The sequence below is a fragment of the Podarcis bocagei genome (assembly GCF_964188305.1).
Source record: "Podarcis bocagei genome assembly, chromosome: 2".
Classification (NCBI taxonomy): domain Eukaryota; kingdom Metazoa; phylum Chordata; class Lepidosauria; order Squamata; family Lacertidae; genus Podarcis; species Podarcis bocagei.
In genome coordinates, this window is record NC_138126.1 from 119263481 (window position 1) to 119549450 (window position 285970).

Here is a 285970-nt window from a genome sequence, read left to right on the forward strand (position 1 = left end):
ACAGCTGAGTTGAACAATAGCCACTGGCAGGAAAATGTTTATGACTCTTCCCTAAATATAAAATGACAGACCACTCACAGGTCTCCTAAGAACAGATTTCCAACCAAGATGTCTCAAGAGTATGCATTTGATCCTGTCCTGTCATTACAACCCATGCTCATTCTTCATATGGCCAGGATCAGACTATTACATCTTGTCACATTTGTTAAAAGCAAAGCAGAATGTCAGATAATTAGATTTCCTGTCAGTTCCATTTATTTGGCATATTGGAGAAGAATTGCGGTCTTTCTTTTTCATTATTTATTCACACTCATTGCATTATTAACAGAATTGAGATCGGCTCCTACCACTAGCCCAATCTCAAGCCTTAAATGCGCTTTCCTTTCTGTATATCATAATGAAGATACTGTGTCAAACATATGTGTTGCTTTTACAGGATTGCATGGGGAAGGCTGCATTTGTGGTGAGGCTTTGGCACAGAATTTCTCAGGCCCAGTAGAGGGCAGTATCCGCTGTACTTTCTGGTGCCATGGTTAAAAATTGCATGCAGTAGCCAATGGATTTACAGTTGCCAACTTCTTAATCTGCCCCTGCAATTCTGCTTCTAACAGTGGCTGAATATGCAGAACATGAGCAGGAGGTTATGCTTCTCTCCATGCTGTGAAAAGCTTTGCCTGATTTTTGCAAGTCACTGTTAAAGGCACAAGGGGAAGGCAAGCTTTCACCTGGCGCTGGATTAGACCAGAGAAGTGCCTAAATTGCAGCACTAATAATAATAATAATAATAATAATAATAATAATAATAATAATAATAATAATAATTATTATTATTATTATTATTATTATTATTATTATTATTATTATTATTATTTATTTGTACCCCGCCCATCTGGCTGGGCTTCCCCAGCCACTCTGGGTGGCTTCCACAGAGACTAAAAATACACTAAAATGTCATACATTAAAAACTTCCCTGAACAGGGCTGCCTTAAGATGTCTTCTGAATGTCAGGTAATTGTTTATCGCTTTGACATCTGATAGGAGGGCATTCCACAGGGCGGGCGCCACTACCGAGAAGGTCCTCTGCCTGGTTCCCTGTAGCTTTGCTTCTCACAATGAGGGAACCGCCAGAAGGCCCTCAGCGCTGGACCTCAGAGTCCAGGCAGAATGATGGAGGTGGAGATATTATGAGGCAGCTTGTTTAAGCTGGTTAAAGGAATGGGCCACCCTTAGGAACACTGATTTATTGGATCTGGAGGGTTTTGATATTAGGTCCGGGTGGCACGCCTATCTGTGGCAGGGGAAAGGTGAGATTCACAGAGGGTTTTCTAATCATATAATCAGAGGTTCACTATTGGAGGTGTGGAACAGATATAAAAAAATGATTGAAGAAAGGACCCCTTGGTGGCTCTCTCCAGTGGATATTGTTAAAATAAAAAAACCAAATATGATGGGAGAAAGATGGACCTATGAGGACCTCTTAATTAAGACAGAAGAAGGTTGGAAGGTGAAACCTTATGACGAGTTGAAAGAAAAGATAAAAGAATGGTTCCACTACCACCAGATTAATGCACTGTGGAGCGAGCACAAGAAACAGGGGATGAGTGATAAAAAATCAAGATTCCAGATAGAAATCCTAGAGAGTAACGATAAACACCTCTCTAAGTTATATAAACAACTATTAGAGTGGGATACTAGAGAAGATAAGGTGAAGGGTGTGATGGGGAAGTGGGACAGGGATCTTGGATACAATATTGATTATAGTAAATGGCAGACACTCTGGAGGAAGGGGATAAAATTTACAGCGTGCGCAACCCTCAGAGAAAATTTAGAGAAAATGATATACCGCTGGTATCTGACCCCAGCAAAGTTAGGCAAGATGTACAAAACTGTTGATAATAGCTGTTGGAGATGCAAAGAGAAGGTTGGGACCTTTTTCCACATCTGGTGGACCTGTGAGGTAGTGAAGGAATTCTGGGGAAAGATCTATGACGAATTGAAAAAAATTTTAAAATATAATTTCCCCAAGATACCTGAGTTGTTTCTGTTAGGTATGATTGGCGAGGAAATAAAAAAATCAGATCAAATCTTTTTCCAATATGCGACTACTGCGGCGAGAATTCTAATTGCACAAAACTGGAAATCCCCTGATATGCCTACGGTTGGAGAGTGGCAAGTGAAATTATATCAATATATAGAGTTAGCGAGATTAACGCAGAAATTAAGGCAAAATAACTCTACGAAACTTAAAGATGAATGGAAGAAATTTTTAATTTATGTTGAGAACAATGTGGGTATTAGTAACATCACAGCAGAAGTTGATTGATACCTTCGATGTTAAGTGTTATTGTAGACTATACTGCAAATATTCTTTTATGATTGTGTAACCCTGGATCAAGTTGAACGGAAGTCCGTTTTCTGTTTGGTTCTTTCGTGTTTTTCCTTTCTTTTGTTGTTTCTTTGCTTTCTTTCTTACTTTCTTTCTCTTTCTCTTTCTTTCTTCTTTGCGGATTCGCAATCTTGCAATTTGTCTATTTTCTTTCCCTTTTTGTATACGTTTTAAAGATAAGCATATATGCTCTAGGAGTTTGATATGTAATGTGAATCTTTTTTCTAATAAAGCTATAAAAAATTAAAAAGAAAAGAAAAAAATGATGGAGGTGGAGACGCTCCTTCAGGTATTCTGGGCCGAGGCTGTTTAGGGCTTTAGAGGTCAACACCAACACTTTGAATTGTGCTCAGAAACGTACTGGGAGCCAATGTAGGTCTTTCAAGACCGGTGTTATGTGGTCTCGGCGGCCGCCCCCAGTCACCAGTCTAGCTGCCGCATTCTGGATTAGTTGTAGTTTCTGGGTCACCTTCAAAGGTAGGCCCACGTAGAGCACATTGCAGTAGTCCAAGCGGGAGATAACTAGAGCATGCACCACTCTGGCGAGACAGTTCGCGGGCAGATAGGGTCTCAGCCTGTGTACCAGGTGGAATTGGTAGACAGCTGCCCTGGATACAGAATTGACCTGCGCCTCCATGGACAGCTGTGAGTCCAAAATGACTCCCAGGCTGCGCACCTGGTCCTTCAGGGGCACAGTTACCCCATTCAGCACCAGGGAGTCCTCCACACCAGCCCACCCCCTGTCCCCCCAAAACAGTACTTCTGTCTTGTCAGGATTCAACCTCAATCCATTAGCCGCCATCCATCCTCCATCCGCCTCCAGGCACTCACTCAGGACCTTCACCGCCTTCATTGGTTATTACGTATCTATCTACTCAGTTGCCTGTGCCGTTTCATGATATCATGGTCAGATGGGCTTGAGGCTTTTTTTTAGGAGATGGGACCTTTTGAAAGTACAGAGGTTCTCAATATGAAGTGGATCCCGATTTATCTTATTTAAAGCATTTATCAACTGCTTTTCAGCACGCACACACACCTAAAATGATAGTCATGAAATAACATCAAACATTGTAAACCTGGACAGACAAAACCTGGATTTTTTTTAAAAAAGCTACTTAATAGGCCACAGATGCCTACATAAAATGCATATGGCTAGCTGCCTCTTAAAATCAAGCAGTGATTCGAGGGACCTCAGCTAGAGGAGATTCTGAGAGGTGAGAGCCTCAGAGGGAAAAAGTTTAACCTATACTCCCATCAACCTAACATTCTAAATATGCATGGAATATGGCAATAATAAGAGATGGAGATCAAATACTGCATTCAGGTTTGGCCTCAAAGAAGAAATACAAAGCTCTACTTATAATTCCAAATGCATTTTACTTCTCTAGGTATCTAACGTTGCTTTCATTTTTTAAATTATGAGATGTCAAATAAGTGCCAGGATTTGGAGGGACTTCAGACAAAGGATTCTCAGTAGGCCCCCGTAAGCTAGAAGGTGCAAACAGATAATTCTCTCCCATTGCCTCCAACCTATTTCACACTGAGTGAAATGTGCAATGCTGCCACTCCCTGTGTGATTCCTACCTTGAAGTAATTAATTAATCTTTCTAACGGTTGGAAAAGGAATTTGTAATACTGTATAGGTGCTTTGCATTAATTGTTTTGGGGCGTGTTCTGACAGCTGAGTCCTGCACAGCACTCTGTGTGATTTAAAAATGAAATGAACCATGATTCATCCAATCAGCATTTCAGAGATTTTCCTAGTCAGAGCAGCATATATTATAGAGAACCAGTCAAGAGTGTTTGAGAAGTTTCCTTTCTTCCTGACCACCTCTCACGCTCCCTCCATTTTCCGCCCTCCATAATAGATCCATTTGGGAAGGTGTGGAGAAAGGAGAATGATGCAGTTTTGTAATTTCTTGGTAGTGATGGGGTAAGGGTAGTAGAAGCACATAGCAGCATTGCTGGAGTTCAGGGACAGGACTAAGACTTTCTTGTTCCAGCAAGCGTTTCAAGGTAGCATTGGGTTTCATGATAATTTTTTATTGAAATTGTCCCATTTTCTGTGAAATGTTTTTATGTACACTGCTTAGAAATGCAAATACATAGTGCAATAATTTTTTTTTTTAAAAAAACTGAACTATGTGAGCTGCATGGCCTTAGAAACAACATTCTTCCTTTATGTCTTAACAATGGATTTATGGACAACTGAGAGGAACTCTTATAGACTAAATAGCTCCAAACTTATAACTTTTCCTCATTTGGGGGTGTTGCTCCATTTCCTTGATCATTTTGGTTTCCCTTTTCTGAACCTTTTCTACCTCTAAAACACATAACACATGGCGTTAGTCACAATCCATATCTATCCTGCATCCATCTTGTCATTTCTAAGTAAATACTGTGTTTTGGTGTTTTCCCCCTCAAACCAGCACATACCAAACCTGCTTTGATTCATATTGAGAAAAAGAACGACATAGTTGTGTTTTAAGCTGGTACAGTGGTACCTCAGGTTAAGTACTTAATTTGTTCCAGAGGTCCGTACTTAACCTGAAACTGTTCGTAACCTGAAGCACCACTTTAGCTAATAGGGCCTCCTGCTGCTGCTGCGCTGCCAGAGCACAATTTCTGTTCTCATCCTGAAGCAAAGTTCTTAACCCGAGGTACTATTTCTGGGTTAGCGGAGTCTGTAACCTGAAGCGTATGTAACCTGAAGCGTCTGTAACCTGAGGTACCACTGTAATGTGTAAACAGTCTCAGGTTGTCCAATAAAGGCATTCGTTTTTTAAAATGCTGGTTCATCCTTAAAATTCCACACATAATATCGTGTCCATTATTATAGCAGGGAGTGGGAACCTAGTGGTCCTCCAAACATTGTTGGACTCCAACTCCCATCAGCCGCAGTCAGCGTAGCCAGTAGTCAGCAATGATGGGTCTTCTAGTTCAAAAACCTCTGAAGAGCCACAGGTTCCTCATCCTTGGCTCACGAGGAGGTGAAAGCTCATCTTCTCCCTATCCTCTACCTCCTGCTCCTAAAGAACAAAGTAATGTTCAACATCCATTGTGGCCTCAAGATGACTTGGGAATTTGGGGTGCTTTTTCTCTATAGCCAATGACTGTGCGTGGCAAAGTTTTGGTCTTCTTAATAGATATGGGTTTTTTTTGTTCCAGAGATGGTGTCAGGGGAGTTAAATTTTGCTCTCCAGCCAACTTCACCACTTGGCCTGGTTTAAGGAAACTTTACTGTAAGGAATTGGAGGTTCCCTTGCCTTAAAAGTTGAGCTGTGGCAGTTTTTATACCCCAAAAGGACTGCAGGCATGAGTCCACACAAGCCAATCCACCCCCCCCCCATTCCATTCCAGGGTGGGATGAGGAGGCACTCATATTGTTCTAACCGGCATTTCAGAGAGTCTTTGAGATTGTCGAGTATGATATTGGTATACAGTGGTACCTCAGGTTACAGACGCTTCAGGTTACAGGCTCCGCTAACCAAGAAATAGTACCTCGGGTTAAGAACTTTGCTTCAGGATGAGAACAGAAATTGTGTGGCATCGCAGCGGGAGGCACCATTAGCTAAAGTGGTATCTCAGGTTAAGAACAATTTCAGGTTAAGAACAGACCTCCAGAATGAATTAAGTTCTTAACCCGAGGTACAACTGTATTTGCTGCTGCTTGTATTCTGTTGTCTTCTTCTTGTGCTTATCAGTCCTTTTATTTCCTGTGTTTTAGCATGGACTTTAGTTTTAAAATTTTGTCAACTACCTTGTGGAGCTACGGATTGAAGGGTGGAGTGCAAATTCTTAATAAATGAATGGAAAAACCCCAAAGTGCATTAGAATTCCTTCATTTATAAGCATGCACTGAAAAGGCATAAGAACAATGTTCCCATTTACAACTTTTATTGTAAATATGACAGGGTGGTTAACAGTGCAATCCTATAAACGTCTACTTAGAAGTCAGCCCTACTGAGTTCAATGTGGCTTAACTCCATGTTATGAATATACAGTAGGAGTGCCGGTAAGAAGAGACCCAAGTGATCTTGAATATGCATCCCAAGGCTGCACGCCTCTCTATACTAGGAGTAACTTTACTGTACACTGAGGCTGCAGTCCGATACACGCTGCATATTTCAAATAAACTTGCCTAGGAATGGGCTGTGCAACTGGGAGTATACGGTATACCATGAGAGGTTTGCTGTGTACAGGATCAGCCTCACTTGAAGCAGTTCCTTTGAACATTCAGTTCCAGAAAGGGTGTTGCTTTCATCTCCCTGTTCTCTTGTATCTGTGTGTCATTAAAATATATACGAGCTCCAGTCCAAAGGAGTGGGATGATTATTTTGACTTTGTACTTCAAGTGCAAAAATGGCTCAAGAAGCGAGCTCTGCTTCAGTGTTGTTTCCTGGATTGGGTCCCAGAAAAGCCATGCTGTCTGTTAGCACACCTCCTGCAATGGGTAGATCTGGATCTACTAGTAGACCTCTGAGTGGTTTTGAAATATACTCAGAGTCGCAAAGTGACCCCTTTGGCTTCTAGGAGGAAGGTGAAACGGGAGGCATACGCTTCCCAGTCTCCAGATGCTGGGTTGAACGGCAAGAAGCTGCTGTCGGTTGCCATTCTGAGTTCCTTGTGTCCCGGAGCTGAAGCCTGGATACACGGTGCGAGGCAGCGGTGCGGCAGGTGGCGGTGCTGCGGTGCTGTGTGTGGCAGTCAGCTCAGCGGGATCCCACCTTCGTCGCCAGTGAAATATACTCAGAGTCGCAAAGTGATTTCATGCTCTTTATTCAGCTCATAGTGGTGAGGAGGAATGAATGAAAGTCCCCTCAAAGTATCTGCTTTATATACATTATTTACACAATGGCTGCACATGATTGGCTAATTCTGGAATTCTACTGTAAGCCAATCAGGTTGTGGATTCACTTATATCTGGAGCATGATTGGGTGGTTCCTGCCAACCAATCATACTGCTGCGTTGTTCTAGGACCAATCAGACTGCTGCATTCTGAATCCTATTGTTCTAGGACCAATCAGACTGCTGCAATTTGGATCCTATTGTTCTAGGACCAATCAGACTGCTTCAGTTTGGATCCTATTAAACTCAGTACATAACAGGTTTGCAGTAGATCACCAAGGAATTCTGACTCTTCTGTTCTGACAAAACAACTTTCCACATTTAAAATAGGCAGCCAAAAGGAAGAGAGCTAAACAGGAGCAGACTTTTGGTGGACAGGACTGTGAGCTCAGTTCAGATCTGGCCCTGAAAAGAAATTCCTAGGTTCAGAATGTGCTCAGAAGCACCCAAATCTATTGATAGTTCAGAGGGGCTGAGTATAAAAACAAGTAGATCTAACAAGCCTGAAGTTTGCCCTCTCCAGTCCTAAGAGAGTCTTGCAGGATTGCCCAATCACTTTTGAGCTGCAGAACTGATGTTGTTACAGGTGTCACATGATATTCTGCACTTGTAAAGCAATCAATCTTTTAGTGTGGCAGCATCTACACTTTGGAACTTATTGGCTTATTGGCGTCAGGCAGGTGTCTTTACTGTATTCTTTTCAGCACTTGCTTAAAACATTTTTGTTTAGGCAAGCCTATCCAGACACATAGGTGTTGATATGTTTTAATCTCTTTAAAAGGTAAAGGGACCCCTGACCATTAGGTCCAGTCGTGGCCGACTCTGGGATTGTGGCGCTCATCTCGCTTTACTGGCCGAGGGAGCCAGCGTACAGCTTCCGGGTCATGTGGCCAGCATGACTAAGCTGCTTCTGGCGAACCAGAGCAGCGCAAGGAAACGCTGTTTACCTTCCCGCCGGAGCGGTACCTATTTATCTACTTGCACTTTGACATGCTTTCGAACTGCTAGGTTGGCAGGAGCAGGGACTGAGCAACGGGAGCTCACCCCATTGCGGGGATTTGAACCGCCGACCTTCTGATCGGCAAGTCCTAGGCTCTGTGGTTTAACCCACAGCACCACCCGCGTCCCACTTAATCTCTTTAGTCTGCTGTTAATTTTAATTATCTTAAAATGTTTTTAAATTCACTCCATTTTAACTGTTTTTATTGATCATTTCTATATTTCTTGTAAACTACTTAAAGCTTTTACAGTGGTACCTCTTGATGCGAACGGGATCCGTTCCGGAGCCCCATTCGCATCTAGAAGCAAACGTAACCAGCGATGGCACGTCTGCGCACACGCACGTCACTTTTCGCCGCTTCTGTGCATGACATCATTTTGAGCGCATGCACAAGCGGTGAAACCCAGAAGTACCGCACTCCGTTACTTCCGGGTTGCCGCAGAGCAGAACTCGAACTTGCTCATCCCGAAGCACATTCAACCCGAGGTATGACTGTATTACAATGAAGTGGTATATAAATTTTGTTAGATAGGGGGAAAATGGAATTAAAGGGATGGAAGGAAATGGTTTCTTTTCTGTGATGCTATAAAATCCTGAAGTATCATTATGTTGAATGCTGCAGGGCAGAGGCACAGGAAGGAATTATGATTTTGGCTACTTCTCCGTGTGACTTGGCCTCAGACAGCCTGTCTGGTGTCAACTTTAATCATTGGTTCAAATGAGTTCATGGAGGAGGGATTGGAGATTGCGCTGCCAAGGCTATTTATAATTATGTTATTGGACCTGTAATTAGCCGTGTTACCTAACAGTGAAATCAAGGTGAAATGACATAGGCCTAAAGATCAGCTGCTGACATTTTCATTCACCACTGAACACTTTCTCTGGATCTACTAGGGAAGGAGAAGAGCAGGGAAAGTGCCTATACACTTTACATTTCTTTTCACAAAGTCACCAAAGTGCAAAGCTGGACACGTTTTTGAGAAGATCACCCAACCCATTCTTCTGTCCACTATTCCTGACTGCACTGCTGGAAAGTCTATTCTGTTAAAATTTCCAAATGCTCTTTTATAGTAATAATTTTCTCTCCCCAAGAAGTCATTGATGTCTACATCTCAGGATTCTTTGCCGGGGGACGGTGTGGTCATAAGAGTTGCAACTGGCATAAAACTGATAGCACAGTGATACCTCGGATTAAGAACTTAATTCGTTCTGGAGGTCTGTTCTTAACCTGAAACTGTTCTTAACCTGAGGTACCACTTTAGCTAATGGGGCCTCCTACTGCGCTGCCACGCAATTTCTGTTCTCATCCTGAAGCAAAGTTCTTAACTCGAGGTACTCTTTCTGGGTTAGCGGAGTCTGTAACCTGAAGTGTCTGTAACCTGAGGTACCACTGTATAGTTGTCGTTGAACCTTACACACCCTCCAATATTTCTCAGATGAAAATAGGGATGTCTTATTTAATATTTATAAATATAATTATACCCCTTCCAGCTGAAGGCAGCCCTGTTTAGGGAAGCTTTTAATGTTTAACAGACTATTGTATTTTAATATTTTGTTGGAAGCCACCCAGAGTGGCTTATTATTATTATTATTATTATTATTATTATTATCTGACTGGGTGGCTTCCAGCACTTATAAAAACATACTAAAACATTAAACATAAAAAACCTTCCCTATACAGGGCTGCAGGTGTCTTCTATGGGCTACTATTAAAATGAGACTGCATTTAAATTGTATTTTAACCCGTATTTTAAATTGTTTTTTTTTATCCCCCCCCCCAATTATGTTTTTATTGTAATTTTACTGGTGTTAGCCGCCCTGAGCCCGGCTCTGGCCGGGGAAGATGGGGTATAAATAAAATTTTATTATTATTATTTATTATTATTAAAGGTTGTATAAGTATCTCCTTGGTTCGGGAGTCACATAACTCCATACCCTCCATCTTTTCTTTGATGGAAACAGGGACGTCCTACCACACCCTCCAACATTTATCTGATGAAAATAGGGAAGTCCTAAGGAAAAGTGAGACATTCTGGGATCAAATCAGAAATTGGGACAGCTTCTGTAAATCTGGGACTGTTCCTGGAAAATAGGGACACTTAGAGGGTCTGACTTTAGCAGTGTGTAGCAGGAACCCCCCACCCCACCCCAATCATTCTGTTTGTACAAACTTCACACACACTCACACTCACACACTACATACGCCACATTTCTGTTATAAATTCATAGAAAATCAACCATACATCGGATTTGCACTGTTCCATTTTTATTTTACTCCATATGACAAGGACTATCAAAGGGGGGTGGCTTGGTTCTGGTCAGCCATAATCCCTTCACCATCCCAGCACATCCACAGGAGCCCTGCCCAGTTGCTATGTCAACCCTGATGATCCCAGACAGAAGACAATCAAGATCACAAAGAACTTGCATATGGGAGTGGATTCAGCATGGACTGAAACAAAGGACAATGATCAGATCTTCTCTCTGGGGGCAGGAAACTGCCAACTCCCCTTTGTCTCCTGGAAGTGACTCATGGGCAGGGGGAAAGCCAGGTGACAGGACACTCAGGTTACCACCACAACTCCTCCCTCAACCCCTACTTTCTGTAATGTATGCATGATGTCAACCCCTCCTTTCTGTAATGTATGCATGATGTTTCTGGGGGTGGGCTTGACCTGGAGGATGGGAATTTCAAAAGTTTTTATAAGGTCTTGCACACCATCTTTCTGGGTCTTTCCTCTCTCCTGCAAGTGAGGGGAACACCCTGTTGCAACAGTTCAATAAAGGCCAAGCCTACAGGCTGCTGTTTTGCTCCAAGTTATCCTGGTTGGTGTCTTTGTTTTTGTCCAAGGGAGCCCTCGGATTTTTCCGGTAACAAGTGTAATCCCAACCGTTTCTACTCAGAAGCAATTCCTATTGAATTCAGTGGATCTTATTCCCAGGTAAATTGGGTTAGGATTGTATCTTTACTCTTGGTCCAGCCTGTTGCTAATGGAAGAAAATGTGAGGATACTAACACTATAGCAGCTCAACGTGCATCCGAGCAGGGACAATGCCTTTTGGAGAAGAGAAAGGCAGCATCTTGTAGTACCCTTATCTATATTGGGTTATTTGCAAACTAGCATGTTCACAGCCTAGAGGCAATTTGTGTGTTGCCTAGCATTGGCTCTCATACATCCATGTTACACTGAGGCTGGACAAACAAAAGGCTCATTGGCAAACTTGCTTGTTCTGATATCACAGAAGAGCTTGGTACCTTAAGGGCAAGCAGCTTAGTGCTGGACAAGGAAGGCTTAAACTTCTAAAGGCAATGCACAACATCTGTCAAACTGATAGTTATGTACTGAGTTGAATAGGATCCAAAAGGCAGCAGTCTGATTGGTCCTAGAACAATAGGATTCAGAATGCAGCAGTCTGATTGGTCCTAGAACAATGCAGCAGTATGATTGGTCCGCAGGAGCCACACCATCCAGCTCCAGGTGGAAGTTAATCCGCAACCTGATTGGCCTACAGGAGAATCCCGTAATTAGCCAATCACGTGGGGCCCATTGTGTAAATAATGTATATAAGGCAGACATTCTGGGGAAACTCCGATTCCTCTTCACCACTCTGAGCTGAATAAAGTGCATGAAATCCACACTCAACTCTGAGTACCGGTATATTTCACTGATTAATTCATCAAATCTGAATGGAGCAGCTTTATAGGAACATAGAAAGTTGCCTTACTACCTCAGGCTATTTATTGCCCCACCTAGCTCAGCACTGCCTGCACAGCAACTGGCAACAGCTCTTCATGACGTTCTCATAAATGTGCCTTTCCCCCAGCCGGAGTTGCCGGTGACTGAACTCATGATCTTCTGCATGCAACTCATGTGATCTGTTACTGAGCTTTAGCCCTTCCCATCCTGCATAATGAACAACCATGGGCCACAGACAGGCAGATTCAGTGGCGTAGCGTGGGTTGTCAGCACCCGGGGCAAGGCAAGTAATTTGCGCCCCCTAACCCGTGGATTTGCGCCCCCTAACCCTAACCCCCAGATGTTGCGCCTGGTGCGGCCGGCCCCCCCTGCACCCCCCACGCTACGCCACTGGGCAGATCACAATCCCAGATGTCATGCATAGGTAGAGAGATAATGAGAAGGGCGCAGAGATAATAAGCTCAGCCACTCCTGTAGGGAAAGGAGAACCAGAGCAGGTATCCAGGAAGTACACCAGGCTGCTCCTCCTTTCCTTTCCGGCATCCCATGCTGTCATGGACTGGCTTGGATGCACCAGCAAACTTTTCCCCTCCACCTAATTCACCTTCCACCTGCTCACCACCCGGCCTGATTAACCCTTTATGGAGAATTCAAAAGCTTGCCCCCTACTTATTAACATTTCAGTTGCCTTGATGCGGCTTTTGTGCTTTTTTTTTGAAATAATTTTTATTTCAAAAAAGGGGGGCGGATGGAACTCCTCGCCCCAGGATGACGGCAGCCCCGACGTGCTGCTTAGCATCCCCTCCAACCAGTGCAGCATCTTAATGTAGTGATTTCCCCCTCTGCATCCCTTTCATAAGTCTATTTTTATAAATCATTTGTCCATCCATAGTTCAAATTTTTACTACAAGTTTTCTGTCAATCCTACCAATGTATGTAACTCTTGACAATAGCTTTTCAACTAAATTATAAACTTTCCCCATTCTTTATTAAAGAGGTCCCCTTCCTGGTTTCTAATTCTGCCTGTAAGCTTTGCCATCTCGACGTCATTCATCAGTTTTGTCTGCCACTCTTCTTTGGTGGGAGTTGTAGACCCTTAGGATCATCAAGTCCAACCGCCTGCAAAACACAGTCAGTCGCAGCAAAAGCAGCCTGGCTCTATCAGTGCCGGATTAAGCTAAGCAAAATCTCTTATTTCCGCTGCTGATGCCTTATTTTCGAGGCTGCTGGTCCCATATTTTCAAATCTGTAAGTTGACAGCTATGCCACTGATCCGAAAGCTGCGACATCCATTTCCCGGGGCCTCCATTCCCTCGCTAAGGTACCATCCCACCACCCTTGCTAGGCCCTCGGCCCTTCGGGGAGCATCAGCAGCAGCAAGAGCGAACTACGGTTCCCATGATGCCTTCGGCTCCCGCCATGCATCGCGCCCTCTCCGCTTCTCCTCGCCCCCCCCCGCCAGTGTGAGGTATGGCAACGCGTTGACGACGCGCTGACGTAAGCGGAGGGGGGGTGAGGGTTCACGGAGGCCGGAGCCGGCGTCTGTCTCTGGTAGCTGGCAGAACTGAGGCGGCGGGGAACCGGACGCGCTTCCACCTCAGGCTGCCCCCTTCATGGCGGCCCGCCGGCTCCGGGAAGTCTGGCGACTGGGAGCGCGGGGAGGGCTGAGGCCGCGAGCGCCCCCGACCGGCTGGTGAGCGGGGCAAAGAAAAGGGAGAGGAGGAGGGAGGAGGAGCCTGGGCTGGGCGCAGGTTCAGGGTTGCCACATTCCCCCTCGACAGGCGCTCCTCTGCCTCACACAGCAGGCAAACTCGAAAGGGGAAGCTGCACCCCCCCCTCAAAAATAACCCCTCTAGCGCCTCATTCTCTGTACTAGGAAAAAGACTCGCCTCTCGGCTTTTCTGCCTCCCCAGCTTGGAAGAGGAGCCAGGAGGAAAGGGGAAAGTTGGCAACCCCAAACACTCCCGTCAGAGTTCAAAGGCAACGCGTCGAAAAGGGGCAGGCCCCTTTTCAACAAGAGCCCGGGGGGGGGGAGCCTTTGGCAAGTGCTGGTGCATATGGGGGGGAATAATAAGGGGGGCATCCGCCATGCTATATATGCCCCCCTGCTTTGGCTCTCAATTCAGTGGGGTAGCACTGAGGAGTTTAGGGGAGAATACGCCGCACAGCCCTTGGAAGGTCATCAGAGGGGCGGATGCCAAAAGGAGAGGGGTTGGAAGGGGAAATGGAGGTTAAATAGATACCTATGCTCTCATATTAAGGGAGGAGGTTATATTGTGCTTGCAGGGTTTCAAGCCCTGAGGCTTCCGGGTATAGGGCGGTATATAAATTCAATGAATAATAATAATAATAAGGTTATTGTGAGTTAGGAGGAAGGCCAAGGATAGTGAGAGGGTGGAGGACAAAGAGGTCAGGGAGGAGGTTGTGTCAGTAGCAAAGACATGCTCAGAGGGCGATGAAGAAGGGTAACAGGTCTGTGCGAACTGACCCACCAAATGGTTAGAGGGGGTTTGGTTAATGGCTGCATCCTTGTAGGGAGCATGGGAAAAGTTGCGTACACACTGCGGTCCATTGAGGGGTTTTATTTCAGGGATGGAGCAGCAGGTGATTATGGGGGAGGGCTGTTAGTAGGAACCCCATTTCTCCAGCTCATGACCCTAATGCTGTTTGCCAGTAAATACCACAGTCTGGGGCTAGTTTGCCTCCTTCTGTTTCTGGTAGCATTCCACCCCCCTCCCAAGAAATGTCTTGTTCCTTTAGCAGAATACACCTGAGGGTCACCAGAATTAAACACTGCCACCAGTGGCAATTACGCTTTTGGTCACTTATGGGTAAAGTACCCCCCTACTTATCTTTTTGTACTCACAATTAAGGTGAGCAAACGAGTTTCTCTGTCCTCCCCGCCCCCCTTTCAATCCATGTTTGTTTACAGAGTTGTGACTCAGTGCACAGGGACTGGTGGTTTCCTGGATCCGTTTCTCTGGAATAAGACACTCATCTTGTTTCCATGTATTGGTGGAGAACAGTGTGTTGCATATTGGTAGCTGGTGGCATTTACAACTGTGTAATCTCCAAAGAGGTACATGAAAAGGGCAGCTTAATGGAAACTTTCTCTTTAGCTTATGTAAGCATCACTTATTGGAGATGAGAACAAAAGAGAGAACTTGATTTGGGAATAGTTGACTCTCTACAGACCCATGGCTTCTGGTAAGCTATCTATGGTCTTTAGGCTGAGGTTTGCTACTTGTTGGCTTGCTAAAGCTTGCCAGGACTGTGTTGGCTTGAGCAGCAGTGAAGCAAATAAGATCCTAGAACATAGAGTTGGCAGGATAATGCCACATCTTTGCCCTTCAAGCTGGAGAAGGTTGGTAGTGCCTGTTGCTTTAGGAGATCCAGAGTTAAGAACTGGTGCCACTGGAGTCTTTGGACTCCCTTGGGCCAGATTTCAAGATACACCTGGCTTTTGAACATCCTTCAGTAGGACTGCTTTTCTTGGCTTCTGCATTAGCCCTATTTTTGTTCAGAAGCATACAATGTCTAGATTGCAGGTAGATGTACACAGTTACGCTTTTCTATTGCTGTGTTAGCAACCACTGACTGTGGAGAATAATGTCTTGACATAATGTGCAGTGTTTGACTTCACAGAACACAGCAAGAAAGATAGGAAGATGCCTTGCCATGGCCTGTCTGGCTCAGTATCGCCTACAATCTCCTGGAGATTGAACATAGGACCTTCTGCCTGCAAGGCAGATGGCTCTACCACTGAGCTATAGCCCTTTCCCCAGCATGGGGATGTTGGAGCCTGTGGAACTGGCTGCTACCAGGTTGCTAATGGTAACGCCTTTTGGTGCAAGATTTTGTTTGTACTTGATGTGAATGAGAATATAGAGGTGAGGCATGGCTTGACACCAGAGAACATACAAGTTTGTGCACCCGCAAATGGTGGTGTTATGTGAGTTGTCATTCCTCAGTTTCTTTGTGGGGAGTAAGTTGATGGGCTTTGAAGGGCTTTGTGAGGGTTAACCTACTGTGTGCTCTGTCATCCCAGATTAAAAGCACCTGGTTTCACCAGTGGCATGTTGGATTTCCTGTGCTTTAACTTTCTTACGTAACAGTCCTATTCATAAGCACTTGCTTGGCAGCACTCCAAAATAAATGTCCCAGCTAACCTGCTGGGCAGCTATTACTGTAACTGGTCCTTGTTTTTTTCTAGACTGTCCCTGAGTATGCCTCACTGTTCGATGTCAAATGGGTGATCCTTTTGGGCTGATTTGCCTATGAAGCATAGACCCTTGATCTTGCAACATGTTGCTGGATCCATTTCCTGCTTCTCAGACCTTTTCCCACCTTCACAACGTGTGCCGCAAGTTCTCTGAAAGCACTTGCCCTTGTGAAGAGTAATTGCTGGTTCAGCAAAGGACTAGCACACCAATTACCTATTTACTTTCCTCTCATTTACAGAAAAGACTTTAAGGAAACTAAACTCCTGCTGACTTGTGCCAAAAAGACACAGAGCGTGATGAAATTGGGTCAAGCATAGAGCTGGGCGGTATATTGATATATCGTCCAAAACCTGGTTTGAAGTCCATATCGTAATAATGGTTTCATAGTTTTTACCTGGCAATGTATTGTGAATCATGATGTGTGTGCCCAGCCCTAGTCATGACACTCATCTCCTTAGCCTGTAGTGGGGTTCTCCAGAAACCATACAGGTCCATTTCTTCAGTCCCCTGAGGTCATGATTGCGAGCAGCCTGTAGCTTTGTCCGTTCATGCAAAGTGTACTCGTTTCTTTCCCCTCTGGTATGGAAATTCCTCCTTCCCTGAATAGACTTTCCGCTTGGCACTCTGAGCATTTATTGGTTGACAAGGCAGTTCAGCTGATCCAGTGGGAGGGCTTAGAGTCAATATTGCGTAAGATAAGCCAGCCAGCCAGTACCCATGTGAGAGATGGAAGCTGGCCAGGGCACAAGGTAGCGCAGAAGGCTTGTGTAACCCTGTCTGATGTTTCCTTTCATGTAATTTTGAGCAAGACTTGTGGGATGTGAAGGCGGAAATCATCCACCGCTATCTGTGGGCGTGTCTGGCAGTCCCAGTCAGGGTTCAAGCATTACACTGTCTTTGGAACCAAGCGTTTGTGACCCAAAAGCAAGATGAGAGATCAGGCAGAGCCAGCCTAAGACACATACTTCCTTGTCTATGCATCTAAGTGGAGCCTCCTTCCTTGCTAACTAGTGTAAGGCACAATCCAATGGGAGGTGTTGCTGCGGAAGCCCCATTGAAGTGAACAGGAGCTGTGCAAGGTTACTGAAGTGCTCCTGGCAGCTCCTGTTCATGTCTGTGAGCTTTGCCACATGAGTCTGATCTGTCCGTTTTCAACTCTGCTGCCCTTAATAGTATCCAAAATACTTCACCTGAGGCAGCAATCTCACATTTCCCCATTGTAGGGCCATCTGTGGGATGAACTGGTGAGACCCCCCCCCCCCAATCTCTTAACACTGTAGATCAATGATTTTCAACCAGGGTGCCTTGAATAATGGTCAGGAATGCTGCGGGCAACACTGGCCTCTGTCCCTCTTCCCTCCCCTCGCATCTCTGCCTCCCAAAGGCTTGCACAGCTGTTTGTGGCAGCAACCCTGGCTACAAGCTCCCCAGGTGAAAGGTGCCTCGGGGGCTGGCCAGGGGGTGCTTCCCAGGTTCCCGTGGGGCAGTGTGAGGAGACATCTCTCTTTGGGGCAGGGAGGACAGGTCAGAGACCAGGGGTGGTAGCTAAGGCTGCCCAGAGGACTCCCAAGGAGTGGGGAGAGGAGAGGGGTCTGAAGGAACACTCCACAAGGGAGGGTGTTTGAAAAAGGGGTGAGGGGCTGTTAGCTCTGCAGGCAAGGGGTGACATAACTGGGTTCTGAGCCCCACAGGGGTGCCTCAGAATGTAGTTGGTCAAGGGAGCCATGGACCCAAAAAGGTTGAAAATCTCTGCTGTAGATCAAACATAACAGCATCCCAACTACTGTCATACTCCCAGCTGACTAAGTAAAATGCCTGCTTGAAGCCCGCTTGAAAGCAGGAACAGGCAAAAGGAGGTGTTTTTGTCTTTGTGACATACACAACTATGTGCTGTCCTTCTGTCCAACCTTGGAAAAGGTCTTGGGGAACACAGAAAAGACCCTGTTTATTACTTTGATGCTGGGGAGGAAGCAGGCTTTTCTTGGACCTTACCTCAGTTTGTCAGCGTGGGTGATAAACCATATAGTAAGTTATACAGTATTCCTTTATTTCCTTGCATATTTCTCAAATTCAGCATGGTGCAGGTTTGCAAGTTGCTTCAAATACAATGGTGGGTGGTAGCTTAAGCCTGTACATTCTGCTTGGCAGATTGGATGTGCACGGTCTTGGCTCTGAAGACTCAGTCTCACAAATGTAGAGAATGCTCAAGGATATTTTTTTTGGGGGGGGGGTAGCATTAATATAGGAGCCTCTAGATTAGCAGGGGCCTTTGAAAATTAAATGGTTCTAGAATCAGGCTTGTGTACTCTGCTGATTATTTCTAGACGTGGTATTTTTCAAATTTCATAACAGCAGCAGCAACAACAACAATTTATTTATACCCCACCCATCTGGCTGGGTTTCCTCAGCCACTCCGGGTGGCTTCCAAGAAAATATTAAAAATGCAATAAAACATCAAACATTAAAAACTTCCCTAAGTTTTAGGGAATTTGGGGAATTATTCCCTAAGAACACAACTTCAAAAGGGGGTGCTTGGTCATGCTTCCTTGTAACTTATCTATGAGGAAACTCTCAGATTAATGCTCCTGTATTGCTTTCTGCTGGGCATTGAAGAGTGTCCCTTTGGAATTAATCTTCATGAAGGTGTAGTGAATCTCCTGACCGTTGAGTCCAGCTAATCCTGAGGATTTTTCAGTTCCAGGTACATGCCGTCCTGTGGGATTCTGATGATCCGTGCCCCCCAAGCTGTCACCAGTGCCGATTGGGATCTTAGTGCTCAGCACAGCCGGACGTTTATCAACTTTACAGGGCCTTTCACCAACAAACGGAAGGAATATTCGGAAAGGAGGATCCTTGGGTGAGCGGACTTGCTTCACAGGAGGATGAATGAGCTGTATTTGTGAATAGAACAAAACTGCACCTTGCCTTCTAGTCCAGCATCTGCTTCCCACATTGGCCACCCAGATGCTTCTGGGACGCCCACAGGGCATTGGGAGCCAATAGCCTCTCCTCTAGTTGTTTCCAAGCAACTGGTTATGGTGCCTCTGATCCAGGCAGTAGCGCATATTTATATATATGTAGCCAGCCATCATCACTAGCTGCCATTAATCTCCTAATCTATGAATTTGTCTAAATGCTTTTTGAAGCTGTCCAAGTTGGGGACCCTCCCTACATTTTGTGAGCGTTGTGAAGTCTTTCCTTTTGTCCGTCCCGATTCTCCCGCCATTCATCTTCATTGGATGGTATTGCGTTCTAACAGTATGAAAGAGGGAGAAAACTTGCTTCCTCGACACCATTCAGAATTTTATAAGCATCTCACGCCCCATGCGCTGCTTTTTATAAAACGAAGAAGCCCCAAATGTTGGACATAAAGATTGTCCAGCAGCGTAGGCAGTGGCATAGGACTGCAAAGGCAAAGGGTCCGTTCCTAGTTTTGTGTGTGAGTCTGAGGAAGCCACTCAAACTGTGGCCATAGCCACACTTGCCTAGAAGTAGCTCTCAGTCAGTCTGCTTAGAATCAAGGTGTCAATTGTGCTGGGTCTAACCCATAACTTCTGTTTGAGGACTTTTCTGCTTTGCTCTGTACTGGACAAATAAACCCCAAGAATGAAGTATTTGTTCTGATAATAGAGTGTAGGGCATAGGTGCCTTGGATAAATAAGAACAAAGTATGTACCAAACTCCCTCACCTTGTGACTGCAGCAGATAAAATGCATTATATGTCCCACCACCCAAAAGCCCCCAAAGTCCTGGGCTTGAGGAAGAGGGAGGCAATGCTGCCTTAGAAATTCTCTTACCTTAGACATGCTCTGAGCATGACTGTCAAGCTCTGAACTCAGAGCCAGGTTCCAGTATTCTGCATACGTGCAAAACCCAGTTGTGATTTCAGCCATCTCCCACTTGCATACCCTCTTCTCAATAAACTCATTGGCCAGTTCAACTAAATAATGGCTTACCTGTTCCCTGTTGTGTACATTGTGTGCTGTCACCATCAGGTTGTCAGTGTTATGACAGCTCTGAGGGGCTCCTGAATTAACTCTCTCCTTTCTTGCAGTTACTCCATGCAGGAGATCTATGAAGTTGTGTCCAATGTGGATGAATATAAGGAATTTGTTCCCTGGTGCAAGAAATCAGTGGTGGTCTCTAAGAGGACAGGCCACGTGAAGGCCCAGCTGGAGGTCGGGTTTCCTCCTGTTGTGGAACGTTACACATCCATTGTGACACTGGTGCGGCCCCACCTAGTAAAGGTGAGCTATCATCATCATCATAATTTATTATTTATACCCCACCCATCTGGCTGGGTTTCCCCAGCCACTCTGGGTGGCTCCCAACAGAATATTAAAAACACGATAAAACATCAAACATTAAAAACTTCTCTAAACAGGGCTGCCTTCAGATGTCTTCTAAAAGTCAGATAGTTGTTTATTTCCTTGACATCTGATGGGAGGGCATTCCACAGGGTGGGTGCTACTACCAAGAAGGCCCTCTGCCTGGTTCCCTGTAACTTCACTTCTCGCAGTGAGGGAAGCACCAGAAGGCCCTTGAAGCTGGACCTCAGTGTCTGGGCTGAATGATGGGGGTGGAGATGCTCCTTCAGTTATACTGGGCCAAGGTTGTTTAGGGCTTTAAAAGTCAGCACCAACACTTTGAATTGTGCTTGGAAACGTACTGGGAACCAATGTAGCTACACATTTCTCTGTGCTATCCAGACTAAAATCTCTTCCATTGGCTAAAATCTCTTTCATTATACAGTACATTGTATAATCAGGAGTACTGATTCCAACAACTCGCCATGTAGAAATTTCAAATGATTAGAGTGCTTAGGAAAGAGGCCTTATCCTAATGCTGACTGATGGCATGCCTGATACAATCTGATGGGTTGCGGGTGAGCTGTAGTCCCAGAGCTGCAGTCGGAACCAGGGATGGACACTCTTGTTCTAGCTTATGTGGGTGGGCATGGACATTGCTAGCAAAATCATTCTCTGATCTCACCTCTGTCCTATATCCCAGGCGGTCTGCACTGATGGGAAGCTCTTCAACCACCTGGAGACCAGCTGGCGTTTCAGCCCTGGCATTCCTGGCTACCCCCGCACGTGTACAGTGGACTTCTCGGTAAGCACACATGGCTATAAAAGTGTTCTCAGGCAGCTCGGCTCCTGTTCCACAAAGGACTCATCGGACTGTGCCAGCAAGGGGTGGGCTTATTCCTTTGCAACAGGAAAGAAAGGTGCTTGCCTGTGATGAAGCCCAAGCATTAGTCAGCCAAGGAAGCAAATGTTCTTTTCATGAGCAGAAACTGTGTGTACAGAAGGGCCAGAGCTCGAGTGTTGTGTCTCCTGGGTTCACTTTTTGTCTCTTAGAGAGCAGGTGAGAGCCAAAACTCCTGACTTCTTAATGAGTGTGACTTTGAGGAAGTTTTTGATCCTAAAGTGTGACCTTCTGTGGAGGTGTGAACGCTTGCTATGGGATACTTAACCTCCTCTTCTCCTCTCAATCTTCTTGTGCGTTCCACAAGGCAGAGATGGGTCTGTTCCTCAGCACCACTACCATTGCTGCTGCCTCTAAATCAGGCATCCCCAAACTCGGCCCTCCAGCTGTTTTGGGACTACAATTCCCATCATCCTTGACCACTGGTCCCATTAGCTAGGGATGATGGGAGTTGTAGTCCCAAAACAACTGGAGGGCGGAGTTTCGGGATGCCTGCTCTAAACAATCCTAGCTGGTGTGACAAGCTCACTCTGCGTCACTTCATGTGGTCGTCTAATTTTGTGATGCTTAAGGACTAATGAAGCAACATCCTATTTTTGAATGATGATAATGAGGCAGGGCAAAGTGCCTTCCTTAGGGGTCAAATGTGGGATTGCACAAATCTCATACTCTTCCCCAAACCTTGCAATGCACCACTGGTTCCTTGTTTCTTTTCCGTTGCGTCTCTAAAATGGTGCTATTGTCTTAGAATAGCTGGGATAGATTCTGGAGGACAGCTCCATCTCGGAGAAGCTCCTTAGGTTATCAGAAGATGAGAGAAATGGGGGCAGATGAGGAATTATACTCCTTTCTGTCATTCCCGCCCCCCCCATCTGCCTTCCTCCCCTCCCCTCCCCCTGTCTGAGACAGGGTCTGCAAGATGGTACTGGCATCTTAGAGAGACTGGCAAGGTTTCTCTTGGGTGATGCCTTGTTGCACAAGATAGTGCTGTCCTTGAGCAACTTTACAAGTCCCACTAGGATGTCAAATTTTTCCTCATCTGTGAGTGGAAAAGGTGGGCTGAGCAGAAGTCCAGATGTGAACTGCCATCTCTTGCCAGCAATAAGATGGCTGCACATGTTGGAGGATATTTTCACCATCCTAGGGACACTGTTTCTTTACAGGTGGCTTAATGTAAATGAGGGATGGGAAGCCTGTGGCTTTTGAGACGTTGGCAGCTCATTTGTCATCCTTGACCATTGGCCGTGCTGGCTGGGTCTGCAGAGCTGCAGGTTTCTTGCACCTTGCTCTCGCCATTATCTTCTGATGTGCCCAGTAACAAAATGATCTCTGCCAATCACGCCTGCTGCACTTGGGGAGTTGCAAACCCTTTGGGAATATCAGCTGCAGGGCACTTTACAGAGCAGGGCTTTTCATATCTGTCACAGGAAGATTCCCTCCCACCCTTCCCCATATATTCACAGTACTAAAAGGTAAAGGTACCCCTGACCATTAGGTCCAGGCGCAGACAATTCTGGGGTTGCGGCGCTCATCTCGCTCTATAGGCTGAGGGAGCTGGCGTTTGTCCGCAGACAGCTTCCGGGTCATGTGGCCAGCATGACTAAGCCGCTTCTGGCGAAGCAGAGCAGCGCACGGAAACACTGTTTACCTTCCTGCCGGAAGGTGCTTTTGAACTGCTAGGTGGGCAGGAGCAGGGACCGAACAACGGGAGCTCACCCTGTCGCGGGGATTCGAACTGTCGACCTTCTGATTGGCAAGCCCTAGGCTCTGAGGTTTAGACCACAGCGCCACCCGCGTCCCTTATGCACAGTACTAGAATGCACCCCCCCAGCTTTGAAAGAGCTATGAGACGGCAGACTAATGCTCTTCCTCTCTCCCCAGATTTCCTTCGAGTTCCGCTCCCTGCTGCACTCGCAGCTGGCTACCGTTTTCTTCGACGAGGTGGTCAAACAGATGGTCGCTGCATTTGAACGCCGGGCGGCAAAGAACTACGGTCCCGAGACCCGCATTCCCCGAGAGCTCATGTTCCACGAGATCCACCAGACGTGAAGGGCTCCCTGCTGCTTTGGTGGCCACGCGGACACTGCGCTGGGGTGTGCACTCATGGCTTCCTCAGCCCCTCTGTTTTTATCTATTTATTTGGTTTCTCCTGGTATCCTGTCTTAATTTATCCACTGGGCCTGGTGTGATGAAGAGAGACTTTTTCCTAAGGAAAGGGCCAGGTGGTCATGTTACCTCCGGAGCAACCTCTTAACTGTCTGTTTTGCCTAGTCATGCTCTTATGCTGGGTCATACATACATATTTCGTTTTGTAGGACTTTCTTGGAAGCCCTTCTCCTCCCCTCCCCCTTAATCCCCCAGTCTGCAGATCGTTTCCCATCCCATTCTCCACCTATTTTGTATGTGCCAGCATGGCCGGTCTTAGGCTGAGGACAGTGCCGAACCCTGTTTCTCTGGGGAACAGGGGGTGGCGGAAGCTCACAGCATGTGGTTGTATGCTCTCTTTCTGTGCCTAGTGAAGGGCCCATTGGAAATCGTGCCTCGCAAATCACTTGTTTTAAAAAAAAGGAAAGGAAGAAAGCCCTGACCTGGACTGCCCCTTGACAATAGAGAATAAGCGTGGAGAGGCTGTACTTTTTGTCTGGCAGTCTCCTTAGCTGTTAGTGGTTGGATTTGCAAGACTCTGCTGGTTGAACGTTGGTTTGGAGTGCAGTAGCGGAAATGCAGGCATGGCGGAGGGGAGCAGGCAAGCAGTGCAGAGTGGCTGGTGGCTGTTACTGAGGGTAGAGGGTGCTCTGCAGTTGCTGCTTTTTTTGAGGCTGTGCAAAGCTAACATCATACTTGTGCTGAAACATCAGGCTGGGATTCTTCTTCCTTGCCCAAACAGTACCATAAGCTTTGTTCATCACTAGGCTATCTAAGGGAGATTTGCATCCAGCCAGCTGCCCTGTGTCTTCCTTTTGGTTGATAGAAGAGTGCAGAGTAGCAAAAGATGTGTGCCAAATAAAGGGCCAAGGGGGAGATATGGCCCTCTTGGAGCCGGAATAGTTTTAGAAATGTTAGAAGACACACTCCAAATGGGTGCACATTTGCGTTGGGGGTGCGGGGAGAGAAGGGAAGCAGAATTACTTGTTGGGAGTGCAACCAGAGTTTTCTGCAAAAGTTCAGATTCCTCTGTCCTCCTGTTTCATTAAAACCCATGTCCAACCCTCTTGAAACGTCACCTAAAACCCAGAGGTGGATGTCTTTTGAAGTGCCATGCCTAAGGCATCTTTGGGATTATTGAGGCAATGGGTTGCACAAGCCTGCCAGCGCTCACCACAGCACCATAGTTGTGTTCTGCTTTGCATTATGGGAATGGAATATAGCATTATCAGGCCGGGGGCTGCTGCTTTGAGGACAGGACTTCCACCTGCGCAGAAGCATGGTCCCTCTTCCACCAAATATTTCCACACAGGGAGAGTGACTATGCCTTGTGCAGCCCACTTGAGATAAAGCGCCACCCGTGGGAAGTGATTAGCATGCCACTGTCTGCAGCTGGCTTGTGGGAAGGTGCTTAGTTGGGGTGTGTATTCTGAGTCTTGGCCCCATTGAAAGCTGCAAGTTGAGACCAACCTTGCATGCCCAGCAGCTGTTCCTAAAATTGCCTCCTGTTCCCATGACCACCATTGTGGGTCTCCCAAAACCCCACCCTGCACTTTTCCCCGGTGCAGACATCCATTTGTCTTGCCTATTTTGCTGTAAACTCGGTACCCTGTTTTGAGCTGGAAAAGGAGTTTATCTACGTTTAGACGCACATTTTGCACAAGCGATGTGGACACAAACACATGACTGCTGGGGTTGAGCCCTGCAATGTGGGTCTGGGGTATTCCAGGCCCTGTTGCTTCCAAGTTTCAGGCGCCAGAGTGTTTGTGTGCCTGCTTTTATGAAGATGTCACGTTGCATAACATGGGGTGAGAGTGATCACTATGTTTTTCACAGATTCCTGTGGCTCTCTGTTCAGTGGAAGGAGGAAGATAGGTTAAAACGGCAGGTTGCGGGAAATAAAGTAGGTGGATGAACCTTGGGCCTTGCTTTGTTTGTGCCCATTGAGCAGCCAGATCACCCCACCTGCTCCAATGTGAGGTGTAGATCTGCTATACCTGCCCTTGGAGGGGAGGGGCTTGAAGTTGGCTTTGTAACAGAGGCTTGCCTTACATGTGTTACAAGTCCTTGCTCTCTGAGCTTTCCTCTTCAGAACCAGGATCCCTGGACCAGTGATGGGGTCATGGCCAGAAGCCAGCCATGTTTGGGTAGTGGGAGGCATATGGACCATTGGGAACATGACCCCCTCTTTCTTCATGAAGTAGGGGGGCGCTGCTGTGGCATAGATACCTGAGCAATCTCCTGTCGAGGCTGCTAGGTATTGCCCATTGTACAATGGATGGCTTCCTTTTTTCTCTGACCACGGGTTTCATGGCTTTGCTTTTCCTCCAAAGAATGCAAGAATAGTTTGGGCTTCTATCCCAAATTTACTGCGTTGCTATCATTGTAATGGCTCTGGAAACAACCAGCCACTTCCTGTGCTGAGCTAGAAACCCAGTTTTGGAGGCAGCTCCAAAGGCTTCTTACACGCCATTGGTTTTGCATACCAATTGGCTCCATGCAGTTACGCTGCGATCTCCCAAACTGTATAGATTTGACTGTGCAGTTGGTGTCCTTTGCTGAGATGTTCCCTCGGCAACTCTCCCCAAATCTTTCATTTGTAAAGGTGGTCTTTCCTTCCCTGCTCCCAAAATTGCCAGCTTTTACCGACCGAAGGGGGCTTGTTTCCAAAGAACATCCTCCTTCTGCTTTTCTGAGCCGCTGAAACTATTTACTTGCTCTTTATCCCAGTTTCTGCTGTTATCCTGTAAGAACAAACAGGCTTGCTCTATGGAATGCATATACAAGGCAGTGATCTTTTCAGAGTCCTCAGGGAGGAAAGGCTTGCATTTCTAAGACCTGTATTTCCAGAATGTTTCTCTGAGCAAATAGTTCCTTTTGTAGTAATAAAAGGCAATAAGCGCTAGTGAGGAAGCCGCTCCGAGAGGAAGTCATTAACAATAGCACGCTTCTAACCTGCTCTGCTAAGCATGTCCTGTGCTATATTCATGAAAAAGTGTCACTTTAGAACGCCACCTTCCTACTTGGCTGCCCTTGTTACATCTGAATTTAATAGAGGTACATTTAGGTGGGCTGGCAGGAATGTTTTATATTTCTATCCAAGGAACCTGCCTTTGCATCCAAGTCTGGCAAAGTGACCAGCGTGGCACAAGGGCTAGCGCACAAATTTCTCTGTCTACACATGTTCAGGAAGAACCAGCCTGAACTCTCACGTTTACACGAGGATCAGTTGCATAGAAGAGGGACTGTGATTTCAGCTGGGAGAGCCCTGGCTTCAAATCCCGTTTCCCGTTTCAGGCGTGCTCTGTTTGAAGGTGATTTGGGGTCAAGTTGGCTGTATATACCTACCATAAAATTTGGATTTGCGGATACAGGGAAGGCTTTTTAAAGCTAACTAAAGCGTATTTCAGAAATACTTCTGTGATATTGGCGCCTGGACTGCCTGGCAGTCTCACGACAGTTGCTGCTGTTTGCAGCCTTCGCCAATAAGATGAGCAATCTTATTCATGCTTACTTGGAAGTAATTACTATTGAACTTGGTGGGACTTACTTCTGTGTAAATATGGTTCGGCCACTGTGCCAGAGGCTGGGGGACGCAAGAGGCTTTGAGTAGCACAAGGAACTTGTAGTTATCATAAGCAAGCTTACTTTCCACTGCAAGGGGGTGGAAGGTGCATTCACAAAGGGAATGAAAGGATTCCATTGTCTCCAGTTGCACAATTTATTCAAATCACAAAATTCTTTTCTGCTGGGAGGAGGGAGAGGGAATGATGACATGGTAGCAGCTTCAGAGCCCAAAATGTATTGCCTCCTTTGCTTCTAATGCAGAGACCAACCGCTGCTCTGCAAAGCTGGTTTCTTCTGGACAGTGCTGCTTGCATACCTCCCTTGAATTTAGACTCTAACCTTCAGAACAATGCTGCCAGGGCAGAGGCTAGCTTTAAAGTGGGTTCCTTTGGCACAGACTTCTGTCCCAAAAGTTTGCTGCACGTTGCGCTTCAAAGCAATTCTGCCATTGCCAAACAAAACAGCAATGCGTCTTGGTTCCTGAGCCTCGTGCTCACTGTAGTTCTCTTCTGCAGCTATGAATGGAAACTCTGAAAGAAAGGTGCTCAACGTGTCTAGTGGTCATCACTTTAAATTGAAAATGGGCAGCCTTGCATTTAGGCATTTGCCAAGCAGGGATGAAGCCCGGTTCACCAAGACATTATAAGGCACCAAGGAGAAGGAACTAGTGGTTCTGTTACTTTGAATCATCGTGACCTTGATCCGTGATTTAATAAATTGTGTTTGCTGCAGTCTGTGTACCACACTCCCTTTAAAATGCAAGAGCTAAGATAGTTCATGGGGCGGATTCTGCTGAAGGTTGTAGTGTTCAAGTCCCATGCAGATGACAGGAATGTTAAGGCCCCACTAACTTCATTTGCAGTGGAGAACATAATTCTTTATTGACATCAGACGTACAAGCAGATAATGAGTTGATGCTTGTTTAACGTTCCAGGTTTCTTGTCATTACTTCCTCAGCTTTTACATTCTTAACAAGAGCTTTGCCTTCATTGGAGACATTTTGGCCCTTAAAACTATATCTACTGCAGAAAAATCAGCAATGCAGTTTGTTGCTTGTGTTAGTATCTTCCTTTAGAGAGATCACGTGGTTCTCTATCTACTTTTATTTCACTGCCCCCTGCCTGTCCCCATGAACCTGGACTTTTAAGCCTCTCTGGGCACCTCATGTTTAAACCTTGTACCTGCTGCTCCCCTCCAGTCGGCAAAGCGATTGTGTCCTAAACATTGCAGTGCCTTCTGCTCCTACCTGTATCATCATCAGGGCTGCGGCTGCCTCATGCTACTTAGCCTGGTATGTGCTACCTCAGCTTGTAAGAAGGGGGGGGGGGGATATTTCCAGAAGAAGGAAAGGGGAATAGAAAATGAGATTATGCACAGTAAGAGGAAATCATCATTGTGTTCTACCCTTTTAACTGTGAATCTTATTTGACAGCTGCAAAATCTGTCCAAGAATGTTCAAAGACTGAACCAATCCCAAGAGCATTTTTATAGACCAATAAAAAAATGTTTGCAAAAAGGTACATGTGGGACTTGACTATTTAAGATTTTAGCTACATTGTCGATTTTAACCTTGCATAGTTCTTCAGGTAGAATGCATATACTTTCCACCGCTGGATTTGCTTGATAAGTATATATTTGGTACCTATTGCATCAATATTCTTTGAAGGCATAGGAAATGTTATGCTTCATCATTAGTGCCTAAGCCAGAGCTTTCCAAACTCTGCTTTGCAACGTGTTAAGTGTGTCGGCTGCAATGTGTAGGTGTGTTGCATGAACGCTCCCCACGCTCCTCCCAGGGCTGGAGAGGGGTTATTTAAACCTTGGTTTGCTACTAAAACTGAATGGCTGTGTCGCGAGATGATGCATGTCGAGTGTCACCAACATGCAAAGCTCTGGCTTAAGCCTTCAATTTAGCACAGAATGCACGGCTGCTGAGTGTATGGAGAGAAGGTTGGGTATAAGCCTAGTTTGGCTTATATACATAGGGCTGTGCTTTACAGCATGGGTGGTGACAACTGGCCATACCTGTAGCACAAGGTCAAGACAAACACTGAACATGGAAAGGCAGACCATGGTGTAATTGCAAAACTATGGAGTACAACATCCCCATTCCCACCCCTCTGAGTCCTCAACTAGGTCAGGACCCAGAACTGTCAGGCATGGCAAGATGCAACGTGGGTTCTACCTTTGAAAATTCTGGTGACTATGCTGCTGCTGCAGCAGATGGCAAATCACAACAGCTATGTTCTCCTCCGAATAAGTATTTTTTTCAAAAGGAAAGCTGACTACTGTATTTTTCCGTGTATAAGACAATATTTTTTCCTTAGAAATAGTAGCCAAAAATTGTGGGTCGTTTTATACATGGATAGCAGAGGGGGGATGGGTGATTGGTGTCAGCAGGTAGCAGGAGATTGGCAGCAGTGATTGGGTGTGTGATTGGTTGCTGTGGCAAGGCCTGCTGACGACTGGCTGTGGCAATTGGCCGTTGATTTACGGCAGCGGTGAGGCATGCATGCAATCGGCTGTGGTTGTATTGAGTGGGCAGGTGGGCTTTTGGTGGTGAGCGTGCAGACGATTGCTGGCCGCGGCGATGTGTGCGATTTGCAGTGTTGGGGAGTCTGTAGAGCAATTGGTGGCGGTGATGCCACCCCCCCAATAGCTCCATAACTCTGGGCAATCTCTCCCTAAAAGAAGCTCAGCAACTTTTGGCAATTTCCCCCTCAAATTTTTTTGCTGCAGTCCCAAAAAATAAGGGTCCTCTTATACATGGGGGCGTGTTATACACAGAAATATATGGTAGTTTCTGCATTACAAGCAGCCAGTGTGCTTTTATAGCAGGTGTAAAGGTAAAGGACCCCTGGACAGTTAAGTCCAGTTGAATTTGACCATTGGGTGTTGCGCTCATCTCTGCTTTCAGGCCAAGGGAGCCGGCGTTTGTCCACAGACAGCTTTCTGGGTCATGTGGCCAGCATGACTAAACCGCTTCTGGCGCAATGGAATACTGTGACAGAAGCCAGCGCACACAGAAACATCATTTATCTTCCCGCCACAGTGGTACCTATTTATCTCCTTGCACTGGTGTAATTTCGAACTGCTAGCTTGGCAGGAGCTGGCACAGAGCAACAGGAGCTCACCCTGTCGCACGGATTCGAATTGCCGACCTTACGATCAGCAAGCCCAAGAGGCTCAGTAGTTTAGACCTCTGTGCCACCTGCATCCCTACAGCAGTTGTACAAGGCCCTCATCCATCAGACCACAAAGCCTCTGACACCTGGACCATAATTTGGATGTACAGTGAAGTTTCCAGTAGGGCTTAGAGCTAAGCTTCACCTTCAGGTGATACAAGTGCTACAATCCTTCTGGGACCTACCACTTCAAACTGCAGCTGAATGGTCACCTTTGAATACTTCCCTCTATGAAAGCAGGAATAGGTGTTGACATGAGGGCATACTGGCAAGACCCACCTTCTGCTCAAAGGAGGACTGCATCGTGTGACTTTATGAAATGTGCTAATCCTAGGTTAGGACTACAGCACATTTCTTTGCTGAAACAGGGCTGTGTTCTCATACCACAGCCTCTATTTCCTGGCACAACCACGAGGGAACCCAGCTATTTATAGATGCCTTCTGGGAACGTCATTCCAGATGGGCTCAGAACCATCGCCCTTCTCTACAGGCAGCAGCTGTTGGCTTCTTACCAACGTGTGCACGGTGTCCTTCAAGGGAAGGGAAGGCTTGCCCAAGGTCAGCTGGGGGCACGGCTGGGACTTGATCCTCGATTTTAAACCTCTGCACTCTAAATGCAGGTCTGCAGCAGGAGAACCTGGAAGCCACTTTTATTCCATGCGCTCCCAAGTTAAATTATTGGCAGGTGTGGATTTGTGGCCACTCAAAGCTGTTAGGCCCAGTTCAGTGCCGACTACATTTGTGCTTGCGGATTAGCACATGAGCAATATGAGGAGGGGTCATGGCTCAGTGACACAGCACGTGCTCTGCATGCAAAAGGTCACAAGTTTGATTCTCTAGCCTCTCCAGCAAAGCTTAAGGAACTTCTTTGCCCGAGATGCTGGAGGCGCTGCCACAAAACACACCTTTCTTTGCAGCAGCAGCACCCCCCCCCCCCAATCTACCAGGGCTTCTACTTTGTCTTTTGAAAGCAAGGACTGAATAGTTTCCCAGCTCAGTGTTTTGGTAGAATAAAAAGCTCAACAAAAATAACAGTAATCCTACTGAACACACAGGGGCTTGTGAAGAGGGCGAAGGTCCCTACCATATACACAGGCATACAAGCAAGGAACCAGAGCAGCGCACGGAAACACCGTTTACCTTCCCACCAGAGGGGTACTTATTTATCTACTTGCACTTTGATGTGCTTTTGAACTGCTAGGTTGGCAGGAACAGGGACGGAGCAATGGGAGCTCACCCCGTCACAGGGATTCAAACCACGACCTTCTGATTGGCAAGTCCTAGGCTCTGTAGTTTAACCCACAGCGCCACCTGCGTCCCCTGTGTGCACATACACATACAATATTCCATGTCCATGCTTGGCATCAAGGAAGTCGTTTTCACCTTGGAGCTATTGCCTCTGCAATTGCCCAGTACAGGAAGAATACATACCTGCTGAGTGGTTTGCCTCGCCACTGCCATCCAAAACTGGAATACCGACAATTCAAAATGCCCTGTTCCAGATGATGCTCTGAAGTAGTGATTGTACAACAGAGTTTATTGAACGAGCATATACAAAAGGGACAAAAATGAAGACAAATAGGAGGAACCTTGGGGTTATTCCTTTGGGTTTGTGACAAGTAGCTGCACGTCCCACCCCTGCTGCAGAGGAAGCAGCAACTTCAAATTAGGATATGAAACGGTGTAAGTAAAAAGTTAAGTGGAGCAGCTCCATCCCACTGACCACCCCAAACCAACACACACACACACACACACACACACACACACACACAGCGCTTGTGTTTGCTGTCATGGGGACTTTTGGAGTTCATAGAATCATAGAGTTGGAAGAGACCACAAGGGCCATCGAGTCCAACCCCCTGCCAAGCAGGAAACACCATCAGGGCACTCCTGACATATGGTTGTCAAGCCTCTGCTTAAAGACCTCCAAAGCAGGAGACTCCACCACACTCCTTGGCAGCAAATTCCACTGTCGAACAGCTCTTACTGTCAGGAAGTTCTTCCTAATGTTTAGGTGGAATCTTCTTTCTTGTAGTTTGGATCCATTGCTCCGTGTACACTTCTCTGGAGCAGCAGAAAACAACCTTTCTCCCTCCTCTGTATGACATCCTTTTATATATTTGAACATGGCTATCATATAACCCCTTAACCTCCTCTTCTCCAGGCTAAAAATGCCCAGCTCCCTTAGCCGTTCCTCCTAAGGCATTGTTTCCAGGCCTTTGACCATTTTGGTTGCCCTCCTCTGGACACGTTCCAGTTTGTCAGTGTCCTTCTTGAACTGTGGTGCCCAGAACTGGACACAGTACTCCAGGTGAGGTCTGACCAGAGCAGAATACAGTGGCACTATTACTTCCCTTGATCTAGATGCTATACTCCTATTGATGCAGCCCAGAATTGCATTGGCTTTTTTAGCTGCCGCGTAACACTGTTGGCTCATGTCAAGTTTGTGGTCAACCAAGACTCCTAGATCCTTTTCACATGTACTGCTCTCAAGCCAGGTGTCCCCCATCTTGTATTTGTGCCTCTCATTTTTTTTGCCCAAGTGCAATACTTTACATTTCTCCCTGTTAAAGTTCATCTTGTTTGTTTTTGCCATGTTCTCTAATCTGTCAAGGTCGTTTTGAAGTGTGATCCTGTCCTCTGGGGTGTTAGCCACCCCTCCCAGTTTGGTGTCATCTGCAAATTTGATCAGGATGCCCTTGAGTCCATCATCCAAGTCGTTGATAAAGATGTTGATAAAGAGTTGCCAATGTGTACCTCAGGGGTCAGCAAACTTTTTCAGCGGGGGGGCCGTTCCACTGTCCCTCAGACCTTGTGGGGGGCCGGACTATATTTTGGGGAGGGGGGAATGAACAAATTCCTATGCCCCACAAATAACCCAGAGATGCATTTTAAATAAAAGGACACATTCTACTCATGTAAAAACACGCTGATTCCCGGACTGTCCATGGGTCAGATTTAGAAGGCGATTGGGCCGGATCCGGCCCCCGGGCATTAGTTTGCCTACCTGTAAAGAAGCTCTGGTTGTTCTGTTCCTTTAGAATTTTGCGTTTCCAGTATGCTAAGCAAACTATGATGGCTGGAAAGAATTGGGTGTGTGGGGGCGCAAACAGTCACTGGAAGCAATAGTTCAAAGGGCTGCAGGCCCCACTGATACATAGGGACAGACTCCAATACTGTAACTTGTTAATAAAAACATTTATTTTGCAGTTTGTACAGAACCACCTGAAGTTTGCAACGGAACGCTGATGCTTACACAGCTGTTGACACTGTGCCTTCAACTTAAGATTGGGGTTTTTCTTTCCTTTTTTTTGTTTGTGGTTTTAGGACAAAAAAGGGTTTCACACAAACACACAGAGAAAAAACAAACATTGGTAGGAGTGTATGAAGTCCTTTCTAGAGAGGAAAGGAGGCCAGGAGACAGGCTCTATTCTTTTCACCTATCACTGCGCTCTCAAGGTGTGGCCAGTCAATTTAGCGCCACACGGCAATGCTATTAAAAGCTGCCGTTTTGGAAACGTTACCAATACCTTCTTTGCTATTGAGACACCCTCAACCCACCTTTTCAGTACCACAGCACCAACACTCAAGTCAAAACTAAAAATGGGATGGGGAGGTCACTTGCTTCAAACACGCTGCTCTCATCTCCTCTGGCCAAAGAGGAGAGAGGCAAGGAGGTTTTTGTTCCTGGCAGATTAAGTTTCTTGAGAGTCTTATCTTTGGGAACAAAGCACCATCTCACAGAAGATCAGGGTTGTGGTTTTTTTTTTGGGGGGGGGAGTGGGTTGCCCAGGGGGTTGTGTGCATTAATGCAAGTCAGGACAACCAAGTGCTGTGGTAGCTTTGGGATGGGGGAAGGGAAAGGTCTGTGTTGCCCCTCTTTGGTAGGCAAGAAGGTGAGCTGTACTCACCTTTTCCACCGGAGTGTGACTCAAGTCACAGCCCCACCTGCTCTGTCTCTTAAGAGCACAATTCTGCCGTTTTTGACAGTGGCGGGAGAAGGGTATACAAAAGGGGGTGGCGCTCGGCTGATGGGAAAGAACTGCTTTCCTCTCCAACCCCCTCCTGCCAAGAAGGGAGGGCGTTGTTTCAAATGCAGAACACCCCGTCTGTGGAAGGTGGTAAAAAGCAGCACATGATATGACATGATTGTTAAAGGGGAAGTATTCTCTGCTCCTGGCCTGCAACCTGGGGCGATAAGAGGGGATGAAAGAGGAGGAGTCTGAGCTGGAAAGAAGCAACATTCTCTCTAGCCGGGGGCATCAACTCAGGTTGGGAAGAGCTGCCCTGGGCCCTGCGCTTAGGAATCTAAACTAACTTGAAGGTGGTATTTTAAGGTAGCAGGTGTGGTAGAGGGGGAGGAGGGGGAGGATAAGTATCTATAAGTTTTGTCTGAATTTATCCCATAAATAACCTGAAAAAAATATGCGATGGTCAGTGCCTCTAAGGAAGGATCTTTTCAAGGCCCTTTGAACAAAACACAAAAAAGTCGTCTTGTCTCTACCGTTCCCTCGACAGCTAACCCCCTGCCACGCTATCCCTTGCTTTAACCTGACTTTGCGCCCACAAGCACCATCAGCCCATCTGTGCTCATGGATTTGGGTCTCTCCAGAGGGAAGCCAAGGGCTCGGCTCCAGATGAGCTGCGACAGGACGCCAAGAGCTCGAGACACACCAAACAGCACAGTGTAGTAGTTCATCTCCTTCATGCCGTAGTACTGCAGAAAGAAAGAGGTGGTGGTTAGGAGGACGGCCCCGGGGAGGGGAAAGACCACTTACCAGGCATAGAGAACCCTTAAGTAAGTAAGTAACTTTATTGTACTAGCCGTTGGCCATGACAAATATAGGGAACCCTTTAGCCCTCTAGGTGTACCTTGGTTCTCAAACGTAATCCGTTCCAGAAGTCCATCTGAAACATTCGAAAACCAAGGCACAGCTTCCAATGGGTGCAGGCGCCCCGGAAACAATAGCCGACAGCCGCATCGGATGTTCAGCTTCCGAAAAACATTTGAAAACTGGAACACTTCCTTCCGGGTTTTCAGCGTTTGAGAGCCGAAATGTTCCGAGTACCAAGGTGTTTGAGAACCAAGGTTCCACTGTATTGGCCATGATGGTTGAGAGTGCTAAAATGGAATCTCCACCTACAGATACCTCAAACACTAGGTGTTCAGGAAAACCAGAAGGGCATCACCTTCAAGACCCACCTGTGAGGTTCCTGGGAGGCACTGGGGGACACACACAAACCTGACTGGTCACTGTCATAATCTATATTGTATATTGCTCCGAGGGGCCTCACAGGAAGAGATTAAGAAAACAAACAAACTGAATGCTGATAGATCTGACCCAGCAAAACAAATGTTCTTACACACAAGAAATAATTCCTGGAAGTGACATGAATCCTACAGCCCTTGCAAAACAACTTTTTTTGTTGTTCCAAGAGGGCAGAAGAGGAAAGTTTGTTTTCAGTCACTTCCTTTAAAAAAATTGCTGAAATTAGAAGGGTGGGGGATAGGGCAAAGCACTCTGATTCTTTGTCTCATACCAGCCAAAACATTTCAGGTTTGCCCACCCCAAATCCCAGCCGTTTAGGAATTCTGCCTCATGCTATTCCTATACTATGGTTGGATATAATAGCATCTGCAAAGCCGCCTAAGCCACCGCTAGAGGGAGTCACACCACCACCTTGCCTGGCTTCTGCAAGGGTAGGAGTTCAAATGGTGATTGGCATACAATTACCAAGGGTTCCACAACTGGCTTATTGGCTATGGCAAAACAAGCATCCCCATGCATTTATTGCCCTTACCCTACTATGCAGAGCTATGTGGGAATGTCGGCCACATTCTAGAACACTGTGCAAATCAACAGCTGAGTCAAAGCTTCCTACTTCACTTAGCACCCACAAATTGAGTGCAAAAAAGGTGCTTCAGGTTGCACTGCGGATTTACCAATATCCTCCCCGAAAGACAGAAATTGCTATCACACTGTGGTAAATCCTGCAGAGCTGGTTCAGCGCCCTACTGTTGGGAAATAAACTGGGCTTGCAGACAAGGATAGGAGCAGCTCTGTGTACTGGCGGGGCACAAACGGAAACATTTAATGTAGTGCTTAGAAATAGAGGCTTTGCCCCAGGGAATGGACTCAAGGTTGCTTCTGCACTACCTAGAGCAGCAAAGTGGCATAAGCGTATAAGATGCAGACATCAGAGCGAGTATGGTGCACAAGTCAATTGGGGGCCTGTACCACTCCCAAAAAAGACCAGATTCAGCCCTGCCAGGGAATCCCATAACTCAGTGTTTCCCAACCTTTTTTGGGCAAAGGCACACTTGTTTGATGAAAAAAATCTTGAGGCACACCACCATTACAGCCCCGTGACGTCAGCACGCAGCGTCACGCCGGGAGGGACGCACGAAAGTGTAAGTTTCAATTCCCCCCCCCCTTGCCGGGGAACCTCCAAGCTTTGGGGGTGGGGGGGGGAGGAGGCAGCAAAGCGAGGCAGGAAGGAGAGCGCGGCTTGGCTGGGTGAGCTTTGGCAGGGAATGAGAGCCGCGAGGCGGGCGCTGCGGACGGAGGCGCTGCCCACCGAGCTCGCAGGCAGCCAGCCAGGCAGACGGCGAGAGCCCCGCGCTGGGCGGCCTCTCCTCGCCGCCCCGCCTCTCGCCGCCCGACTCGCCCGCCTCCCTCCAGGCAACATCTCGCGGAACACCAGGCAACATCTCGCGGCACACTAGTGTGCCGCGGAACAGTGGTTGGGAAACACTGCCATAACTGAACTGAACACAGGTGCACCTACAGTGTCCAGCCAACTTGTGTTTTTAAAGCAGCTGTTGGGAACCTCTGGCTCCATAAAGTTCACCAGGCCTTCTCCATTTTACCCACAACACAGCCACATCCACCACAACAGGTGAAAACAAGTCACCTGGTGTCATTTTGATGAGGTGAGGCAGCTGACCCTCAGATTGCAAGGTGGCCTAAGGTGCAGGCTTCAGAGCTTCTAAGATACTGGGGTTTTTTTGCTCCACATGAACAGAAAACACCAGGCAGAGGCGAGGGAGAAGTAGTCTGTGACTGAGAGCTCTAGTTTCCCATCACAAAATACCTTTTATCAGGACTCTCCTTTCACTTCTCCGTTGCACTGCTTTTGAGAGTGACACATCCACCTCTGTCCTAATCAGCTTGGCATTTTGTGATTTAGGTCTCAACTATGTTTTTCAAACCCTGCTTTTATCCTTCCCTTATATTATGGGCTGGATGCAACTAAACAGTTGCAATAGCAGGAGCCAGTGCAACAAATTCTCAAAACCACAACAGCTTCAAAACTATTTTTTTTAAAAAAACCCTCATCCTTTAAAGATACTTATCACAAGATTCCCTGCACCTATTGGTCTGAATATGGCGGGTTCCATCCATTTCTGGCCAAAAGTGTAAGTTTTAGGCAGTGCTAAATCTTCCCCCATGCAAGGCGAGATGATCCTGTTTCAGACCCAAGGCAAAGTGTGATACTAATCCGGGCTGAGAGCGCCCTCTATTTGAGCCCGCAAGGCGAGTTCCCAGGGAAATATTTCCCCAGTGCTCAGTCCTGAGAAAGGTGCTTGTAGGGCCCAGATTCTAGCAGGCACCTTTAGCTGAGAAAGTCCAGGGCTTCTGTCTCCGCCCTCAAGAGGGTTGCCAAAGGTAGTTAGCTCACCTGCAGGAGGACCCCACTATGTGCGTCCACATTGGGCCAGGGATTCTTGGCCTTGCCCTGTTCCAGCAGCACATTAGGGACAATCTTGTATAGCTGCGCCACCAGCTTGAAGAGGGGATCTTTGGGAAGGTGCTTGAGCGCAAATTCTCTCTGGCAGGTGTAGCGAGGGTCCGTCTTCCTCAACACTGCGTGGCCATAGCCAGGAACCACCTGCAACATGAGACGTTGACAGAACTTTGTGGGTGGTACCCAATATGATGTGCAAAGGGGTTAAGAGGCAGGTACTCAGCCCCCTTCATAGTTGCCAACATCCACACCTTGATCAATGGGTTTTCACACAGTGCCACCACTACCCTTGATTTCTCACCTGCCCCCACTATCCTGCCTGTGGGACTCTTTAGGCAGTTCCCACCAGCTCGCAATCATTTTTAACACTGACCTGTTTTAACAAGCCCTAGAGCAGTCTAAGATTTTATTCAATTTTTATTAAAGGTTTCCAACATAAAATACAGTAAGAGCCAAACTAATCTAGAGAGATAAGAAAAAAGCAAGAATAAGAGAAGGAAGAAAATAAAGAAGAGAAGAAGAGAAAGTGAATACCAGGTCCTCCATCACTGTATCTTAGCTCTTATTGCACATACAGAAGAGGAAACCCTCCCAGCTCTCACCTGGGAGCTTCCTCCTCTTCCCCCAGCCCTACAGCAGTTTAAAGCTTGTGGAATGAGATCATGATTGGAAATTGTGTGCGTGTGAAATATATATTTGCACACAGACAGCAAGAGAAAATCTAGGCGGCCATATCCATTTTCTGTGCAGCTTCATCCTGGCAACTGTCTCCTGGCTGGTTTCTAGGAGGAGTGCCCTATTGGCCCATAGCATGGACTGACTTGAAGTCCTTGTTTGTCTTCTCCCATTGTTGATGACTCCCAGCACCTGACTTCCTGTTTTTGCTCCCCATTTCTATGCCAAGTGAGACTACAAAGTCACTGGGAATCCACTAGCTAGTACATCAATGCCTTTCTTCTGCAGCTAATTCACGTGCTTCACTTCCCAGCGGCTGCTGAAGAAGAACTGGGGGATAATTACGCATCCTTAAAATACATTTAGGCCACTCCTTGTGGTCATGTAATCAACGTGGTGGAGGGGGAAGATATTCCTTTCTAACACAGAACAGGACATGAGTTGCTATTCTAAGAGTCCCCACATTGAATTGATAAAATAGGACAGGGGAAAGGCACCAGGGCTGTGGGAAGTGCAGGAAAAAGAAGAATGAATACTTTAGACAGAATTCCTCTTCCTGAGAAGCTCAGCTTAAAAAGCAAAACAAAAACCGAAATATGGCTGCGCATATATGCTTTTGTGGAGTTTACAAGTTGAAACCCCATAAGCCAGTGTGGTCTCTCTGTGCCCCCCCACCCCATTTTATAACAGACCTCACTGCAACCTAAATCTCTACAGTTTCCTCCCAACTGCACCCCCTCTCTCCGTTGCCCCATTAAGGCTTTGATGCCGCCAACACTCACCCTGCCAGAGTTCAAAGTATTCCAGATGAAATCCCTCAGTTTCGTGTCGGACACATCCTCACCCAGCTCCTTCTGCAAGTTCGTCAACCATACCAGCACTTCCTGCAAAAAAGCCCGTGAGATTTGCTGATAATGGGCAAGAACAGGGAGGGCTCCCTAAAGGCTCTCCGCCAAATTCAAGATTTGCCAGCCCTGCTCGGCAATGCAGCCCCCTACCTGATTTGCAAGACCGTGGAGTGGGCCAGCCAGACCATTCATGGCTGCAGCAAAAGCCAGGTAAGGGTCGGAGAGGGCACTGCCCACTAGGTGACTGGTATGGGCACTGACATTACCACCCTCGTGGTCACTGCAGAAAACAAAGGGGGAGGGGGGAAATCAGCAGAGAACAAGGAAGCTTAGAGCGCACAGCAAGCAGACTGAAATGAAGTTTTGTATGCATTTGGCCAATGGTTAATAAATTAAGATTCTCACCAACATTTCTTCCTGAACAGAAAAGATGACACACATAATATTCCAGAAGTACAATAGCAGTTACAATGAATTCATTTTATGGTCATCATATGCAAGCATGAAAGATGTTCACGAAAGCGGCTTTCTCAGCACACTCAGATAGCTCTGTCAATAGCGCATGAGACTCTTAACGTCAGGGTTGTGTGTTAAAGCCCCACATTGGGCAAAAAGATTCCTGCACTGCAGGGGGTTGGACTAGATGACCCAACGGAGTCCCTTCCAACTCTACAATTCTACAGCCCCAGCACACCACAGCTGCAAGAAACAACCTACCGGGGCGAAAGTAACATTACCCTTGTAACATGTAGCTCCCAATTGAGGGTTAAACAAAAGTTAGGGGTCTCTGCCACTAGAGGGAGCCGCTTAAGAGAACATTCAGGGGTCAGCAAACTTTTTCAGCAGGGGGTCTGTCCACTGTCCCTCAGACCTTGTTGGGGGGGGGGCAGACTATATTTTGAAAAAAATAATCATGAACAAATTCCTCTGCCCCACAAATAACCCAGAGATGCACTTTAAATAAAAGGACACATTCTGCTCATGTAAAAACACACTGATTCCTGGACAGGATTTTGAAGGCGATTGGGCCACATCTGGCCCCTGGGCCTTAGTTTGCCTACCCATGGAACATATGAAGTCATATTAACCCAACTAGCAACAGGATTTCAGGCAGAGGCCTCTCAGTTGGGCTGATGGAATGGGACCAAGTGCTGGGTCACAGCTTGATCCAACAGCAGCAGGAGTAGCAGCATACAAACATATGGTAAAAGGAAGATTTAGAAATGGGACACCAAATTCACGTTTGGGTTAAAGGTGGGTTAAATATTTAATAATAATAATAATAATAATAATAATAATAATAATAATAATTTATTATTTGTACCCCGCCCATCTGGCTGGGTTTCCCCAGCCACTCTGGGCGGCTTCCATAGAAACAAAAAATACGGTTAAATATCACAGATTAAAAGCTTCCCTGAACAGGGCTGCCTTAAGATGTCTTCTAAATGTCAGGTAGTTATTCATCGCTTTGACATCTGATGGGAGGGCGTTCCACAGGGCGGGCGCCACTACCGAGAAGGCCCTCTGCCTGGTTCCCTGTAGCTTTGCTTCTCGCAATGAGGGAACCGCCAGAAGGCCCTCAGAACTGGACCTCAGTGTCCGGGCAGAACGATGGGGGTGGAGACGCTCCTTCAGGTATACTGGGCCGAGGCCATTTAGGGCTTTCAAGGTCAGCACCAGCACTTTGAATTGTGCTCGGAAACTTACTGGGAGCCAATGTAGGTCTTTCAAGACCGGTTAAAGCCTACTGCTTTAACAGAATATTCCATGGATTGAAGTTAGGACGTTATACATGGAAACTCTAACCCCTGAACTATGCACCCAGCTCCCTGCACATCTCAACTGTCGCAAAAGGCTACAGATTATATCAGATGCTTAAGTGCTATGCCTGTTGGCAATAAAACCACTGTCAACTAGAGAAAAAAGGTGAGTGCCGACAAACTGAAGCTCAATCCAGATAACTGGGGCACTGTTAGTGGGTGGTTGGACGAATGGGAAGTTACCTACATTCCCTTTGAAGGAGCTTGGAGGTACTCCTGGATCCTTTGCTGTCGCTTGATGCTCCAGTGGCCTCAGAGGCATGGACAATCTTCCATCAGCTTCAGCTGGCGGCCCAGCTACGCCCTTACCTAGACAGCCTAACTATTGCTGTCTATGCCCTGGCAACCTCTAGGTTAGATTACTGCAATGCGTTATACGTAGGGCTGCCCCTGAAGGCAGTTCAGAAACTTCAGCTGGTGTAGAATTCGGCAGCTGGGTTGCTCACCGGGAAAAGACGGTTTGAGATTACCGTATTTTTCACTCAATAAGACAAACTTTTCCCCTCCAAAAAATAAGGGGAAATGTGTGTGTGACTTATGGAGCGAATGTGGGCTCCATGGCTTCAGCGAAAGCAATGCGAAGCCTCCGGAGCACAGCGTGCGGCTATCCCATAAGCCAGGACAGCCAGTGGGATCGCTGCACTGAGATCCCGCTGGCTGTCCTGGCTTCTGGGATTCAGAATATATTTTTTCTTGTTTCCTCTTCCAAAAACTAGGTGCGTCTTATGGTCTGGTGCGTATTATAGAGCGAAAAATACGGTATATTGCGCCGAGCCTGACCCAACTTCACTGGTTGCTAATCAGTTTCCGGGCCAATTCAAAATGCTGACTTTGACCTATAAAGCCTTAAAGGAAATTGTATGAATGCTAGAATGATGCAGGATATTAAGATAACATGGCATTAGTGACTTAGCGGAAAGGAGCAGGAAAATAACTGAACTATAAGAACAAAGGTGAATTTTGAATAATATTATGTCAAGCTTAAATATTCAAATATTTGATAACAAAGGGCAAACTGGAGACATAATAGTTGAAACGTATAATTTAAAACAAGTTTTGAGAGAAGGTGAAGTATTGCTGAACATGATTTTATAAATGGGAACACAGAAAAGGGAGATGTGAGGGAGTCAGAAAAGAGGGTTATGGAAATTTGGTTCATGAAGTTTAATTATGTTTTATGTCTTTCATATGATTTTTTGTCGGTTGTTTTTTCTTTTTTTGTATGTTTTTTCTCACTTTGGTGGTGGTGTTTTTTATTGCTTTTGGGTTGTGTATGTGTATGGTGTTATATTGTTTAAAACCTTTAATAAATATTTTATATTAAAAAAAAAAAGCCTAAAAGGACCCCAGGGACCGCCTCTCCTCATATGAATGGACCCTGTGATCGCCATCTGAGGCCCTTCTTTGTGTGCCTCCTCCACAAGAGTGGGCCTTTTCTGCAGTGGCCCCTCGTTTGTGGAACACTCTCCCCAGGAAGGCTTGCTGAGCACCTTCATTGTGCTCAAGCACAGAGAGCATATGGGGGAAATTGCACCAATGCTTAGTGCGCTGGCAGTAATGGATGTGTGGGGGAAGGACACAAGTGCTAAACGCACAAAAGCTCAGGCCTCAGTTCTTTCCGTCGCTCCATCAGCTCACAGCTCTTTCAAGCCTCTCTTGTACACAAAGACAGGTAAGACTTACCTGTGAATGGTGAGGTAGAGGCGCATGAGTTCAATGAACTCGGGGTCATTATAGCCCAGCATGTTGGTGAAGTTGTGCGACCAGTCTAAGGCGGGATCGATGGCGCCGATGCTGCTGCCTTCACGGTACAGATTGCGGTAAATCTTTGCAGCTATACATGGCAGCTTGGCAATCAAGTCCATGGAGTCCTCATAGATAAACTGCAAGGTACGGAAGGGGAAGGGGAGGTAGAAGTCAGGAACCACTCGTAGGGGGTCTTCCCCCTCCAATCCCGCCAGAGCAGGGACATATGATCTGTTCGCTGGCTACAGCTACAACAGTTAACATGAAGACTAGAGCGGCTTGCGTACAGTCTGCAACAAGAGTCTTTGTATTCTGTCTTCATGCATGCATCTCATGGGATGAACTCTTAGAGCACAAAAGCAGCTGCGGCTGTAAAATGAAATATACTCATCTGAAAGGTGCCACAAGACTCTGCTACTGTTTGTCCTGAATGTATAAACAGACCTAGGAATGCTGATAAGCACTGCTGCCTATTCTTCCAAGAGTCACATGGGCTTGACTTCCTTCATGGGCTTATAGGCAGGGGACTGGCATCTGAATCACACTCCTGCCACACATTTCTACTCTTTTATAATAACAACTATTACTTCTTATTAGGGACGTGGATGGTGCTGTGGGTTAAACCACAGAGCCTAGGACTTGCCGATCAGAAGGTCAGCGGTTCGAATCCCCACAACGGGGGGAGCTCCCGTTGCTCGGACCCTGCTCCTGCCAACCTAGCAGTTTGAAAGCATGTCAAAGTGCAAGTAGATAAATAGGTACCACTCCAGCGGGAAGGTAAACAGGGTTTCCGAGCGCTGCTCTGGCTCGCCAGAAGGGGCTTAGTCATGCTGGCCACATGACCCGGAAGCTGTACGCCGGTTCCCTCGGCCAATAAAGCAAGATGAGCGCTGCAACCCCAGAGTCGGTCACGACTGGACCTAATGGTCAGGGGTCCCTTTACCTTTTTATTATTTCTTATGAGTCACTTTCCACAATAAGTCTCAAAGCAATCTGCCGGCAACTGCAATGTACAAAGCAATTTGTTGGCAATTGCCAGGAGAACTCAATAAACAAATTTAAAAGTGGTATTAATACCAGAACACCCTAGAAACAAATCCCTCCATCCCCCAATATAAAGATGAGTTTCCCCCCAAAATCATCCAGATAAAATATATAATCAACTGCTGGAGGAATTAACCCTCAAATGCCTGGGATCAAAATGATACGAATGGCACCCCATGAGTATTCCACGGAAAAGGACCTGTTCTCTTGTCTAACTGCAGTGCATTGGCTGGGCAGGGGACTAGCAGGTAAAGGTTAATGAACAGCAGAACTACTAACTGCCTCCCCGCATCCCAATACTTTACCCCTTTACTCCAAACAGCAATGCTTCAGGGCAGATACAGGCCGGCAGAATTGGAACAGGCCAGAGACCAAAGTCTCTTTGTTTCAGTGCCGAGGGTGTGCACACACATTTTAGGTCAGACCAGAGGCACATGTCATCTTGTTCAAGGTCTCATGTTAAAAAGGCAGTGACTGGGATTCCGCATGGTGAGGACCAAGGTCTGTCTCTCTGTCTCTGTCTCTGTCACACACCTGACACCTGTCCTTTACCATGCACTTGAGGATCAGCACGAAACAAAAACTGAACTGGGCTGGCGTATTTCCAAGTCAAAATATGGCAGCATTCAGCAGGGCTTGGTCAGGCTTGACACATTAGGTGTCTCTTTTTTCTGGAGCAACTTCCACCTCTAGGTGCAGAAGCAGGAAGGACCATGCCCACAGCCCCAAACTCCACAATTTTATCAGCACCTGGCATTAGCAAATCAATCCTAGGACAAAGGGTGTTCAGCAATCTTGGCAGCAGCTTTCCAATCAGTACGCCCAACTCCCCAATATGAAGACCCGAGACAAACCAATGCAGGGATGGGGAAGCTGCAGCCTGCCAGATGTTGTGGACTACAACTCCCATTACCCCTGATCACTGGCCATGCTGGCTGGGGCTGATGGGAATCCAATGGCATCTGGAAGCCCCAAAGTTCCCCACCACTGGAGTTCTTGGTGTTTGCCATAGCGTTTTTGGGGATTAAGCTGCAGGGCATGGATCATCACCACTCTCTGACAATGAAAGCTTCAGATACATTTCCCCCTAGCCTTTTTAACATTCAGCAAGAACCATCCTGACATTCAAGACCTTATTCTTGCAACACTGAGTGCACAATTTTCAGTTTTCAGCTCACACAAAGGGACGAGGCTCAGACAACGCAAATTTCTTTACACAGCCATAACCCTATGTTAAGTGTCTATGCTTTGTGCCTACAGGTATAAACAACAAAGCCCATTTTTATGTAGACGATTACAGTGGTGCCCCGCAAGACGAATGCCTCGCAAGACGGAAAACTCGCTAGACGAAAGAGTTTTCTGCTTTGGAGGTGCTTCGCAAAACGAATCTCCTATGGGCTTGCTTCGCAAGACGAAAATGTCTTGCGAGTTCCTGCAGGTTTTTTCCCCTCCCCCCCCTTTTCTAAGCCGCTAAGCCACTTATCCGCTTATCTGCTAAGCCAATAAGCCGCTAAAAGCCGCTAAAAGCTGCTAATAGCACTAATCCGCTAATCCGTCAATGGGCTTGCTTCGCAAGACGAAAAAACCGCTAGACGAAGAGACTCACAGAACGGATTCTTTTCGTCTTGCGAGGCACCACTGTATAATAAACCACCTGCATTTCTGGTACGTAGCTTCAGGACTTCACCTCCAGATGCCATCGATCAGAGGCTACAGAAGAAAATACTTACAGCTTGCCCACCCGCCTCCCCCATTATTTGCTTGCCAAGCCCGCAAAGGCCTCGAACCTCTTCTGCACACGCGAAATGCTGCCCGTCCCCGTGCTTACTTCCCAGTACTTGGTCCGGCTGATTCCCTCTGAATAGGCACGGGCAAAAGTGCTCTCGCTGTTGAGGGCGGTGACAGCGGCACTCAGTTGTGACATGGGGTGAAGGTTGGTGGGGAAGTTGTCCAGCATGGTCACCACATGAGAAGGCAGCGCAGCTCTTTTGGCCCACTCCCGGGACAGCCAGCTCACCTGAACGGAGAAAACACAAAGCTCTGCCTCAGTAAAAACGAAGGAATCGGTGCTGAGCTGCGTGCAGCCTCCCTCTGCCCTTTGCTATCTCCTTCTGCCATGTAGACACCTCAGTGCTTTCCCTGCCTGCTCACAGACACTCACAAAAAAACCCCAGGCTGCATAATGGCATTCAAGGAAGGGCTGAAGGTATCAGCTGCAGCCTCCCATTCAGAGACTCTACTTCAGCCACTCCTGTCTCCTTACCTGTTCTTGCGAGGGGATCTCTCCTGTCACCAGCAACCAGAACAGCCCTTCGGGCAGGGGCTCTGCGCCTCCGGGGGCTTTGGGCAGTAGCTTCTGGCATTCGGGGATGCTGTAGCCACGGAAACGGATGCCCTGCAGATGTGGCAAAGGCAGATTAAGAGGTATTCATACATCTCCATGGACAGGCTGCACGGCCTGACAGGTATTGTGACTACTACAACCTCAGGCCTCACTTACCTCATCTGGGTCCAGGACTGAGGTCTCGTATATTAGCCCTTTCATGCCTCTCATGCCCCCGTAGATCTAGGGACAAAAGATGCAAGCGGTAAAAAGTTAGGACAGACAAAAGGAAATACTTCTTTGTTAAGTGCATGAGCTATGGAATTTGCTGCTGCAAGGCGTGATAACTTAGGTTCTTCTTTCCCTTAAGCAATTTCACACTTCATATAGGAGGTATCAAGGTTATCAATGCTAAATACTATCCCTCTGTCCCCACTGGTGCTTTGCACACTTTCTTCCTTTGGTGGTGGTAATGGCACTATTGAAAAATTGAGTTGGGGGGGGGCGCTGATAGGCCACCAGGGAAGGCTTATGGGCTAGCAGTTCACCACCCCTGGTTTAAGTTAACCCAAAGTTTCAGCACAGCCCAAAATTTGCAGCCAGAATAAATTGATACGTTGAACAAAGACTGCATAACAGTCTCAGGTGTACCAGGTGACGATTGTGCTGCGGAATTGTTTCCAATGCCCTGTTTTGCCAAAATGATAGCTTTATTCCCCACTCCTTGTCACCTCTGTAAGTTCTCGAGAGACCAGGAAGCATAGTGGCAAATCTCCTATAACCTTGGCTCTGGCTTGAATACTTCTTCCCCTTTTGTCAATGGCCTCAAAAACCAGACTGAAGAACAGAGTCCTTTTCAACAACCGTCGAGGCTCAGCTTTCCAGCTGGCACCCAGAAAACCTTGCTACTGTGCATCAAAGCTGGAGGAGGCACCACTTCGCAAACAATTAATTAAATGAACTTCAGATTCAGAAACAAAGCAGGAGATACTAATCAGCACTGCTTAGAGACTAGTCTAATCAGGAAGCTGATTTGGCATCTAAACACTAGAGAAAGCCTTGGTACCGCAAACAATGAACTAGTAATGTGACCTCTTTGCTTTAACAGCAGTTGGGCTCTCTTTGGCATTTTCTCTTAACGAAATGTTACCTTTATGTCAGCTACCTTGCAAGGGGCTAGGCATGAAGCCCTCCAGACTTGCTCACAAGGGCTGCATCATCTAGGACAGAGCTTTCCAAACTGTGTGTTGCAACAAGTTAGTGTGTTGGCTGAAGTGTGTAGGTGTGTCACACAATAGGTGTCCGTTATCTCTTATAAGGTTTGTTTAACCTCCAGTTTGCTAGTAAAACTAACTGTCATGAAATGATGCACGTCTAAAAAGTCGGTCACCAACATGAAAAGTTTGAAAAGCTCTGATCTAGGAGATACCACAGCTTTGAGGCAGAGTTGCCAACCCTTGTGCCCAGTGATTTTTTAATAGAATAGGTGCCGCTACTCACCATGAAGTTGTTACAGTTAAGTGCCACCCTTTTTTTTGCAGTGAGTACATATATTCACAGTTTGGACCACTGCACTAGGAGGCTCCATGCTCACTATGCCTCACTTCAAACTCAGAAGGCTAACAACTCAACAACAAATATTCAATTGCTTCCATAATAAAAACATGGCTACTTGAGAAATGAAGTAGATCAGTGGTATCCACACTTTTTTCAAAGAGGGCCAGATTTGATGAAGTGAAGAGCCGCGAGGGCCGACCAAAGGGCCAACCAAAGTTGTTGAGGTTTTTTTAGTATTTTACCCTGGGAAATAAACTGCCACAGGGGCAGATTCAACTGACCAGCAGGCCGGGTTAGGCCCCTGAAATAGACATGCCTGAAGTAGACCATTTTTTTATTTAAACCACGTACTATCTACTCAAACTGACAGCAGTTCTTCAAGGTCCCAGGCAGAGGTTATTTCTAGTTCTGTTTCTTGACAGCCTTTAGCTTGAGATGCCAAGAGCTTATTCTGGAGTTGTCACCAGAACATGCATCTTGTCTTTGACCCATATCCCTTTATTCACCGACTGTTCTTCCTCCTCCTCCTTTAAAAAGTGCTCTAGTGTCACTAATATCCTCAAACCCTGCTGATGCTTTGCCATGCCCTAAGTCTCATGGGTGGAATTCAATGCAGTGCTAAGTGAGGTATGCGTGCCAGTGTGGTGTAGTGGTTAAGAGCGGTAGTCTCGCAATCTGGGGAACCGGGTTCGCGTCTCCGCTCCTCCACATGCAGCTGCTGGGTGACCTTGGGCCAGTCACACTTCTTTGAAGTCTCTCAGCCCCACTCACCTCACAGAGTGTTTGTTGTGGGGGAGGAGGGGAAAGGAGAATGTTAGCCGCTTTGAGACTCCTTAAAGGGAGTGAAAGGCGGGATATCAAATCCAAACTCTTCTTCACAATGGGTCCCACTCATGCAACTTGACTCTCCCCCCCCTTCCCTGTGCACCCACCTAAAGCTGTACTGAGGGGTTCCCCTAACCAGAGCAGATTTAGAGGGCACAGGGAGAAGATGGGGTTGAAATCCTGTTGCACAAGCAGACCTCTGCTCTGTGCACACAGCAACCTAGTTGAATCCTACCCCATGTTATTGGCTTGACTAAAGAAGTCACAAGACATCATTTGTGAAACTTTCCAGGCCACGCTTAACCACTTCTCTCCAGGTTAGGACTGGGCAATATATTGATATATCATCCAATACTGGTTTGAAGTCTGTATCGTGATAATTCATAATTTTTGACCTGGCAATATATCATGAATCATGGTGTTTGTGCATGCACTATACAAAAATCACGATGCGGGGAAAACCGTGAAGCCAGCCTCTACATAGCTCCATCCTTATTCCAGACATCGTGATATATCAGTATACCACAATGTTTAGCTGGTGATATTGAAAACCACATATTGCCCAGCCCCTACTCCAGACATTTTAAAAGGAGACAAAATGCCCAAATGTAGCACAGCACAGGGGCTTCTTTGCAACTCATTCCTTTAGACTGGTAGCAGCCTGCAGGTAGAGATGGAATTTCCTGCAGGATACAATGTCTCGGATATTCTACTACAGTGATGACACTGGAAGAACTTACCATATCCACAGTGATCTGACCAATGACTGTGCTGCCATATTGTTGCCTGAAGCTTTTAAGTCTTGATTGCTCCTTAGGTATCATGTTTGCAAGAACATCTTTCAGGTTCTGGAAACAAAAAAGTGCAGCCAGATCTTACACACAAAGTTAAGTAAATGCCAGTAACCTAGTACTGCAAGAGACATGGGGTAGAATAAAGAGTGGGTGAGAATTAAGAAATCCAGCACGGATTGCATTCTCTCAAGTACAAATGACAAAGTGAGTCACTAGACAGGCAGTATGCTTTATGGACATTTTCCTGGGGCAAACACTAGAACAGGGGTCGGCAACCTAAGGCCCATGGGCCACAAGCAGCCCATGGGGGTCATTTAACCGGCCCATGGACCCCTGCCGCCCACTCGGTTGGCTCCCATGCGCCATGCTAAACAGGCGCAAAGCAGAGCAGGGACCGCCTTCTGCGACGCTGGCCACCTTCCCATTGGCTGCAGGAAGCTCCTGCAGCCAATGGGAAGAGGCACCCACCGCCTCAGCGCCAGAAGGAGTGCCAGAAATAGTGTTTGCGCATGCGTGCACACTCCGGCCCACCGCGGCGTCTGCAGGACAATGAACCGGCCCAACCCACAAAAGCTTTGCCGACCCCTGCACTAGAACATAGGGAAAGTCCTGCTGGATCAGGTCAAAGGTCCAACTAGACCAGAATCCTGTTCTCACAATGGCCAATGAGATAAGGTAAAGGGAAAGGGACCCCTGACCATTAGGTCCAGTCGTGACCGACTCTGGGGTTGCGGCGCTCATCTCACTTTACTGGCAAAGGGAGCCGGGATACAGCTTCCGGGTCATGTGGCCAGCATGACTAAGCCGCTTCTGGCGAACCAGAGCGGTGCATGGAAATGCCGCTTACCTTCCCGCTGGAGCAGTACCTATTTATCTACTTGCACTTTGACGTGCTTTCGAACTGCTAGGTTGGCAGGAGCAGGGACCGAGCAACAGGAGCTCACCCCATCGCGGGGATTCGAACCGCCGACCTTCTGATCGGCAAGCCCTAGGCTCTGTGGTTTAACCCACAGTGCCACCCGGGTCCCCGGCCAATGAGATACCAATGGGAAATTTGTAAGCGGGACCTGGGCACAGCAGCACTCTCTTCACCTGAGGTTCCCAGCAGTACAGGGTGTAGCCGGGGTCCAGAGCACCCAAACTCATCTCCCCCAAATAACCCACAAGCAATGAAAAAGAACAGCTTACCGTAGAAGCACTGGCATGTCTGGCAGCAAAAATGATACATGATGAGTTCTGCAAGGGAGAAAGAGACAGCAACTGAATGCACTTTCTTTACAAGTGGGCAGACCACCAATAACCTCACATGCATCCCAAGCAGATTCCCCCCCCCATGGCCTTTCACTCCCATTTAACACCTGACTGGCTGGAAATGTAAGGAGGCTGAAGGGACATTCTTTCACCTCTGGTGGACTTGTCCTAAAGTGAAGGCCTTCTGGGAAATGATCTATAATGAGTTAAAAAAGGTATTTAAGTATACCTTTACCAAGAAACCGGAGGCCTTCCTCTTGGGCATAGTCGGCCAGAGAGTGTTAAAGAAGGACAGAACCTTTTTTATGTATGCGACCACAGCAGCAAGAATACTCATCGCAAAATATTGGAAAACACAAGATCTGCCCACACTGGAAGAATGGCAGACGCAATTGATGGACTACATGGAACTGGCTGAAATGACTGGCAGAATCCGAGATTTGGGAGAAGAAACAGTGGAAGAGGACTGGAAAAAATTTAAGGACTATTTACAAAAACAATATAAGTTATATGAATGTTAAAAATTTTCACGATTCGGAAACTATAGCTTCAGCAACTAAAGTTGTGAATTAAGAAATTACATTTTAAGTATGAAAAGGTTAAATTTTAAGGTAATATTATGCATAATTTAGGAGATAAGTAATTGATGGAAAGTATGAAAAATTTGAGGCATAGTATTTGAAAAGTACAAAATAAGGTACGAAACAAGGTAATAATTTGCTGAAAACTTTATTATAAAGAATGCAGGGTAAGGGAGATGTGAGGAAGTCCAGTTAGTTATTTAAAAAATGTGTTGAACAGTTGGCTTTTCTTTTTTATTTCTTTTTTCTTTTTCTTGTTCTGCTTATTTCTTCTCTTAGTCTATGTTTATAATCTTTGTATCTGAAAACTGAATAAAATATTTATAAAAAAAAAAAAACACCTGACTTGCAAATACACCTCAGTCCCTTGATTATAAAGAGACTCTCTTGGCAACATAGGTGCCAACTCTAAGGGGCCCAGGTCCCTTCGGGTCCCCCGATAAAATATTTGAGAACAATCAGGGGATGGAGGAGGCTGAGAGTGGAGTGGCTTCAGTGGCTGGTAGCTCCGCCTGCTGCTGCTGCCATGGATGGGAAGGATGAGGGGAAGCAGCTCCTGGCTGGTGGCGGCAGGAGGAGGAGGAGGATGCTGAGTGCCAGAGAGGAGGAGCCATCAATCACTGAAGCCATGCTGCCACCACGTTCAGCTCCACCCCCTGGCTCCTCCTGGAGTCCCTGCATCAAGCCTATGTCATGTGTGTGTCATCGGCTCCCTTTCAATCTTCTGCTCAACTTGGCGCCTCTGCTTGACAACATCACACAAGTGAAGTCTGCCATCATAGATCAGTATTTTCACTATAGCACATGGGAAGAACATTTTGAAATACAGTGGTGCCTCGCAAGACGAAATTAATTCGTTCCGCAAGTCTCTTCGTCTTGCGAGTTTTTCGTCTTGCGATGTACGGTTTCCCATAGGAATGCATTGAAAATCAATTACAGTGGTGCCCCGCAAGACGAAATTAATTCGTTCCGCAATTTTTGTCGTCTAGCGAATTTTTCGTCTTGCGAATCACGAAATCCCATAGGAATGCATTGAAAATCAATTAATGCGTTCCTATGGTCAAAAAAAGTCGAAACAAAGCCAAATTTGGTACAACAACAGTTTATTAACTGCTCTTTAAAGTCACACATACTGTAAAGAGCAGTTCAAAAATTGAAGGGAAAATAAATTAACTTTATAAACAAAACATGTCTTTGTTTTTAGACAAAGGAAACAAAGCCGAGAGACGTTTTCGTCTTGCGAAGCAAGCCCATAGGGAAATTTCGTCTTGCGAGGCAAATCGAAAACGGAAAAACCTTTCGTCTAGCGAGTTTTTTGTCTTGCGAGGCATTCGTCTTGCGAGGTACCACTGTAATGCGTTCCTAGGGAAACCGCCTTCAGACCAGGTCCGGGGACAGTCTGTCCCCGGACCTCTTCTGAAGGCTGGGGGGGGGGGACACAAGGGCTTTTCTTCCCACCCCCAGCATTTTAAAAAACCCCGGGACAGCGGAGGACTTCTCCGCTGTCCGGGCGATCTTAAAATGCTGGCGGGCGGCATTTTAAAATCGCCCCGGGACAGCGGAGGACTTCTCCGCTGTCCGGGGCGATTTAAAAGCCCCTGGGAAGGCAGGCAGGGGGGACAAAGACTTTTGCCCCCCGCCAGCCTTCAGAAGAGGTCCTGGACCTCTTCTGAAGGCGGGCGGGGGGCAAAAGTCTTTGCTCCCCCCCGCCTGCCTTCAAAAGCCCTCCGGGACAGGCAGGCAGGGGGGAGCAAAGACTTTCGCCCCCCCGCCCGCCTTCAGAAGGTGTTCCCTCCCCGCCGCCCGGCTTTGGAACGATGCTCCGAAGCCGGGTGGCGGGGGCAGGCGTTCCCTCCCCGCCGCCCGGCTTCGGAGCATCGTTCCGAAGCCGGGCGGTGGGAGGAGGCGTTCCCGCCCCACCGCCCGGCTTCGGAGCATCGTTCCGAAGCCCGGCGGCGGCGGGAGGAGGCGTTCCCGCCCCACCGCCCGGCTTCGGAGGAGGTCCGAGGACAGTGGGGAAGACGCGCTGCGCTTCCCCGCTGTCCCGGATATTTCCCTATGGGCTGTCGTCTTGCGAAGCAAGCCCATAGGGAAATTCATCTTGCGAAGCGCCTCCAAAACGGAAAACCCTTTCGTCTAGCGGGTTTTCCATCTTGCGAGGCGTTCGTCTTGCGAGGTACCACTGTACTTGGGAGTTTCCTTATAGCTCCTACCACCAATATAGAAGTGCATTCTTTGCAAAGAATCAAACAAATGTTTTTTAGATGATTATTTTTTTTTTGCTTTTGTTAGGTTCAGGAACCAAGTTTTCTATACTTCTGCTGAGTGATAATACTAAAACCAAGGCAGGAGTCTTATGGTGAAGCAATTCTGAAATTTCAAACACTAGGCTTTTCTTTCTTTGTTGCATTAAATGTATTCTCCCCGCCCCCTTCTCTCCCCGACACATTATGTCCCCATTCCTACAGCTTCCACTTTGTGCAATTTCCACTGGTTTTTGTACCCTGCAAACGTAGGATGCCTGGCATCAGCTGCCTAAGAGTTTTGGTCAGGACTCCATTCAGCAAGTGCTCATCATGAGTCATGTACACCAGGGAGGGTAAGCAAAAGTGTGCTACAGTTTCACAGTCCGGCAATCTTGCTGGTTTAGCAGCATTGGATACCTGCAAGTTGCTGAGTTTCCAACCTGTTAATATGTGCTAAGATGAGAATTACAGAGCCCAAAGGGTTGAGACAGACAGTGTTAGACATTGTCTGCATTTAACAGACCACCACGTGGGTTATAATAATATTGCCCAAAAGGACTAACACTGATAGATTCTTCGCTAATTTCATCATTCAACAGCAGAACTTCGACTAAAAAAAAGTTAAATATTAACGCTTGGAAATGTTCACCAACACCCTTACCCCAAAACTGCTCACAGGTCACATGCCATATCCAAAGTTGTGTTCTATGGCACTATGCAGGCACAGAAACAAAATTATGCATACAAAAGAGACGGGTGCAAGTTGGTTGAATCTGTATCTGTTCAGCTTCCCACCCCTTGCATAATTTTGGTCATTACAGTGGTACCTCGGGTTAAGTACTTAATTCGTTCCGGAGGTCCGTACTTAACCTGAAACTGTTCTTAACCTGAAGCACCACTTTAGCTAATGGGGCCTCCTGATGCTGCCGCGCCGCCGGAGCACGATTTCTGTTCTCATCCTGAAGCAAAGTTCTTAACCTGAAGCACTATTTCTGGATTAGCGGAGTCTGTAACCTGAAGCGTATGTAACCCGAGGTACCACTGTATAGTCCTGTATTCAGATATTTTTCTAGGTTTTTTTATTTTAAAGTATGCACAGCCCCAATCATAATCTTTCAATTTTTAAGATTAAGTCTCCCTTGCGAACAACCCGTTACAAGCAGTACTGCAGAAGGTTGCATATAATGAGCAACATAAACAAGGACCACCACCCCCAGCTATAGTCCACGTTTTTGGCCCAACACACTTAAACCTCATAAGCACTTGGATCCCAGGTATGCGTTACCCAAGGGGAGCACCTTCCAATCTCAGCTTCTCAAAAGCTACCAAACACAAACAAGGGTTGATAACTGAAGACAAGGAAACTGCATGCTGGGGGTGGGGGTGGGCAGAGGAAATCAAGAAGCAGTTCCCTGCACAAGGAGTACCATACTGCGCCTTCCCACTGGTTGAGATCATCTGAGAAAGCATTGCTCTGCAAACCTTTTCCTTTGGACAGCATGAAGAGCGTGCAGAGTAAGATCTTTTCTCAAAGCAGGTCTGTTTCTGTTGTGGCAACCACCCTGTGAAACTCCCTCCCTTGAGTTATAGAATCATAGAATCATAGAATCATAGAGTTGGAAGAGACCACAAGGGCCATCGAGTCCAACCCCCTGCCAAGCAGGATACACCATCAGAGCACTCCTGACATATGGTTGTCAAGCCTCTGCTTAAAGACCTCCAAAGTAGGAGACTCCACCACACTCCTTGGCAGCAAATTCCACTGTCAAACAGCTCTTACTGTCAGGAAGTTCTTCCTAATGTTTAGGTGGAATCTTCTTTCTTGTAGTTTGGATCCATTGCTCCGTGTCCGCTTCTCTGGAGCAGCAGAAAACAACCTTTCTCCCTCCTCTATGTGACATCCTTTTATATATTTGAACATGGCTATCATATCACCCCTTAACTTCCTCTTCTCCAGGCTAAACATGCCCAGCTCCCTTAGCCGTTCCTCATAAGGCATCGTTTCCAGGCCTTTGACCATTTTGGTTGCCCTCCTCTGGACACGTTCCAGTTTGTCAGTGTCCTTCTTGAATTGTGGTGCCCAGAACTGGACACAGTACTCCAGGTGAGGTCTGACCAGAGCAGAATACAGTGGCACTATTACTTCCCCTGATCTAGATGCTATACTCCTATTGATGCAGCCCAGAATTGCATTGGCTTTTTTAGCTGCTGCGTCACACTGTTGGCTCATGTCAAGTTTGTGGTCAACCAAGACTCCTAGATCCTTTTCACATGTACTGCTCTCAAGCCAGGTGTCACCCATCTTGTATTTGTGCCTCTCATTTTTTTTGCCCAAGTGCTCAAGTTGATGCTCTTTAAGCCAGCATGCAATGCCTGCTTTTGTAAACGTTCTCCAAGGTGCCTGAGGAACATGTTTGCTTTTCTGTTGTATTGCTGTTGCATTGCTTTTGTCATGTTCACAGTTACTCTCTTTATTAAGTGCTTTAGAATATTTTGTATGTCGCCAACTTGAAAAGAAGTCTCAAATATCCATACTTTTGCTTGCCGTTTACGTCTAATCTTAGGAGAAAAGCTTTAGATGAGCATAGGCACCCCCTCCAGTCACAAGCCATTTCCCCCTTCTCATTCTTGCAGCCCCATCTCCTACAATAACAGAAGATGCCGAGAAACAGGCAATGATATAGGAAGCAATGGCTGCAAGTGGCACTCAGCAGTGGAACAGCAAGAGAAACTAATTGCAAGGTAAGCATATGATATAGCTAACAGCTGACTTAACACATCTCAAGTGACAGAACACACACAGGAGCTGTCTCAGTACAGTTTGCCTTTGCAAGAAGGAATGCTTCTACTTTCTTGCACTCAAATGCACTCAGCTTTCCCCCAGGTGGCCTGTAAAACTTGGGATAAAGTGTTCCAATACCCAGAACACCAACCTACCTGATGGGGCACCTAAGGGGAAGGTGCATGCTACTACGGACAAAGCCTGGGAAGGAGATTTCCACATGTGCATGGACAGGCCCCCTTTAAAGTGATAGGGCTAGGTTAAAAAAGGTAAAGGGACCCCTGACCATTAGGTCCAGTCATGGCCGACCCTGGGGTTGCAGCGCTCATCTGGCTTTATTGGCCGAGGGAGCCGGCGTACAGCGGGTCATGTGGCCAGCATAACTAAGCCCCTTCTGGAGAACCAGAGCAGTACACAGAAACACCGTTTACCTTCCCGCCGGAGTGGTACCTATTTATCTACTTGCACTTTGACGTGCTTTCGAACTGCTAGGTTGGCAGGAGCAGGGACCGAGCAGGAGCAGGAGCAGGAGCTCACCCCGTTGCGGGGATTCGAACCGCCGACCTTCTGATCAGCAAGTCCTAGGCTCTGTGCTTTAACTCACAGTGCCACCTGCTAGGTTTACAACATGCCAGAAGCTAGAATTTGGCAAAAACCCTCTTTAGAGGGTGGGGAGTAGAATTAGGTAAATTATGCAAACATCCTTTCGACCTAATGCAGGGATAACTAACATGGTGCCCTCCAGATGATGCTGGACTGCAACTCCCATCAGCCCCAGACAGCATGACCATTGGTCAGGGATGATGGAAGTTACACTCCCATCTGGAGTGTACCATCTCAATGGATCAGAACTGAAGCTCTAGGTTGAGGACTCTTGTCTTCATTGCAAACCAGTCCCCGTAGCAGAGAGGAAGGAGGGGTGGGGGTTCATGGAATATGGCAGACAGGAAGCAGAAGAAAGAGAGCTGGCAAATAAGGAGACCTTGGGCTTCCTTTTTTCCCCTTCTCACAGAAGCCTTACACTAAAAAAAAACTAATCCCACCATCCTCATATGATTACAGCCAGACAGGAAGCTTTCTACTGTACAGTGGTGCCTCGCAAGACGAAAAGAATCTCTTCGTCTAGCGGTTTTTTCGTCTTGCGAAGCAAGCCCATTGACGGATTAGCGAATTAGCGCTATTAGCGGCTTATCTGCTGATCGGATCATCTGATAAGCGGCTTAGCGGCTTAGAAAAAGGGGGGGAGGGAAAAAAACAGCAGGAACTCGCAAGACATTGTCGTCTTGCGAAGCAAGCCCATAGGAAATTCGTTTTGCGAAGCACCTCCAAAACGGAAAACTCTTTCGTCTAGCGAGTTTTCCGTCTTGCGAGGCATTCGTCTTGCGGGGCACCACTGTATAGTAAAACAAACAGTCCAGACCACTGATGATTCTTTTGTTCCTCTGTCATGAAGTATTTGGAATAAACAAATTCCAGCAAATTTGAGAGGCAGCCAAAAGCCAAGGGACAGGTCCTATCAGACACTGACAGGACACAAGCCAAAGGGATTTCCGTGACCGCTTTCTATATTGGAACTCGGGCAACCTATGCCTCAGCTGAGCACATTCTTCTGACAGGAAAAGTGTTTTCAGAGAGAAACCAGGAAGACTCAGCATGACTCTAAGACTACATCAAGATGGAGGTTTCTTAAAACCAGTCAGCTTATCAATCAGGTCTGGTGGCATCAGTTCAATGCACATAAGCATGGAACCAGAGCCGCAGCAATACTGAAAGTACATTTAATAACTGGCAGCACTGCCAATTTGACAGAAAGCCTTTGGCCTGGAGAATATTGCATTAAGTGCCTTTTGCGTGTGTGTGTGTGTGTGTGTGTGTGTGTGTATTTCTAGATTTGCTTTTGGGGCAACACCAAAAGTCCACACACACGCATCCTACATCTGTAAAACCGATGGCACCTCCTGACTTTTGAGAGAGGTCAGGACTCTATGGCACTATGGCATAGGACTCTATGGGAAAGGACTATAGCTCAACAGCAGAGCACATGTTCTGCAAGCAGAAGGTCTCAGTTTCAATCCCTGCTATTTCCAGTTAGGGCTGGGAAAAGACTCCTGCCCAAAACCCTGGAGAGCCACTGACAGTCAGCGTGGACAATACTGAACTAGACAAACCAATGGTGTGACTCTATATAAGGAAGCTTTCTATGTTCGGAGCCCACTACTGAGTAGGAAAAATAAAGCAATGTAGTCTAGGAATTTAGCCAAGTTGCAAGCTGCCAGTTTCCAATGAACGGTCCCCTGGGCACTACTGACAAGACTTTCCCAACCCCCAGCTGACTTGCGAAAGTGTCCTCTGAGCATCCTTTGAACTCCTTTTTTGGCTCCCGGCTTACCTCTTCTATGCTTTTAATGCCTTCTGAGCAGCGCATACCTGCCTGCCTATCTTCCAGGACAGGCCACGCAGCAGCAACCGAGTTCCTTGGCTCAACATGCGCTCCTCTGCGACGGATGACAGGTACTCCACCGCAGAGGCTGCTGGTGGCCAGGCCCATTGAACACAGTCCTGGCACATAAAGCCTGTGGAACAGAAGGAGCGCTACCACAGCTCCACCAAGCAGTGTCACCACAGTTCTTCCAAAGTCACCCTACATAATCCAGGATAAACAAAGGCAGCAGCTTCCGGCAACACTATGTTCTTTTGGAGCGACATTCAGGATCCAGGCTACTGCCAAAAATCAGTACACTGAAAGCTTTAACTTGCAACAGCTTTACCCTCTAGAGCAAACCAGCAAAAGCTTGGTCACTATTAAAAGTAAACAGCAGGATGCTTTGGGGCGAATGGTGTGGTTCCCAGAGCCGTATCTAAGCAACAAACATCCCTTTTCCACTCTGGACCTAGAGAACTATCTTGGGACAACTCTTGATTAGGAGGAGGCTGAGAAGGAGAAAAAAAACATTCACATAAGAGAAGCTGAAGATGGTAATTTCCTGCAACATTTACAGGGAGGAGGCCGAACCCTGCTATTTCAGGGATTAAGAGGACTGCACACAGTCACAGTTGTTCCTCAACAAGAGATAAATTCATGTCCTGTGAAGAATGCAAGAGTACAGTAATGGGAGTTCGCAATGGGAATCTTATAAAACTGTATTTTGCTATACAACTGGTACACTTGGATTCTCTAGTCTGTTGTCTATAATGTTTCAAATTAGTTTGTGAAATTTTTAACCTTAGCTTCACCCGCTCCCCTTTAACAGGAGCAGGCTTGCAAATAGCCACTAACCTGGGAAAGTAAAAGCTGTGTCTCATATTTTGAAACACATGTGGTTAACATAGTTACCTAGGCAAGTGGGCTGGCAAGGAAGTGGGTTATTATAATCTGCAGGCAACATTTTGCTTTTGCAAGATAAAGAAACGCTGCTAAATCTGACAGTGCTGATTTTCTGTGTATGTGTGTGAGAGAGAAGAACAGGACACTTTGAGGATATCACAACCCTTTGGAGCTCACTGCGTTCCTGATGAATCAAGAAGCCTGTCTAATAAACTTCTGGGAACAATAAAGCAACATCTTTTCTTACAACCAACTTCAATCACTGTGGCTTTAGCTGCTTTAAATAAAAACACAAACCTGATATTTAAGAGGGATTTTACATTTTAAAAATCTATTATACCAAAGTCTTCTGAGTGTAATGCACATTTGTATGAGTCTAAAACTACATGCATTTGGGCTAAAAAAAAACAACCCACCAGGTATTTAAATAGCCGACAACATGGCACATAAGAATTGCCACTGCTTTTCTGCCACAACATATACAGTGTCTCCAATGACTGTCAGACTCGGATTTTGCATCTTCTAAAAGAACTATACAGATCCATTGCACAATAAGCTCGAGAGAAAGGTGAAAATATTTTATAGTACATGCCTGCAGTAGATCAGGGATCACTGGCCCTCCAGATGTTGCATTGACCACTGGCCATGCTAGATGGGGCTGATAAGAGCTGGAATCAACATCTGCAGGCAGGGTTTGGAATTAGCAGGGCGCAGGAAATTATGCCTAGGGAAATCTAGAGTGTACTTAAAAGCAAGACTGCAGCCATTTTTATTTATTTTTTGTTCTACAAATGAAAGAAAACAAGAAAGCCTCAAGCAAGATTGCATTGTATTAAAAATAAATAAATAGACCTATTCTTTCCTAAATATCTAAAGCATCTGGTGCTTTAGAAATGAGAGTCATGAAAGCTCTGACTCAGAAGAAGGGAAGTACGTAAACAGAAAGCAAAGGAAGAGCCTTAGGTCCTAAATAATCTCTGCCTTCATAAGAGACCAATATTTTTTTCAGAAAACTGAAATCTTTCTTATTCCAATTTTGAATGCCTTCACTACCTCTTTTCAAGTACTGTACTGTGGAATATTTATTGCAGTTGTGAGGAAATTTTGCAAAGTCATGGACAAAACCTGCTCACCTTGAACTTTAGAAACTGCAGTCGCTTTCCAGATGTAATATATGAAACGGGTTTATTTTACTTTTTAAAGCATCCTAAGAAAAGAATGAGCAAGAGGGTAGAGAAGCAAAGATAATGAGCCCCATGTGCTTTCACAGGCTGTCTTCTAGAGCTTCAGCAAACAGGCCACTGGAAGCATATGGAGTTGCTGGGTCAGAGGATTTACTAATAAACTACTCATGTAGAATCATAGAATTATGGAGTTGGAAGGGGCCAAGAGGGTGATCTAGTCCAACCCCCTGCAATGCAGGAATCATTTGCCCAACATGGGGCTTAAATCCACAACCCAGAGATTAAGATTCTCATGCTCTACCGACTGAGCTACCCCAGTTAGGTTGAACACACTAGGGTTTGATAAGGTTACTACTGACAAGTGGTTATGCTTTACTACTGCCAGGACAGCAGCCTTTTCCCTTGGGACATGTTTTTACACCGAGGAAACAGAAACCCTGCACTCAACTGTGTTATTACATAATAATGACAATACTAAACCTAACCATTTCAGGATTATTAATGGACAAGCAAGACATAAATATTATAAATGAAATAACCTGTTTTATTTTAATGGTCTAGTTCAGATTTCCCCTACCTAGTTCCCTCCGGATGTTTTGGACTACAACTCCCATAATCTCTTGGCCATCTGCCATGTTGGCTGGAGTCGATCAGAATTTGTACTCCATAGGGTACTTGTTGAGGAAGGCTGGTCTAATTTGATCCAAATGTTTGCTATACCTTTAGAGAGACCATCGCTTGCCGTTGACTGGTATGCTAAAGCAATAAAAGGAAGAACACTTAAAAGAACAGAATGGGAATGCAGTAGAAACGTCAAGATAGAACTAGAACTCTGGACAAAAAACCGGGTCCCCCCCCATAGACCCTGGAAACTGTCCTTTTCCTGTGTCTTGTTTTAGGCTGAGCTTTCTAAAGTTTTGAAAACGGTCCCTATGAAGCAAGGAGAACGAGGGAGTTTTTGCATACATGTTCTTTAAAACCAAGAAAACAAATTACATATAGATTCCACGACCAATGGACATATCACAGCTGAATGGCCTGAAGTGTATTATGTGCTTTTGCTGTGATATAAAAGCAATTTCCCACCTATAACTGAGAAGGAAAGGTTGCCCAGCCACAAGTTTGGCTCCTCAAAAGCATTTTAGCAGTGGTATGTTAAGTGGAGTGGGCATGCACATACATCTGCATGAACAGACAGAAGACAGCCGCTAAGGCAGAAGGGTCTTCGGAAAGTCTATGTTCTTTGTTCTGGAAGGGAAGGAATTCTCACAGCTTAGATGCATCCCTACTAGGAAGGTAATGGAAAAGTTCAGAAGCTAAACTGTCACACCCCACCCTTGCAACGGGAATACAGACAGCAGATCAGAAGACCTCACTCAAGATAATGCTGTTTTTCTGCAGAGGGCAGTTTATATCTGCCAGCAGGAGTCCGAGCCAATTAAGGGATTCCTATATAAATCTGTTCAGGCACAGGCTAGTGAACAAGCTGTGACCCAGAGAGAGCCGCATCCAACCGCTGCAACAACATTTTCTGTGCTTTCTTCTCTAAGCTAGGGAAGACAGCTATGCTGCTGGCTTGGATTTAGCCTGTTCTCTTGTGTGGATACTGAAGCTACATATAAAGAATATCCTAATAATGTTCCCGCGTCATTTTGAGGCACTGTCAGATGGCTCAGTGAATGCAACCTACTTTAAACAGACCTTGATGTTTAGCTTGACTGCATGCACCCAACAATAAGGGCAATTAAGGTGGCAAGGCCAGCCAAGCACCTCCATGTCATTTTAACCTGGTTATCAGGATCTGGATGATGCAATCCAGCCAACGGCCAGCTTGCCAGCAAAACTCAGTAGGACGATAACTCACCATGGAAGAAACGTGAATCATGCCATCTGACTTGGGAGGTCCAAACCGTGCAAAGGTTTCTCAAAGCAGCACTTGCCTATAGTACTAGAAAATGTTTATTTCCTCTTACAGGTGTGCCAAATTAAACTGAGATACACATTCTCCTTCGGCCATCACTCAAGTCGATTTGACAAAAGCAGGAATACTGGCCCCTTCAGGGGACCCAAATTATAACATAAGGGACTTGGGACGAAACTGTGACTATGGAATAGGAGTTATGAGAGGGACCTGCTACACGTAGCAGACCCACTGCCAGTCAGCAGAGAGTGTTTCCTACAAGATATAAAACCCCAACAAGCACCTGTTTGTTTTGGCATCATCTTGTGCTTTTTTTACACACCTTAACTTGTTTAAAGTTAACACAACATGGCTGTGAATTCATTTACTTACTTATTTATTTACAGTACTAACTATATTTATATACTGTCTTTCTGCCCAAACACTCAAATATATGCAATGGATTTTCATGCACATACTTTCTGAAAGAGATCCTCTCAATTACTGATATGGGGTTGTTTGCTTTTATTATTTTTACCCTGTTTTTCTGTGTTTGGACACACAATGTAGCTTACAGAATTAAACAGACAAAAACCACCACTAAAACTAATGTGGAAGGCTCTGGAGATCAGGGCTCTATTAGTTCCAGTGACAACAATGCAGGCTTCTTCCTCTTCGAGGGCTCCTTCTTAGGCCCAGTGCGGATATATCCTTAGTCTCCAACCAAGGTTATGTCTGTCATGGTTATCAGTCCTGATGTCCCTGCAGCTAGATTGCAAAAGCAAAGTTGCAGCCTTGGACCTGGTTTCATTTTGAGGCTTACTGTCCCTACTGCAGAGTTTGAGCTATCAAAGAGACCACTCTGAAACACTGCTCCTTGTACAGTGGTACCTTGGGTTAAGCACTTAATTCGTTCCGGAGGTCCGTTCTTAATCTGAAACTGTTCTTAAACTGAAGCACCACTTTAGCTAATGGGGCCTCCTTCTGCTGCTGGAGCACAATTTCTGTTCTTATCCTGAAGCAAAGTTCTTAACCTGAAGCACTATTTCTGGGTTAGCGGAGTCTGTAACCTAAAGTGTATGTAACCTGAAGCATATGTAACCCGAGGTACCACTGTAGTGACTCCCAAACTTATTTGATCACTCACTGTCCATTATCTAGCCTCAAGAACTTTATGCTGCACATTAACCTGTTTGTCCTTCTGAATATCCACATATAGAGTTCCAAGGAACACCCAAAAAGAGAAAATGCTGCATAACACTTAGGAACAAAGAAAGGGGGTTCTTTCAAACAGTCAAGGCTGCCAAGAGTTGCAGATCCACATTATACTTATTCAGGCATTTGTAATAGGGTCTAACTAAAATGAAAGTGCATGCACAAACACCCTAGCTCTTGCATCCTCCAGGTCTATCATTCTCCATGTGTTCCAATACATCTGCCTGCAGCAGGGAAGGCTCCTGTACTCATGGAAGCTTCCCTTTGTTCTGGAACCCTGCTTTTCCAGTTTTCCAAAATGCATGGGAACTCAACAAGTACAAGTGGTTTCCCAAGTGCAGGCTGCTGCCCTAGAACACACAAGGGGCAACAGGCTTGGGAATGCAGAGCTAGTGTGTTCATGTACACTTTCCCTTCCTAGCATATTTTGGTTAGTCATTTACAAACACCTGAACAGACTACTCTCAACTCAAAACCCCATTCTTTAAGAGAAGAGCAGTGGACTGAGTTGCTGATAGGCAGAATATTTGGTGAAGAGTTTACAGGAACAGTAGCAGAGCTGAGATTATTACCAGCACACCATCTCTTTCCGAAACAAGAAAGGCGCACTTCTATATGGCACTGACTGAGGCTGGGTGGATCTCTGAATCTTATATACTTCTAATTGCACAAGAACAACCAAATTGCCCAAGCGCACCCAAAGTTTCTCCCACACTCTTAAAATACAAATCAGGACAAGATAAGGAAACCACTCTTAGGTAAACCTTGTGCAAACAAGAGCTTACTTCCTCCATTAATGCTTCAGGGAATACAAGCTTACACCCCGCTAAAGCTCTTGCTTTCTTCACCTGTAAACCAGAAGAATCCTTGGGAGAAAACAGGTTCTGCCATCCCCATTACAGAATCCCAGCTCAGAGTACCTATTCAAACCTTAATGTAACATCTTATTGGCAAGTAGTCTTAACATGTGCAACCAAGAGACACATGCTCTTTAAAAACCACACAGTGAGTGGAATTCGTTCAATGTACCGTATTTTCCGCTCCATAGGACACACTGGCCCATAGGACGCACCTAGATTGGGGGGGGGGGAATAAAGGGCTCCCGCCGGGCTCCCAAGGCTTGCGGATAGCTTCCTGAAGCCTGGAGAGCGAGAGGGTCGGTGCGCACCGACGCCTCTCGCTCTCCAGGCTTCAGTGAAAGCAACGCGTAGCCTCCGGAGCGCGGAGGGAGCGCTCCCTCTGTGCTTCAGAGGCTTCCCATTGCTATCGATGAAGCCAAGGAGCCTGCATTCCGCACACACATTTCCCCTTCATTTTTGGAGGGGAAAAAGTGCGTCCTATAGGGCGAAAAATACGGCACCACTAAATGGGGTATGTGTTTGAGGAATTAGGCCCACTCATGCAATGGGACTCCCCCCCTCAATGCACTTCTAAACCTGTTCTGGGGTTCCCCCAACAAGTTAGTTGTATCCCACCCAATGTTTTTGAGGCCATGGAATACGTATCACTGGGACTAACACTGTCAGCATATATGCTGTGACTTGACAATATATTAAGTATGTCCAGCCAAAGAGCACACTCAAGAACTTGGCACTTCCTTTACACAACTCAGATAAAGCAATACAAGAGCAGAAAATACAAAAGACCAGCCTCCCCTCTTTGCAGCTAGCAACTGATGTCACGTAGCTGCAACAGGCATCACAGATGGAAAACTAAGATAAGGCAGCCCTTCTCCTGCTACTGGCAATTATTGTTTAAAGCAGAGGCAGAAAAAGAGAACAGCAATTAAAAAGGAAGAGGGAGAAGAAACGATGGATTGGGAGCATAAAGATGAAGAGCTTATATTGCCAATGCAGGCAAGTGCCCACCTCAATCCCACCACACATTTTGTGCATACCTGCTTTCCCAAAGGTATGAATAGGACCAGAGACTTATACTGTAAAGGAAAGTTACCAAGGGAAGGGTGACACCTTTCTACAATGTACTGTGCAGTTGCCCCCAACGCATTTTTTTCCACCACTAAAAAAGCACCTGTTTGAACTTTCAGGGAACGGTGATTGGAGCCAAGCTTTTATTACCTTTACCAGCAGAAGGCACACATTTTGTTTTATTGCAGTGTTTTTTTAGATGAGCATTTTATTATGTTAGGTTATCTGTATGCTTGCTCTGGGCTCCTTTGGGAGGAAATGAATGTAACAATAAATAAATAAATAAATAAATAAATCGTTAATTGCTCCTTTCTACAATGTACTGTCCAGTTGCCCCCCAACACATTTTTTTTCCAACACTAAAAAAAAAGCACCTGTTTGAACTTTCAGGGAACGGTGATTGGAGCCAAGCTTTTATTACCTTTACCAGCAGAAAGCACAAATTTTGTTTTATTGCAGTGTTTTTTTAGATGAGCATTTTATTATTTTAGGTCATCTGTATGCTTGCTCTGGGCTCCTTTGGGAGGAAATGAATGTAACAAATAATAAATAAATAAAAAAAACATTAATTACTCCTTTGTAGTTATCAACACTTGTGAAAAACATTCACATATTGTATATGGTTGAAACTGAAGCCAGACACATCCCTGGAGACCCTTGCATATCCAGGGTGGTTCTCAATCACACCAGATTTGAGCAGATCCAAATACTACATCCCAATAATTACACTCACTGTAAGCAAGACAAATACTCCACATGTAGGACCCACAATTTGCCTCCCCCCTGCTCAAACATCTACAATTTTAGCCCAGCATTGTAAGTATCACAGAGACAGCTGAAATCTCCAGACACCCACATAATACAATTAAGAGTGCTGGAAATGCAATTACTCCCTGAAGAGAAAGAACAGGCACCACCACAAGAAGCAAAATTTAAAAGAGAAATAAAAAGCTAAAAATCAAAAAAGGAAAAGGGGGAAGGTATTTGGGAGAGGATTAGGAGCAGAGAGATGAAGAGCTTACTCGGGTCACTACAAGTCTGGCTCATCTGGCTTTTGTTTCAGACCCAAGTTAAGTATGTCCTAATTTTAACTTCACTATCTACTTGCCCTGCTGCGTATCTGTACTACGCAGAAACAGAACAGATTTCCTCAGTCATCAAAATTTAGTCAAAGTACAGCAACAGAGCAGGCAGAAGTCAGGAATGGGGAAAAGGTAAATAAGCCCAAAATAAATGCTCTGGGATTAGTCATTTGCAATCGATTGGTTAGGGAATATAGTGAGTCTGGAGTTCAAATAAAATTGTCAAGTGGCCCTTTATCCTAGGGGAAAAGCCACAGCCAGACTTTTCAGCAAGACAACAGCAAACAGCATATTGAACTTTCAGTTGAAGGCAGAAAATTAGACTGTAGCAAAGGAGAACATAGATCACGAAGAAAAAATGGGCACTTGGAAAATAGCCCAATAGAAAGAGACTGCTTTCAAGAAATGTCACTTGTTACAGGATGTGTGTGCATGGTGCGTTTGATGCCTCTAATACATCCCACAACTTTATCACTGCAATCTTGCAGCAAAAGAAAATGCTTACTAGGAAGCTGCACTACTTTCCAAATACATTAGACTAGAGGCCTACTTTGCCCTTCCAACATTCCACCATGCTGGGGTGTGAGCCAGGCAGCAAACATTAATTTATAGATTCATGCATTGTTTCCCTTCCATGAAACAATTGCTAGTATTTCTTCCACTTTAGGAAATACTAGCAACCAGCAGCATGACGTTGATTACTCATGTTAAGGGATACTCCATCCCAACTTCACCCTTTTGACAGCTGACCCTTTTGCCCTCTAAGCATCCTAGGAGAAGCTTAAAGGTGATCAAGTTGTTTAATAAGGGCTGGGGATCACACAAGAGGTGGGAAAGGAGGCACAGTTTCCTAGCTTAGCTACATTTCCACCAACATGCACCAGTTTAGCTGCTTCAATCCACCTGCTATAAAAAGGTGCTGCACCTTTCCCCTAGATACCAAACTTAAGACTGGGGGAGGGAGCCCCTGTCAGAGGGAATGAGCAGTTTCCCATCCAGAGGTCACGTGAACAGGAAAAAGCCAAGTCTGCAATTGCCAAGGCCTGATATTCCCAAAACATAAGATCATGGAAATCTGAAAATGAAGTCAACCCTCTTAATGGGAAGAGAGGAGAAAGGGATATATTACACAGCAACAGTTTCTTCTTTTACCTCTTACCCACCAACCAACCACCGCAGTTCACCATTTCGTTGTCTTTCTCCACCCCACCCCCCGGGGGACGGACATAATAAGGATCCCTCTCCCTTTAAGATTTCATACGGGAGGAGAAGCAGCAACCTAACGGGGTAATAAAGTAGAGAACATCTTTCAACAAGCCTAGACCTAACGCAACGTCCTCTGAAAGAGAAACGTGGAAGTGGAGCGGTGGATAAGGCAGTCCCACCCAAGGACACAGATGTACCCAGCACAGGCCCTACTCCCCACTGGCTTGGCTACAATCGCGTTACGAGACCCGCGCCCTACGAGTCCCCATAATCTTAGAGCTGGAAGGGGGTCCCCCCCAAGGGTCATCTAGCCCAACCCCCTGCAATGCAGGAATTTATTTTTATTTTTGCCCAGCGTAGGGCTCCAACCCACGACCCTGAGATTTAAGAGCCCGACGGATCCGATGCGGGAACACCCAAGTTGCACAGAACCAGGGCAAGACGACCCCCCCCTGCAACGGCAGATCCCAAGGGATCCGGAAGATCCCGAGAAGATCCCAGCTGCTGCTCCTTAGCAAGAGTTGGGACGCAACTCCCCACCACTCAAACACGCGCTACACAGCCTCGCGAGGCCTCCGGGCAAGTCTCGTGGAGGGCGCGGCCCCTTTAAGGGCGGCCTGTCAGAGGCGCCGGGAAGGGCGAAATGGCCGGCGGCGGCGGGGGGGGGGGGAGGCGAGAAAGAAAATTTCACCTCACCTTGGCACCCAAGAGGCGCGCGGCCGCCCTGCTGCTGGCAGTCAACAAGGTCATGGCGAGCGAGGAGCGGCGAGAACCTGACGCGGCGGCGGCGAAGGGGCGAAAACCAGCGGCCGCCTCGAGGAGAAGAGGGAAGTCCGGGGGTGGGCGGGGAGGAAAGAAGGGAAGCAGGCGAGGCCAAGGTTGAAGAGCGGCAGCAGACGCCTGAGGAAAGGAGCGGCAGCAGCTGCGCCCGGCAGGGTCCTCACAACGCGGCGGCGGCGTCAGCAGCGGAGGGGCGGGGCCTTGCCCCGGCGGAGGACCCCGAGGCTATTAACATAAACGTCGCCGAGGCGCCATTGGGCGGCGCGGCGGGAAGGGCGGGGCTTGTCCGCGCGCGGGCGGGCAAGGGCGTGGTCCTATCTGGGAGTGAGGCGCCCCAGTCAAGCGCCTGATCTGCATGGCGACAGCGTCTGAAGTAGCCTCTTCTGCACACACACCTATATAAATTAATACGGGTTTAGCTGGAGGGACTGGGACTACTTGGTGTTGCCAGTCTTGTGGGCTTTCCGTAGGCGGCTTGGCTGGGCTAGATAGGCATTTGTCTGATACTGGAAGGCTCTTCTTTTAGGCTAACTTTATTCCTAACTTCTCTCCCCCCTCCATTGCTTAGTAAAGGTAAAGGGACACCTGACCATTAGGTCCAGCTGTGGCCGACTCTGGGGTTGCGGAGCTCATCTCACTTTATTGGCCAAGAGAGCCGGCATACAGCTTCTGGGTCATGTGGCCAGCATGACTAAGCCGCTTCTGGCGAACCAGAGCAGCGCACGGAAACACCGTTTACCTTCCCACCAGAGTGGTACCTATTTATCTACTTGCACTTTGATGTGCTTTCGAACTGCTAGGTTGGCAGGAGCAGTGACCGAGCAACGGGAGCTCACCCCGTTGCGGGGATTCGAACTGCCGACTTTCTGATTGGCAAGTCCTAGGCTCTGTGGTTTAACCCACAGCGCCACCCGCATCGCTTCTTCTTGTTGTTTAGTCGTTTAGTCTTCGTGACCCCATGGATCAGACCACACCAGGCACTCCTGTCTTCCACTGCCTCCCGCAGTTTGGTCAAACTCATGTTCGTAGCTTCGAGAACACTATCCAACCATCTTGTCCTCTGTCGTCCCCTTCTCCTTGTGCCCTCCATCTTTCCCAGCATCAGGGTCTTTTCCAGGGAGTCTTCTCTTCTCATGAGGTGGCCAAAGTATTGGAGCTTCAGCTTCACGATCTGTCCTTCCAGTGAGCACTCAGGGCTGATTTCCTTCAGAATGGATCGGTTTGATCTTCTTGCAATCCATGGGACTCTCAAGAGTCTCCTCCAGCACCAGAATTCAAAAGCATCAATTCTTTGGCGATCAGCCTTCTTTATGGTCCAGCTCTCACTTCCATGCATCACTACTGGGAAAACCATTGCTTTAACTATACAGACCTTTGTTGGCAAGGTGATGTCTCTGCTTTTTAAGATACCACATCACTTACCGTGGAACTCATTGGGACTTGATTCAGAGTAGAAATGAGCTGTAAGGTTCGCCCTGCGCCAGGCAAGTATTCAATTTTGTATACCGCCTTTCATCCAAAGATCCCAAGGCTGTCTAGGGATTCCTAGGAAAACCCTGAGGGGAGCAGCAGCACAAGGCCACTGTGCCAGAGGAAAGCAGGGTGGTTTTATTTCTCCACCGAAGCTTTTCTCTGGTTCCTTGTGGACCCATAAAATCGAGACAAAATGAGAGGCAAGTAGGATTATAATGAGAATGTTTTACTGGTTGGTTGTTTTTTTTATTAAAAAGACCTGCTCCCCCAACATCTTGGCAGCAGACATTAAATGGGAAGGTTTCCTGTTGCATGAGTTCCTTGGGTAAAAATACACACGATTTCTGCCAAAAGCACAACACACCTGTGAATAACTAAACAAATTCATAAATTTTGGGTTTCCAGTAATTGTTGTATATTCTTGTCCCTGTAGTATTCCACAGGATAGGAAAGTCATTACTGATGGCAGGATTCATTTGGATGACATAGAAGTCATAGTTGGGAATGTGGGGAAAGGAATTGGGTTGATGTCTTTTTTAATGCATTTCCCAGAATTTAATATACACAACTTCTTAATTATCTCCTACCTTGAGACTTCCCTGCCCATGCCACCATGGCTTCCTATTTGTTCCTTATTTTGCTGCATATCCTTTTACATCAACCATTTTCAATCTATACAATAACCGAATAGTTGTTGCTGCTGCTCATGTATCTAACCCTACTTGAAGATTTATTTGACTATACCATATATATTTGTGTGGAGAAGTGTGTGTTGCTCCCCCTGCAACACACACTTCCCCACACAAACATATATGTTTCCTAGTCAGGCTGAGCCCTCTTAACCTAAACTGGACAAAAGTTGTGAAACTTAAAGCCCAAATTTGCATTCATGTGTTTTTGGCTAATTTTCCACTTAATTAAGGGATTTTTATGGCGACTCACTGCAAATGGTTAATATGGTTGATAATTTTAGGCTACGTTACTTCATTTATTTACCCCAGGTGGTAATGATCATCCCATTTTTGACCCCTGCCCCATAGACTAATAGCATAGGGACATCACTCAAGCATCATGCTAGTTCTGAGACAATTTTGGATTCTATCACATAGAACCAGAGCGGGTGGTAAAGAGTGACACTGCATTAGATGTTGCAGAACAAAAGCCTAGCATTAGCCAGGCAAGCAACATCAGACCCGTGAACTCTGTCTAGGCCACTTGCTCTATTTGCTTCAAACACCACGCTCCCAGAAGCTGCAAAGCCCAAAGCACACATCCTGCTATTATCATGGCCAGGCTGCCCCCTCATGCAGCAGATGTGTGACCAGAGTGCAGAGTCCTCATGCTGAACCAGGGCAAAAAGGTCACAGTAGTATTCTCTTTCCAGATTGCAGCAGAGGCTATTTCAATTACTCCTGCAAGGACTTCCAGTCATTCATGATATGAGTTACGTCCATTTGTCTATGTAGATGAACAATCCCTACATTTCAATTTTTTAATAAGGAAGGGAAGGGGTAGAGGAAGACACCCTATTTCAGTTTTGCTTCTACAAGTTTTTCTTGTTATCCATGGATGCAACACACACAGGCTGCATTCATGACATAAGTCAGGAGGCTGTATCTCTCAGAAGCATAACAAACAAACTAAACAGCCAATTTAGTCCTCTTGTTGCCATAAAATAATAGGTAATGAAATTTATACTGATTTTGTTTGAAGTACTACTGTTGTTTTTGGAGTAAAGCTAGTCTGAGGAATAAACAGGGGAGCAGATTTGGGAAGAAACAGATTTAAGTTATTTGAGAATTGGCTTTCAAGAGAACTTTGGAAAACAGGGTCAAGAATAAAAATTTGAAGAAGGGGGCTTTCTAGGTGAAAACCTGGCTTTTGAATAAAGCTTTGGGTATTGGCTGATTTGACTCTACTCTTCTACCTTACACAGTTGTATACTGCGTTTCTTTTTGTATAGTTTCACCACTAGTAATTTTGGGCTACTTTGTGCACCTTTCTACATTGTTGGGAAGGTTGGGCATAAACCTGTTAATGAATCAGTTCTTTTTCAGCTGTGACCTCTGAGCAACTTCCCTGCGTGAATTGGAATTGTACGGAAGCGAAACAAGCATTTTATAGTAATACAGACTTTGCAGCAAAAATTAGCATAAGACTAATAGAATAATAGGGACGCAAGTGGCGCTGTGGGTAAAAGCCTCAGCGCCTAGGGCTTGCCGATCGAAAGGTCGGCGGTTCGAATCCCCGCGGCGGGGTGCGCTCCCGCTGCTCGGTCCCAGCGCCTGCCAACCTAGCAGTTTGAAAGCACCCCTGGGTGCAAGTAGATAAATAGGGACCGCTTACCAGCGGGAAGGTAAACAGCGTTCCGTGTGCTGCGCTGGCTCGCCAGATGCAGCTTTGTCACGCTGGCCACGTGACCCGGAAGTGTCTCCGGACAGCGCTGGCCCCCGGCCTATAGATGTGAGATGGGCGCACAAACCCCAGAGTCTGTCAAGACTGGCCCGTTCGGGCAGGGGTACCTTTACCTTTACCTTTACCTTAATAGAATAATATTGAGCTTAATGTATAAAGATGAGGCTTAACTTTCTTACCACTACAGCTTCACTTCACTTCCTTGACTAAATAGCATCTGGTTGGATTTCACTATCCCATGGGTAAAATTATAGGACAGAATGGACTTAGCTAATAAAGTCATATTCACCCAGAGCCTCTAAAGTCAGCTGGCATAGCAGACCAAAGTTTCCATCACATTCATCTGCCCATTTCCTAACACTGGAAGTCCTAGGACTCTTGACTAGTTACTACAAACATATACAGTGGTACCTCGGGTTAAGTACTTAATTTGTTCCGGAGGTCTGTTCTTAACCTGAAACTGTTCTTAACCTGAAGCACCACTTTAGCTAATGGGGCCTCCTGCTGCCACCGGAGCACAATTTCTGTTCTCATCCTGAAGCAAAGTTCTTAACCTTAGGTACTATTTCTGGGTTAGCAGAGTCTGTAACCTGAAGCGTATGTAACCCGAGGTACCACTGTAATCACTCTTCTCAGTGCCCAGGGTCCAAACCAATTCATAACCTCTCGGGGACCGCTGCTCATTACATGGTAATAATAATCTGCATCTGAGCAAATTTGTGGCAGAGGTTAAGATTTAGACCAGAGAATAAGTTCACTCCCAAGCTTGGAGGCAATACTGGCTCAAGTTCTATGATTTCCAAATAGTTGCTAGCAGCTGTCAGAAGAAACAGAAACTTCTCCCTCAATTCTTCCCACAGCCTGATTTTTCTTTATGTCTTGACTGAGCACACAAGGGGAGTACAGTTCCACTGTTGCCCTTTCAACAATGCAGCATGGCAAACTTGCCTCTCCTTCTTGTGCTGACTGATAGCATTACAATACAGTAGGATAATCTCCTCCCTCCATACTTAAGCTCCTTCCTCATTATCTTTAAATCACTAAAATCCACTAATTTTCCTTTAGTTTTGATCCTCCAACCCCTATGCCCAGTGGAAAGAGCCAGCTAGTCTAGGGTAATTATCTGCTAAATAAAAATCTTTCAACCAGCATTTTACATTATCAATACAGTGGTACCTCGGGTTAAGTACTCACTGTATTTTTTGCTCTATAAGACTCACTTTTTCCCTCCTAAAAAGCAAGGGGAAATGTGTGTGCGTCTTATGGAGCAAATGCAGGCTGCGCAGCTATCCCAGAAGCCAGAACAGCAAGAGGGATTGCTGCTTTCACTGCGCAGCGATCCCTCTTGCTGTTCTGGCTTCTGAGATTCAGAATATTTTTTTTCTTGTTTTCCTCCTCCAAAAACTAGGTGTGTCTTGTGGTCTGGTGCGTCTTATAGAGCGAAAAATACAGTAATTTGTTCCGGAGGTCCATTCTTAACCTGAAATTGTTCTTAACCTGAAGACCACTTTAGCTAATGGGGCCTGCTGCTGCTGCCGCGCCACCGGAGCACAATTTCTGTTCTCATCCTGAAGCAAAGTTATTAACCCAAGGTACTATTTCTGGGTTAGTGGAGTCTGTAACCTGAAGTGTATGTAACCCGAGGTACCACTGTACACACATGCCACCACGCACAACTAAAGGAAAAAAATTGTAAGGAGTTCCTTGTTGATCATCTCAGTCACAGCATGATTTATTTTCTTGCCATCACTGGCCCATTTGTTTTTAAACAGGTATTAAAAGCCCTTTGAAGAGTACAACAACCCCTCCCACAATTCCAGGTGCTCAATATCAGCACCCTTGTGGATTTTACAAGCCAGATACTGGCTTTCACCAGGAGCCAGTCTATACATGTGGAGGCTGGTAAAACAGCTGCAAGGCACAGACAACCGCTCCAGAGGCATAATATATAAATTGGCTTGCTCCTCCCTCTTGGTACAGGTTAGAAAGATGTATGTTCATACTCCCCCACTCTTTGCACTCAAAGCACGGATTGCACAGACAAATTAAATGACTTGCCCGGTGTCATTATAAGGTGGTAGCAGAGCCACAATGGAGCACAACAAGTTCTTCTATTCAAGTTTGGATTAACTCTGCCTCTGAGAGCTGGAAATGAACCCAGGAGCTGTGTTGTTGGTCTCTTGACTCCAACCTACAGATCAATGCACCTGCACATAGCCACTAAGTATTAAAACACACACACACAGAGGAATGGGCTACGCAGTAGAAAAAAACCAAGACTTGGATCCACATATGGAAGTGTCTCTTGTTCCCTTTAAAAATAGCAAACAGAAAAGGCCTGATAACGGTGGGTTTCTAAAAAGTCAGGTGAGTGATACTGCATCACTTATTCACTTTAAAAATTTGATAAAGAAGCTTTGTTTGTGTTTTCTTTTAGAGATACAATGTTGTTTACAGATTGTAAGGTGTGTGCCCCCCCCCAAAGGCTGCTGGGACAATAATTATTGGAGTTAGGAAGAGGGAGGTGGTCAACAGGGACTTTGCCAACTCATCCACCAGACCAGGCAGGCCTTTGCGCTTCATAGTTCATCGTGTGGGAGATGCAAGGCGTGGTCACACAGATCTACAACAGAAGCACAGACAATTCAATTCATTACAAGAACTGGAACTTCCAGATAGACAACAGAGCTGATTCAAACTTGCCCAATATTATATCATAGCAGCAGTCCCCACAAGAAGGTGTAATGGTTGTACTTCTTCACTCTACACAAAAAACCAATAGTTCTCAGTCTGAATTACTCCCCTACAAAATGAGGCTTTATCCAAAAATATAGTAAATCTAAATGTTGCAATGTAAAAAAATAAAAATTTCATAACACAACCTTTTCTTTTTAAAAATCTCAGTAATTGTTTTCAGTTTTATTTTCTGAAGCTGAACTCGAGATTTGGTGCTGATATTTGACTGATGATATGTGGACAAAGTGGAACTCATTTTAACAAAATGTGGTGATCACGGGGCAACATTTTATTGGGCGAGGTCTTCTGCACTCTAGCCTGCTCCTTTTCACTGCTCCAACCCTACCAACTTTCATTTCTGTCATGCATACTAACAGCTCCTGATAAAAAAGTCCATTTTAAAACACTCCCCTTGTAAAAAGGTATTCCACTGTGCAGAGCTTACTGCAGAGTTTGTTCTAACAGAATTGCTAGTGAATGGACAAAAAAGTGTGGACTCCTCATCCAAGGGTTAAAAATTTGTTCCTCAATCCTACATCTGCACAGCACATGGGTCATCAATTCACATGCTGTCTGCCAGCCATATTATCCACCTGTGAGTTGTTCCACATACACAAATACATTTCTGAAGTCCCCAGCAGTTCTGAGCTTTTGATAAAAAGGGTAGCGTTCACCTTGGTGCATCACAAGTTGCAAATATATTAAAGAGCTATCCTAAATTGTCATTTGCCGAAATATCTCTGTCAGCCTCTGCTCTTTTTCTCACAGCCAGGTCTTGCCCAAGAAACTTTTCACCACAAACAAAATTCACAGTTCGAATCACCCTTTTCTCTTCTGTAGGGAAGATTAAATCAATAATGACTCAGCAATTGCTTTCGGGCCACAGGATCAAACAGGGTTAGCTTATCTTCCTAATCATCATGAACATCATGAGACTAGCCACGCAATCCCAAGGACTCTGGCGAAGTGGTAGTATGAACAGATCAGGTGAATATGCAGTTGATTTGGGTGACAGCCAATTATTAAGCCACTTCTACAGACCTACAGCAACTGTGATCCTCACCTTGCTGATCTGTAAAAGTAATATGTGGTCATAAAGAATCAACTTTGGCTAGACTTCCTTGCTCAACTTGGCTTTGAGCCTAAAACCAGGTGGATTTGTGTGTTAATTATTTGGCTGGGTACTACAAATAGCCTGTTACGACCTGGTGGTCAGAAATAGGTGCTGCATTTTGGCTGTGCCAACGTGGCATGCCTCCAACCCTCAAACACTGGAGGGTAAAGGTCAGGTGAAAACAACACAGTCAGGTTCGTAGTCCAAAAATAGCTCAGTGCTACAGGAAGAGGCAGTTTCCTAAATGGACCCCTGGCAAGAGGCTGCTTGTCATTCCTCTGAGAGCCAGTGAAAATCCAGCAGGAAAGTGAAGGCAGGAAGAGACTTTTCATTTGTCGGTTTTATCGGCTCCAAGGACTTTCCTAAACTGACCGAGAAATTAACAGGAAAAAAGAAACTACAGAGAATGCAACTTTCAGCATACTTTCACATGCCCAGGTATTTTGAGTTTCTAGGACAGCTAAAACTAATAAGGCATTGCTTAGCCCAAACCCAAAAGGCAGGTAAATCTAGGACAAAGACAATTCTGGAGGAGCAATGTATTTTTTTTACTTATTTTGCATATCAGTACGCCAACCTTCAATCAAGCAGTTTCATTTAGCTACACTGTGCCCAAACAGGCTCAATTCAAGCCATGGAAGGTTACAGTTCAGTGTGAATTGACAAACCATAAAAAGGAAAAGGACCCCTGACAGTCCAGTCCCGAACGACTCTGGGGTTGCAGCGCTCATCTTGCTTTACTGGCCAAGGGAGCTGATGTTTGTCCGCAGACAGTTTATCCGGGTCATGTGGCCAGCATAACTAAGCCGCTTCTGGTGAAACCAGAGCAGCGCACGGAAATGCCGTTTACCTCCCCGCCAGAGTGGTACCTATTTATCTACTTGCACTTTGACATGCTTTCGAACTGCTAGGTTGGCAGGAGCAGGGACCGAGCAACGGGAGCTCACCCCATCAGGGGGATTCGAACCGCCGACCTTCTGATCGGCAAGCCCAAGGCTCAGTGGTTTACACCACAGCGCCACCCACGTCCACCATAGCCAATGGTCATTCCTCTGCATCCAGATAATTGGGAGTGAACTTCTGACGCCAAGTGCAGAAAAAGTGGGAAACAATTGTGTGCCTCTGTTGGCTTCATCTCACTTATTTGTATCCTACCCTTCCTCCAAGTTTATCCAGTAAGTTTAAGCAGTGAGCAGAGATTTGAACCTGGCTTTCCCCACTCTAAACCACTATACCACCCTGGTACTCACTGTTTTAAATTTGCAAGCTGAAATCATGGTTTGGTGCAGTGTCTGAACTGAGACACAGAAACAAAGCACATGGCAAAACTGAAACTGGTCAACAACCTGCAGTTTCCTATCTGCTAGATAACAACGTATTGTTCAATCTTATCCATTCATTTCTTGTGGAAAAGAACCCTATGCAAAACAGTGGTGGCCAAGCTTGGCCCTTCAGCTGTTTTGGGACTACAATTCCCATCATCCCTGGCCACTGGTCATGTTAGCTAGGGATGATAGGAGTTGTAGTCCCAAAACAGCTGGAGGGCCAAGCTTGGCCGCCTCCGACTAAGGCTTTCTCCAGTTAAAGGAATCTCAGTCTGAACTCCTTGCCCCTGCTGCACCCCTGATCAAATTCACCCTACCCTTCTGGGATAGAACTTTCTTTATGTACGCCACAACAGCAGCAAGAATACTCATCGCAAAGTATTGGAAGACACAAGATCTACCCACCCTGGAAGAATGGCAGATGAAGGTGATAGAGTACATGGAATTGGCAGAAATGACTGGCAGAATCAGAGATCAGGGAGAAGAGGCGGTGGAAGAAGATTGGAAAAAATTTAAAGACTACTTGCAGAAATACTGTAAAATTAATGAATGTTAAAGGGATGTTGGATTGAAAACAAGCGGTGTTGGTAAAAAGATTAACAAGAATATGTAAATATGGATTGATAATGGTGGAAAATATACATTTATTATAGGTTAAGATGCTGAGTAAGGCTAAATGATAGAGGGTAAGGATTTGCTGAACTAAATATCTGAACTGGAATACAAAAAGGGAGGTGTGAGGAGGTCAGGAAACTAGTAAATGAAGTATAAGATATGAAATTATTGATTTTTTCTTTCTTTTCATGTTAACTGTCTTCTATTTTGTATTTTTCATGTGTTTTGCTTTTGTTGTTTGTAATTTTTTTTCTTTTTTTTCTTTATTATATTAGGGTTACTCTCTGTCTTTATTTTTTGAGTTTAAACTTGGAATTTTTTTCAATGTCTGTAAAACTTTAATAAATATTACTTTAAAAACAAAAAACAAATTCACCCTACCCTTCTGGAGTCTTTCCTCCTACTGCAAATAGCAAGCGGTGGGGAGGAAGACCACATTGACTCCAGGTGAATAAGGGCAGAGAAGCCTCCCTTCTCCTATATTGCCTGCTCTGCCTCAGAGACACTGAGGTGGGAAAGACAGACCAGTTGAATCACTTGCCATGAGTGACAGCCCTGAAGCAAAAAAAGGCAGGGATACGAGGCGAGGCCACAGAGAACCCTTTAGGTTTACTATTTATAGCACCTGCACTGTTCTCTCGGCATCTGTGAGCTCCAGTTACTGCAGGACGCCATTCTATGGATGTTGTGAGGCACTGCAGAACGCTATGGAGTATTGGCAAGCAATGCCAAGGACAGGTCGCAGTGGGAGAGCAGCAACTTTGCCTCGTTGCCAGGAGGTAAGAAAAGATGTTCCGCTCAACAGCACCAGCCTGTTTCAGTTCAGCTGTCTTTACTGTTTATAAGCGTGGAGAGAGGAAGCCAAGCACAGGAAGCTGTGCCAGGAGAAGAAGGTCATCTGTCTCTTAGGAACATTCTCCAAGATCAAAGCGCAGCCAAAATCCTACCTGAAGTTTCTCTTCCTAGAAACTTAGTACAGCAACTGTTCAGAAGAGGGCAAAGTCAGAGTTTGTTAATCAGGCAGTGTTTAGCTGGGAACTGAACTAAAGCTTCTCCCCTTCTGAGACAAGCTGAAGCTCGATGGAATGAGATGCCTGTTCCCTGAAGTTTGAGGGAGAGAAGTCCCTTTTATTTTTAGTGATATCAAGGTCCTTCAACCAATTTGAATGGTATTCGTCAACTGGAAAATTAATTCAGTGCTCCAAACCCCTGCTGAGCACCAATTTTATCCAGCAGAAAGAACTTTGGGTGAAAGAACTTAACACCAGTCAACAAGAGCAGAAATCGAAAGCAGGTTCGTAGGAAGGCAAGATGGCCCTGATTATTTTCTACATTGAAATACCGTGGTACCTCGGGTTACATACGCTTCAAGTTACATACGCTTCAGGTTACAGACTCCGCCAACACAGAAATAGTACCTTGGGTTAAGAACTTTGCTTCAGGATGAGAACAGAAATCGTGCTCTGGTGGCGCGGCAGCAGCAGGAGGCCCCATTAGCTAAAGTGGTGCTTCAGGTTAAGAACAGTTTCAGGTTAAGAACGGACCTCCGGAACGAATTAAAGTACGTAACCAGAGGTACCACTGTATTCATAAATGGCACTGTTACAGAAAATAACAACGCAAAACATAAAAACGCAGGCGCAACAGTAAAAACACCAGTTGCTATTTCAGGTTTTCAATAAATAATAGTGTTTGTTTTTTAAATCATGTCCCAAAAGCTGTCTGAACAATGCAGCTTTTAAAAGATGCTTGAAAGGAAGCCGGGATGACTCCTGCTTAACAATGTCTGCCATTTTGTACTTGTGACTAATTGTCTACTGCCCAAAATGGAAGCTAGTGGCTACACTGGCATTTTCTCCATGTTGGAAAACTGGCTTCACTGCAAGCTAAAAGGAGGGTGCTTCTTGCCTGGAATGCAGAGCTGTGCCTCCTTGTCAAAAGAATGGCCTACGCCATGGGCTGGTTGGACACTGAGGAAAAGGGGGAGGAGCAAGTTGGGGAACCACCAAGGGAAGTAGGCTCAGAGCCCAGGAAGTAGTGGTGGTGGGACACCAATGAGTGCTCAGAGGGAGAAGACTGGGAAGAGAAGGGGTCAGAAGTTGAAAGAGTGACAGGGCTCAGTGAGTTGAGAAGAGTCTGTGGCAGAGAGAAGTCGGGTATCAGAGGCTGAAGTTGAAGATGAAGCAGGCGAGTTGGAGGAGGGAGGTCAAAAGGCAGTCAATAGTGTCCCGTCTCCCCATGACTCCCAGAATCGGGAGAGGTATGAAACAGGCGAAGCAAAGGCAAGCTGCCCGCAGGTGCAGTCTCTGATTGCTTGCAAGAACCCCAGGAGAGGAGGAGACATAGAAGGGAGATGGGGACTTTTAATCTCAGCAACGTACAGTGGTACCTCGGGTTAAGTACTTAATTCGTTCTGGAGGTCCGTTCTTAACCTGAAACTGTTCTTAACCTGGAGCACCACTTTAGCTAATGGGGCCTCCTGCTGCTGCCGCGCCGCCAGAGCACAATTTCTGTTCTCATCCTGAAGCAAAGTTCTTAACCCGAGGTACTATTTCTGGGCTAGCGGAGTCTGTAACCTGAAGCGTATGTAACCTGAAGCATATGTAACCCGAGGTACCACTGTATTTTATGGCGTAGGGCCTACAGGGCAAGAGCTGCTGTGCTTCTAAGGCCTGAAATTCAGCCAAATCTGCAAAGATTACGTTTCGCTAATAAAGAGTTGACTCCAGCTTTCGACAGAGTGAATTACTGACCGGCTTGATCTGCAAACAGCCTAGTCCTTTGCTTACCTGTTCGTTTGCTGCATAGTCGGTCCTTGACATTTTCTGCCTCGTGGGAGAAGAATTCTATGAACTCATCTTCATATTCTTCAGCTATACTCTCACACTGCAAAGGGGAACCAAGGAAGTCAGCCGTGCTATACATCGTGCCTGCAACGTACGTTCTTTGATGTAGGCACCAGCTACCTGTTCCACTTCCCTAATACGTATTGCAAAGCGTGGAGCTGGTCCAGAGTCGTGGCTGCAATTATACCATCGCAACTGCAGCATCAAATGTCTGTCACCATAACCAGCTGCAAGTATTAAGATAGAATTCGGAAGGAAAAGAGGCTACAGGTTGCAGCCAGGAGGTTCCACTGGAGTCTCCTTTTCTCCAGCAGCCAAGTAGTCCCACACCCAGCTTCACTCTCTGCACCACTCACCGCGAACTTCAGGCTCGATGTCATATCGGTATCAAATTTGGTTTGAGAAAGGTCCATCTTGGACCCGTCGCGGGACATCACCCTCACATAGCTTTTCCGGTGGGTGGAAGGATCTTCCTTTTCGCTATACTCTTTCATCTTGTCACAGATGCGCTCCAACAATTCCGTCAGGTGAGCTTCAGACCTGGCATAGGGCACCTGTGGAGGAATGGCAGCTTGCTATGAAGGTGGAAAAAGCGTCCCCCACCTTTGCCTTTATCAGATCCTACTGTAACCTAATTTTCCTCGGGTGCCATGCACGTCTTACAACCTATCACTGAGGAGTAGTCAATCATTTTGCCATTTTACCAAAAGGAGGACACTGTAATGATTGCCTTAGTTTTCATCTTTCTGTGACAACCTAAGTCGCCAAACAGAAGGACCAACGGCAGCCACTAAGATCTGGAACTTGGGATAAAGAAATTATGTGGAACTATTGTTGAACTCTATATTCCCCCGCTCACGGGCTCCATGTTCCTCACCAGTCCCTTCTTAGCTGCACCTCTAGAATTTGAAATTTCTGTTTTAGGTCTGGAGAACCTTTGGCCCTCCATGAACTACAACTCCCATCAGCCCCAGAAAGCATGGCCCATTGCAAGGGATGATGGGAGCTGTCGTTCAGCAACATCTGGAGGTCCAGAAGTTCCCCACACCTAATATAAATACCGTATTTTTTGCTCTATAAGACTCACTTTTTCCCTCCTAAAAAGTAAGGGGAAATGTGTGTGCGCCTTATGGAGCGAATGCAGGCTGCGCAGCTATCCCAGAAGCCAGAACAGCAAGAGGGATCGCTGCTTTCGCTGCGCAGCGATCCCTCTTGTTGTTCTGGCTTCTGAGATTCAGAATATTTTTTTCTTGTTTTCCTTCTCCAAAAACTAGGTGCGTCTTATGGTCTGGAGCGTCTTATAGAGCGAAAAATACGGTAATTGCTGATTTCTGTTTATTGTTGGAGGCTGCTTTGAGAGATGTAAAAGGATAAAAATGCAGGGATGTAGCCAGTGCTTCACGAGCTTAATTCTGTTGGCACAACCAGATTCATGTTTCTTCTCCTTCCCTTGCACATCCCCAAAATTTGCTCCAGAGGATCCGTCAACCCCCCAGAGCAGGTTTTGAGGGTGCACAGTGTGCTAGAGGGGACAGGAGAGGAACAGGGAGTTCCATTTTGCACACAGAAGTCCACTGTGCCAGAAAAGCTGAAGAATTGGGTGCCGCCCATAAAAAATAAATTCAATTTAATTCAATACTAATCATAGGACAATTATCATAATTTCTAGGATTCCTGTGCATCTCTAAAACTATTGGGAAGTGGTTACTCTCTGTTCAGGACCTGCTGGCGGACAGCGATGACCAAATTACTTTAATAGCGTCTGAATTTTTAAGTGCTGTCCATGAAGAAAGAATGGGCCATGATAAAGAGACTTAGTGGTTTTTAATGGTAGGTGATGTTGCTGTGTTGTATTATATTATCTATGTACATCGATTTATTTCTTGGAGTTAAGAATAGGACTGGGATAAATTGTGTTCGCTGAGCCCGTATTTTATACAGTCTGTATATGATGTTTGTTTGTTAATGTGTGGCGTGCTATGCCTAATAAAGGATTTTGAATTGAATTGAATAAATTCCCTTTCACCAGGAGTTTAAAATCTCAGCACAAGGGTTTCCCCCACACATTTCTTCAGGGTGCTAACCATCTCCCTGACTTCCTATTTGTCAGATCGCCACAAAAGTCTCCAGAGATTCAGCCAATCAAGGGCAAGCATGAAACATGTTACCTCCACGACGGACTGGCTTCCATCTGGGTTGATGCGGAAGGAACCTATCTGGATCATTTTCTTGGGATCTACCTGAGATATTTCCCACTCCAGCTCATCCACCAGTGCCCGGCATGCTAAAACCAAAGAAAAAAAAGAAAGAAAAACTAGCTCCAAGAAGCAGTACTGCTCATAGCACTCAGGAAGACAGCTACATTAACTTCATGATCCACTGCTCGATGCCAGGAACATTCTCAAGATTTGGCAGCTGAACAAATGCATTCTTCAGAACCCAGCATACTGCAATTGAAAATATGCCTTGCCTATGTCTTGTAACAACAATTTATTTGCAGCACTTTATAGGAGAATTTATCATTTATGTTAGGCAAGTCGTGCATGCAGGGGAGTGAAAGCAAGTAGAGGTAAAATTGACAGCTCCTGACCTCGGCACAACATCAGTTGGTTCAGCGGCCTTGAAGGCAACAAAACAACTGCACTCTCTATTCCCCCATTCTTCTTTCTCCTCTGGCGTAGCATCGGCAAGCAAGACTACCAAAGCAACAGTTGCTGCTTCTGGGACTTGTGCTTGCAACCCACGAAAAAGGGAAAATTCAATAGCAGGGGATGGGTAGTTATGCTAACACTCCCATAAGGCTTTTCTGAAGACACAGGTCCAGTGATCTCCTCTCCCATGTGGACACTGCCAAGCAATGCTTCTGTGTGACAGTGTTCCACATGGTGAGGCGTAATGTTTGTATCAGGGATGTGTGGGGCTGGAGCCGTCGAATCTCACACATTTGGGCTGACTTGCATGGACACGTAACGGCTCAAAGGGTTATGCCATTTCAACGTCACTTTTCAGCAGCCTCTACGTAGGCCAGACAATTCTGTTATTGTGAGCGGAAGGATGTTGCTTCAGGCATGCAGGGAAGGCAGGAGCAGGTCGCCTGTAGCCTTCCAGGTGCTGTTTGGCTTCTATCTGCCCCAGCCTGTGTGGCCGTTCATCAGGAATGATGGAAATTGTCCCGCAACAACATCTGGAGGGCCACAGGCTCCTCACCTCAGTCGGGAACTAATTTAACAGGAGTTTTGAACCAGGGTTTCCCAAACTTGGGTCTCCAGCTGCTGTTGGACTATAACTCCCATCATCCCAAGCTAGCGGGATCAGTAGTCAGGGATGATGGGAACTGTAGTTCAAAAACAGCTGGAGACCGAAGTTTGGGAAACCCTGTTTTGAACTGAGAAGGACTGAAGGTCCAGGAATGCTGGGTTCTGCTCAACTGAGTCACTCTACTCAGGCAAGGGTCTCTATAATAGCATCCTCCTCAGGAAATAGCAGCAAACCGTGGCAAAGTCGTCCCCTTAATATGCATGGCAGCTACTTACTCCCAAGACTCAGGCAAATGATTTTTTAAAGAGTCAAACACCCTTCTTATGCATCTCAGTTGCAGAGTCCCGTTGCACATAGCTGAAGTCTGTAGAGGTCACTTTTGCTGCAAAAAACTGGTGAGGTGCCTAATAAAGGGAAGGCCCTTGAGATCACAGAATCGTAGAATTGTGGGACCATGAGGATCATCTAGTCCAACCCCTGCAATTCAGGAATCTGCAGCTGTCCCATGCACAGCGACTGAACTGAAACCTTGGTGTTATCAACACTACACTCTAACCAACTGAGCTGTCCAGGCTGACCAGTTATCTGACCAGATCAGAGGGGCCAGATGAAAAACCCCTTGGAGCCTGTTTGAGCCCATGCCACCAGCTGCCCATCCCTAGGATAAGACCTTGCTGTGGCCAACCTTTCATCTCCAAAGAATGATGAAAACAACTAAAGAACAAATAGATGCAGTATATTCCTACATGCACAGGAATGGAACCATTATGTTTATTTTAAACTAAGTACAGTGGTGCCCCGCAAGACGAATGCCTCGCAAGACAGAAAACTCGCTAGACAAAAGAGTTTTCCGTTTTGGAGGTGCTTCGCAAAACGAATCTCCTATGGGCTTGCTTCACAAGACGAAAATGTCTTGCGAGTTCCTGCGGGTTTTTCCCCCCTCCCCCCTTTTTCTAAGCCGCTAAACCGCTTATCAGCTGATCCGATAAGCCGCTAAAAGCCGCTAAAAGCCGCTAATAGCGCTAATCCGTCAATGGGCTTGCTTCGCAAGACGAAAAAACCGCTAGACGAAGAGAATCAGAGAACGGATTCTTTTCATCTTGCGAGGCACCACTGTACCTAGGTGCCCTCAGACTACTATTGTGGGGGGTCACTCAATGGGAACTGATCTGTTATGAGATAGGCTACCCTGAAAAAGTTTGCTGCCACCATTGCACATCACACCCTGCAACAGAGTGAGTGGACTGGGCAGCCTGGTCCATTTCCTAGAATCCTCAGGTGCCAAATCAATGTAGAAAAGGCTCTTTAAAGGCAGAGAGTGGTGTAAGCATTGCTTTTTTCTGGGGGTACGCAGGGGTACACTAAACATTTTCTGAATCTAAGTTTGGCCTCATTGAGGGGCAGTATTTCAATATGAGTAGGAAAATGAGAGTACCCCTAAACATTTTTTTTTTTAGAAAAAAAAGCACTGGGTGTAAGCAATGTTATTTTACTGCTCTGTATTTCTCAAGCTCCACCACCCATTTTCCTAATGAGATTGCTATGAGAGAGTCTGCTTTACCTCCACAGCGGAGATCTTGGCTCCTCCGGGCCAAAGCACCACTCAACAGCAGCAAGAGGGCAGCGGACAGGCAAACCGTGCTTGAAATCCAGCCATTCATCTTCAAGGGTGTGGGCAAGCGTTACAAGCTGCACAGAAAGTCAGAAGTTATCCCAGGGCTGCATGGAACCAATTATCTAGCTGGCTCGCAAACCCAAAAAAAGCAAACTGCTTCCGTTACCAGGAATCTCATCCTAACCTCCCACAGCCATGGAGACGTGTTCATGAGCCACATGCAAGCAAGCAATCCAATGGCTGTGATCAGTCAGGGCTCCGTAGTACGACTTATTATGCTAAGCAACACTCTCAAAGCTAGCATTTATCCCCACGTCCCAAGCTCAGCTTTAAAATACAAAGTGCCCTCTGTGTGACAGGTCAACGGCAGCAGCTATTCTGAGGCTGTTTTAAATGTTTGCTAGCTTGCTGTGCTTTCCACAGATGACGAAAAATAACCCCTCTGCAAAACCAAATTCAACACACAAAAGGGGGGGAGGAATGGGTGAACCGAAAGAGGTATGAAAAACTCCTGGACAGCTCCCAAGAGAAGAGGCAATACAGTATAGCCTATTGGGCATAGTGTTCACACCTATCAGATCAATCAAGAGTTAACAGAGGATAGGGAGAGATCTCACTGCCAACTAATATTTGTAAGTAGTGCTACATTCCTGGATTTCAAAACACGCTTCACTCCTAAAAGGACTCTCATTTCAAAACACGCTTCACTCCTAAACACGCTTCACTCCTAAAAGGACTCTCATTTTACGTCCATATCCTTGTACCTTTTCAGATCCCACTTCCTGCACCTCTAAGCTAAATCCCATGAGAACCTAATATATCCAGCAAAGTTATGAGACCCTAATATACACAGCAGAGTTATGAAGTAGAAACTTTCTAGGTCCACACCGCTTCTGACTTAGAGGTAGGGGGTTGAATTCTACTGAAGTAGAAGCAGGCCTATGAGGGAGAGGACATTTGGTGGTATCCAACTAGGTTTTACTCAGAATAGGCTCACTGAAATTAATGGACCTAACTTAGCAGTGTTCATTAATTTCAATGGGAAGGAATTAACCAGTGATTCTGCCTTTGCAACAAAGGTTCCCCCCCCCCCCAACTCCACTCCTGCACTCCCCAAAATTGGCTCCGGGGGGTGCATCAGGAGAACACTCAAACAGCACACAAGTGGAAGGGGGGGGATCGTTTTGTCTGGCAAGCCAAAATCTTGCTGTCCCAGAGTCTACTCTAAGCAAAATGTTGGTGAAGTCCATCCACTGTTTAGGATATATATATATATATATATATATATATATATATATATATATATATACACACACACACACACACACACACACACACACTCACATATATATATATATATATATATATATATATATATATATATATATATGCAGGTTTTGGTGTCTTCGGGTGTCTTCCCGTGTAAGAGTTGGGGTGTCTAGGCGACGTTTCGACGAGGTCTCACTCGTCATCTTCAGGCTGGTGCTTTCGGCTTCTTGTTACTGGAACAGAGCAGGATCTCAGTGTTTGAGTTCCTATAAATACTGTTGAGGGGGTGTGGTGTATAGCCTCCAACGTTCTGGGCAGAGAGGAAGTTCCCAGGTTAGTGTGCCTTTTCTTCTTTTGTTCATTAATTACTTGAGGGATATCTTGAGAGATTTCTTGAGTGATATTCTGAGTACCATTTAGGAGGGTCATTAGGTGTGAATTAGTTGCTAAAGCACACTAACCTGGGAACTTCCTCTCTGCCCAGAACGTTGGAGGCTATACACCACACCCCCTCAACAGTATTTATAGGAACTCAAACACTGAGATCCTGCTCTGTTCCAGTAACAAGAAGCCGAAAGCACCAGCCTGAAGATGACGAGTGAGACCTCGTCGAAACGTCGCCTAGACACCCCAACTCTTACACGGGAAGACACCCGAAGACACCAAAACCTGCATTCCTGTACCCGTGAAAATCTACGAAAGCATATATATATATATATATATATATATATATATATATATATATATATATATGGAGGTTCTTATAGGCTCCCCCCCCCCCATGTTAGGGAGAACTTAAAAAGCACATTCACTCAACTGCAATTAAAAGTGGTATAGTCCAAAGAGGACTTTGCTATTTTGCTGTACGTGGGACTTGGGTTTTCAATGCCCTCGTGCAAAACACATGTTCAGTAGCTTGCAATCTGTGGAATCCAGAGTTTCCCAATGACACATCCAATTGAAATGAGAGTTGGGCTCTAAGCTCAAGCAGAAAAAACCCTGTCAGTACTAGGGTATTTTTATCCAATAACACACGTAAGGATACCAGTGTTCATATCCACTTACGTATAGCATCTCAACCTTTAAAAACAGAACCACACCATAACACAAGATGTATGGAAACCATAACAGGGAAAGAATGAAACACAAATTTCAAGAAATGTTGCATACAGTGCTCTCAGGATGGGCTCACATATGCCTTTTATGCACTGAAGACTGGGTTTCATATGCACGATTGTCCCCCACTGCACATATAGATGTCCAAAAATTGTAATGATTTCTGGTCACATCTCAACATATATCACTCAAGCCAAAAGCCCTGCCAGGTGCTTTTCACGGACATGGATTACTCAAAGTAACTGCAGGTAAGCCCTGTGCTCCACCTGCACCTACAAACGTATGGTAAGCAACACCACACCTACGATACGATACAATAATCTTTATTGTCATTGTCCCATACAGAACAACGAAATTGAAAATATACAAAAATATATGGTCTTTAGTACAAAAAATGATGTTGGAAATGCATATAGTGTGTGTGTACTGCAAGCATCTTGGAGGAAGTGCACTAATTCTCCTATTTCAAGTACTGGTTTGTTTGCGGAGACTGAATTAATCTTACATCAAATTGGAAAAAGGTGCCAACTGTCAATCCCTCATACTCCATAGGACAGGAGTGGCAAATCTACAGCGTCAAAGTCTTCATAGAGATCTTCTTTTCTTAAATTGTATTTACTGATTTTTTTTCCATTACCAGTACAGAGGTCTTCTATCTAATCAAGCCACCTGGGCTGAAGTTCTTTCCAAGTTCTTTTTAATCATGGATCAAAACATTCATATGGGCAGATTCAAAAAGCAAGGCATTGACACCTCATAGCCACAATGTGCAGAATCAAGTCGCACTGAGTTGTTTCTAAGATCTCTTAAGAGCATTTAGTGTTGGAGCCTACAGTTGCAACCCTAAACACATTATTAGAGCAGCAAAGCCAATGAACATATCGGGCTGCTTTGCATGCAGTCGAACCACCTTTCGCTAATGTGGGCCTGGATGTCTTTAGACCTTGGAGCATGGCCATGTGCAAGACAAGGGGAGGTCAAGCTAACAATAAGCGCTGGGCAGTGTTTCAGTATCTGTGCATTCCACATCAAGATCACTGAGTCCATAGGCACTACCAGTGTCATCAATGCCTTGAGAAGATTCGTGGCCATACATGGACCTATCAAATTCATTAGGCCCGATTGTGGCATGAATTTTGTGGGAGCTGGGAATAAAGAGAAAAAAACGACACTGACCCGCTCTCCGTGACTACTGCAGTGCTCGGGATTGTGCATGGATCTTTAACCCTCTCCATGCCTCTCACATGGGAGGTGCTTGGAAACACATGATTGGTATGGCACGTAGAATTTTGGATTCAGTGTTGACAAGAGCTTACCCATGAGACCCTGGTCACCCTCATGGCAAAGGTCACTGCTATGATCATCGCCAGACCCACAGTTCCAGTTTCTCTGTTTCCTGAGAAAGCCCTAAACAGCCTCGGTCCAGTATACCTGAAAGAGCATCTCCACCTCCATCGTCCTGCCTGGACACCGAGGTCTAGCGCCGAGGGCCTTCTGGCGGTTCCCTCGCTGTGAGAAACCAAGTTACAAGGAACCAGGCAGAGGGTCTTCTCGGTAGTGGCACCCGCCCTGTGGAACGCCCTCCCACCAGATGTCAAAGAGAAAAATAACTACCAGACTTTTAGAAGACATCCAAAGGCAGCCCTGTTTAGGGAAGCTTTTAATGTTTAATAGGTTACAGTGGTACCTCGGGTGAAGTACTTAATTCGTTCCGGAATTAGCTAATGGGGCCTCCTGCTGCAGCCCAATTTCTCTTCTTATCCTGAAGCAAAGTTCTTAACCTGAAGCACTATTTCTGGGTTAGCGGAGTGTGTAACCTGAAGCGTATGTAACCCGAGGTACCACTGTATTGTATTTTAGTGTTTTGTTGGAAGCCGCCCAGAGTGGCTGGGGTATAAATAATAATAAATTATTATTATTATTAGAATGTCTGATGTAGATTTTTTCGTTGTTCTGTATGGGACAATGACAATAAAGATTATCGTATCGTATCGAAGTGGTACTTCACCTTGGACACGCGAACGACGACCTTGCAAGGTAGGTCGCTCCCTCCCGCGTTCTGTAGGCGGGGGACCGGAGGCGAGGTGACGGTGGCCGGCTTCCCTGAAGCCTCCCAGTGTGTGGTGCGTGGCAGGGAAGAGGTCTGACCCGTTGCCTTCCCGACTCCTGCCAACTACACCGGCGTGGAAATGGTACCCGCCATAGGTACTCCCTCGGCTTCGCCTCCTCCTCCCACGACGCCACCCGAGCCCGCCCGAACCCCACCACTCGGCGCCGGCGGCAGCAGCAGCGAGCGCCTTCCTCCAGGGGTGGCCAACGTCCGCCTGCTCGGAATCCCACTCCACCGGCCACGCCACACACACAGAAAGAGGACGCTAAAAAATGATAGCTCTCTCCCCGTATCAGCAGCCTTTCATCGCGGCCTCCCTGGAAACCCTGGCCCTGCTCTTCGGAGCAGGCGCTTGCCACGGACACCTCAGGCTCCCGTAAGGACCCTTCGGCGAGGGCCGCGCCCCCGCCTCCCCGCCGCGGGCTCGCGTGGCGAACAGCGCGGCAGGCTGCCGGGCGAGGTGGGAGGGGCTGTCTCGAAACGTCACGTCCCCCAGCAGTCCGAGGGGCCAGAGTGGGCGTGGCTCTTTCGCTCCCCGGGAAGCGTGGAGCTAGGAACGCCTTCTAAAGCCCCGTCCCATAGAGTTGCGAAAAAGGGTAGAGTAACACACGCCCCCAGGGAGCCTACTGAGCGTGGGTAAATTTAAAAGTCCAACGTGTCTGCCTTCAACAGGCTAGAGCAAGATTCTGGTGAACTCATTGCGCAGGCTCAGCCTCACAAAGCCGTACTTTCCAACATTTTCCCGATGAAAATTTGTTGTTGTTTAGTCGTTTAGTCGTGTCCGACTCTTCGTGACCCCATGGACCAGAAAATAGAGATGTCTTATTCCATTATTATTATTATTATTATTATTATTATTATTATTATTATTATTATTATTTCCCACCCATCAGAATGGCTTGCCCCAGCCACTCTGGAAGACTTCCAAAAAATATAAAACATAATTAAACGTTAAACATTAAAAAAACTGTCCAATGGTTGTATAGTATATTCATTGTATAGTATTCATTGTATACATACAATTGTGTGTCATCTGACCCGTCTACTGCAATTATTAAGTTTGCAGATGACACCACCATAATGGGTTTAATAACAGGTTGAGACGAATCAGCGTATAAAGGGGACGTCCAAAAAATATCTACATGGTGCCTAGGGAACAACTTGCACCTTAATATTGCAAGACAAAGGAGATGGTGTTGGACTTTCGGAGGAAGAGAGGAGAACTAGCCCCGCTGTACATCGGGGAGGGCTGTGTGAAGAGAGTCTCTTCCTTTAAATTCCTAGGAGTTTATCTCAGTGAAGACCTTACTTGGAAAATAAATACAACCCAGGTGGTTAAGAAAGCCCAACAGAGACTCCATCTCAGAGTCTTGCAGAAGAACAACGTCAATCAACATTTGATGATCTTCTACCGGCCAACAATAGAAAGTGTCCTTTCATACTGCATCACGGTGTGGTACGCTGGTTTGACATCATCTGATAGGAAGTGTCTACAGAGGGTGGTGAATACAGCACAAGATATTATGGGCTGTCCCGTGAATCCACTGGATGAAATAGCGGAAGAACGTTGCCTCAGGAGAGTAAGGAAATTTTTCAGGGATGATTCTCACCCTGGCCGGAACTTTCTTGATCTCCTGCTCTCAGGCAGAAGATATAGAAGCAGGATTAGTCGCACCAACAGGGTAAAGAACAGCTTCTATCCGTGGGCTGTTAGGCTGCGGAATGAAAAGATAACAACAGGGCAACTGACTTTCGGGTTGGTGGGTGTGCGTCAGTAAAGGAGGGGAATTAAGACTAAGAGAGCTGAGTGGGGGGTGCTTGTGTAATCTCACTGTATACAAGTTGTACAAGTGACAATAAAGTATTTCAATATTCAATTTCAATAGTTACTTATCTCCTTGGCTCAGGGGTCATATAACTCCATACCCTCCAACATTTCTCTGATGCAAATAGAGACATCCCACCATACCCTCCAACATTTCTCAGATGAAAATAGGGGTGTCCTAGGGATAAGCGGGACATCTCAGGATCAAATCAGAAAACGGGACAGCCTTTATAAATCTGGGGGACTGTCCCTGGAAAACGGACACTTGGAGGGTCTACCCACACACCCATTGGTAACATGGAGATAAACAATAAGAGTTTACAGTATATGCATTTTAAAGAGGAATTTTAAAGGAACTAATAAACATACAGATCACTCTCCCACCCACAAGACAAACTGATTAACTCCTGGTTTTATTCTTGTCCAGTCAGAGCTATGCAAAGGCCTGGATTTCTCATTTGTTTCCGAAGGTCGTCTGTCCTTTTTTTACTCCCGAGGATGGGAATGAGGCAATAAAAGGATCTTCACCTCAAAGGACAAGAATATACTTTTAAAATCAAATAAAAATTATGTTAGGGTGGCAAACTAAATTTTGTGAATATATTGAACTAGCCAAGATGACAGCGTCAATCAGAATGCAATCAAAACAAAAATTAAGAAAGGAATGGAAACGTGTTGAAGAATATATTGTACAAAATCATTGTGTTAGAAATCTCTGGACAAGTATAGATTGAACCCATTAAGTTAAGCAGCTATGTTTTTAATAGATGAATGATCATTCTAACACAAAAATTAACACAATTATTAGTGGGGGGGGTGTTTAAGTAACAAGTTGGATATCACGCATGTGGGTGAAAGAAGTCACATGGGTATTTGGGTAAAAGGGGAGGTGGTTATAGGGTTAGATGTGGGGAATTTGTAGAAATAATGTATGTTACGTACAATGTTGAATGTGTCTCACAATTAACATGTAGCTTGAATTAATTTAAAATAGAATATTTGTTGAATATGATAAACAAGGCAATGGCATGTACAATTTTACAATATGCAGAGGATAATATGTGCAAAGAAACTGGAGAGAGAGGAGCTGAGGGAGGGAAATGTAAATGGATATATTGATTGATAATTTGGTTGTTACAATTTTTCTATAAAAATATATATTAAAATAAAATAAAATAAAATAAAAGGGGGGGAATTATTATTTTTTTTAAAAGGAGAAAGAATAGGGAAGTGCCAGCATCAGATTTAGGGTGGTGCGGGCAGTTCCTCCACACAAGGCAAGCAAAGAGGGCATATAATAATAATAAAAATAGCTGTTGTTTTACTAAAACCTATATTTATAAATGTACCCACTCAAAGTTAGGCCATGGTCAGATAGACAACTGAGTTACTGCAACCTTAGCATAGTGCACTTGAGAGCATGCGCAGAACGGGAGGGTGCCAAATAAATATTTATGGCGGCAAATTTTGTCCTCGCTCCAGGCACCAAAATCTGCCCCTGGAAAGTGCCATAGCTCATTGGTAGAGAATCTTTTGCTTTGCATGCAGAAGGTAAGACTGGGAATGTCCCCCTATCGGAAACCCTGGATTGCTGCTGGTTAGTTTGAGTACTTAGGCAACACAAAGATTGATACACCAATGGTCTGACTTAGTGTAAGTTCTTAGATGGTCTCTCAGGTCTACATCTGTCACAAAGTCCAGGATTTCCATGTTGCAAGTGTGACCATGCTTCAAATATAACCAGAGATCAGATATAAAAGAAATAGGTTTCATTGTGTTCAATGGTACTTATTCCCAGGAAACTGATTAGGACTGCAGTCTTATTCACAAACTGGGTAGTAGGCAGGGAGTTTAGAAAAGGGTAATTCATATTACCTTACTTTGTGTAATCACAATCTCAACAAAGCTGGCAAAGCTCAGTTGGCTAGATTTACTGAGGTATTGTTATCTACACAATTATGTCATTTTGTCCTACGTTTGTAAGCAAACAAGAAAAAAGTTACTTCCAGTTTTGCACTCACATCTATTGTTCCATGGAATGACCCATTTTCTCCGATCAGAGACATTCACATTGTAAAGAGGATTAAAATATTTATTCCCCAAACATTCATGAATAGTACATTCAAACTGTCACATCAGATTTTAGACAACAGTGACGTAGCTTTAAAAAAAACAACCAGTTGAGAAATTCAAGCAATTACTCTAGAGTGGAAAACAGAAGGAAAGAGAGAAAAGGAGACAAGGACCCAAACTGCTAGATAAAATAGCACTTCAAAAAAGAGAGAGAAAATGTTTCTTCTGAACATTTTATTGGCTTTCGAGAAAGTGTTTTAAGTTTGGCAAAACGATTTTGTAGTGTTTAAATGCCATCTTATCTTCCTTTCAAAACTTTTACCGTTCCATTTACAAAGCAGACTATTCTGCAGATTCCTTTTAGCTAACTGAAACCAGGGCAATCAATAGCTTTCTGGAGCCCTTGAACCTAATAGGCCCCTTAAATGTTAGGAGAGAGGAACAAGGACATAGAGAACAGCAATGATTAACCCCAAAAGAGGTTAAAGGGGGTAGTCTGAGTAGCTTTCTTACTTCACACAGGGTCTGGACCAGTTTAGAGGCAAACACACCTTACATCTTTGACCCTGGCTGTGCCTTCTACCAAATGAGAACCAAGCTGGCAGCACTGGCTTGTGAGCCTGACAGGCCTCAGAAAATATGCCCAACACTGCCAGCCTTTGATGCCAACCATGCTGAGATACGCTGGAATAAAAACACAAATCTATTTAAAGTTTTCTGCACAATAATAGAAATTAAAATATAACCGAATCCTCATTTTTCATAATTTAGATTTGGGCATGTGTTTTTGTTTTTTTTAGGTTTTTGTTGTTGTTGTTTAAAAGCTTCTCAATTTAGCCACACATCTAAATCTAACACCATCATTATATCTACAGAAACCTAGCTACAGGATGCTGTGAGCTACAATATCAATCAAGAATATGTTTGGGGGATACAGCAACAGTGCCATCTCACTGGCCGGTTCTGGATAGTCACTCAGTTTGGCTCGGAAAAAGTGGCATAAATTCTGTTTTGTTTGTCTGGGTACACCTCCTCCTTACAAAACATCTCATGAAACTCAAGAGCCTTATGGAAACTGAAACACAACCTGTCATTTAGCTCACAATAATAATTAACAAAGCCACTCGGTCTAGAGTTCTTTCATAGATTTCGTCACAAGTCCACAATAAATAGTTTTAAACCAGAGATGGGGAGCCTGTGGACTTTCAGATGTTGATGGACAACTCCCATCATCCCAACCATTGGCCATACTGGCTGGGACTGATGGGAATTGGACTCCAACAGCCCTTGAAGGATCACATCTTTCAAACCCCTCTTTTAAGGGTTCTAGACTTTGTTTTTTAGAAGGGGGTTAAAATCAAGGACGCATGCGCCTGTAGCACAGGAACATGTCATCTGGGAAGTTAGAAGGGAGCAATGAAATGCAATCAGGTTAAAAGGCGGTCAGGCAGACATGTTAATTTCCTGCAAGGAATCCTGAAAAGAACAAGTTTGACCTGGGATTATCAGCATAAACGCACTCAAGATCCTCACCCGGTACTTGGCATCGCATGTTAAAAAGGAGATTTCAGTGGCTAAAATACAAATTGGTTTCGTACAATTCAGAGTCTCTGCATCCATAGCCTGGCCACCCGTCTCTTTTCGGTGTCAGCCGCTCTGCCTCAAAGCTGATCAGCAGGAGGCAAAGGTTAACACAGCAGGCAGTGGAGGGAAGGGACAGAAAAGCAACCCCAATTCCTGTGCTTGTTATCTCTTGCTGCTTCGCCGTGTCTCTTTGCCATTGCTGACTGGGTTAGAGGACGACCCTGACGAGCTTCCGCTCTGGTGGTTGGGCTGGCTCCGGGTGATGCGGCCGCTGGTGGGGTGAGAGGGGGCACTAGCTGTGTGGGTGGAGCTGCCAGATCCAGTGGTGATCAACCCGTTGCCATTCTGGTTGTCAGTGACTAAAAGAAAGGGAGGGGAGGGGGGGAAAGAAGAAGAAGAAGAGTTTGGATTTGATATCCCGCTTTATCACTACCCCAAGGAGTCTCAAAGCGGCTCACAATCTCCTTTCCCTTCCTCCCCCACAACAAACACTCTGTGAGGTGAGTGGGGCTGAGAGACTTCAAAGAAGTGTGACTGGCCCAAGGTCACCCAGCAGCTGCATGTGGAGGAGCGGAGACACGAACCCGATTCCCCAGATTACGAGTCCACCGCTCTTAACTACTACACCATGCTGGCTCCCAGGAGGAGAACAGAAAAACCTTACTGGAACCCACAGAGATGGAGCCAACAAATCCATTGGTATTCCTGCTGGGATATAGTAAAAAGAGTCTTCTGCTTGTTGTTTTAGGAACTAAAGTACCGTATTTTTTGCACCATAACACTCACTTTTTTCCTCCTAAAAAGTAAGGGGAAATGTCTGTGCGTGTTATGGAGGGAATGCCTACGGGTGGCATGCCTACGGATTTTCCTCCTCTAAAAACTACGTGTGTGTTATGGTCGAGTGCATGTTATAGAGCGAAAAATACAGTAGCTAGCAGATGGGAAATGTGGCGTTTTCAGTTGAATGCCAGATGCATTCAAGTGTGTGGAATACACAACGCTATATAGATCAGCTCTCGCTGCTAGCTTTACAGGAGGGAGAGAAAGAGCGAAGTATTTATTTCATTTTAGAGAAGGGAAGCCTTTGTGCAACACTGTGATAGAATATACGGTCAGAACGTTTCTGCTGACAGATGCTGTTTTTAGAAGCTGTAGGACTGATCCAATAAATAAGTATCTGATTCAATAAACAAATAACATACCTAGTTTGGGTTTTAATTTAAAATTACCAGTTGCCAATTTAAAAAGAAAAGAGTACTAGCTTCAAAGGATTTTCCTTAGGGATGCAATAGGAAAGAGTTAAATCCCCCCCTCCACAGCTTGCTGTAATTCCAGCTATTATTAGCAACTGCCCCCCGCTCCACTGATACTATTTGAATTTTAAAAAACCAAAACTGTACATTAAACAAAAAGATTTATTTAATGGGCAGTATTCAACTGCCGAAACCTGTCAGTGCAAGGGTTTCGTCTATGCAGTGTGGCTTCCCACCCCAGCCAAGTTCCATTGTGCGCGCTGTGCACCCTCATCAAATTTGCCCCAGAGGGTTTGTGGAACCCCTAGGACAGATTTAGGAGGCACAATTTGGGGGCGGGAAGAGAAGGGGATAACATTCCATTGCAGAAGCATAAATCTTTGCGCTGACAGAACATTCATGTAATATCACATTGGGTACAATCCACTGCCATGTCCAATTTGACCCTTAGATAGGCCATGAGTCAGATGTTGGCCATTTCCAGGCTAAATAATACCACAAGGCACAAAATCCTGACATGCACGACTTGTGCTTCTCTCACCTGCAGGTATCCGTTTCGCTCAACGGTACTAGGAAGTGCAAGATCATTCGCTGCCTACCTGCTGATGACGTGGAAGGCCCTGCTGTGGTTTGGGAGGCTGTGGGCGCTGCGTTGTCATTCTGTGTCTGTCGAAGAAAGCAAAAGAATTTTTTTGACATATACAGAAGTTCCACAGATACAACAGCCATGGGCAGAGGAGGGGCGGGGGAAGGTTTACAGAAGTATAACTACAGCTGTGTACACACCATACAGTGGTACCTCAGGTTAAGTTCTTAATTCGTTCCGGAGGTTCATACTTAACCTGAAACTGTTCTTAACCTGAAGCACCACTTTACCTAATGGGGCCTCCGGCTGCCGTCGTGCTGCTGGAGCACGATTTCTGTTCTCATCCTGAAGCAAAGTTCTTAACCCGAGGTACTATTTCTGGGTTAGCGGAGTCTGCAACCTGAAGCGAATGTAACCTGAGGTACCACTGTATATTTAAAGTACATGACTTCCCCCAAGGAATCCTGGTAACTGTGGTCACAGCACCCTTAAACTACAATATTCTTGAGGGTTGGTGCATGTGCTTTAAACATATGATGTGTACACAGCCTGAGAAGGAAGAGAAAAATGTTTTATAAGTCAATTGTGCAGAAAACAAGAGGTTATCAGACGAGGGAGCAGGGCTAGAGGGGTTACTGTTTCCCCAAGAGACCTGTAATGTGTCCACACTCATCTAGGCAAAGTGGATCTTGGAAGATGTTATCTAGCACCCTAGAGAGAGGGAGGGAGCACATCTACATGCTAAGGAAGTCAATTCCATCCCAGTCAGCATTACTCACTCTCGAGTCAGATCCAGTAAGGCAATCCAGAAGAATTGCCAAATCCGTAACTGAGAAGACCTCCCTGTACCATTAAAGAGTTACACCAAATGGAAAATCCCTCCTCTTTGCAGCTTCACTCCCTCACTGTGATGGGTAAAATTTGCGCTTTCCGCTCTGCTCTTAATATACAGGAATCCTCCCAGGCTCTGGACCTGAGACCTTACGGGCTTACTTCCTGAAAGATTAAGGTGTATAATCCTTAACACCCACCGTAGCTTCCATTTTCTCAGGGCAAGGAAATGCAACAGCTGCCTGTAGCAAAATACAATATAAAAATAAGCATTGGGGTATAGAGGAGAGCTGCACTGAGTGTAGGGTGGTCACGAGAATTTGGAGTGATGCATTTCCCTGCTGTAAAGGGAGGCATAAACACCCCTTCTGATTGGGTCAGGAAGCTCTTCCTTCAAAATTCATTTCACCCCCCCAGCGTTAGTTAAGAATCCTGATACTCACATTTTTGTTTTGCGACTGCTGGGCAACATATTCTGGGTTTGGCTCACTGAAATTTGGCACTTCTGAGTAAACCATACAAAACCTGGAACAGGAGGGGCAGCAGATAAAACACAGCTGTCAGTCCACTGACAAATGTCCATCCAAAGTGGCTGGGGGAACCCAGCCAGATGGGCTGAGTATAATTATTATAATATTATTATTCTCCCTCTCCCTACATGTATGCAGCTCTACATGGGCAGTGAGGGACGGTAACCACATGCCAATTAGCAGTAATAATTTAGGCCTGGACCTAGATTAATGCCAGACATCAACAAACGCAAACTTTGACAATATCCTTTGAAGTATATACAGTGGTACCTCGCAAGACGAACGCCTCGCAAGACGGAAAACCCGCTAGACGAAAGGGTTTTCCGTTTTGGAGGCGCTTCGCAAGACGAATTTCCCTATGGGCTTGCTTCGCAAGACGACAGCCCATAGGGAAATATCCGGGACAGCGGGGAAGCGCAGCGCGTCTTCCCCACTGTCCTCGGACCTCCTCCGAAGCCGGGCGGTGAGGCGGGAACGCCTCCTCCCGCCGCCGCCGGGCTTCGGAACGATGTTCCGAAGCCGGGCGGCGGGGAGGGAACGCCTTCTGAAGGCGGGTGGGGGGCGAAAGTCTTTGTTCCCCCCGCCTGCCTTCCCGGGAGAGCGGAGAAACACAGCGCGTTTCTCCACTGTCCCGGAGGGCTTTTGAAGGCAGGTGGGGGGGAGCAAAGACTTTCGCCCCCCGCCCGCCTTCAGAAGAGGTCCTGGACCTTTGCTCCCCCCTGCCTGCCTGTCCCGGAGGGCTTTTGAAGGCAGGCGGGGGGGAGCAAAGACTTTCGCCCCCCGCCCGCCTTCAGAAGAGGTCCAGGACCTCTTCTGAAGGCCGGCGGGGGGGCAAAAGTCTTTGTCCCCCCTGCCTGCCTTCCCAGGGGCTTTTAAATCGCCCCGGACAGCGGAGAAGTCCTCCGCTGTCCCGGGGCGATTTTAAAATGCCGCCCGCCAGCATTTTAAGATCGCCTGGACAGCGGAGAAGTCCTCCGCTGTCCCGGGGTTTTTTAAAATGCTGGGGGTGGGAATAAAAGCCCTTGCCCCCCCCCCAGCCTTCAGAAGAGGTTTCCCTAGGAAGGCGGTTTCCTTATGGGAAACCGTGCATCGCAAGACGAAAAACTCGCAAGACGAAGAGACTTGCGGAACGAATTAATTTCGTCTTGCGAGGCAGCACTGTACTTTTATAGGAGCGGGGAAGCCAGGGCTGCAGGAGGGAAGGTAATAATAATAATAATAATAATAATAATAATAATAATAATAATTTATTATTTGTACCCCGCCATCTGGCTGGGTTTCCCCAGCCACTCTGGGCGGCTTCCATAGAAACCAAAAAACACTAAAATATCATACATTAAAAACTTCCCTGAACAGGGCTGCCTTAAGATGTCAGGTAGTTGTTTATCGTTTTGACATCTGATGGGAGGGCGTTCCACAGGGCGGGCGCTACTACCGAAAAGGCCCTCTGCCTGGTTCCCTGTACCTTTGCTTCTCGCAGTGAGGGAACCACCAGAAGGCCCTCGGCGCTGGACCTCAGCGTCCGGGCAGAACGATGGGGGTGGAGACGCTCCTTCAGGTATACTGGACCGAGGCCGTTTAGGGCTTTAAAGGTCAGCACCAACACTTTGAATTGTGCTCGGAAACGTACTGGGAGCCAATGTAGGTCTTTCAAGACCGGTGTTATGTGGTCTCGGCGGCCGCCCCCAGTCACCAGTCTAGCTGCCGCATTCTGGATTAGCTGCAGTTTCCGAGGTAAAATAAAATCTCAAGCTGTCAAAATCAAAACCTGACAGCATGCATCCCCCCCCCCCCCAGGCTATGGGTAATCTAATGTCCATACTATTGAAAAGAAGAAGAAAAACAATTTCAGAAATGGGTAACAGCAGCTGTGCAAGTTCACTCAAGAGAGTTTCCGTTAAAGGCAGCAGCACGTGGGAACAACCTGAAGACCCCAACTACAAGCCACCATCAACCCCAGCCAATATTACTCATATAATTACTCGTGCATAAAAGCTCAGGAATGGTGGGTCTTTTCATAGAAACATCCTAGGGGGGGAAATGGGAATCATTTGTAAGGGAGGTAGGAAGGCGTTTGCCTTAGATTACAAATTAGTGGATGCCTTTTGAAATGCACAGAGGGGTATTTATCCTACAGAGTTAATTAAAAAATAATGAGCATTTGTAGTACAGTTATGGAGGGCTGACGGGACGCGGGTGGCACTGTGGGTTAAACCAGAGAGCCTAGGACTTGCCGATCAGAAGGTCAGCGGTTGGAATCCCCGCGACGGGGTGAGCTCCCGTTGCTTGGTCCCTGCTCCTGCCAGCCTAGCAGTTCAAAAGCATGTCAAAGTGCAAGTAGATCAATAGGTACCGCTCTGGTGGGAAGGTAAACAGCTTTTCCGTGCGCTGCTCTGGTTCGCCAGAAGCGGCTTAGTCATGCTGGCCACATGACCCGGAAGCTGTACGCTGGCTCCCTCGGCCAATAAAGCGAGATGAGTGCCGCAACCCCACAGTCAACCACGACTGGACCTAATGGTCAGGGGTCCCTTTACCTTTATGGAGGGCAGGGGGGAGAGTTTCTTATGCAAGCAATGCCTCTCAATGTTCAATAGATTTGCTAACTGTAGCCTGAACCGTTTATTACGGTGCGGTCAGCATGCAAAGTAGTCACCAGTCTTTTCTAACTTGGAAGCTGCCTCCTTGACTTATGGTGGTGATAGCCCCTGGAGCAAATACTATCCTTTGGTGGGAATCTGGCTGTGTGTCTGAACTTAAAAAAAATCAACCATGTACCAAACCTCCAGTTCCAAAAAAGCAACATTGGCATAAGCCAATTACAGGCCTTACTCTCCAACTTTCTGCAAGTCTCCTCCACGTCCAGTGTACAAGGTCAGGCAGCCTTTGAAAACAGATGCATACCTAGGGGAGAGAGACTCATGGTTAGGAACAGCACAACATTCCTCTAATAGGTGGAAAATGCACCAGCTCAAAACAAAATACCCGATTTGGGGGTACCTTGAAGCACAGACGCATAAAGTTGTTCTCCAGTTGTATGATGCATATTGTTCTATTTATAAAATTTGTTACCCCACATTTCAGTATAAAATAGTCCACCTGTCTTCTCAGTTAAGTCAATTGAGTTTCTGTGCATTTCTGGATACTATTGGGCATAATCTGCACATTTTTAAGTCTCATTACAGCTAAGAAGTCTTAAGCTGCAATCCTATACCCACTTACCTGGGAGTAAGCGCCACTGAACTCAGTGGAACTTACTTCTGAGTAGACAGGTATAGGGTTGCACTGTTAAGCACTTTTTACTTCCTCTGGATAGTTCAGAATATTGCCCTTCAGCTGCTGGGTATCAAACAAATAATAATAATAAAAAAGAAACACTCAGTTTAACTAATTGGGGCTGGCAAAGTTGGGACACACCAGCAGTACTGCTATTCCCATTTCGCACAGAACACCCAAGAAGATCACAGGCAGGGCAAGAGGATAATTCTCTGCACATCCTCCCAGATTAAACTGTGCTCTCCCCATCCAAGATCCTGGAGCCAGCGCTGAAATTCATTCTGAATTAGTTTAAACACATGAAACCCTGGAAAGCCACTACCAGGCAGCACAGACAGGACTCAGACAGATGGACCAAGGGCCTGACTTGGTTCAAGGTGACTTCCTACGCTACTGAATGGGGTAACTTGCCGCTGAAGGACCAGGTGCACAGCCTGGGAGTCATTTTGGACTCACAACTGTCCACAGAAGTACAGGTCAGTTCTGTGTCCAGGGCAGCTGTCTACCAGCTCCATCTGGTATGCTGGCTGAGACCCTACCTGCCCGCAGACTGTCTTGCCAGAGTGGTGCGTGCTCTGGTTATCTCCTGCTTGGACTATTGCAGTGCACTCTATGTGGGGCTACCTTTGAAGGTGACCCAGAAACTACAATTAATCCAGAATGTGGCAGCTAGACTGGTGACTGGGAGTGGCCGCCGAGCCCATCTAACACCAGTACTGAAAGACCTACATTGGCTGCCAGTATGTTTCCAAGCACAACTCAAAGTGTTGGTGCTGACGTTTAAAGCCCTAAATGGACTTGGCCCAGTATACCCGAAGGAGCGTCTCCACCCCCATCGTTCTGCCCGGACACTGAGGTCCAGCTCTGAGGGCCTTCTGGCGGTTCCCTCACTGTGAGAAGTGAGGTTACAGGGAACCAGGCAGAGGGCCTTCTCAGTAGTGGTGCCCACCCTGTGGAACGCCCTCCCATCAGATGTCAAGGAAATAAATAACTATCTGACTTTTAGAAGACATCTGAAGGCAGCCCTGTTTAGGGAAGTTTTTAATGTTCTGTTGGGAGCTGCACAGAGTGGCTGGGGAAACCCAACCAGATGGGCAGGGTATAAATAAATTATTATTATTATTATTATTATTATTATTATTATTATTATTATTATATTGTGGGATGTGTATTGTGCAAGGAAGATAAGAGCTAAGATAAGGGCTAAGAATGTGGACAGAAAGATTAAGCAGGTGAGCTGCCCCCACCTGGATTATATATTATTCTTATTCTTATTATTATACTATGTGATCTTAGGCGTATACCTGAAAAAGCCTAAAATGGGCCCAACTACCTGTTACTTCTGGGGCTGGGGCTAAAGCTCCACTTGGAGAAAGGAACATCCAATTTCCCCCACTTTCTCCTATTGCAGTCCTATTGGAAAGGTGGTCCATACCCTTTGGTGAGTCGGATGATGTCTCCTGGTTGGATGAGGTTGCCAACATCGTCCCACACAGAGATGTTTATGCTGCCAGTTTTGTCGGCTACTTTACATGTCCGCACTTCATGGCCATCCTTGGTCTTGGTAACCCGGCCTGGTGGCAATAATAATAATAATAATAAATTTTATTTATACACCGCCCTCCCCAGCCAAGGCCGGGCTCAGGGCGGCCAACAACCAATAATAAAAACAAGTTGAATGCATACAACTTAAAAACAAGATTAAAATACAACATTAAAAGATTAAAATGCAGCCTCATTACAGTAGGAGAAAGGAAAAAAGAAAGAGGGGGAGGGAATAAAATTGACTCCAAGCCAAAGGCCAGGCGGAACAACTCTGTCTTACAGGCCCTGCGGAAAGAAATCAGATTCTGCAGGCCCTAGTCTCATGAGACAGAGCGTTCCACCAGGCCGGGGCCAGTGTTGAAAAGGCCCTGGCTCTGGTTGAGGCTATTCTAACTTCCTTAGGGCCCGGGACCTCTAGGGTGTCGCTATTTATGGACCTTAAGGTCCTCCGTGGGGCATACCAGGAGAGGCGGTCCCGTAGGTACGAGGGTCCTAGGCCGTGAAGGGCTTTAAAGGTCAAAACCAGCACCTTATATCTGACCCTGTACTCCACCGGGAGCCAGTGCAGCTGGAAAAGCACTGGGTGAATATGCTCCCATGGCAGGCACCCGTGAGGAGCCTCGCTGCAGCATTCTCTACCCGCTGGAGTTTCTGGGACATTCCGGTAGGAATGGTTAGCAAAATTCACGGTTACCAAAATTCAAGGCAGCTAAAAGGGTGTTTCTGCTTTCAGGCCAGAAGTACAGGCTGGGAAGCAGCTCCGTGCCAATCCCACCCCACGGAAACATTTGCAGAGCGCAGCTCTTTATCACCAGAAGAAGAAGAAAATGAAACATTCCTGGAAAGGGGAGAGGAAAAGGCACCCTCAACTTGTATGGCATTAACAAGAAAGGAACCTAGGAGTATTATTGACAATGCAAGTGATATGGAATTGCAATGCATGCTATATAAATGAGGTGACAATATTCTGACTTGCAACAGGGTGCATCAGTACGAGATGACAGTCCAAGGAACCCACAACACTCAATATAGCACAACACTTTTCTGAATCCAGATAAAAACACTCTGCTAAAAGCACAAAGTTGTGGGGGTTTTTTAAGGCAAGAGTAAAAGATCCTTAGATTCTTCCATAAGCTGCACTCAGCCTGACAGCAATCCAGTCTGCTTCTACATTTCAAAGAATCCTATTCAGAAATACTAATATTGATCATGCAATGTCACCTTTCATTGGCTATTGATAGAAGGAAGTCCATGTGCAGCCCATAATTAATAAAGTAAAATAATGTGATGGTTCTATGTCTTTTAATATGATTCTGTGAAACAAGGAAGCAGATGGACCTCTCAGCTGTAGTGCAATAGGTTTTTAAAGCATGTTAGCCATTGTCATCTGCAGAGCACTCACCTGTTTCTAGAACAATGAATATAAGATTGAGGTTTTTCAAGCCTGGTTTAATATCCTTCACCAATGTTTCTGTCGTCATTTTGAATGGCTTTTGATTTCCAGTATCTGAGTAAACAATTATTATTATTATTATTATTATTATTATTATTATTATTATTATTATTATTATTATGTCTTAATATCCAGCAAACAGAACAAACGAAAAAGGTGCTGACTGCAGTAGATAATAATAAAACCTTGTTATTTTAACCTTGAGCAGAGGCACTGTTATTTTGTGACTTCCTCTAAGGACAAAGGAAGGCATGTTTCAAATTTCAGAAGTTCCACCATGTAGACACAAGCGCAGCTGCTATTCCTAGCTTCCAGAATTAGACTGTCCAAATTTTATCAATTTCAAGATGTTTTGTATTATTCTTTCCCCCCGTCATTCTGTGTGAAAAATTCTGCAAATCAACAATTTTGAACAGAATGCCAAGAATGATTTTTTAAGAAATCTGGTATATGTCAGTTGATATGAAAGAACAGGTGGCCAACCTGTGGACTTTCAGATGTTGTTTCCGCCCCAGCCATCATGGCCAGTCATCAGAAAATGCTGGGAGCTGTAGACCAGCAACATTTGGGGGTGGGGGAAGGTACAGATTATCCACATGATATAGAAAGTAAAGGTAAAGATAAAGAGTGACCGACTCTGGGGTTGCGGCTCTCATGTCGCTTTATTGGCCAAGGGAGCCGGCGTACAGCTTCCGGGCCATGTGGCTAGCATGACTAAGCTGCTTCTGGCGAACCAGAGCAGCGCACATAAACGCCGTTTGCCTTCCCGCCGGAGCGGTACCTATTTATCTACTTGCACTTTGAGGTGCTTTCAAACTACTAGGTTGGCAGGAGCAGGGACCGAACAACGGGAGCTCACCCTGTCGCGGGGATTCAAACCGCCGTCTTTCTGATCGGCAAGTCCTAGGCTCTGTGGTTTAACCCACAGCGCCACCCGCGTCCCTATAGAAAGTAGGCAAGACCAATTTATAAACAGAAAGGCAGTTATGAAAATATCCATCAAATGTGAGAAAAATAGGCTATTTTGCTTAGATCCAGTCTCTGATTTTGGAATTTTGTGTTCATGGCATTTTGATTTTTGAACTAGATTAATGTCAGATTAATTGCCCTGGTCACATTTTTTAAAAATCTCAACAGACAGAAATGCAAAAAAACCCACAAAACTTTCTGGAGATGTTGTTTTGAGTTTGTAAAAGAACCCCATCCTGACGCCACAATATTTTTAACCTTTAACTTTAGAAGAGCTTCAACTGATTACAATCTTTGAACACAAGCAGAAGATCATCCTCTTTTACACACTCCAAGATTTACAGCTAATAACATGATCTGAAGAGTGCCATTCAATGAACAAGTAAAAGGTCAACAATTCTCTTCCATTTCTGTCTCTGCTCATGCGCAAATTCCAGCAACACTTAAAGCACTATAGCTGCTGTTATTGCTATGGATGTGAATGTACTCTATTTTTATGCAAATTATCAACCTGCCCTGGTATCAGTTTAAAGGGTCCACACTGATCTTTATTACCTGTTTTGAGCACCGTACACGAAAGACTTCTTTGGCATGTGTAGAAGACTGGTTTCAAGAAAACGGGTAGAGCATCCTTGCTTGTGTTACAGTTCACACACGCCTGGAAGGAAAAGACACCTTGCTTTTTCGCAGATCTTCAACCACCGATCTGATCAACACATGCAAAACTGATCTCCTGGCTATTTATTTTTGCTGCCGGTTTCCCTTCTGGGTTACGCAAAGATCGATCAGCTGATACTTAAATTTCTGCACCGTGATTAATATTCAAACGGGAGGAAAATAAGTTAAAAACTCCACGACCCTCAAGGTCCCTTTCAACTCTACAATTCCATGATTATATGATTGTAAGTTAGTAAATATACTAGTGAGCAGTTCCCCAACCGCCTCCCGCCTCCCCCACGAAACATGGATTCAACCAGCCCTGCAACATGCACCGATATTTTCCCCTGCCGTACGCAAAGTACAGGAGAGCTTATTAAACTCCCACATTCTCCTTACCAACCATTCCGAGTCTATTAATTACATTTCGAATAAAAGAAGATCACGACCACCACTTTTCCAGTGAAACAGACCTGGAGGAACGTTGGGTTGCAGACATTCCAGGAAGTATCCTGCTGCGTTCAGCGCAGCCAATCGCGTGGCGAGGCTTTCCTTCGACATGCAGGAATGTTCCAATCTTTCAACCAATTGGAGGCAAATAAAGTATTAAAGTGACAGTGTCACCAACTGATGCGTTTAAAAAATCGATTGCAGAGGGTGCTGTGAAATTCTTCGAGAAGAATTTCCAGCTATTTTGCACTTGATGCTCCGAAGGCTTGACTTTTCAAGTTAGTTGAACGAATCATGAATGAATGAATGCAGTAAATAGATATATATTTCCAAGGCAGAAAGATACTCATGTAAGCCATAGCTGTCAACTTTCCCCCTTTCTTGCGAGGAATCCTATCCTATTCCCTTTAAAAAAGGGAAACGTTGACAGCTATGATGTAAGCACTGGATTCTACATAAATATCATGACCACTCATAGTATTTAATGAAAAATAAAGCAGAAGTGATGCTAATATGATACACTTTTGGCCTTGATCTTTATTGGCATGTCTGAAATGATACACTTTTTGCACTGTGGTTGTTTTGTGTTGTCACACTTGTGAGTTGATTCACACAGCATTCATGATATGACAAAATGTGTATACATGACAAAAGAGCAGGTGTACAGCCCGATCAGCGCATGCCACAACGTTTTCAAAAGATAGTTGGTTTCTATCACTGTGAATTCGTTCTTCATTCTTGATAGAGGTACTGCATCTGGTTTAGAAACCATCACAAACTCTTCAAATGTCCCTATTTTCCAGGGACACTCTCGGATTAACAGATGCTGTCCTGGTTTCTTATTTGATCCCAGAATGTCCTGCTTTTCCTTAGGTAAAGGTAAAGGGACCCCTGACCATTAGGTCCAGTTGTGGCCGACTCTGGGATTGCAGCGCTCATCTCACTTTATTGGCCAAGGGAGCCGGAGTACAGCTTCCAGGTCATGTGGCCAGCAGGACTAAGCCGCTTCTGGCGAACCAGAGCAGCACTTGGAAACGCTGTTTACCTTCCCGCCAGAGCAGTACCTTTGACGTTTTTTGACAGAATTACAAGCCTGGTAGATGAAGGGAACACAGTGGATGTAGCCTACCTTGATTTCAGCAAGGCATTCAACAAGGTGCCCCATGATATTCTTGTAAAGAAGCTGGTAAAATGCGGTCTTGACTATGCTACCACTCAGTGGATTTGTAACTGGCTGACTGACCGAACCCAAAGGGTGCTCATCAATGGTTCCCCTTCATCCTGGAGAAGAGTGACTAGTGGGGTGCCACAGGGTTCTGTCTTGGGCCCGGTCTTATTCAACATCTTTATCAACGACTTGGATGATGGACTCAAGGGCATCCTGATCAAATTTGCAGATGACACCAAACTGGGAGGGGTTGCTAACACCCCAGAGGACAGGATCACACTTCAAAACGACCTTGACAGATTAGAGAACTGGGCCAAAAGAAACAAGATGAACTTTAACAGGGAGAAATGTAAAGTATTGCACTTGGGCAAAAAGAATGAGAGGCACAAACACAAGATGGGTGACACCTGGCTTGAGAGCAGTACATGTGAAAAGGATCTAGGAGTCTTGGTTGACCACAAACTTGACATGAGCTAACAGTGTGACGCGGCAGCTAAAAAAGCCAATGCAATTCTGGGCTGCATCAATAGTATAGCATCTAGATCCAGAGAAGCGGACACGGAGCAATGGATCCAAACTACAAGAAAGAAGATTCCACCTAAACATTAGGAAGAACTTCCTGACAGTAAGAGCTGTTCGACAGTGGAATTTGCTGCCAAGGAGTGTGGTGGAGTCTCCTACTTTGGAGGTCTTTAAGCAGAGGCTTGACAACCATATGTCAGGAGTGCTCTGATGGTGTTTCCTGCTTGGCAGGGGGTTGGACTCGATGGCCCTTGTGGTCTATTCCAACTCTATGATTCTATGTGCTTTCGAACTGCTAGGTTGGCAGGAGCAAGGACCGAGCAACAGGAGCTCACCCCATCGCAGGGATTTAAACTGCCAACCTTCTGATTGGCAAATCCTAGGCTCTGTGGTTTAACCCACAGGTTTTTATTAGGATGTCACTATTTTCTTCAGAGAAATGTTGGAACATATGGTAAGATGTCACTATTTTCACTGGAGAAAAGCTGGAGGGCATGGAGTTATTTGACCCCGGAGCCATCTGAAGACAGCCCTTTCTTTTCATTAGGTCAATTTTAAAAGGGTTGTACAATACAGGACTGAGACCAAATCACACACTGTAATTTTGTTCCTACAGATGGGGAAGGGTGAAGTTGTTTAGAAACTTTAAAAGTTACAATGGAGATTATGCAAGAGCTGGAAAAACCAGTTTCTTCCCCAAAACAAGAAATGTGGATGATGTTTAGTTATTCTGATCTCAGAGACTGCTCTTGTAAGGTCAAATGTAGCGTTCACCCCGATCGTGGAGGATTCGAGCCGCCGGCTTTCTGAACGAGCAATTCCAAGAGGATCAGTGGTTTAGACCACAGCGCCACCCGCGTCCCCCCCAGGATGTGCAGCCTCCGACGTCTCTCGAGTCAGCGGGATCAAACAGAAACGCGGCATTCTAAGCATCAGCGCCATCTAGGCCCCGCCCCCAGGCACGCCCATAGCGGAAAGGACCACGCCCACCCGCTCTTTTTGTCTGGTCTGGAGAAGGCGGAGGCAACCTAAACCACAAAGCCCCGCCATTGGCTAGAGCGGTCGCGGCTCGGGTTACACCGCTGTGTGGGCGGGGTCGCGCATCCGGGTTGAATCTGGCGTGTTTCCGCCGGCGGCGGCGGGTTGGGGGGGAAAAAAAGAGAAGAAAATAGAAAGGAAAATCGGGCTTGCGGAGCTACGGCGGGTTCCGAGCGGGGCCTAGCGGGTGCTTGAAGCGGGTGCAGGTGGCGGAGAGCGAGCCTGGTCTCGCGTATGCGGCGGGGTGACGTTGGAGGGCGGGCGTGTTTTTGTTTCTGAGGTAAGTGGGGGCGCCTGAGAGGAAATGAAGGGAGGAATGGGCGCGGAGGGGAGACCGCCGGAGCTCCCGGTTATCTGAGGGCGGCGTCGCGAGGCGGGGAGCCCGCGTCTGAGGGGGCTGTTGGGAGACCCCGACTGAGGCTCCTCTTTCTCCCCCCCCCCTTTGCACATTTCGCAAATGTTGGACTGCCCCCACCCCAATTTGGACTCGGTGGGGCTTACCTTCCCAGGCTTGTGCTGCGAAGGGGAAAACTGGGATGGAGGAGAGAAGCTGGCCAGCTGTGGCCGTTTCGCAGAACCGTGGAGTTGGAAAGGAACCCCCGAGGGTCATCTAGACCAACCCCCTTTTGCCCAGCTCGGGGCTCGAACTCACGGCCTGAGGTTGATCTAACTCTACCGACTTAGTTATCCCAGAGGCTTCTGGTCTGTCTGTGTGTAATACAGTGGTACCTCGGGTTAAGAACTTAATTCGTTCCGGAACGAAGTGCAAAAAGATGACTTAAAGCTTTCATGAAATATCACATAAAATCACCAGTTTGTTTCATAGGTTATTTTTAGAGTTACAAGCACTAACCCTCTCTAAAAGCTGTACAAAAGCAATGACTTTGGCTTGGATGTTAAACTGGAGGAAGTAGTGCTTAAATAATGAAAGGTGGTTGCTTTCAAGAATGGACTTGTCAATAGTTCATGTGTGTATGAAAAAAGTTGATCTGCCTAGTTACTACTTATTTGTGTAGAAAGTATTGTTTCTGCAGCTATATTTATGTAAATGCCTCCTCCCTCCTCCTGAAAAAAGGCCTCACATGGCTTCTTTCAACTACAGTGGCACCTCTGGTTATGAACTTAATTCGTTCCGGAGGTCCGTTCTTAACCTGAAACTGTTCTTAACCTGAAGCACCACTTTAGCTAATGGGGTCTCCCACTGCTGCTGCTGCTGCGCTGCTGCTGCACAATTTCTGTTCTGAAGCGTATGTAACCTGAAGCGTATGTAACCTGAAGCATATGTAACCTGAGGTACCACTGTATGTAGTCTTGCAAACTGCCTTGAGAACTTGGTTGTGTAGTCGATACGCAATTTTGGTGCGTTTTGGTTTTCGTTTTAATAAAAAAAGCAAGTCATCAGTATGTGGTCATCGGGGTAATAGGGCGAGGGGACGCCTCTGCAGCCACGGTGTTCAGCGGCAAATGTTTTACTTGGGACAGAGTTGGCTTCAGATCACTTCGTGGGAGTTGATGGGAGCTTTAAAAGATGGGTTGGGTGAGGCAAGTAAGAAGAAGAAAGAAGCCCCGTGCCCTCTGCCCTAAGCACTTTGGAGAAAGGGAGGGTCTATTAATACAGAAATATAAAGCACCAATGTAATGTGCATGACGTACATAGTCTTTAAAAAACAACAACACAGAATGGCCACAAGAAAGACATGTCCCTGCCCAGATCAGTTTACAGTAGATACGCAAATGCATGCGCGTCCACATGTTTAAGTTTTAAAAAACAGTTGGTAGAGAATCCTCCACATAGTGGGATGATCTAGAAAAGCGACTGGCACCGTTTCTGAGGAAAGGATCTGTTGGGAAGAATTCATGTTCTGGTGAAAGAAATTCAGGACCTGGTACAGTGGTACCTCAGGTTACAAACACCTTGGGTTACAGACTCCGTACCTCAGGTTAAGAACTTTACCTCAGGATGAGAACAAAAATCGCACGGTAGTGGCAGCAGGAGGCCCCATTAGCTAAAGTGGTACCTCAGGTTAGGAACGGACCTCCGGAACAAATTAAGTTCATGACCAGAGGTACAACTGTAGTTGAAAGAAGCCGTGAGGCCTTTTTTTCAGGAGGAGGGAGGAGTATCATAGAACAGTAGATAAAACAGAATGATGTATGGTGGTCCAGTATAAATTGTTACAAATACACCATTAGTTCATCAATGACGTTGCAAAATACACATGCAAACACAACAGAAAAGAAGTCTGGGACGTCCCTTAGCATGTTGCAGATTTCTGATTGGTTCTGTTAGGGCTTGTCCACACCTCCATTTGCCCCCCATTCTCTCCCCCCCCCCAAAAAAAACCCCCCACAGGTTACTGTTTTCAACAGATTGCTGTTTGGTCCAGTGGTAAAGAGCATGTTTTCCCAGCAAAACCTATACAGCAAATGCAAAACAACTTGGACTCGTCCCTAAAAACACAATATAAGTGGGAAATTGTAAGACCTGTGCTTTCTAGGCACAGGACAAGTGGAAGTGTGGATGAGCCCTTAGTTAAAGGATAAGGAAAGATGTTGCTTCACTCCCAACTTTCATCAGACCCAGGCATAGTTCAGTTACAGTCCCAACAGCTTCCGAAGAGCCAGTTCCCCACCTCTGGATTACAGACCTTGATGCTAGAGCAGTGTCCTCAAATTAGAATACCCACCTGTGTGGTTCAGCTGTTAGGTGACCTAGTTTTACCTGTTCAATGCAGGGAATCAAAAATGCCCAGCATATACTGCACACAAAAAAGAATGAGTCCCTCATTTGCTTTCAAATGCTTTCAACCCCAGAAAGCATGACAACAGGGTTGAAGGAAGTTGTAGTCCAGCAATATCTGGAGGGCCCTAGATTTCCTAGTCCTATGTTAGAAGGAACTAGTGGCGTGGGGAGTGCATATTAGAGCCGTGCAAGATACTGTGCTGAAGGATCTTATGGCAAGCCATTGCTTGAGGCTGGGAGAAGAGCCAAGGGCAGAATACCTAATGCTTCAAGGAAGTGTTTTCTCTCTAGTTTGAGCATAGATTACAACAGAGAGCTAATCGTTTTATAGGCTGTAAAGCAAACTTTTGCTGCCTAAATTCTGTTGTGCTGTAAGCAAGCAGGGGAATAACCAGGACATTTCAAGGTCTATTCTCTCGCTTGAGCTATTGTATGTGGAAGTGCAACTGCAACATCTTCATAAGTCCTCTGCCCTGTAGATGTGCCTTTGATTTGTGAAATTGTTGCACTTTAATAATTGGAATAGGGACGCGGGTGGCGCTGTGGGTAAAACCTCAGTGCCTAGGACTTGCCGATCGTATGGTCGGCGGTTCGAATCCCCGCGGCGGGGTGAGCTTCCGTCGTTCGGTCCCAGCTCCTGCCCACCTAGCAGTTCGAAAGCACGTCAAAGTGCAAGTAGAGAAATAGGTACCGCTTTATAGCGGGAAGGTAAACGGCGTTTCCGTGTGCTGCGCTGGTGCTGGCTCACCAGAGCAGCTTCGTCACGCTGGCCACATGACCCGGAAGTGTCTCCGGACAGCGCTGACTCCCGGCCTCTTAAGCGAGATGAGCACGCAACCCCAGAGTCGGTCACGACTGGCCCGTACGGGCAGGGGTACCTTTACCTTTAATAGTTGGAATAATGAGGCTTGGAGGATACAGATAATGTCATCATTAAGCATGTAAGAAAATGGTCTGATTTGTAGCATATTATCTAAAACTTGTGAGATCTCCCTTATTTGTTGCACAAATGTTCACTGGAAAGCACAACATAACAGTAACCCATAAGTAAAACAATGACAAGTGCAGGGGGGTATTTAACTCTTCTGAATGAATACATAAGATATTACTATATCTCTTCGCCCCACCCACAAAACACCACATCTTAAGCATTTTTGGAGCAGGGTTAATGCCCGGGTTTAACTTAAGCGTGAATGGAAAGTGGTTAAGCAAAATTGGCAGCTGGGTTGCTGTCCTTGACACATTTACTATGGTCTTACAGAGCAACCACCTCCCCCCCGCCCCATAATCTGGTTCACCAGTGAGGGGCAATGTCAACTCAGAGACCTGCTCTACTCCCGCAGAAAGCTTTGTGGGCATACATCCACCATTGGTGTATTCTTGGTGCTAGTAGTCAGTTTTGAACTCTGAAGCAGGGAATTCCAGGAGCAGGATGAAGGCTCTTTGCTAGATACAAGGCCCCATTTTTCCTTGGATGGACCCCAGGAACATTCCATCTGCATTAGCACGGAGTTGAAGTAACTAATTCTGTGGGGGTTGAAAATATTGTTGTTTTTCCCTAGCTGGTAGATGTTTGGATGGGGCAGGTGATCTACACACTCATCCTCACTTAGGATTGTATTCTTAAATCTACTGAACAGAATTCTGCTGTTGATGTGTAAAAAGTTACCATTCCCATTTACTGCAACACTTTTTCACTATCATGGTACGTATGACAGCAGTAGGTGACTACATCATGACTTAAAAGTACAGAATATGATTTCTGTATTACTCTTGAATTAATGTGCCGTATTTAAGGTTGGAATGTAAATACTTCAGCTTGTGTTAGAATATCCTTGCTTTGAATTAAACTTCAGAACAGACATAAAACTCTTGTGCTAATCTAAAAAGTTATTTTCATGAAGCATTAGCTATCAACTTTAGGTAAAAGTTATTTAGCAAAGCCTATGTAATATTAAAGCTGTGATTATGTTCTTATTTTCTGTCAAAAGTCCTTTACTAAAGTCCTAGAGATACTTTTTCACACCACTCATTTAGTAACTTTAGTGAGAATTGATGTGCAAATAAGAAAATTGATGTGCAGTTAAGAGATGACCTAATGTGTAATATTAGAGCATTTTTCCTAGATCTATTTGTTGTATGGCCTGATGTGTAATGTTTGATCCTTGTTTCCAAAACTGTTTGCTGAGAGAATAAAGTTTTATTTGAAATGGTCTTCAAGATGACTGACTGACTGACTGACGTAATTCCTGGCTGTGGCTTTTGTGGCACAAACCTCTGTTTTCACTGCTAGTTCATCATCTTATGTGTAAGGCAAGTGAGGAGCAGCTGTCTAGCACAGATTCCTCTGTCTTTTAAAACCTCTTCTGTTGCCTTGTTACACTTTGTTTTGCTGGTACAAGGTGACTCGGAATCCTTAAGAAGCCATTAGGATCATAGCAGTGGTGCTTTACAGCTTTGGTTTTTTAGAATTATTTATTTGTTTTGGCCCACTTGTCATCGGAATGGACGAATCTTCAGAATGTTTGAATCTGCAGTTAACCACCCTCAGTCTAGAGTTTTATCTTGTACCCTTCCATGCTCAAAATAAGTTATTTGTATGGTGCAGTAATGCAGCATAGCCACTTTTGAATAGCTGCAGTTCAGGGTTCAAAATCCCCATGCAACCATGAAGATCACTTGGTGACCTTGGACCAGTCACTTTTTCCCAGCCTAACCTACCTCACAGGGTTGTTGTGAGAATAAATTGGGAAGGATGAGAAGTATGTATGTCAACTTGAACTGCTTGGAGGAAAGGTGGAATATAAATGCAATAAATAAATTGCTCCTTCCCAGGGGCAGAGAGCATGGCAGGTTGCAAAGGCAAAGGAATAAGTGATCCGCTTGCACCAATGCCTATGGACCTGCATCCAGTTTTAAGGTCTAATCCAGCTGCCAACCTTATGTTTGGTTATGGCCCAGGAAAACCTGTCTCAAAGGTTAGCGTAGTAGTGTTTCATATAAGGTTACACTTTATTTTTGGGGTGGACAGTGGTTAATGGCTACTTAAAATGTGTTTTTAAATGTCCCCTGATTTAGGATTTCAAATCTATTACAGTGGTACCTCGGGTTAAGTACTTAATTCATTCCGGAGGTCTGTTCTTCACCTGAAACTGTTCTTAACCTGAAGCACCACTTTAGCTAATGGGGCCTCCTGCTGCCGCCGCGCTGCCGGAGCACGATTTCTGTTCTCATCCTGAAGCTGAAGTTCTTAACCTGAAGCACTATTTCTGGGTTAGCGGAGTCTGTAACCTGAAGCGTATGTAACCCGAGGTACCACTGTATAGAAAGGAACTTTATTGCATGAAAATCGTACCAGCTGATCAACCTTATTGGGCAATATTGCTTCATATCAACCTTTTTGCTCTTGGGAAATTGGTGTTTAAATGCCGAAAACATAATACAGTACTAGTACATAATGAATCGTTTGCCCTGCCCAAGGGCATGGAAATGAACTGCATTTTAATAACATGCCTTGCTGTCTTATAATTTTGTGCATGAAGTAAATTACTAGTGCAAAATTATGTCCACATGGTTTATGATATAGTTGATGAAATATTGTTTGTTGGGTATAAATAGCTTAATATATGTTCTTGTCGTTGTTAATAGTAGTATAGAGCAACTACATGTCTTGCCGCAATGCTTGTAATCTGTAATATAATTTCACGTCTGGTGTTGTCTCTCCTTTTGTATGTTCCTGTGGCTACAGATCATGGCTGCAGAGAAGAACGACAACTTAGTCTGAATGAGGAAGAGCAGGAAGAAGATGGGCCACTGTGATATACTCTTTGAAAAGAGCAATCGAAAGTCATCTTTGTCTTATTGCTGTTCAGGAAGGAATTCTTCTACAGAAGGTAAAGCAACTTTGTCAGAGCTCAAAGGGTGTTTGGGGCTAACGCATCTGCGTTTCTCTTTGTATTGAAATCTAACAGTGGCTGTGCATTCAACCAAATGGATTGATGGATTCAGTTTGTGACATATCCTGTTCTTATGGGAAAGGGAAAAACCAAAACAAAACCCCAAGCCGGGTGCTGTTGTCCTATATTTGTATGCACATTCTATTTTTATTTTGTCATTAGAAGCTTTTAGAACTGAAAGCTTTGGAGGGATTTGCCAATCGAAATAAGATATTTGAAAGGATTTTCAATTCTACAACTATGGTGCATTCATTTATAATCTATGCTATGCAGCCCAAGCACCAATGGCTTCTCTGCATTATGTTGTTTGACAAACAGTGGTGGATGACAAAAGTTGGTATGTGTAGGACAATTTTGGTCACTTTTGGGAAGCTACATAAAATGCAGATTTCAAATTCAGCTCTTTCAGAAGCACCTGAAAACTTACTCTATAGATGCTCAGTTTCTGGAACAGGACATGTTTGAGTCCTATGGGTGTTTTCTGTACCATAATTGGCAATAACAAAGATTCCTAGCTGAAAGCCTTATTGCTTTAAAGCAAACAGCATCTGCTGAAGGCTGTTGCTTCTATGCCAGAAAAACAATATTTCCTGTAGTACTAATTCCTAAGTGATGGCTCAGAGCCTGCCAGGGAGTACAAGAGAACTGCTAGGAGGTTAATCACTGTGGATGTTGCTGTAAGGAAAGGGGGCTTGTGAAGAAGGCGCAGCAGAGACTGTACTTTTTGAGAATACTAAGGAAAAACCATCTTCCGCAGAAACTGCTGCTTGCCTTCTATCACTGTGCCATTGAGAGCGTGCTCACTTATGGCTTGCTTATGTGTGTGGTACGGAAGCTGTACTACCCAGGACAGGATGGGGTTGTGCAGGGTTGTTAAGGCAGATAGCTGAGAGAGCCTGTTGACGACTCTTAACGAGTCCTTAAGAGTCGTCAACAGGCTCTCTCAGCTATCTGCCTATCCCCCATTCCCACCACCCTTCTGAGTAACACCCCTCCCCACCTTCTCACTATATAGAAGGTTCTGGCAACTTCTGTTTCAGTGTATCTGAAGAAGTGTGCATGCACACGAAAGCTCATACCAAGAACTAACTTAGTTGGTCTTTAAGGTGCTACTGGTAGATATTTTTACGTTTAGGAAAGAATAGAATTTTAGGGAGAAAAGGCTAACTTTGAGACTTTGCTGCTCCTTTTCTGTGGAACACTCATTTGCTGTTATTTTTAAAAGAAGTTCTTAAAGGAAACAAAGATAAATGCCACTGAAGAGATTCAAGCAACGGAGTAGGAGGAAGCAAAGAAATCTGTCAGGAGCATAACATGAGATAAGAGGCAAAAGGTAGGAAGGAACAAGGCAGTGCAGAGCTTTAAGAGCTATTGAACACCATAATAGGGAGTTCGGTAAGAGACATATATTGGAGGGCACATAGTCATGCTAGGCAAGGAAACTCAGGTGTGCAGCAGCATTTTGAATAGTGAAATAAAGCAGAATATGGAACACCAATTGAACAAAATACTGCTTTAGCTCACATAATTTTAATACTTGAATTACAACTTGGTGATGAAAAGAGAGTCAGCGATCTTTTTTCCTTTACAACACTCCCTGTTGCTGTGATCCCATATTACCATTTTCCCCCCTTTTTTGATCTCATTGCTCTTGGGTGAAAGTAAGCAAAGACAGAGGGCCTGGCAGAGCTTATGTTCGAACTATACGTAAGCGGCTTCAAGTAGCTGTTTTGTTGACTTAGGAGGCTTATGTTTGACTAGATGCTGATCTGCCTCCCTTCTTTAGAAATCTTCAACTTGGGTGTCATGATTGCTTTCAGAAGCATAATGTTCTGGAAGGTAATTAAAGGTTACGCTTTGGGGGGAGTAATCTGCCTGGCACTGTGAAAATAATATGCTTGGGCTGCAGAAACACTAAAATGATCTGTCATTCGTTGTGAAAACAAGCTCCTGGTATCTGTGTTTCGTGCCAGCATTTTTCCTGAGAAAAACACTCTGTATGAACGAAGTGCAAAAAGATGACTTAAAGCTTTCATGAAATATCACATAAAATCACCAGTTTGTTTCACAGGTTATTTTTAGAGTTACGAGCACTAACCCTCTCCAAAAGCTGTACACAAGCAATGACTTTGGCTTTGATGTTAAACTGGAGGAAGTAGTGCTTAAATAATGAAAGGTGGTTGCTTTCAAGAATGGACTTGTCAATAGTTCATGTGTGTATGGAAAATTTGTTCTGCCTAGTTACTACTTGTGTAGAAAGTATTGTTTCTGCAGCTATATTTATTTAAATTCCTCTTTGTGTTTCCCTCCTGAAGCAGTTAGTGACAAGATGGCTTTCTTGAACTGACTTCTACTTGTCCTGAATCTAGCTTCTGATTAGTTAAGAACATTTTTATAAATATGGTCCTGTGAGCTAGATCTGAGTAATGAACTTTACACAAGGTTTTATTGTATTTATTTATTTAATTTCTGAACTGTCTTCTGTAAGACATTGGAAAGCAATTTGAGAATAAAACAATATATAAATGTAAAACGGTTTTGAGTCCAATACAAATGTAGATGGGCATTTTCTTACCGTCTCCCCAACTAAAGAAGATAAATTAAATACAACATTCACAGGACAATAGAAGATATGCAAATTTACTTGTCCTAAGCTGCTGGAAGGGCTTTTAATACTTTTTTTACTGCCATCTCTTTTTAAGTACTAGAATTTACTTACTGGTAGGCCACTATATCATGTTGCTGGTAAATTCATGTCTGCTTACCAATTACCATTAATTTCTTTAGAAAAACCAGACTCTAAAAACACAAGAATATAGACGATTTAAAGTGTACTGTTGGGAGATTGTGAAGAGAAGTTACAGATATTGTCTGTATATCTACTTCTTCTGTTTGACAACAGAGTCAAGTCATCCTTGTTCTTCGAGTTGATAACCCTATAAAGCCCCACATTCCCATAAACAAGAGGTAAAGTCATTGACACTTGTCAACTCTGAGGACTGCTTCATAGCATTAATCTATTTGTAGGTGAAGGTTGTATTGTGTAACGTGTTGAAGGGCAGTGTGAGTATATTTACCAGGAAGAATAAACTGTTTAGTTTACTCAGTGCAAGAGACCTACATTTCGGAATTTTTGCTGTGAGCTGGTGCAGTCATATTATCATCAAATGATGAATTATTGGAGTCAGAATGACTTTAGTCCTGCACTTGAACATTTCAGAGTGCTCTGTCTTATGTTTCTGTAATTGATAACATGCCTGTGTAATAAGCAAGAGAGACTATCTTCACTTTGAAATCTGGGAGGCAGAGAGAGCACTTTAAGACACTGGAAGCAGGCGCCAGTAGTGGTGTCTGTTACATAATGACTATCTGTGCCAAGCGACATCCAGACTGCAAGGTGTGCTGTGCATAAAAAGGAAATTAGCATGTGGAAGTCTCATTAGAAAGGGCAATAATTATCTAGAAGTTCTTTCAGTTTTTTATAACAATGGAAAAAGATTAGCATAGAAAAGTATCCCACCTTTCATTTCTTTTAAAGGAGGCTTGGGGTTGTTTCAGAAAATTGTGCCTTTGGTTTGTACCTGCAACAACTTTGCCCTAACCTTGAACTAGATTTTTCTCTGGGGTATCACAGCCCATTGGTGTGCACTTGACTGTTACATACATCCCTAAACAACGAGCCACATTGCTTCTAAAAATGTATTTGGAGGTTTTGTGTGCATTTTTTGTTTCACACATCGGTAAGATTTGCAGGTAATGTAAAGCCAAACGATGCTTAGTGCAAAGGTACAAGCCCAAGGGCTCTCAAGGGAGAAGATTGTGACCATCTTGCTCCCTCTGTGTACTTGACGCTGCAAGCTAAGCCATGGGTTGACTTAGCACGTTGTCCAATCCTGAACTTGTGATTTGTCTCTTTCTAGACAAACGACAAGCTGCAAACCAAGAACATAGTTTGTTTGCAGCTCATGCTTTATGTTGAGCAAGACAAGTCTGGATTTGGAGGACACGCTAAACCAAACCATGGCTTGGCTCACAGGACAGGAGGAGCAGCCAACAGCTGCGGTCTCCTCTCTGGAAACTCATGTGCTCACACATTTTCACTATGCCGTAATTTGGCATTATTATTCGATTGATTGATTGATTGATTGATTGATTGCATATATATCCCACCTTTCTTCCAAGAAGCACAGGTCTCCCCGTCTCCGTTGTATTGCTACAACAACTGTATGAGGTAGGCTAGGCTGAGAGACAATAAAAAGGGGATGACAGAAAAAAGGGGATATTTTATGTGCAAACTAGGTCATTAATTCTTCTGGTTGACATTCTTAGTATGTCTCTGGGTGCTCCAATAGAAACCGCAGTCTCTTAAAAATGACAAAAGCTTTTTCTGTTTAATTTACATTACAATGCCCAGAAAGTCATACGTTAAGTAGCATGCTCTTTTCTGAATTAAAATTGGAGGCTTGCATAGCTACACATGGAAAATGTCTGTAAGAGTAAGATTCAGTCATGTCCTATGCTTTTGCTTGAGTCACACTTTGCTTGAGCATGCCTCCTAATTGAAAGAGTGGAAAACCAAAGCAATGACGTATGCAGAGACACAGTGAAGAGTCTCATTTGATAACAGGTCCCCCATTTTCTCCTGTGTTGCTAATGACTGGATCATTTAGTAAGGGGTGGGCATCCTGTGTCCAAAGGCATATGAGCCCACCACCATGCTGAAGCAAGGCAGACCCGAATCTGATTATGCCTAAAATGGTAAAGGTAATGGTAAAGGTACCCCTGCCCGTACGGGCCAGTCTTGCTAGACTCTAGGGTTGTGCGCTCATCTCACTCTATAGGCCGGGAGCCAGCGCTGTCTGCAGACACTTCCGGGTCACGTGGCCAGCGTGACAAGCTGCATCTGGCGAGCCAGCGCAGCACACGGAACGCCGTTTACCTTCCTGCTGGTAAACGGTCCCTATTTATCTACTTGCACCCGGAGGTGCTTTCGAACTGCTAGGTTGGCAGGCGCTGGGACTGAACGACGGGAGCGCACCCCGCCGCGGGGATTCGAACCGCCGACTATGCGATCGGCAAGTCCTAGGTGCTGAGGTTTTACCCACAGCACCACCCGCGACCCTGAAATGCCTGAAATGGAGACCTCTTTAAACCACATATACACCAACTTGGGTCACATGATACAAAAAGGGATATAAATGTAAGGGGGGAAATAAAACTGTTTGTGTGTTAAGGGCCATGTTCCTTTAGAAATAGTCTGTTAGTGACCATATGTTGACAGTGAGTGGGGTCACCCCTTCTCTCTGCCCTATAGAGGTAGGGACAGATCTCACTCAAACTGATTGCATGTAGAGGGGTCTTGAAATCAGACAGAAGGCCACAGGTTGCCCATTCCTGATTTAGTCACACCCAGTGCCGATAAGTAGCTAGCTTAGAGCATGGTGTTAGTAATGCCAGAGCCATTGATTTGATCCCCCATGCCGGCCTTTTTGCGCTGAACAAGGGCTTCATGCAATCTTTCTGAGATTACCTGGAGATTCACCCTACATTTTCAAAGTTCTGGGGCTGAGAAATAGTATGCAGCAGTGGCACTTTTCAACCCAGTGCCTTTTAAATTATTTCTGTTAAATAAATAAAATACAATTACCTGCTATTCTCCTTGATGTAGCAAACTAGGACTCTTGTACCCTAAAACAGCAGGAGAGAACTGAAGGGGAAGGATTCCAGACTAGGATGGGACAAACCACTGCTTTATATATATTTTTCTATTCAGAGCTCTTAATGTGACTGGCAGTTGGTCTGGCTCTGGCAACCATATTTCTAGAAATGCCTCAGATTTTTAACCAGCTGCTAGATTGTTGGCTTTCATATCCTAGATTCCCATCAGCAAACCACAAGTGTAGGCATGTGTTGTCATTCTTTTTGGTTGTTTTTATTATTGTGTGCATCAGCCTCACACTTAACCGTATTCAGGTTTTTAAGGGGCCTTTTGTGTGTATCTCAAAATTTGTATCTCAGAAGTCTCTCAAACTGAACTCTACTATTGGTAGCCTAAACTCACTCTTCTTTTTTGGTGATTAGACAGCTCCTCATTTTAGCTTACATTTTAGCTTTAGATTTGAAAGTATGCTTTCAAATCTCCTAAAGCAGTAAACTGATAGGCTGCATGGGAATTGTAGGCTTCTAGCACTAAGTTGCAATGAATAACAGAAATGAGTAAGTCAGCTGTCTGTTGCTATTCCTTTAGCAATTGAAGTTACTGACAATGCTGTTATTTGAAGATCAAGCAACAGCGATATTTCAGATAACAATTGCTTCAAAAAGATACCCAAATCCCTGCACTCCACTCACATGAGTAGACTGTGGTTTTTAATTGTGCTGTCTAATCCCTCTCCCTCCTGTCGTTGGCAAGGAAATGGAATTTTAAAAGCCTTACATAGCATAAGGTGCATTAGCTGATTGCAGCCACATGATACAATTTGACTACAGAAAACAGGATAATACTGTGCTATTCGTGAAAATTTGTGTAACAGGCAATATGCCTCCATGTAATACCAAAATAAGTTACAATTAAACCCATGCTTCAAGAAAAGGCAGAAACGTGAACAGTTTCTGAGTCCATATGAGACCAGAGATAGGGAAAGCTATGTATGCCTATGTGACAGTTAAAACTTGGCAGCATTTCAAGTATAGGTGTTGTGGTACCACTAAAAGGAAAGCTAAATAAGCCTCTTTCCCATAATAGGTTGAAAGGGTGGTTCTCAACTTTCCACCTTCCTAGCCCGTCAATGCATTATCATAGCATATAAGGCAGGATTTAATTTCTCCTTAAATTAACTGTCATAGAACTGCTCTTAGCTTTCTGTATGGAATGGGGGAGGGTTCGTCCAAAATAACACCGGAAAATCCATTTGGGCATTAAGCAGATATTCACTGCTTCTTTGCAGATTTTATCTTAATAAAATGTCTGTTTATTTCTAATGCCAAACCCAGCCAGTGTTTTTAAGTATGCTTTCAAATCCAGGGGCTATGGTCCTGGGTAATTTTGCATTTGTTTTTCTAGAGAAAACTTTGCTTTGGATACTACAACATGTGTCACATGTTTCTCCTACTCATCTTTTATTTTACTCCCTCTCATCTTTTATTTTCTTGTGCCACATATCAACCTGATAAACTCCCATTTCTTTTTAGCATGCACGAAGCAGGTATTATGCATTTTAGTTCCCCTGCATTGCACAGCTAAAACTAGACTGTCTAACAGCTGAACCATTCAATTGGGTATTTTGATTAATAATTTGTGAACATCGCATCAGCATCAAAACATGTATGCCAGAGAGCTACAGGTTCCCCACCAGCGATGCAATCTCTCCACAGTTAAATGATGTCTGCATTGTCTACTGAATAGTGTGTACCAGTCAGTCTAGGTTTCACAGTTACTGACCACCGATGTTTGAGCTTGTAGTACCAGAGATCCTGCACAAGCATTGTACATTGATAAACTTCCACTGGACTTTCAACTAATTACATTTTTAATTGCTCTGAACACCCTTCAGAGCTTCCTAGCATTTGGTAGATCTGAAGGAAGCCTTGCTACCTAAATATTTTGAAGGCTATACAGTCTTAAGAAACTGTTATCCAGGTACCAAATGGTTGTTGCTTTGTTCTGTTCAGTTTTGCTACTATCCTACACGCAGAACAAACTATGCCAGTTCTCATTTATGTGAAGTTGACTCTGCAAGCCGGAGTGAATTTCTCCTTACTGTGAGTTTTTCTTCTTCTTGTTTTTTTTTCTTCATTTGGAAGTATTAAAGTTCAAAGAACCTCTCACCATGGTTTGGCTAAATATTATACCTGCTTCTAAAGATAGAGCAAATCAAAGTGACATCTTGGGATCACACGAATGAATCACTTGCAAAGCTGGAAATAAGACATGGAAACTTATTTGGAACTAATAAGAGAATTCTTTGTTAGCGTATTTTTAACCAAGGGGTCTGGTCCTGTGTTAAGTTAGTGTAGTCTACATGCAGTGGCTCTGTAGTTCCAGTAGTAGAAGGGGAAATCCTGGCAACTGCAACTTCCTACTTGTGGCACTGTGACAGAACAAGCTGTAGCCACTACAATTTATTTTCCTGCACAGCTATCAGAGGTACATGCAGTTTGTATTCTGAATCTGATTGTCCAAATTGACTGTGTCTGAGCCTTGTAGACCACTGTAAAAAGGTAAAGGGACCCCTGACCATTAGGTCCAGTCGTGACCGACTCTGGGGTTGCGGCGCTCATCTCGCTTTATTGGCCGAGGGAGCCGGCGTTTGTCCGCAGACAGCTTCCGGATCATGTGGCCAGCATGACTAAGCCGCTTCTGGCAAACCAGAGCAGCACACGGAAACGCCGTTTACCTTCCCGCTGGAGCGGTACCTATTTATCTACTTGCACTTTCGAACTGCTAGGTTGGCAGGAGCAGGGACCGAGCAACGGGAGCTCACCCCGTCGCGGGGATTCGAGCCACCAACCTTCTGATCGGCAAGTCCTAGGCCTGTGGTTTAACCCACAGCGCCGCCCGCGTCCCTTGTAGACCACTGTAGGATGTGTGTATTCATATGCCTTTCCCTGGGCAGCAGTCTTTTTATTACGGAACTAGGAAACCTCATTAAAAGCAAAAAACAAAACAAAAACCGTAGCTTACAAGAGCGGGGAAGGATGTTTGTACCTGTTATGCGGTAATACTCCTTGGTTCTCAGTTTCAAAGTGTATCAGAACTTAGGCAAATTTAGATTTCCTCTGTAGGACTAAATTGTGTTTCTCCTCTCAGAGAAGTAGACAGATTTATCTCTTGATACACTTTCGGAATGTCATAACACTGAAAATAGGTTCAAATGGTGGTGGGAATTTATTTACTAGGTTATTTTCTTAGACAGACATCTCTAAGCAATGTAGTAGTGGCTATTGCAGTGATAACAAATCACGACTTCTGAGATTCAAGTCTGTTTGAAGTCTAGATAAAATACTATTTGTGTTAAGATACTTTTTAATGATTGGATTAACAGTCTTGGTAAACAGAATATGAACTAGAATGTGGGTTTGTGGTTATCATGTTTAGTTCTCAAGCAATAATATTTTTCGTTGCATCTTCGGTTGCCATTTGAATCATCAAGATTTTAGGTTGTGTGGAAATCTTTAAAGGTATTTATGGGTTATAAAATTCAGCCAAACTATTGAACAGGTCTCAGTTGTGATTCGAACTTGAGTATACTGGAAAAATCCCTAAGTGCGCTATGACTTTCAGACATGATTCATTTGGATGCTCCTTTAAAAACTTACGAACACCCTATAATTTGGGCAGCTGTCATCGGCTTTCCAGACAGATTGTTCCAGCCAGGATAGACTGTTTGGCCATGAGCTGTATATTCCTGCCGTTTTGTGTGTGCCTCTTCCCCTCTTGTCTGCTCAGGGTGACCTTTCAAATCTCATCTTTGTGTATCTATGCTATTCAGAGATAAGTAGCGAGAAGTGGCCTAAATATTGAACAAGATCAATCAGCAGCAAGCCATGTTGTCATAGCCATCGCATTAGAAATGTTCCTTTTTAATCTGAGCATCTAGTATAAGCGATATCACTGAATGTACAGACTGAACCCTTTATTTCTGATTATCAGCAGTGCATAACTTACTACAAGAGGCAAATTAAACTGGTGATCATGCTGCTAAATTGATAATGTGGACTCCTCATGTCATCTGCTTTCTGGTTTTGGGTGAGTCACTTCTCCCTGTCTTGGGCTTCCCCAACTGCAAAATGGGGTTTAATTGTGTTCTTATTTGTAAAAATGCATTATTTTGATGCCGTTCTGTGTCCATGCTTGAATATAGCTTTTTGTAATAATTTTCTAAAAGAATCTATACAAAAGCATACAAACCATACATACTACCACTACTGCTAATAATAATAATAATGATGATAATAATAATTTATTATTTATACCCCGCCCACCTGGCCGAGTTTCTGCAGCCACTCTGGGTGGCTCCCAATCGAGTGTTAAAAACAATACAGCATTAAATATTTAAAACTTCCTTAAATAGGGCTGCCTTCAGATGTCTTTTTAAAATAGGATAGCTGCTTATTTCCTTGACATCTGATGGGAGGTCGTTCCACAGGGCGGGCGCCACTACCGAGAAGGCCCTCTGTCTGGTTCCCTGTAACCTCACTTCTCACAATGAGGGAACTGCCAGAAGGCCCTCGGAGCTGGACCTCAGTGTCCGGGCTGAATGATGGGGGTGGAGACGCTCCTTCAGGTATACAGGACCGAGGCTGTTTAGGGCTTTAAAAGTCAGCATCAACACTTTGAATTGTGCTTGGAAACGTACTGGGAGCCAATGCAGATCTCTCAGGACCGGTGTTATATGGTCCTGGCGGCCACTCCCAGTCACACACACCCCCTACCTGTTAATCTTATGGAACATTTCATTATTTATTAACAATATATTTGTCAGCACTGCAAACCATGTATATATTATTTCAACATATGTTACATTTTATCACAGTTATGAAAAAGCATTAAAAGATTGTATCCTGTAATTCTTCTCTATATATGTCATAAAAAGGAGACAAAACATTTTCAAATTGCTCTTGCTTTGGACTCCCTTCTCTCATTCTGAGCAGTTTAGTTAAATTCATCCCTGAACTGTACCATACTTTCATAATTATTTTACTATCAGTGCTTGAGCACTTATGCCATTGGGCAGCTAGCAATATAAGTTTCTACTTATAAAACTCATTAAGTTTAACATACTGGTACCTTTGGGCCTTTTGGAGTTCATTTATTTTGTCAGTTGGCTCTAATGTAATGATTCTTTCATTCTTCACAATATCTCTTGCTTTTGTAATATTGTGCTGTATTCATAAATCTATATTTCCTGTCAAATGGAACATACTGTTGTACATAAAAGACTAGTTGGGATATTTGAGGAGATAATATTTTCTTTGTTTGCTTCGGACTTGCAATGGTGTATTAATCATATTGGGTTTTATCAGTTATTGAATATGGTTTTTTGTGCTACTTATGTTCCCATGTTTGAATGCTTCCTGACAATAAAATATGCCATATTTGTTTAAAATCTTAAAACTAAGGTCATATTGGCCAATAGGACTACATTTTGCAAATGAAGAAAGTCTCTGTTACTCCTTTGATGTCATAATTCAAGCAGCTAAAGATATAGCCAACAAGCTGCCAACTTATAATGAAGAGTGCAATGTCACCTCTACAGCAACTTTTCCCCTAGAAGCCGGTCCCTGAGTGAGCAGAAATGAGCCGTCTGCTCTTGAAGTATTCCAGGAGCCGTGCAAGTCACTTGAAAGTAGCATTGTGGAAAGGTGTACCATTAATCCTTTCTCGGCCAATGGCTATATGCTTCCCTTGGGGAAGATAAAGATCTTGACAGAGGCTGGCCCTTACTCTGGAAATTTGTCACTTGTCTATCAAGGTGCATAGCCTAACCAAGAGTGTTTAAATGAATCGGACAGGGCAGTTTGTAGGACTGCAATAATAGCTCACAGTTCAGCTCAGTGCTTGTGGGGGAACAAAGCAGTAGGGAGAGTTGTTTTAAAAATATGGAAGGTATGTAACTAGACTTACAGGAGATGGTGTGACAGGATCTGTTCTGTCCCATTCCCCCCAATTTCCAACTTATTCTCTTGACAGTCCTCTGTTTTATAGATTACTGATGGATTACTGATGGTTTTATAGATTACTGATGGAGGACTGTAGCTCAGAGGTAGCACTGAGGTCAGAGCTTCTATCCCACCAAAATCGGGTAAAATAAACTTTCTGAAACGCTGAAGAGCTGCTGGAGGTCAGTGTAGCTGATACTGAACTGGATAGACCGATTGTCTGACTTGGCAGCTTTCTGTGTTCCTAATTTGGTGGCGTATGAAACTTGGTGGACAATCTCCCTCTGTTTGCAGGTGGACAGGGTGGGATGGTGTTGAGCGCAGAATTGGGAGGTTACAAGATGGAAGGTGAACATGGCTGGAGAACGCTATATAATTAGCCATGAGAGTTCATGCTCTGATCCGGTTCTTGGAGGAGCTGTCAGTCACTCCCAAAGCATGTGTTTCAAGAAATAAATAATTCAGACTCTTGGGAGACTCGGGTGTGCCATCATTCAGTTAGCCTCCTCGGGCCAGGTAATTATGCTGTGTGTCTAACTACATCAGGAGTGATTGATCCAATCTTGCTTGATAAAGGGATGCATTCAAATTACCTGCCCTCAGAGGACGCCACGCTCAACTCTCTATTGGAAGTAGCCTGTGCAGTTTTGCTCCCCCCCCCGCAAGGTTTGCAAGCTCGTTTACAGCTCCTAGAGAAGGCTGTGAATTAATTACACTGCGCCCCCCCATCAGCTGTCTTAGCTATGGAACTTTTCTTCTTTCCCCCCTCCTGCCATACCTGCTCTATAATTTGGTGTGAAACTTAGACACACCTTGCCATCGCTCATATAGGCAAGTTGTTCCACAGAAAAAAAAAAACAAAAAAAGCAAGGTGTGGAATTAAAAAATGCAAGTGAAGAGATGAGTAATTCTGCACTGTAGAGGGAAGTGTCTAATTTGGTGTTAGTGGGTGGGTCAAACCACCCAAATCTGTGCACACAGATTGGGCTGAGTTGAGTTGTCTCTTTGCTGCACCACACCCTGCTCTTCAGGGATTTGAAGCTTTTCTGTCAATCCCTGACTTAGAATGCAGCCTTATCAGGTTAGCTGGCAGGCAGGCAGCCTAGCCAAAAGAATGACTTTTAACTGACTCCACAGAAGCAGCAATCTGAATATGCTGTCGTCTCTTGTGGCAAGACTCCAGATCTTCTGTGCTCAACTGTTCTTCGTTTCCCCTCTCCTGCTTTTTCTAGGGTTTTGGCATCGGTGATGAGAAATGGGGTATGATGTAGCTCGTTTTCAAGGGGATGTTGATGAAGATCTTATATGTCCCATCTGCAGCGGGGTCTTGGAGGAGCCAGTGCAGGTAGGTCAGCGTAAAGATTTTGTAGTTTATTGAAAAGCTGAAGGTTTTCTATGTCAAAGCTGTATTAGATCTTTGTTCAGCTGCATGACTGAGGGAGAATACATGTGATAGTACTCTTTGTTTTAATTTTTAAAGCTATAATATAGTCTGATTTATTAAGCCAAAGAAAAAAGTTTAAAAATGCACACTATATCTATGCAAATTCCACTGGAATCTGTTAAACATCGTGAGCTTTGTCTGGAGTTCAGGCTCAAATTTAACAGCCCATGTTAATCACTGAATACTAATTGGGTAGGTAGTTTATCCATATAAAAGGCAGTAGACTTCACGATAGGCTATGCACTTCATGGTATTAAAATATAGGCAATCGGAGCACATGATTTCTCTACTATCTGTTGCAATTTCTTCTGGATTTTCCAAAATGACAGACCTAGGACTGTGAATGTTAACTAGTTAACAATTTATACACATAAGGAGAGTCCTGCTGAATTTTTGCCAAAGGCTCCTCTGTTTCTCTCGGTGACCAACCAGGTGCCTTTCAGAAACATACAAGCAGGACCTGGCATATGTTCAAGCCAACCCCACATATGATTGTCACATGTGACCACATGCATCTATTTTGCTTTCCCTATAGTAATATGGTAATATGTCAATCAGCTGTAAGCCTGTCTTGTTCTCTTATCAGTAGTAAACAAATCACTTCTATCTGTAGCTAAAGTGAACTGGATAGGTAAAGGATTGATTTCTTTGCTGGCAAGGTATTATTGAAAAGATGAATTAAGCTAAACAGCTAGCTGCTGAATTTTAGATTGACTTAGAATCATAGAATCATAGAGTTGGAATAGACCACAAGGGCCATTGAGTCCAACCCCCTTCCAAGCAGGAAACACCATCAGAGCACTCCTGACATATGGTTGTCAAGCCTCTGCTTAAAGACCTCCAAAGCAGGAGACTCCACCACACTCCTTGGCAGCAAATTCCACTGTCGAACAGCTCTTACTGTCAGGAAGTTCTTCCTAATGTTTAGGTGGAATCTTCTTTCTTGTAGTTTGGATCCATTGCTCCGTGTCCGCTTCTCTGGAGCAGCAGAAAACAACTTTTCTCCCTCCTCTATATGACATCCTTTTATATATTTGAACATGGCTATCATATCACCCCTTAACCTCCTCTTCCCCAGGCTAAACATGCCCAGCTCCCTTAGCCATTCCTCATAAGGCATCGTTTCCAGGCCTTTGACCATTTTGGTTGCCCTCCTCTGGACACGTTCCAGTTTGTCAGTGTCCTTCTTGAATTGTGGTGCCCAGAACTGGACACAGTACTCCAGGTGAGGTCTGACCAGAGCAGAATACAGTGGCACTATTACTTCCCTTGATCTAGATGCTATACTCCTATTGATGCAGCCCAGAATTGCATTGGCTTTTTTAGCTGCCGCATCACACTGTTGGCTCATGTCAAGTTTGTGGTCAACCAAGACTCCTAGATCCTTTTCACATGTACTGCTCTCAAGCCAGGTCTCCCCCATCTTGTATTTGTGCCTCTCATTTTTTTTGCCCAAGTGCAATACTTTACATTTCTCCCTGTTAAAGTTCATCTTGTTTGTTTTGGCCCAGTTCTCTAATTTGTTTCTAATTTGCTTCTTTCATATGCAAGCTGACTTGTTCGGCTTGCATATGAAAGAAGCACTGGGTGGCGGCAAAAGTGCTTTGGAATATCATTAAAAGGAAAAAACATTTAGTTTGAATTCAGCTCTCTGTCTTGCAAGTAGCTGGTAACTAGATGACGATGAACCTTCAGATACTTGTATAACTAGGCATACTGGGAGTTGTCATTCCACATTCAGAACAAAAGCTTCTGTTTCTTGAGAGGCTGGAACTGCTGGAGCATGAGTTTATTTTTGCACAGGGAACTGGCAGAAACTAGTCTTATCTTAGTAGGTCTCCTTATGTAACATTTGCACGAAGAAGCATTAACCAAAAATATGACCTTGCTGCATGTTACATGGCTGGCTTTGCTGCTTGCTTGCTCCATATGCAGGTATGGGACCCTAATCCTGAAGGGCCCTTTGCTTTTGCTTTATTCAGATTTTTATCCCCCCTTTCACTTCAAAATGAAGTCCCCAAGGAGCCTAATATAAACAAACATTAAAAGCAAATATCATTTTTTATTAAAAAAAACCCAAAACATTGCTTAAACTTTTTTTTTTTAAAAAAAGCAAAACGTGGGAGTGGTAGAAAGTCAAAAAGCGAGAAACAATTTTCCGGATGAAGCAAAAAGAAATCACACAGTCTGCCCAGAGCCTGCTAAAACAAAGCCTTCAGAAAGCAATGGAAAACGAGCAATCAGGGGGCGAGATGGATCTCGCCAGTCACATCTTGTGCACTGAACAGAGAAGGCATTTTCTCTTGCTAATTAGTGACCCTGTAAAATGCATCAGTCAAGTTAAAATGCTGTTCCAACCTGTCAGAGGAGACAGAAGCTTGTATTCAACGAAATAATTGCTTTCATGGAATGACTTCCACAAGCACAGCAAAGCCCCCCAAATCTGTTCTGGGGGTTCCAGAACAGATTTCGGAGTAGTCTGGTGGGAGGAAGGAGGAGAAGGAAGGGAAGTTCTGTTGCACAATGATTTTGTTGGATACAACCTACCAGAACTAGCTGATTCGCAGTAGCCATGAGAGATCAGTCTACCTAAAATATTCAAGTGTTTTGTTATGGTATGTGTGCAAAATATCTTAGTCTTAAACGGTATTTCTGATTGCACTAGAAACATTATTCTTAGCAAGCTAGTTAGGCATGTTAATAAACTCAAATTGTTTCCCTCTTGTGCAAGAGACAGACTGTTATGCGTTTAAATTTGAAGCGACACTCTAAAAACTGCCTCAGAATGCACATTGCATCTAATCCATTGTGATACGGTTCATACAATGGAGAGAAACATGTGCTATTGAGCTGCACATCTTGATTTTCTCTGAACAGGAAGTCATTAAGCTTGGGAGAATGGGAGAGGAAATAGACCGAGAGCTTCTGAACTTTCCTAACTCCCTTTTAGATTGAATATGTGTTGTGCATTACCAGTTACCCAGCCGCCCCCGCCACCTCTCTTCATATGGGGTCAGGGTGTAGGCTGGAGGCCTTTGCCTGTATTTCTGTTTATATGGGGATGAGTCGGTGAGCAAATGCAGCATTGTTAGCCTCTATAATTGCTTGCTAAGGCTAAAATGTCCCTGTTAATCTTCTGTGTCTCCCATCTGCAATAGAGATTTGCTGAAGGGTTTTCTGGAGGATGCGCTTTGTGTGCATTGCTCACAAAGAATTTTATTTTGTTGGGTTGGGGGGGGGTAATTATTTGTTCTATTGTTACTTGATGTATTGCATTCATCAACCTTTGCAATAACTATTACTGCCTAAAAAACAACAAACATCTGTTCTGCTGAGGACACACTTATTATTCTGTACCTAGACATCCTTCTTGAAAATAAATAAAAATGTACAAAAAGTCCCTGTTAAAAAATAATTGTAGACTATTAGTAAAAGTACAGAAATCTGTTTTGTTTGCCAAGATTTGAATATACTGTATTACAGCCGTCATAAGGCAATAGCTTTACTTCTTAGCAGACTAATTCATGAGTGATGTTTATGGGTCTCCCAAGCCAGTTGTATCACTTCCACAAGTGTTGGTCTTGTGGTCCAAATGCAGCAATGCAAACACTTGATGAATGACCATTTTGTGATTTCAGCAACAGTGTATTTTAAACCTGCTGTTGGCTTATGGTGCTCAACAGGTTGACCATTCTCAGCTACATCACTGGCTTATTTGGAAGCATATGGCACATGCTGAGTGTAGGAGAGCTTAGTGTAGCAGATGTCCAGGAAAAACCTGAGAGCACACAGGAAGAAACTAAGAAAATTGGCCCGATTCAGCTAATGAATCTTGCTAGCAGAAGCCAACTCAAGGACTTCTGCCAGCACAACAGGGCTTCCCCCCTTTCTCTACCCCCTGACCCCCCAAGTTGGCTCGGGTTGGGGGAACCCCAAGAACAGCAGATAGGCTGGAGGAGGTGAGAAGAGGGGAAATTGCTCCATCAGCACAAGCATTTCGACTTGCCAGATGGAACATTCTCCTTAGCACTACGCTGAATTCCTCGCCATTATCATAAGACAGAAAGCACGGTGAGAACCAAGCAATTGTGAATTAGTTTATAGGAAATTAAACTTCTGCCTTCTGTCAGTTGGCAATGCCTGGGAGGCATAGCTGTGAGACGAGTAGCTGAGCTGGTGAAGTACATTTGTGCATGAATAAATCTTCTCCGGAAGAAGAGTTATAACTACAACTGTGCCTTATTTGGAGGATTGTCTATGTTACGCCCACAGGCAGTGTAATGAAAACAGCTGGTTAAAGGGAGAGGTACTGTGCTACTTTACCCTGTGGAGTGAATTTTTCAAATCATCAAGATTTATTTTAACAATTCATTCTTGAGTTGAACACCTTGCACAGTGGTGAATGTACATCTCCTTCCATTGATCTCTACTTGTACCACACCAGCACTGAAATGGCAAAGTATGATTTGCAATAGGCTTGATATGAGATAGATAGATAGATAGATAGATAGAGAGAGAGAGAGAGAGAGAGAGAGAGAGATCTGCCTCAAAGGCAGTAGATGATTTTCATATCCTTTGGTTGATGACAGTTGTCCTGTGTTGCTGCTTCAGTGTCTGGTAAGTTATAGCCAAAGTTAGCTATCTTCATCTGCTGTTGGTAGCTTAGATTGGCTTAAATTATTGGTCGAAGTTCTATTCTTCTTCCAACTCTTTCTCTCTTATTTGTGAAAAACATGGAACACCGATAGAGAGCACACATGAACACAGGCCACAAACCAGTAGCATGAACCTGATGTAACCTGCATTGGCATACCTTGCTCTGTTCTTTGCACAGGCTCCTCATTGCGAGCACGCCTTCTGCAATGCCTGCATCACCCAGTGGTTCTCCCAACAACAGACTTGCCCCGTGGACCGAAGTGTGGTGACCGTGGCTCACTTGCGGCCTGTTCCTCGGATCATGCGTAATATGCTATCTAAGCTGCAGATCACATGTGACAACGCTGTTTTTGGTTGTACCGCTGTAGTGCGACTTGACAACCTGATGTCTCACCTCAATGACTGTGAACACAATCCAAAGCGGCCTGTGACTTGTGAGCAGGGATGCGGGTAAGTATTCAGCTAGGTCTGGTCCGATGCATTTTAATGTCATACAGTGGTGCCTCGCAAGACGAAAATAATTCATTCCGCGAGTCTTTTCGTCTTGCGATGTTTTTCGTCTTGCGAAGCACGGTCCGTCGCAACTGCACCTCTTCAAGCGGCTTTAAGAAAAAAGCGCAAGACGTTTTCGTCTTGCGAAGCAAGCCCATAGGGAAATTCGTCTAGCGAAGCAATGCAAAACCGAAAAACCCTTTCGTCTAGCGAGTTTTTCGTCTTGCGAGGCATTCGTCTTGCGGGGCACCACTGTAGTTCAGTGCTTTGTCTAAGGCAGGCATGTCCAAAGTCTGTTTCGGGGGCCTAATCCGGCCCGCCAGTTGGTTTAATCTGGCCCCTGTGGCCGTTTATCTCCTGGGGTAAAACCCCAACAACTTCAATCCTTAAAAAAAGCTCAAGAACTTTGGGGTAAAATCATAAAAAGCAACAGCTTTGGTCAGCCCTCATGCATGTTCACTTCATCAAATCTGGCCCTCTTTGGAAAAAGTTTGGGCACCCCTGGTCTAAGGGTTTTATATAGCCAATAGGGACGGGACGTGGGTGGCGCTGTGGGTTAAACCACAGAGCCTAGGACTTGCCGATCAGAAGGTTGGCGGTTCGAATCCCTGCAACGGGGTGAGCTCCCGTTGCTCGGTCCCTGCTCCTGCCAACCTAGCAGTTCGAAAGCACGTCAAAGTACAAGTAGATAAATAGGTACTGCTTCGGCGGGAAGGTAAACGGCGTTTCTTTGCGCTGCTCTGGTTCGCCAGAAGCGGCTTAGTCATGCTGGCCGCATGACCCGGAAGCTGTACGCCGGCTCCCTCGGCCAGTAAAGCAAGATGAGCATCGCAACCCCCAGAGTTGGTCACGACTGGACCTAATGGTCAGGGGTCCCTTTACCTTTTACTATAGCCAGTAGGGCTTCATTCCCATGCCAGCGTGAACTGGAAAAATCAGCAGGAGAGAGACACTGGTTGTGTGGTCCACCTGGTCAAGCTTAATATGAGACAGCTTTTATGATGCGTGAGGCACAGTTGAGTTGCACAGTACTGGCAGCTGGTAACTTTAGACTACTGACTTCAGTCCCAGTTTGCTTTAAAGTATAGATTTTTGCTTCCGCATTGTTTGCAGGTCAGCTAACCATGAGTTTCTATTAGAAGACACCCATTGCTTAATCACCTTTCTCAATTCCTGCTGTTCCTTCTCCATGCAGCTTGGAAATGCCCAAAGATGAGTTACCGAATCATAACTGCATCAAACATTTGCGGTCAGTGGTGCAGCAGCAACAGACAAGGATAGCTGAGTTGGAAAAGACTTCAGCAGAACATAAGCACCAGCTAGCGGAGCAGGTAACAGCTTTTTTTTTGCAGCAGTCTTTGTGGCTCCTTTAAGTAGATAAACAATTCCTCTTTCCCCAGGCAAGCTCAAATAACTGATAAGAGTTTGTGTTGCCATGAGAAATGGCTAAAGGACTAAATTACCTCTCTTGTTAGTTCAGAATTTGTCAGAGGATGAAAAATCAATGGGGGGGGGTGTTGTTAGAAGATAGGGAATATTGAGTTGAAGTATTGTGTAAGTGTTGAAGCTGAGTCCTGATGTTAAGGAGGAAGAGAAGATTTCAAAAGACTCTTGCCCAGATGGATTTCAAATATTTTTTAGACTCTGGATTCTTCTCAAGTTCTGAGTGGCTGTAAAATATCCAAAAGGGGCATTCACTATGTGACAGTTGGTTCTTCTTAAAATACAGAGGTTATAACCTTGCAGGTACTGAAAGTTCCTTGTGTAGCTTTGAGCAGTAATGCAGTCTAGTACTACAGGACATTATCATTGAATAGTATTTATATAGTGTACAGTGGTACCTTGGTTCTCAAACGTAATCCGTTCCGGAAGTCGGTTCCAAAACCAAAGCGTTCCAAAACCAAGGCATGATTTCCCATAGAAAGTAATGCAGAATGGATTAATCCGTTCCATACTTTTAAAAACAACCCCTAAAACAGCAATTTAACATGAATTTTACTAACAAACTGATCCATAAAATGAAAGCAATAAACAATGTACTGCAGTCACACAGCCAATCAGTAGCTGAACTGCGTTCCACACAGTCACAAAAACAAAACAAAAAAGTCACAAAAACGCAAAATAAATAGCAAAAACAGACAGACCTCAGCATAACATTCAGAAGCGTGGCACTCAAAACGGAGCATGTTCAGCTTCCGAAAAAAGTTCGCAAAGCGGAACACTTACTTCTGGGTTTGCAGTGTTTGGGTTCCAAGTTGTTTTGAGTACCAAGGTGTTTGAGAACCAGGGTACCACTGTTCTATGTGAATGCATTCTTTTGTTCTAGTACTGGAACCTCTGGATCCTGTTGACTGAGCTAATGAGACCCCTTTTAGAATATCAGTGAGCCAAGTGGCAACTCCTGAGTCAAATTTGACTCCTTGAATTGTGCTTTCTGGCCTTCTCAGTTGCCAACCCCAGAGGTAAAAAAGGGATGTGAATGAGCAATAAATTTGACACTTGAGAGGGAGGGGGCATGGCATGCCTCCTCCCTCGTAACACTATTTGTGTGCTAATAAAATGCAGCCATATAGAATGCTAACATGCAGCCTCCTCAGAAGCATCCTTTTTTCGTCTAGCGAAGCACGGTCCGTCGCAACTGCGCCTCTTCAAGCGGCTTTAAGAAAAAAGCGCAAGACGTTTTCGTCTTGCGAAGCAAGCCCATAGGGAAATTCGTCTAGCGAAGCAACGCAAACACGAAAAACCCTTTTGTCTAGTGAGTTTTTCGTCTTGTGAGGCATTCGTCTTGCGGGGCACCACTGTAGTTCAGTGCTTTGTCTAAGGCAGGCATGTCCAAAGTCTGTTTTGGGGGCCTAATCCGGCCCGCCAGTTGGTTTAATCTGGCCCCTGTGGCAGTTTATCTCCTGGGGTAAAACCCCAACAATTTCAATCCTTAAAAAAAGCTCAAGAACTTTGGGGTAAAATCATAAAAAAGCAACAGCTTTGGTCGGCCCTCATGCATGTTCACTTCATCAAATCTGGCCCTCTTTGGAAAAAGTTTGGGCACCCCTGATCTAAGGGTTTTATATAGCCAATAGGGACGGGACATGGGTGGCGCTGTGGGTTAAACCACAGAGCCTAGGACTTGCCGATCAGAAGGTTGGCGGTTCGAATCCCCGCAATGGGGTGAGCTCCCGTTGCTAGGTCCCTGCTCCTGCCAACCTAGCAGTTCGAAAGCACGTCAAAGTACAAGTAGATAAATAGGCACCGCTCTGGCGGAAAGGTAAACCAAGTGGCAACTCCTGAGTCAAATTTGACTCATTGAATTGTGCTTTCTGGCCTCCTCAGTTGCCAACCCTAGAGGTAAAAAAGGGATGTGAATGAGCAATAAATTTGACACTTGAGAGGGAGGGGGCATGGCATGCCTCCTCCCTCGTAACACTATTTGTGTGCTAATAAAATGCAGCCATATAGAATGCTAACATGCAGCCTCCTCAGAAGCATCCTTTTAACTGGAAACTCAAATCTCAGTGACTCAAGGGGCAGGGCCACTGTGGCAAGATGAGAAGTGGTCCCAGAAGATAAGCCTATTTGGGCCAGGGAGCCCTGAACCTGGGTTGCCAAGTAGCTGTATATTGGCAAGGTGGGAAATTGGAGGAGAAAAGGCGAATGATGCTGCCTCAGAGCTAGAGAGGCTAAAGGAAGCAGGACTGATGAGTTGGCAGGAAGAAAATTGGGAGCTTGATGTGACACAGAGCTGAAGAAAGGAGGGGTCAAGGAGAAGGTAAGAACAAACTCCATGCAGTGCTGGGTTTGCCACCTAGTTGTGGCAGGCTTATGACGCCTTCAAAAACTGTTGGCTCATACAAATGGCTAAAGTTTGCCTTTGAATGCAAGTTGCATGTAGCAAGCTACAGGGGAGTACTTTTGCCTCCAAGTCCTGCTGTGTGGGCTTCCCAAAAACATCTGGCTGACTTGTGAGAAGCTAGTTTCACCTTTGGTCTGATCCTTGATGGCCATTGGTTGTGGTTTTATGCCTGTCATGAAACTTTTGAAGGCATGAGAGTCCTGCCGGGGGAAAAGGTCTTATTTTCAGGAATCACGGAATGCCTACAGGAGATGTTTATTATATCCCACTTTTCCTTTAGAAAGTTCAGGTCATCCTAATGTAGGGTTCCCATGTTCTCCCTATCCTGGAGAAATGGGAAATAGGTCCACATTCACTTAGCTTCAACCACGCTATGCATTTTATGTTCCCTGACTCTTCACTAGGTCCATACCTAGCATCCCATTACTGTCTCGTAATGGAGAGATCTAGTGGTTGCTTAAAAGTCTGGGACATTTTTTTTAAACTGGGTCTTTCTCAAAATCTTATTTGAAAAACTGCAGCTTTCATCTTCTCGTTTACTCTGTTTCTTTCAGAAACGTGACATTCAGTTGTTGAAAGCATATATGCGAGCGATACGTAGTGTCAATCCCAACCTGCAGAATTTGGAGGAGACTATTGAATATAATGAAATCCTAGAGTAAGTGCTGGAACTGAGTTTTAAAAGAGGGTGGAATGGTGAGGGTATTTTTTTGACATGGGCAAGGCCAGCATAGCTAAGATAATGTTGGAAAGTGATTGAAAAAGGGAATGGAGAAGACCTCACTGTCTTGTAATCTCTCTCTCTCTCTGTGTGTGTGCGTGTGTGTGTTCGCATTGCAAATTTGCACATTTCTAGGAATACGATAAGGGATGCAGGTGGCACTGTGGGTTAAACCACAGAGCCTAGGACTTGCCGATCAGAAGGTCGCGGTTCGAATCCCCGCAATGGGGTGAGCTCCCGTTGCTCGGTCCCTGCTCCTGCCAACCTAGCAGTTCGAAAGCACATCAGAAAGTGCAAGTAGATAAAAAGGTACCGCTCCAGCGGGAAGGTAAATGGCGTTTCCGTGCACTGCTCTGGTTTGCCAGAAGCAGCTTAGTCATGCTGGCCACATGACCCGGAAGCTGTACACCGGCTCCCTCCGGCCGGTAAAGCGAGATGAGTGCCGCAACCCCAGAGTCGGTCACGACTGGACCTAGTGGTCAGGGGTCCCTTTACCTTTACCTTTAGGGATACAATAATATACAGAGTAGGCAAGGAGATGCTTCCTAATATGGCAACGCAGCTGTTTGTGGGGGTGGCTGCAGGGGCAAGAGAGGAAGGGGTGGAGTTCCACTCACATTTCACTCACATATCACCCAAGGTGTTTTTCAAAACATTGGATTCCTGGAGTGTTACAGGAGCTTGAATCCATGCTGCCTGGCTGATGCGCATACAGGAGCAATAGGTAGAAAATAAATGTTTACTATTTTGCATTTTTATTTTGAAGGCTTAGGTCAGATACCGTGTTCATAACACAGAGGAAAACAATCAAAATTAAAAATGAAATCAGTTCCATTCTAGTCTTAAACCCTTACACTGTCTCTAGAAAATGTTACAATAGCTTCTCTCTGACAATTTTTTAGGTAAAGAAAAATCCACTGTTGTGTGTCTGCTTTTTAACATTGTGTTATATGTACACCATCGGTCAATTCCAACTTAACATGATGAAGCAAAAGGAGTGTTTAGAGCAGGGTTGTTTGCAATTAAAAAGGAGAAAAAACAATAAAGGTAAAGGTAAAGGTACCCCTGCCCGTATGGGCCAGTCGTGACCGACTCTGGGGTTGCGCGCCCATCTCGCTTAAGAGGCCGGGGGCCAGCGCTGTCCGGAGACACGGGTCACGTGGCTAGCGTGACAAAGCTGCTCTGGCGAGCCAGCACCAGTGCAGCACACGGAAACGCCGTTTACCTTCCCGCTATAAAGCAGTACCTATTTATCTACTTGCACTTAAGAGTGCTTTCGAACTGCTAGGTGGGCAGGAGCTGGGACCGAACGACGGGAGCTCACCCTGCCGCGGGGATTCGAACCGCCGACCATACGATCGGCAAGTCCTAGGCGCTGAGGTTTTAGCCACAGCGCCACCCGCGTCCCCGGTGGCTAACAAAGAATGGGCTATAGTAAAATATCTCATTATGTATGATATAATGTAGAAGGGAGAAAAGGATTTAAACAGATTTCCTAAATGTGGAGTCTTATTCAGTATAACTCTCTTGTCTTCCAAAGTGTTGATTCCCTGAAATCCATACCAGCTGACAGTGCAGGCCCTGGACCACAGATATTATGTGCTGCTTTCAGTCTTAACCATGGGAGACGATAAGCTGCTAACAGTTTAAAGTAGCTGCAATCTCCAGTAGCAGAGTGCATTATAGGGATCAAATCTTGAAGCCTCACATTTCTCACTTCAGGGTTGATTGGAAATGAAATAATGGATTTGGTGGCAGAGCTGAAAATTGAATTCCCCTGTCTTAAGCCTTGAGACTAAACTAATAACCTGTGGTTCTCGTGGCCTTTGGAAAACCCTAGCGCCCCTTGGAAGCTTCCGAAAAGTTCAAGAACAGAAGAAGTGCTGCCTATAATACCATTTGCCCATTACTGATCTTCCTGTGTGATCCACAACCATAGAGAAGTGGGGGGGTCAGGAGTAGCTGGTGTGTTTTTGAGGATCACATGGTTTACCTGAGGCAACTGGAGACCCATCAGGTCTGGCCAAGGTTCCGAGTAAACTGAATGAACCTCCTAGAACATGCCCCGGAATTATGTATAATGTGCAAGGGGTTTCTTAGAGGACAGATCAATGAGGAAAGCATTCTCTAAAGATGGAAAGTTGGAAAACCACTGAGCAAGTTACTTTCCATTCCATTGTCTTTTCCTCGAAGTTGGAAGCAAGATGCCATGCGTTCGTTGCATTTATTTTTCACCTTTTACACACGCACGCACGCGCACACACACACACACACACACACACACACTCTTTAAAGTGAATTACAACCCCAGTTAATATCTGCAGAAGTGCTCAAAATAAGCTAGCAGCTTCTGAGTCAAGACTGCTATTGTAGTTTGGTCCAAGGCCAGAGGTTAGATCAGCAATACAATTTAGGATTCCTCACCTTCAGGCTTGTAGGTAACACTCTTGTTTCCCCTGATATTTCTCTTACCTTGACTTGTTTTTCTTCAATTGCTTCTAGGTGGGTGAACTCCTTGCAGCCAGCCCGAGTGACTCGGTGGGGCGGTATGATTTCTACACCAGACGCCGTACTTCAGGCTGTCATCAAGCGCTCATTGGTGGAGAGCGGCTGCCCCACATCCATCATCAACGAGCTGATTGAAAACGCCCACGAACGGAACTGGCCCCAGGGCCTGGCCACGCTAGAAACCCGCCAGATGAACCGGCGTTATTATGAAAACTATGTGGCCAAACGCATTCCGGGCAAGCAGGCTGTGGTGGTGATGGCCTGTGAGAATCAGCACATGGGTGAGGAGATGGTGCTAGAGCCAGGCCTGGTTATGATATTTGCACACGGAGTGGAGGAAATCTAAAGACTTAGCAGAGATGATGAACGAATGTGCTTGAGAGAGAAATATACCGTGTCCAAGCTGACTGATCTTGCCCCGCTGTGCCGTGTCAGGGCATTATTTCTCTCTGTTGATTAACACACCACTTCCTAATTATACTGGGCAGGTGCCCAGCAACTTATGCAAGATGCCGTACTGCATTTTCCCCACCCCCTTGTGATAATCCCACTCCAGTTTGATGTTGGCGCAGGTTTCCAAATGTCTTCATAAAAGCACAAGAAACTCCTCTGTGCTCCGGTAAGTGGGCTTCTGCCGTAAACGTCTTTAGAGAAGTCTTCAATCTCCTGACATGAGTGCATTGGCCCAGATGACTTGGTTTCTCTTCAAAGCATCTCTGTGCAGGGCACACGCTTTCCCCATCTTGGCCCCATAGCACCTGACTTTCACACAGTACCTTTAAGGCACAACTTTGCAGCCTTTTTTGGGGTGGGATGGGGTGGATGGACAAGGATGGGGTACATGAGAAGGCAGATGCCAAACTGGGAGTAATGCCAAATAAAATATACATACCAGTAGTGATGTTTTTTGGCATACAAAGTGTTATGGAGCCAAAAACCCGACAGGACAATTTCTGCAACTTCCTTGAGATGCGTGGCCTTACGTTGCACAGAAGACAACCCTTCCTTTTCAGATAGGGCCTGGTTTTCAACAGAATTAGCATTTTTAGCAATGTGCTGTTGCTGCTGCTGCTGGTGCAGAATTAAATGCACATCTCCTCGCAGAACCCAGATGTCATCTTCCTCCTCTCGTACTCTCAAAGTGCCGCTGGTGAGGTCAGGTTCTGTGCTGACTTCAGTCCTTTCTCATAGGATGCAAGCCTTCAAGCAGATGCTCTGCTCAGTTTGAACAGAACCAGACTCCTCTGAATTGTGTGTGTGCCATTTAAGGTTGTCTCAACTTCGTGACCTTGCAAAGAAAATGGAAAAAAATTGACATTAACCTGGATGAAACTGTCTTGTCATTGTACGTTGGCTGTTTTGATAAATCTGTGTTTTGTTTTGTTTTTGACATCTTGATGATTGTGTCCAGTATTTTTTTGTACTACTTTTGCCTTTATATGTTTCCCTTATTTTATTTTTTAAATACAGTGGTCAGGAATGTCTTCAGGTCCAAGTTTAGTTTACCTGTTAAATTTAATTTATTTGCAACCGTTTTTTACAGCCACTTTCTTTTTGTGTGTGTTGCTTTGAATATTTCTTCCTTGCTTTTAAGCATTTGTGCTGGAGTTGGTGGGGCAAGGAATAAAAGCATCAATAAAAGAGCAGTTGGACCTTGCTCTGTATCAAAACACTGACAGTACCATCCCTTCTGAACAGCTTTCATTTTGTTAAGACTCCCTGAATATCCTCATCTGAGCAGAAACTTTGAACCAAGGTTTAATTCCCTTTCTTGTGCTATTGCTGCCTGAAATGGTTGCTGTTAATATTTCACATAAGGGATTTGCAACAGTAGATGATGACCATAGCTGCTGCCTTCAGTATAGAGTTTGGACCACTTTGCAAGCAGTTACCATCTGCAAATGTTTGGGACAGAAAGAACTCCTGGATACTATCAACAGGAATGATGGCTGCTTGAGGAATGTTTCCTCTCCTGCCGCACTGTAAATGGATGCAATGGAATATATCATCTAAGAAGTGTTTTCCCAGTCCTGTATTATAGTAAGTGGCCTGGTTCTTCATGGTGATCCTATGGCAGAGAATCAGCGTATATTGGGAATGTGGTTTTCACAGCAATTGATAGCCTACAACCATTGCTCTTTTTGTGGAAAGTGGGGTGGGGTGGGGGGGAGAGAGGATAGAAGAGTATAGGAAGACACGATTCTTAAACCCCTTCCAAAATAATCTCCATCCCTCTTGTGGAACTTCAATCATTCCTATGAATAAAGTGCATGAATAACGCAGCTTAGCTTTTGTTTATGATCTTGAATATTCACCAAGCAGATTCTGTTTCCAGTTTCATTCTGTGGGATATGCTTGTGCTTTGGAGATACTTAAGTCTGCAGCAATCATTCTGTTCGTGGCCTTTGCTTTTTCACAGACCTGTTCATTAGCTCCTCTCCAGCTCTGCCGTGTCCTCGGTTTTCCTCCTCCTCCCAGTTTTTCTCCTTTGTTGGCACACTGCTTATGCTCTGCTCCCAAGTAGAACTTTGCTTCAGAAACCGAGCCTGTTACCATTTCCTATGGTGTTTCAGCTTTTACAACTGTTAACTGTATGAGCTGCTACTTAAAAGTAACTTTACAGTTCATTTATTCGTACTTCAATTTTGTAAGTGATGATTTAAAAACACCTGGAATGTGCTTCAAAAGTCAGATCAGTTTTAGGGATGGAATGGGTTGTGCTCGTATACGTGTCAGTGATAATGACATGTTTAGAAAGGGGAATATGCTGGTTGGAAGTAATTTCTAACTGTCCCTGTTGCTCAGGAATTGAAAAAGCTGCTAAATCCAACCTAATAACTGTATCTTGAGCGAAACTGACTTCACTGTTTTCTCCTAACACATCTTGTTTACCTCCCCTCGATGTCCTGCTGTCACTCTTGTGCTCTGAAACGTACCATAGAGTTTGTTATGTCTCCTGGCAGTACGCAAGTTGCTGATCGCATTTTGTGTTTTGCTGTTCAATTGTGTTGACTGCACTAATAAATTGCCTTTTTCCTGACTCCTTTACAAGCTTCCTTCCGACTCAGGTGTGTTGCATCCTGCATGAAAACTTTGCAAAGCTGCTTGGTTCCTTTTTTGCATTAACCTCTCGGAAAGCTGCTTGGTTCCTTAGTAACATACTCAGGTACGACATGGGCGTAGAAAAATGCATGACTGCTGCCATGTCATAGCCAGCCAGCTCTTGTTTATCACCACTTCCTTCCTTCACCCACAAGACACTGTAAGGGATTCAGAGCTATTTTAAACAGAGAGATGGGCAGCCCAGGAGGTATACCCCTTTATCACGGCAAATCCAGTTTTAACCCGTGCATACTATTTTGCCCTGGGACGTGGGTGGCACTGTGGGTTAAACCACAGAGCCTAGGACTTTCCAATCAGAAGGTCGGCGGTTTGAATCCCTGCGACGGGGTGAGCTCCCGTTGCTCGGTCTCTGCTCCTGCCAACCTAGCAGTTCGAAAGCACGTCAAAGTGCAAGTAGATAAATAGGCACCGTTCCGGCGTTTCCATGCGCTGCTCTGGTTCGCCAGAAGTGGCTTAGTCATGCTGGCCACATGACCCGGAAGCTGTACGCCGGCTCCCTCGGCCAATAAAGCGAGATGAGCGCCGCAACCCCAGAGTCGGCCACGACTGGACCTAATGGTCAGGGGCCCCTTTACCTTTACCTTAGCATAAACTGACAGCTTGTAGCATAAGCTGACAACTTGGTTTGTGGGGAGAAATGTTACTTGGATTTTAATCGACAATCAACCCCAGGTAATTGCTGTTAAAAGCAAGGAAACCCTACTGGGTTGTTTTACCCAGTGTAGTCACCACTGACTGAAAGCATCTCTCCAGGATCATAGAATTATAGAGTTGGAAGGGGTCCCAAGGGTCATCTAGTCCAACCCCCTGAAATGCAGGGTATCAGTAGTGTTTGCCAACCGTACCTGGAGATGCTGGAAAACCTGGGTCCTTTCGCACGAACCTTGTCCGGCCATTGAGCCACAGCCCAGAGGAATTATATGGGGAGAGAGCAAAAATAGCTAGTATAGATTTACTCTGTAAGCTAAGCAATTGTAAGAAGAAAAGTCGGGCAAGAAGCAGTGGTCACCCCTGATGTTGACAAGACGACAGCTTCCATTTTGAACCCTGTGGAAGCAGAAGGAGGGGGTTGCTGGGAAAGTTGGATCTCCCAAATCGGGTATAAGGGGTTGGGAAGGATTTTTAGCCCTTACTGAGTTTTGACCATTGGGCTATATCGTGTTCACACAGGTGTGCCTGCAAACTCTGGGAAGAAGTGGACAAATGATCTTGTTTTGATATGAGCAACTATGGGGGTTTGTAGCAGGTGCTTGGAATGTGTTAGGTAGGTAGATGGAGAATGGTGAAACTAAGCCATCTGCCGAGGCTTAAAAAACTGGGAGGCCCTTAGGCCCTGGAAGAGACTTTCTTCCCCAGTAGGTTTGCCAGAACTGACCTCTACGGAAAGGGAACAACAGCTCCTGCCAAATTCGAGCCAAATTCTTCAACATAGTTTTAGTTATTAGCTGCCATGCCTGTTGACATGTTGCCCGGTTTGCGTTACTTTAGCACGTTAATGCCAAATGAATTCTAGCTAAACAAAACCGTTGCTTTCTGCTATAAGGGTTTGATCTGTTTTTTCTGCCACAGCTGCCTTTGGGTTCTGTCAATTAAACTGCTGACAAACACTAGCTGGGGTCAAGCTTAAAAAGAAGAAAGTGTCAGTGGGTACATTGATCATTAGAAACAATGTGTGTGAAACAGGTTTTCTCTCTTCCCTTATGTATATATATTTCCATTTATATCTGGTACAGCCTGAATTTGTTTTCTGCCATTTCAATGGAAAAGGTAATTTCCATTCTTTCTCTGCTTAGAAACCGGGTCTGTCTCTCCCTGGATGTGTGAAATAATAGTGGGTTAAGATGAATACGTTCTTAGAAGATCCTTGCTGTAGCTCCTAACGGGGGATTCATGTGGCTCTCGTTTCCCATCTCTTAGCAAATGGATACCTTATCATGATTTCTCAAATTGAGGCCATATGCAGCCGTCTGGGAGCTTAGTACAGGCATAAAGGCATTGAGATGGAACTGAAGACAGGGTAGAAAATAAGGCAGAGGTGAGGCCACAGGAGCAATGGATGTAAGCCACCCGGTGCCTTTGAGTTTCTCACTAGGAAGTTGGTGTGTGCTTTGTAAAGTGGAACTTGAGGCTTCTAAACGGCCTAAAGCCCTAAACGGCCTTGGTCCAGTATATCTGAAGGAGCGTCTCCACCCCCATCGTTCTACCCGGACACTGAGGTCCAGCACCAAGGGCCTTCTGGCGGTTCCCTCACTGCGAGAAGCCAAGTTACAGGGAACCAGGCAGAGGGCCTTCTCGGTAGTGGCGCCCTCCCTGTGGAACGCCCTCCCACCAGATGTCAAAGTTAACAACTACTACCAGACTTTTAGAAGACATCTGAAGGCAGCCCTGTTTAGGGAAGCTTTTAATGTTTGATGTATCATAGTATTTTAATATTCTTTTGGAAGCCGCCCAGAGTGGCTGGGGAAATCCAGCCAGATGGGCGGGGTATAAATAATAAATTATTATTATTATTATTATTCTGAACGATGTCTTGGCAGTTCTGCCTTTTAACTTCATGCTTTTGGGTTTTCAGATGATCAGGAATTGGTATCTCGACTCCAGAAGTACGTACAAATGATGCCTCTTTTCTTTTGCATCCAGTACCTTCCAAATGACGGCATGGGAATGGTGGAAGGCCCCCCAAATAAAAAGGTCCTGCCTTATGACTCCTACAAATATCATTCAGTTGAAAGCTACAAGCTGCTGTGCCTGAGTTTAGTGTTGCGATCAAGCACTACAGAGAGACTGGCATGTGCCTTTAAAACAGGATTGGGGGCGCCAGTTGCCTTCCTACAACTGCCATCACACTGACCATTGGCCACGTGGGATGGGTGGGGTTGGGAACACAGCAACATCTGCACTGTTAGGTGCTCCCAACAATTTACAGGGCACCCCTATAAATAAATAAATTGGTTTTTTCCTCTTGGCCAACTCATGAGAAGTGTCGTAGCAACAAGGCTGAAGATGCGGCTGTGCTTGGATTCTCTGATATGCTCTCAGTGCTGTGGAGTTCACGAAACATTGCCTGGGCCACCCAATCCTGTCCTTGAGCCCTGCCTGTTCATTGGAAGCAGCTATCCCAGAACTGGGGAAAAATCAAGTATTTCAATTTGGGGGGGCTGATTGGAGGACATGTGTGATGTATCATGCAACTTAACACATTGGATTAGGCCTGATTCACAGCCCTTCAACCCTCCAGTAAGCATAGCATGAGGAAGGTTCAGTGGTGCAATGTACGCTTTTGAAGACAAAAAAAAAAAAAGCTTTAATAATCAGCGTTTGTGTAATGCTTTCTAAAAGGTTCCAAAATGTTTCAGGTGCACCCTTGATAGCACTTGAGATTCACTCTTAACTCTTGTTGGCTATGAGTAAATCTTTAGTAGCATATCCATCCTTCTGAAAACGGCTCTACAGTGGTACAGTGGTGCCCCGCAAGACGAATGCCTCGCAAGACGGAAAACTCGCTAGACGAAAGAGTTTTCCGTTTTGGAGGTGCTTCGCAAAACGAATTTCCTATGGGCTTGCTTCGCACGACGAAAATGTCTTGCGAGTTCCTGCTGGTTTTTCCCCCTCCCCCCCTTTTCTAAGCCGCTAAGCCGCTTATCAGCTGATCCGATAAGCAGATAAGCCGCTAAAAGCCGCTAATCCGCTAATCCGTCAATGGGCTTGCTTCGCAAGACGAAAAAACCGCTAGACGAAGAGAATCACAGAACGGATTCTTTTCATCTTGCGAGGCACCACTGTGCCTCGGGTTACATACGCTTCAGGTTACAGACTCTGCTAACCTAGAAATAGTACCTCGGGTTAAGAACTTTGCTTCAGGATGAGAACAGAAATCGGCAGCAGTGGAAGGCCCCATTAGTTAAAGTGGTACCTCAGGTTAAGAACAGTTTCAGGTTAAGAACGGACCTCCGGAACGAATTAAGTACTTAACCCGAGGTACCACTGTACTTGTTTGTATATTTTTCATCATAAAAAACTTACATGAATAGGAAGGACTCGTGAGGCCAGGGATGTGTCAACTTCAGCTGTTATGTACTGCTGCTCTCTACTGGGAATAGTGTTAAGTACACATCAAATTTTATTTAAAACATTTCAAAGGCACTTTTTGATAAAAAGTCCCAAGGAGCAACTAACAAAATACCGTATTTTTCAGTGTATAAGACGACCCCCTTTTTTTAAAAAAACCCAAAATTAAGAAATTAAATTGTTTAGTTTTTTTGGTGGGGTGGGGGAGGTCACTTTCGCCAATCGCTCACCTGCCTGCCTGCCACTGCCGATCGCACACCTCACCGCAGCCACCAATTGTCTGCCCGCTCGCCACCACCAACAGCCCTCCCGCCCACTTGCCACAGCCGCCAATCGCCTGCCCGCCTCGCCAGAGCCACTAATTGCCTGCCTAGTCGCCACAGCCAATTGCCAGCAGGCCTTGCCGCAGCCACCAATCACCCGCCCAATCGCTGCTGTCAATCTCCTTCTTGCTGCTGCCATTAATCGCACATCCCCCTTCTGCATTCACTATCCGTATATAAGATGACACCCAATTTTAGCCCTTTTTATAGCAAAAAGCATCGTCTTATACACGGAAAAATACGGTATCAAAAAAATCCACAATACCCACTAAAACGTTTACAAATCTCAACAAGAGAAGCAGTAAGAAACAAAATTACAGCACATCCATAGGCAGGCTGTGTATTTAATGGAACCAACCGAAAAAGTTTTTTTAATGCTTCAGATGTAGAACAAAGCAGGGGCACACTTTGGGCTTTAAAATTTCAGCGACATCCTGTGTGATGCCAAAATTCAGTACCCCCCAACTCTCATTCTAAGTCATTGTTGCATTTCCCCCTTAGGCACTCAACTTGGTGCCCAGTGCAGGCGAACCAGCCACACTCCCCTAAACACGCCTCTGGCCAAGGGCATCGGGGTACATGTGCAAGGGGGCACTTGTAGAAGCTGAGTTAGGAGGAGTGAGTTATGTGTGAGTTGGCGCTGTGGGTTAAACTACAGAGCCTAGAACTTACCGATCAGAAGGTCGGCGGTTCGAATCCCCGCAATGGGGTGAGCTGCAGTTGCTCGGTCCCTGCTCCTGCCAACCTAGCAGTTCAAAAGCACCTCAAAGTGCAAGTAGATAAATAGGTACCGCTGCGGCAGGAAGGTAAACGGCGTTTCCCTACGCTTCTCTGGTTCGCCAGAAGCGGCCTAGTCATGCTGGTCACATGACCCGGAAAAACTGTCTGCGGACAAATGTCGGCTCCCTCGGCCAGTAAAGCGAGATGAGCGCCGCAACCCCAGAGTTGGCAACGACTGGACCTAACGGTCAGGGGTCCCTTTACCTTTATGTTTCGATATAGAAAAAATAGGAGTGATTGGCTTTTGCTGCCCAAGTCCATGAGTCCCCTAAGTCCATGATCGGTCAGAGATGAATGGATGGAGGCAGGAGGCAGTGTAAGCAAGGCAGATCTTTATTATTCTGTTGTGACAGAGTTCCCTCCCCTCCTAGCAAGGAGGCAAGACAGACCCAGAACCAAGAAGAAGCATCTCTTTTAAGGGTTTGCGTTTTGGTGTGGAGAAGAAGAAGAAGAGAAGAGTTTGAATTTGGTATCCCGCTTTATCACTACCCGAAGGAGTCTCAAAGCCGCCAACATTCTTCTTTCTCTTCCTCCCCCACAACAAACACTCTGTGAGGTGAGTGGGACTGAGAGACTTCAGAGAAGTATGACTGGCCCAAGGTCACCCAGCAGCTGCATGTGGAGAAGCGGAGACGCGAACCCGGTTCCCCAGAATACGAGTCTACCATCCCCTCTGCAAACAGTCAGAAATTACACCACACACAAGATGGGGTTACTGCGGCTCAGGCAGGCCGAGGATTTAGCAAGTTTTACATACAGTGGTGCCTCGCAAGACGAAAAGAATCCGTTCCGCGAGTCTCTTCGTCTTGCGGTTTTTTCGTCTTGCGAAGCAAGCCCATTAGCGGCTTAGCGGATCAGCTGATAAGTGGTTTAGCGGCTTAGCGGATCAGCTGATAAGCGGCTTAGCGGCTTAGCGGATCAGCTGATAAGCGGCTTAGCGGATCAGCTGATAAGCGGCTTAGCGGATTAGTTGTTAAGCGGCTTAGAGGCTTAGGATCAGCTGATAAGCGGCTTAGCAGCTTGGGGAAAGTGGGGGGGAGGAAAAAAACCCCTGCAGGAACTCGCAAGACATTTTCGTCTTGCGAAGCAAGCCCATAGGAAATTCGTTTTGCGAAGCACCTCCAAAACAGAAAACCCTTTCGTCTAGCGGGTTTTCCGTCTTGCGAGTCATTCGTCTTGCGGGGCACCACTGTAGTTCCAGACACAGTTTACACAAAACATTAGCATTTGATAAGACAATCAGGATGCCAGTCAGACATCCCTCAGTGCAGAGCAGGCTTCCTCAAACTTGGCCCGCCTGATGTTTTGAGACTACAATTCCCATCATCCCTGACCACTGGTCCCGCTAGCTAGGGATCATGGGAGTTGTAGGCCAAGAACATCTGGAGGGCTGAGTTTGAGGAAGCCTGATGTAGTGCATCTGGACAAACAATGACCTTTAATATAAAGGAGGTTCATAGATACAGGAGAGGAATCCCTTCAGGAACTTTCTCTGTTTGCTCTCTGCCTTTCTCAACCTGTGGGTCCCCAGATGTTGTTGAACTACAACTCCCATCACCCCTAGCTACCAAGGCCAGAGGTCAGGGATGATGGGAGTTGTAGTCCAACATCTGGAAACCCACAGGTTGAGAACCGCTGGCCTACATGTTCTCAGGCAAAGGGAATTAAGGAGGCGGAGGGACTATTGAGAGCCTTTAGGAGAGCCAAGATGGCTTTGGGATTGCTCTCCTGTACTATTTTAGACACGTGGCTTATATACGTGTGTGTGTGTGTGTGTGTGTGTTTACCTTGTGCAATTATCAACATTTATTCAGTATTTGAGACCTTAGAATTCCTATAACACTTTCAATGTATTTTTACACACACAGACACACACACCATTAAAAGAATTGATGCAGACTCCCATGACTTCGGGGCAGTTGCATTTAAGCCAGTTATTTCAGCCTTTGCCTTTGCCTTTTCCCAGATGGGCCAATGACACCTGAAGGACCTAACCATGTAGGTAGGTCCCCATCTGATACTGTAGCCTTATGAGGCTTTGCCCTCGGGTGGGGAAAAATATTGCGCCCGGGAAAGGGAAAATGGGAGTCAAACAGACACTCAAGGTATAGTTTCGGAGAAAAAGCTTTATTTCGACCATCCATGAACTGGTAGAAGGAGCAAGTGTGATAGTTCACAAACAAGCACGGGTTCACAGCCATTTGGACAGAGTATATATTCCCCTTCCAGTTCCCTCCCCTTTCTCCTCCCTCAGGAGTCCTGCCCCATGAGTTCCTCTGAGCATGAACAGAAAGCTCCTGTCTTTGGGACTATTGTGGACTCTTGGCACCCTTACCAGGAAAGGGGAATGTACCTTTTGGCAAGGTCAGCTAGCCTGAGAATCGACCTTTGTTACAGCAGACCATAATGTTTCTGATGCTTAGCTAATGCCTTTTAGCTGCTGAGAAAATGATTTTGAAAAGCTTTGAGCCTGCTTTTTTTTTGGGGGGGGGGTGACTTCGGGCCTAGGTGGGGCACCTGTCCTCACCTTCCTTCAATACTAGGAGCATCAAGGACGCTGCCAGAGTCAAACGACAGCAGGAAAAAGGATTTTTTATTTTGTGAAGCAATTGCTTGGACACAAAGGCACAGACCAGCTCATGCTTGGAGTCTGGCCCCGAATTCTAAGCGAGCCAGCTTTTTATACGTTTGCAGAATACAATACCACCTGGTTTCTTGTAAACCACCTGATTTCTGGGAAATCAAAAGTTATAGTAAGTTCCTATTACCATGTCTTGCCTCCCTCTTTCCTGCCATGGCCCACCACGGCCATTTGCATTCCCGAGTTTGCTTATCTCTTTGCAACCTTGAATAATAAACATTTGAGCCTGTTCCATCAATGCCAGCCTTGTTCTCCTGACGGACTTCTCCTTTCTCAGAAAGGCCTTTGGGGGGGGGTTGCTATGGCCCTACACTCCCCACTCTTATTTTGGGACAGAGTTTGCTCAGAGAGCGGAATCTCGTCCTCCCGTGGAAGACTACCATGATATGAGGAGTAGTTATCTCCTGTCAAGTTAAGTGTTTCACAGAGACCACCATGTCAGACGAGGACATAATCTAGACCCAATTTAATCTGGTTTCATTCAATTGCTGTGCTATCAAATAATAACACGGTATGTTGTAAACGGATACCTTTGCGTAAATATAGGATATCACATGTCGTCTTTTGTTACTTGCGGCATTCTAACGCTTTTGGGAAAAACATTTACTCAGTAGTGGTACACTTAGTACACTTAGCTGGAAAGTCCACTAATGACTGAAAAATGCAGTTCGTTTTGTTTCCTCTCCTTTTTTCGTTCTCAGGTGTCAAAGTTAGTTCCCAGGTCTCACCCCTCCAACATATGCACAGCAACATAGCCTGGTGAATCCCCATAGGGCTTTCATCCTGACCAGGTGCCTTGTCCCTGGCATAGGTTTGGACATGTCGTGAGCGAAATGTCTTTGCCTTTTGCCTCTCTATGGGACTGCATCATTATTATTGGTGCTGGTCTTGCACTCTAGGAAAGTTGCTCAGTTGTTCTAAGGGGACCAGAGAAAATTCAGTGCATCTGGGATACATGCCCAATCAGAACTGAGACCAATTCGAATTTATCCTTCCCCATGGTTCTCAAGTTTCCAAACCAATCTGTTAAAACAAAACCATTCTTTAAAGGGCACTTGTCCAAATAAATCAATTTAACTCTATAAGGGATCATTTCTGCTAAACCAAAGCATATACACCTTCATGTATCTGGTCGTGTTATGGATCCAGAAACGTATCCTTGGTAAAATGAGTTTCAGCACATTGCCAACTTTCCCTACCTATTTTTACAGAGTGCCAGGTGGGACAATGAAATGGGGTTATAAAGTGATCAAATCTAAAGAGTGGATTACACAATAGCCTGAACCATTAGAAGGCATGAGAATCCTCCACAGGGGTGTAAGCAATAAGACACTATACATTAAACAAAAAAAAAATTACACATAAAAAATCTTTTCCTTTTCATGGAAATAACACACTGTCAAACATATTCCAACATTCCTACATAAATAACACGTAATACACGACAAACTAATTAAACATCAGTTGCATATCTTGAGGCAATTGTGATCTTCTTGTCAATCCTGGAGCACAGTCTTGAGGTTCAAAAGTGACAAAAATGTCCTTACAATTCAACTCCTCCCCCTGAAGCTTCTCTGTTTTGGCATTCTAACAATGAACGTCCCAAATGAAAATCAAAAAATGTTTCTTGATGTAATAGCAAAATATGGAAAAACGAATTCATACCAAGGAAAAATGAATAACAATTCAAAGTTGTGGTGCAGGTACCTTGAACTAGCCACAATAACAAAATTAATAAGAAGTAAAGTAAAAAAAGGTAAACTGTGCAGGATTCCTCTAGAATGACAAGATCACTTGCACAGCCTTCCTCCATCTCAACTGCGCAGGATTTGACAAGATCTTCCGCATGGGATGGCCAAGGGGGGTTCAAAGTCTTTTATTACTCCCCTCCCAAAAAATCATATCTGTATATATATATATATTTACTTGCAGCTCAGAATGATGGATGTGCTTTTTGTTGAAATTGGGTCAAAGCATTTCACCTTCTCCTGTGTTTAGGACTTTTTGCTGTATCAATTTGTGCATTTTTTTCTTGCTTTCTTTCTTTCATTTTTGAACGTGAATAACGGAGTTTGTTTTAACAAAAGTCCACAAGGAGTTTCACATGAAAGGCTACTTCGGCAGCTTGTTAAAAAACATATGGCACATCAAAAAACGCAGGGAGAAATCAATCCAATGCAAGACTTTTCACTGTGCAATGGAACTTTCTTTTCTCTCAGTGTGTACCCCTGAAATCTGTTCTGGCATTTCCCCCAACCCTTCGAAACAAGTCTTTTTTTTTCATATAATTTTTATTAACAAACCAATCAAATCACATTAATTCCAAATTACAAAGCCAAATTTTTAATTTTTTGTTGGGGGTACCCATACTTCGAGCTCAGAAAAGGATCCAAACGTCTCTCTTGCTGCTGCTTTAATATTCACAGTTCTGTCCAAATAGTATTCACAGTTCTGTCCAATCTTCTCTCTATTGTTTTCTTCGTCTTCTTGTTGTTATCGTATATTCCTTTCTTTGTGACCTCAGATAGTCTCCACAAGCGGGTTAAAAACAAACGTTGTTATATCCTGTGTGGATTTTCCGTTCCTCCAAGAGCCATATTCAAACAGACAGACGCCATTTCAACACTTCCGTACAAATCATTCTTAAAGTCTGCCCATTAATCCTCACAGGCCTGTCACTCTCTCCTCAGACTTCTTAGGGGGTTCTGCCAGGTCAAACTCACATTCTGATATAATAACAAAGCCGTGGTCTCCTCCCCCTCGATCGTAAATCCACCAGGCCTGCTTCCTAATGAGTCTCTTTTTATAACTGCGTCATTCCAAAGGCCTTTCATTCCTTTCCAAATATTTCACAATATTTTGTGAAATTTGATTATTTCACAATAATCAATGTCTTTGATTAGTAATTCATTTCCACACAGTTCTTAATCATTCCACTTATATTCAGTAATTGCAAAGATTCTTCCGGGGGGGGGGGGGTTGTTAGGTAATCACATAAGATAAAAAAAGAAAAGTCCCCCCCCCATTCCGTCCCGTTCCAACATATCGACCCTTTGATGTGTCTTCTTCTTGATATCTTTTCCTGTTAAATCCAGCCGTCGCTCCACTTCACAGAGGTCACTTCAATTAGCAATCTTAACTCCCGTTCTTCACTCGAAATATGTGCATTTGCTTCTCTCTCTAATTGTTTATTTTGAGTTGCTGCAAACAGGCCGCGCGATCAGAGACAGCCTCTGGGAGAGCCGTCCCACACGAGTGCTGTGCGCCTTGTGCCCTCACCCCCTTCTTTCGAACTCGAGGGTGATATTTGGCAACCGCAGGCGAGGCAATGTTCCCCATTCCCTTGGGGTAACAAGGGAGGCTGCATACTCCCATACCAGCCTCTTAATTACCTCGTGTGGGCCGGAGAGATGGTATTGTTGGCCATCTTCCAATGCGCCCCTAGCGGCTCCCCCCTTTCGAAACAAATCTGAGGGTTTATGTGGGGTTTATGTGGGGTTTAAATCTGAGGGTTTATGTGGGGAGACAGTACGTACATGTACTGTCTGTAAGCCCCCCTTCCTCCTGTTTCAGCCTCCCTCTTTTCTCCCAGACAGGAGTCACCCGTTATCTCATCGCCTGAGCTACTTTCCTCAAAAGGGGCCTCCTGACTATAAAATCTCCTTCTAAGGGAGGGGGCGGGGTTTGGACACCTCGCACCCTTTTTAAAACTTTATTCCAACTCTGAAACCAAACCATCTTTCTATACCAAAAAAAGCAAAGCTAGGCTAAACTTCAACCCATCACATTACCCCAGAATTTTAAATGCCCTCCAATGCTTTGCAGACTCATTGCCTTCCACATAGCCATAAAATTGGGAGAGTTGAAAGGGACCCTGGGGTCATCTAGCCCAACCCTCCAAAATACAGGGTTTACAGCAAGTTTTGTACTACCAAAGAGACACATGCATTTAAGTACAGATGCACAACTGGAAAGGAAACATCTATGCTCCTATCCTGAATGCTGCCTATCACACCCTAAGGAGGAGGAAAATAGAAGTATCCAATCTCGTATAGATCTCAGATCCTTAAATAAGGGTTAATTCAATTGATACAACCACTCACAAATAATAAAACAGCCATAGATTGGATTTAATAGGAATACAAAATGAACAATTTTTTCTTTCCATAACTTGTATAAGAATAGGAAGCCTAATTAAGATTTTTAAAATAACCACACTTAGGAAAGTTAGACGCGGGGTACATTTAGCAAACATTTCCCCCCTATTGCAGATTTCTTGTTAAGGGAAGCTTACTCGGGAGTAAATTTACCTGGCACAGAAATAAGAAGGGGGGGGACTGAAAGAGACAGAGGGAAGGGCGGGGGGTGGGTGGCTTGGAATTTCCCAAGAGAAGAGGCCAGGAAGTCTCACAGAGACTGATATCAGGAGCCTTACAACTCTTCTGTCCAACCAAATCAAAATTAAAACTGGACTCAGATAGACAGTTTCTGGCTAGGGAAGCTTCTGCCTTTAATAACATTTGTCTCTCAAATGGAGACCTACTTAAGGCTCATGAAACACTGGGAAACTAGCTTCTGAGCAAGGAAACATTCCGCAGCAGAGTTACAAATTCCTTTCCTCTTTAGTTGCATGGGAGGGGGGGCAACCCCCCCACTCAGAACACAGGATTTTTCGCTGCTCTTGAATAATAATCATTTGCCGTGAAAGAAAGGGCGTTCTTATGGCCCTACATTGGAATAAGTAGGTCTGTTGCTGTTCTCCTGCGCTCCCTGCCTCCTGCCCTGGTCCGTGTGACCTTCTCCCAAGCTCTGCACACTACAGTGGTGCCTCGCAAGACGAAAAGAATCCGTTCCGCGAGTCTCTTCGTCTTGCGGTTTTTTCGTCTTGCGAAGCAAGCCCATTAGCGGATTAGCGGATTAGCGCTATTAGCGCCTTAGGGGGCTTAGCGGATCAGCTGATAAGCGGTTTAGCAGCTTAGCGGATCAGCTGATAAGCGGCTTAGCGGATCAGCTGTTAAGTGGCTTAGCGGCTTAGGATCAGCTGATAAGCGGCTTAGCGGCTTGGGAAAAAGGGGGGGGAACCCCGCAGGAACTCGCAAGACATTTTCGTCTTGCGAAGCAAGCCCATAGGAAATTCGTTTTGCGAAGCACCTCCAAAACGGAAAACCCTTTCGTCTAGCGGGTTTTCCGTCTTGCGAGGCATTCGTCTTGCGGGGCACCACTGTATTTCATATTTGGTTGTGCATTGCAATAGTGCAAAGATGAGAGCATGTTGGCAGGGGGAACTACTCTGGCAGGTGTGGGGCCAAAGGGCCTACCTATGTGCTCTTTCCGTCTGTCGATCCTGGCTAGCTGACAAATCAAGAAGGCTTTGAAGTGAGTTGCTTCCAAACAACACTGCACTGCGTCCCTTCACAACACCCCCCAAACGCAAATTCTTATGGTGACTTCACCCTTGTAAACGAGTGGTTTTTGCTAGCAAAAAGTCCAGCTTCTTGTTGCTGCAAGGTGGTATCTGTACTACGACTTCAGGTCCTGATACTCACCATTTCACCCTCTGTGCCAAGGCATTCCCACACTTTACTAATGCTCTCAAGCTCCACCAACCTTGAAGCTTCCAGCTTTTCTCTTAGGGACATTGCCTCTTGAACAACTGCTTCCTGTCCATTTTTTGGAGCTGTTGTCAATTTCAATAAATTGTGCACGCTTGCTACCTTAGAGCTTGCAGGCTCAGTTTTGTCTGACGTTATTGAGTGGTGCCAAAACAGCTGGTTGCATGGATCCAGGGAGCAGATTGCCACCATCTTGAATTGAGATTAATTTTTCCACATCTCTTGACTTCCAAGTTTTTCTTTGTTTGCTTGTGGTCCATATCATTGGGGAGTCAAAGATCACTTTATATTACAAATCTTTTAGCTAATAGATTGGGAAATTTAGCCAATAATCATAGTAAACTACAACAAAATCCTTAAATTCCTCTACCTATAATCGCATTAAATACTACTAAAGAATACAATGAAGATCAATGGACAAACGTACTGGAGTTAATTTCAAAACATCGAAGATAATCTGTTAGGAATTATAAAACAATTCTATGCAGAAAATGATAAAAAATAGGAATGTCTATTCATGATATCCTATAACATGAAAATATATCATATAGCATTAAAAGATGATATCCTATAATATTAAAAGGGAAAAATCCCGAAATTCTCTATTTATTCAAGGCTCTACCGATAAACACTCCTCCAGAGAAATGAAGGAGCTGACAAAAAATGTAAATCTATGAGTACACATAGGAAAGAAATCCAGAAGAGGAACAAGCTAAAGGGAACAAGGACACAAATGGTAGAGAACACGTAAAAGAGGCCTCCATGTGATTCCCTTCCACCGTAAAGAGTAAACTATCAGATCCAGATCCATGCAGATCTCTACAGTTTGTTCAGGGCGTCGGGAACTGTAGTTTCTTCGGGGCTCTGGAAAGCGCAGTGTGTCAAGGGAGCTGGGAACTGTAGTTTAAGGGTGCTGGGACCTGTAGCTCCCGGGATGTGCATATGCACGCGTTTGCTTTAAGCGCAATTCCGCAACCCAAAAGAAGGTTTATCATGAGGACTACACTCTTGTGCATGGAATTGAAATTACAGAACCCTTGGATTTTATATTTTTTAAAAATTGAAAGTGTAGGTTTGCTTGGAAGGGACTTGAGTGTTTTTATGTCCCAGGTTGTTTTTAACTGCATATCTATATAACATATGGGACCAAAGGGGGTGTGAAATATGTCTACGTCTGAACTGTATTTAAATGCGGAGAAAATATTTGCAGTTCCTACGGAAACTACCGGGGGGGGGGCACATCTTTAAAGTTGTTAAATGTTACAAATATTAGGCCTGAACGTATCCTTTCGACTTGACAGCTCAGGGAAGATACCAAGCTTTATGAATCCTATAAAATCAACCCCTTTGCCAAGTTCTTCCATTCCAGCACCATTTTGCCCTTGGAAAAAAGACTCTTTCCCCTTCCATCTCCCCAAGCTTGAAGACATATGTACACACCTCCCACCCCAGGAAATGCCCAGAGGTGACAATTGCTGGGCTCCTGGTTCTCCAAGGGAAGACAAATCTCATCCCCAGACTTGCCTCCGGCTCCAGACATGCCAAGGAAGTTCTGTTATACTTTGGGTGGTGGGTACTTAAGATATGTTTGCCTATGATGCTAAGCTTATACTGTACTTGGGTGTCAATGTGGCCCCATGCTCTGGGTTCACTGGCTGCTGTTGAACCTGTTGTGCAACAATAAAGGCTCTGAGGCTACTGACTGCTCTTTTGCTCCAAATTGCTTGCTTGCTGGGATTTCCTTATTTTACTGACCACATGGACCTGTGGGGGGGGGGACCTGTACCCCGACAAGCTGGGCTGTTGAGTAGTCTCTCAACTCGGAATTTTCCTTACCAGTGTGGAACCTCTAATGGAGCTATCTCCCCACTCCCCCCCCCCCCAAATATTGTTCCTTAGACTGTCCCTGTGGCTGAGTTTTTGTTTTTTTTAAGAAAAGCACATTTCACATCAAATTTAGCTGCAGATTAAGCTGGAGGAAGGGAGGGGTCACTCTCTCTCTCCTAAACCTCTCCTGTCCACCACCACCCTTTTCTGGGCACAATTATTTTAGACAGCCCACCCCTGTTTCCTTCCTATGCAGAGTTAAGGTCCAATACGCTGCTATTACTGTTATTATTGTGAGCTTTGCAATGGTCATGGGGGATAATTTGCAGGAAATGTGTGGCTTACTGTGTTTCTTTTTTAAAAAAGATCTGTTTGCAAAAGGTATGTATAGAAAATCAATCAATCAATCAATTACTAATAGTTCCTCAAAACACCTGGGGAGGTACTGCTGCTAGAAACTATTCCCCCTCCCCGCCCGTCCCACTTCTAATGCAAACCCCCTTCCTCAGTCAAGATGGGATTTCAGCTAAAAGAGAGTTGGACAACTTGGGGGTTTCAGCAGGAAATTCAAGGCAGCCCCCTGCCTGAATGAGACTGGATTCCCCTGCTAAAACAAAAAAGGGGGGCTGTTTAGGAGATAGATCCAGACAAACCCGCGTCTGAATCAGGAATGGGTTTGCTTGGAATCCTGCCCAACTGAGCAGAATTTAAGCCCTGCTCATCGGCTGACGTTGAAAACCAGATATCGCCCGGCCCTGGGCAGGATGGCACACCGAGCCTCCTTACATCTGTTCAAAGGAGGCTGCAAAGCGGGGGTCATATTTGTATCATTTCGCGGTCTTCTTTATCTCTATGCTCTTTTCGATGTGGCTTCATAGCCGAGTGGGGGATTTGAACCCCGGTGCCTCCCTGGTCCTAGTTTGGCAGTCTAACCACTAGGCCGCACTGCCTCTCCACCTTCCTGCCTGAAGCAGTCCTTAATTGGGGACCTATATTCCTGCTTAAACCAGCTTTCTTTTTAGGACTGTGAACTTTTAAGGCGCCCCCACCAAGAATCCTGGGAACTGTAGTTTGTTAAAGGTGCTGGGAACTGCAGCTTTCTCAGGGTTCTGGAAACCATATTGAGCTCTTTGGAATTTTCAGAGATTGGGGGGGGGGGGCTGTTAACAGATGCTGCGGAAATGAATTCTTCTTGTGGTTTTCCGTGTACGAGATCCATCCCAGTATATAAGCACTACAGTTTGGGAGGAGGCCAGTTGTTTGGAAAGCACAAGGTCGACAGAAAAAGACACCCAGACTTTTGTGGACTGTGGCAGATGAGGTCAGAGGGAGACTGTAGTTTGGGGATAATGTATCTTATTCTAAGGAAAGCTTAATTCCAAAGAAACAGAAAAGATGTTTGACTTTCTAGGATATGGCACTGCTGTTCAGATCGCGAGTTACCCAACCTCACAATTACTAAGGGTCATGCAAACAGACCGATAGCCCATTCTAGTCCAATGCACTGATGTCCACAAAAGCCGGATGGGTGATTCAAGGAAGCTTCCAGGCAGGGCATGAAGGCATTTAGCTCTTCCCCCCTCCCAGAACTGATATTCCAGGACAAACCTTTTTTATATCAGAACTTTAATGCGCTATTAGAATTAAAAGAGGGGGAAACCCAGCCGGATGGGCGGGGTCTAACTAAATTATTATTACGGTATTTTTTGCTCTATAGGGCGCACCTGACCATAGGGCGCACCTAGTTTTCAGAGGGGGAAATCAAGGGAAAAAATATGACCTCCCCCCATCCCTGGGAGCAGCCAAGTTACAGGGAACCAGGCAGAGGCCTTCTCAGTGGTGGCGCCTTCTTCATGGTGGTCCACTACTGCTTTAAGGGAGGTCTTGAAATAAGTAGATTTGTTGCTGATCCAAAACACCCCCCCACTCACACATGAAAACAAAGACCACCACAGCCAACTACAAATGAATAACCACACCCTAGGCCACCCAACCCCACCCCCACCCATCTTCCCCCCCTCCACCTCTTTCCCCTTTCCTTCCTAATGTCTCAACAAATGAAAATGATTTGTAAAAATGTTACATGGGGGAAAAAACATGAGAGAGAGACATTGCACACTTTTGTAAATCAACAAAATCTTTAATAAATAAATAAATAAATAAATACTAAAAAATAATAATCATAAAAAGAGGCTTCCTCACTGGAAGGACATCAAAGCCCACCTGAAGTCCCAAAATCCCTGAAGTCCTGATCCACGCAGATCTATGCGTGTATGGAGTGATCGGCGTGGATCTGCATCTGACAGTTTACGACTCCCTGTTGTAGGGAATCACATGTATAATCGTATGATTGGGGACATCAGGTGGCCTATGATGTCCTTCAGGTAAGCTTTGGGTGTATGGCTTTCCTCCATCTCCACTGCGCAGGATTCCTCTGGAATGACAAGATCACTTGCCCAGCTTTCCTCCATCTCCACTACGCAGGATTCCTCTGGAATGACAAGATCACTTGCCCAGCTTTCCTCCATCTCCACTACGCAGGATTCCTCTGGAATGACAAGATCACTTGCCCAGCTTTCCTCCATCTCCACTACGCAGGATTCCTCTGGAATGACAAGATCACTTGCCCAGCTTTCCTCCATCTCCACTACGCAGGATTCCTCTGGAATGACAAGATCACTTGCCCAGCTTTCCTCCATCTCCACTATGCAGGATTCCTCTGGAAAGACAAGGTCACTTGCACAGCTTTCCTCCATCTCCACTACGCAGGATTCCTCTGGAATGACAAGATCACTTGCACAGCCTTCCTCCATCTCAACTGCACAGGATTTGACAAGATCTTCCGCATGGGTTTCCTCCATCTCCACTGCGGAGGATTTCTCTTGAATTACCAGGTCCAGCAGAGAACCACACTTTGAACAAGTAGTAAGACTCTCGCTTTTCACCGCACTTCCTCGGGTAATCACCACTACAGTTTCTATTTGAGATGTATCTGTTGCGGTGGTCCTGATGCAACATCTCTCCATCCCAACCAATGCTGCACTCAGCAGCTGGAAACCCCCAGCAATACAGCCTAGATAAATAGAAGGTCCAATATGCTGCTCACTGGGAATTTGAGGCAACTCAAAAGTTTCAGGGAAGTCAATTTCCCCATTTTGTAAGACAGCAGACATGTTCCATATCACGGAAATCAGGACGAGTATCCCTGCTGGTAAGTTCAGCAGAGCTCCAAGCCCAAAAAAGGTTAAGAGAAAATCCTTATGGTTTCTGGTCTCGAACACATTGCAGAGGGCAAATGCCTGTAATCCCAGGGCCGCTGAATTCATAATGGCAGCTAAGGCCATTAAGTCCTGAGCAACAAAAATTTCCCTCGGGAGGTTTGGATGTTGTTCATGGAGCTCTTCACAATGGTAATAATAGTTTCCGTCGTTAGAAGGGTCTTTCAAAAAACAGACCTGCCAGATCCCGATCCAGATGTTTTCAGAGGCAATTCCCTTTATGTTTTCGACACGCCACACTCGCCAGTTGACAATGGCTATTGAGGCAATGCACATCATCCAGGCCATAATATCCATCAGGAACGCACACAAGAGGAGGCAGGACACCAATCTCAGCCACCTGACTACCAGGGAGCCTTCTTTCACCCGCAGGGGGGGTTTGGAGATGAGGGGAGCAGGGGAGACCTTGGAAGACATCCTGGAAACAAAAGAGAAGACAACATGCAGTGAGAGAGGGAATAACAAGCATGTCTAGTCATTGAAGGACATCCTTCCATGCACAGAAAGAAGCAGCAAAGGAAAGAGTTCCCCTGCTCTCTCCCCCCACCCCCCCAGTTAGGTATAGACATCTGATCCACACATACTTTTTTCCAGCAAACTGCTACTGATTTAATATACTCTTGCACTGTTGCTGTGAAAATCAGCAACCTGTTGTGGATGGGAGCTGCTCATGTTTCGCTGTCCTGCTATCTGCTACTGCAGCTATCCTTTTCCACCGAGCATAAACACACCTGATGGCATAGTGAGGAATGCTTAATCCATAAACTTACGTGAAATGCCTTCCTCAGCTACAGTCTAGTGTGCCAGGAACAGAGCAGGTATTTGCTAGGTGCTCCTGAGCCTCAAGAAGACTGAGCGGTTGGCCACTGAGCTGACGTTCGCCTGAGCAGCCGGCCAGCCACAGCAGCAACTGCTCTGCAGAATTCTTAGGTCAGTTACAGTTACAGTTAGAATCCTGACAACAACACAAATCATAACTCCAAGGTACTGGTCATTTGGAACATCAGGAAAGTGGAAAATGGGAGGGAACTCAGTCCCCTTCTTTCCCAATGCAGAGTGTTTATTCCAGGACACTGTGCAGTTAAAACACGTTCTTCCTGAAGTCAGATTCAGAGCAGTTCCAGCACTAAAAATGGTGATGTGTGTATCTCAGTACAGATTTGTTTGATGGTCCTGAATGCATTTCATAAAGGATCTCCATGTGCAAGAAAGGCTAATAGCATGAGGCCCTGAACAATAAGAATTGCCTTGGCAAAATTATTGAAGACCATTTTCTGCTGCAAGTCCATCTCCTCTAGTTTACAGGTTACTGTTCTTTTAGCTGGAACTATGTCCTGCTCTAGTAATTTAGATGGGGAGACTTCCATTGCCGTAATTTTCAGTTGTAAATTTTTTACCCATGGGCTCTGGAAATCATCTCTCCACATATATTGTATCAAATACAAGTTTGGGAGATTGTGCCATAGAGATAACCAGTGACAGAGTATGTGCTTCCACAGGGCGTTTTCCAGGGATACAATATTAAGTTCCATGCGTAATGCTGTATTACTTACACAGCTGGGCAGTTTCAATATCCCTCTTAAAAACTGATTTTGAATAACCTCTAGGTGAGATAGGTTGACAAAAGTCCCCCAAGTTGAGATGGCATAAGCAATTGTCGGAATCACCTTGGCCTTGAACACTTTCAACGCCGATGGGATGTGGAGGGCTCCATCGGTGAAGAAGAATCGCAAGATCGCCAAGGAGATAGCTTTGGCTCTGTTTGTAACATAAGCTACATGGGCCTTCCATCTAAGGTTATGTTGTAACCAAACTCCCAAGTATTGGAATCTATATAGTAAGGGAGAAGATCTTAGCTCTTTTCCTTTGCACTGGGGTTACATGAAATTTGTGCAATGGGACCCCATCACTCACACCAATACGGGCAACACCATTTTCAGAACCTAGGTGCCCATGATTTCAAATCGCTTTCCTAAGACACTTCAGTCAAAATATTTGTGTTGCTTCCTTCCTGTCCTGTTCCTTTCTGTGTTGATGCTCCGAATGTGAGCTGCTCAGCTGCATGCAGTTTCCACTGAAGTGTGTGTGTGTGTGTGTGTGTGTGATTAACATTCGGCCAAGCAATGGGCCTAAATCCATCTATTTCACCTGAAATAACTTTGGGAGCCAGCCTTTAAAAATCTAAAGTAGATATCAAATTCAGAGGAATTAAAAGCTGTCATCTTTTTGACTATTTGAAACATCTTAGAACATACACAAATGTTAATGTTTGAAGGAAGGCAGAAAATGGAGCATTGGAGCCATCCATTCATCCCAGGAGTTGTGACCATTGATAAGATGAAGCACTTTCACATCGCATGGCAGTGTGCAGTGCTTTTAAAAAGGTAAAGGACCCCTGACAGTTAAGTCCAGTCACGGCTCTGGGGTTGCACCACTCATTGGCTTTACTGGCCAAGGGAGCTGACGTTGGTCCGCAGACGATTTTTCCGGGTCATGTGGCTAGCAAGACTAAGCCGCTTCTGGCGAAACCAGAGCAGCGCACAGAAATGTCGTTTACCGTCCCGCCGGAGCGGTACCTATTTATCTACTTGCACTTTGATGTGGTTTGGAACTGCTAGGTTGGCAGGAGCAGGGACCGAGCAACGGGAGCTCACCCCGTCAAAGACACAAGTCCAGTTCTGTATCTGCATGACATCCTCCACACCCAAATGCTCTCCCGTTCTGTTTCCCCCACTTAATCCGGATACACCATCTCCATTGAAAACTCTGCTCAGTGACACCTATCCAATAGAAAAGTGCTGACTGTCTTCCTGCAGATACACTTCCGTGCAGGGGTTTGGCCAACAAGTTCTTCCCGAGTGTGGGGATGTTTTCAGGGGCTCTTTGCTTTTCCCTGCCTCCCCTTTCATCCTCACCTGAGGAGATCTTGGCCATTCTCTTGACAGGGACCTCCGTTCTCAGGCCGGATTTCTGTTTTCCTTCATTCCTCCTTCTCCCGGTCTGGTTTATTGAGCAAATAAGAGAGAGGAGGTTTCATGCAAGTCAAGGTGTGCAATGGATCTTCAGGGCATTTGGAAGGAAGAAAAGGTTCAGGAACAAGCGACGCAGCAGCTCCCCAAGCGTAAAAAAACGTTTGAACATATCGCTCATGAGATTCGCCCCCACCCCCGCGGATATAAACAGCCTGGAGGGCCACAGATGCCCCATATTCTCTGGCTCTGAGATTGGCCAAAGTTTCCTTTCTATCCCTTGTTGTGCAAAAAGAACCGGTTGCCAAGCCTTTAGGTATGTGGCCCTGAAAGCGAAGTTATGGCTATGGCTCAAGCTCTGTTTCAGACCGGTGGGTTTGGCCCCCTTGATTCTGAGGGATAACTTTAAATCTCCATGGGAAGGGGAGATAGTGGAGGAAGTGCAGAAGTGCGGGTTGTCCCCCCTTTATATAGAGTCCATGACGTATAGCCACGCAAAGGCGGTGATGGCTCAAAGATTAAGGGATATTGCCAGACAGGAGGACATAGCCCGTGTGAAACCTGGGTTGTTTCTGGGGGAGCAGTTGTATCGGGCTGCTCCAGCTCGCTACCTGGCGGATATCCACTACGTGGAATACCGCAGACTATTTACTGCGGCTAGGCTGAATGTTCTTGACTCGGCGGTCCTGAAGGGAAGATATGGAGGAGTCCCATATGACCAGAGATTATGCCACTGTGCATTGGGTGAGGTAGAATCCACAGAGCACATTTTATTGAGCTGTCCCTTCTACAACGATTTAAAACAGTATCTTACAACTCCATACTTACCCCAGCTCAGTTCCCGACAAAGAGGAAAGCAGACAGCATATCTGCTAAATAAGTCTTCTGGGAAAACAACCTTGTCAGTGGCTAAATTTCTTTTCCTGGCACTCAAGTGTCGGAAACGTATAACTGAATGCTTTGACGTGGGTTATCTGTGAGAGGTCTAGTACTGTGGCCCTACCTTATTTATGTACCCCCTATGATGTTATGGTTTATAATTATTGTGTAATGTTTAATTCTGACTATCGGTCGAATAAAGGAAATTGAATTGAATTGAAATTGAATTGTTGTGCAAAAAGAAAAATGCCCATGACAAAATGTGACATTTTTGGTTCTTTGGAGACAGTTCTGCTTTTCTCTCTCTCTCTCTCTCTCTCTCTCTCTCTCTCTCTCTCTCTCTCTCTCTCTCCATTTAAATGAGCCTCATCTCTTTTCCCACCCAACTTCCTCCTGCACCCCCCCCCAGCTTCAAGATTTTCATAAAGAAGTAACTAACTAACCAACCAACCCATGATTGGAATTTACGAGATTAAGGAGATAATTTATTTTTATATAAGGAAAATAGATGGGAGGATAAATTAATTGCGCAAGGCAAGAATATATAGGATGGCAAATATCAAAAGAAACAAAGATTATGATTTGGGTTCTTAAAATAACACCAACACATGCCTGCCCAGTGGATTTCAGAACAAATATGTCTCCGAGAACTACCATTCACAGAGTTCCCTGGGAAGTGGTGGGCATCTCTTTTGAGAGGCAATGGAGTGCACCTCTGGGGGGTGAAATCAAAGGTCTTCAGCAGGCGGTAGAAGGAAAAATGAAGGAGACGCCTGCGAGAAGCCAAGTTACGGGGAACCAGGCAGAGGCCTTCTTGGTGGTGGCACCTTCTTCATGGTGATCCACTACTGCTTTAAGGGAGGTCTTGGAATAAGTAGATTTGTTGCTGATCCAAAACACCCACCCACCCCACTCACACATGAAAACAAAGACCACCACAGCCGACTACAAATGAATAACCACACCCTAGGCCAACCCCAACCTCTCTCACCACCAAAGGAACACAAGCGAACGGCAAAGAACCTGCACAAACAACGCTGACACCAAACCCTACATATAGGAAGTAAAATAGAAAAATCGCCACCCAACCCCACCCCACCCCATCTTCCCACCCCCCCACCTCTTTCCCCTTTTCTTCCTAATGTCTCAACAAATGACAATGATTTGTAAAAATGTTACATGGGGGGAAAAAACATGAGAGAGAGACATTGCACACTTTTGTAAATCAACAAAATTTTTAATAAATAAATAAATACTAGTTTTTGGGAGGGGTGCAAGTAGCTAGCCATGCCTAGGGCACAAAATAGCCTGGCACCAGCACAAGGCCAATGAACACAAAAAGGAAAAACATCAATGGGGTACAGGCCAGCTGGGTAACCCTAGCTTCCACTGAGAGCTCCTCACCCAAGCCGAGAAGGGCTCCTGTGCTCTTCTGTGCAATGCTAAGTGCAAGATGTTGGTCTTTGTGACCTTGAGGCACATGCCAGAGGCACTGAGGACAGAGAAGTAGCTGGTGAGTAGTTGCTTGACCGAGGGGGAGAGGACAGCAGAACAGGGGGCTGCTTCAGCTCCTCCCAAACACACTCCCACCATCCAATTATACATTCACGTTCCAGAGATTGCACAATGTGGGGAAAACTGTGAAGCCAGCCAATGCCTCTACATAGCTCCATCCTTATTTCAGATACTGCCATATATCAATATATTCCAATATTTAGCAGTTTGCTACTCCCTGTTGCAGGGAGTAACATGTATGATGGTATGTTTTGGGCTTTCCTCCATCTCCCCTTCGCAGGATTCCTCTGGAATGATGAAATCTTCCGCATGGCTTTCCTCCATCTCTCAATCCCTACAGAACCTAGAGAAAATTTATCTCCGAAGGTGTTACGGAATTACGGGGGGGGGGGGGCACATCTTTAAAGTTGTTAAATGTTACAAACATTATGCCTGAACCTATCCTTTCGACTTGACAGCTCAGGGAAGAAGATACCAAGCTTTATGAATCCTATAAAATCAACCCCTTTGACAAGTTCCTCCATTCCAGCACCATTTTGCCCTTGGAAAAAAGACTCTTTCCCCTTCCACCTCCCCAAGCTTGAAGACATGTGTACACACATGCTGCCCCAGGAAATGCCCAGAGGTGACAATTGCTGGGCTCCTGGTTCTCCAAGGGAAGACAAATCTCATCCCCAGACTTGCTTCCGGCTCCAGAGATGCCAAGGAAGTTTTGTTGTACTTTGGGTGGTGGGTACTTAAGACATGTTTGCCCATGATGCTAAGCTTATACTGTACTTGGGTGTTGCTCCGACATAGCTGCTTATGCTAATCTTGTGTAACCCTCCCCTTTTGTGACATGTTAGTGATGTAGCAATGATGTATTGATGATGCTGTGCAAACTGTATTCTGACATATGGTGGGAAAGTTTTCAAAGTCAATGTGGCCCCATGCTCTGGGTTCACTGGCTGCTGTTGAACCTGTTGCGCAACAATAAAGGCTCTGAGGCTACTGGCCGCTGCTTTGCTCCAAATTGCTTGCTTGCTGGAATTTCCTTATTTTACTGACCACATGGACCTGTGGGGGGACCTGTACCCCGAGGAGCTGGGCTGTTGAGTAGTCTCTCAACCCGGATTTTTCCTTAACAGTGTGGAACCTCTAATGGAGCTATCTCCCCACTCCCCCCTAAAATATTGTTCCTTAGACTGTCCCTGTGGCCGGCTTTTTGGTTTTGTAAGAAAAGCACATTTCACATCAAATTTAGCTGTGGATTAAGCTGGGGGAAGGGAGGGGCCACTCTCTCTCTCCTAAACCTTTCCTGTCCACCACCACCCTTTTCTGGGTACTATTATTTTAGACAGCCCACCCCTGTTTCCTCCCTATGCAGAGTTAAGGCCCAATAAACTGCTATTAAAGGTAAAGGGACCCCTGACCATTAGGTCCAGTCGTGGCCGACTCTGGGGTTGCGGCGCTCATCTCGCTTTATTGGCCAAGGGAGCCGGCGTACAGCTTCCGGGTCATGTGGCCAGCATGACTAAGCCACTTCTGGCAAACCAGAGCAGTGCACGGAAACGCTGTTTACCTTCCCACCGTAGCGTTACCTATTTATCTACTTGCACTTTGACGTGTTTTTGAACTGCTAGGTTGGCAGGATCTGGGACTGAGCAACGGGAGCTCACCCCATTGCGGGGATTCGAACCTCCGACCTTCTGATCAGCAAATCTTAGGCTCTGTGGCTTAACCCACAGCGCCACCCGCGTCCCTATGTTGCTATTATTATTATTATTATTATTATTATTATTATTATTATTATTATTATTATTATTACTATTACTATTAGCTTTGGAATGGTCATGGGGGGTAATTTGCAGGAAAGGTGTAGCTTACTGTGTTTCTTTTTTTAAAAAGATCTGTTTGCAAAAGGTATGTATAGAAAATCAATCAATCAATCAATTAGTAATAGGTCCTCAAAGCACCTGGGGAGGTACTGCTGCTAGAAACTCTTCTCCCTCCCTGCCCATCCTACTTCTAATGCAAACCCCCTTCCTCAATCAAGATGGGATTTCAGTTGAAGGTCTTGCTAAAATAGAGTTTGACTACTTGGGGGTTTCAGCAGGAAATTCAAGGCAGCCCCTGCCAGAATGAGACTGGATTCCCCTGCTAAAACGAAGAAGGGGGACTGTTTAGGAGACAAACCCGCTTCTGAATCAGAAAGGGGTTTGCTTGGAATCCCGCCCAACTGAGCAGAATTTAAGCCCTGCTCATTGGCTGACGTTGAAAACCAGACATCGCCCGGCCCTGGGCAGGATGGCACATCGAGCCTTCTCACTTCTGTTAAAAGGAGGCTGCAAAGCGGGGGTCATGTTTGTATCATTTCGCGGTCTTCTTTATTTCTATGCTCTTTTCGATGTGGCTTCATAGCCGAGTGGGGGATTTGAACCCCGGTGCCTCCCTGGTCCTAGTTTGGCAGTCTAACCACTAGGCCGCACTGCCTCTCCACCTTCCTGCCTGAAGCAGTCCTTAATTGGGGACCTATATTCCTGCTTAAACCAGCTTTCTTTTTAGGACTGTGAACTTTTAAGGCGCCCCCACCAAGAATCCTGGGACCTGTAGTTTGTTAAAGGTGCTGGGAACTGCAGCTTTCTCAGGGTTCTGGAAACCATATTGAGCTCTTTGGAATTCTCAGAGATTTTTTTGGGTGGGGGGGCTGTTAATATATTCTGCGGAAATGAATTCTTGTGGTTTTCCGTGTACGAGATCCATCCCAGTATATACGGTAAGCACTACGGTTTGGGAGGAGGCCAGTTGTTTGGAAAGCACAAGGTCTACAGAAAAAGACACCCAGACTTTTGTGGACTGTGGCAGATGAGGTCAGAGGGAGACTGCGATTTGGGCAGAATGTATCTTATTCTACGTAAAGCTTAATTCCACAGAAACAGAAAAGATGTTTGACTTTCTAGGATATGGCACTGCTGTTCAGATCGCGAGTTACCCAACCTCACAATTGCTTAAGATCATGCAATAGCCCATTCTAGTCCAATGCACTGATGTCCACAAAAGCCGGACGGATGATTCAAGGAAGCTTCCAGGCAGGGCATGAAGGCACTTAGTTCTTCCCCCCTCCCAGAACTGATATTCCAGGACAAACCTTGTATTTTGATCCTGCAAATGCATCTCTTGCTCATCTTTTGGGTTAACTGTGCAAATCGTTCCTGGCATCCTGAAAACTCAAAGAGTCACAAAGGCACTTCTGCAGTTGTGCACTCTGTGGAGACTTCTGCTGCAGAAACCACCTTCATGCCTAGAGCTGCCTAGAGTGACGTGCAGAGAAGATGTTAGGATCTTCCAAATAACTGCTTCAAAGGAGCATCTGAGGCCACTGTAAGTGTTTTTGTTCTTGGGGAAATTTTCTAATCACAAAGCCAGGATTCCCAAGAACTAAAAGGGTGGAGATCTTGGAGGATGATGGAGAACTTGGTGCTGCTCCCTTAGGTTCCAATATTCCCAGAAACTGCAGAGAAGGAGGAACCAGGAGATTTGGAATATTACCCAAAGAAAAATACAGCAGATGAAGGGCCTGTGGCAGAGGGGGGGGGGGAACCTGGCACCCTACTGCTGTTGCCTATTTGCACAATTCATGTAGCAGTATAGAGCATGCGCAGCAAAACCTCACTGCCTTTCGGAATACTGCTTTTGCTGCTTCCCGTTTAATATCACCAGCCTAATCCCACACAAGTTTTGAATCATGCCCCACAGCTGGGCGATGTTCCTCCCGCCTCAAGGGGAGCCTCTTTTGCAGGGCTAGTGAGTCTGGGCCTAGGCCAGGTGAAAAGGGTCTTGCAGGGTGCGGCCTTCACGCCCCACAGCCAGGCAATTTTATGTCATACCACACCATATGGCAGCCATTTTTTGCCATCCACCATGGCAGCCATTTTGTGTTTTGCTATGTTCTCATTGGTAGCCAATTGGTGGACTGGCCCATGTAGCACTTTCCCAAAATTGGTCTGGTTCCGTATAATACAGCTTTCTCTGTTCTTATCATATGAAATACGCCACTTTTTATATTAATAGGAGCGCAGGATGTTCTGCATTTATATGCTAAGGGGGGGGGGATCTCATTTTACTTCCTATATGTAGGGTTTGGTGTCAGCGTTGTTTGTGCAGGTTCTTTGCCGTTCGCTTGTGTTCCTTTGGTGGTGAGAGAGGTTGGGGTTGGCCTAGGGTGTGGTTATTCATTTGTAGTCGGCTGTGGTGGTCTTTATTTTCATGTGTGAGTGGGGTGGGTGGGTGTTCTGGATCAGCAACAAATCAACTTATTCCAAGACCTCCCTTAAAGCAGTAGTGGATCACCATGAAGAAGGCGCCACCACTGAGAAGGCCTCTGCCTGGTTCCCCGTAACTTGGCTTCTCGCAGGCGTCTCCTTCGTTTTTCCTTCTAGTGCCTGCTGAAGACCTTTGATTTCACCCCCCAGAGATGCCCACCACTTCCCAGGGAACTTTGTGAATGGTAGTTCTCGGAGACATATTTGTTCTGAAATCCACTGGGCAGGCATGTGTTGGTGTTATTTTAAGAACCCAAATCATAATCTTTGTTTCTTTTGATATTTGCCATCCTATATATTCTTGCCTTGCGCAATTAATTTATCCTCCCATCTATTTTCCTTATATAAAAATAAATTATCTGCTTAATCTCCTAAATTCCAATTATGGGTGATTGGTTAGTTACTTCTTCATGGAAATATTGAAGCTGTGTGCAGGAGGAAGTTGGGTGGGAAAAGAGATGAGGCTCCTTTAAATGGAGAGAGAGAGAGAGAGAGAGAGAGAGAGAGAGAGAGAGAGAGAGAGAGAGAGAGAAGCAGAACTGTCTCCAAAGAACCAAAAATGTCACATTTTGTCATGGGCATTTTTCTTTTTGCACAACAAGGGATAGAAAGGAAACTTTGGGCAATCTCAGAGCCAGAGAATATGGGGCATCTGTGGCCCTCCAGGCTGTTATAGACTGCAATGGGGGGCAGTGTGGTTTAGTGGTTAGAGCACTGGACTGGGACTGGAGGTTTCGAATCATGCCCCACAGCCAGGCCATGTTCCTCTGGCCTCATGAGGAGCCTCTTTTGTGGGGCTAGCAAATCTGGGACTAGGCCACGTGGAAAGGGTCTTGCAGGGTGCGGCCTTCACGCCCCACAGCCAGGCAAATTTATTTCATACCACACCATATGGCAGCCATTTTGTGTTTTGCTATGTTCTCATTGGTAGCCAATTGGTGGACTGGCCCATGTAGCACTTTCCCAAAATTGGTTTGGCTCCATACAATGCAGCTTCCTCTGCTCTTATCATATGAAATGCCCCACTTTTTATATTAATAGGAGTGCAGGATGTTCTGCATTTATATCCTGGGGGGGCGCGAATCTCATGAGCGATATGTTCAAATGTTTTTTTACGCTTGGGGGGCTGCTGCGTCGCTTGTTTCTGAACCTTTTCTTCCTCCCAAATGCCCTGAAGATCCATTGCACACCTTGACTTGCATGAAACCTCCTCTCTCTTATTTGCTCAGTGAACCAGACCGGGAGAAGGAGGAATGAAGGAAAACAGAAATCCGGCCTGAGAAGGGAGGTCCCTGTCAAGAGAATGGCCAAGATCTCCTCAGGTGAGGATGAAAGGGGAGGCAGGGAAAAGCAAAGAGCCCCTGAAAACATCCCCCCACTCGGGAAGAACTTGTCGGCCAAACCCCTGCACGGAAGTGTATCTGCAGGAAGACGGTCAGCACTTTTCTATTGGATGGGAGTCACTGAGCAGAGTTTTCAATGGAGATGGTGTATCCGGATTAAGTGGGGGAAACAGAACGGGAGAGCATTTGGGTGTGGATGATGTCATGCAGATACAGAACTGGACTTGCGTCTTTGAGGGGGTGAGCTCCCGTTGCTCGGTCCCTGCTCCTGCCAACCTAGCAGTTCCAAACCACGTCAAAGTGCAAGTAGATAAATAGGTACCTCTCTGGAGGGACGGTAAACGGCGTTTCTATGCGCTGCTGTGGTTTTTCCAGAAGTGGCTTAGTCATGCTCGGCACATGACCCGGAAAAACTGTCTGTGGATCAATGTCAGCTCCCTCGACCAGTAAAGCCAATGAGTGGTGCAACCCCAGAGCCGTGACTGGACTTAACTGTCAGGGGTCCTTTACCTTTACCTTTTTAAAAGCACTGCACACTGCCATGCGATGTGAAAGTGCTTCATCTTATCAATGGTCACAACTCCTGGGATGAATGGATGGCTCCAATGCTCCATTTGCTGCCTTCCTTCAAACATTAACATTTGTGTATGTTCTAAGATGTTTCAAATAGTCAAAAAGATGACAGCTTTTAATTCCTCTGAATTTGATATCTACTTTAGATTTTTAAAGGCTGGCTCCCAAAGTTATTTCAGGTGAAATAGATGGATTTAGGCCCATTGCTTGGCCGAATGTTAATCACACACACACACACACTTCCGTGGAAACTGCATGCAGCTGAGCACCTCACATTCGGAGCATCAACACAGAAAGGAACAGAAAGAAAGCAACACAAATATTTTGGCGGAAAGCCATTTTAAATCATGGACACCTAGGTTCTGAAAATGGTATAGCCTGTATTGGTGTGAGGGCTCGGGTCCCATGGCACACATTCCATGTGGTCCCAGTGCAAAGGAAAAGAGCTAAGATCTTCTCCCTTACTATAATGTCCAAACAAGATGGGATGGGGAAGAAGAATGAGAGGTTTGTAAGGAGTCTTCAATAATTTTGCCAAGGAAATTCTTATGTCTCATGCTATTAGCCTTTCTTGTACATGGAGATCCTTTATGGAATGCATTCAGGACCATCAAACAAATCTGTACTGAGATACACATACTGTATCACCATTTTTACTGCTGGAACTGCTCTGAATCTGACTTCAGGAAGAACGTGTTTTAACTGCACAGTGTCCTGGAAAAGACACACTGCATTGGGAAAGAAGGGAACTTAGTTCCCTCCCATTTTCCACTTTCCTGATGTTCCAAATGACCAGTACCTTGGAGTTATGATTTGTGTTGTTGTCAGGATTCTAACTGGCCTGTAACTGACCAAAGAATTCTGCAGAGCAGTTGCTGCTGTGGCTGGCCGGCTGCTCAGGCGAACGTCAGCTCAGTGGCCAATAGCTCAGTCTTCTTGAGGCTCAGGAGCACCTAGCAAATACCTGCTCTGTTCCTGGCACACTAGACTGTAGCTGAGGAAGGCATTTCACGTAAGTTTATGGATTAATCATTCCTCACTATGCCATCAGGTGTGTTTATGCTCAGTGGAAAACGATAGGTGCAGTAAAGGTAAAGGGACTCCTTTTTTTTAAATAAATATTTTTATTGCATTTTTTCAGACATAAACAGAAAACAGAAAGAGAAAGAAGAAAAAGAAAAATGTAAAAGAAGATAAAAAAGATCATAACCCTTCAACAGCTTATTCCAATTTTCCATCAAACTTCCCCGCATCTCCCGCACAATGCATTCTTAATAATAAATTTATCAGCAAATTGTAACCTTGTTTCATGTGTTTCTTTGGTACTTTCAATTGCAATTTAAGTTTAAATCCCTTATTGTCCGTTTACTCTAAAAACAAAGCGTATTATCCTTTTTAACATTTAAACTTTGATCCCTTCAATATTGTTTTCCAATTTCATAAATATTGCACTCTCATTGCTGGGGCTAGCATTTCAAATTATGCGTCATTTTATAGTTCATATAACTTATAAAGTTTTTGCAAATAATTCTTAAATTTTTTCCAGTCCTCCTCCATTGCTTCTTCTCCCAGGTCTCGGATTCTGGCAGTCATTTCGGCCAACTCCATATAGTCAATCAGTTGCGTTTGCCACTCTTCCAACGTGGGTAAATCTTGAATCTTCCAATATTTGGCGATCAGAATTCTTGCTGCAGTGGTTGCATACATAAAAAACGTTCTATCCTTCTTTAAAACCTTTTGGCCGACAATACCCAAGAGGAAGGCTTCCGGGTTTTAAGGGAAGGTGTACTTAAGCACCTTTTTTAACTCGTTATAGATCATTTCCCAGAAGACCTTCACTCTTGGGCAAGTCCACCAAAGGTGAAAGAATGTTCCTTCAGCCTCCCTGCACTTCCAACATTTGTTATCAGACAAGTGGTATATCTTAGCAAGCTTGACTGGGGTCATGTACCACCTGTATACCATTTTCATAATGTTTTCTTTCAAGGCATTACATGCCGTAAATTTCATACCGGTGGTCCATAACCTTTCCCAGTCTTCAGACATGATATTGTAACCAATGTCTTGAGCCCACTTTATCATGGCTGATTTCACTGTCTCATCCTGAGTATTCCACTTAAGCAGCAAGTTATACATTCTCGATAAAACCTTGGTCTTTGGTTCTAACAACTCTGTCTCAAGTTTCGATTTTTCCACCTGGAATCCTGTTTTTTTATCCAACTTAACAACCTCGTTAATTTGGGCATAGTGAAACCAATCTTGCACCTTATCTTTTAAGTTTTCAAAGCTCCGCAACCTCCAATTGTCACCAACTTTTTCTATTAGTTCCCAATATTTCGGCCAGCCGGCCTCCATATTGTGTTTTTTCCTCGCCTTAGCCTCCACTGGTGATAACCACCTCGGAGTCTTACTTTCAAGTAAGTCTTTGTATTTCAGCCAGACCATAAAAATTGCTTTCCTGACAATATGGTTTTTGAACATTCCATGTGTTTTTGCCTTGCCGTACCACAGATACGCATGCCATCCTAACGAATTGTTAAAAACTTCCAGGTCTAGGACATCTGTATTCTCTAATAAAATCCAATCTTTCAACCAGCAGAAGGCTGCCGCCTCGTAGTATAACCTTAAGTCTGGCAGGGCAAACCCCCCTCTTTCTTTTGCGTCAGTTAGTATTTTAAACTTTATTCGGGGCTTTTTGCCCTGCCAGACAAACTTTGAAATATCCCTCTGCCACTTTCCAAAACATTCCACTCTGTCCACGACCTGCAAGGTTTGAAATAGAAACAACATTTTTGGCAAAACATTCATCTTAACAGCAGCAATTCGGCCCAGCAAGGAGAGCTTCAGTCTCGACCATGTTTCCAAATCTTTCTTAACTTCTGACCAGCATTTCTCATAGTTATCCTTAAACAAGTTCAAATTTTTAGGCGTCAAGTTTACCCCCAGGTATTTCACCTTCTTAACCACAACTAACTCTGTTTCCTTCTGAAACCCCTCTATTTCTAAGGGCGTCAAGTTTTTCCCCAAAACTTTAGTTTTTTGTTTGTTCAACTTAAATCCTGCCACCCGACCAAATTCTTGTATCAGTTCCAGAACTCTTTTTGTACTAGATTCTGGCTCCTGTAATGTTATTACTAAGTCATCTGCAAATGCTTTCAGTTTATATTGTTTCACTCCGACCGTGATCCCCTGTATTTGCCGGTCCCTCCTGATCATGTTCAGCAAAACCTCCAGGACTGATATAAATAGTAGGGGGGATAGGGGGCACCCCTGGCGTGTTCCTTTTTCAATATGGAACTCCTCTGTCACCACATTGTTCACTATCAACTTAGCTTTTTGTTCTGAATAAATTGCTTCTATACCATTTTCAAACCCTCGTCCCACTCCCATCCCTTCCAAGTTTTTTTTCATAAATTTCCAAGAAATATTGTCAAAGGCCTTCTCAGCATCGATAAAGATTAACACTGCTTTAGTGTTAATATTTGTTTGTAAAAGTTCCAGAATATCGATTATATTCCGAGTATTGTCAAACAAATGCCTGCCAGGAAGAAAGCCTGCTTGGTCCTTATGAATTACTTCATTTAAAACCTTTTTCAATCTACTTGCCAAAATGTCTGCAAATATTTTGTAATCCACATTTAGGAGTGAGATGGGACGGTAGTTCCTAAGTTGAGTCTTTTCAGTTTCCACTTTGGGTATCAATGTGATGAAAGCTTCTTTCCACGTTTCCGGTGCCCTTCCTCCCCCCATAATCTGATTGCAAACCTCCATTAGTGGTAGAATCAAATAGTCTTTTAATGTCTTATAGTATTTGGAGGTAAGCCCATCTGGGCCTGGAGATTTGCCCAGCTGCATATTCTGAATGGCATCCTCAATTTCCTGTTGTGTTATTTTACAATTCAAGATTGATCTCTTCTCCTGAGACAGTTCTGGTAAGCCATTGAGTTTCAAAAATCGTTCCATCTCAGACACTTCCTCAGGCCCTTGTGTAAACAACTTTTTGAAGTATTTCTGGAAACACTTTCTAATTTCACCTGGTTTCTGGATATTTTTCCCTTCCACCTCTAGATTGGTAACGTAATTAAGTTTCTGTCTTTTTTTCAACTGCCATGCCAGCAGTTTCCCACATTTATTTGCTGACTCAAAGGATCTTTGTTTCATTTGTTTAATTTTCCATTCCACTTCTTGATTTATCAATTTCAAATATTGTGCCTGATGGAATTTAATTTCTCGCAAGATCTCTTTGGATTTTGGTTTAGATCTCAGCCTTTTCTCTCCGTCTCTTATCTTCTCTAATATTTTATCCTTTTTCCCATTCCAGAGCTTTTTCTTAATTGTATTTTGTTGTATCAGAAACCCCCTCATTACAGCTTTACTGGCGTCCCAGATTGTTCTTTTTTCCACTGAAGTGTTCAAGTTGATTTCAAAATAGTCCTTTAAAGTTTTTTGGGCCTTCTTTACGATCTCTTGATCTCTAAAGAGGGTGTCATTCATTTTCCATCTGAAGGAACCGGCTGGAGTAAGTCTCAATTCCATTTTCAGGGCGTTATGGTCGGAGCAAGTCTTTGGGCAGATTTCCACTCTTGTAGTCTTCGGTGCCAGCCCTCTAGTTGTCCAAATTTGGTCGATTCTCGTCCATGATGAGTGGGCCTCAGAAAAGAAAGTTCCCTCTCTACCTAGGGGGTTCCTTGTCCGCCAAATGTCAATCAAATCCATATTGTCTGTCAGTTCAAAAAAGGTTTTCGGTAGTCTGCCGTCCTTGGTTAATTGATTTTGTGACTTATCCATCAAAGTGGAGACCACCCCATTCATGTCTCCCATCATAATGATGTTCGAATAGTCCAGATAGTCCAGTAGTGTCTCATGTAGCTTCTTGTAAAATTCTGCTTTCCCCTCATTTGGTGCATAAATTCCTACTATCAAAACTTTTTCTCCTTGGGATTGTATTTCAATTGCCAAGATTCTCCCTTGCTCATCTTTAAACAAAAATTTCGGTGCTAGGTTCTCCTTTGCGTAGATCACCAGGCCCCTCTTTTTTACTTTGTCTGATGAAATAAATTCTTGGCCTAGTCTTTTGTTAATTAGTACTTTCCTATGGAGCCTAGTCACGTGCGTTTCTTGCAAGCAAATTATATCCAAATTTTCCTTTTTCAAAATATGGAAGATCCTTTTTCGTTTTTCCGGGGAATTTACGCCATTAATATTCCAACTGTACAGCTGCAGAGACATCCTGTATCAATCTGTTGTTGCTCTTTATGGGGTGTCCTCCTTTTTGTCCGGGTCCGAGGGAGATGGTGTTGGTTCAGGTCCAGGCTGTGGCAGAGGCCAAGGGGCTGCTGTTCCCTTCTGAAGATCTTCTCCGTTGTCGTGCAGGAACTTCTGGTTGTCCTCTTTTGACTTAATTCTAACCTTCTTTCCTTTGTATTTAAATGATAAGCCTTGTGGGAACTCCCACCTGTAAGGTATTCCGTTGCCTCTCAAGAGTCTTGCTAGGTCAGTGTAGATGGCTCTGAGATCCAATAGTTGTTTTGGTATATCCTTATAAATTTCCACTCTTCTATCCTGGATCTCAAGTGATTTATTAAAATGAAGGTCAAGTATTTTGTCTCTCTCCTGTTTAGTCTTTAGAATGATCAGGCAGTCTCTGGGTCTGTCCTTTCTGGTTACACTTCCCAGTCTAAATGCCGTTGTTATTTTAAAGTCTTCGTCTTCCTTTATTCCCCAGAATTTGGAGAATTCTACTGTCAAAAAGCCAGTCAAATCTTCTTTTTCAATCTCTGGGATAGAACGTAATCTTAAATTATTTTCCCTGTTTCTCAACTCCACCATAGACAGGTAGGCCTGCTGGTCACTGATGTGCTTGTGTAGTGGCCTCACCTCTCCTTTCAATTCATCCACTTTTTGAATTGCTTGGTCAGCTTTTTCGTTCGCAGCTTCGGCCAGTTTCCGGTTCTCAGACGTAGCGTCTTTTAGACTTCCGGAGGCGGCGCGTTCGGTAATGGCTGCCTGCTCCTTGTAAGGAGAGGGGAGCTCCGCTGAAAACGGGTCGTCCGCTACGGCGAAGCGGAGACCCACTTAGGAAAACCACAGGTGGTAGAAGCCTGTGGTCCCGAGACCCGGCGGGTGCCAGAAGCAGCCCCTAAAACGTTGAAGGGACCCCGTAACGGGGCTCCGGATCGCGGAGGGGGTAGCGGCGCTGAGGGTCGTTTCGCAGTCAACGGAGCGAAGCCGCGCTGCTGTTGCCGATCAGCGCTGACCTTTCTTCCTGAAACTTTCAAATTTGGAAAACCACAATCCGTGAGTAATTGGGACTTTACAATTTTAAGACCTTCAAGATTTTGAATTTGGCTGAAAGCGGAATGACGAGAAACAGGAAGTCCGTCTTCCGGCAAAGCTTATAGATCAAAGGCAAAGGAACTGACAGGCTGGACGCAGTGAAAAAGGATTTTAAAGTGGAAGCATTATGCGTCTGACAGTACTGAGGTTTGAAATGAAAGGCAAGTTTTCTTACTAATTTATTCTATAGAGTGGAAGGAATTTGGGAACCTTCTCCTTTGGTGGACTTTAAAGTTCAAGACCCAGCCTCGGGGTGGCAGGGGAAAAGAAATGTCCTTTGCTGATACAATCTATAAAATTGAAACAGATACATAGAGGCAACTTTGGACTATATAACTAAGTAATTGTATCCTGCGCCTTGAGAGGTGATACTTGTGGCAATTTTGGAAGGGCTCTGCCAGTGGAAAAAGTTTTAAGGACTATTGGAAAATTATTTAGCTGCAGGAACTTTAATGGCGACCATAACTTTTTTCCTTCCTTCCTGAACTCCAACTGTTCTCCCTCCAACTGTACTCCCTCTAGTGGAGACTGGGATTTACAATTCCTTGGGAACTAACTTTGTTTTGTCTCTCCGCTGTTGTTATCTACACTGAGGCCTGTCCTTCCCATGGAACTTTTGACAGCTTGACCTTGACTCATAGACAGGTGGGGAATGAGTGGCCAACCGAAAACAAGATCTAAAACGAAAGCAACAAAAGGCCAGCTTGTGCAAACAACTCTGACCTCTCAGTCACGTAGATCATCAGTCCCTGCTGTACTGAAGGGAATTGAACTTCCAACAGTAGCTGAATTGAAGGGAACTGAACCTTCAGCAACAGCTGAACTTAAGGAAGCTGAACAACCAGCAACAGAGGATATGGCTGCAGGTGGATCTGATGCACTTCTGAAGGAAATGCTACAACAATTTGCAATCTTAAATAAGAAGGTTGATGACCAAACAGCAAAAATTGACTTAGCCACATCCTCCATTACAAAGCTATCTGAACAAGTGGCACAGCACTCACAAACAAAAGGTAAAGGGACTCCTGACCATTAGGTCTAGTCGTGGCCGACTCTGGGGTTTGGCGCTCATCTAGCTTTATTGGCCGAGGGAGCCGGCATACAGCTTCTGGGTCATTATTAAGCTGCTTCTGGCGAACCAGAGCAGCGCACAGAAATGCTGTTTGCCTTCCTGACGGAGCGGTACCTATTTATCTACTTGCACTTTGAAGTGCTTTTGAACTGCTAGGTTGGCAGGAGCAGTGACTGAGCAACGGGAGCTCTCCCCGTCGTGGGGATTCGAACCACCAACCTTCTGATCAGCAAGTCCTAGGCTCTGTGGTTTAACCCACAAAACAGAGAAATCATGAGCTGCTTCCCATCCACAACAGGTTGCTGAGGTTCTGGCCATTTTCACAGGAACAATGCAACAGTCGATGAAATCAGTAGCAGTGTGCTGGAAGAGAGTCTGAGTGTCGGCTTCTCTGGATCAGATGTCTCTACCTAACCAGGGGGTGGGAGAGAGAAGGGGAACTCTTTCTTTTGCTGCTTCTTTCTGTGCCTGGAAGGAAGAATGCAGGAGGGAGGATTTCCTTCCATGACTAGACATGCTTGTTATTCCCTCTCTCACTGCATCTTGTCTTCTCTTTTGTTTCCAGGATGTCTGCCAATGTCTCCCCTGGTCCCCTCCTCTCCAAACCCCCCCTGAGGGTGAAAGAAGGCTCCCTGGTAGTCAGGTGGCTGCGTTTAGTTTCTGGTCTCCAGTTGTGTGCATTCCTGATGGTTCTCTGCTGGATCTGGTAATTCAAGAGAAATCCTCCACGGTGGAGATGGAGGAAAGCTGTGCAAAAGATCTTGTAATTCCAGAGGAATCCTGCGTAGTAGAGATGGAGGAAAGCCGTACACCCCAAAGCTCACCTGAAGGACATCAAAGTCCACCTGAAGTCCCAAAACATACTATTATACATGTTATACCCTACAACAGGGAGTCGTAAACTATCAGATCTAGATCAACGCAGATCGCTCCATACACGCATGGATCTGCGTGGATCAGGATATGATAGTTTTGTTTTGGGACTTCAGGTGGGCTTTGATATCCTTCAGGTGAGGAGGCCCTTTTTTATGACTAGTAGTTAGTTAGTTAGTTAGTTAGTTATTAAAGATTTTGTTGATTTACAAAAGTGTGCAATGTCTCTCTTTCATGTCCCCCCCCCATGTAACATTTTTACAAATCATTTTCATTTGTTGAGACATTAGGAAGAAAAGGGGAAATAGGTGGAGGGGGGGAACGATGGGTGGGGGTGGGGTCGGGTAGCGATTTTTCTATTTTACTTACTATACGTAGGGTTTGGTGTCAGCATTGTTTTGCAGGTTCTTTGCTGTTTGCTTGTAATTAATAAACCAATTAATAAACCAATATTAATTAAAATATTGACTCTGTTCGCATGATCTTGGCCGGTCTTAATGCACGCTCTCGTCCCGTTTTTCAGAGCCTCCTCCAGAGCAGACCCACTAAAGCCTAACCGGTGGGTCTACTCCTGTGTAGGATTCAGTTCTTGATAATTGTGCACTTGGGTCTGGGTTAAAGGCGGATCTACACGGATCCTCATGGATCCTCCACTTTTTAAAAAATAACTCCATCAAATGCAGTGTCAAATCACACCTGGAAGGCACGCCTACAGACTGGACTATCAAAAACGTGGCTACAGCACCACAAAAACTTGGATCCGAGGCATGGATCCTCATGAATTCATATGATTTTTATAGTGAAACAAAATAAAAACACCATGATACTGTAGACCACTTTTTAGTCTGTAAGCAGAACCAAAGAAATCACGCATTCACTGTTTCGTGCTGCCGAAATGGAGCAAAAACATGGTTAAAAAACACGGATCCTGATGGATCCTCATGATTTTTGCATTAGATCAGGCCAAAGTCACCATCAGCTCAAATATCATGGCCATGGGCACAGTATCCACCACAAAACTCACGAATCCACGGCTTCCTGGCGACACCATAGCCCAAAAACGTGGTTTTGAAGCACGGATCCTCATGGATCCTCACGCTTTTTGCATTGGGCCAATCCAAACTCACCGTCAAATCACACATCATGTCTAGGGGCACAGCCTGCACCACAAAAAACTCGGATCCACGGCTTCCTGGTCATACCCTGGCCCAAAAACGTGGTTTTGAAGCACGGATCCTCCTGGATCCTCACGCTTTTTGCATTGAGCCACCCCAAACTCACCGTAAAATCACACATCATGTCCACAAAAAACTCAGATCCACGGCTTCCTGGTCAGCCCAAAACACTCAGTCTCATAACAAAAAATACTCAACGGAGTTAGGGCTGAGGGTAGGGGAAGTACAATCATGATCTTTCCAGTCCTCTAGAAGCTGACCCTTTTGGTCATTTTGATCATGGAGCCAAATATCTCTTCCCAAGTTTTAAGAGCCTAAACAAGTAAAGAACAAGCTTGCCCTTTACATGCAAAAGCCCTGAAATTCAGCCCATTGGGCAACTGATCATGGGGCTGGGAGGAGGGAGGTAAGGACTAGCACCTTCTCTGCCCTCCATCTCCAACAGCTGCACCTGAAAGTTTCATGATGGGGTTCGATTTAAGAAGCTGAATGTTTATAAAGGCACTTAGCCAATTTCTGCCACGGAAATTCTGAACAGAAACACTCTGCAGGTTCAGCCCCTAACAGAAACTGCTCTACGGTCTCTGTGTTGGGAAATGGGAACAGATCTTGCTCATCACCAACCTTCCCTCCGCAAATCAGTATCACTATGAGGCTGAACTGAACAGCTTTCTCCAGAGTTTTAAGAGATACGTTTCTGTGGTGTAGTGGTTAAGAGCGGTGGACTCTAATCTGGTGAGCTGGGTTCGCTTCTCCGCTCCTCCACATGCAGCTGCTGGGTGACCTTGGGCCAGTCACACTTCTCTCTGAACTCTCTCAGCCCCACCTACCTCACAAGGTGCCTGTTGCGGGGGTGGAAGGGAAAGGAGATTTTTAGCCACTTTGAGACTCCTTCAAGTAGAGAAAAGCAGGGTATAAAAACCAACTCCATGAATAAGAATTCTATGGAAAAGGACCATCCCTGCCATGATGATGAAAACTTCATCATCTTCATCCTGGAAAAAAATGACTATTGGGGTTCCACAAGGTTCTGCCCTGGGCCTGGTGCTATTCAATATTTTTATAAATGATTTGGATGATGGAATAGAGGGCATGCTAATCAAATTTGTAAATGACTGCAAACTGGGAGGGGTTGCTAATACACCAGAGGGCGGGTCAGAATTCAAAAATGACCTGAATAGCCTAGAGAGCTGGGCCAAAACCAACAATATGGAGTTCAGTAGGGAGAAATGTAAGGTACTACACCTGGATAGAAAAAATGAAATGCACGGGTGGGGGACACTTGGCTTGACAACAGTACCTGTGAAAGGGATGTGGGAGTCTTAGCCGACCACAAGGTGAACATGAGTCAACAGTGTGATGTGGCAGCTAAGAACGCCAATGCAATTCTGGGCTGCATCAGTAGGAGTATAGCGTCTAGATCAAGCGAAGGAATGCTACCACACTATTCTGGTTGGTCAGACCACACCTGAAATACTGTGTCCAGTTCTGGGCACCACAGTTGAAGAAGGATATTGTCAAGCTGGAGCATGTCCAGAGGAGGGTGACCAAAATGTAAAAGGTCTGGAATCCAAGCCCTATGAGGAGAGACTTAGGGAGCTGGATTTGCTTAATCTAGAGAAGTGAAGATTAAGGAGTGACATGATAGCCATGTTTAAATATTTGAAGGGATGTCATGTTGAAGAGGGAGCAAGCTTGTTTTCTGCTGTTCTAGAGACTAGGATGCAGAATAATGGATTCAAACTATGGGAAAAGAGATTCCACCTAAACATTAAGAAGAACTTTCTGTCAGTAAGGGCTGTTGGACAGTGGAATATGCCACCTCGGAGAGTAGTGGAGTCTCCTTCTTTGGAGGTTTTTGAGTGGAGGCTGGCTGGCCATCTCTCAGGAGTGCTTTGCTTGTGTGTTCCAGCATGGCCTTTGCGGTCTCTTCCAGCTCTATGATTTTATGATTCTATGACACTAGCTAGCAGGCTGCACTGTTCCATTAGATAGATATTGTTGCTATTTTTTAAGCTAAAGGTTATGTATAGCTGCCATCTATTAGTCTTTGAGCCAGTGTGGTGTAGTGGTTAAGAGCGGTGGACTCGTAATCTGGTGAGCTGGGTTCGCTTCCCCGCTCCTCCACATGCAGCTCCTCACAGGGTGTCTGTTGTGGGGAAGGAAGGGAAAGGAGACTGTTAGCTGCTTTGAGTCTCCTCAAGGGGAGTGAAAGGCGGAATATCAAGTCCAAACTCTTTGTAATAGTGACGTTTCCCATAAATATGCTGAGACACAACTGAATAATGTTATAGATTTCTATGGGATTCATGGAAGGGCCAAGTTTATTCAGCAGTTTAAATGAATGGGGCATGGAAGGGCTTAACTGGTTCTTAAGCAGGGCCAAAACCTGGGGGAAGAAAACAGCAGGCACAACTGCTGGGAAGTTTTTTCCAATCCAACACACAACAACATTTTGTATGGAATGCAGAGCCAGTTCTTCTCATAAGCAAGTAAGGGGAGCCCCTGAGGTGCTGGATGCACCACTAGAGCTGGTGGCATGGTGTGAGTACCAAGGTTGGTTTTGCTCTCTGCATTTTTCCTGAAGTTGTTGTGAAAATCATGCCCACTGCCAGGGACGCGGACTTATAAAAAATATTGGGGGGGGGGGGCCCGGGAAAGCTCATGAATAATAAATAAGCTCATGAATATGCAAATAAAGTGGCGCCGCCTCCTCGTGAGCGAACAGGGGAGAGCGTGCTGCGCCTATCAATCAGCTCCGGAGCGGAAATTGGGTGGAGCTTTTGCTCGGGAGGGAGGGCAGGAGGCATGCAGCCCGACCCTGTGCATTTTGGGCTGGGGGAGGGCGGCGGTGGCGCTCTGCTGGAGGGGCGCCGGAGATTATTGGGGGGGCGGAGCCCCCCAAACGAATTTTTGAGGGGGCTCGGGCCCCCTCAAGCCCCATGGAGTCGGCGCCTATGCCCACTGCCCCCTAGAAGGCTGGAAACCATTTTGGGATTCAGGAAGGGTCACCTCGGATAATGTTAAGAGACGGTTTGTTAAGATCCTTGCAAGCATTTTGCCGGCCACAGCTAATAGAGAGATGCCGCAATAGTTCCGACAATCAGTTCTGTCACCTTTTAAAAAAGAGATTGATAATTGTGGCATCCCTGAAGTCTGCTGGGATCGCTTCTCTCTCCCAGATTTTTTTAATGCGCTTGTGAAGTTGTGTAAGTTCAATTCCACCCGCTTGGAAGATTTCAGCAGGTATCCCATCAGGTCCACTGGCTTTGTTGTTTTTCACTTGGTTAATAGCTGTACACAACGCTCCCAGATTTGGAGATACAGCCAGCTCATCTCTAATTTGTTTTTGCGGGATTTGTGAGAGGACCTCAGCAGCTATGGGGGAGTTGTGGTTAAGGAGATGTTGGTAGTGTCCTTTCCAGCACAGTGCAATAGCTTCTTTATCTTTTAGAAGTGTGGTACCATCTGCTGAGCGTAGGGGGCATATGCCATGATTTATTGGTCCATAGATGGTCTGTGTGGCTTTAAAGAAACTCTGTGCATCATGAGTGTCGGATAAGTGCTGGATCGCTTGAGCTTTTTTTTATCCACCAGGTGTTTTTTAGTTCTCTGGTTCTTAGCAAGCAGTGAATTGCCAGGACTTGGAAGCCCCCTGGTGATGAATTCACTCTTTCCACCCACCCACCCACCCCCCTTTCAAAAATGTGCATGGAATGAATGAGCTGGCATTCAAATCTATTCTTTTAAAAGCATGTTTTCTATTATTATTGGGTCCATTCTGACAAATATTGGGTCCATTCTCTCACTTTTGACCCTTCTTGATTCCCTCATTCCTGGGGGTTGGACTAGATGACCCATGGGGTCCCTTCCAACTCTTCCGTTCTACAATTCTCTCACCTACAATTCTGACACCTGCTTCAGGTTGTACCAATCATACCAGCAGATAAACCGCATTTTCTCCAGTTGATGGTCTTTTTTTAGGAGCTTGGGTTTGTTTTGGAGGTTTTTGTTAGGAAATCCTGACATCCAGTGGATGGGGAACGCATGACAGCTGACATTACACTCCCAACATCCACTTAAAAGCCATATGGTATCTTGAAACGCTTCCCCCAAAGGGATTCTGGGAGCTGTAGTGCTGAGAGCCGTATGGAGACCCTCTATTCCCCTCCCAGAACTCCCATTCCCAGAGTTCCCTGGGAAGTTGTGGGCATCTCTTTTGAGAGGCAATGGAGTGCGCCTCTGGGGGGTGAAATCAAAACTTTTCAGCAGGCGCTGGAAGGAAAAAACAAAGGAGACGCCTGCGAGAAGCCAAGTTACAGGAAACCAGGCAGAGGCCTTGACAGTGGTGGCGCCTTCTTCATGGTGATCCACTACTGCTTTATTTATTTATTTTTATAATTTTTATTAGATTTTATACAATTGTAACACATACTGGAACAGACGTTGCACAACCCAAAAAAACAACAACCCAAAACAAAGATTACAAAAGGAAAAAAGAAAGAGATAAAGAATACATCTATAACAAATAACAACAGACAAATGAACCACACAAACGAGCTTAATTATTTAAAAATCCAATCTTCTAGACCAGTGTTTCCCAACCTTTTTTGGGCAAAGGCACACTTGTTTCATGAAAAAAATCTCGAGGCACACCACCATTACAGCCCCGTGACGTCAGCGCGCAGCGTCACGCCGGGAGGGACATGAATTGCTAGCAAATTACATAATCACCTCCTTGAGGGCTGGCTCATCTTCTCCAAAGGCAGAACCCCATTAATTAACAGCACAGACTCACACCATAGCCAAGACGAGGGGGGAAAACCTCAGTCATGCACAGTCATGCACATGTGGGGGCTAAATGAGGACGAAGACCGGGCAGAGAGCAGGGTTCAAATCACCCCACCTGGCCAGGACAATCCCTGGGTGCTCCCTTGGGCCACTCGCCTGACCCACCTCGCAGGGCTGTTGTTGCAAGGATAACACGGGGAGAACCACGCGCGCCCCCGGGAGCTCCTTGGAGGAGAAAGCGGGCGATGAATGCAATGCACGAAATATATGAGAGGCAACCAGGTTTTGCAGGTGAGGGGCCCCCACCAGCCTCCGCTTCCAACACCCGGCGCAACGACGCCGAAGTTTCCCCCTGGGCTCGGCTCGGGGAGCAGCGCTGCTCCCCCCCGGGTCCCCTTCGCCCTCCTGGCTCTCTCTGCCGCCCACTGGGGACCCCCCTCACCTGCCAAGTCCGGAGCGCCGGTGGAAGTTGCATGCATGCATGCAGGGCGCCGCGTTGCCATTGCATTGCACTGCACTCTATGCAACGCCTGCACGCATGCATTGCCTTGCACGCCCGCCAAGGGGTCTCCCCGCGGTCCGATGCGTCCCCTCCGGCGCGGATGCAGCATTGCAAAAATAAAAAAACCCCGACGCATCCCTACCTGGGGGGCAGCCTCCGCCGCCGCCGCTCCGCCTCCGCGGGGATCCCCGGGCTCCATCCTGCTGCCCGATCTCCGCGGGGGCGCAGGCAGGCTGCGCGGGGTCTGCGCAGAAGAGCCCCTGCCCGCCCGGCCGCCGCCGCTGCGCTCATTCCATGGCAGGGAGAAGAGCGCTTCAAACAAAACGCCCGGCCCGCCAGGCCACGCTGGGAAACGTAGTTAGCGCACCCCGCGCGGGCGCGGAGCCCAAGGGCGAGGGGACTACGGATCCCGGCAGCCCCCGCGCCGGGGACGGAGGGGGAGAGGCCGGGTGCAGGGATGGAGGGATGGGTGGGCGAGCGAGTGAGTGAGTGGCAGCTGCCAAGCCTTGGCCGAGAGCCAGGAAGGGCCTCCCCGGAGGAGGAGGAGGAGGAGGGAGGCGCAGAGCGGGAGGGAGGGAGGGAACCCCAGGGGTCATCTAGTGACGGCGCCCCAATCGAAAATTTGACTTAAAAAAAAAAATCTTTCGAATTTTTTGATTTTTCCCGCGGCACACCAGGCAACATCTCGCGGCACACTAGTGTGCCGCGGAACAGTGGTTGGGAAACACTGTTCTAGACATATTACTTGACTTCCTCTCACCCCTCCCTTCTGAGTTTCTTTGTGTCTGAATGTAACAGTTTTCCAATCTCATTATTAAAGCACAATATTCCAGTTCTAATCAAATTTCTTCACTTTTCTTAGTGTTCTAAATCCCATTTATTGAAATAAATCCTAATTTAATCCTAGGCCTGTTAGGTACTTTCAAGGAACTTCTAATTTTTAATATTACAATATTTTCATATATTTTTTTCAATTCATTCTAAATCTTTTCCCAGAAGTCTTTCACCTTGGGACGGGCCAACCACATATGATAAAAAGTTCCTTCTTTTTCTTTGCATTTCCAACATAGATTATCACAGTTATGGTAAATCTTTGCTAATTTAACAGGGGTCAAGTACCATCTATACATCATTTTCATTCTCTTTTCCTTTAATATCGTACATGCGGTAAACTTGATCCCTTTCTTCCATAACCTCTCCCAGTCCTCCATCATTATATTATGTCCCACATCTCTTGCCCAATCAATCAAAACCGATTTAACTTGTTCATCCTTTGTATGCCACTCTAAAAATAAATTAGACATTTTAGACATATTCTTAACTTTAGTATCTAACAACTCCGTTTCCAATTTGGTTTTTTTCTATTGCAAAACCATTTTTCTTGTCAATCTTAAATAATTCATTAATTTGATAATATTGAAGCCAATTCACTTGATCTTTAATTTGATCAAACGGTTTTAACTTAATACCTTCCTGATCCTCAATCAGTAAGTCTGAGCATCTCAACCATTTATTTTCCATATTTTACTTTTTTAGGGCCTGTGCTTCCATTGGCAAAACCCATTTAGGGATCCACTACTGCTTTAAGGGAGGTCTTGGAATAAGTAGATCTGTTGCTGTTCTCCTGCGCTCCCTGCCTCCCGCCCTGGTCCGTGTGCCCTTCTCCCAAGCTCTGCACACTATTTCATATTTGGTTCTGCATTGCAATAGTGCAACGATGAGAGCATGTTGGCAGGGGGAACTACTCTGACAGGGGTGGGGCCAAAGGACCTACCTATGTGCTCTTTCCATCTGTCGATCCTGGCTAGCTGACAAATCCAGAAGGCTTTGAAGTAAGTTGGTTCCAAACAACACTGCACTGTGTCCCTTCGCAACACCCCCCAAACGCAAATTCTTAGGGTGACTTTGCCCTTGTAAATGAGTGGTTTTTGCTAGCAAAAAGTCCAGCTTCTTGTTGCTGCAAGGTGGTATCTGTACTACGACTTCCGTGCCTGATACTCACCATTTCACCCCCTGCACCAAGGCATTCCCACACTTGACCAATGCTCTCAAGCTCCACCAACCTTGAAGCTTCCAGCTTTTCTCTTAGGGACATTGCCTCTTGAACAACTGCTTCCTGCCCATTTTTGGGAGCCCTTGTCAATTTCAATACTGTAAATTGTGCACGCTTGCTACCTTAGAGCTTGCAGGCTCAGTCTTGGCTGTCATTGTTGAGTGGTGCCAAAACAGCTGGTTGCATGGACCCAGGAAGCAGAGCGCCACAGTCTTGAATTGAGATTAATTTTTCCACATCTCTTGACTTCCAAGTTTTTCTTTGTTTGCTTGTGGTCCATATCATTGGGGAGTCAAAGATCACTTTATATTACAAATCTTTTAGCTAATAGATTGGGAAATTTAGCCAATAATCATAGTAATCTACAACAAAATCCTTAAATTCCTCTACCTATAATCGCATTAAATACTACTAAAGAATACAATGAAGATCAATGGACAAACGTACTGGAGTTAATTTCAAAACATCGAAGATAATCTGTTAGGAATTATAAAACAATTGTATGCAGAAAATGATAAAAAATAGGAGTGTCTATTCATGATATCCTATAGCATGAAAATATATCATATAGCATTAAAAGATGATATCCTATAATATTAAAAGGGGAAAATCCCGAAATTGTCTATTTATTCAAGGCTCTACCGATAAACACTCCTCCAGAGAAATGAAAGAAAAATGTAAATCTATGAGTACACATAGGAAAGAAATCCAGAAGAGGAACAAGCTAAAGGGAACAAGGACACAAATGGTAGAGAACACGTAAAAGAGGCCTCCATGTGATTCCCTTCCACCGTAAAGAGCAAACTATCAGATCCAGATCCATGCAGATCTCTACAGTTTGTTCAGGGCGTCGGGAACTGTAGTTTCTTCGGGGCTCTGGAAAGCGCAGTGTGTCAAGGGAGCTGGGAACTGTAGTTTAAGGGTGCTGGGACCTGTAGCTCCCGGGATGTGCAGATGCATGCGTTTGCTTTAAGTGCAATTCCGCAACCCAAAAGAAGGTTTATCATGAGGACTACACTCTTGTGCACGGAATTGAAATTACAGAACCCTTGGATTTTATATTTTTTAAAAATTGAAAGTGTAGGTTTGCTTGGAAGGGACTTGAGTGTTTTTATGTCCCAGGTTGTTTTTAAGTGCATATCTATATAAATATGGGCCCAAAGGGGGTGTGAAATATGTCTACGTCTGAACTGTATTTAAATGCGGAGAAAATATTTGCAGTTCCTACGGAAACTACCGGGGGGGGCACATCTTTAAAGTTGTTAAATGTTACAAATATTAGGCCTGAATGTATCCTTTCGACTTGACAGCTCAGGGAAGATACCAAGCTTTATGAATCCTATAAAATCAACCCCTTTGCCAAGTTCCTCCATTCCAGCACCATTTTGCCCTTGGAAAAAACTCTTTCCCCTTCCACCTCCCCAAGCTTGAAGACATGTGTACACACCTCCTGCCCCAGTAAATGCCCAGAGGTGACAATTGGTGGGCTCCTTGTTCTTCAAGGGAAGACAAATCTCATCCCCAGACTTGCTTCCGGCTCCAGAGATGCCAAGGAAGTTCTGTTATACTTTGGGTGGTGGGTACTTAAGATATGTTTGCCTATGAAGCTAAGCTTATACTGTACTTGGGTGTTGCCCTGACATAGCTGTCTATCCTAATCTTGTGTAACCCTCCCCTTTTGTGACGTGTTAGTAATGTGGCAATGATGTATTGATGATGCTGTGCAAACTGTATTCTGACATATGGTGGGAAAGTTTTCAAAGCCAATGTGGCCCCATGCTCTGGGTTCACTGGCTGCTGTTGAACCTGTTGTGCAACAATAAAGGCTCTGAGGCTACTGACTGCTGTTTTGCTCCAAATTGCTTGCTTGCTGGGATTTCCTTATTTTACTGACCACGTGGACCTGTGGGGGGACCTGTACCCCGACAAGCTGGGCTGTTGAGTAGTCTCTCAACCTGGAATCTTCCTTACCAGTGTGGAACTTCTAATGGAGCTATCTCCCCACTCCCCCCAAAAATATTGTTCCTTAGACTGTCCCTGTGGCTGGCTTTTTGTTTTTTTAAGAAAAGCACAAATTTAGCTGCAGATTAAGCTGGAGGAAGGGAGGGGTCACTCTCTCTCCCCTAAACCTCTCCTGTCCACCACCACCCTTTTCTGGGCACAATTATTTTAGACAGCCCACCCCTGTTTCCTTCCTATGCAGAGTTAAGGTCCAATATGCTACTATTACTCTTGTTATTATTAGCTTTGCAATGGTCATGGGGGATAATTTGCAGGAAATGTGTGGCTTACTGTGTTTCTTTTTTAAGAAAGATCTATTTGCAAAAGGTTTATATAGAAAATATATCAATCGATTAGTAATAGGTCCTCAAAACACCTGGGGAGGTACTGCTGCTAGAAACTATTCCCCCTCCCCGCCCGTCCCACTTCTAATTCAAACCCCCTTCCTCAGTCAAGATGGGATTTCTGCTAAAAGAGAGTTGGACAACTTGGGGGTTTCAGCAGGAAATTCAAGGCAGCCCCCTGCCTGAATGAGACTGGATTCCACTGCTAAAACAAAGAAGGGGGGCTGTTTAGGAGAGAGATCCAGACAAACCCGCGTCTGAATCAGGAATGGATTTGCTTGGAATCCTGCCCAACTGAGCAGAATTTAAGCCCTGCTCATCGGCTGATGTTGAAAACCAGGTATCGCCCGGCCCTGGGCACGATGGCACACCGAGCCTCCTCACATCTGTTCAAAGGAGGCTGCAAAGCGGGGGTCATGTTTGTATCATTTCGCGGTCTTCTTTATCTCTATGCTCTTTTAGATGTGGCTTCATAGCCGAGTGGGGGATTTGAGCCCCGGTGCCTCCCAGGTCCTAGTTTGGCTGTCTAACCACTAGGCCGCACTGCCTCTCCACCTTCCTGCTTAAACCAGCTTTCTTTTTAGGACTGTGAACTTTTAAGGCGCCCCCACCAAGAATCCTGGGAACTGTAGTTTGTTAAAGGTGCTGGGAACTGCAGCTTTCTCAGGGTTCTGGAAACCATATTGAGCTCTTTGGAATTCTCAGATATTTTTTGGGGGGTGGGCTGTTAACAGATGCTGCGGAAATGAATTCTTCTTGTGGTTTTCCGTGTACGAGATCCATCCCAGTATATAAGCACTACGGTTTGGGAGGAGGCCAGTTGTTTGGAAAGCACAAGGTTGACAGAAAAAGACACCCAGACTTTTGTGGACTGTGGCAGATGAGGACAGAGGGAGACTGCGATTTGGGCAGAATGTATCTTATTCTAAGGAAAGCATAATTCCAAAGAAACAGAAAAGATGTTTGACTTTCTAGGATATGGCACTGCTGTTCAGATCGCGAGTTACCCAACCTCACAATTACTTAGGGTCATGCAAACAGACCGATAGCCCATTCTAGTCCAATGCACTGATGTCCACAAAAGCCGGATGGGTGATTCAAGGAAGCTTCCAGGCAGGGCATGAAGGCATTTAGCTCTTCCCCCCCTCCCAGAACTGATATTCCAGGACAAACCTTTTTTATATCAGAACTTTAATGCGCTATTAGAATTAAAAGAGGGGGAAACCCAGCCGGGGGGGGGGTCTAACTAAATTATTATTACGGTATTTTTTGCTCTATAGGGCGCACCTGACCATAGGGCGCACCTAGTTTTCAGAGGGGGAAATCAAGGGAAAAAATATGACCTCCCCCCATCCCTGGGAGCAGCCAAGTTACAGGGAACCAGGCAGAGGCCTTCTCAGTGGTGGCGCCTTCTTCATGGTGATCCACTACTGCTTTAAGGGGGGTCTTGGAATAAGTAGATTTGTTGCTGATCCAAAACACCCCCCCACTCACACATGAAAACAAAGACCACCACAGCCAACTACAAATGAATAACCACACCCTAGGCCACCCACCCCCACCCCCACCCATCTTCCCCCCCTCCACCTCTTTCCCCTTTCCTTCCTAATGTCTCAACAAATGAAAATGATTTGTAAAAATGTTACATGGGGGAAAAAACATGAGAGAGAGACATTGCACACTTTTGTAAATCAACAAAATCTTTAATAAATAAATAAATAAATAAATACTAAAAAATAATAATCATAAAAAGAGGCTTCCTCACTGGAAGGACATCAAAGCCCACCTGAAGTCCCAAAATCCCTGAAGTCCTGATCCACGCAGATCTATGCGTGTATGGAGTGATCGGCGTGGATCTGCATCTGACAGTTTACGACTCCCTGTTGTAGGGAATCACATGTATAATCGTATGATTGGGGACATCAGGTGGCCTATGATGTCCTTAAGGTAAGCTTTGGGTGTATGGCTTTCCTCCATCTCCACTGCGCAGGATTCCTCTGGAATGACAAGATCACTTGCCCAGCTTTCCTCCATCTCCACTACGCAGGATTCCTCTGGAATGACAAGATCACTTGCCCAGCTTTCCTCCATCTCCACTACGCAGGATTCCTCTGGAATGACAAGATCACTTGCCCAGCTTTCCTCCATCTCCACTACGCAGGATTCCTCTGGAATGACAAGATCACTTGCCCAGCTTTCCTCCATCTCCACTACGCAGGATTCCTCTGGAATGACAAGATCACTTGCCCAGCTTCCCTCCATCTCCACTACGCAGGATTCCTCTGGAATGACAAGATCACTTGCCCAGCTTTCCTCCATCTCCACTACGCAGGATTCCTCTGGAAAGACAAGGTCACTTGCACAGCTTTCCTCCATCTCCACTACGCAGGATTCCTCTGGAATGACAAGATCACTTGCCCAGCTTTCCTCCATCTCCACTACGCAGGATTCCTCTGGAATGACAAGATCACTTGCACAGCCTTCCTCCATCTTAACTGCACAGGATTTGACAAGATCTTCCGCATGGGTTTCCTCCATCTCCACTGCGGAGGATTTCTCTTGAATTACCAGGTCCAGCAGAGAACCACACTTTGAACAAGTAGTAAGACTCTCGCTTTTCACCGCACTTCCTCGGGTAATCACCACTACAGTTTCTATTTGAGATGTATCTGTTGCGGTGGTCCTGATGCAACATCTCTCCATCCCAACCAATGCTGCACTCAGCAGCTGGAAACCCCCAGCAATACAGCCTAGATAAATAGAAGGTCCAATATGCTGCTCACTGGGAATTTGAGGCAACTCAAAAGTTTCAGGGAAGTCAATTTCCCCATTTTGTAAGACAGCAGACATGTTCCATATCACGGAAATCAGGACGAGTATCCCTGCTGGTAAGTTCAGCAGAGCTCCAAGCCCAAAAAAGGTTAAGAGAAAATCCTTATGGTTTCTGGTCTCGAACACATTGCAGAGGGCAAATGCCTGTAATCCCAGGGCCGCTGAATTCATAATGGCAGCTAAGGCCATTAAGTCCTGAGCAACAAAAATTTCCCTCGGGAGGTTTGGATGTTGTTCATGGAGCTCTTCACAATGGTAATAAGAGTTTCCGTCGTTAGAAGGGTCTTTCAAAAAACAGACCTGCCAGATCCCGATCCAGATGTTTCCAGAGGCAATTCCCTTTATGTTTTCGACACGCCACACTCGCCAGTTGACAATGGCTATTGAGGCAATGCACATCATCCAGGCCATAATGTCCATCAGGAACGCACACAACAGGAGGCAGGACACCAATCTCAGCCACCTGACTACCAGGGAGCCTTCTTTCCCCCGCAGGGGGGGTTTGGAGATGAGGGGAGCAGGGGAGACCTTGGAAGACATCCTGGAAACAAAAGAGAAGACAACATGCAGTGAGAGAGGGAATAACAAGCATGTCTAGTCATTGAAGGACATCCTTCCATGCACAGAAAGAAGCAGCAAAAGAAAGAGTTCCCCTGCTCTCCCCCCCCACCCCCCGGTTAGGTATAGACATCTGATCCACACATACTTTCTTCCAGCAAACTGCTACTGATTTAATATACTCTTGCACTGTTGCTGTGAAAATCAGCAGCCTGTTGTGGATGGGAGCTGCTCATGTTTCGCTGTCCTGCTATCTGCTACTGCAGCTATCCTTTTCCACCGAGCATAAACACACCTGATGGCATAGTGAGGAATGATTAATCCATAAACTTACGTGAAATGCCTTCCTCAGGTAGAGTCTAGCGTGCCAGGAACAGAGCAGGTATTTTCTAGGTACTCCTGAGCCTCAAGAAGACTGAACTGTTGGCCACTGAGCTGACGTTCGCCTGAGCAGCCGGCCAGCCACAGCAGCAACTGCTCTGCAGAATTCTATGGTCAGTTACAGTTACAGTTAGAATCCTGTAGTAGATAGGTAGCCGTGTTGGTCTGCCATAGTCAAAATAAAAAAATTCCTTCCAGTAGCACCTTAAAGACCAACTAAGTCTGACAACAACACAAATCATAACTCCAAGGTACTGGTCATTTGGAACATCAGGAAAGTGGAAAATGGGAGGGAACTCAGTTCCCTTCTTTCCCAATGCAGAGTGTTTATTCCAGGACACTGTGCAGTTAAAACACGTTCTTCCTGAAGTCAGATTCAGAGCAGTTCCAGCAGTAAAAATGGTGATGTGTGTATCTCAGTACAGATTTGTTTGATGGTCCTGAATGCATTTCATAAAGGATCTCCATGTACAATAAAGGCTAATAGCATGAGGCCCTGAACAATAAGATTTGCCTTGGCAAAATTATTGAAGACTCCTTACAAACTTCTTCCCCATCCCATCTTGTTCGGACATTATAGTAAGGGAGAAGATCTTAGCTCTTTTCCTTTGCACGGGGATTACATGAAATTTGTGCCATGGGACCCCATCACTCACACCAATACAGGCAACACCATTTTCAGAACCTAGGTCCCATGATTTAAAATCGCTTTCCTAAGACACTTCAGTCAAAATATTTGTGTTGCTTCCTTCCTGTCCTGTTCCTTTCTGTGTTGATGCTCCGAATGTGAGGTGCTCAGCTGCATGCAGTTTCCACTGAAGTGTGTGTGTGTGTGTGTGTGTGATTAACATTCGGCCAAGCAATGGTCCTAAATCCATCTATTTCACCTGAAATAACTTTGGGAGCCAGCCTTTAAAAATCTAGAGTAGATATCAAATTCAGAGGAATTAAAAGCCGTCATCTTTTTGACTATTTGAAACATCTTAGAACAGACACAAATGTTAATGTTTGAAGGAAGGCAGCAAATGGAGCATTGGAGCCATCCATTCATCCCAGGTGTTGTGACCATTGATAAGATGAAGCACTTTCACATCGCATGGCAGTGTGCAGTGCTTTTAAAAAGGTAAAGGACCCCTGACAGTTAAGTCCAGTCACGGCTCTGGGGTTGCGCCACTCATTGACTTTACTGGCCAAGGGAGCTGACGTTGGTCCGCAGACGATTTTTCCGGGTCATGTGGCCAGCAAGACTAAGCCGCTTCTGGCAAAACCAGAGCAGTGCACAGAAACGCCGTTTACCGTCCCGCCGGAGCGATACCTATTTATCTACTTGCACTTTGACGTGGTTTGGAACTGCTAGGTTGGCAGGAGCAGGGACCGAGCAACGGGAGCTCACCCCCTCAAAGACGCAAGTTCAGTTCTGTATCTGCATGACATCATCCACACCCAAATGCTCTCCCGTTCTGTTTCCCCCACTTAATCAGGATACACCATCTCCATTGAAAACTCTGCTCAGTGACACCCATGCAATAGAAAAGTGCTGACCGTCTTCCTGCAGATACACTTCCGTGCAGGGGTTTGGCCGACAAGTTCTTCCCGAGTGTGGGGATGTTTTCAGGGGCTCTTTGCTTTTCCCTGCCTCCCCTTTCATCCTCACCTGAGGAGATCTTGGCCATTCTCTTGACAGGGACCTCCGTTCTCAGGCTGGATTTCTGTTTTCCTTCATTCCTCCTTCTCCCAGTCTGGTTCACTGAGAAAATAAGAGAGAGGAGGTTTCATGCAAGTCAAGGTGTGCAATGGATCTTCAGGGCATTTGGAAGGAAGAAAAGGTTCAGCAACAAGCGACGCAAGCGGAAAAACACATTTGACACATCGCTCATGAGATTCGCCCCCCCCTTGCAGAACATCCTGTGCTCCTATTAATATACAAAGTGGGGTATTTCATATGATAAGAACGGAGGAAGCTGCCTTAGACGGAGCCAGACCAATTTTGGGAAAGTGCTACATGGGCCAGTCCACCAATTGGCTACCAATGAGAACATAGCAAAACACAAAATGTCTGCCATGGTGAATGGCAAAAAATGGCTGCCATATGGTGTAGTATGAAATAAAATTGCCTGGCTGTGGGGCGTGAAGGCCGCACCCTGCTAGACCCTTTCCACGTGGCCTAGGCCCCGACTCGCTAGCCCCACAAAAGAGGCTCCTCATGAGGCCAGAGGAACATAGCCTGGCTGTGGGGCATGATTCGAAACATCCAGTCCCAGTCCAGTGCTCTAACCACTAAACCACACTGCCCCCCATTGCAGTCTATAACAGCCTGGAGGGCCACAGGTGCCCCATATTCTCTGGCTCTGAGATTGGCCAAAGTTTCCTTTCTCTCCCTTGTTGTGCAAAAAGAAATATGCCCATGAGAAAATGTGACATTTTTGGTTCTTTGGAGACAGTTCTGCTTCTCTCTCTCTCTCTCTCTCTCTCTCTCTCTCTCTCTCTCTCTCTCTCTCTCTCTCTCTCTCTCTCCATTTAAAGGAGCCTCATCCCTTTTCCCACCCAACTTCCTCCTGCACACAGCTTCAAGATTTCCATGAAGAACTAACTAACCAATCACCCATAATTGTAATTTACGAGATTAAGCAGATAATTTATTTTTATATAATGAAAATAGATGGGAGGATAAATTAATTGCGCAAGGCAAGAATATATAGGATGGCAAAAACAAAAGAAACAAAGATTATGAGTTGGGTTCTTAAAATAACAACAACACATGCCTCCTCAGTGGATTTCAGAACAAATATGTCTCTCTTTTTTTTAAAAAAAAAGTTCCCCCGCAACTTCAGACGTCGAGGGCTAATTCTTTTTCCGAGGAGAGAAACCCTTCCGCTTCCGCTGAAAAATCGCTTCCGCCGAAAAACCTTTCCGGGGAGCATTTGCAACAGTTTGACACCATTTTAAAGTGAATTGCAGAATGTCAGATTTTTCCTGAAATTGTGACTGCGGGACTTAGGGATTTTTTTAAAAAAAATGTTTTCCCGCAAATTCAGACGTCGACGGCTAATTCTTTTCCCGATGATAGAAACGCTTCTCTTTCCACCAAAAAAGCTTTAAGGGGAGCAGTTGCAACATTTTGGCACCATTTTTGAGTGAACTGTAGAACGTCAGATTTTTGCTGAAATTGTGACCACGCGCCTTAGGGATTTTTTCAAAAAAAAGTTTTTCCGCAAGTTCAGACATCGAGAGCTAATTCTTTTTCTCATGATAGAAACCCTTCTGTTTCCACTGAAAAACCTTTCAGGGGAGCATTTGCAACAGCCCACCCCTGTTTCCTTCCTATGCAGAGTTAAGGTCCAATACGCTGCTATTACTGTTATTATTGTGAGCTTTGCAATGGTCATGGGGGATAATTTGCAGGAAATGTGTGGCTTACTGTGTTTCTTTTTTTAAAAAAGATCTGTTTGCAAAAGGTATGTATTCAAAATCAATCAATCAATTACTAATAGTTCCTCAAAACACCTGGGGAGGTACTGCTGCTAGAAACTATTCCCCCTCCCCGCCCGTCCCACTTCTAATGCAAACCCCCTTCCTCAATCAAGATGGGATTTCAGCTCAAAGAGAGTTGGACAACTTGGGGGTTTCAGCAGGAAATCCAAGGCAGCCCCCTGCCTGAATGAGACTGGATTCCCCTGCTAAAACAAAGAAGGGGGGCTGTTTAGGAGATAGATCCAGGAATCAGGAAGGGGTTTGCTTGGAATCCTGCCCAACTGAGCAGAATTTAAGCCCTGCTCATCGGCTGACGTTGAAAACCAGATATCGCCCGGCCCTGGGCAGGATGGCACACCGAGCCTCCTTACATCTGTTCAAAGGAGGCTGCAAAGCGGGGGTCATGTTTGTATCATTTCGCGGTCTTCTTTATTTCTATGCTCTTTTAGATGTGGCTTCATAGCCGAGTGGGGGATTTGAACCCCGGTGCCTCCCTGGTCCTAGTTTGGCAGTCTAACCACTAGGCCGCACTGCCTCTCCACCTTCCTGCCTGAAGCAGCCCTTAATTGGGGACCTATATTCCTGCTTAAACCAGCTTTCTTTTAGGACTGTGAACTTGGCTTTGCAACACTGGTAGCCGCACCGTACATTTAAGGCGCCCCCACCAAGAATCCTGGGACCTGTAGTTTGTTAAAGGTGCTGGGAACTGCAGCTTTCTCAGGGTTCTGGAAACCATATTGAGCTCTTTGGAATTCTCAGATATTTTTTGGGGGGTGGGCTGTTAACAGATGCTGCGGAAATGAATTCTTCTTGTGGTTTTCCGTGTACGAGATCCATCCCAGTATATAAGCACTACGGTTTGGGAGGAGGCCAGTTGTTTGGAAAGCACAAGGTTGACAGAAAAAGACACCCAGACTTTTGTGGACTGTGGCAGATGAGGACAGAGGGAGACTGCGATTTGGGCAGAATGTATCTTATTCTAAGGAAAGCATAATTCCAAAGAAACAGAAAAGATGTTTGACTTTCTAGGATATGGCACTGCTGTTCGGATCGCGAGTTACCCAACCTCACAATTACTTAGGGTCATGCAAACAGACCGATAGCCCATTCTAGTCCAATGCACTGATGTCCACAAAAGCCGGATGGGTGATTCAAGGAAGCTTCCAGGCAGGGCATGAAGGCATTTAGCTCTTCCCCCCCTCCCAGAACTGATATTCCAGGACAAACCTTTTTTATATCAGAACTTTAATGCGCTATTAGAATTAAAAGAGGGGGAAACCCAGCCGGGGGGGGGGGTCTAACTAAATTATTATTACGGTATTTTTTGCTCTATAGGGCGCACCTGACCATAGGGCGCACCTAGTTTTCAGAGGGGGAAATCAAGGGAAAAATATGACCTCCCCCCATCCCTGGGAGCAGCCAAGTTACAGGGAACCAGGCAGAGGCCTTCTCAGTGGTGGCGCCTTCTTCATGGTGATCCACTACTGCTTTAAGGGGGGTCTTGGAATAAGTAGATTTGTTGCTGATCCAAAACACCCCCCCACTCACACATGAAAACAAAGACCACCACAGCCAACTACAAATGAATAACCACACCCTAGGCCACCCACCCCCACCCCCACCCATCTTCCCCCCCTCCACCTCTTTCCCCTTTCCTTCCTAATGTCTCAACAAATGAAAATGATTTGTAAAAATGTTACATGGGGGAAAAAACATGAGAGAGAGACATTGCACACTTTTGTAAATCAACAAAATCTTTAATAAATAAATAAATAAATAAATACTAAAAAATAATAATCATAAAAAGAGGCTTCCTCACTGGAAGGACATCAAAGCCCACCTGAAGTCCCAAAATCCCTGAAGTCCTGATCCACGCAGATCTATGCGTGTATGGAGTGATCGGCGTGGATCTGCATCTGACAGTTTACGACTCCCTGTTGTAGGGAATCACATGTATAATCGTATGATTGGGGACATCAGGTGGCCTATGATGTCCTTCAGGTAAGCTTTGGGTGTATGGCTTTCCTCCATCTCCACTGCGCAGGATTCCTCTGGAATGACAAGATCACTTGCCCAGCTTTCCTCCATCTCCACTACGCAGGATTCCTCTGGAATGACAAGATCACTTGCCCAGCTTTCCTCCATCTCCACTACGCAGGATTCCTCTGGAATGACAAGATCACTTGCCCAGCTTTCCTCCATCTCCACTACGCAGGATTCCTCTGGAATGACAAGATCACTTGCCCAGCTTTCCTCCATCTCCACTACGCAGGATTCCTCTGGAATGACAAGATCACTTGCCCAGCTTCCCTCCATCTCCACTACGCAGGATTCCTCTGGAATGACAAGATCACTTGCCCAGCTTTCCTCCATCTCCACTACGCAGGATTCCTCTGGAAAGACAAGGTCACTTGCACAGCTTCCCTCCATCTCCACTACGCAGGATTCCTCTGGAATGACAAGATCACTTGCCCAGCTTTCCTCCATCTCCACTACGCAGGATTCCTCTGGAAAGACAAGGTCACTTGCACAGCTTTCCTCCATCTCCACTACGCAGGATTCCTCTGGAATGACAAGATCACTTGCCCAGCTTTCCTCCATCTCCACTACGCAGGATTCCTCTGGAATGACAAGATCACTTGCACAGCCTTCCTCCATCTTAACTGCACAGGATTTGACAAGATCTTCCGCATGGGTTTCCTCCATCTCCACTGCGGAGGATTTCTCTTGAATTACCAGGTCCAGCAGAGAACCACACTTTGAACAAGTAGTAAGACTCTCGCTTTTCACCGCACTTCCTCGGGTAATCACCACTACAGTTTCTATTTGAGATGTATCTGTTGCGGTGGTCCTGATGCAACATCTCTCCATCCCAACCAATGCTGCACTCAGCAGCTGGAAACCCCCAGCAATACAGCCTAGATAAATAGAAGGTCCAATATGCTGCTCACTGGGAATTTGAGGCAACTCAAAAGTTTCAGGGAAGTCAATTTCCCCATTTTGTAAGACAGCAGACATGTTCCATATCACGGAAATCAGGACGAGTATCCCTGCTGGTAAGTTCAGCAGAGCTCCAAGCCCAAAAAAGGTTAAGAGAAAATCCTTATGGTTTCTGGTCTCGAACACATTGCAGAGGGCAAATGCCTGTAATCCCAGGGCCGCTGAATTCATAATGGCAGCTAAGGCCATTAAGTCCTGAGCAACAAAAATTTCCCTCGGGAGGTTTGGATGTTGTTCATGGAGCTCTTCACAATGGTAATAAGAGTTTCCGTCGTTAGAAGGGTCTTTCAAAAAACAGACCTGCCAGATCCCGATCCAGATGTTTCCAGAGGCAATTCCCTTTATGTTTTCGACACGCCACACTCGCCAGTTGACAATGGCTATTGAGGCAATGCACATCATCCAGGCCATAATGTCCATCAGGAACGCACACAAGAGGAGGCAGGACACCAATCTCAGCCACCTGACTACCAGGGAGCCTTCTTTCCCCCGCAGGGGGGGTTTGGAGATGAGGGGAGCAGGGGAGACCTTGGAAGACATCCTGGAAACAAAAGAGAAGACAACATGCAGTGAGAGAGGGAATAACAAGCATGTCTAGTCATTGAAGGACATCCTTCCATGCACAGAAAGAAGCAGCAAAAGAAAGAGTTCCCCTGCTCTCCCCCCCCACCCCCCGGTTAGGTATAGACATCTGATCCACACATACTTTCTTCCAGCAAACTGCTACTGATTTAATATACAGTGGTGCCTCGCAAGACGAAATTAATTCGTTCCGCAAGTCTCTTCGTCTTGCGGTTTTTTCGTCTTGCGATGCACGGTTTCCCATAGGAATGCATTGAAAATCAATTAATGCGTTCCTAGGGAAACCGCCTTCAGACCAGGTCCAGGGACAGTCTGTCCCTGGACTTCTTCTGAAGGCTGGGGGGGGGGGACAAGGGCTTTTTTCCCCACTCCCAGCATTTTAAAAAACCCTGGGACAGCGGAGGACTTCTCCGCTGTCCGGGCGATCTTAAAATGATGGCGGGCGGCATTTTAAAATCGCCCCGGGACAGCGGAGGACTTCTCCACTGTCCGGGGCGATTTAAAAGCCCCTGGGAAGGCAGGCAGGGGGAACAAAGACTTTCGCCCCCCGCCCGCCTTCAGAAGGTGTTCCCGCCCCCCGCCGGGCTTCGCAGCAGCGCTACGAAGCCCGCCGGCTGGGGCAGGTGTTCCCGCCCCCCCCATCCCGCTTCGGAGCAGCGTTCCGAAGCGGGGTGGCTGTGGCAGGTGTTCCCGCCCCCCCACCCCGCTTCGGAGCAGCGTTCCGAAGCGGGGTGGCTGGGGCAGGTGTTCCCGCCCCCCCGCCCGGCTTCGCAGCAGCGCTACGAAGCCGGCGGCTGGGGCAGGTGTTCCCGCCCCCCCCTGCTTCGGAGCAGCGTTCCGAAGCGGGGTGGCTGGGGCAGGTGTTCCCGCCCCCCGCCCGGCTTCGCAGCAGCGCTACGAAGCCCGGCGGCTGGGGCAGGTGTTCCCGCCCCCCGCCCGGCTTCGCAGCAGCGCTACGAAGCCCAGCGGCTGGGGCAGGTGTTCCCGCCCCCCGCCCGGCTTCGCAGCAGCGCTACGAAGCCCGGCGGCTGGGGCAGGTGTTCCCGCCCCCCCACCCCGCTTCGGAGCAGCGTTCCGAAGCGGGGTGGCTGGGGTAGGTGTTCCCGCCCCCCCGCCCGGCTTCGCAGCAGCGCTATGAAGCCCGGCGGCTGGGGCAGGTGTTCCCACCCCCCCGCCCCGCTTCGGAGCACCGGGAGAAGCGATCTCCCCGCAGCTGCTTGCTTCAAAAGAGGTCCGGGGGCAGCCCCGGACCTCTTTTGAAGCAAGGGGCGGTGGGGAGAAGCGATCTCCCCGCCGCCCCTTGCTTCAAAAGAGAAGACCCGCTGTCCCCGGGGCAAGCTTCGTTTTGCGATGCAAGCCCATAGGGAAATTCGTCTTGCGAGGCAACTCGAAAACGAAAAAACCTTTCGTTTTGCGAGTTTTTCGTCTCGCGAGGCGTTCGTCTTGCGGGGTAACACTGTACTCTTGCACTGTTGCTGTGAAAATCAGCAACCTGTTGTGGATGGGAGCTGCTCATGTTTCGCTGTCCTGCTATCTGCTACTGCAGCTATCCTTTTCCACCGAGCATAAACACACCTGATGGCACAGTGAGGAATGCTTAATCCATAAACTTACGTGAAATGCCTTCCTCAGCTAGAGTCTAGCGTGCCAGGAACAGAGCAGGTATTTTCTAGGTACTCCTGAGCCTCAAGAAGACTGAGCTGTTGGCCACTGAGCTGACGTTCGCCTGAGCAGCCGGCCAGCCACAGCAGCAACTGCTCTGCAGAATTCTTTGGTCAGTTACAGTTACAGTTAGAATCCTGACAACAACACAAATCATAACTCCAAGGTACTGGTCATTTGGAACATCAGGAAAGTGGAAAATGGGAGGGAACTCCGTTCCCTTCTTTCCCAATGCAGAGTGTTTATTCCAGGACACTGTGCAGTTAAAACACGTTCTTCCTGAAGTCAGATTCAGAGCAGTTCCAGCAGTAAAAATGGTGATGTGTGTATCTCAGTACAGATTTGTTTGATGGTCCTGAATGCATTTCATAAAGGATCTCCATGTACAATAAAGGCTAATAGCATGAGGCCCTGAATAATAAGATTTGCCTTGGCAAAATTATTGAAGACTCCTTACAAACTTCTTCCCCATCCCATCTTGTTCGGACATTATAGTAAGGGAGAAGATCTTAGCTCTTTTCCTTTGCACGGGGATTACATGAAATTTGTGCCATGGGACCCCATCACTCACACCAATACAGGCAACACCATTTTCAGAACCTAGGTCCCATGATTTAAAATCGCTTTCCTAAGACACTTCAGTCAAAATATTTGTGTTGCTTCCTTCCTGTCCTGTTCCTTTCTGTGTTGATGCTCCGAATGTGAGGTGCTCAGCTGCATGCAGTTTCCACTGAAGTGTGTGTGTGTGTGTGTGTGTGTGTGTGTGTGTGTGTGATTAACATTCGGCCAAGCAATGGGCCTAAATCCATCTATTTCACCTGAAATAACTTTGGGAGCCAGCCTTTAAAAATCGAAAGTAGATATCAAATTCAGAGGAATTAAAAGCCGTCATCTTTTTGACTATTTGAAACATCTTAGAACAGACACAAATGTTAATGTTTGAAGGAAGGCAGCAAATAGAGCACTGGAGCCATCCATTCATCCCAGGAGTTGTGACCATTGATAAGATGAAGCACTTTCACATCGTATGGCAGTGTGCAGTGCTTTTAAAAAGGTAAAGGACCCCTGACAGTTAAGTCCAGTCACAGCTCTGGGGTTGCGCCACTCATTGACTTTACTGGCCAAGGGAGCTGACGTTGGTCCGCAGACGATTTTTCCGGGTCATGTGGCCAGCAAGACTAAGCCGCTTCTGGCAAAACCAGAGCAGTGCACAGAAACGCCGTTTACCGTCCCGCCGGAGCGGTACCTATTTATCTACTTGCACTTTGACGTGGTTTGGAACTGCTAGGTTGGCAGGAGCAGGGTCCGAGCAACGGAAGCTCACCCCGTCAAATACGCAAGTCCAGTTCTGTATCTGCATGACATCATCCACACCCAAATGCTCTCCCGTTCTGTTTCCCCCACTTAATCCGGATACACCATCTCCACTGAAAACTCTGCTCAGTGACACCCATCCAATAGAAAAGTGCTGACTGTCTTCCTGCAGATACACTTCCGTGCAGGGGTTTGGCCGACAAGTTCTTCCCGAGTGGGGGGATGTTTTCAGGGGCTCTTTGCTTTTCCCTGCCTCCCCTTTCATCGTCACCTGAGGAGATCTTGGCCATTCTCTTGACAGGGACCTCCGTTCTCAGGCCGGATTTCTGTTTTCCTTCATTCCTCCTTCTCCCGGTCTGGTTCCCTGAGAAAATAAGAGAGAGGAGGTTTCATGCAAGTCAAGGAGTGCAATGGATCTTCAGGGCATTTGGAAGGAAGAAAAGGTTCAGCAACAAGCGACGCAAGCGGAAAAACACATTTGACACATCGCTCATGAGATTCGCCCCCCCCTTGCAGAACATCCCGTGCTCCTATTAATATACAAAGTGGGGTATTTCATATGATAAGAATGGAGGAAGCTGCCTTAGACGGAGCCAGACCAATTTTGGGAAAGTGCTACATGGGCCAGTCCACTAATTGGCTACCAATGAGAACATAGCAAAACACAAAATGTCTGCCATGGTGGATGGCAAAAAATGGCTGCCCTATGGTGTGGTATGAAATAAAATTGCCTGGCTGTGGGCGTGAAGGCCGCACCCTGCTAGACCCTTTCCACGTGGCCTAGGCCCCGACTCGCTAGCCCCACAAAAGAGGCTCCTCATGAGGCCAGAGGAACATAGCCTGGCTGTGGGGCATGATTCGAAACATCCAGTCCCAGTCCAGTGCTCTAACCACTAAACCACACTGCCCCCCATTGCAGTCTATAACAGCCTGGAGGGCCACAGATGCCCCATATTCTCTGGCTCTGAGATTGCCCAAAGTTTCCTTTCTATCCCTTGTTGTGCAAAAAGAAAAATGCCCATGAGAAAATGTGACATTTTTGGTTCTTTGGAGACAGTTCTGCTTCTCTCTCTCTCTCTCTCTCTCTCTCTCTCTCTCTCTCTCTCTCTCTCTCTCTCTCTCCCTCTCTCTCCATTTAAAGGAGCCTCATCCCTTTTCCCACCCAACTTCCTTCTGCACACAGCTTCAAGATTTCCATGAAGAACTAACTAACCAATCACCCATAATTGGAATTTACGAGATTAAGCAGATAATTTATTTTTATATAATGAAAATAGATGGGAGGATAAGTTAATTGCGCAAGGCAAGAATATATAGGATGGCAAAAATCAAAAGAAACAAAGATTATGAGTTGGGTTCTTAAAAGAACAACAACACTTACCTCCTCAGTGGATATCAGAACAAATATGTCTCTCTTTTTTTAAAAAAAGTTTTTCCGCAAGTTCAGACGTCGAGGGCTAATTCTTTTCCCGATGATAAAAACCCTTCTGTTTCTACCGAAAAACCTTTCAGGGGATCGTTTGCAACACTTTGGCATCATTTTTGAGTGAATTGCAGAACGTCAGATTTTTCCTGAAATTGTGACCGCGCGGCTTAGGGATTTTTTTTAAAAAAAGTTGTTCAGACCTCAAGGGCTCATTTTGTTTCCGATGATAAGAAACCATCTGTTTCCTCTGAAAAACAGGGATTTTTCCCCAAAAAAGTTCTTTAGACGTCGAGGGCTAATTCTGTTTTGAATTAGAACAACCCATCTGTTTCCACCGAAAAACCTGTCTTGGGATCGTTTGCAACACTTTGGAACATTTCTGAGTGAATTGCAGAACGTCCGATTTTTACTGAAATTGTGACCGCGCAGCTTAGCGATTTTTTCAAAAAAAAGTTGCTCAGACCTCCAGGGCTAATTCTGTTTCCGATGATAAAAATCCATCTCTTTCCACCGAAAAGCCTGTCAGGGGATCGTTTGCAACACTTTGGCACCATTTCTGAGTGAATTGCAGAACGTCCGATTTTTGCTGAAATTGTGACCGCGCGGCTTATTGATTTTTTTTTTAAAAAAGTGGTCCAGACCTCAAGGACTAATTCTGTTTCCGATGATAAAAACCGCGCGTCTTAGGGATTTTTTCAAAAAAAAGTTCTTCAGAAGTCGAGGGCTAATTCTGTTTCCAATTAGAACAACCCATCTGTTTCCACCGAAAAACCTGTCAGGGGATCGTTTGCAACACTTTGGCACCATTTCTGAGTGAATTGCAGAACGTCAGATTTCTGCTGAAATTGTAACTGCGCGGCTTAGGGATTTTTTTCAAAAAAAAAAGCTGTTCAGACGTCGAGGGCTAATTCTGTTTCCGATGATAAAAACCCATCTGTTTTCACTGAAAAACCTGTGAGGGGACCGTTTGCAGCAGTTCGGCACCATTTTTGAGTGAATTGCAGAACGTAAGATTTTTGCTGAAATTGTGACCGCGCGGCTTAGGGATTTTTTTTAAAAAAAGTTGTTCAGACCTCAAGGGATAATTCTGTTTCCGATGATAAAAACCCACTTGTTTCCACCGAAAAACCTTTCAGGGGATCGTTTGCAACAGTTTGGCCCTTTTTTTTGAGTGAATTGCAGAACGTCAGATTTTTGCTGAAATTGTGACCGCGCGACTTGGGGATTTTTTCAAAAAAAAGTTTTTCCGCAAGTTTAGACTTTGAGAGCTAATTCTTTTTCTCATGATAGAAACCCTTCTGTTTCTCCCGAAAAACATTTCAGGGGATCGTTTGCAACACTTTGGCACCATTTCTGTGTGAATTGCAGAGCGTCAGATTTTTGCTGAAATTGTGACCGTGCGGCTTAGGGATTTTTTTCAAAAAAAAAGCTGTTCAGACGTCGAGGGCTAATTCTGATTCCGATGATAAAACCCCATCTGTTTTCACCGAAAAACCTTTCAGGGGAACCTTTGCAACACTTTGGCACCATTTTTGAGTGAATTGCAATTCCTCAGATTTTTGCTGAAATTGTGACTGCGCGGCTTAGGGATTTTTTTAAAAAAAGTTGTCCAGACCTCTAGGACTAATTTTGTTTCCGATGATAAAAACCCATCTGTTTCCACCGAAAAACCTGTCAGGGGATCGTTTGCAACAGTTTGGCACAATTTTTGAGTGAATTGCAGAACGTCAGATTTTTGCTGAAATTGTGACCGCGCGCGTCTTAGGGATTTATTCAAAAAAAAAGTTCTTCAGACGTCGAGGGCTAATTCTGTTTTGAATTAGAACAACCCATCTGTTTCCACCGAAAAACCTGTCAGGGGATCGTTTGCAACACTTTGGCACCATTTCTGAGTGAATTGCAGAATGTCTGATTTTTGCTGAAATTGTGACCGCGCGGCTTATTGATTTTTTTTTTTTAAAAAGCGGTCCAGACCTCAAGGACTAATCCTGTTTCCGATGATAAAAAACCATCTGTTTCCACTGAAAAACCTGTCAGGGGATCGTTTGGAACACTTTGGCACCATTTCTGAGTGAATTTCAGAACGTCAGATTTTTGCTGGAATTGTGACCGCGCGGCTTAGGGATTTTTTCAAAAAAACGTTGTTGAGACGTCGAGGGCTAATTCTGTTTCAATGATAAAAATCCACCTGTTTCCACCGAAAAACTTGTCAGGGGATCGTTTGCAAAACTTTGGAATCATTTTTTAGTGAATTGCAGAAAGTCAGATTTTTGCTGAAATTGTGACCGCGCGGCTTATTGATTTTTTTAAAGTAAAGCTGTCCAGACCTTGAGGACTAATACTGTTTCCGATTAGAACAACCCATCTGTTTCCACCGAAAAACCTGTCAGGGGATCGTTTGGAACACTTTGGCACCATTTCTGAGTGAATTGCAGAATGTCAGATTTCTGCTGAAATTGTGACTGCGCGGCTTAGGGATTTTTTTCAAAAAAAAAGCTGTTGAGACGTGGAGGGCTAATTCTGTTTCCGATGATAAAAACCCATCTGTTTTCACCGTAAAACCTGTCAGGGGACCGTTTGCAGCAGTTCGGCAATTCACATTTTTGAGTGAATTGCTGAACGTAAGATTTTTGGTGAAATTGTGTCTGCTTAGGGTTTTTTTTATAAAAAAAGTTGTTCAGACCTCAAGCGCTTATTCTGTTTCCGATGATAAAAATCCACCTGTTTCCACCGAAAAACCTTTCAAGGGATCGTTTGCAACAGTTTGGCACCATTTTTGAGTGAATTGTAGAACGTCAGATTTTTGCTGAAATTGTGACCGCGCGGCTTAGGGATTTTTTTTTAAAAAAGTTGTTCAGACCTCAAGGGCTAATTCTGTTTCCGATGATAAAAACCCACTTGTTTCCACCGAAAAACCTTTCAGGGGATCGTTTGCAACAGTTTGGCACCATTTATGAGTGAATTGCAGAGCGTCAGATTTTTGCTGAAATTGTGACCGTGCGGCTTAGGGATTTTTTTCAAAAAAAAAAGCTGTTCAGACGTCGAGGGCTAATTCTGATTCCGATGATAAAACCCCATCTGTTTTCACCGAAAAACCTTTCAGGGGAACCTTTGCAACACTTTGGCACCATTTTTGAGTGAATTGCAGAACGTCCGATTTTTGCTGAAATCATGACCGCGCGGTTTAGGGATTTTTTAAAAACAAAATTGTTGAGACGTCGAGAGCTAATTCTCTTTCTGATGATAAAAACCCACCTGTTTCCACTGAAAAACCTGTCAGGGGATCGTTTGCAACAGTTTGGCACCATGTTTGAGTGAATTGAAGAAATTCAGATTTTTGCTGAAATTCTGACCGCGCTTCTTAGGGATTTTTTCAAAAAAAAGTTCTTCAGACGTCGAGGGCTAATTCTATTTTGAATTAGAACAACCCATCTGTTTCCACCGAAAAACCTGTCAGGGGATCGTTTGCAACACTTTGGCACCATTTCTGAGTGAATTTCAGAACGTCAGATTTTTGCTGAAATTGTGACCGCGCGACTTGGGGATTTTTTCAAAAAAAAGTTTTTCCGCAAGTTTAGACTTTGAGAGCTAATTCTTTTTCTCATGATAGAAACCCTTCTGTTTCTCCCGAAAAACATTTCAGGGGATCGTTTGCAACACTTTGGCACCATTTCTGAGTGAATTGCAGAGCGTCAGATTTTTGCTGAAATTGTGACCGTGCGGCTTAGGGATTTTTTTCAAAAAAAAAGCTGTTCAGACGTCGAGGGCTAATTCTGATTCCGATGATAAAACCCCATCTGTTTTCTTCGAAAAACCTGTCAGGATATCGTTTGCAACAGTTTGGCACCATGTTTGAGTGAATTGAAGAAATTAAGATTTTTGTTGAAATTCTGACCGCGCTTCTTAGGGATTTTTTCAAAAAAAGGTTCTTCAGACGTCGAGGGCTAATTCTGTTTTGAATTAGAACAACCCATCTGTTTCCACCGAAAAACCTGTCAGGGGTTGTTTGCAACACTTTGGCACCATTTCTGAGTGAATTGCAGAACGTCAGATTTTTGTTGAAATTGTGACCGCGCGGCTTAAAGATTTTTTTTTTAAAAAAAAGCTGTGCAGACCTCGAGGGCTAATTCTGTTTCCAATGATAAAAATCCATCTATTTCCACCGAAAAACCTCTCAGGGGATCGTTTGCAACACCTTGGCACCCTTTCTGGGTGAATTGCAGAACGTCAGATTTCTGCTGAAATTGTGACCGCGCGACTTGGGGATTTTTTCAAAAAAAAGTTTTTCCGCAAGTTTAGACTTTGAGAGCTAATTCTTTTTCTCATGATAGAACCCCTTCTGTTTCTCCCGAAAAACCTTTCAGGGGATCGTTTGCAACACTTTGGCACCATTTCTGAGTGTATTGCAGAACGTCAGATTTTTGCTGAAATTGTGACCGCGCGGCTTATTGATTTTTTTTTTTAAAAAAAGCGGTCCAGACCTCAAGGACTAATTCTGTTTCCGATGATAAAAACCCATCTGTTTCCACCGAAAAACCTGTCAGGGGATCGTTTGCAACAGTTTGGCACCATTTTTGAGTGAATTGCAGAACGTCCAATTTTTGCTGAAATTGTGACCGCGCGTCTTAGGGATTTTTTCAAAAAAAAGTTCTTCAGACGTCGAGGGCTAATTCTGTTTCCAATTAGAACAACCCATCTGTTTCCACCGAAAAACCTGTCAGGGGATCGTTTGCAACACTTTGGCACCATTTGTGAGTGAATTGTAGAACGTCAGATTTTTGCTGAAATTGTGACCGCGCGGCTTATTGATTTTTTTTTTTTATGCGGTCCAGACCTCGAGGACTAATTCTGTTTCCGATTAGAGCAACCCATCTGTTTCCACCGAAAAACCTGTCAGGGGATCGTTTGCAACACTTTGGCACCATTTGTGAGTGAATTGTAGAACGTCAGTTTTTTCCTGAAATTGTGACCGCGCGGCTTATTAATTTTTTTTTTTATGCGGTCCAGACCTCGAGGACTAATTCTGTTTCCGATTAGAACAACCCATCTGTTTCCACCGAAAAACCTGTCAGGGGATCGTTTGGAACACTTTGGCACCATTTCTGAGTGAATTGCAGAACGTCAGATTTCTGCTGAAATTGTGACTGCGTGGCTTAGGGATTTTTTTCAAAAAAAAAAGCTGTTCAGACGTCGAGGGCTAATTCTGTTTCCGATGATAAAAACCCATCTGTTTTCACTGAAAAACCTGTCAGGGGACCGTTTGCAGCAGTTCGGCACCATTTTTGAGTGAATTGCAGAACGTAAGATTTTTGGTGAAATTGTGTCTGGGTTTTTTTTTTAAAAAAAAGTTGTTCAGACCTCAAGCGCTTATTCTATTTCCGATGATAAAAATCCACCTGTTTCCACTGAAAAACCTTCCAGGGGATCGTTTGCAACAGTTTGGCACCATTTTTGAGTGAATTGTAGAACGTCAGATTTTTGCTGAAATTGTGACCGCGCGGCTTAGGGATTTTTTTTAAAAAAAGTTGTTCAGACCTCAAGGGCTAATTCTGTTTCCGATGATAAAAACCCACTTGTATCCACCGAAAAACCTTTCAGGGGATCGTTTGCAACAGTTTGGCACCTTTTTTAAAGTGCAGAACGTCAGATTTTTGCTGAAATTGTGACCGCGCGACTTGGGGATTTTTTCAAAAAAAAGTTTTTCCGCAAGTTTAGACTTTGAGAGCTAATTCTTTTTCTCATGATAGAAACCCTTCTGTTTCTCCCGAAAAACATTTCAGGGGATCGTTTGCAACACTTTGGCACCATTTCTGAGTGAATTGCAGAGCGTCAGATTTTTGCTGAAATCGTGACCGCGCGGTTTAGGGATTTTTTAAAAACAAAATTGTTGAGACGTCGAGAGCTAATTCTCTTTCTGATGATAAAAACCCACCTGTTTCCACTGAAAAACCTGTCAGGGGATCGTTTGCAACAGTTTGGCACCATGTTTGAGTGAATTGAAGAAATTCAGATTTTTGCTGAAATTCTGACCGCGCTTCTTAGGGATTTTTTCAAAAAAAAGTTCTTCAGACGTCGAGGGCTAATTCTGTTTTGAATTAGAACAACCCATCTGTTTCCACCGAAAAACCTATCAGGGGATCGTTTGCAACACTTTGGCACCATTTCTGAGTGAATTGCAGAACGTCAGATTTCTGCTGAAATTGTGACCGCGCGGCTTAGGGATTTTTTTCAAAAAAAAAGCTGTTCAGACGTCGAGGGCTAATTCTGTTTCCGATGATAAAAACCCATCTGTTTTCACCGAAAAACCTTTCAGGGGATGGTTTGCAACACCTTGGCATCCTTTCTGGGTGAATTGCAGAACATCAGATTTTTGCTGAAATTGTGACCGCGCGACTTGGGGATTTTTTTTAAAAAAAGTTTTTCTGCAAGTTTAGACTTTGAGAGCTAATACTTTTTCCCATGATAGAACCCCTTCTGTTTCTCCCGAAAAACATTTCAGGGGATCGTTTGCAATACTTTGGCACCATTTCTGAGTGAATTGCAGAACGTCAGATTTTTGCTGAAATTGTGACCGCGCGGCTTAGGGATTTTTTCAAAAAAAAGTTTTTCCACAAGTTCAGACGTGGAGAGCTACCGTAATTCTGTTTCCAATGATAAAAACCCATCTGTTTCCACCAAAAAACCTCTCAGGGGATCATTTGCAACACTTTGGCACCATTTTTGAGTGAATTGCAGAACGTCAGATTTTTGCTGAAATTGTGACCGCGCGGCTTAGGGATTTTTTCAAAAAAAAGTTTTTCCACAAGTTCAGAAGTGGAGAGCTACCGTATTTTTCACTCTATATCACGCACCTGACCATAACACGCACGTAGTTTTTAGAGGAGGAAAACAAGAAAAAAATATTCTAAACAAAACAGTGGGTGTATGATTTTTGTCGTTCATGCTGTGGCCACAGACATGTGATCTGACGGTGAGTTTGGGGTAGCCCAATGCAAAAATCCTGAGGATCCATGTGGGTCCATGCTTTGTAACCACGTTTTAAGTGGGGAGGGAAGGAAAAGCACTCAAGGGACAAGGAGCACACGTGGGGGGGTGTGTGTGGTGAAGGATGCTGCTAATAATGCAGGAGAGGCTCCTCTCTGGCTTTGCTCCTTTAGAACAAGCAGGCTCTGCGTCTCTCCCTCCTCCCCAGCAAGGAAACCACGATAGTAACCACTCTGAGACAAATCAAGAAAAAGTGCGACCAACACTCTCCCCCAACAAGCACAGTGAGGTCAAAACACACACACACACACACACAGAGAGAACTGGCCCTAAAGTTGCAGGGCGCTGGAAGTCGCAGGGGCGCTGGGGGAGTGAATGGGAAGCAAGAGAAGGAGAACGATCCCTCACACACACACAGACACACAGAGTGTCAATTCTAAAGTCGCAGGGGCGCTGGGAGAGTGAATGGGAAGCAAGAGGAAAAGGAGCCCTCACACACAGAGAGACACAGAGTGTGGATTCTAAAGTCCCAGGGAGAGTGAATGGGAAGCAAATCACACACAGAGAGACACACAGAGTGTGGATTCTAAAGTCGCAGGGAGAGTGAAAGGGAAGCAAGAGGAGAAGGAGCCCTCTCACACACACAGACACACAGAGTGTCAATTCTAAAGTCGCAGGGAGAGTGAACGGGAAGCAAGAGGCGAAGGAGCCCTCACACACACACACAGACACACAGAGTGTGGATTCTAAAGTCGCAGGGAGAGTGAACGGGAAGCAAGAGGAGAAGGAGCCCTCACACACACACACAGACACACAGAGTGTCAATTCTAAAGTCGCAGGGGCGCAGGGAGAGTGAAGGGGAAGCAGGAGGAGGAGAACGATAGCTCAAGCACACACACATTCAGCCCCTACAGTGGCTAATCCAAAATCGGACAGCAAAAAACTGCAGGCAGGGACGGAGAGCAGGGGTTGTTTTAAAGCAGCCAACTCCCTCTCTGCTTCTCTCCCTCCTTCCCGGCTCCGCTAGCTGACAGGAGCCGCTTACACCCGCTTTGCTGTTTCAAAGCGAGCCACGGACTGCTCACAACTGCAGCAGATTCCCCCGCCATCTGTAGGCATTCGCTCCATAACACGCACAGACATTTCCCCTTACTTTCTGGGAGGAAAAATCTGCGTGTTATGGAGCGAAATTTACGGTAATTCTGTTTCCAATGATAAAAACCCATCTGTTTCCACCGAAAAACCTCTCAGGGGATCGTTTGCAACACCTTGGCACCATTTTTGAGTGAATTGCAGATCGTCAGAATTTTGCTGAAATTCTGACCGCGCGGCTTAGGGATTTTTTCAAAAAAAAGTATTTCCGCAAGTTCAGACGTGGAGAGCTAATTCTGTTTCCAATGATAAAAATCAACCTGTTTCCACCGAAAAACCTCTCAGGGGGTCGTTTGCAACACCTTGGCACCATTTTTGAGTGAATTGCAGAACGTCAGAATTTTGCTGAAATTGTGACCGCGCGGCTTAGGGATTTTTTCAAAAAAAAGTTGTTCAGACCTCGAGGGCTTATTCTGTTTCAATGATAAAAACCCATCTGTTTCCATCGAAAAACCTCTCAGGGGATCGTTTGCAACACTTTGGCACCATTTTTGAGTGAATTGCAGAACGTCAGATTTTTGCTGAAATTGTGACCGCGCGGCTTAGGGATTTTTTTTTAAAAAAAGTATTTCCGCAAGTTCAGACGTGGAGAGCTAATTCTGTTTCCAATGATAAAAATCAACCTGTTTCCACCGAAAAACCTCTCAGGGGGTCGTTTGCAACACTTTGGCACCATTTTTGAGTGAATTGCAGAACGTCAGATTTTTGCTGAAATTGTGACCGCGCGGCTTAGGGATTTTTTTCAAAAAAAAGTTGTTCAGACCTCGAGGGCTCATTCTGTTTCAATGCTAAAAACCCATCTGTTTCCACCGAAAAACCTTTCAGGGGATCGTTTGCAACACTTTGGCACCATTTCTGAGTGAATTGCAGAACATCCGATTTTTGCTGAAATTGTGACCGCGCAGCTTAGGGATTTTTTTTTTTAAAAGCTGTCCAGACCTCGAGGACTAATTCTGTTTCTGACGATAAAAACTCATCTGTTTCCACCGAGAAACCTTTCAGGGGATCGTTTGCAACGGTTTGGCACCATTTTTGAGTGAATTTCAGAACGTCCGATTTTTGCTGAAATTGTGACTGCGCGGGTTAGGGATTTTTTCAAAAAAAAGTTGCTCAGACCTCAAGGGCTAATTCTGTGGCCGATGATTAAAATCCACCTGTTTCCACTGAAAATCCTGTCAGGGGATTGTTTGCAACACTTTGGCACCATTTTTGAGTGAATTGCAGAACGTCAGATTTTTGCTGAAATTGTGACCGCGCGGCTTAGGGATTTTTTCAAAAAAAAGTTTTTCCACAAGTTCAGACGTGGAGAGCTACCGTATTTTTCACTCTATATCACGCACCTGACCATAACACGCAAGTAGTTTTTAGAGGAGGAAAACAAGAAAAAAATATTCTAAACAAAACAGTGGGTGTATGATTTTTGTCGTTCATGCTTTGGCCACAGACATGTGATCTGACGGTGAGTTTGGGGTAGCCCAATGCAAAAATCCTGAGGATCCATGTGGGTCCATGCTTTGTAACCACGTTTTAAGTGGGGAGGGAAGGAAAAGCACTCAAGGGACAAGGAGCACACGTGGGGGGGTGTGTGTGGTGAAGGATGCTGCTAATAATGCAGGAGAGGCTCCTCTCTGGCTTTGCTCCTTTAGAACAAGCAGGCTCTGCGTCTCTCCCTCCTCCCCAGCAAGGAAACCACGATAGTAACCACTCTGAGACAAATCAAGAAAAAGTGCGACCAACACTCTCCCCCAACAAGCACAGTGAGGTCAAAACACACACACACACACAGAGAGAGAGAACTGGCCCTAAAGTTGCAGGGCGCTGGAAGTCGCAGGGGCGCTGGGGGAGTGAATGGGAAGCAAGAGAAGGAGAACGATCCCTCACACACACACAGACACACAGAGTGTCAATTCTAAAGTCGCAGGGGCGCTGGGAGAGTGAATGGGAAGCAAGAGGAAAAGGAGCCCTCACACACAGAGAGACACAGAGTGTGGATTCTAAAGTCGCAGGGAGAGTGAATGGGAAGCAAATCACACACAGAGAGACACACAGAGTGTGGATTCTAAAGTCGCAGGGAGAGTGAAAGGGAAGCAAGAGGAGAAGGAGCCCTCTCACACACACAGACACACAGAGTGTCAATTCTAAAGTCGCAGGGAGAGTGAACGGGAAGCAAGAGGCGAAGGAGCCCTCACACACACACACAGACACACAGAGTGTGGATTCTAAAGTCGCAGGGAGAGTGAACGGGAAGCAAGAGGAGAAGGAGCCCTCACACACACACACAGACACACAGAGTGTCAATTCTAAAGTCGCAGGGGTGCAGGGAGAGTGAAGGGGAAGCAGGAGGAGGAGAACGATAGCTCAAGCACACACACATTCAGCCCCTACAGTGGCTAATCCAAAATCGGACAGCAAAAAACTGCAGGCAGGGACGGAGAGCAGGGGTTGTTTTAAAGCAGCCAACTCCCGCTCTGCTTCTCTCCCTCCTTCCCGGCTCCGCTAGCTGACAGGAGCCGCTTACACCCGCTTTGCTGTTTCAAAGCGAGCCACGGACTGCTCACAACTGCAGCAGATTCCCCCGCCATCTGTAGGCATTCGCTCCATAACACGCACAGACATTTCCCCTTACTTTCTGGGAGGAAAAATCTGCGTGTTATGGAGCGAAATTTACGGTAATTCTGTTTCCAATGATAAAAACCCATCTGTTTCCACCGAAAAACCTCTCAGGGGATCGTTTGCAACACCTTGGCACCATTTTTGAGTGAATTGCAGATCGTCAGAATTTTGCTGAAATTCTGACCGCGCGGCTTAGGGATTTTTTCAAAAAAAAGTATTTCCGCAAGTTCAGACGTGGAGAGCTAATTCTGTTTCCAATGATAAAAATCAACCTGTTTCCACCGAAAAACCTCTCAGGGGGTCGTTTGCAACACCTTGGCACCATTTTTGAGTGAATTGCAGAACGTCAGATTTTTGCTGAAATTGTGACCGCGCGGCTTAGGGATTTTTTCAAAAAAAAGTTGTTCAGACCTCGAGGGCTCATTCTGTTTCAATGCTAAAAACCCATCTGTTTCCACCGAAAAACCTTTCAGGGGATCGTTTGCAACACTTTGGCACCATTTCTGAGTGAATTGCAGAACATCCGATTTTTGCTGAAATTGTGACCGCGCAGCTTAGGGATTTTTTTTTTTAAAAGCTGTCCAGACCTCGAGGACTAATTCTGTTTCTGACGATAAAAACTCATCTGTTTCCACCGAGAAACCTTTCAGGGGATCGTTTGCAACGGTTTGGCACCATTTTTGAGTGAATTTCAGAACGTCCGATTTTTGCTGAAATTGTGACTGCGCGGGTTAGGGATTTTTTCAAAAAAAAGTTGCTCAGACCTCAAGGGCTAATTCTGTGGCCGATGATTAAAATCCACCTGTTTCCACTGAAAATCCTGTCAGGGGATTGTTTGCAACACTTTGGCACCATTTTTGAGTGAATTGCAGAACGTCAGATTTTTGCTGAAATTGTGACCGCGCGGCTTAGGGATTTTTTCAAAAAAAAAGTTTTTCCACAAGTTCAGACGTGGAGAGCTACCGTATTTTTCACTCTATATCACGCACCTGACCATAACACGCAAGTAGTTTTTAGAGGAGGAAAACAAGAAAAAAATATTCTAAACAAAACAGTGGGTGTATGATTTTTGTCGTTCATGCTTTGGCCACAGACATGTGATCTGACGGTGAGTTTGGGGTAGCCCAATGCAAAAATCCTGAGGATCCATGTGGGTCCATGCTTTGTAACCACGTTTTAAGTGGGGAGGGAAGGAAAAGCACTCAAGGGACAAGGAGCACACGTGGGGGGGTGTGTGTGGTGAAGGATGCTGCTAATAATGCAGGAGAGGCTCCTCTCTGGCTTTGCTCCTTTAGAACAAGCAGGCTCTGCGTCTCTCCCTCCTCCCCAGCAAGGAAACCACGATAGTAACCACTCTGAGACAAATCAAGAAAAAGTGCGACCAACACTCTCCCCCAACAAGCACAGTGAGGTCAAAACACACACACACACACAGAGAGAGAGAACTGGCCCTAAAGTTGCAGGGCGCTGGAAGTCGCAGGGGCGCTGGGGAGTGAATGGGGAAGCAAGAGAAGGAGAACGATCCCTCACACACACACAGACACACAGAGTGTCAATTCTAAAGTCGCAGGGGCGCTGGGAGAGTGAATGGGAAGCAAGAGGAAAAGGAGCCCTCACACACAGAGAGACACAGAGTGTGGATTCTAAAGTCGCAGGGAGAGTGAATGGGAAGCAAATCACACACAGAGAGACACACAGAGTGTGGATTCTAAAGTCGCAGGGAGAGTGAAAGGGAAGCAAGAGGAGAAGGAGCCCTCTCACACACACAGACACACAGAGTGTCAATTCTAAAGTCGCAGGGAGAGTGAACGGGAAGCAAGAGGCGAAGGAGCCCTCACACACACACACAGACACACAGAGTGTGGATTCTAAAGTCGCAGGGAGAGTGAACGGGAAGCAAGAGGAGAAGGAGCCCTCACACACACACACAGACACACAGAGTGTCAATTCTAAAGTCGCAGGGGTGCAGGGAGAGTGAAGGGGAAGCAGGAGGAGGAGAACGATAGCTCAAGCACACACACATTCAGCCCCTACAGTGGCTAATCCAAAATCGGACAGCAAAAAACTGCAGGCAGGGACGGAGAGCAGGGGTTGTTTTAAAGCAGCCAACTCCCGCTCTGCTTCTCTCCCTCCTTCCCGGCTCCGCTAGCTGACAGGAGCCGCTTACACCCGCTTTGCTGTTTCAAAGCGAGCCACGGACTGCTCACAACTGCAGCAGATTCCCCCGCCATCTGTAGGCATTCGCTCCATAACACGCACAGACATTTCCCCTTACTTTCTGGGAGGAAAAATCTGCGTGTTATGGAGCGAAATTTACGGTAATTCTGTTTCCAATGATAAAAACCCATCTGTTTCCACCGAAAAACCTCTCAGGGGATCGTTTGCAACACCTTGGCACCATTTTTGAGTGAATTGCAGATCGTCAGAATTTTGCTGAAATTCTGACCGCGCGGCTTAGGGATTTTTTCAAAAAAAAGTATTTCCGCAAGTTCAGACGTGGAGAGCTAATTCTGTTTCCAATGATAAAAATCAACCTGTTTCCACCGAAAAACCTCTCAGGGGGTCGTTTGCAACACCTTGGCACCATTTTTGAGTGAATTGCAGAACGTCAGATTTTTGCTGAAATTGTGACCGCGCGGCTTAGGGATTTTTTCAAAAAAAAGTTGTTCAGACCTCGAGGGCTCATTCTGTTTCAATGCTAAAAACCCATCTGTTTCCACCGAAAAACTTCTCATGGGATCGTTTGCAACACTTTGGCACCATTTTTGAGTGAATTGCAGAACGTCAGATTTTTGCTGAAATTGTGACCGCGCACCTTAGGGATTTTTTCAAAAAAAAGTTTTTCCGCAAGTTCAGACGTGGAGAGCTAATTCTGTTTCCAATGATAAAAATCCATCTGTTTCCACCGAAAAACCCTTCAGGGGATCGCTTGCAACACTTTGGCACCATTTTTGAGTGAATTGCAGAACGTCAGAATTTTGCTGAAATTGTGACCGCGCGGCTTAGGGATTTTTTCAAAAAAAAGTATTTCCGCAAGTTCAGACGTGGAGAGCTAAATCTGTTTCCATGATAACAATCCATCTGTTTCCACCGAAAATCCTGTCAGGGGATCGTTTGCAACACTTTGGCACCATTTTTGAGTGAATTGCAGAACGTCAGATTTTTGCTGAAATTGTGACCGCGTGGCTTAGGGATTTTTTCAAAAAAAGTTGTTCAGAGCTCGAGGGCTCATTCTGTTTCAATGCTAAAAACCCATCTGTTTCCACCGAAAAACCTCTCAGGGGATCGTTTGCAACACTTTGGCACCATTTTTGAGTGAATTGCAGAACGTCAGATTTTTGCTGAAATTCTGACCGCGCGGCTTAGGGATTTTTTCAAAAAAAAGTATTTCCGCAAGTTCAGACGTGGAGAGCTAAATCTGTTTCCATGATAAAAATCCATCTGTTTCCACCGAAAATCCTGTCAGGGGATCGTTTGCAACACTTTGGCACCATTTTTGAGTGAAATGCAGAACGTCAGAATTTTGCTGAAATTGTGACCGCGCGTGTCAGGGGTTCAGGAGCAGAGGCGAGGGCAAGGGAGGAAACAGAGAGCGAGGGGGAGGAGTCCGAAGAAAAGATGAGTGACGACGACGACCCGAGATCTCTGAGTCTGTCCAGTGAATCAGAAGATTCACAGAAAGGAGCGCCAGTGGCCAGAGCAAGGGGGGAGCTTAGGGGGACACCCCAGGAAGAAGGGTCCAGAGAGGGTTCAGAGGGCAGCAGTTGGAAATCGGGGCCAGCGTCACCAACAGAGCGCAGTGGGGAGGAAAGGCGCCAGGTATCGAGCTCTGGCAGCTCGCAGCAGGGGGGAGGGCATGAGTCAGGAGTGGCCACACCTCCATCGGAGAGCGAAGAAACGGTCAAGCGGAAAGTGGAAGGTTGGGTGCGCGCGCCAAGTTCAAATGCACAGGAAGGCGGCGCAGTAAGCAGCCCGGAAAGGGAGCCAGGTCCTAAAGTCCGACGCAAGGAGACAGGAGGGTCCGGGGCGTCAGCGTCAGAAGAGTCCAGGAAGGAAGAGACCACGGGGGGCAGAGGGACCCAGAGAAGAACGGTCAGGCGGAAAAGGTGGAGTAAGGCTAGGGTATTAAGTTGGTGTACATGGGGCGGAGACTCAGACGGAGCTTCGCCGGTCTAGCTTATAAGACGTAGAGTTGCACGCGGCAGCTTGGAAATGGAAACTGTAACTCAATAAAGACTTTTATAAAGTGAACGCTGGCTAGCGTGATCCTCTGGGAGCTAGGATCTGGGAGCAGCTCTGACAGCGCGGCTTAGGGATTTTTTCAAAAAAAAGTTGTTCAGACCTCGAGGGCTTATTCTGTTTCAATGATAAAAACCCATCTGTTTCCACCGAAAAACCTCTCAGGGGATCGTTTGCAACACTTTGGCACCATTTTTGAGTGAATTGCAGAACGTCAGATTTTTGCTGAAATTGTGACCGCGAGGCTTAGGGATTTTTTCAAAAAAAAGTTTTTCCGCAAGTTCAGATGTGGAGAGCTAATTCTGTTTCCAATGATAAAAACCCATCTGTTTCCACCGAAAAACCTCTCATGGGATCGTTTGCAACACTTTGACACCATTTTTGAGTGAATTGCAGAACGTCAGATTTTTGCTGAAATTGTGACCGCGCGGCTTAGGGATTTTTTCAAAAAAAAGTTGTTCAGACCTCGAGGGCTCATTCTGTTTCAATGCTAAAAACCCATCTGTTTCCAACGAAAAACCTCTCAAGGGATCGTTTGCAACACTTTGGCACCATTTTTGAGTGAATTGCAGAACGTCAGATTTTTGCTGAAATTGTGACCGCGCAGCTTAGGGATTTTTTCAAAAAAAAGTTGTTCAGACCTTGAGGGCTTATTCTGTTTCAATGCTAAAAACCCATCTGTTTCCACCGAAAAACCTCTCAGGGGATCGTTTGCAACACTTTGGCACCATTTTTGAGTGAATTGCAGAACGTCAGATTTTTGCTGAAATTGTGACTGCGCGGCTTAGGGATTTTTTCAAAAAAAAGTTTTTCCGCAAGTTCAGACGTGGAGAGCTAATTCTGTTTCCAATGATAAAAATCCATCTGTTTCCACCGAAAAACCCCTCAGGGGATCGTTTGCAACACTTTGGCACCATTTTTGAGTGAATTGCAGAACGTCAGAATTTTGCTGAAATTCTGACCGCGCGGCTTAGGGATTTTTTCAAAAAAAAGTATTTCCGCAAGTTCAGACGTGGAGAGCTAAATCTGTTTCCATGATAAAAATCCATCTGTTTCCACCGAAAATCCTGTCAGGGGATCGTTTGCAACACTTTGGCACCATTTTTGAGTGAATTGCAGAACGTTAGAATTTTGCTGAAATTGTGACCGCGCGGCTTAGGGATTTTTTTAAAAAAAAGTTGTTCAGACCTCGAGGGCTTTTTCTGTTTCAATGCTAAAAACCCATCTGTTTCCACCGAAAAACCTCTCAGGGGATCGTTTGCAACACTTTGGCACCATTTTTGAATGAATTGCAGAACGTCAGATTTTTGCTGAAATTGTGACCGCGCAGCTTAGGGATTTTTTCAAAAAAAAGTTTTTCCGCAAGTTCAGATGTGGAGAGCTAATTCTGTTTCCAATGATAAAAACCCATCTGTTTCCACCGAAAAACCTCTCAGGGGATTGTTTGCAACACTTTGGCACCATTTTTGAGTGAATTGCAGAACGTCAGATTTTTGCTGAAATTGTGACCGCGCGGCTTACGGATTTTTTCAAAAAAAAGTTGTTCAGACCTCGAGGGCTTTTTCTGTTTCAATGCTAAAAACCCATCTGTTTCCACCGAAAAACCTCTCAGGGGATCGTTTGCAACACTTTGGCACCATTTTTGAATGAATTGCAGAACGTCAGATTTTTGCTGAAATTGTGACCGCGCAGCTTAGGGATTTTTTCAAAAAAAAGTTTTTCCGCAAGTTCAGATGTGGAGAGCTAATTCTGTTTCCAATGATAAAAACCCATCTGTTTCCACCGAAAAACCTCTCAGGGGATTGTTTGCAACACTTTGGCACCATTTTTGAGTGAATTGCAGAACGTCAGATTTTTGCTGAAATTGTGACCGCGCAGCTTAGGGATTTTTTCAAAAAAAGTTGTTCAGACCTCGAGGGCTTATTCTGTTTCAATGATAAAAACCCATCTGTTTCCACCGAAAAACTTCTCATGGGATCGTTTGCAACACTTTGGCACCATTTTTGAGTGAATTGCAGAACGTCAGATTTTTGCTGAAATTCTGACCGTGCGGCTTAGGGATTTTTTCAAAAAAAAGTTTTTCCGCAAGTTCAGACGTGGAGAGCTAATTCTGTTTCCAATGATAAAAATCCATCTGTTTCCACCGAAAAACCCCTCAGGGGATCGTTTGCAACACTTTGGCACCATTTTTGAGTGAATTGCAGAACGTCAGATTTTTGCTGAAATTGTGACCGCGCGGCTTAGGGATTTTTTCAAAAAAAAGTATTTCCGCAAGTTCAGACGTGGAGAGCTAAATCTGTTTCCATGATAAAAACCCATCTGTTTCCACCGAAAAACCTGTCAGGGGATCGTTTGCAACACTTTGGCACCATTTTTGAGTGAATTGCAGAATGTCAGATTTTTGCTGAAATTGTGACCGCGCGGCTTAGGGTTTTTTTCAAAAAAAGTTGTTCAGAGCTCGAGGGCTCATTCTGTTTCAATGCTAAAAACCCATCTGTTTCCACCGAAAAACCTCTCAGGGGATCGTTTGCAACACTTTGGCACCATTTTTGAGTGAATTGCAGAACGTCAGATTTTTGCTGAAATTCTGACCGCGCGGCTTAGGGATTTTTTCAAAAAAAAGTATTTCCGCAAGTTCAGACGTGGAGAGCTAAATCTGTTTCCATGATAAAAATCCATCTGTTTCCACCGAAAATCCTGTCAGGGGATCGTTTGCAACACTTTGGCACCATTTTTGAGTGAATTGCAGAACGTCAGAATTTTGCTGAAATTGTGACCGCGCGGCTTAGGGATTTTTTCAAAAAAAAGTTGTTCAGACCTCGAGGGCTGATTCTGTTTCAATGCTAAAAACCCATCTGTTTCCACCGAAAAACCTCTCAGGGGGTCGTTTGCAACACTTTGGCACCATTTTTGAGTGAATTGCAGAACGTCAGATTTTTGCTGAAATTGTGACCGCGCAGCTTAGGGATTTTTTCAAAAAAAAGTTTTTCCGCAAGTTCAGAAGTGGAGAGCTAATTCTGTTTCCAATGATAAAAATCAACCTGTTTCCACCGAAAATCCTGTCAGGGGATCGTTTGCAACACTTTGGCACCATTTTTGAGTGAATTGCAGAATGTCAGATTTTTGCTGAAATTGTGACCACGCAGCTTAGGGATTTTTTCAAAAAAAAGTTGTTCAGACCTCGAGGGCTTATTCTGTTTCAATGATAAAAACCCATCTGTTTCCACCGAAAAACTTCTCATGGGATCGTTTGCAACACTTTAGCACCATTTTTGAGTGAATTGCAGAACGTCAGATTTTTGCTGAAATTGTGACCGCGCACTTTAGGGATTTTTTTTAAAAAAAGTTGTTCAGACCTCGAGGGCTCATTCTGTTTCAATGCTAAAAACCCATCTGTTTCCACCGAAAAACCTCTCAGGGGATCGTTTGCAACACTTTGGCACCATTTTTGAATGAATTGCAGAACGTCAGATTTTTGCTGAAATTGTGACCGCGCAGCTTAGGGATTTTTTCAAAAAAAAGTTTTTCCGCAAGTTCAGATGTGGAGAGCTAATTCTGTTTCCAATGATAAAAACCCATCTGTTTCCACCGAAAAACCTCTCAGGGGATTGTTTGCAACACTTTGGCACCATTTTTGAGTGAATTGCAGAACGTCAGATTTTTGCTGAAATTGTGACCGCGCAGCTTAGGGATTTTTTCAAAAAAAGTTGTTCAGACCTCGAGGGCTTATTCTGTTTCAATGATAAAAACCCATCTGTTTCCACCGAAAAACTTCTCATGGGATCGTTTGCAACACTTTGGCACCATTTTTGAGTGAATTGCAGAACGTCAGATTTTTGCTGAAATTCTGACCGTGCGGCTTAGGGATTTTTTCAAAAAAAAGTTTTTCCGCAAGTTCAGACGTGGAGAGCTAATTCTGTTTCCAATGATAAAAATCCATCTGTTTCCACCGAAAAACCCCTCAGGGGATCGTTTGCAACACTTTGGCACCATTTTTGAGTGAATTGCAGAACGTCAGATTTTTGCTGAAATTGTGACCGCGCGGCTTAGGGATTTTTTCAAAAAAAAGTATTTCCGCAAGTTCAGACGTGGAGAGCTAAATCTGTTTCCATGATAAAAACCCATCTGTTTCCACCGAAAATCCTGTCAGGGGATCCTTTGCAACACTTTGGCACCATTTTTGAGTGAATTGCAGAACGTCAGAATTTTGCTGAAATTGTGACCGCGCGGCTTAGGGTTTTTTTCAAAAAAAGTTGTTCAGAGCTCGAGGGCTCATTCTGTTTCAATGCTAAAAACCCATCTGTTTCCACCGAAAAACCTCTCAGGGGATCGTTTGCAACACTTTGGCACCATTTTTGAGTGAATTGCAGAACGTCAGATTTTTGCTGAAATTCTGACCGCGCGGCTTAGGGATTTTTTTTAAAAAAAGTATTTCCGCAAGTTCAGACGTGGAGAGCTAAATCTGTTTCCATGATAAAAATCCATTTGTTTCCACCGAAAATCCTGTCAGGGGATCGTTTGCAACACTTTGGCACCATTTTTGAGTGAATTGCAGAACGTCAGAATTTTGCTGAAATTGTGACCGCGCGGCTTAGGGATTTTTTCAAAAAAAAGTTGTTCAGACCTCGAGGGCTGATTCTGTTTCAATGCTAAAAACCCATCTGTTTCCACCGAAAAACCTCTCAGGGGGTCGTTTGCAACACTTTGGCACCATTTTTGAGTGAATTGCAGAACGTCAGATTTTTGCTGAAATTGTGACCGCGCAGCTTAGGGATTTTTTCAAAAAAAAGTTTTTCCGCAAGTTCAGAAGTGGAGAGCTAATTCTGTTTCCAATGATAAAAATCAACCTGTTTCCACCGAAAATCCTGTCAGGGGATCGTTTGCAACACTTTGGCACCATTTTTGAGTGAATTGCAGAACGTCAGATTTTTGCTGAAATTGTGACCACGCAGCTTAGGGATTTTTTCAAAAAAAAGTTGTTCAGACCTCGAGGGCTTATTCTGTTTCAATGATAAAAACCCATCTGTTTCCACCGAAAAACTTCTCATGGGATCGTTTGCAACACTTTAGCACCATTTTTGAGTGAATTGCAGAACGTCAGATTTTTGCTGAAATTGTGACCGCGCACTTTAGGGATTTTTTTTTAAAAAAGTTGTTCAGACCTCGAGGGCTCATTCTGTTTCAATGCTAAAAACCCATCTGTTTCCACCGAAAATCCTGTCAGGGGATCGTTTGCAACACTTTGGCACCATTTTTGAGTGAATTGCAGAACGTCAGATTTTTGCTGAAATTGTGACCGCGCAGCTTAGGGATTTTTTCAAAAAAAGTTTTTCTGCAAGTTCAGATGTGGAGAGCTAATTCTGTTTCCAATGATAAAAACCCATCTGTTTCCACCGAAAAACCTCTCAGGGGATTGTTTGCAACACTTTGGCACCATTTTTGAGTGAATTGCAGAACGTCAGATTTTTGCTGAAATTGTGACCGCGCAGCTTAGGGATTTTTTTTAAAAAAAGTTGTTCAGACCTCGAGGGCTTATTCTGTTTCAATGCTAAAAACCCATCTGTTTCCACCGAAAAACCTCTCGGGATCTTTTGCAACACTTTGGCACCATTTTTGAGTGAATTGCAGAACGTCAGATTTTTGCTGAAATTGTGACCGCGCGGCATAGGGATTTTTTCATAAAAAAGTTTTTCCGCAAGTTCAGATGTGGAGAGCTAATTCTGTTTCGAATGATAAAAATCAACCTGTTTCCACCAAAAATCCTGTCAGGGGATCGTTTGCAACACTTTGGCACCATTTTTGAGTGAATTGCAGAACGTCAGATTTTTGCTGAAATTGTGACAACGCGGCTTAGGGATTTTTTCAAAAAAAAGTTGTTCAGATCTCGAGGGCTTATTCTGTTTCAATGATAAAAACCCATCTGTTTCCACCGAAAAACTTCACATGGGATCGTTTGCAACACTTTGGCACCATTTTTGAGTGAATTGCAGAACGTCAGATTTTTGCTGAAATTGTGACCGCGCACCTTAGGGATTTTTTTTAAAAAAAGTTTTTCCGCAAGTTCAGACGTGGAGAGCTAATTCTGTTTCCAATGATAAAAATCCATCTGTTTCCACCGAAAAACCCCTCAGGGGATCGTTTGCAACACTTTGGCACCATTTTTGAGTGAATTGCAGAACGTCAGAATTTTGCTGAAATTCTGACCGCGCGGCTTAGGGATTTTTTCAAAAAAAGTTGTTCAGAGCTCGAGGGCTCATTCTGTTTCAATGCTAAAAACCCATCTGTTTCCACCGAAAAACCTCTCAGGGGATCGTTTGCAACACTTTGGCACCATTTTTGAGTGAATTGCAGAACGTCAGAATTTTGCTGAAATTGTGACCGCGCACCTTATGGATTTTTTAAAAAAAAAGTTGTTCAGACCTCGAGGGCTTATTCTGTTTCAATGCTAAAAACCCATCTGTTTCCACCGAAAAACCTCTCAGGGGATCGTTTGCAATACTTTGGCACTATTTTTGAGTGAATTGCAGAACGTCAGATTTTTGCTGAAATTGTGACCGCGCGGCTTAGGGATTTTTTCAAAAAAAAGTTTTTGTGCAAGTTCAGATGTGGAGAGCTAATTCTGTTTCCAATGATAAAAATCCATCTGTTTCCACCGAAAAACCTCTCAGGGGATCGTTTGCAACACTTTGGCACCATTTTTGAGTGAATTGCAGAACGTCAGAATTTTGCTGAAATTGTGACCGCGCGTCTTAGGGATTTTTTCAAAAAAAAGTTGTTCAGACCTCGAGGGCTTATTCTGTTTCAATGATAAAAACCCATCTGTTTACACCGAAAAACTTCTCATGGGATCGTTGCAACACTTTGGCACCATTTTTGAGTGAATTGCAGAACGTCAGAATTTTGCTGAAATTGTGACCGCGCGGCTTAGGGATTTTTTTTAAAAAAAGTTGTTCAGACCTCGAGGGCTCATTCTGTTTCAATGCTAAAAACCCATCTGTTTCCACCGAAAAACCTCTCAGGGGATCGTTTGCAACACTTTGGCACCATTTTTGAGTGAATTGCAGAACGTCAGATTTTTGCTGAAATTGTGACCACGCAGCTTAGGGATTTTTTCAAAAAAAAGTTGTTCAGACCTCGAGGGCTTATTCTGTTTCAATGATAAAAACCCATCTGTTTCCACCGAAAAACTTCTCATGGGATCGTTTGCAACACTTTAGCACCATTTTTGAGTGAATTGCAGAACGTCAGATTTTTGCTGAAATTGTGACCGCGCACTTTAGGGATTTTTTTTAAAAAAAGTTGTTCAGACCTCGAGGGCTCATTCTGTTTCAATGCTAAAAACCCATCTGTTTCCACCGAAAAACCTCTCAGGGGATCGTTTGCAACACTTTGGCACCATTTTTGAATGAATTGCAGAACGTCAGATTTTTGCTGAAATTGTGACCGCGCAGCTTAGGGATTTTTTCAAAAAAAAGTTTTTCCGCAAGTTCAGATGTGGAGAGCTAATTCTGTTTCCAATGCTAAAAACCCATCTGTTTCCACCGAAAAACCTCTCAGGGGATTGTTTGCAACACTTTGGCACCATTTTTGAGTGAATTGCAGAACGTCAGATTTTTGCTGAAATTGTGACCGCGCAGCTTAGGGATTTTTTCAAAAAAAGTTGTTCAGACCTCGAGGGCTTATTCTGTTTCAATGATAAAAACCCATCTGTTTCCACCGAAAAACTTCTCATGGGATCGTTTGCAACACTTTGGCACCATTTTTGAGTGAATTGCAGAACGTCAGATTTTTGCTGAAATTCTGACCGTGCGGCTTAGGGATTTTTTCAAAAAAAAGTTTTTCCGCAAGTTCAGACGTGGAGAGCTAATTCTGTTTCCAATGATAAAAATCCATCTGTTTCCACCGAAAAACCCCTCAGGGGATCGTTTGCAACACTTTGGCACCATTTTTGAGTGAATTGCAGAACGTCAGATTTTTGCTGAAATTGTGACCGCGCGGCTTAGGGATTTTTTCAAAAAAAAGTATTTCCGCAAGTTCAGACGTGGAGAGCTAAATCTGTTTCCATGATAAAAACCCATCTGTTTCCACCGAAAATCCTGTCAGGGGATCGTTTGCAACACTTTGGCACCATTTTTGAGTGAATTGCAGAACGTCAGAATTTTGCTGAAATTGTGACCGCGCGGCTTAGGGTTTTTTTCAAAAAAAGTTGTTCAGAGCTCGAGGGCTCATTCTGTTTCAATGCTAAAAACCCATCTGTTTCCACCAAAAAAGCTCTCAGGGGATCGTTTGCAACACTTTGGCACCATTTTTGAGTGAATTGCAGAACGTCAGATTTTTGCTGAAATTCTGACCGCGCGGCTTAGGGATTTTTTCAAAAAAAAGTATTTCCGCAAGTTCAGACGTGGAGAGCTAAATCTGTTTCCATGATAAAAATCCATTTGTTTCCACCGAAAATCCTGTCAGGGGATCGTTTGCAACACTTTGGCACCATTTTTGAGTGAATTGCAGAACGTCAGAATTTTGCTGAAATTGTGACCGCGCGGCTTAGGGATTTTTTCAAAAAAAAGTTGTTCAGACCTCGAGGGCTGATTCTGTTTCAATGCTAAAAACCCATCTGTTTCCACCGAAAAACCTCTCAGGGGGTCGTTTGCAACACTTTGGCACCATTTTTGAGTGAATTGCAGAACGTCAGATTTTTGCTGAAATTGTGACCGCGCAGCTTAGGGATTTTTTCAAAAAAAAGTTTTTCCGCAAGTTCAGAAGTGGAGAGCTAATTCTGTTTCCAATGATAAAAATCAACCTGTTTCCACCGAAAATCCTGTCAGGGGATCGTTTGCAACACTTTGGCACCATTTTGAGTGAATTGCAGAACGTCAGATTTTTGCTGAAATTGTGACCACGCAGCTTAGGGATTTTTTCAAAAAAAAGTTGTTCAGACCTCGAGGGCTTATTCTGTTTCAATGATAAAAACCCATCTGTTTCCACCGAAAAACTTCTCATGGGATCGTTTGCAACACTTTAGCACCATTTTTGAGTGAATTGCAGAACGTCAGATTTTTGCTGAAATTGTGACCGCGCACTTTAGGGATTTTTTCAAAAAAAAGTTTTTCCGCAAGTTCAGACGTGGAGAGCTAATTCTGTTTCCAATGATAAAAATCCATCTGTTTCCACCGAAAAACCCCTCAGGGGATCGTTTGCAACACTTTGGCACCATTTTTGAGTGAATTGCAGAACGTCAGATTTTTGCTGAAATTGTGACCGCGCGGCTTAGGGATTTTTTCAAAAAAAAGTATTTCCGCAAGTTCAGACGTGGAGAGCTAAATCTGTTTCCATGATAAAAACCCATCTGTTTCCACCGAAAATCCTGTCAGGGGATCGTTTGCAACACTTTGGCACCATTTTTGAGTGAATTGCAGAACGTCAGAATTTTGCTGAAATTGTGACCGCGCGGCTTAGGGTTTTTTTCAAAAAAAGTTGTTCAGAGCTCGAGGGCTCATTCTGTTTCAATGCTAAAAACCCATCTGTTTCCACCAAAAAAGCTCTCAGGGGATCGTTTGCAACACTTTGGCACCATTTTTGAGTGAATTGCAGAACGTCAGATTTTTGCTGAAATTCTGACCGCGCGGCTTAGGGATTTTTTCAAAAAAAAGTATTTCCGCAAGTTCAGACGTGGAGAGCTAAATCTGTTTCCATGATAAAAATCCATTTGTTTCCACCGAAAATCCTGTCAGGGGATCGTTTGCAACACTTTGGCACCATTTTTGAGTGAATTGCAGAACGTCAGAATTTTGCTGAAATTGTGACCGCGCGGCTTAGGGATTTTTTCAAAAAAAAGTTGTTCAGACCTCGAGGGCTGATTCTGTTTCAATGCTAAAAACCCATCTGTTTCCACCGAAAAACCTCTCAGGGGGTCGTTTGCAACACTTTGGCACCATTTTTGAGTGAATTGCAGAACGTCAGATTTTTGCTGAAATTGTGACCGCGCAGCTTAGGGATTTTTTCAAAAAAAAGTTTTTCCGCAAGTTCAGAAGTGGAGAGCTAATTCTGTTTCCAATGATAAAAATCAACCTGTTTCCACCGAAAATCCTGTCAGGGGATCGTTTGCAACACTTTGGCACCATTTTGAGTGAATTGCAGAACGTCAGATTTTTGCTGAAATTGTGACCACGCAGCTTAGGGATTTTTTCAAAAAAAAGTTGTTCAGACCTCGAGGGCTTATTCTGTTTCAATGATAAAAACCCATCTGTTTCCACCGAAAAACTTCTCATGGGATCGTTTGCAACACTTTAGCACCATTTTTGAGTGAATTGCAGAACGTCAGATTTTTGCTGAAATTGTGACCGCGCACTTTAGGGATTTTTTTTAAAAAAAGTTGTTCAGACCTCGAGGGCTCATTCTGTTTCAATGCTAAAAACCCATCTGTTTCCACCGAAAATCCTGTCAGGGGATCGTTTGCAACACTTTGGCACCATTTTTGAGTGAATTGCAGAACGTCAGATTTTTGCTGAAATTGTGACCGCGCAGCTTAGGGATTTTTTCAAAAAAAAGTTTTTCTGCAAGTTCAGATGTGGAGAGCTAATTCTGTTTCCAATGATAAAAACCCATCTGTTTCCACCGAAAAACCTCTCAGGGGATTGTTTGCAACACTTTGGCACCATTTTTGAGTGAATTGCAGAACGTCAGATTTTTGCTGAAATTGTGACCGCGCAGCTTAGGGATGTTTTTTAAAAAAAGTTGTTCAGACCTCGAGGGCTTATTCTGTTTCAATGCTAAAAACCCATCTGTTTCCACCGAAAAACCTCTCGGGATCTTTTGCAACACTTTGGCACCATTTTTGAGTGAATTGCAGAACGTCAGATTTTTGCTGAAATTGTGACCGCGCGGCATAGGGATTTTTTCATAAAAAAGTTTTTCCGCAAGTTCAGATGTGGAGAGCTAATTCTGTTTCGAATGATAAAAATCAACCTGTTTCCACCAAAAATCCTGTCAGGGGATCGTTTGCAACACTTTGGCACCATTTTTGAGTGAATTGCAGAACGTCAGATTTTTGCTGAAATTGTGACAACGCGGCTTAGGGATTTTTTCAAAAAAAAGTTGTTCAGATCTCGAGGGCTTATTCTGTTTCAATGATAAAAACCCATCTGTTTCCACCGAAAAACTTCACATGGGATCGTTTGCAACACTTTGGCACCATTTTTGAGTGAATTGCAGAACGTCAGATTTTTGCTGAAATTGTGACCGCGCACCTTAGGGATTTTTTTTAAAAAAAGTTTTTCCGCAAGTTCAGACGTGGAGAGCTAATTCTGTTTCCAATGATAAAAATCCATCTGTTTCCACCGAAAAACCCCTCAGGGGATCGTTTGCAACACTTTGGCACCATTTTTGAGTGAATTGCAGAACGTCAGAATTTTGCTGAAATTCTGACCGCGCGGCTTAGGGATTTTTTCAAAAAAAGTTGTTCAGAGCTCGAGGGCTCATTCTGTTTCAATGCTAAAAACCCATCTGTTTCCACCGAAAAACCTCTCAGGGGATCGTTTGCAACACTTTGGCACCATTTTTGAGTGAATTGCAGAACGTCAGAATTTTGCTGAAATTGTGACCGCGCACCTTATGGATTTTTTCAAAAAAAAGTTGTTCAGACCTCGAGGGCTTATTCTGTTTCAATGCTAAAAACCCATCTGTTTCCACCGAAAAACCTCTCAGGGGGTCGTTTGCAATACTTTGGCACTATTTTTGAGTGAATTGCAGAACGTCAGATTTTTGCTGAAATTGTGACCGCGCGGCTTAGGGATTTTTTCAAAAAAAAGTTTTTCTGCAAGTTCAGATGTGGAGAGCTAATTCTGTTTCCAATGATAAAAATCCATCTGTTTCCACCGAAAAACCTCTCAGGGGATCGTTTGCAACACTTTGGCACCATTTTTGAGTGAATTGCAGAACGTCAGAATTTTGCTGAAATTGTGACCGCGCGTCTTAGGGATTTTTTCAAAAAAAAGTTGTTCAGACCTCGAGGGCTTATTCTGTTTCAATGATAAAAACCCATCTGTTTACACCGAAAAACTTCTCATGGGATCGTTGCAACACTTTGGCACCATTTTTGAGTGAATTGCAGAACGTCAGAATTTTGCTGAAATTGTGACCGCGCGGCTTAGGGATTTTTTTTTAAAAAAGTTGTTCAGACCTCGAGGGCTCATTCTGTTTCAATGCTAAAAACCCATCTGTTTCCACCGAAAAACCTCTCAGGGGATCGTTTGCAACACTTTGGCACCATTTTTGAGTGAATTGCAGAACGTCAGATTTTTGCTGAAATTGTGACCGCGCAGCTTAGGGATTTTTTCAAAAAAAAGTTTTTCCGCAAGTTCAGATGTGGAGAGCTAATTCTGTTTCCAATGATAAAAACCCATCTGTTTCCACCGAAAAACCTCTCAGGGGATCGTTTGCAACACTTTGGCACCATTTTTGAGTGAATTGCAGAACGTCAGATTTTTGCTGAAATTCTGACCGCGCAGCTTAGGGATTTTTTAAAAAAAAAGTTGTTCAGACCTCGAGGGCTTATTCTGTTTCAATGCTAAAAACCCATCTGTTTCCACCGAAAAACCTCTCAGGGGATCGTTTGAAAAACTCTGGCACCATTTTTGAGTGAATTGCAGAACGTCAGATTTTTGCTGAAATTGTGACCGCGCGGCTTAGGGATTTTTTCAAAAAAAAGTTTTTCTGCAAGTTCAGATGTGGAGAGCTAATTATGTTTCCAATGATAAAAATCAACCTGTTTCCACCGAAAATCCTGTCAGGGGATCGTTTGCAACACTTTGGCACCATTTTTGAGTGAATTGCAGAACGTCAGATTTTTGCTGAAATTGTGACCACGCGGCTTAGGGATTTTTTCAAAAAAAAGTTGTTCAGACCTCGAGGGCTTATTCTGTTTCAATGATAAAAACCCATCTGTTTCCACCGAAAAACCTCTCAGGGGATCGTTTGCAACACTTTGGCACCATTTTTGAGTGAATTGCAGAACGTCAGATTTTTGGTGAAATTGTGACCGTGCGGCTTAGGGATTTTTTCAAAAAAAAGTATTTCCGCAAGTTCAGACGTGGAGAGCTAAATCTGTTTCCATGATAAAAATCCATCTGTTTCCACCGAAAAAACCCTCAGGGGATCGTTTGCAACACTTTGGCACCATTTTTGAGTGAATTGCAGAACATCAGAATTTTGCTGAAATTCTGACCGCGCGGCTTAGGGATTTTTTTAAAAAAAAGTATTTCCGCAAGTTCAGACGTGGAGAGCTAAATCTGTTTCCATGATAAAAATCCATCTGTTTCCACCGAAAATCCTGTGAGGGGATCGTTTGCAACACTTTGGCACCATTTTTGAGTGAATTGCAGAACGTCAGATTTTTGCTGAAATTGTGACCGCGCAGCTTAGGGATTTTTTCAAAAAAAAGTTTTTCTGCAAGTTCAGATGTGGAGAGCTAATTCTGTTTCCAATGATAAAAACCCATCTGTTTCCACCGAAAAACCTCTCAGGGGATTGTTTGCAACACTTTGGCACCATTTTTGAGTGAATTGCAGAACGTCAGAATTTTGCTGAAATTGTGACCGCGCGGCTTAGGGATTTTTTTTAAAAAAAGTTGTTCAGACCTCGAGGGCTCATTCTGTTTCAATGCTAAAAACCCATCTGTTTCCACCGAAAAACCTCTCAGGGGATCGTTTGCAACACTTTGGCACCATTTTTGAGTGAATTGCAGAACGTCAGATTTTTGCTGAAATTGTGACCGCGCAGCTTAGGGATTTTTTCAAAAAAAAGTTTTTCCGCAAGTTCAGATGTGGAGAGCTAATTCTGTTTCCAATGATAAAAACCCATCTGTTTCCACCGAAAAACCTCTCAGGGGATCGTTTGCAACACTTTGGCACCATTTTTGAGTGAATTGCAGAACGTCAGATTTTTGCTGAAATTCTGACCGCGCAGCTTAGGGATTTTTTCAAAAAAAAGTTGTTCAGACCTCGAGGGCTTATTCTGTTTCAATGCTAAAAACCCATCTGTTTCCACCGAAAAACCTCTCAGGGGATCGTTTGAAAAACTCTGGCACCATTTTTGAGTGAATTGCAGAACGTCAGATTTTTGCTGAAATTGTGACCGCGCGGCTTAGGGATTTTTTCAAAAAAAAGTTTTTCTGCAAGTTCAGATGTGGAGAGCTAATTATGTTTCCAATGATAAAAATCAACCTGTTTCCACCGAAAATCCTGTCAGGGGATCGTTTGCAACACTTTGGCACCATTTTTGAGTGAATTGCAGAACGTCAGATTTTTGCTGAAATTGTGACCACGCGGCTTAGGGATTTTTTCAAAAAAAAGTTGTTCAGACCTCGAGGGCTTATTCTGTTTCAATGATAAAAACCCATCTGTTTCCACCGAAAAACCTCTCAGGGGATCGTTTGCAACACTTTGGCACCATTTTTGAGTGAATTGCAGAACGTCAGATTTTTGGTGAAATTGTGACCGTGCGGCTTAGGGATTTTTTCAAAAAAAAATTATTTCCGCAAGTTCAGACGTGGAGAGCTAAATCTGTTTCCATGATAAAAATCCATCTGTTTCCACCGAAAAAACCCTCAGGGGATCGTTTGCAACACTTTGGCACCATTTTTGAGTGAATTGCAGAACATCAGAATTTTGCTGAAATTCTGACCGCGCGGCTTAGGGATTTTTTTTAAAAAAAGTATTTCCGCAAGTTCAGACGTGGAGAGCTAAATCTGTTTCCATGATAAAAATCCATCTGTTTCCACCGAAAATCCTGTGAGGGGATCGTTTGCAACACTTTGGCACCATTTTTGAGTGAATTGCAGAACGTCAGATTTTTGCTGAAATTGTGACCGCGCAGCTTAGGGATTTTTTCAAAAAAAAGTTTTTCCGCAAGTTCAGATGTGGAGAGCTAATTCTGTTTCCAATGATAAAAATCAACCTGTTTCCACCGAAAATCCTGTCAGGGGATCGTTTGCAACACTTTGGCACCATTTTTGAGTGCATTGCAGAACGTCAGATTTTTGCTGAAACTGTGACAACGCGGCTTAGGGATTTTTTTTAAAAAAAGTTGTTCAGATCTCGAGGGCTTATTCTGTTTCAATGATAAAAACCCATCTGTTTCCACCGAAAAACTTCTCATGGGATCGTTTGCAACACTTTGGCACCATTTTTGAGTGAATTGCAGAACGTCAGATTTTTGCTGAAATTGTGACCGCGCACCTTAGGGATTTTTTTTAAAAAAAGTTTTTCCGCAAGTTCAGACGTGGAGAGCTAATTCTGTTTCCAATGATAAAAATCCATCTGTTTCCACCGAAAAACCCCTCAGGGGATCGTTTGCAACACTTTGGCACCATTTTTGAGTGAATTGCAGAACGTCAGAATTTTGCTGAAATTCTGACCGCGCGGCTTAGGGATTTTTTCAAAAAAAGTTGTTCAGAGCTCGAGGGCTCATTCTGTTTCAATGCTAAAAACCCATCTGTTTCCACCGAAAAACCTCTCAGGGGATCGTTTGCAACACTTTGGCACTATTTTTGAGTGAATTGCAGAACGTCAGATTTTTGCTGAAATTGTGACCGCGCGGCTTAGGGATTTTTTCAAAAAAAAGTTTTCCGCAAGTTCAGTTGTGGAGAGCTAATTCTGTTTCCAATGATAAAAATCCATCTGTTTCCACCGAAAAACCTCTCAGGGGATCGTTTGCAACACTTTGGCACCATTTTTGAGTGAATTGCAGAACGTCAGAATTTTGCTGAAATTGTGACCGCGCGGCTTAGGGATTTTTTCAAAAAAAAGTTGTTCAGACCTCGAGGGCTTATTCTGTTTCAATGATAAAAACCCATCTGTTTACACCGAAAAACTTCTCATGGGATCGTTGCAACACTTTGGCACCATTTTTGAGTGAATTGCAGAACGTCAGAATTTTGCTGAAATTGTGACCGCGCAGCTTAGGGATTTTTTTTTAAAAAAGTTGTTCAGACCTCGAGGGCTTATTCTGTTTCAATGCTAAAAACCCATCTGTTTCCACCGAAAAACCTCTCAGGGGATCGTTTGCAACACTTTGGCACCATTTTTGAGTGAATTGCAGAACGTCAGATTTTTGCTGAAATTGTGACCGCGCAGCTTAGGGATTTTTTCAAAAAAAGTTTTTCCGCAAGTTCAGATGTGGAGAGCTAATTCTGTTTCCAATGATAAAAACCCATCTGTTTTCACCGAAAAAACCCTCAGGGGATCGTTTGCAACACTTTGGCACCATTTTTGAGTGAATTGCAGAACGTCAGAAATTTGCTGAAATTGTGACCGCGCAGTTTAGGGATTTTTTTTAAAAAAAGTTGTTCAGACCTCGAGGGCTTATTCTGTTTCAATGCTAAAAACCCATCTGTTTCCACCGAAAAACCTCTCAGGGGATCTTTTGCAACACTTTGGCACCATTTTTGAGTGAATTGCAGAACGTCAGATTTTTGCTGAAATTGTGACCGCGCAGCTTAGGGATTTTTTCAAAAAAAAGTTTTTCCGCAAGTTCAGATGTGGAGAGCTAATTCTGTTTCCAATGATAAAAACCCATCTGTTTCCACCGAAAAACCTCTCAGGGGATCGTTTGCAACACTTTGGCACCATTTTTGAGTGAATTGCAGAACGTCAGATTTTTGCTGAAATTCTGACCGCGCAGCTTAGGGATTTTTTCAAAAAAAAGTTGTTCAGACCTCGAGGGCTTATTCTGTTTCAATGCTAAAAACCCATCTGTTTCCACCGAAAAACCTCTCAGGGGATCGTTTGAAAAACTCTGGCACCATTTTTGAGTGAATTGCAGAACGTCAGATTTTTGCTGAAATTGTGACCGCGCGGCTTAGGGATTTTTTCAAAAAAAAGTTTTTCTGCAAGTTCAGATGTGGAGAGCTAATTATGTTTCCAATGATAAAAATCAACCTGTTTCCACCGAAAATCCTGTCAGGGGATCGTTTGCAACACTTTGGCACCATTTTTGAGTGAATTGCAGAACGTCAGATTTTTGCTGAAATTGTGACCACGCGGCTTAGGGATTTTTTCAAAAAAAAGTTGTTCAGACCTCGAGGGCTTATTCTGTTTCAATGATAAAAACCCATCTGTTTCCACCGAAAAACCTCTCAGGGGATCGTTTGCAACACTTTGGCACCATTTTTGAGTGAATTGCAGAACGTCAGATTTTTGGTGAAATTGTGACCGTGCGGCTTAGGGATTTTTTCAAAAAAAAGTATTTCCGCAAGTTCAGACGTGGAGAGCTAAATCTGTTTCCATGATAAAAATCCATCTGTTTCCACCGAAAAAACCCTCAGGGGATCGTTTGCAACACTTTGGCACCATTTTTGAGTGAATTGCAGAACATCAGAATTTTGCTGAAATTCTGACCGCGCGGCTTAGGGATTTTTTTAAAAAAAAGTATTTCCGCAAGTTCAGACGTGGAGAGCTAAATCTGTTTCCATGATAAAAATCCATCTGTTTCCACCGAAAATCCTGTGAGGGGATCGTTTGCAACACTTTGGCACCATTTTTGAGTGAATTGCAGAACGTCAGATTTTTGCTGAAATTGTGACCGCGCAGCTTAGGGATTTTTTCAAAAAAAAGTTTTTCCGCAAGTTCAGATGTGGAGAGCTAATTCTGTTTCCAATGATAAAAATCAACCTGTTTCCACCGAAAATCCTGTCAGGGGATCGTTTGCAACACTTTGGCACCATTTTTGAGTGCATTGCAGAACGTCAGATTTTTGCTGAAACTGTGACAACGCGGCTTAGGGATTTTTTTTAAAAAAAGTTGTTCAGATCTCGAGGGCTTATTCTGTTTCAATGATAAAAACCCATCTGTTTCCACCGAAAAACTTCTCATGGGATCGTTTGCAACACTTTGGCACCATTTTTGAGTGAATTGCAGAACGTCAGATTTTTGCTGAAATTGTGACCGCGCACCTTAGGGATTTTTTTTAAAAAAAGTTTTTCCGCAAGTTCAGACGTGGAGAGCTAATTCTGTTTCCAATGATAAAAATCCATCTGTTTCCACCGAAAAACCCCTCAGGGGATCGTTTGCAACACTTTGGCACCATTTTTGAGTGAATTGCAGAACGTCAGAATTTTGCTGAAATTCTGACCGCGCGGCTTAGGGATTTTTTCAAAAAAAGTTGTTCAGAGCTCGAGGGCTCATTCTGTTTCAATGCTAAAAACCCATCTGTTTCCACCGAAAAACCTCTCAGGGGATCGTTTGCAACACTTTGGCACTATTTTTGAGTGAATTGCAGAACGTCAGATTTTTGCTGAAATTGTGACCGCGCGGCTTAGGGATTTTTTCAAAAAAAAGTTTTCCGCAAGTTCAGTTGTGGAGAGCTAATTCTGTTTCCAATGATAAAAATCCATCTGTTTCCACCGAAAAACCTCTCAGGGGATCGTTTGCAACACTTTGGCACCATTTTTGAGTGAATTGCAGAACGTCAGAATTTTGCTGAAATTGTGACCGCGCGGCTTAGGGATTTTTTCAAAAAAAAGTTGTTCAGACCTCGAGGGCTTATTCTGTTTCAATGATAAAAACCCATCTGTTTACACCGAAAAACTTCTCATGGGATCGTTGCAACACTTTGGCACCATTTTTGAGTGAATTGCAGAACGTCAGAATTTTGCTGAAATTGTGACCGCGCAGCTTAGGGATTTTTTTTTAAAAAAGTTGTTCAGACCTCGAGGGCTTATTCTGTTTCAATGCTAAAAACCCATCTGTTTCCACCGAAAAACCTCTCAGGGGATCGTTTGCAACACTTTGGCACCATTTTTGAGTGAATTGCAGAACGTCAGATTTTTGCTGAAATTGTGACCGCGCAGCTTAGGGATTTTTTCAAAAAAAGTTTTTCCGCAAGTTCAGATGTGGAGAGCTAATTCTGTTTCCAATGATAAAAACCCATCTGTTTTCACCGAAAAAACCCTCAGGGGATCGTTTGCAACACTTTGGCACCATTTTTGAGTGAATTGCAGAACGTCAGAATTTTGCTGAAATTGTGACCGCGCAGCTTAGGGATTTTTTTTAAAAAAAGTTGTTCAGACCTCGAGGGCTTATTCTGTTTCAATGCTAAAAACCCATCTGTTTCCACCGAAAAACCTCTCAGGGGATCGTTTGCAACACTTTGGCACCATTTTTGAGTGAATTGCAGAACGTCAGATTTTTGCTGAAATTGTGACCGCGCGGCTTAGGGATTTTTTCAAAAAAAAGTTTTCCCGCAAGTTCAGATCTGGAGAGCTAATTCTGTTTCCAATGATAAAAATCAACCTGTTTCCACCGAAAATCCTGTCAGGGGATCGTTTGCAACACTTTGGCACCATTTTTGAGTGAATTGCAGAACGTCAGATTTTTGCTGAAATTGTGACAACGCGGCTTAGTTATTTTTTCAAAAAAAAGTTGTTCAGACCTCGAGGGCTTATTCTGTTTCAATGATAAAAACCCATCTGTTTCCACCGAAAAACTTCTCATGGGATCGTTTGCAACACTTTGGCACCATTTTTGAGTGAATTGCAGAACGTCAGATTTTTGCTGAAATTGTGACCGCGCACCTTAGGGATTTTTTTTAAAAAAAGTTTTTCCACAAGTTCAGACGTGGAGAGCTAATTCTGTTTCCAATGATAAAAATCCATCTGTTTCCACCGAAAAACCTCTCAGGGGATCATTTACAACACTTTGGCACCATTTTTGAGTGAATTGCAGAACGTCAGAATTTTGCTGAAGTTGTGACTGCGCACCTTACGGATTTTTTCAAAAAAAAGTTGTTCAGACCTCGAGGGCTGATTCTGTTTCAATGCTAAAAACCCATCTGTTTCCACCGAAAAACCTCTAAGGGGATCCTTTGCAACACTTTGGCACCATTTTTGAGTGAATTGCAGAACGTCAGATTTTTGCTGAAATTGTGACTGCGCAGTTTAGGGATTTTTTCAAAAAAAAGTTTTTACGCAAGTTCAGATGTGGAGAGCTAATTCTGTTTCCAATGATAAAAACCCATCTGTTTCCACCGAAAAACCTCTCAGGGGATCGTTTGCAACACTTTGGCACCATTTTTGAGTGAATTGCAGAACGTCAGAATTTTGCTGAATTTGTGACCGCGCACCTTAGGGATTTTTTCAAAAAAAAGTTGTTCAGACCTCGAGGGCTTATTCTGTTTCAATGCTAAAAACCCATCTGTTTCCACCGAAAAACCTCTCATGGGATCTTTTGCAACACTTTGGCACCATTTTTGAGTGAATTGCAGAACGTCAGATTTTTGCTGAAATTGTGACCGCGCGGCTTAGGGATTTTTTCAAAAAAAAGTTTTCCCGCAAGTTCAGATCTGGAGAGCTAATTCTGTTTCCAATGATAAAAATCAACCTGTTTCCACCGAAAATCCTGTCAGGGGATCGTTTGCAACACTTTGGCACCATTTTTGAGTGAATTGCAGAACGTCAGATTTTTGTTGAAATTGTGACAACGCGGCTTAGGGATTTTTTCAAAAAAAAGTTGTTCAGACCTCGAGGGCTTATTCTGTTTCAATGATAAAAACCCATCTGTTTCCACCGAAAAACTTCTCATGGGATCGTTTGCAACACTTTGGCACCATTTTTGAGTGAATTGCAGAACGTCAGATTTTTGCTGAAATTGTGACCGCGCACCTTAGGGATTTTTTTTAAAAAAAGTTTTTCCACAAGTTCAGACGTGGAGAGCTAATTCTGTTTCCAATGATAAAAATCCATCTGTTTCCACGGAAAAACCCCTCAGGGGATCGTTTACAACACTTTGGCACCATTTTTGAGTGAATTGCAGAACGTCAGAATTTTGCTGAAATTCTGACCGCGCGGCTTAGGGATTTTTTCAAAAAAAAGTATTTCCGCAAGTTCAGACGTTGAGAGCTAAATCTGTTTCCATGATAAAAATCCATCTGTTTCCACCGAAAATCCTGTCAGGGGATCGTTTGCAACACTTTGGCACCATTTTTGAGTGAATTGCAGAACGTCAGAATTTTGCTGAAATTGTGACCGCGCGGCTTAGGGATTTTTTTTAAAAAAAGTTGTTCAGACCTCGAGGGCTCATTCTGTTTCAATGATAAAAACCCATCTGTTTCCACCGAAAAACTTCTCATGGGATCGTTTGCAACACTTTGGCAACATTTTTGAGTGAATTGCAGAACGTCAGATTTTTGCTGAAATTGTGACCGCGCACCTTAGGGATTTTTTTTAAAAAAAGTTTTTCCACAAGTTCAGACGTGGAGAGCTAATTCTGTTTCCAATGATAAAAATCCATCTGTTTCCACCGAAAAACCCCTCAGGGGATCGTTTGCAACACTTTGGCACCATTTTTGAGTGAATTGCAGAACGTCAGAATTTTGCTGAAATTCTGACCGCGCGGCTTAGGGATTTTTTCAAAAAAAGTATTTCCGCAAGTTCAGACGTTGAGAGCTAAATCTGTTTCCATGATAAAAATCCATCTGTTTCCACCGAAAATCCTGTCAGGGGATCGTTTGCAACACTTTGGCACCATTTTTGAGTGAATTGCAGAACGTCAGATTTTTGCTGAAATTGTGACAACGCGGCTTAGGGATTTTTTCAAAAAAAAGTTGTTTAGACCTCGTGGGCTTATTCTGTTTCAATGATAAAAACCCATCTGTTTCCACCGAAAAACTTCTCATGGGATCGTTTGCAACACTTTGGCACCATTTTTGAGTGAATTGCAGAACGTCAGATTTTTGCTGAAATTGTGACCGCGCGGCTTAGGGATTTTTTCAAAAAAAAGTTGTTCAGACCTCGAGGGCTTATTCTGTTTCAATGATAAAAACCCATCTGTTTACACCGAAAAACTTCTCATGGGATCGTTGCAACACTTTGGCACCATTTTTGAGTGAATTGCAGAACGTCAGAATTTTGCTGAAATTGTGACCGCGCAGCTTAGGGATTTTTTTTTAAAAAAGTTGTTCAGACCTCGAGGGCTTATTCTGTTTCAATGCTAAAAACCCATCTGTTTCCACCGAAAAACCTCTCAGGGGATCGTTTGCAACACTTTGGCACCATTTTTGAGTGAATTGCAGAACGTCAGATTTTTGCTGAAATTGTGACCGCGCAGCTTAGGGATTTTTTCAAAAAAAGTTTTTCCGCAAGTTCAGATGTGGAGAGCTAATTCTGTTTCCAATGATAAAAACCCATCTGTTTTCACCGAAAAAACCCTCAGGGGATCGTTTGCAACACTTTGGCACCATTTTTGAGTGAATTGCAGAACGTCAGAATTTTGCTGAAATTGTGACCGCGCAGTTTAGGGATTTTTTTTAAAAAAAGTTGTTCAGACCTCGAGGGCTTATTCTGTTTCAATGCTAAAAACCCATCTGTTTCCACCGAAAAACCTCTCAGGGGATCGTTTGCAACACTTTGGCACCATTTTTGAGTGAATTGCAGAACGTCAGATTTTTGCTGAAATTGTGACCGCGCAGCTTAGGGATTTTTTCAAAAAAAAGTTTTTCCGCAAGTTCAGATGTGGAGAGCTAATTCTGTTTCCAATGATAAAAACCCATCTGTTTCCACCGAAAAACCTCTCAGGGGATCGTTTGCAACACTTTGGCACCATTTTTGAGTGAATTGCAGAACGTCAGATTTTTGCTGAAATTCTGACCGCGCAGCTTAGGGATTTTTTCAAAAAAAAGTTGTTCAGACCTCGAGGGCTTATTCTGTTTCAATGCTAAAAACCCATCTGTTTCCACCGAAAAACCTCTCAGGGGATCGTTTGAAAAACTCTGGCACCATTTTTGAGTGAATTGCAGAACGTAAGATTTTTGCTGAAATTGTGACCGCGCGGCTTAGGGATTTTTTCAAAAAAAAGTTTTTCTGCAAGTTCAGATGTGGAGAGCTAATTATGTTTCCAATGATAAAAATCAACCTGTTTCCACCGAAAATCCTGTCAGGGGATCGTTTGCAACACTTTGGCACCATTTTTGAGTGAATTGCAGAACGTCAGATTTTTGCTGAAATTGTGACCACGCGGCTTAGGGATTTTTTCAAAAAAAAGTTGTTCAGACCTCGAGGGCTTATTCTGTTTCAATGATAAAAACCCATCTGTTTCCACCGAAAAACCTCTCAGGGGATCGTTTGCAACACTTTGGCACCATTTTTGAGTGAATTGCAGAACGTCAGATTTTTGGTGAAATTGTGACCGTGCGGCTTAGGGATTTTTTCAAAAAAAAGTATTTCCGCAAGTTCAGACGTGGAGAGCTAAATCTGTTTCCATGATAAAAATCCATCTGTTTCCACCGAAAAAACCCTCAGGGGATCGTTTGCAACACTTTGGCACCATTTTTGAGTGAATTGCAGAACATCAGAATTTTGCTGAAATTCTGACCGCGCGGCTTAGGGATTTTTTTTAAAAAAAGTATTTCCGCAAGTTCAGACGTGGAGAGCTAAATCTGTTTCCATGATAAAAATCCATCTGTTTCCACCGAAAATCCTGTGAGGGGATCGTTTGCAACACTTTGGCACCATTTTTGAGTGAATTGCAGAACGTCAGATTTTTGCTGAAATTGTGACCGCGCAGCTTAGGGATTTTTTCAAAAAAAAGTTTTTCCGCAAGTTCAGATGTGGAGAGCTAATTCTGTTTCCAATGATAAAAATCAACCTGTTTCCACCGAAAATCCTGTCAGGGGATCGTTTGCAACACTTTGGCACCATTTTTGAGTGCATTGCAGAACGTCAGATTTTTGCTGAAACTGTGACAACGCGGCTTAGGGATTTTTTTAAAAAAAAGTTGTTCAGATCTCGAGGGCTTATTCTGTTTCAATGATAAAAACCCATCTGTTTCCACCGAAAAACTTCTCATGGGATCGTTTGCAACACTTTGGCACCATTTTTGAGTGAATTGCAGAACGTCAGATTTTTGCTGAAATTGTGACCGCGCACCTTAGGGATTTTTTTTAAAAAAAGTTTTTCCGCAAGTTCAGACGTGGAGAGCTAATTCTGTTTCCAATGATAAAAATCCATCTGTTTCCACCGAAAAACCCCTCAGGGGATCGTTTGCAACACTTTGGCACCATTTTTGAGTGAATTGCAGAACGTCAGAATTTTGCTGAAATTCTGACCGCGCGGCTTAGGGATTTTTTCAAAAAAAGTTGTTCAGAGCTCGAGGGCTCATTCTGTTTCAATGCTAAAAACCCATCTGTTTCCACCGAAAAACCTCTCAGGGGATCGTTTGCAACACTTTGGCACTATTTTTGAGTGAATTGCAGAACGTCAGATTTTTGCTGAAATTGTGACCGCGCGGCTTAGGGATTTTTTCAAAAAAAAGTTTTCCGCAAGTTCAGTTGTGGAGAGCTAATTCTGTTTCCAATGATAAAAATCCATCTGTTTCCACCGAAAAACCTCTCAGGGGATCGTTTGCAACACTTTGGCACCATTTTTGAGTGAATTGCAGAACGTCAGAATTTTGCTGAAATTGTGACCGCGCGGCTTAGGGATTTTTTCAAAAAAAAGTTGTTCAGACCTCGAGGGCTTATTCTGTTTCAATGATAAAAACCCATCTGTTTACACCGAAAAACTTCTCATGGGATCGTTGCAACACTTTGGCACCATTTTTGAGTGAATTGCAGAACGTCAGAATTTTGCTGAAATTGTGACCGCGCAGCTTAGGGATTTTTTTTTAAAAAAGTTGTTCAGACCTCGAGGGCTTATTCTGTTTCAATGCTAAAAACCCATCTGTTTCCACCGAAAAACCTCTCAGGGGATCGTTTGCAACACTTTGGCACCATTTTTGAGTGAATTGCAGAACGTCAGATTTTTGCTGAAATTGTGACCGCGCAGCTTAGGGATTTTTTCAAAAAAAGTTTTTCCGCAAGTTCAGATGTGGAGAGCTAATTCTGTTTCCAATGATAAAAACCCATCTGTTTTCACCGAAAAAACCCTCAGGGGATCGTTTGCAACACTTTGGCACCATTTTTGAGTGAATTGCAGAACGTCAGAATTTTGCTGAAATTGTGACCGCGCAGCTTAGGGATTTTTTTAAAAAAAAGTTGTTCAGACCTCGAGGGCTTATTCTGTTTCAATGCTAAAAACCCATCTGTTTCCACCGAAAAACCTCTCAGGGGATCGTTTGCAACACTTTGGCACCATTTTTGAGTGAATTGCAGAACGTCAGATTTTTGCTGAAATTGTGACCGCGCGGCTTAGGGATTTTTTCAAAAAAAAGTTTTCCCGCAAGTTCAGATCTGGAGAGCTAATTCTGTTTCCAATGATAAAAATCAACCTGTTTCCACCGAAAATCCTGTCAGGGGATCGTTTGCAACACTTTGGCACCATTTTTGAGTGAATTGCAGAACGTCAGATTTTTGCTGAAATTGTGACAACGCGGCTTAGTTATTTTTTCAAAAAAAAGTTGTTCAGACCTCGAGGGCTTATTCTGTTTCAATGATAAAAACCCATCTGTTTCCACCGAAAAACTTCTCATGGGATCGTTTGCAACACTTTGGCACCATTTTTGAGTGAATTGCAGAACGTCAGATTTTTGCTGAAATTGTGACCGCGCACCTTAGGGATTTTTTTTAAAAAAAGTTTTTCCACAAGTTCAGACGTGGAGAGCTAATTCTGTTTCCAATGATAAAAATCCATCTGTTTCCACCGAAAAACCTCTCAGGGGATCATTTACAACACTTTGGCACCATTTTTGAGTGAATTGCAGAACGTCAGAATTTTGCTGAAGTTGTGACTGCGCACCTTACGGATTTTTTCAAAAAAAAGTTGTTCAGACCTCGAGGGCTTATTCTGTTTCAATGCTAAAAACCCATCTGTTTCCACCGAAAAACCTCTCATGGGATCTTTTGCAACACTTTGGCACCATTTTTGAGTGAATTGCAGAACGTCAGATTTTTGCTGAAATTGTGACTGCGCAGTTTAGGGATTTTTTCAAAAAAAAGTTTTTACGCAAGTTCAGATGTGGAGAGCTAATTCTGTTTCCAATGATAAAAACCCATCTGTTTCCACCGAAAAACCTCTCAGGGGATCGTTTGCAACACTTTGGCACCATTTTTGAGTGAATTGCAGAACGTCAGAATTTTGCTGAATTTGTGACCGCGCACCTTAGGGATTTTTTCAAAAAAAAGTTGTTCAGACCTCGAGGGCTTATTCTGTTTCAATGCTAAAAACCCATCTGTTTCCACCGAAAAACCTCTCATGGGATCTTTTGCAACACTTTGGCACCATTTTTGAGTGAATTGCAGAACGTCAGATTTTTGCTGAAATTGTGACCGCGCACCTTAGGGATTTTTTTTAAAAAAAGTTTTTCCACAAGTTCAGACGTGGAGAGCTAATTCTGTTTCCAATGATAAAAACCCATCTGTTTCCACCGAAAAACCTCTCAGGGGATTGTTTGCAACACTTTGGCACCATTTTTGAGTGAATTGCAGAACGTCAGAATTTTGCTGAAGTTGTGACTGCGCACCTTACGGATTTTTTCAAAAAAAAGTTGTTCAGACCTCGAGGGCTTATTCTGTTTCAATGCTAAAAACCCATCTGTTTCCACCGAAAAACCTCTAAGGGGATCCTTTGCAACACTTTGGCACCATTTTTGAGTGAATTGCAGAACGTCAGATTTTTGCTGAAATTGTGACTGCGCAGTTTAGGGATTTTTTCAAAAAAAAGTTTTTACGCAAGTTCAGATGTGGAGAGCTAATTCTGTTTCCAATGATAAAAATCCATCTGTTTCCACCGAAAAACCTCTCAGGGGATCGTTTGCAACACTTTGGCACCATTTTTGAGTGAATTGCAGAACGTCAGAATTTTGCTGAAATTGTGACCGCGCGGCTTAGGGATTTTTTCAAAAAAAAGTTGTTCAGACCTCGAGGGCTTATTCTGTTTCAATGCTAAAAACCCATCTGTTTCCACCGAAAAACCTCTCATGGGATCTTTTGCAACACTTTGGCACCATTTTTGAGTGAATTGCAGAACGTCAGATTTTTGCTGAAATTGTGACCGCGCGGCTTAGGGATTTTTTCAAAAAAAAGTTTTCCCGCAAGTTCAGATCTGGAGAGCTAATTCTGTTTCCAATGATAAAAATCAACCTGTTTCCACCGAAAATCCTGTCAGGGGATCGTTTGCAACACTTTGGCACCATTTTTGAGTGAATTGCAGAACGTCAGATTTTTGCTGAAATTGTGACAACGCGGCTTAGGGATTTTTTCAAAAAAAAGTTGTTCAGACCTCGAGGGCTTATTCTGTTTCAATGATAAAAACCCATCTGTTTCCACCGAAAAACTTCTCATGGGATCGTTTGCAACACTTTGGCACCATTTTTGAGTGAATTGCAGAACGTCAGATTTTTGCTGAAATTGTGACCGCGCACCTTAGGGATTTTTTTTAAAAAAAGTTTTTCCACAAGTTCAGACGTGGAGAGCTAATTCTGTTTCCAATGATAAAAATCCATCTGTTTCCACGGAAAAACCCCTCAGGGGATCGTTTACAACACTTTGGCACCATTTTTGAGTGAATTGCAGAACGTCAGAATTTTGCTGAAATTCTGACCGCGCGGCTTAGGGATTTTTTCAAAAAAAAGTATTTCCGCAAGTTCAGACGTTGAGAGCTAAATCTGTTTCCATGATAAAAATCCATCTGTTTCCACCGAAAATCCTGTCAGGGGATCGTTTGCAACACTTTGGCACCATTTTTGAGTGAATTGCAGAACGTCAGAATTTTGCTGAAATTGTGACCGCGCGGCTTAGGGATTTTTTTTAAAAAAAGTTGTTCAGACCTCGAGGGCTCATTCTGTTTCAATGATAAAAACCCATCTGTTTCCACCGAAAAACTTCTCATGGGATCGTTTGCAACACTTTGGCAACATTTTTGAGTGAATTGCAGAACGTCAGATTTTTGCTGAAATTGTGACCGCGCACCTTAGGGATTTTTTTTTAAAAAAGTTTTTCCACAAGTTCAGACGTGGAGAGCTAATTCTGTTTCCAATGATAAAAATCCATCTGTTTCCACCGAAAAACCCCTCAGGGGATCGTTTGCAACACTTTGGCACCATTTTTGAGTGAATTGCAGAACGTCAGAATTTTGCTGAAATTCTGACCGCGCGGCTTAGGGATTTTTTCAAAAAAAAGTATTTCCGCAAGTTCAGACGTTGAGAGCTAAATCTGTTTCCATGATAAAAATCCATCTGTTTCCACCGAAAATCCTGTCAGGGGATCGTTTGCAACACTTTGGCACCATTTTTGAGTGAATTGCAGAACGTCAGATTTTTGCTGAAATTGTGACAACGCGGCTTAGGGATTTTTTCAAAAAAAAGTTGTTTAGACCTCGTGGGCTTATTCTGTTTCAATGATAAAAACCCATCTGTTTCCACCGAAAAACTTCTCATGGGATCGTTTGCAACACTTTGGCACCATTTTTGAGTGAATTGCAGAACGTCAGATTTTTGCTGAAATTGTGACCGCACACCTTAGGGATTTTTTTTAAAAAAAGTTTTTCCGCAAGTTCAGATGTGGAGAGCTAATTCTGTTTCCAATGATAAAAATCCATCTGTTTCCATCGAAGAACCCCTCAGGGGATCGTTTGCAACACTTTGGCACCATTTTTGAGTGAATTGCAGAACGTCAGAATTTTGCTGAAATTCTGACCACGCGGCTTAGGGATTTTTTCAAAAAAAGTTGTTCAGAGCTCGAGGGCTCATTCTGTTTCAATGCTAAAAACCCATCTGTTTCCACTGAAAAACCTCTCAGGGGATCGTTTGCAACACTTTGGCACCATTTTTGAGTGAATTGCAGAACGTCAGAATTTTGCTGAAATTGTGACCGCGCACCTTAGGGATTTTTTCAAAAAAAAGTTGTTCATACCTCGAGGGCTGATTCTGTTTCAATGCTAAAAACCCATCTGTTTCCACCGAAAAACCTCTGAGGGGATCGTTTGCAACACTTTGGCACCATTTTTGAGTGAATTGCAGAACGTCAGATTTCTGCTGAAATTGTGACCGCGCAGTTTAGGGATTTTTTCAAAAAAAAGTTTTTACGCAAGTTCAGATGTGGAGAGCTAATTCTGTTTCCAATGATAAAAACCCATCTGTTTCCACCGAAAAACCTCTCAGGGGATCGTTTGCAACACTTTGGCACCATTTTTTAGTGAATTCCAGAACGTCAGAATTTTGCTGAATTTGGGACCGCGCACCTTAGGGATTTTTTCAAAAAAAAGTTGTTCAGACCTCGAGGGCTTATTCTGTTTCAATGCTAAAAACCCATCTGTTTCCACCGAAAAACCTCTCAGGGGACCGTTTTCAACACTTTGGCACTATTTTTGAGTGAATTGCAGAACGTCAGATTTTTGCTGAAATTGTGACCGCGCGGCTTAGGGATTTTTTTTTAAAAAAGTTTTTCCACAAGTTCAGACGTGGAGAGCTAATTCTGTTTCCAATGATAAAAATCCATCTGTTTCCACGGAAAAACCCCTCAGGGGATCGTTTACAACACTTTGGCACCATTTTTGAGTGAATTGCAGAACGTCAGAATTTTGCTGAAATTCTGACCGCGCGGTTTAGGGATTTTTTCAAAAAAAAGTATTTCCGCAAGTTCAGACGCTGAGAGCTAAATCTGTTTCCATGATAAAAATCCATCTGTTTCCACCGAAAATCCTGTCAGGGGATCGTTTGCAACACTTTGGCACCATTTTTGAGTGAATTGCAGAACGTCAGAATTTTGCTGAAATTGTGACCGCGCGGCTTAGGGATTTTTTTTAAAAAAAGTTGTTCAGACCTCGAGGGCTCATTCTGTTTCAATGATAAAAACCCATCTGTTTCCACCGAAAAACCTCTCAGGGGATCGTTTGCAACACTTTGGCACCATTTTTGAGTGAATTGCAGAACGTCAGATTTTTGCTGAAATTGTGACCGCGCAGCTTAGGGATTTTTTCAAAAAAAGTTTTTCCGCAAGTTCAGATGTGGAGAGCTAATTCTGTTTCCAATGATAAAAACCCATCTGTTTTCACCGAAAAAACCCTCAGGGGATCGTTTGCAACACTTTGGCACCATTTTTGAGTGAATTGCAGAACGTCAGAATTTTGCTGAAATTGTGACCGCGCAGCTTAGGGATTTTTTTAAAAAAAAGTTGTGCAGACCTCGAGGGCTTATTCTGTTTCAATGCTAAAAACCCATCTGTTTCCACCGAAAAACCTCTCAGGGGATCGTTTGCAACACTTTGGCACCATTTTTGAGTGAATTGCAGAACGTCAGATTTTTGCTGAAATTGTGACCGCGCGGCTTAGGGATTTTTTCAAAAAAAAGTTTTCCCGCAAGTTCAGATCTGGAGAGCTAATTCTGTTTCCAATGATAAAAATCAACCTGTTTCCACCGAAAATCCTGTCAGGGGATCGTTTGCAACACTTTGGCACCATTTTTGAGTGAATTGCAGAACGTCAGATTTTTGCTGAAATTGTGACAACGCGGCTTAGTTATTTTTTCAAAAAAAAGTTGTTCAGACCTCGAGGGCTTATTCTGTTTCAATGATAAAAACCCATCTGTTTCCACCGAAAAACTTCTCATGGGATCGTTTGCAACACTTTGGCACCATTTTTGAGTGAATTGCAGAACGTCAGATTTTTGCTGAAATTGTGACCGCGCACCTTAGGGATTTTTTTTAAAAAAAGTTTTTCCACAAGTTCAGACGTGGAGAGCTAATTCTGTTTCCAATGATAAAAATCCATCTGTTTCCACCGAAAAACCTCTCAGGGGATCATTTACAACACTTTGGCACCATTTTTGAGTGAATTGCAGAACGTCAGAATTTTGCTGAAGTTGTGACTGCGCACCTTACGGATTTTTTCAAAAAAAAGTTGTTCAGACCTCGAGGGCTGATTCTGTTTCAATGCTAAAAACCCATCTGTTTCCACCGAAAAACCTCTAAGGGGATCCTTTGCAACACTTTGGCACCATTTTTGAGTGAATTGCAGAACGTCAGATTTTTGCTGAAATTGTGACTGCGCAGTTTAGGGATTTTTTCAAAAAAAAGTTTTTACGCAAGTTCAGATGTGGAGAGCTAATTCTGTTTCCAATGATAAAAACCCATCTGTTTCCACCGAAAAACCTCTCAGGGGATCGTTTGCAACACTTTGGCACCATTTTTGAGTGAATTGCAGAACGTCAGATTTTTGCTGAAATTGTGACCGCGCAGCTTAGGGATTTTTTTTAAAAAAAGTTGTTCAGACCTCGAGGGCTTATTCTGTTTCAATGCTAAAAACCCATCTGTTTCCACCGAAAAACCTCTCGGGATCTTTTGCAACACTTTGGCACCATTTTTGAGTGAATTGCAGAACGTCAGATTTTTGCTGAAATTGTGACCGCGCGGCATAGGGATTTTTTCATAAAAAAGTTTTTCCGCAAGTTCAGATGTGGAGAGCTAATTCTGTTTCGAATGATAAAAATCAACCTGTTTCCACCAAAAATCCTGTCAGGGGATCGTTTGCAACACTTTGGCACCATTTTTGAGTGAATTGCAGAACGTCAGATTTTTGCTGAAATTGTGACAACGCGGCTTAGGGATTTTTTCAAAAAAAAGTTGTTCAGATCTCGAGGGCTTATTCTGTTTCAATGATAAAAACCCATCTGTTTCCACCGAAAAACTTCACATGGGATCGTTTGCAACACTTTGGCACCATTTTTGAGTGAATTGCAGAACGTCAGATTTTTGCTGAAATTGTGACTGCGCACCTTAGGGATTTTTTTTAAAAAAAGTTTTTCCGCAAGTTCAGACGTGGAGAGCTAATTCTGTTTCCAATGATAAAAATCCATCTGTTTCCACCGAAAAACCCCTCAGGGGATCGTTTGCAACACTTTGGCACCATTTTTGAGTGAATTGCAGAACGTCAGAATTTTGCTGAAATTCTGACCGCGCGGCTTAGGGATTTTTTCAAAAAAAGTTGTTCAGAGCTCGAGGGCTCATTCTGTTTCAATGCTAAAAACCCATCTGTTTCCACCGAAAAACCTCTCAGGGGATCGTTTGCAACACTTTGGCACCATTTTTGAGTGAATTGCAGAACGTCAGAATTTTGCTGAAATTGTGACCGCGCACCTTATGGATTTTTTCAAAAAAAAGTTGTTCAGACCTCGAGGGCTTATTCTGTTTCAATGCTAAAAACCCATCTGTTTCCACCGAAAAACCTCTCAGGGGATCGTTTGCAATACTTTGGCACTATTTTTGAGTGAATTGCAGAACGTCAGATTTTTGCTGAAATTGTGACCGCGCGGCTTAGGGATTTTTTCAAAAAAAAGTTTTTCCGCAAGTTCAGATGTGGAGAGCTAATTCTGTTTCCAATGATAAAAATCCATCTGTTTCCACCGAAAAACCTCTCAGGGGATCGTTTGCAACACTTTGGCACCATTTTTGAGTGAATTGCAGAACGTCAGAATTTTGCTGAAATTGTGACCGCGCGTCTTAGGGATTTTTTCAAAAAAAAGTTGTTCAGACCTCGAGGGCTTATTCTGTTTCAATGATAAAAACCCATCTGTTTACACAGAAAAACTTCTCATGGGATCGTTGCAACACTTTGGCAGCATTTTTGAGTGAATTGCAGAACGTCAGAATTTTGCTGAAATTGTGACCGCGCGGCTTAGGGATTTTTTTTAAAAAAAGTTGTTCAGACCTCGAGGGCTCATTCTGTTTCAATGCTAAAAACCCATCTGTTTCCACCGAAAAACCTCTCAGGGGATCGTTTGCAACACTTTGGCACCATTTTTGAGTGAATTGCAGAACGTCAGATTTTTGCTGAAATTGTGACCGCGCAGCTTAGGGATTTTTTCAAAAAAAAGTTTTTCCGCAAGTTCAGATGTGGAGAGCTAATTCTGTTTCCAATGATAAAAACCCATCTGTTTCCACCGAAAAACCTCTCAGGGGATCGTTTGCAACACTTTGGCACCATTTTTGAGTGAATTGCAGAACGTCAGAATTTTGCTGAAATTCTGACCGCGCAGCTTAGGGATTTTTTCAAAAAAAAGTTGTTCAGACCTCGAGGGCTTATTCTGTTTCAATGCTAAAAACCCATCTGTTTCCACCGAAAAACCTCTCAGGGGATCGTTTGAAAAACTCTGGCACCATTTTTGAGTGAATTGCAGAACGTCAGATTTTTGCTGAAATTGTGACCGCGCGGCTTAGGGATTTTTTCAAAAAAAAGTTTTTCTGCAAGTTCAGATGTGGAGAGCTAATTATGTTTCCAATGATAAAAATCAACCTGTTTCCACCGAAAATCCTGTCAGGGGATCGTTTGCAACACTTTGGCACCATTTTTGAGTGAATTGCAGAACGTCAGATTTTTGCTGAAATTGTGACCACGCGGCTTAGGGATTTTTTCAAAAAAAAGTTGTTCAGACCTCGAGGGCTTATTCTGTTTCAATGATAAAAACCCATCTGTTTCCACCGAAAAACCTCTCAGGGGATCGTTTGCAACACTTTGGCACCATTTTTGAGTGAATTGCAGAACGTCAGATTTTTGGTGAAATTGTGACCGTGCGGCTTAGGGATTTTTTCAAAAAAAAGTATTTCCGCAAGTTCAGACGTGGAGAGCTAAATCTGTTTCCATGATAAAAATCCATCTGTTTCCACCGAAAAAACCCTCAGGGGATCGTTTGCAACACTTTGGCACCATTTTTGAGTGAATTGCAGAACATCAGAATTTTGCTGAAATTCTGACCGCGCGGCTTAGGGATTTTTTTTAAAAAAAGTATTTCCGCAAGTTCAGACGTGGAGAGCTAAATCTGTTTCCATGATAAAAATCCATCTGTTTTCACCGAAAATCCTGTGAGGGGATCGTTTGCAACACTTTGGCACCATTTTTGAGTGAATTGCAGAACGTCAGATTTTTGCTGAAATTGTGACCGCGCAGCTTAGGGATTTTTTCAAAAAAAAGTTTTTCCGCAAGTTCAGATGTGGAGAGCTAATTCTGTTTCCAATGATAAAAATCAACCTGTTTCCACCGAAAATCCTGTCAGGGGATCGTTTGCAACACTTTGGCACCATTTTTGAGTGCATTGCAGAACGTCAGATTTTTGCTGAAACTGTGACAACGCGGCTTAGGGATTTTTTTAAAAAAAAGTTGTTCAGATCTCGAGGGCTTATTCTGTTTCAATGATAAAAACCCATCTGTTTCCACCGAAAAACTTCTCATGGGATCGTTTGCAACACTTTGGCACCATTTTTGAGTGAATTGAAGAACGTCAGATTTTTGCTGAAATTGTGACCGCGCACCTTAGGGATTTTTTTTAAAAAAAGTTTTTCCGCAAGTTCAGACGTGGAGAGCTAATTCTGTTTCCAATGATAAAAATCCATCTGTTTCCACCGAAAAACCCCTCAGGGGATCGTTTGCAACACTTTGGCACCATTTTTGAGTGAATTGCAGAACGTCAGAATTTTGCTGAAATTCTGACCGCGCGGCTTAGGGATTTTTTCAAAAAAAGTTGTTCAGAGCTCGAGGGCTCATTCTGTTTCAATGCTAAAAACCCATCTGTTTCCACCGAAAAACCTCTCAGGGGATCGTTTGCAACACTTTGGCACTATTTTTGAGTGAATTGCAGAACGTCAGATTTTTGCTGAAATTGTGACCGCGCGGCTTAGGGATTTTTTCAAAAAAAAGTTTTCCGCAAGTTCAGTTGTGGAGAGCTAATTCTGTTTCCAATGATAAAAATCCATCTGTTTCCACCGAAAAACCTCTCAGGGGATCGTTTGCAACACTTTGGCACCATTTTTGAGTGAATTGCAGAACGTCAGAATTTTGCTGAAATTGTGACCGCGCGGCTTAGGGATTTTTTCAAAAAAAAGTTGTTCAGACCTCGAGGGCTTATTCTGTTTCAATGATAAAAACCCATCTGTTTACACCGAAAAACTTCTCATGGGATCGTTGCAACACTTTGGCACCATTTTTGAGTGAATTGCAGAACGTCAGAATTTTGCTGAAATTGTGACCGCGCAGCTTAGGGATTTTTTTAAAAAAAAGTTGTTCAGACCTCGAGGGCTTATTCTGTTTCAATGCTAAAAACCCATCTGTTTCCACCGAAAAACTTCTCAGGGGATCGTTTGCAACACTTTGGCACCATTTTTGAGTGAATTGCAGAACGTCAGATTTTTGCTGAAATTGTGACCGCGCACCTTAGGGATTTTTTTTAAAAAAAGTTTTTCCGCAAGTTCAGACGTGGAGAGCTAATTCTGTTTCCAATGATAAAAACCCATCTGTTTTCACCGAAAAAACCCTCAGGGGATCGTTTGCAACACTTTGGCACCATTTTTGAGTGAATTGCAGAACGTCAGATTTTTGCTGAAATTGTGACCGCGCGGCTTAGGGATTTTTTCAAAAAAAAGTTTTCCCGCAAGTTCAGATCTGGAGAGCTAATTCTGTTTCCAATGATAAGAATCAACCTGTTTCCACCGAAAATCCTGTCAGGGGATCGTTTGCAACACTTTGGCACCATTTTTGAGTGAATTGCAGAACGTCAGATTTTTGCTGAAATTGTGAGAACGCGGCTTAGTTATTTTTTCAAAAAAAAGTTGTTCAGACCTCGAGGGCTTATTCTGTTTCAATGATAAAAACCCATCTGTTTCCACCGAAAAACTTCTCATGGGATCGTTTGCAACACTTTGGCACCATTTTTGAGTGAATTGCAGAACGTCAGATTTTTGCTGAAATTGTGACCGCGCACCTTAGGGATTTTTTTTAAAAAAAGTTTTTCCACAAGTTCAGACGTGGAGAGCTAATTCTGTTTCCAATGATAAAAATCCATCTGTTTCCACCGAAAAACCTCTCAGGGGATCATTTACAACACTTTGGCACCATTTTTGAGTGAATTGCAGAACGTCAGAATTTTGCTGAAATTCTGACCACGCGGCTTAGGGATTTTTTCAAAAAAAGTTGTTCAGAGCTCGAGGGCTCATTCTGTTTCAATGCTAAAAACCCATCTGTTTCCACTGAAAAACCTCTCAGGGGATCTTTTGCAACACTTTGGCACCATTTTTGAGTGAATTGCAGAACGTCAGAATTTTGCTGAAATTGTGACCGTGCACCTTAGGGATTTTTTCAAAAAAAAGTTGTTCATACCTCGAGGGCTGATTCTGTTTCAATGCTAAAAACTCATCTGTTTCCACCGAAAAACCTCTGAGGGGATCGTTTGCAACACTTTGGCACCATTTTTGAGTGAATTGCAGAACGTCAGATTTCTGCTGAAATTGTGACCGCGCAGTTTAGGGATTTTTTCAAAAAAAAGTTTTTACGCAAGTTCAGATGTGGAGAGCTAATTCTGTTTCCAATGATAAAAACCCATCTGTTTCCACCGAAAAACCTCTCAGGGGATCGTTTGCAACACTTTGGCACCATTTTTGAGTGAATTCCAGAACGTCAGAATTTTGCTGAATTTGGGACCGCGCACCTTAGGGATTTTTTCAAAAAAAAGTTGTTCAGACCTCGAGGGCTTATTCTGTTTCAATGCTAAAAACCCATCTGTTTCCACCGAAAAACCTCTCAGGGGACCGTTTTCAACACTTTGGCACTATTTTTGAGTGAATTGCAGAACGTCAGATTTTTGCTGAAATTGTGACCGCGCGGCTTAGGGATTTTTTTTTTAAAAAGTTTTTCCACAAGTTCAGACGTGGAGAGCTAATTCTGTTTCCAATGATAAAAATCCATCTGTTTCCACCGAAAAACCCCTCAGGGGATCGTTTACAACACTTTGGCACCATTTTTGAGTGAATTGCAGAACGTCAGAATTTTGCTGAAATTCTGACCGCGCGGTTTAGGGATTTTTTCAAAAAAAAGTATTTCCGCAAGTTCAGACGCTGAGAGCTAAATCTGTTTCCATGATAAAAATCCATCTGTTTCCACCGAAAATCCTGTCAGGGGATCGTTTGCAACACTTTGGCACCATTTTTGAGTGAATTGCAGAACGTCAGAATTTTGCTGAAATTGTGACCGCGCGGCTTAGGGATTTTTTTTAAAAAAAGTTGTTCAGACCTCGAGGGCTCATTCTGTTTCAATGATAAAAACCCATCTGTTTCCACCGAAAAACCTCTCAGGGGATCGTTTGCAACACTTTGGCACCATTTTTGAGTGAATTGCAGAACGTCAGATTTTTGCTGAAATTGTGACCGCGCAGCTTAGGGATTTTTTCAAAAAAAAGTTTTTCCGCAAGTTCAGATGTGGAGAGCTAATTCTGTTTCCAATGATAAAAACCCATCTGTTTTCACCGAAAAAACCCTCAGGGGATCGTTTGCAACACTTTGGCACCATTTTTGAGTGAATTGCAGAACGTCAGAATTTTGCTGAAATTGTGACCGCGCAGCTTAGGGATTTTTTTAAAAAAAAGTTGTTCAGACCTCGAGGGCTTATTCTGTTTCAATGCTAAAAACCCATCTGTTTCCACCGAAAAACCTCTCAGGGGATCGTTTGCAACACTTTGGCACCATTTTTGAGTGAATTGCAGAACGTCAGATTTTTGCTGAAATTGTGACCGCGCGGCTTAGGGATTTTTTCAAAAAAAAGTTTTCCCGCAAGTTCAGATCTGGAGAGCTAATTCTGTTTCCAATGATAAAAATCAACCTGTTTCCACCGAAAATCCTGTCAGGGGATCGTTTGCAACACTTTGGCACCATTTTTGAGTGAATTGCAGAACGTCAGATTTTTGCTGAAATTGTGACAACGCGGCTTAGTTATTTTTTCAAAAAAAAGTTGTTCAGACCTCGAGGGCTTATTCTGTTTCAATGATAAAAACCCATCTGTTTCCACCGAAAAACTTCTCATGGGATCGTTTGCAACACTTTGGCACCATTTTTGAGTGAATTGCAGAACGTCAGATTTTTGCTGAAATTGTGACCGCGCACCTTAGGGATTTTTTTTAAAAAAAGTTTTTCCACAAGTTCAGACGTGGAGAGCTAATTCTGTTTCCAATGATAAAAATCCATCTGTTTCCACCGAAAAACCTCTCAAGGGATCATTTACAACACTTTGGCACCATTTTTGAGTGAATTGCAGAACGTCAGAATTTTGCTGAAGTTGTGACTGCGCACCTTACGGATTTTTTCAAAAAAAAGTTGTTCAGACCTCGAGGGCTGATTCTGTTTCAATGCTAAAAACCCATCTGTTTCCACCGAAAAACCTCTAAGGGGATCCTTTGCAACACTTTGGCACCATTTTTGAGTGAATTGCAGAACGTCAGATTTTTGCTGAAATTGTGACTGCGCAGTTTAGGGATTTTTTCAAAAAAAAGTTTTTACGCAAGTTCAGATGTGGAGAGCTAATTCTGTTTCCAATGATAAAAACCCTTCTGTTTCCACCGAAAAACCTCTCAGGGGATCGTTTGCAACACTTTGGCACCATTTTTGAGTGAATTGCAGAACGTCAGAATTTTGCTGAATTTGTGACCGCGCACCTTAGGGATTTTTTCAAAAAAAAGTTGTTCAGACCTCGAGGGCTTATTCTGTTTCAATGCTAAAAACCCATCTGTTTCCACCGAAAAACCTCTCATGGGATCTTTTGCAACACTTTGGCACCATTTTTGAGTGAATTGCAGAACGTCAGATTTTTGCTGAAATTGTGACCGCGCGGCTTAGGGATTTTTTCAAAAAAAAGTTTTCCCGCAAGTTCAGATCTGGAGAGCTAATTCTGTTTCCAATGATAAAAATCAACCTGTTTCCACCGAAAATCCTGTCAGGGGATCGTTTGCAACACTTTGGCACCATTTTTGAGTGAATTGCAGAACGTCAGATTTTTGCTGAAATTGTGACAACGCGGCTTAGGGATTTTTTCAAAAAAAAGTTGTTCAGACCTCGAGGGCTTATTCTGTTTCAATGGAAAATCCCATCTGTTTCCACCGAAAAACTTCTCATGGGATCGTTTGCAACACTTTGGCACCATTTTTGAGTGAATTGCAGAACGTCAGATTTTTGCTGAAATTGTGACCGCGCACCTTAGGGATTTTTTTTAAAAAAAGTTTTTCCACAAGTTCAGACGTGGAGAGCTAATTCTGTTTCCAATGATAAAAATCCATCTGTTTCCACGGAAAAACCCCTCAGGGGATCGTTTGCAACACTTTGGCACCATTTTTGAGTGAATTGCAGAACGTCAGAATTTTGCTGAAATTCTGACCGCGCGGCTTAGGGATTTTTTCAAAAAAAAGTATTTCCGCAAGTTCAGACGTTGAGAGCAAAATCTGTTTCCATGATAAAAATCCATCTGTTTCCACCGAAAATCCTGTCAGGGGATCGTTTGCAACACTTTGGCACCATTTTTGAGTGAATTGCAGAACGTCAGAATTTTGCTGAAATTGTGACCGCGCGGCTTAGGGATTTTTTTTAAAAAAAGTTGTTCAGACCTCGAGGGCTCATTCTGTTTCAATGATAAAAACCCATCTGTTTCCACCGAAAAACTTCTCATGGGATCGTTTGCAACACTTTGGCAACATTTTTGAGTGAATTGCAGAACGTCAGATTTTTGCTGAAATTGTGACCGCGCACCTTAGGGATTTTTTTTAAAAAAAGTTTTTCCACAAGTTCAGACGTGGAGAGCTAATTCTGTTTCCAATGATAAAAATCCATCTGTTTCCACCGAAAAACCCCTCAGGGGATCGTTTGCAACACTTTGGCACCATTTTTGAGTGAATTGCAGAACGTCAGAATTTTGCTGAAATTCTGACCGCGCGGCTTAGGGATTTTTTCAAAAAAAAGTATTTCCGCAAGTTCAGACGTTGAGAGCTAAATCGGTTTCCATGATAAAAATCCATCTGTTTCCACCGAAAATCCTGTCAGGGGATCGTTTGCAACACTTTGGCACCATTTTTGAGTGAATTGCAGAACGTCAGATTTTTGCTGAAATTGTGACAACGCGGCTTAGGGATTTTTTCAAAAAAAAGTTGTTTAGACCTCGTGGGCTTATTCTGTTTCAATGATAAAAACCCATCTGTTTCCACCGAAAAACTTCTCATGGGATCGTTTGCAACACTTTGGCACCATTTTTGAGTGAATTGCAGAACGTCAGATTTTTGCTGAAATTGTGACCGCACACCTTAGGGATTTTTTTTTAAAAAAAGTTTTTCCGCAAGTTCAGATGTGGAGAGCTAATTCTGTTTCCAATGATAAAAATCCATCTGTTTCCATCGAAGAACCCCTCAGGGGATCGTTTGCAACACTTTGGCACCATTTTTGAGTGAATTGCAGAACGTCAGAATTTTGCTGAAATTCTGACCACGCGGCTTAGGGATTTTTTCAAAAAAAGTTGTTCAGAGCTCGAGGGCTCATTCTGTTTCAATGCTAAAAACCCATCTGTTTCCACTGAAAAACCTCTCAGGGGATCTTTTGCAACACTTTGGCACCATTTTTGAGTGAATTGCAGAACGTCAGAATTTTGCTGAAATTGTGACCGCGCACCTTAGGGATTTTTTCAAAAAAAAAGTTGTTCATACCTCGAGGGCTGATTCTGTTTCAATGCTAAAAACCCATCTGTTTCCACCGAAAAACCTCTGAGGGGATCGTTTGCAACACTTTGGCACCATTTTTGAGTGAATTGCAGAACGTCAGATTTCTGCTGAAATTGTGACCGCGCAGTTTAGGGATTTTTTCAAAAAAAAGTTTTTACGCAAGTTCAGATGTGGAGAGCTAATTCTGTTTCCAATGATAAAAACCCATCTGTTTCCACCGAAAAACCTCTCAGGGGATCGTTTGCAACACTTTGGCACCATTTTTGAGTGAATTCCAGAACGTCAGAATTTTGCTGAATTTGGGACCGCGCACCTTAGGGATTTTTTCAAAAAAAAGTTGTTCAGACCTCGAGGGCTTATTCTGTTTCAATGCTAAAAACCCATCTGTTTCCACCGAAAAACCTCTCAGGGGATCGTTTGCAACACTTTGGCACTATTTTTGAGTGAATTGCAGAACGTCAGATTTTTGCTGAAATTGTGACCGCGCGGCTTAGGGATTTTTTTTAAAAAATGTTTTTCCACAAGTTCAGACGTGGAGAGCTAATTCTGTTTCCAATGATAAAAATCCATCTGTTTCCACCGAAAAACCCCTCAGGGGATCGTTTACAACACTTTGGCACCATTTTTGAGTGAATTGCAGAACGTCAGAATTTTGCTGAAATTCTGACCGCGCGGTTTAGGGATTTTTTCAAAAAAAAGTATTTCCGCAAGTTCAGACGTTGAGAGCTAAATCTGTTTCCATGATAAAAATCCATCTGTTTCTACCGAAAAACCTCTCAGGGGATCATTTACAACACTTTGGCACCATTTTTGAGTGAATTGCAGAACGTCAGAATTTTGCTGAAGTTGTGACCGCGCGGCTTAGGGATTTTTTCAAAAAAAGTTGTTCAGACCTCGAGGGCTGATTCTGTTTCAATGCTAAAAACCCATCTGTTTCCACCGAAAAACCTCTCAGGGGATCTTTTGCAACACTTTGGCACCATTTTTGAGTGAATTGCAGAACGTCAGAATTTTGCTGAAATTGTGACCGCGCACCTTAGGGATTTTTTCAAAAAAAAGTTGTTCAGACCTCGAGGGCTGATTCTGTTTCAATGCTAAAAACCCATCTGTTTCCACCGAAAAACCTCTGAGGGGATCGTTTGCAACACTTTGGCACCATTTTTGAGTGAATTGCAGAACGTCAGATTTTTGCTGAAATTGTGACCGCGCAGTTTAGGGATTTTTTTTAAAAAAAGTTTTTACGCAAGTTCAGATGTGGAGAGCTAATTCTGTTTCCAATGATAAAAACCCATCTGTTTCCACCGAAAAACCTCTCATGGGATCGTTTGCAACACTTTGGCACCATTTTTGAGTGAATTGCAGAACGTCAGAATTTTGCTGAATTTGTGACCGCGCACCTTAGGGATTTTTTCAAAAAAAAGTTGTTCAGACCGCGAGGGCTTATTCTGTTTCAATGCTAAAAACCCATCTGTTTCCACCGAAAAACCTCTCAGGGGATCGTTTGCAACACTTTGGCACTATTTTTGAGTGAATTGCAGAACGTCAGATTTTTGCTGAAATTGTGACCGCGCGGCTTAGGGATTTTTTCAAAAAAAAGTTTTCCCACAAGTTCAGATGTGGAGAGCTAATTCTGTTTCCAATGATAAAAATCCATCTGTTTCCACTGAAAAACCTCTCAGGGGATCGTTTGCAACACTTTGGCACCATTTTTGAGTGAATTGCAGAACGTCAGAATTTTGCTGAAATTGTGACCGCGCGGCTTAGGGATTTTTTCAAAAAAAAGTTGTTCAGACCTCGAGGGCTCATTCTGTTTCAATGCTAAAAACCCATCTGTTTCCACCGAAAAACCTCTCAGAGGATCGTTTGCAACACTTTGGCACCATTTTTGAGTGAATTGCAGTACGTCAGATTTTTGCTGAAATTGTGACCGCGCAGCTTAGGGATTTTTTCAAAAAAAAGTTTTTCCGCAAGTTGAGATGTGGAGAGCTAATTCTCTTTCCAATGATAAAAACCCATCTGTTTCCACAGAAAAACCTCTCAGGGGATCGTTTGCAACACTTTGGCACCATTTTTGAGTGAATTGCAGAACTTCAGATTTTTGCTGAAATTGTGACAACGCGGCATAGGGATTTTTTCAAAAAAAAGTTGTTCAGACCTCGAGGGCTTATTCTGTTTCAATGATAAAAACCCATCTGTTTCCACCGAAAAACTTCTCATGGGATCGTTTGCAACACTATGGCACCATTTTTGAGTGAATTGCAGAACGTCAGATTTTTGCTGAAATTGTGACCGCGCACCTTAGGGATTTTTTTTTAAAAAAGTTTTTCCACAAGTTCAGACGTGGAGAGCTAATTCTGTTTCCAATGATAAAAATCCATCTGTTTCCACCGTAAAACCCCTCAGGGGATCATTTACAACACTTTGGCACCATTTTTGAGTGAATTGCAGAACGTCAGAATTTTGCTGAAATTCTGACCGCGCGGCTTAGGGATTTTTTTTTAAAAAAAGTATTTCCGCAAGTTCAGACGTTGAGAGCTAAATCTGTTTCCATGATAAAAATCCATCTGTTTCCACCGAAAATCCTGTCAGGGGATCGTTTGCAACACTTTGGCACCATTTTTGAGTGAATTGCAGAACGTCAGAATTTTGCTGAAATTGTGACCGCGCGGCTTAGGGATTTTTTTTTAAAAAAGTTGTTCAGACCTCGAGGGCTCATTCTGTTTCAATGATAAAAACCCATCTGTTTCCATCGAACAACTTCTCATGGGATCGTTTGCAACACTCTGGCACCATTTTTGAGTGAATTGCAGAACGTCAGATTTTTGCTGAAATTGTGACCGCGCACCTTAGGGATTTTTTCAAAAAAAAGTTTTCCCACAAGTTCAGATGTGGAGAGCTAATTCTGTTTCCAATGATAAAAATCCATCTGTTTCCACTGAAAAACCTCTCAGGGGATCGTTTGCAACACTTTGGCACCATTTTTGAGTGAATTGCAGAACGTCAGAATTTTGCTGAAATTGTGACCGCGCGGCTTAGGGATTTTTTCAAAAAAAAGTTGTTCAGACCTCGAGAGCTCATTCTGTTTCAATGCTAAAAACCCATCTGTTTCCACCGAAAAACCTCTCAGGGGATCGTTTGCAACACTTTGGCACCATTTTTGAGTGAATTGCAGTACGTCAGATTTTTGCTGAAATTGTGACCGCGCAGCTTAGGGATTTTTTCAAAAAAAAGTTTTTCCGCAAGTTGAGATGTGGAGAGCTAATTCTCTTTCCAATGATAAAAACCCATCTGTTTCCACAGAAAAACCTCTCAGGAGATCGTTTGCAACACTTTGGCACCATTTTTGAGTGAATTGCAGAACTTCAGATTTTTGCTGAAATTGTGACAACGCGGCTTAGGGATTTTTTCAAAAAAAAGTTGTTCAGACCTCGAGGGCTTATTCTGTTTCAATGATAAAAACCCATCTGTTTCCACCGAAAAACTTCTCATGGGATCGTTTGCAACACTATGGCACCATTTTTGAGTGAATTGCAGAACGTCAGATTTTTGCTGAAATTGTGACCGCGCACCTTAGGGATTTTTTTTTAAAAAAGTTTTTACGCAAGTTCAGATGTGGAGAGCTAATTCTGTTTCCAATGATAAAAATCCATCTGTTTCCACCGAAAAACCTCTCAGGGGATCATTTACAACACTTTGGCACCATTTTTGAGTGAATTGCAGAACGTCAGAATTTTGCTGAAGTTGTGACTGCGCACCTTACGGATTTTTTCAAAAAAAAGTTGTTCAGACCTCGAGGGCTGATTCTGTTTCAATGCTAAAAACCCATCTGTTTCCACCGAAAAACCTCTAAGGGGATCCTTTGCAACACTTTGGCACCATTTTTGAGTGAATTGCAGAACGTCAGATTTTTGCTGAAATTGTGACTGCGCAGTTTAGGGATTTTTTCAAAAAAAAGTTTTTACGCAAGTTCAGATGTGGAGAGCTAATTCTGTTTCCAATGATAAAAACCCTTCTGTTTCCACCGAAAAACCTCTCAGGGGATCGTTTGCAACACTTTGGCACCATTTTTGAGTGAATTGCAGAACGTCAGAATTTTGCTGAATTTGTGACCGCGCACCTTAGGGATTTTTTCAAAAAAAAGTTGTTCAGACCTCGAGGGCTTATTCTGTTTCAATGCTAAAAACCCATCTGTTTCCACCGAAAAACCTCTCATGGGATCTTTTGCAACACTTTGGCACCATTTTTGAGTGAATTGCAGAACGTCAGATTTTTGCTGAAATTGTGACCGCGCGGCTTAGGGATTTTTTCAAAAAAAAGTTTTCCCGCAAGTTCAGATCTGGAGAGCTAATTCTGTTTCCAATGATAAAAATCAACCTGTTTCCACCGAAAATCCTGTCAGGGGATCGTTTGCAACACTTTGGCACCATTTTTGAGTGAATTGCAGAACGTCAGATTTTTGCTGAAATTGTGACAACGCGGCTTAGGGATTTTTTCAAAAAAAAGTTGTTCAGACCTCGAGGGCTTATTCTGTTTCAATGATAAAAACCCATCTGTTTCCACCGAAAAACTTCTCATGGGATCGTTTGCAACACTTTGGCACCATTTTTGAGTGAATTGCAGAACGTCAGATTTTTGCTGAAATTGTGACCGCGCACCTTAGGGATTTTTTTTAAAAAAAGTTTTTCCACAAGTTCAGACGTGGAGAGCTAATTCTGTTTCCAATGATAAAAATCCATCTGTTTCCACGGAAAAACCCCTCAGGGGATCGTTTGCAACACTTTGGCACCATTTTTGAGTGAATTGCAGAACGTCAGAATTTTGCTGAAATTCTGACCGCGCGGCTTAGGGATTTTTTCAAAAAAAAGTATTTCCGCAAGTTCAGACGTTGAGAGCAAAATCTGTTTCCATGATAAAAATCCATCTGTTTCCACCGAAAATCCTGTCAGGGGATCGTTTGCAACACTTTGGCACCATTTTTGAGTGAATTGCAGAACGTCAGAATTTTGCTGAAATTGTGACCGCGCGGCTTAGGGATTTTTTTAAAAAAAAGTTGTTCAGACCTCGAGGGCTCATTCTGTTTCAATGATAAAAACCCATCTGTTTCCACCGAAAAACTTCTCATGGGATCGTTTGCAACACTTTGGCAACATTTTTGAGTGAATTGCAGAACGTCAGATTTTTGCTGAAATTGTGACCGCGCACCTTAGGGATTTTTTTTAAAAAAAGTTTTTCCACAAGTTCAGACGTGGAGAGCTAATTCTGTTTCCAATGATAAAAATCCATCTGTTTCCACCGAAAAACCCCTCAGGGGATCGTTTGCAACACTTTGGCACCATTTTTGAGTGAATTGCAGAACGTCAGAATTTTGCTGAAATTCTGACCGCGCGGCTTAGGGATTTTTTCAAAAAAAAGTATTTCCGCAAGTTCAGACGTTGAGAGCTAAATCGGTTTCCATGATAAAAATCCATCTGTTTCCACCGAAAATCCTGTCAGGGGATCGTTTGCAACACTTTGGCACCATTTTTGAGTGAATTGCAGAACGTCAGATTTTTGCTGAAATTGTGACAACGCGGCTTAGGGATTTTTTCAAAAAAAAGTTGTTTAGACCTCGTGGGCTTATTCTGTTTCAATGATAAAAACCCATCTGTTTCCACCGAAAAACTTCTCATGGGATCGTTTGCAACACTTTGGCACCATTTTTGAGTGAATTGCAGAACGTCAGATTTTTGCTGAAATTGTGACCGCACACCTTAGGGATTTTTTTTTAAAAAAAGTTTTTCCGCAAGTTCAGATGTGGAGAGCTAATTCTGTTTCCAATGATAAAAATCCATCTGTTTCCATCGAAGAACCCCTCAGGGGATCGTTTGCAACACTTTGGCACCATTTTTGAGTGAATTGCAGAACGTCAGAATTTTGCTGAAATTCTGACCACGCGGCTTAGGGATTTTTTCAAAAAAAGTTGTTCAGAGCTCGAGGGCTCATTCTGTTTCAATGCTAAAAACCCATCTGTTTCCACTGAAAAACCTCTCAGGGGATCTTTTGCAACACTTTGGCACCATTTTTGAGTGAATTGCAGAACGTCAGAATTTTGCTGAAATTGTGACCGCGCACCTTAGGGATTTTTTCAAAAAAAAAGTTGTTCATACCTCGAGGGCTGATTCTGTTTCAATGCTAAAAACCCATCTGTTTCCACCGAAAAACCTCTGAGGGGATCGTTTGCAACACTTTGGCACCATTTTTGAGTGAATTGCAGAACGTCAGATTTCTGCTGAAATTGTGACCGCGCAGTTTAGGGATTTTTTCAAAAAAAAGTTTTTACGCAAGTTCAGATGTGGAGAGCTAATTCTGTTTCCAATGATAAAAACCCATCTGTTTCCACCGAAAAACCTCTCAGGGGATCGTTTGCAACACTTTGGCACCATTTTTGAGTGAATTCCAGAACGTCAGAATTTTGCTGAATTTGGGACCGCGCACCTTAGGGATTTTTTCAAAAAAAAGTTGTTCAGACCTCGAGGGCTTATTCTGTTTCAATGCTAAAAACCCATCTGTTTCCACCGAAAAACCTCTCAGGGGATCGTTTGCAACACTTTGGCACTATTTTTGAGTGAATTGCAGAACGTCAGATTTTTGCTGAACTTGTGACCGCGCGGCTTAGGGATTTTTTTTTAAAAATGTTTTTCCACAAGTTCAGACGTGGAGAGCTAATTCTGTTTCCAATGATAAAAATCCATCTGTTTCCACCGAAAAACCCCTCAGGGGATCGTTTACAACACTTTGGCACCATTTTTGAGTGAATTGCAGAACGTCAGAATTTTGCTGAAATTCTGACCGCGCGGTTTAGGGATTTTTTCAAAAAAAAGTATTTCCGCAAGTTCAGACGTTGAGAGCTAAATCTGTTTCCATGATAAAAATCCATCTGTTTCTACCGAAAAACCTCTCAGGGGATCATTTACAACACTTTGGCACCATTTTTGAGTGAATTGCAGAACGTCAGAATTTTGCTGAAGTTGTGACCGCGCGGCTTAGGGATTTTTTCAAAAAAAGTTGTTCAGACCTCGAGGGCTGATTCTGTTTCAATGCTAAAAACCCATCTGTTTCCACCGAAAAACCTCTCAGGGGATCTTTTGCAACACTTTGGCACCATTTTTGAGTGAATTGCAGAACGTCAGAATTTTGCTGAAATTGTGACCGCGCACCTTAGGGATTTTTTCAAAAAAAAGTTGTTCAGACCTCGAGGGCTGATTCTGTTTCAATGCTAAAAACCCATCTGTTTCCACCGAAAAACCTCTGAGGGGATCGTTTGCAACACTTTGGCACCATTTTTGAGTGAATTGCAGAACGTCAGATTTTTGCTGAAATTGTGACCGCGCAGTTTAGGGATTTTTTTTAAAAAAAGTTTTTACGCAAGTTCAGATGTGGAGAGCTAATTCTGTTTCCAATGATAAAAACCCATCTGTTTCCACCGAAAAACCTCTCATGGGATCGTTTGCAACACTTTGGCACCATTTTTGAGTGAATTGCAGAACGTCAGAATTTTGCTGAATTTGTGACCGCGCACCTTAGGGATTTTTTCAAAAAAAAGTTGTTCAGACCGCGAGGGCTTATTCTGTTTCAATGCTAAAAACCCATCTGTTTCCACCGAAAAACCTCTCAGGGGATCGTTTGCAACACTTTGGCACTATTTTTGAGTGAATTGCAGAACGTCAGATTTTTGCTGAAATTGTGACCGCGCGGCTTAGGGATTTTTTCAAAAAAAAGTTTTCCCACAAGTTCAGATGTGGAGAGCTAATTCTGTTTCCAGTGATAAAAATCCATCTGTTTCCACTGAAAAACTTCTCATGGGATCGTTTGCAACACTATGGCACCATTTTTGAGTGAATTGCAGAACGTCAGAATTTTGCTGAAATTGTGACCGCGCACCTTAGGGATTTTTTTTTAAAAAAGTTTTTACGCAAGTTCAGATGTGGAGAGCTAATTCTGTTTCCAATGATAAAAATCCATCTGTTTCCACCGAAAAACCTCTCAGGGGATCATTTACAACACTTTGGCACCATTTTTGAGTGAATTGCAGAACGTCAGAATTTTGCTGAAGTTGTGACTGCGCACCTTACGGATTTTTTCAAAAAAAAGTTGTTCAGACCTCGAGGGCTGATTCTGTTTCAATGCTAAAAACCCATCTGTTTCCACCGAAAAACCTCTAAGGGGATCCTTTGCAACACTTTGGCACCATTTTTGAGTGAATTGCAGAACGTCAGATTTTTGCTGAAATTGTGACTGCGCAGTTTAGGGATTTTTTCAAAAAAAAGTTTTTACGCAAGTTCAGATGTGGAGAGCTAATTCTGTTTCCAATGATAAAAACCCTTCTGTTTCCACCGAAAAACCTCTCAGGGGATCGTTTGCAACACTTTGGCACCATTTTTGAGTGAATTGCAGAACGTCAGAATTTTGCTGAATTTGTGACCGCGCACCTTAGGGATTTTTTCAAAAAAAAGTTGTTCAGACCTCGAGGGCTTATTCTGTTTCAATGCTAAAAACCCATCTGTTTCCACCGAAAAACCTCTCATGGGATCTTTTGCAACACTTTGGCACCATTTTTGAGTGAATTGCAGAACGTCAGATTTTTGCTGAAATTGTGACCGCGCGGCTTAGGGATTTTTTCAAAAAAAAGTTTTCCCGCAAGTTCAGATCTGGAGAGCTAATTCTGTTTCCAATGATAAAAATCAACCTGTTTCCACCGAAAATCCTGTCAGGGGATCGTTTGCAACACTTTGGCACCATTTTTGAGTGAATTGCAGAACGTCAGATTTTTGCTGAAATTGTGACAACGCGGCTTAGGGATTTTTTCAAAAAAAAGTTGTTCAGACCTCGAGGGCTTATTCTGTTTCAATGATAAAAACCCATCTGTTTCCACCGAAAAACTTCTCATGGGATCGTTTGCAACACTTTGGCACCATTTTTGAGTGAATTGCAGAACGTCAGATTTTTGCTGAAATTGTGACCGCGCACCTTAGGGATTTTTTTTAAAAAAAGTTTTTCCACAAGTTCAGACGTTGAGAGCAAAATCTGTTTCCATGATAAAAATCCATCTGTTTCCACCGAAAATCCTGTCAGGGGATCGTTTGCAACACTTTGGCACCATTTTTGAGTGAATTGCAGAACGTCAGAATTTTGCTGAAATTGTGACCGCGCGGCTTAGGGATTTTTTTAAAAAAAAGTTGTTCAGACCTCGAGGGCTCATTCTGTTTCAATGATAAAAACCCATCTGTTTCCACCGAAAAACTTCTCATGGGATCGTTTGCAACACTTTGGCAACATTTTTGAGTGAATTGCAGAACGTCAGATTTTTGCTGAAATTGTGACCGCGCACCTTAGGGATTTTTTTTAAAAAAAGTTTTTCCACAAGTTCAGACGTGGAGAGCTAATTCTGTTTCCAATGATAAAAATCCATCTGTTTCCACCGAAAAACCCCTCAGGGGATCGTTTGCAACACTTTGGCACCATTTTTGAGTGAATTGCAGAACGTCAGAATTTTGCTGAAATTCTGACCGCGCGGCTTAGGGATTTTTTCAAAAAAAAGTATTTCCGCAAGTTCAGACGTTGAGAGCTAAATCGGTTTCCATGATAAAAATCCATCTGTTTCCACCGAAAATCCTGTCAGGGGATCGTTTGCAACACTTTGGCACCATTTTTGAGTGAATTGCAGAACGTCAGATTTTTGCTGAAATTGTGACAACGCGGCTTAGGGATTTTTTCAAAAAAAAGTTGTTTAGACCTCGTGGGCTTATTCTGTTTCAATGATAAAAACCCATCTGTTTCCACCGAAAAACTTCTCATGGGATCGTTTGCAACACTTTGGCACCATTTTTGAGTGAATTGCAGAACGTCAGATTTTTGCTGAAATTGTGACCGCACACCTTAGGGATTTTTTTTTAAAAAAAGTTTTTCCGCAAGTTCAGATGTGGAGAGCTAATTCTGTTTCCAATGATAAAAATCCATCTGTTTCCATCGAAGAACCCCTCAGGGGATCGTTTGCAACACTTTGGCACCATTTTTGAGTGAATTGCAGAACGTCAGAATTTTGCTGAAATTCTGACCACGCGGCTTAGGGATTTTTTCAAAAAAAGTTGTTCAGAGCTCGAGGGCTCATTCTGTTTCAATGCTAAAAACCCATCTGTTTCCACTGAAAAACCTCTCAGGGGATCTTTTGCAACACTTTGGCACCATTTTTGAGTGAATTGCAGAACGTCAGAATTTTGCTGAAATTGTGACCGCGCACCTTAGGGATTTTTTCAAAAAAAAAGTTGTTCATACCTCGAGGGCTGATTCTGTTTCAATGCTAAAAACCCATCTGTTTCCACCGAAAAACCTCTGAGGGGATCGTTTGCAACACTTTGGCACCATTTTTGAGTGAATTGCAGAACGTCAGATTTCTGCTGAAATTGTGACCGCGCAGTTTAGGGATTTTTTCAAAAAAAAGTTTTTACGCAAGTTCAGATGTGGAGAGCTAATTCTGTTTCCAATGATAAAAACCCATCTGTTTCCACCGAAAAACCTCTCAGGGGATCGTTTGCAACACTTTGGCACCATTTTTGAGTGAATTCCAGAACGTCAGAATTTTGCTGAATTTGGGACCGCGCACCTTAGGGATTTTTTCAAAAAAAAGTTGTTCAGACCTCGAGGGCTTATTCTGTTTCAATGCTAAAAACCCATCTGTTTCCACCGAAAAACCTCTCAGGGGATCGTTTGCAACACTTTGGCACTATTTTTGAGTGAATTGCAGAACGTCAGATTTTTGCTGAACTTGTGACCGCGCGGCTTAGGGATTTTTTTTTAAAAATGTTTTTCCACAAGTTCAGACGTGGAGAGCTAATTCTGTTTCCAATGATAAAAATCCATCTGTTTCCACCGAAAAACCCCTCAGGGGATCGTTTACAACACTTTGGCACCATTTTTGAGTGAATTGCAGAACGTCAGAATTTTGCTGAAATTCTGACCGCGCGGTTTAGGGATTTTTTCAAAAAAAAGTATTTCCGCAAGTTCAGACGTTGAGAGCTAAATCTGTTTCCATGATAAAAATCCATCTGTTTCTACCGAAAAACCTCTCAGGGGATCATTTACAACACTTTGGCACCATTTTTGAGTGAATTGCAGAACGTCAGAATTTTGCTGAAGTTGTGACCGCGCGGCTTAGGGATTTTTTCAAAAAAAGTTGTTCAGACCTCGAGGGCTGATTCTGTTTCAATGCTAAAAACCCATCTGTTTCCACCGAAAAACCTCTCAGGGGATCTTTTGCAACACTTTGGCACCATTTTTGAGTGAATTGCAGAACGTCAGAATTTTGCTGAAATTGTGACCGCGCACCTTAGGGATTTTTTCAAAAAAAAGTTGTTCAGACCTCGAGGGCTGATTCTGTTTCAATGCTAAAAACCCATCTGTTTCCACCGAAAAACCTCTGAGGGGATCGTTTGCAACACTTTGGCACCATTTTTGAGTGAATTGCAGAACGTCAGATTTTTGCTGAAATTGTGACCGCGCAGTTTAGGGATTTTTTTTAAAAAAAGTTTTTACGCAAGTTCAGATGTGGAGAGCTAATTCTGTTTCCAATGATAAAAACCCATCTGTTTCCACCGAAAAACCTCTCATGGGATCGTTTGCAACACTTTGGCACCATTTTTGAGTGAATTGCAGAACGTCAGAATTTTGCTGAATTTGTGACCGCGCACCTTAGGGATTTTTTCAAAAAAAAGTTGTTCAGACCGCGAGGGCTTATTCTGTTTCAATGCTAAAAACCCATCTGTTTCCACCGAAAAACCTCTCAGGGGATCGTTTGCAACACTTTGGCACTATTTTTGAGTGAATTGCAGAACGTCAGATTTTTGCTGAAATTGTGACCGCGCGGCTTAGGGATTTTTTCAAAAAAAAGTTTTCCCACAAGTTGAGATGTGGAGAGCTAATTCTGTTTCCAGTGATAAAAATCCATCTGTTTCCACTGAAAAACCTCTCAGGGGATCGTTTGCAACACTTTGGCACCATTTTTGAGTGAATTGCAGAACGTCAGAATTTTGCTGAAATTGTGACCGCGCGGCTTAGGGATTTTTTCAAAAAAAAGTTGTTCAGACCTCGAGGGCTCATTCTGTTTCAATGCTAAAAACCCATCTGTTTCCACCGAAAAACCTCTCAGGGGATCGTTTGCAACACTTTGGCACCATTTTTGAGTGAATTGCAGTACGTCAGATTTTTGCTGAAATTGTGACCGCGCGGCTTAGGGATTTTTTCAAAAAAAAGTTTTTCCGCAAGTTCAGATGTGGAGAGCTAATTCTGTTTCCAATGATAAAAATCAACCTGTTTCCACCGAAAATCCTGTCAGGGGATCGTTTGCAACACTTTGGCACCATTTTTGAGTGAATTGCAGAACGTCAGAATTTTGCTGAAATTGTGACCGCGCGGCTTAGGGATTTTTTTTAAAAAAAGTTGTTCAGACCTCGAGGGCTCATTCTGTTTCAATGATAAAAACCCATCTGTTTCCACCGAAAAACTTCTCATGGGATCGTTTGCAACACTTTGGCACCATTTTTGAGTGAATTGCAGAACGTCAGATTTTTGCTGAAATTGTGACCGCACACCTTAGGGATTTTTTTTTTAAAAAAGTTTTTCCGCAAGTTCAGATGTGGAGAGCTAATTCTGTTTCCAATGATAAAAATCCATCTGTTTCCATCGAAGAACCCCTCAGGGGATCGTTTGCAACACTTTGGCACCATTTTTGAGTGAATTGCAGAACGTCAGAATTTTGCTGAAATTCTGACCACGCGGCTTAGGGATTTTTTCAAAAAAAGTTGTTCAGAGCTCGAGGGCTCATTCTGTTTCAATGCTAAAAACCCATCTGTTTCCACTGAAAAACCTCTCAGGGGATCTTTTGCAACACTTTGGCACCATTTTTGAGTGAATTGCAGAACGTCAGAATTTTGCTGAAATTGTGACCGCGCACCTTAGGGATTTTTTCAAAAAAAAAGTTGTTCATACCTCGAGGGCTGATTCTGTTTCAATGCTAAAAACCCATCTGTTTCCACCGAAAAACCTCTGAGGGGATCGTTTGCAACACTTTGGCACCATTTTTGAGTGAATTGCAGAACGTCAGATTTCTGCTGAAATTGTGACCGCGCAGTTTAGGGATTTTTTCAAAAAAAAGTTTTTACGCAAGTTCAGATGTGGAGAGCTAATTCTGTTTCCAATGATAAAAACCCATCTGTTTCCACCGAAAAACCTCTCAGGGGATCGTTTGCAACACTTTGGCACCATTTTTGAGTGAATTCCAGAACGTCAGAATTTTGCTGAATTTGGGACCGCGCACCTTAGGGATTTTTTCAAAAAAAAGTTGTTCAGACCTCGAGGGCTTATTCTGTTTCAATGCTAAAAACCCATCTGTTTCCACCGAAAAACCTCTCAGGGGATCGTTTGCAACACTTTGGCACTATTTTTGAGTGAATTGCAGAACGTCAGATTTTTGCTGAAATTGTGACCGCGCGGCTTAGGGATTTTTTTTAAAAAATGTTTTTCCACAAGTTCAGACGTGGAGAGCTAATTCTGTTTCCAATGATAAAAATCCATCTGTTTCCACCGAAAAACCCCTCAGGGGATCGTTTACAACACTTTGGCACCATTTTTGAGTGAATTGCAGAACGTCAGAATTTTGCTGAAATTCTGACCGCGCGGTTTAGGGATTTTTTCAAAAAAAAGTATTTCCGCAAGTTCAGACGTTGAGAGCTAAATCTGTTTCCATGATAAAAATCCATCTGTTTCTACCGAAAAACCTCTCAGGGGATCATTTACAACACTTTGGCACCATTTTTGAGTGAATTGCAGAACGTCAGAATTTTGCTGAAGTTGTGACCGCGCGGCTTAGGGATTTTTTCAAAAAAAGTTGTTCAGACCTCGAGGGCTGATTCTGTTTCAATGCTAAAAACCCATCTGTTTCCACCGAAAAACCTCTCAGGGGATCTTTTGCAACACTTTGGCACCATTTTTGAGTGAATTGCAGAACGTCAGAATTTTGCTGAAATTGTGACCGCGCACCTTAGGGATTTTTTCAAAAAAAAGTTGTTCAGACCTCGAGGGCTGATTCTGTTTCAATGCTAAAAACCCATCTGTTTCCACCGAAAAACCTCTGAGGGGATCGTTTGCAACACTTTGGCACCATTTTTGAGTGAATTGCAGAACGTCAGATTTTTGCTGAAATTGTGACCGCGCAGTTTAGGGATTTTTTCAAAAAAAAGTTTTTACGCAAGTTCAGATGTGGAGAGCTAATTCTGTTTCCAATGATAAAAACCCATCTGTTTCCACCGAAAAACCTCTCATGGGATCGTTTGCAACACTTTGGCACCATTTTTGAGTGAATTGCAGAACGTCAGAATTTTGCTGAATTTGTGACCGCGCACCTTAGGGATTTTTTCAAAAAAAAGTTGTTCAGACCTCGAGGGCTCATTCTGTTTCAATGCTAAAAACCCATCTGTTTCCACTGAAAAACCTCTCAGGGGATCGTTTGCAACACTTTGGCACTATTTTTGAGTGAATTGCAGAACGTCAGATTTTTGCTGAAATTGTGACCGCGCGGCTTAGGGATTTTTTTAAAAAAATGTTTTTCCACAAGTTCAGACGTGGAGAGCTAATTCTGTTTCCAATGATAAAAATCCATCTGTTTCCACCGAAAAACCCCTCAGGGGATCGTTTACAACACTTTGGCACCATTTTTGAGTGAATTGCAGAACGTCAGAATTTTGCTGAAATTCTGACCGCGCGGTTTAGGGATTTTTTCAAAAAAAAGTATTTCCGCAAGTTCAGACGTTGAGAGCTAAATCTGTTTCCATGATAAAAATCCATCTGTTTCTACCGAAAAACCTCTCAGGGGATCATTTACAACACTTTGGCACCATTTTTGAGTGAATTGCAGAACGTCAGAATTTTGCTGAAGTTGTGACCGCGCGGCTTAGGGATTTTTTCAAAAAAAGTTGTTCAGACCTCGAGGGCTGATTCTGTTTCAATGCTAAAAACCCATCTGTTTCCACCGAAAAACCTCTCAGGGGATCTTTTGCAACACTTTGGCACCATTTTTGAGTGAATTGCAGAACGTCAGAATTTTGCTGAAATTGTGACCGCGCACCTTAGGGATTTTTTCAAAAAAAAGTTGTTCAGACCTCGAGGGCTGATTCTGTTTCAATGCTAAAAACCCATCTGTTTCCACCGAAAAACCTCTGAGGGGATCGTTTGCAACACTTTGGCACCATTTTTGAGTGAATTGCAGAACGTCAGATTTTTGCTGAAATTGTGACCGCGCAGTTTAGGGATTTTTTTTAAAAAAAGTTTTTACGCAAGTTCAGATGTGGAGAGCTAATTCTGTTTCCAATGATAAAAACCCATCTGTTTCCACCGAAAAACCTCTCATGGGATCGTTTGCAACACTTTGGCACCATTTTTGAGTGAATTGCAGAACGTCAGAATTTTGCTGAATTTGTGACCGCGCACCTTAGGGATTTTTTCAAAAAAAAGTTGTTCAGACCGCGAGGGCTTATTCTGTTTCAATGCTAAAAACCCATCTGTTTCCACCGAAAAACCTCTCAGGGGATCGTTTGCAACACTTTGGCACTATTTTTGAGTGAATTGCAGAACGTCAGATTTTTGCTGAAATTGTGACCGCGCGGCTTAGGGATTTTTTCAAAAAAAAGTTTTCCCACAAGTTCAGATGTGGAGAGCTAATTCTGTTTCCAATGATAAAAATCCATCTGTTTCCACTGAAAAACCTCTCAGGGGATCGTTTGCAACACTTTGGCACCATTTTTGAGTGAATTGCAGAACGTCAGAATTTTGCTGAAATTGTGACCGCGCGGCTTAGGGATTTTTTCAAAAAAAAGTTGTTCAGACCTCGAGGGCTCATTCTGTTTCAATGCTAAAAACCCATCTGTTTCCACCGAAAAACCTCTCAGGGGATCGTTTGCAACACTTTGGCACCATTTTTGAGTGAATTGCAGTACGTCAGATTTTTGCTGAAATTGTGACCGCGCAGCTTAGGGATTTTTTCAAAAAAAAGTTTTTCCGCAAGTTGAGATGTGGAGAGCTAATTCTCTTTCCAATGATAAAAACCCATCTGTTTCCACAGAAAAACCTCTCAGGGGATCGTTTGCAACACTTTGGCACCATTTTTGAGTGAATTGCAGAACTTCAGATTTTTGCTGAAATTGTGACAACGCGGCATAGGGATTTTTTCAAAAAAAAGTTGTTCAGACCTCGAGGGCTTATTCTGTTTCAATGATAAAAACCCATCTGTTTCCACCGAAAAACTTCTCATGGGATCGTTTGCAACACTATGGCACCATTTTTGAGTGAATTGCAGAACGTCAGATTTTTGCTGAAATTGTGACCGCGCACCTTAGGGATTTTTTCAAAAAAAAGTTGTTCAGACCGCGAGGGCTTATTCTGTTTCAATGCTAAAAACCCATCTGTTTCCACCGAAAAACCTCTGAGGGGATCGTTTGCAACACTTTGGCACCATTTTTGAGTGAATTGCAGAACGTCAGATTTTTGCTGAAATTGTGACCGCGCAGTTTAGGGATTTTTTTTAAAAAAAGTTTTTACGCAAGTTCAGATGTGGAGAGCTAATTCTGTTTCCAATGATAAAAACCCATCTGTTTCCACCGAAAAACCTCTCATGGGATCGTTTGCAACACTTTGGCACCATTTTTGAGTGAATTGCAGAACGTCAGAATTTTGCTGAATTTGTGACCGCGCACCTTAGGGATTTTTTCAAAAAAAAGTTGTTCAGACCGCGAGGGCTTATTCTGTTTCAATGCTAAAAACCCATCTGTTTCCACCGAAAAACCTCTCAGGGGATCGTTTGCAACACTTTGGCACTATTTTTGAGTGAATTGCAGAACGTCAGATTTTTGCTGAAATTGTGACCGCGCGGCTTAGGGATTTTTTCAAAAAAAAGTTTTCCCACAAGTTCAGATGTGGAGAGCTAATTCTGTTTCCAATGATAAAAATCCATCTGTTTCCACTGAAAAACCTCTCAGGGGATCGTTTGCAACACTTTGGCACCATTTTTGAGTGAATTGCAGAACGTCAGAATTTTGCTGAAATTGTGACCGCGCGGCTTAGGGATTTTTTCAAAAAAAAGTTGTTCAGACCTCGAGGGCTCATTCTGTTTCAATGCTAAAAACCCATCTGTTTCCACCGAAAAACCTCTCAGGGGATCGTTTGCAACACTTTGGCACCATTTTTGAGTGAATTGCAGTACGTCAGATTTTTGCTGAAATTGTGACCGCGCGGCTTAGGGATTTTTTCAAAAAAAAGTTTTTCCGCAAGTTCAGATGTGGAGAGCTAATTCTGTTTCCAATGATAAAAATCAACCTGTTTCCACCGAAAATCCTGTCAGGGGATCGTTTGCAACACTTTGGCACCATTTTTGAGTGAATTGCAGAACGTCAGAATTTTGCTGAAATTGTGACCGCGCGGCTTAGGGATTTTTTTTAAAAAAAGTTGTTCAGACCTCGAGGGCTCATTCTGTTTCAATGATAAAAACCCATCTGTTTCCACCGAAAAACTTCTCATGGGATCGTTTGCAACACTTTGGCACCATTTTTGAGTGAATTGCAGAACGTCAGATTTTTGCTGAAATTGTGACCGCACACCTTAGGGATTTTTTTTTAAAAAAAGTTTTTCCGCAAGTTCAGATGTGGAGAGCTAATTCTGTTTCCAATGATAAAAATCCATCTGTTTCCATCGAAGAACCCCTCAGGGGATCGTTTGCAACACTTTGGCACCATTTTTGAGTGAATTGCAGAACGTCAGAATTTTGCTGAAATTCTGACCACGCGGCTTAGGGATTTTTTCAAAAAAAGTTGTTCAGAGCTCGAGGGCTCATTCTGTTTCAATGCTAAAAACCCATCTGTTTCCACTGAAAAACCTCTCAGGGGATCTTTTGCAACACTTTGGCACCATTTTTGAGTGAATTGCAGAACGTCAGAATTTTGCTGAAATTGTGACCGCGCACCTTAGGGATTTTTTCAAAAAAAAAGTTGTTCATACCTCGAGGGCTGATTCTGTTTCAATGCTAAAAACCCATCTGTTTCCACCGAAAAACCTCTGAGGGGATCGTTTGCAACACTTTGGCACCATTTTTGAGTGAATTGCAGAACGTCAGATTTCTGCTGAAATTGTGACCGCGCAGTTTAGGGATTTTTTCAAAAAAAAGTTTTTACGCAAGTTCAGATGTGGAGAGCTAATTCTGTTTCCAATGATAAAAACCCATCTGTTTCCACCGAAAAACCTCTCAGGGGATCGTTTGCAACACTTTGGCACCATTTTTGAGTGAATTCCAGAACGTCAGAATTTTGCTGAATTTGGGACCGCGCACCTTAGGGATTTTTTCAAAAAAAAGTTGTTCAGACCTCGAGGGCTTATTCTGTTTCAATGCTAAAAACCCATCTGTTTCCACCGAAAAACCTCTCAGGGGATCGTTTGCAACACTTTGGCACTATTTTTGAGTGAATTGCAGAACGTCAGATTTTTGCTGAAATTGTGACCGCGCGGCTTAGGGATTTTTTTTAAAAAATGTTTTTCCACAAGTTCAGACGTGGAGAGCTAATTCTGTTTCCAATGATAAAAATCCATCTGTTTCCACCGAAAAACCCCTCAGGGGATCGTTTACAACACTTTGGCACCATTTTTGAGTGAATTGCAGAACGTCAGAATTTTGCTGAAATTCTGACCGCGCGGTTTAGGGATTTTTTCAAAAAAAAGTATTTCCGCAAGTTCAGACGTTGAGAGCTAAATCTGTTTCCATGATAAAAATCCATCTGTTTCTACCGAAAAACCTCTCAGGGGATCATTTACAACACTTTGGCACCATTTTTGAGTGAATTGCAGAACGTCAGAATTTTGCTGAAGTTGTGACCGCGCGGCTTAGGGATTTTTTCAAAAAAAGTTGTTCAGACCTCGAGGGCTGATTCTGTTTCAATGCTAAAAACCCATCTGTTTCCACCGAAAAACCTCTCAGGGGATCTTTTGCAACACTTTGGCACCATTTTTGAGTGAATTGCAGAACGTCAGAATTTTGCTGAAATTGTGACCGCGCACCTTAGGGATTTTTTCAAAAAAAAGTTGTTCAGACCTCGAGGGCTGATTCTGTTTCAATGCTAAAAACCCATCTGTTTCCACCGAAAAACCTCTGAGGGGATCGTTTGCAACACTTTGGCACCATTTTTGAGTGAATTGCAGAACGTCAGATTTTTGCTGAAATTGTGACCGCGCAGTTTAGGGATTTTTTCAAAAAAAAGTTTTCCCACAAGTTCAGATGTGGAGAGCTAATTCTGTTTCCAATGATAAAAATCCATCTGTTTCCACTGAAAAACCTCTCAGGGGATCGTTTGCAACACTTTGGCACCATTTTTGAGTGAATTGCAGAACGTCAGAATTTTGCTGAAATTGTGACCGCGCGGCTTAGGGATTTTTTCAAAAAAAAGTTGTTCAGACCTCGAGGGCTCATTCTGTTTCAATGCTAAAAACCCATCTGTTTCCACCGAAAAACCTCTCAGGGGATCGTTTGCAACACTTTGGCACCATTTTTGAGTGAATTGCAGTACGTCAGATTTTTGCTGAAATTGTGACCGCGCAGCTTAGGGATTTTTTCAAAAAAAAGTTTTTCCGCAAGTTGAGATGTGGAGAGCTAATTCTCTTTCCAATGATAAAAACCCATCTGTTTCCACAGAAAAACCTCTCAGGGGATCGTTTGCAACACTTTGGCACCATTTTTGAGTGAATTGCAGAACTTCAGATTTTTGCTGAAATTGTGACAACGCGGCATAGGGATTTTTTCAAAAAAAAGTTGTTCAGACCTCGAGGGCTTATTCTGTTTCAATGATAAAAACCCATCTGTTTCCACCGAAAAACTTCTCATGGGATCGTTTGCAACACTATGGCACCATTTTTGAGTGAATTGCAGAACGTCAGATTTTTGCTGAAATTGTGACCGCGCACCTTAGGGATTTTTTTTAAAAAAAGTTTTTCCACAAGTTCAGACGTGGAGAGCTAATTCTGTTTCCAATGATAAAAATCCATCTGTTTCCACCGTAAAACCCCTCAGGGGATCATTTACAACACTTT

At 44.3% G+C, this 285970-nt stretch overlaps 7 protein-coding genes and 2 long non-coding RNA genes across 25 annotated transcripts; 3 read left to right on the forward strand and 6 right to left on the reverse strand.

The window, feature by feature from the left end:
* Nucleotides 1–13440: 13440 nt before the first annotated feature.
* On the forward strand, nucleotides 13441–28596 carry COQ10A (coenzyme Q10A). Of its 2 annotated transcripts, XM_081181563.1 has the most exons (6): nucleotides 13441–13626; nucleotides 18852–19013; nucleotides 20211–20403; nucleotides 21167–21268; nucleotides 23246–23457; nucleotides 25346–28596. In XM_081181563.1, the coding sequence occupies exons 1-5, from the start codon at nucleotides 13547–13549 to the stop codon at nucleotides 23411–23413; spliced, it is 705 nt and encodes a 234-aa protein (XP_081037689.1). In that variant the 5' UTR covers nucleotides 13441–13546; the 3' UTR covers nucleotides 23414–23457; nucleotides 25346–28596. The 2 variants fall into 2 exon arrangements, with proteins under 2 accessions (XP_081037689.1, XP_081037688.1); XM_081181562.1 differs by having other exon boundaries at nucleotides 23246–28596.
* Nucleotides 28597–33440: 4844 nt separating this feature from the next.
* CS (citrate synthase) lies at nucleotides 33441–69290 on the reverse strand. Of its 2 annotated transcripts, none has more exons than XM_081181433.1 (11): nucleotides 69039–69290; nucleotides 50831–50878; nucleotides 49589–49696; nucleotides 46644–46709; nucleotides 46407–46538; nucleotides 45972–46160; nucleotides 43037–43236; nucleotides 39684–39813; nucleotides 39468–39569; nucleotides 37945–38154; nucleotides 33441–34978 (listed from the first exon to the last, which is right to left on the reverse strand). In XM_081181433.1, exons 1-11 carry the CDS (start codon nucleotides 69090–69092, stop codon nucleotides 34808–34810), a joined length of 1410 nt encoding a protein of 469 aa, XP_081037559.1. In that variant the 5' UTR covers nucleotides 69093–69290; the 3' UTR covers nucleotides 33441–34807. The 2 variants fall into 2 exon arrangements, with proteins under 2 accessions (XP_081037559.1, XP_081037558.1); XM_081181432.1 differs by lacking the exon at nucleotides 69039–69290 and adding an exon at nucleotides 58892–59065.
* Nucleotides 69291–74714: 5424 nt separating this feature from the next.
* CNPY2 (canopy FGF signaling regulator 2) lies at nucleotides 74715–91156 on the reverse strand. 2 transcript variants are annotated; one of them, XM_081181582.1, is made up of 6 exons: nucleotides 90913–91151; nucleotides 86466–86593; nucleotides 83815–83930; nucleotides 82003–82200; nucleotides 81590–81686; nucleotides 74715–75633 (listed from the first exon to the last, which is right to left on the reverse strand). In XM_081181582.1, the coding sequence occupies exons 2-6, from the start codon at nucleotides 86563–86565 to the stop codon at nucleotides 75590–75592; spliced, it is 555 nt and encodes a 184-aa protein (XP_081037708.1). In that variant the 5' UTR covers nucleotides 86566–86593; nucleotides 90913–91151; the 3' UTR covers nucleotides 74715–75589. The 2 variants fall into 2 exon arrangements, with proteins under 2 accessions (XP_081037708.1, XP_081037709.1); XM_081181583.1 differs by lacking the exon at nucleotides 81590–81686 and having other exon boundaries at nucleotides 90913–91156.
* Nucleotides 91157–95131: 3975 nt separating this feature from the next.
* On the reverse strand, nucleotides 95132–108170 carry NABP2 (nucleic acid binding protein 2). Of its 3 annotated transcripts, none has more exons than XM_081181575.1 (8): nucleotides 108067–108170; nucleotides 107492–107594; nucleotides 105917–106021; nucleotides 104405–104543; nucleotides 102526–102597; nucleotides 99610–99691; nucleotides 98349–98415; nucleotides 95132–96855 (listed from the first exon to the last, which is right to left on the reverse strand). In XM_081181575.1, exons 3-8 carry the CDS (start codon nucleotides 105993–105995, stop codon nucleotides 96659–96661), a joined length of 636 nt encoding a protein of 211 aa, XP_081037701.1. In that variant the 5' UTR covers nucleotides 105996–106021; nucleotides 107492–107594; nucleotides 108067–108170; the 3' UTR covers nucleotides 95132–96658. The 3 variants fall into 3 exon arrangements, with proteins under 3 accessions (XP_081037701.1, XP_081037700.1, XP_081037702.1); XM_081181574.1 differs by having other exon boundaries at nucleotides 107993–108130; XM_081181576.1 differs by having other exon boundaries at nucleotides 108018–108125.
* LOC308580255 lies at nucleotides 99699–102039 on the forward strand. Its single transcript, XR_014004755.1, has 3 exons — nucleotides 99699–99950; nucleotides 100853–100899; nucleotides 101431–102039. It is a non-coding gene; the product is annotated as an uncharacterized lncRNA (long non-coding RNA).
* Nucleotides 108171–110885: 2715 nt separating the features above from the next.
* Nucleotides 110886–145839, forward strand: RNF41 (ring finger protein 41). 3 transcript variants are annotated; one of them, XM_081181519.1, is made up of 8 exons: nucleotides 110886–111051; nucleotides 117263–117407; nucleotides 127123–127218; nucleotides 130364–130476; nucleotides 135410–135681; nucleotides 136919–137054; nucleotides 140125–140228; nucleotides 142794–145839. In XM_081181519.1, the coding sequence occupies exons 4-8, from the start codon at nucleotides 130387–130389 to the stop codon at nucleotides 143143–143145; spliced, it is 954 nt and encodes a 317-aa protein (XP_081037645.1). In that variant the 5' UTR covers nucleotides 110886–111051; nucleotides 117263–117407; nucleotides 127123–127218; nucleotides 130364–130386; the 3' UTR covers nucleotides 143146–145839. The 3 variants fall into 3 exon arrangements, with proteins under 3 accessions (XP_081037645.1, XP_081037646.1, XP_081037647.1); XM_081181520.1 differs by lacking the exon at nucleotides 127123–127218; XM_081181521.1 differs by lacking the exons at nucleotides 110886–111051; nucleotides 117263–117407; nucleotides 127123–127218 and adding an exon at nucleotides 128631–128834.
* LOC308580278 lies at nucleotides 134908–136910 on the reverse strand. Its single transcript, XR_014004777.1, has 2 exons — nucleotides 136606–136910; nucleotides 134908–135292 (listed from the first exon to the last, which is right to left on the reverse strand). It is a non-coding gene; the product is annotated as an uncharacterized lncRNA (long non-coding RNA).
* Nucleotides 145840–161263: 15424 nt separating the features above from the next.
* LOC308580124 (uncharacterized protein) lies at nucleotides 161264–201771 on the reverse strand. Of its 8 annotated transcripts, none has more exons than XR_014004705.1 (3): nucleotides 200604–201771; nucleotides 196483–198551; nucleotides 161264–162897 (listed from the first exon to the last, which is right to left on the reverse strand). XR_014004705.1 is itself a non-coding variant. In XM_081181412.1 (2 exons), exons 1-2 carry the CDS (start codon nucleotides 200620–200622, stop codon nucleotides 163504–163506), a joined length of 1497 nt encoding a protein of 498 aa, XP_081037538.1. In that variant the 5' UTR covers nucleotides 200623–201767; the 3' UTR covers nucleotides 162320–163503. The 8 variants fall into 8 exon arrangements, 2 of the variants coding, with proteins under 2 accessions (XP_081037538.1, XP_081037539.1); XR_014004706.1 differs by having other exon boundaries at nucleotides 200492–201770; XR_014004707.1 differs by lacking the exons at nucleotides 196483–198551; nucleotides 200604–201771 and adding an exon at nucleotides 170415–171597 and having other exon boundaries at nucleotides 161264–164869.
* A 2261-nt stretch (nucleotides 201772–204032) lies between these two features.
* LOC308580126 (uncharacterized protein) lies at nucleotides 204033–210397 on the reverse strand. 3 transcript variants are annotated; one of them, XM_081181415.1, is made up of 3 exons: nucleotides 209250–210397; nucleotides 207617–207756; nucleotides 204033–205961 (listed from the first exon to the last, which is right to left on the reverse strand). In XM_081181415.1, the coding sequence occupies exon 3, from the start codon at nucleotides 205958–205960 to the stop codon at nucleotides 204368–204370; it is 1593 nt and encodes a 530-aa protein (XP_081037541.1). In that variant the 5' UTR covers nucleotide 205961; nucleotides 207617–207756; nucleotides 209250–210397; the 3' UTR covers nucleotides 204033–204367. The 3 variants fall into 3 exon arrangements, with proteins under 3 accessions (XP_081037541.1, XP_081037542.1, XP_081037543.1); XM_081181416.1 differs by having other exon boundaries at nucleotides 207617–207761; XM_081181417.1 differs by lacking the exon at nucleotides 207617–207756.
* Nucleotides 210398–285970: the final 75573 nt, after the last annotated feature.

What these genes read in the sequence shown, in the direction of transcription:
- COQ10A (XM_081181562.1), top strand. Translation starts at nt 13,547, where the DNA reads ATGGCGGCCCGCCGGCTCCGGGAAGTCTGGCGACTGGGAGCGCGGGGA. An exon ending in TCGGAAAGGAGGATCCTTGG is followed by an intron (nt 19,014 to 20,210) that starts GTGAGCGGACTT and finishes CCTTTCTTGCAG; the next exon opens with TTACTCCATGCAGGAGATCT. An exon ending in TGCGGCCCCACCTAGTAAAG is followed by an intron (nt 20,404 to 21,166) that starts GTGAGCTATCAT and finishes CCTATATCCCAG; the next exon opens with GCGGTCTGCACTGATGGGAA.
- CS (XM_081181432.1), bottom strand. Translation starts at nt 59,050, where the DNA reads ATGGGCCTGGCCACCAGCAGCCTCTGCGGTGGAGTACCTGTCATCCGT. An exon ending in GTCAGATCACTGTGGATATG is followed by an intron (nt 46,710 to 49,588) that starts GTAAGTTCTTCC and finishes TTTTGTCCCTAG; the next exon opens with ATCTACGGGGGCATGAGAGG. An exon ending in CTCTACCTCACCATTCACAG is followed by an intron (nt 39,814 to 43,036) that starts GTAAGTCTTACC and finishes TGTTTTCTGCAG; the next exon opens with TGACCACGAGGGTGGTAATG.
- CNPY2 (XM_081181582.1), bottom strand. Translation starts at nt 86,565, where the DNA reads ATGAATGGCTGGATTTCAAGCACGGTTTGCCTGTCCGCTGCCCTCTTG. An exon ending in GAAGCCAGTCCGTCGTGGAG is followed by an intron (nt 82,201 to 83,814) that starts GTAACATGTTTC and finishes ATTCCTCCACAG; the next exon opens with GTGCCCTATGCCAGGTCTGA. An exon ending in CATCGAGCCTGAAGTTCGCG is followed by an intron (nt 81,687 to 82,002) that starts GTGAGTGGTGCA and finishes TCCCCTTTGCAG; the next exon opens with TGTGAGAGTATAGCTGAAGA.
- NABP2 (XM_081181575.1), bottom strand. Translation starts at nt 105,995, where the DNA reads ATGACGACAGAAACATTGGTGAAGGATATTAAACCAGGCTTGAAAAAC. An exon ending in AGCAGTCGCAAAACAAAAAT is followed by an intron (nt 98,416 to 99,609) that starts GTGAGTATCAGG and finishes TTTCTTCGACAG; the next exon opens with ACACAGAATGACAACGCAGC. An exon ending in GCCTTCCACGTCATCAGCAG is followed by an intron (nt 96,856 to 98,348) that starts GTAGGCAGCGAA and finishes CCTTTCTTTTAG; the next exon opens with TCACTGACAACCAGAATGGC.
- RNF41 (XM_081181519.1), top strand. Translation starts at nt 130,387, where the DNA reads ATGGGGTATGATGTAGCTCGTTTTCAAGGGGATGTTGATGAAGATCTT. An exon ending in ACTTGTGAGCAGGGATGCGG is followed by an intron (nt 135,682 to 136,918) that starts GTAAGTATTCAG and finishes TTCTCCATGCAG; the next exon opens with CTTGGAAATGCCCAAAGATG. An exon ending in AGCACCAGCTAGCGGAGCAG is followed by an intron (nt 137,055 to 140,124) that starts GTAACAGCTTTT and finishes TGTTTCTTTCAG; the next exon opens with AAACGTGACATTCAGTTGTT.
- LOC308580124 (XM_081181412.1), bottom strand. Translation starts at nt 200,622, where the DNA reads ATGGCCAAGATCTCCTCAGGTGAGGATGAAAGGGGAGGCAGGGAAAAG. An exon ending in AGTGTATCTGCAGGAAGACG is followed by an intron (nt 164,870 to 200,491) that starts GTCAGCACTTTT and finishes TTTTGTTTCCAG; the next exon opens with GATGTCTTCCAAGGTCTCCC.
- LOC308580126 (XM_081181417.1), bottom strand. Translation starts at nt 205,960, where the DNA reads ATGTCTTCCAAGGTCTCCCCTGCTCCCCTCATCTCCAAACCCCCCCTG.